Source organism: Ursus arctos, unplaced genomic scaffold, assembly GCF_023065955.2.
Source record: "Ursus arctos isolate Adak ecotype North America unplaced genomic scaffold, UrsArc2.0 scaffold_34, whole genome shotgun sequence".
In the NCBI taxonomy this organism is placed as follows: Eukaryota; Metazoa; Chordata; class Mammalia; order Carnivora; family Ursidae; genus Ursus; species Ursus arctos.
Window position 1 is genome coordinate 3322620 of NW_026623030.1, and position 215810 is coordinate 3538429.

General features: G+C 47.1%; 4 protein-coding genes and 1 long non-coding RNA gene across 13 annotated transcripts; 3 read left to right on the forward strand and 2 right to left on the reverse strand.

Moving 5' to 3' along the window:
* Positions 1 to 5911: 5911 nt before the first annotated feature.
* On the reverse strand, positions 5912 to 125728 carry PI4KA (phosphatidylinositol 4-kinase alpha). Its single transcript, XM_026487827.4, has 55 exons — positions 125546 to 125728; positions 106451 to 106567; positions 102844 to 102937; positions 98575 to 98663; positions 95811 to 95883; positions 94952 to 95211; positions 94357 to 94423; positions 90622 to 90770; positions 88491 to 88556; positions 87822 to 87918; positions 85881 to 86072; positions 85255 to 85355; positions 84479 to 84608; positions 83324 to 83456; positions 81752 to 81847; positions 81195 to 81378; positions 80642 to 80745; positions 78274 to 78442; positions 75284 to 75334; positions 54609 to 54717; positions 54116 to 54252; positions 53801 to 53934; positions 50648 to 50730; positions 44843 to 44913; positions 44631 to 44755; positions 43432 to 43513; positions 43103 to 43186; positions 41875 to 41964; positions 39340 to 39459; positions 36583 to 36675; positions 35201 to 35357; positions 34836 to 34963; positions 28518 to 28676; positions 27971 to 28122; positions 26418 to 26525; positions 25696 to 25823; positions 24200 to 24319; positions 23958 to 24037; positions 23667 to 23860; positions 22562 to 22652; positions 22026 to 22193; positions 21229 to 21282; positions 16920 to 17040; positions 14776 to 14905; positions 13673 to 13743; positions 12144 to 12216; positions 11983 to 12053; positions 10837 to 10946; positions 10295 to 10399; positions 10078 to 10203; positions 9633 to 9753; positions 8993 to 9152; positions 8109 to 8198; positions 7520 to 7603; positions 5912 to 6383 (listed from the first exon to the last, which is right to left on the reverse strand). Exons 1-55 carry the CDS (start codon positions 125699 to 125701, stop codon positions 6332 to 6334), a joined length of 6309 nt encoding a protein of 2102 aa, XP_026343612.1. The 5' UTR covers positions 125702 to 125728; the 3' UTR covers positions 5912 to 6331.
* SERPIND1 (serpin family D member 1) lies at positions 59914 to 70635 on the forward strand. The gene is made up of 5 exons (XM_026487829.2): positions 59914 to 60018; positions 62272 to 63167; positions 66878 to 67151; positions 68975 to 69119; positions 69792 to 70635. Exons 2-5 carry the CDS (start codon positions 62288 to 62290, stop codon positions 69981 to 69983), a joined length of 1491 nt encoding a protein of 496 aa, XP_026343614.1. The 5' UTR covers positions 59914 to 60018; positions 62272 to 62287; the 3' UTR covers positions 69984 to 70635.
* A 210-nt stretch (positions 125729 to 125938) lies between the features above and the next one.
* SNAP29 (synaptosome associated protein 29) lies at positions 125939 to 150704 on the forward strand. Of its 2 annotated transcripts, XM_026487865.4 has the most exons (5): positions 125939 to 126416; positions 133557 to 133753; positions 140281 to 140366; positions 142819 to 142917; positions 147453 to 150704. In XM_026487865.4, exons 1-5 carry the CDS (start codon positions 126180 to 126182, stop codon positions 147608 to 147610), a joined length of 777 nt encoding a protein of 258 aa, XP_026343650.1. In that variant the 5' UTR covers positions 125939 to 126179; the 3' UTR covers positions 147611 to 150704. The 2 variants fall into 2 exon arrangements, with proteins under 2 accessions (XP_026343650.1, XP_057161720.1); XM_057305737.1 differs by having other exon boundaries at positions 125977 to 126416; positions 142819 to 150704.
* LOC113247056 (uncharacterized) lies at positions 148881 to 171589 on the reverse strand. Of its 8 annotated transcripts, none has more exons than XR_008956972.1 (8): positions 171404 to 171589; positions 169352 to 169404; positions 168598 to 168688; positions 166874 to 166932; positions 163555 to 163596; positions 163378 to 163429; positions 153137 to 153185; positions 148881 to 150672 (listed from the first exon to the last, which is right to left on the reverse strand). It is a non-coding gene; the product is annotated as an uncharacterized LOC113247056 (long non-coding RNA). The 8 variants fall into 8 exon arrangements; XR_008956974.1 differs by having other exon boundaries at positions 148881 to 151590; XR_006408391.3 differs by having other exon boundaries at positions 168594 to 168688.
* Positions 171590 to 171782: 193 nt separating this feature from the next.
* Positions 171783 to 211978, forward strand: CRKL (CRK like proto-oncogene, adaptor protein). Its single transcript, XM_026487869.4, has 3 exons — positions 171783 to 172661; positions 185553 to 186018; positions 208306 to 211978. The coding sequence occupies exons 1-3, from the start codon at positions 172351 to 172353 to the stop codon at positions 208438 to 208440; spliced, it is 912 nt and encodes a 303-aa protein (XP_026343654.1). The 5' UTR covers positions 171783 to 172350; the 3' UTR covers positions 208441 to 211978.
* Positions 211979 to 215810: the final 3832 nt, after the last annotated feature.

The window sequence follows — 215810 nt, forward strand, 5'->3', positions numbered from 1 at the left end:
TCCGTCTCAGAACCCTGAGATCATGACCTGAGCTGAAACCAAGAGTCCGACGCTCAACCGAGTCACCCAGGTGTCCCAGGCATTGCATTATCTTCTTTTTTCTTCCAAGTTTTTATTTAAATTTATCTTATTTTTTATAATCTGTAACTACAAAATCAAATCGGTGAAATAAGACATCTGAGGGAAGTCTAGCTTTTATCCCTGTGCCCTCTACCCTGTTGCCCGCACTCCCTTTGAAGAAACATTAGGTTGTTTTAATTGGCTCTTATTTTTTCTCCCTTAACTAAGTGAAGTATACAGTCACCTCTTCCCGTTCTTAGATGACCACAGTGTACCACATGGACTTCTCTGCTCCCCTTTCAGCACCTGGCTGTGAGCAGTGTCAGAGAGCTGTGTTCCTCACTCAACTGCAATGATGCGGGTGGATTCCCACGCTCTGCTATTACAAACAGTATCTTGGGGCTCCTGGCTGGCTCAGTTGGTACAGCGTGTGACTCTTGATCTTGAGGTTGTAAGTTTGAGCCCCACATTGGGTGTAGAGATTACTTAAAAAATAAAATCTTTTTTTTTTTTTTAAGATTTTATTTATTTATTTGACAGAGAGAGACAGCCAGCGAGAGAGGGAACACAGGCAGGGGGAGTGGGAGAGGAAGAAGCAGGCTCCCAGCAGAGGAGCCTGATGTGGGGCTCGATCCCAGGACTCCGGGATCACGCCCTGAGCCGAAGGCAGTTGCTTAACCGACTGAGCCACCCAGGCGCCCCTAAAAAATAAAATCTTTTAAAAACAAAGCAAAACAAAAACCAAGCAGTATCTCAATGAGGAGGCTTCTGCAAACACCTTCTTGTATTTCACCAGTCTTTGAGATCGATTCCTAAAAGTGGGATTGTGGTCAAAGGATAATCTCACACGTGACAGTGCTAGATGCTGCCCAGGTCCTCGGTCGGCTTGAACTGTTTTCCATTCCACCATCACTGGGTACGACGGCCCCTTTCCCCACAGCCTCAGCCATGGTGTGTGTTGTCACACTGGGAGTCAGTCTGATGGGTGAGAAATGGCCCTTCAGTGTACTTTTCATTTCCATTTATCTTATGATCAAGGTTAAGGGTATTTTTATATTTCAGGGCCAGTTGCTTTTCTATTTCTGTAAATATCATTTGCTTCTCTGAAGGATACAGGATCGTAAGGTTTTCTTCTCCCTCAGTTGGCATTTTGAGATCTTTGGTAAATATTTACTGTTTGTCTTCACTTTGTTCACGGTGTTCTTTTGCTGTCCATACATTGTTTTGTAACAATTGACTTTCCTGTGTTGATTCTGGGTTTTGGTAGGAAAGTTCTTCTAGGTTGATGAGGAAACTCACCCACATCTTCTAACATTTGCATAATTTCATTATTATTCTTCTACAAAGTAATCTCTACACCCAACATGGGGCTCAAACTCACCACCCTAAGATCAAGAGTCGCGTGCTCTTCTGACCGAGCCGGCCAGGGGCCCTTGCGTGGCTTCTTAGTTCACGTTTCAGCCTCTAGTCTATTGTCTATTTCAGACTTACCATGGTTTATGATGTGAGGCTCGTTTGCACTTCTGTAGGAATTTTAGACTCGGCTTGTTAGTTCCATAAAAACGTTTGGGAATGTGAGTACAGCAAACTTAGAGACTAATTCGCAGGGAATTTAGTCTTCCAGTCCTCAAACATGATGTCAATGTCCGGTTTTTATTTCTTTCAGCAGCGATTTGTATTTTTTTAGTGTAGAAGTCTCATACATTTTTACTTTTATCCCTAGGTATTTCATGTTTCTGGATGCTATTAAAAATGGCCTAGACGTTTAAAAATTTTCATTTTCCAACTGCTCATTGGTAGCACATACAAATACAGCTGACTTGTATATTAATCTTGTGCACTGCAATATTGCTGAACTACCTTATTAGTTCCTGGAACTTACCTGTAGATTCCTCAGGATTTTTTAAATAAAGATTTAATTTATTTATTTGAGAGAGAGGGTGAGAGCAAGCGCGCGAGAGCGCAAGCAGGGAGGAGAGGGCGAAGCAGGCTTCCCGCCAGCAGGGAGCCCGATATGGGGCTCGATCCCAGGATCCCGAGATCATGACCTGAGCTGAAGGCAGATGCCCAACCGACTGAGCCACCCAGGGGCCCCACAATACATATTTTTTAAAAAGCTTGTTCATTTTAGGTAATCTCTACACACAATGTGGGGCTCACACTCATGACCCCACGATCAAGAGTCACACATGCTTTACTGACTGAGCCAGCCGGGAGCCCCTGACATGCCTTTTCGTATAGTTGAAATTAATTTTTCCTTTATGATTAGTGCTGTTTTTGATGGTAAGAAATCTTTGTGTGTCCCGAGGTCATCAAGCCATTTTCTTCTGTATCTTCTAAAGGTCTTTTTTTTTTTTTTTTAAGATTTTTCTTTGAGTGAGAGAGAGAGCGCACACAAGCGGGGGGAGGGGCAGAGGGAGAGGGAGAAGCAGCCTCCCTGCTGAATGTGGCGTGAAACATGGGCTTGATCCCAGGACCCTGAGATCATGACCTGAGCTGAAGTCGGACACTTAACCAACTGAGTCACCCATGTACCCCTCTCCTAAAAGTCTTTAAAGTTTACCTTGAACATACAGCTCTACAGCCCACCTGGAATTTTTATGTCTGATGTGAGCTAGGCAGTGATTAGATTTTTCTATAGTGGTATCCAGCTGACGCAACACATTATTGAAAAGACCATCCTTCCCCTGCTGCCCTGCAGGGTCTCTCTGCGTGGGTCTGTTCCTGGACTACTTCTCTTCCATCCTAAGCCACATTGTCTTAACTAGTGTAGCTTAAGGATGTCTTGATAGCTAGGATTGTTGGTCTTTAAAATCAAAATAGCTATATTTTGACTTTTGTATTCCCCCATTATTTTTTTTTAAGATTTTATTTACTCATTTGAGAGAGAGAGATAGAGCAGGAGAAAGCAGGAGCTGGGGAGGAGAGAGAGAAGCAGGCTCCCCGCTGAGCAGGGAGCCCGATGTAGGGCTCGATCCCAGGACCCCGGGATCATGACCTGAGCCCAAGGAAGACGCTCAACCGACCCAGCCGCCCAGGGAAACCCTCCCCTATAAATTTTAGCCGTGCCAGTTTCCACCACAGAACTTTCTGGGATTTCGATTGGCATTTATAGTGAAACTACAGATCAGTTTGGGGAGAACAAACATCTGTATGATGTTGAGTCTTCCAATCCATGAATATGTTTAGATCTTCTCTCAACATTGGTAGTTTTCAATATTCCTTATGAATCTTTCATCAGATTTCTTTATATTTGATGTTTTAGATCCGACTGTAAATGATACTGTTTTCATTTCTTTGTCGTTGTGAGACCTGTGTCGTACACACACACACGATTTGACTTTCGTATATGAACCTGTATCCTATCGCTTTGACTAGAGATCAGATTTATGGATTATTTGGGTTTTCACGTACACAAATGCCATTTCTGAGTTTTGTTTTTCCCTTTCCAGATTCTGTAACTGTTTCCTTTTACGGCTCGTTGGGGCTGCTAGGGCCTCTAGCACAAAGCCGAGCAGAGGCCATGACAGCATGCACGTGTAGACTTTGTTCGTTGGGGATGGCTTTATTTCTAGTACACCCGATCCCGAGTGTAGACCAAGCTTTTCGAATGAACTCCTCAGAAGCAGGCTCTTGGGTTGGTCTTTTGTCACCAATGTCATCAAAACAGGAACGTTACTGTTCTTTTTTGAAATTTCATTTTTCTCTTTAGTCTCTAAAGAGATCTTATTTTCTTGTCAGCACATGGATTTAGATTTTTTTTGCCAGCGTTATAAACAGCATTTCTAATTTTTCAAGATATACTATTTGCCATATTGCTGGAATCTTGTATGTAGTATTTGACTGACTTCCTTTTTAATGCCGATTTGACAAATCTTTTCAAGGATTGTGGTTTGAAAACATTTGTTATGTTTTTTTTTTTTTTTTAAGATTTTATTTATTTGACAGAGATAGAGACAGCCAGCTAGAGAGGGAACACAAGCAGGGGGAGTGGGGGAGGAAGAAGCAGGCCCACAGAGGAGGAGCCTGACATGGGGCTCGATCCCACAACACCGGGATCACGCCCCGAGCTGAAGGCAGACGCCCAACCGCTGTGCCACCCAGGCGCCCCTGTTATGTTTGAATATATTTCTACCATTTTATAATGTATTTATCCTGCCTTTTCTATGCTCGCCCCACCCCCTTATCTTCTTTTTGATCTTTCTCCAAATTATACCCTATTTTCTCGTATCTTTTTTTTTTTTTTTCTTTTCTTAAGGAAGCTCTAGGCCCAGTGTGGGGCTGGAACTCACAACTCCAAGATCAAGAGTTGCATGCTGTACCGGCCGAGCCAGCCAGGCGCCCGGCTGGTGTCTCTCCTGCTTGAACTTGGCGATCTCTATACCATCCGCCCCAGCCACTGCCTTGAAGCACGCTGAGTCTGGTCACTGCCACGGGTCTTCCATTTACTTGGCATGTTGGCTCTCCTTCATTTCTAGCTATCTAGGGTTCTTCCAGAGGTTACGGCTACTGATCCCTAACTCAGTTCCACGCCATCAGAGAACGTACGCTGCGTGACGCTGAGACTTGCCTGGAGGCCCAGCAGCCAGCCGGCGTGTGGCGGCGGAGGGGGCGGCCGAGCGCTGCCGCTGTGGCCGCACCGGCGTTTATCCCTGGCCGCCAGGTCAGGCGGGTGGATGGATGTTCAAGTCTTCGGCGTTCACTTACTTCCCAGTTGTTCTATCAACCGTGGAGAGACGGCTGGCAACACTTCCAGCTCTAACCGTGGAATTGCTTTGAATTCTGTCAAATTTTGCTTCATAAACTTGCACACACAGTGGCAGGCAGGAAACCATTTCTTCTCTGCGTTCTTTACCTTAGGGTTGTGGCCTTAGATTCGAAGTGCCTCTTCGGCAGCCTCTCCTTGGCTCTTCGGCCTTCTCCCACGTTGCCATCCTACGTTTAACTGCAGCGCTTGGTCCGCTGACAGGTGACAGAATTAGAGGTGCGACTAGACGGAAGCCGGCTGTCGCAGGATCACTCTGTCCCATCTGTTGCTTCTTCCTCCTCCTTCCTGCCCTCTTCTGGATTTTGTAACGTACATCTTGGCTTTTTTTTTTTTAAAAGATTTATTTTAGAGAGAGGGAGAGGGAGAAGACAGAATCCTCAAGCAAACTCCCCGGTGAGTGCGGAGCCGGACGTGGGGCTCCAGCCCACCACCCTGACATCACAGCCTGAGCCGAAACCAAGAGTTGGACGCTCAACTGACTGAGCCGCCCTGGCGCCCCTTGGCTTCTTTTTTATATTCTGATTTATACTGCTCGGGACTCAACTGTGCTTCTGGAAGCTGAGTGTGTGTGTTTCTCATCTCCTCCGGAATCCTGCTGGAAGCTGCCTGGAGCTTCTCCTTCAACTTTCCTTTTCGCTTCATTTTTGGTAATTTCGTTCTCTTGTTGATCGGTTTTCTCTTCACCTCTGCTATTTAACTGCTCTTTTGCATTTTTAACTTTAGTGACTTATTTCTAGTTGCTCTGTGTCCTTTACTTCCTGTCTGCTGAAAGTCCTAGAGGCCGTAGTGGGTGGGGACAGACCGCTGCTGGGGGCTGGCTGCATCCCGGTTTCAGAGTCCCAGAGCGGAGCCCTGGAAACGGGAAAAGGCCAGAGCAGAGGCGGGACACGAAGCCCCACGTGTGCTGACGAGAGATGGAAAGAGGCGGATGGGAAAGTCGGGGGGCCCTACGAGAGCTGGAACAGAGCACTGTTATTCGCGGTGCACCTGGGCCCCCAGAGGCTTCCTGGCGGCCGCACGCAGCCCCCCTCGTCCCTAGACTGCCACGCTCCCTTCCCAGTTATCCAGGAATCAGCCCTCAGCTGAACGTACACCTAGTTTTTATTTTGTTCACATTGGTTAAATCTTAAGTTGAATATAATTTTTTATACACAGGAAAATACTTCATGTACCTATGCAGTAAGACAGGTCGGGAATGTGTCGGGAATGTGTCCAGTGCAAGTGACACCCATGCAGAGTCCTCAGGGGATTCAGGTGTGATTGTCATTCAGCCTCACACGCCACATGTGGGTCACGCCCGGAAGGAGTGGATTGCCAGGCTCTGCGTGGTGTGCTTTTGTCCTGTTTATGCTATAAAAATAACTCCGATGGCTGGAATGACGGGGCCACCGGCAGCTCACCCCCTTTGACCACGTGTGGCAGCCGGGGTGGGGACGTGCTCGCTCGGCTCCACGATTGCAGGACGGCTTGGGGGTGGCTGCACCCGCTGGTCTGGCCGCACCCTCAGTAGGGGATGTCATTCTGATAGTACTGGATCATGTCATATGTCCGGCTCCTGGAAGGAGATTGGAGGGAGGCTGCAGGAGACCGTCTGGTTCTGGGGGCCTTCACCCCTCTGAGGCCTTCACGTCTGCCTGGAAAGCTGCACTTAGGAGGTGTCCCTTTTCCCCTCCCTGATGGTACAAATGCAAGATCGCAGACCCTCTGGCCTCCCTGCCGGCCCCTCTTGAAGGGGACACTCCTTCCTCCACCAGTGACCACGGCTGTGTGAGCCCCATTCTGCTCTGTCTCCTGCTGGGCCTCCTCAGCCAAATGCCTGCCTTCTGTCCTGGGCCTACGCCCTGGGCCTGAGAATCCTGATAGGAGCTGTCCCTGTGTCAGGCGCCACTCTGGCCTCTCACCTGGCATGTGGCACAAGAGTGAGACCCTGTCCTCCTCCCCCCTCGCCCCTCCCAGCACACGCCTTAACTCCGCCAACAAAACAATCAGAAGAGACCTCCCTCATCCTGCCCTCTCAACCCCTCTTGTCAGGTCCCCTTGCTTGCCCTTGAGCTACTTCCTGTTTCTCTGCTCCCATCAGGCCCACCCTGGGCAGCTCTCCGTGTTCCCCTCAGATTCCGTGTCTCCACCTCCAGGGCATCAGGGTGGGGAAGCTCAGCTCCAGTGCCGCCCAGGTGCTCAGCCCGGGCTCTGCCTTCGGAACCAGAACCCACCTCTTCTTAGGGCTCCCCTGTCATAATGGCCAACTGGCCTGTTCCCGCCCTGCCCTGCCTGTCACTGCCCAGGCAGCAGCCTGAGGAAGGTGTGGGGAAGCAGCGGTGGGTGGGGCCGAGGCCTCCCAGAGCTCTTTCTGCTCCTCACCCAGCTTGCTGGGCTGTGCTCACCTCCCCCTCTCCCACCACCCCCGCACTGTGCCCTCTGCACCCAGAGCACGCCTGGCCTCACAGGCTGGGCTCCAGGTGGGAAACTGTGCCTGAGGCCTCTGTTGGGCGTTCCCCTTGGCACATCCCGGCCCCTTTAACTCCGTACCCTGTCACTCTTCGAGGGCTCCCTTCAGGACTTGTGGGACAGAGTCCCTTGGGACAGCAGCATGCCCGTCACTCAGCCCCGACGTGGTGGCCCTGTGCAGGTGCCCAGAGAGCACTGGTGTGTGGTAGGTGGCCCAGGAGGGGAGAGGGGAAGGGGACTCACCTGTTGCTGAGGAAGCAGCTCTGAATGACCTTCATGATGAAATTAGCAGCCTCTCTCTCAGTCATGTTGGGGCTGAACCTGTGCCTGGGGGTGAGGGTCATGTCAGGGCTGCCGCGAGGGGTGCCACACCCTCGAGGCTGCCCTCCCGGTGGGGATGTGGTCTTGCTAATAGACTGCACTTAGCATTTGTGGGAATTTGTTCAGGTGAGGGTTGGCCCAGGGAATGCTTCCTCTTGGGAATAGTAGTAAGGGGTAGGGACACTGTCCTCAGCTGGCTCTGGAGGGCCTGTCCCCTTCTCCAGCATCTCCTGGGCTGCATGGCTCCAGAGCTGGGGGAGGACCAGCCTGGGGCTAAGCCGCTGCAGCCTCAGACCTGGAGGCAGGGGCCGGCACTGCGTCCCTGAGAAATGAAGGGACCCCTGGGACGTCTGCAGCTCTGGTGCGAGACAGGGCCTCACCCAGGAACCCTGTCTGCTCTGGGGTTCCCAGGAGAGCACGTGGCCTTAATAATGATCGCATTCACCAGCACTCAGGAGGCTCCCACCTGGAGGTTCCCCCCAAATGGCCTGTGCATGTGCCCAGGACCTACTTCAAAAGCTTGATTGTCTGGCCACGGAAGCAGGGCAGGCCCGTGTCCAACATCAGAGTGACCAGAGAGACGACTGCATCCATGTAGGGCCTGGGGAGAGGCAGGGAAGGGAGGAGGAAGAGGCTGGCCTGAGCAGGTTGGCCCTGCCCGCACTCCTGCAGCGCAGCCCCCACCTGACGGCTGCACACAGCGGTCCACCGCCCCGCACCTCTGCGGCTCACCAGGGCAGCCTCTGCGGTGGCCGGGCTGGGGCTGCTCACACCGCTGGACGGGCTGAGGGGCCTGCCTTGGTCCACCCACCCCAGGCCTCCAGCCACGGTTTCTGTGCCTGGCTGAGGAAGTGTAGGCGTGCGGTGCACACGCAGCCCGACCCTGCGAGGGGGCATGATGTGGGCTCCAACAGACTCCGGGTTGGAGTTCAGGTGCCACAACACTGCTGTGTGGCCTTGGCCGTGTGACACTCTGAAGCCAGGACAGTAAGTCTTCAGCGGGCAGCCTGGGGGATGGCAGATACTCAGGCTTGGGTGAAGGGGTGAATGGGGTGCTCAGGGCAGGGAGCCCAAGCTGCTGGCAGGCAAGGCCACACCCAGGAGAATATAGAACATGGAGGGACTGACACCCAGAGCAGGAAGTTGCCAGCACAGGTGGGCAGAGTGGCGACAGGAAAGCAAGGCCCGGGCTGCCCAGCCCAGCAGGCAGCCTCTAGCACCTGCCTTGCTCTCTCTGAAGTGCAGCCCCTCCAGCCACAAAGGGGCCGGAGAAGGTCCCATGGGACCTCTGGAGGCTGGCCTTGTGGGATTGAGTGGCAACCAGGACCGGTGCCTGCCTGCCCGCCTTCCTCCCCATGGTCTCGGTACCCCCACTGGCCCTTCCCTGGGGCTCACCGCACAGCCAGGTAGCCACGGACACACATCTCCATGAACCACTTGAAGGGCGTGGCCTCCATCTTCCCCCCCATGATCATCACCATCTCATCAGTCAGCTTGATGTCTGGCTCCCAGCCAAGGTTGCCGCCTGGTGAGCTTTCGAACATGAAGCCAAAGTCTGCAAAACCCCCAAAGCCATTCTTGATAGGAACAGGTGCCAGGGCAAGATGTGAGCAAGCCTCAGCCAGGGCTGGAGGCATGGGTTCTCACACCCCATAAGCTGGCCACAGGCCGTGTTTTCTTGGGGATGGCAGGGGTGGGCGATGGCAAGCAGGCAGGAGAGAAAGGAGGAAGTGGAGATGGGGAGCCAGGCTAGAGCAGAAACGAGCCCGGCCCTGGGACTGGGTGAGCCACACTCTGCCTGGTTTCAGTTTCTGACCCCAGAGCACTCCTTGCCCTGCAGCCCTGCTGCTACTTGGCCCCACAGCCCGGCGGCCAATAGCTCGGGCCTCAAAACTGAACTCAAACCCTGACCTGGGCCCTTCCTGGCTGGTGACCCCAGCACGCCTGGCTCTTCTGTGGGGTGGGGACTGCTGTACTGCCCCGGGATCTAGGGGGTGAAAGGAGAGGAAGAGGGTGGCGCTGGGGCCCGGCTGACCGATGTGGATGATGTGGCCCTTCTTGTCCAGCATGATATTCCCGTTGTGCCGGTCCTTGATCTGCAGCAGGAACAGTAGGAGGCTGTAGGCAGCCATGCTCCGGATAAAGTTGTAGCGTGCCTGCGTGGAGAGAGCCCAGGTGCTCACGGATGGCCCCCAAGGGCTGCACCTCCTGGGGCCTTGCAGGCATTTTCCTGCCTCCCTGCCTGGGACCCCAAGGCTTGGGGGTGTTCTCTGGGCTCTTGTTCCCAGCCCTGGAGGCAGAGACCAAATCAGCAAGCCAGATCTTGGGAACAGAAGGGACAAGTGACTGCATCCGGGGGTGCAGGGGCAGCAAGCCCTTCCTCCTACACCCATGAACTTGCTTTCTTCTGGGGAGTCCATCTCAAAGTTCCTTTCAACCTTGCAAGCCATCTCGGGTCTGGGGGCCGCCCTGCTACTCACCTGCTGGAAGGCCAGGGTGGACTCGTCCCCGTACTGGCGCGTGAAGTAGTCGTACATGCCGAAGTCTGTCTGGCGGCCCAGCTGGTCCCGAGAGGTACAGTCGGGGATGCACTCAATCACTCCGCACTGGGGAGGAAGGGCCAGGTGCCGAGGCCTGCAGGCAGGACTCTTCTCGGCCTGAGGCATTGCGGGCTCCCCCTGGGCTCCTGCAACTTACCCCGGGGGCAGTGGCCACCACCCGGTAAGGGAAGACGAAGAGGTCCAGGCCAACCAGCTGGAAGATGTTCTTGAAAAGGTCAATAATCTGCAGAGCCAGCATGTCCTGGAGACCAGGGAGGCATGGCGTGGTCAGCTGGGTGCCTCCCGTGCTCTAGTCCCCCTGACCCCCAGCAGCCGTGCCAGTGAGGAGGGAGGGAGGGAGGCCATGGCTGAGCAGAAGCCTGCAGCATCTGGCCTCACTGCACACCATGCTGGGCTGGGCTCTCAGGACCATCAGGCACTGGGCTGAACCAAGGCCACGCTGTCTCTAGCGGGGGATGTGAGTCAGGGGCGCCTGCCTCCCAGGGCAGTTCCCTCTAGTTGGCCAGGCAATGGACAGTGGGTAGGAACTGCTGGAGAGGCCCCTGGGTTAGGCAGAAAGCCCCAATTTCCTCTGTGGCACCACAACCCAAAGTGGGAAGCCAAGCTCTGGTTCCGTGCATAAGGTGAGGCCCCGCAGTGCGCCCGAGCCTCGGGGAGGGCAGGCCTGGCCGCTGCTACCTGCCGGCAGTCGTCTCCCACTTTGAAGATGGCCGCCTGCCACGAGATCTTTTGGCCATCAGCCTCCTGTGTGCCACACTCGTCCTCGGAGTCCGAGCGGCACCGCAGACCTGCACACAGGGTGGAGAGACAGCCTGTTAGCCAGGGGGCTTTGGGTGTACCAGGACAAGCCCTGCTCACAGGCCTAGAACCCTAGGAACCTTGGGGATTGTCTCTGCAGAGCCCCAAAGAGGCCAATGAGGCCCAGCAGACACCTGGGTCAGTGGGTGGAGCCACAGGGCCCTGGTTCTCTTCCAAAGACTGTTGAGGCCTAAATGCAACTGAAAATAGAGCCCCCTTTTCACTGGAAGTGGGGGCCCAGGTGTGCCCGGGACTGGCAGCAGACACTGGGAGCTGGGGGGGCAGAGGTGTGTGTGTCTGCACCCTAGGGTGCTGGGGAGGACTTGGGGGCTGGAGTGCAGGGAAGACCATGGAAGGCATGTCCCCATACTGGCAAGGGGGCACACCCCCTCTACTTGGGTTGATTGGTGTCCCCCCCCAAATTCATGCTCACTCAAAACCGCAGAAATGACCTTATTTGGAAATAGGATCTTTGCCCATACAGTCAAGTTCGTGAGGACTAAGGTGGGCCCTTATCAGAGCAGGACACGGGCACACAGGGAGAAAGCCTTGTGAGGGCAGAGGCAGAGGTGGGAGTGACGAGGACGCTGAGTATCGCCAAGGCTTGCCAGCAAGCAAGCACCGGAAGCTGGGAGAAAGGCATGGAATAGATTCTCCCCCGGAACCCTACGGAAAGAGCACAGCTGTGCCAACACCCTGATGTCGCGCCTCAGGCCTCCAGAACTGGGGGGGAATACATCCCTGCTGCTGAAGCCACCCAGTCTGTGCACAGCACCCCCCGAAGCCCTGGGCCACTCAGCCTCAGGAAGGTGCCTCCTGGACTTGACAGCTGACCTGGGCTGGTCTCCAGGGGTCTCTGTCACTCTACACCAGCTCCACGCCATCCCTAAACCAGGGCTCAGACTGAGAGCAGAGGGACGTCACCTTTCACGGGGATCTTGTCGTAAACTAAATACGCTCAAGGAAACTGGCATCATCCAGGGAAAACACTTAGATCCCAAACTGTGTTAAAGATTCTTCACTGACCTTCTTTTTCAAGTTCACTAACTCCACATCGTTTCACCTTAAATTTAGCCAGATACGGGGCTTTTGCGGCACTGAAAAACAACAGAAGGAACACGGCATGGGTGCTGGAGCGAAGGAGAACCTGGTGTCAGGGAGCTGCCGGATGGCAGGCGGCCACTCACCTCTGCATGGGCGTCCCAGACTTGTAGTCGATGTCTAGCACGATGGCCTCAGGGTTGCTGGGCAGGTAGCAGCCTGTACAGGGACAGAGGGGAAGTCACAGGGAGCCCAAGTGTGACCCCCCCCCCCAGATGGGGCTTCTAGGTCCTCCTCTGGGGCACTGATAACATCTTATTCTGTGGCCCTTTAGGGTCTGTCCTCCCTGATCTGTGGTCTTTCCCTGGATCCTTCCTGATATCTAACAAAAGAGCTGCCACCTCCCAGGAGACATTTCTCCAGGAGGACGCACCAACCCTCAGCCTTACAGACCCAGCATGCTGCTCCTCGGGGCACCACCGGCCGCCCAGTGCAGGGCGTCAGGCTGCCTGTTCTCACAGGGCCCGTGAGGGACCTTCCTACCCTGCCTCTGTGCACCCGGAACCCCCTCAGTTCTTGGATTCACCCCACTGACTGTAGCTCCCCTCTCCCAGCACACACCGTTAAGTGGGGAGGACAAGAGAAAGCCCATTCCTGGTCAAGGAGCTGGCAGTCCCCCCGCCATGTGAGTGAGAGAGAGAGAGTGTGTGTGTGTGTGTGTGTGTGTGCACGTGTGCCCTCAGCCCCAGGAAGTGCAGAAGTTCCCCACCGGAGAGTGGACTTCCAGGAAGGGCCCTGAAACAGGAAAGGCTGGGGCACCTGTGAGAGCAAAGTGAGGCCTTGTTGTGCGGTCAGGTGGGCTTTGCTGCCAGGGGAAGGAGGGACAGAAGGATCATGCCATCCCCTCCCAGCTCTCACATCCTCCTTCCCTGGCCAGCTCCAACCACTCTCTCAGGAGGGCAATCTACTGCTCCTCAGTATCCCCAGGACAAGACCCGGTGGCAGGGGCTGGGGGGCTGGGGGCTCATGGACCAGGGAAACTGAGACCCCACCTGGTTGTCAACCCTTCTCTGAGAAGTTGAGCTGCCATTTGCACCAGACAGGTCAGGGAGCTCAACACAAGTCAAGGAAAGGTCTAAACCAAGGACAGCTGCTGTGAATGTTCACACAGAACGGCCAGGGTTTTGAAAAAAATGAGCTTGTATCCATGGTTAAAAATGGAGACCTGTGAAATGAAGTCTGGATTTCCAGCCTGACTTGAAAAAGCACAGAGCTGGCTGCACTGGGCTCAAATTTCCACATGGCAATAGCTGGTAGGCACCAGGGAGCAACGTCCCCCATGGGGGACAGGCACCCTCGGCCCGGCACACCTGTGACACCCCCACTCATGCCCACAGCCTGCATTGCTCCCGTTCCACTGGAGTTCAGGAAACTTCTAGAATAACAGCTGCCAAGGACAGTGTCTGGGCTTTTAGAGAAATAGAAGGCAGCAAGGAAGATAAAGAGTGTCAGGTGAGAAGCGGCTCCCAGCTCACATGGGGCAGGCTGTGGAGAGGGACACCGGGCGCCCCAGGGCCCCGGTTGATGTGGGCTAGCCACCTCTCTGGTCCCCATGCCTGCCCTGCCCGCCCGCAGGAAGAAGCCCGGTCATCAGCCAACTGTGGGGCCTGCTCACCTGGCTGCACCTTCACTTCAGACAGGGCCGACAGGCACGCCTTCTTCCTCTCGTCGCCTTTGGGGTAGGGCCTGCAAAACAGGACAGAAATGCTTTGCTTTGTTGCTGCAGGAACTGGCCTCCGGGACTTCTGGGGGCAGTGCAGGGCCCCTCCTGTCTGCCTCTCCGTTCCTTTCCTCCTAGTTCTAGCTACTACTGAGGGCCCTGCTAGGCCCAGTTCCCCCGGGAGGCCACTCTGAGGGGTCCTTGCCCCATACTCGTCAGGGGCGATGTGGCCCCTGGGGGACTAAGATGGAGTTTTCTGGCTGTCTTTCCCCCTCGCTTGTGTGGGGTGTGTGACATTGCTGCAGAGACACACAGGGGACACAGCTGGCTCTTGGGTCTATGCTCGAGTGCTGGTTCTGTTGTTTACTTGCAGCACAACGTTGGGCAGGCCCCTCCGACCTCCTGCATCCCTAGGATGAGGATGACAGGGTGAAATGGAATCAGGTGCTGACAGGATGCCCAGGGAATGCTCCCTCCCACCTCTTGAGGCCTCTGTGAGCGACAAGCAGCTGCATCACAGCTGTACCTAGTACTGGGCCCAGGAAAGGGCCTCAGGACATACAGGTGAGGCCACTTGGTGACCAAGGTGAGAGAAGCCTGAGCAGTGAGGACAGCCCGGGGAATGAGGCACCTGGGAGGACAGGTAGCCAGTGTTCCCCTGCTGGGGCCTCCCCTAAGCCCTTGGTCAGTTGCTTCCAGGGCCCCATCCCACACAAATGGGCAGGGCCACCGATGCCCAAAGATGGCATCAGCCTTCGCACATGGACAGCCCAGGAGGTGAATCAGTAAGATGACACTGGGGGCTGCAAAGGAGTCTGGTTTTCCTAATACCCCATGACCCTTCAGAACTTGGAGAGAGCAGAGTGGCCTCAAACTACACGACACTATCCAGAATGAAACTAAGATATGTTTTCTGAAATTCTCATGGCTGTGTGTTTTGCTATACTTTGAGAGACCTGACTTGCCAGGGCAGAGATTCCCAACCCTGGCTGTTCAGTAGAATCAGTGGGGGCCCTCCGGGCAATTCCCATGAGCCAGGACCGAGAGATGCTACCTACTTGATGATGGCCGACACGTTGGTGATCTTGTTAAAGAAATCAAATTCCCGCTGGTAGAAGTCCTTGGCTGGGCCCGACAAAGAGCCAGTGATCTCCTCTACTAACTGCTCCAAGAGGTCGCCGATGTCAGCTGACAAAGAAACAAAGAGGGTGAGCCTGCAGCTGGCCCGCTGAAGGCCCTCAAGGAAACGCCACACGTTTGCCCGATGTGCAGCCCAGGTGTTCCCCAGCACCCAGGCCAGCTCAGCTGCCCCAAGAGCGCGGTCCGCAGACACCTGCAGGGTCCCTGGGACCCTTTAGCCCACCCTCCAGTCAAAACCACACTGACGGGTTGTTTGCCCTCCTTGCTGTGTAGACGCTTGTGAGGCCGGGCACGAGCAGTAGGCCAAGGTGCTAGTGGTCACTGGATCCTCATGGCTCTGCTCCCGTGGTGTGAACAAAAGCCAGTGTCACTAAAAATGTCCCTGGTGGGGTGATAACAACTAAGCTGATGAAACTCCACCCCATACATCTTTGTGATACTCTGTGCGACGACACAGGAAGTCACGCAGCAATCTACGGCATGTGAAGTACACAGGCGCTATGCTTTTGCAGAGAAGCGCCTTGCGTCAGACTTTCCAACTGAACTAACTTCTTGTTTCAGGGAACGATTTTTTTTTTTTTTTTAAAGATTTCATTTATTCACTTGACTGACAGAGCACAAACAGGGGGAGTGGCAGGCAGAGAGAGAGAGAAAGCAGCCTCCCCATTGAGCAGGGAGTCCAGTGTGGGGCTTGATCCCAAGACCCCAGGATCACAACCCAAGCTGAAGGCAGATGTTTAACTGACTGAGCCACCCAGGCGCCCCAGGGAACATCATTTTTACTTAAAACAGTGACCAACAGACAAAAATATAGTTATTTGGACTCAGGTATATGGCAGATATTTTCTTGAAAATGAACAAGCTGGGGTGCCTAGGTGGCTCAGTTGGTTGTGTCTGCCTTCGGCTCAGGTCATGATCCCGGAGTCTCAGGATCGAGCCTCACATCGGGCTCCCTGCTCACAAGGAGTCTGCTTCTCTCTCTGCCCTTCACCCAGCTCATGTTCTTTCTATCTCAAATAAATAAAACTTAAAAAAAAAAAAATGAACAAGGTGAATCTGCCATTTAAGGAAAACTACTAAGTTTTGGGAAACCTGCATCTGTGACTGTGAGCTTGACAGCTTCCAAAATTTGCAAATGCTTCTGTTTTGTAAGAGTGGTGGGGCATTCACACATGTGATTTTTAATACTGTAAGTCCTGTGGGGGGGGTGGGGGTGAGCACTGGGTAGACCAATAGACTTTAAAGAAAGAGCATGAGAAACTCACTGACATGAGTTCAAATCCACATCACAATTAATCGTTATGAGCCTATCACTTGTTGTGTTTGGTGCAGTATCAGCCGAGACTATCTCTAGAGACGGGGAAGACGACTAAAACCCTCCTGCCTTTTCCAGCTGTGTCTGTGCGAAGCCGAATTCCCGGCATTGAATTCAACCAAAACAGCATATTCCAACAGGTTAAATGCAGAAGCAGAAAGGGAATCCTGCTGTCTTTTACTACATTAAAGATGTTATGACATTACAGACATTAGAGAGATCTGCAAAACTCTAAAGCAACAGCACTCCTCTCACCACTTTTTGAATTATTTTTCATAAAAATATGTTACTTATGTTAACATGTAATGGGCTTATATTTTTTCAATTCTTGGTTTTACTGTCCCACGCTGGTTAACATGCAGAACCAAAGCCCGTGTAAACCAAAGCTCTCTGGGGGCCTCACCAGTTTTTAAGGGTGTGAAGATGTGGACCAGCTCTGTTTGAGAACTGTTGCCCTGGGTGGCTGTCTCGTCCCCACACGGAATTGCTAGGTCAAGTGCAGGGTGAGAAGCTCTCACATGTGCTTGGGGAGCTGCAGGACGGTGCCGGGGTAGGCAGGGCATCTGCAGGTGAGGCTAGCAAAGGCTTCATGAAGGAGGGCGTCCTGCTCCCGCTGGGTGTTAAAGATGAGGCATTCCCACTGAAGGATGGGAAGCAGAGGGATGGGCTGGGGCAGCACAGGCCCTGGAGGGCTCTGGAGGGTTAAAGATGGGGGGTGAGGCCTGAGGGAAGCTGACAGATACTCACGGTCTTTCTGGTGCCCTTCTTCATCCAGATAGATGTTAGTTTTCATGTTCCAGATAAACTGGTGTGCCAGAAGCTGGGATTTGGACGCTGCCCACAGAATATACTCTCGCACGTAGCCCATCTATAGGAGAGCAAGGTCACCATTAGCCAAGGCCTGGACACCTGTCCACTGAGAGAGACTAACCAAATGCAGGAGTGGACTCCCAGCACTTGCAGACCTGGCAAGAAGTGAGGCCTAGCGGTTTCCGGCTCTGTGAGCGAGCTCGCCTGTGGATGTGCGAGCCCAGGCCAGGGGTTAGGCCAAGTTCTAGCTTGCTAGCTGCCCAGCAGGGCAGATGGGGCCCCAGGCGGTGGGGTTTGCAAAACGGGAAGGAGCCAGCTTTTGTTTCCTCTGTGCTTTCCCCTGGACTCTAAGAACCATAACTCTCCAACCGATTTCCGCTGTTATCAAGTATGAGGAATGAGTAGGCTGGGTACTAAAACTCGGCTATAAACAGGTTGTTTGGAATAATGTTCCACAGTGATGGGCAGGTTCCAGAAAATTCTAACACACAGACACTTCTTCATGAGTTGACACACCACAGCCACTACCCTAGGACCTCTCTCCTCTTTCTCCTTCCTAGTCATGTTCTGCTACTCGGAGCTCCAGTTTTAATTACCGTGTCTTTTTTTTTTTTTTTAAGATTTATTTATTTGAGAAAGAGAGAGAGACAGCCAGCGAGAGAGAGAACACAGGCAGGGGGAATGGGAGAGGAAGAAGCAGGCTCCCAGCGGAGGAGCCTGATGTGGGGCTCGATCCCAGGACTCTGGGATCATGCCCTGAGCCCAAGGCAGACGCTTAACGACTGAGCCACCCAGGCGCCCCCTAATTACCCTGTCTTAAGGTTAAAAAAGGAGTTGGCCTTTTTAGAAGAGTTCTGGAGGAGTGGCCTCTCCCCCGACCACCGTAGTTTGTAGCCCCTGCATCTGGTAAAGTATTCTTGGGACAGATGTCCTCAACGTGGCTGGTGGGCTTACCAAGCAGGTCAGATTCCAGATAATTCCTCGCTATGGGGTTCCCAATGCGAACCAGCAAGAGGATCTAAAGATAAACTATGAATGTTCAACTTGTAGTGTGTTTAAATAGGAGTCTGCAGAGCTTCTGGGCTGGTGGAGGTGTGGGAGGGCCACGCACCTGAAGAGCATGGAAGGTCCACAACCTTCCCACATCCCTTGCCCAGTGCTGCCCTTCCACCTGGCCGTTCCTGAGTTATGTCCTTTTATGATAAACTGGTAATGCGGTCAGTTTTGCCGAGACCACAGAGGGGACTCGGGGAAGTAATGAACAGACTACCACAGGGAGGTGGAGGCAGGCAGCCGTCTGACCAAGGAGGAATTGTCATCGGTCACTGGGGCCCATGGGCCTTTCAGCTTTGGGAAAAGTTTCAGCATTTTATTCCTGTGTGGTTCTTAACCCATTTAATATCTGCCTTGCCAGACAATTTGGTTGAAAACAAATCCATGTTTGCTTTATAACTAGTTATACAAGCAGTGAAAGTCCAAAGTCAAAAAAATTACTAAGCATAGCCACTTCTATGCTGTTTGCTCCATCTCCAGCCATTTTTACTAGTTTGGGTTTATCCTTCTTTTAAAAACAATAGAAGCAAATATATTTGTATCCCGTCAAGCTCAGACTTCTAAGACAACAACCTCTAGAAATGAAAAGCAAGAAAGAAACCAATGAAGCTGAGTCTTGAGTTGACATAACCTCACAGAGAAGAATCATTTCAAGTGATGTTAAAATTGAGTAATTTGCAGGGTGCCTGGGTGGCTCAGTCAGTTAAGTGTCTGATTCTTGATTTCGGCTCAGGTCATGATCTTGGGGTCGTGAGACAGCCCCACACTGGGCTCTGTGGTGGGCGTGGAGCCTACTTGGGATTCTCTCTCTCTCTCTGCCCCTCCTCCTGCTTGCACACTTTCTCCCTCCCAAAAAATAAAAGAAGAATTGAGTAATCTAGGGACTTGTCTATGGTTTTGCCACAGCTTGTCTGTCCAGATTGTAATTCTCTTTTTTCCCAAATAAACCCATTTTTTGCTGGTAAGATGATGAAATTAAAAAAAAAAAAAAAAAAAAAGAATCATCTGACTATATTTCCCCAGTGGAAAATACACCAAAAACAAAAGGCAAAAAATTTTGACCCAGTTTTTAGTAATCATGTTGTAATAATACCAGTATTGTTACTTTGAAACTATTAATACAGTGGAATAATGTGAAGAAATAGTATGTTAATGTTATCAGAAACCAATAGTTTTAGTATTAAAAAATTCAAACATAAAATCAAATAAAGAAAAAACTCTATAATCGAATAAAAAAAACCTCTATAATCCTGTATTTGAATTGGAAATATTAGTATAATCTCATGATGTATTTTTTCCAAAAAACAACAACAAAGAACAAAAGCAAAAAGCTCTATCTACTAGAAAGACCTAGAAACTGTGACCAACTCAATGGCAGTGACCATTCTTAGCATTTAGATTATGGTGTCTCAGTAAAATGAATTGGAGTTCCTCGGAAAATGGGTGATTCCAGGTCTGAGGCAGAAAACAAAGAGCCTAGAATATCTTGTCCTTCCTGGAAATCAAGGTTATCAAGGACTAAAGTTCAAAGAAGAGACACTCGGGGATTCCCAGTAGTCAGAAAGATGGGCATCTAAAATGACTAGTGGGTTGGTACATACCAAACAGATCAAAATCCATGAGTTTATAATGATATCTGGGGGGAAAAGGAGAAAAACTCTTGAGTCATTTTTGGATAATGCTAAGGAATTAACTCAATTTTGAAAACTAGAAAAAAAAGAGAAAAAAATGTATCAGGATTTTTGTGGGAAGCAGCTTATGTAAAATAGTGGCCAAATGAAACCGAGTGCAGCCCGCCTGATCTCGCACGCTGGCCGCAGCCCCCGCCTACACCTCTATGCGAATTGCAGCCCACGGAGGCCGCTGCGGGCCAAGCGCAGAGCACGGAGCGACCCGCAGGGGGAGCAAGGCATTCCCTCGGGTGGAGGTGGAAGCAAAGACACAAACAGTAAAAGGAGAAGGATGACAGAGGGGAGGAAAAGGAATGGGTACATGGAGAAAAGGCGCGTTGTGACGGTCCCACCAGGGCTGGACCTGGGGCGGGGGCCCTGGCTTGGTGAATAAACTCCTACGCAGAGTTGGAGGGCTTTTGGTAGCTACCTGGCTAAGACAGGACTCAGTCTTTACAGGCTGGCTACAGGTCTAGAAGCACTCTGGTCTGTGGACTGAGACAGAGCATCCTGCCAGTCTGTGGGGAGGAGCTGCCCTGGGACACCTAGCCACAGCGCTCAGAGCCACCACGGTGAGCCACAGCGCTCACTGCCGCCGCAAGCACTCAGCCAGGACATAGAGGGGTCTGGTGTCCCACGTGGTGGGGAGCAGAATCGGCAGGAGCAGGAAAGGGGCGGATGCTGCTGTTGCTGTACTTGGACTCCAGCACGGGTGGAGGGGGTTGCCGGGATAAAGCACGGGCAGGGTGGGTTCGGGGCTGTGGAAAGCCCTGTGTCAGAGGGGTGTTCCCGAGCCAGGCCCTGAGCTAGCCATCTCACGTACCGGTATGCTGTACGTGATGGGCTGAACTGTGCCCCTCCAACCCCCAACTCATGGGTTGAAGTCGTACACGCCTCAGTGTGACGGTGTCTGGAGACAGGCCTTTAAAGAGGTGATTAAGTTCAAATGAGATCATTAGGGTGGCGCCTAGTCCAATATGGTGTCCTTTTAGTAAGAGGAAATTAGGGCACAGACATACAGAAGGAAGACCACATGAGGACACAGGGAGATGGGGGCCATCTGCAAAGCCAAGGAGAGAAGCCTCAGGAGAAAGCAATCCTATGGGCACCTTGATCTCCAACTTCTAGTCTCCAGAATTGTGAGAAATACATTTAACCCCCCACTCTTGTGTTCTTTGCCATGGCAGCCCAACCACACTAATACACACATCATCTTGTCTGACCCTCCCCACTTCCCACTGAAGAGACGAGGGAGCTGGATTCAGGGACTGAGGAAATGGCTGGCGGTATTTCTAGAGCCCACCCACCCTGCACAGCAAGACGGGGCCTCAGGGTGAGGGGAGCCTCCTGGCCATGAGCACCGGCCACAGCCTCCGTGGGGGTGTGTAGGAGAAGAGCTCGGAGACCGGGCCACAGCCTGGAAGCCCCGCTCCCAGGCCCCCATCCCTGTTGCCGAGGGCCCCCTCCCCACCGCCCGGCACAGCTCTCAGAGGGAAGGACGGTACATGCTGGCACAGCCTTACCTTGTCATACCTGAGGGCCTGCACAATCTGGGGGATGTAGAACAGGATGGCGTCCTGCAAAGGAGGAGGAGAAGTGATCACGACCTCCAGGAAGGGAAGACAGTTCCTCAACTCCAGGACAACGAAAACAAAGGCAACACAGATGGCTGTCCCAGAGCCCCACTCCAACCTGGAACGGCCCTGCTGTCACTCAGCCCGTGCGACACCACCTCGCTGGAGATCACAGAGGACTGAGAACCAGGGAAAGCCCAGAGGATAGCAAGGAAAATGAGCAATGGCTTGAAAGACACGACGGGTGAGAAAAAGCAGAAGGAACGAGGTTCCCGTACCTATAAGGACAGGGGAAGGGCCTGCCCATGTGTGTTCACTGCTGGGGGTCTGCTCGGGTACAAGGGCTGAGGTTACAGGAGGCCCATGTGTTGGGGCCTCAGTGAGTCAGCTACCAAACCCCTGTCACTGTGGCTGTCACATGGGATCCCCTGGGCTCCCCAACAGCCCACGGCTGGGTGATGTGCCCACACAGCCACAACTGGCACCAAACTTGTCAACTTCCTTATATAACTCAAACACCCAATTAAAGGTAAAAAACAAATACCACCAGTAACATATCTGAATCAGAACTAAATCTGTCTTCTGTGACTTCCTGAACAGAAACAGGGGATGAAGACATGCTCTGGGACAGACCGATGCTTCGTCAGGCCCACATCAAGTCTGAGATAAAGCCCGTCCTTCTTGTTTCCACCTCAACACTGCCTGGTGGTCCCACCGAGGCCGACTCAGGCAGGACGCAGGCTCACCGGCGGGAAGGACCGCAGGACTTTCACCCCATACTGCGCTGTGAGAGGGTGCGGCGGGTACATGCTGGAGAAGTAGGAGAGGCCCGTGGGTGGGTCCGCGGGTGCCCAGCACAGCACGTGGCTGAGCTCAGGTGCGTCGGCATCGATGGTGTGCCAGGTGACCAGGAACTGGGAAGGAAGCAGGGAGACGATCTGGCACAGGCAGTCCCTGAGGCCCCCTGAAACACCCGGCCCCACCCGGTATCTCAGGGGTGGCCCCGAAGTGATGCTGATAAAGCATGTATGACAGTGTGGGGAAATGCTTCTGATACACGATGTAAAGTAGCATGATTTCAACTTAGGTGAAGTACATTCAATATTTTCTACTGTAAGCATAATGAATGCCTCACTCGAGAAATGGAAAACGCAAGAAATTAGAAAAGTCACTATCCCACTGAGGTTGCCAGGTTTTTGTCACATTTCTGGTTACCAGGCATTTGGGAGGCATTTCTGTTCATGTGCAGTTTGAGCCCAGGCCCCAGGACGCACTACACTACCTTGATAGCTTCGGGGACGTCACTAACGGCTCCTGGGTCCAACCGAACGAGACGGGTCACTTCGTTGCCGATGGCTTCTGTGTTCTTAAACCTATGGCACACGGAGGGTGTGGGTGGGGTGGCCTCTCCCACCTCCACGGAAAAGAGGGAGGTAGAGGGAGACCTGAACTGGAGGGATGCAGATTAATGCCAAGGGACACCTCAACACTATGCTACTAACACATTGGTAACTCTGACCATGAGTGTTTACAGTAAACAGCATTAGGACTGGCTATGACATGAATGCCAGAATGATCTCAAACAGGAATTACCCTACACTCCCCAATCAAAGGACATCCCCCTTTACAGTCCTTGCCTTCAGAACACCCCCTTGCCCTGGGCCCAAAGCAGTCCATCTACAGCATGGCAGCCCATGGGCCAGAAGGTACGTCAGCAGACGGGAGGGTAGGGATGCTTTCAGCTGTCACCGCCCCAGGCTAACACAAGGGAGACCTTCCATGAACACTGTCAGGCTGTGGTCCTGATCCAGAGGACTGAATTAGAACAGAAGGAGGAAGCAGTAAGTAGGCAAGTGTGGGCTCATGGGGAAGAAATGTCACCCCTGCACGTGGGGTGGATGCACTTCTTCTGGGGGATTTAGCACAGGGTCCTGGGAGGCCCCTCTCAGCGACCACTGGTCTAAGAGTTCCGACCTTGGAGAGTTACGAGAGGAGAGTTCACAGGACACTCGGCTGCAGGCCACCTAATCTGAGTAGCCTGCCGCTGGAAGACCTGTGAGAACAAACCAAAGGCTCCCCAGGCCTGCCTCCCTGGAGCGACAGCCTCCACTTGCTTCCTATCCTCCTCAGATAGGACCGGGTGCTCTGAATGTGCTCTGACGCTTCCTGCCTGGGCTCCGGGGTACCGGGGCACTCCAGGCAGGAGTCTGTGCTGTGAAACCACTGCACAGAAAGACTGGGTCAACATCTAGGGCAGAGGACCAGGCCTCTAACATCACTTCCCCGACCGTCCTTGGCAGTGACCACATGATACTCCTCCCCACTCAGGAGCCCTTGTATTGGACTTCTGGCAAGGCCCTCATCAGGCAGGTGTGACCGGGGCCCACCTGGCTGGCAGCTGCACGGCCAGGTAAGGAGAGATACTCCAGGCGAGGTTCACGTTGTCCTTCCACTGCTTCTCACTCAGGCTGATGTACTTGGACCTCCAGTTGGCCACGCTGTTCTCTCCAGCCTGGTCCAGCTCCAACTCCGGGGCCGACAGTGGATTGTACCATGTGATGAGACGCTCAATCTCGGTGGCCTGGTGAGATGAGATATCAATATGCTTTCTGTGTGCACCCATGTGCCACTCTGCTTCCCATTCCCGGCGCTGTGGGCATGGACAGGTGTCACCTTACCAGCAGGGACAGCAGCAGCGTCCTTCGCTTCATGTAGTATTTGTGCAGCTGGGAGCCCCGGTTGGTCTTCTTGGACATGCCTGTGGAGGAGAGCGAAGGCCCAAGTGTGTTCTTCCAAGTTCACTGGCCCATCCTTCACTTCTATGACCCAGAGGAAGCTGCCTTTCAGCACTCTGCTCACGGTCTGAACCACCAGGATGTGACTCAGACCGGAGGGGCCTATCAGCAAACCTTCAACCGACCTGACTTCTTGGAGATGGTTGACATGCCGCTGGACAGGGGGTAGGTGTTGATCCAGCCTTGAGTGGCCTGCTGCCGAGAGCCGACTGCAATGTCCAGATTGCTCCGGGTGTCTTGGTTATCTGTAGGCAAACACATTGTTGCTTCCAGAATGAGGCGTCTGGGTTTCCACCACAGATAAGGTGATCAGTGCAAGAGCGGGGAGGGAGAGACATGGTGTTGGTGGATCTGCAGAATAAACTAACCTCTGCGAAGTTTTTGTTTTTGTTTTTTAACATAAGCTCTATATTCAACGTTGGGCTTGAACTCACCACCCTGAGATCAAGAGTCGCACGCACACACTCTACTGCCTGAGCCAGCCAGGTGCCCTGGGGAAGTGTTTTTATAACCGTTCTGCATAGAAAGCTTACTAAAATGTATTATATTCCTCCTACCCTTTTTTTAAAAAAGATTTTATTTATTTATTCGAGAGAGCGTGCACATGCCAGTGTGGGGGAGGGGCAGAGAGAGAGGGAGAATCTCAAGCAGAATCCCCGTTGAGGGGGGAGCCCGACGCGGGGCGCGATCCCATGACCCTGAGGTCATGACCCAAGCAGCAATCAAGAGTCTGATGCTTCACTGACAGCCACCCAGGCGCGCCCCCTCCTAGTCTTTAAAATAGAAGAAAACAAACGTGGGTGGCAATCCTGAGCAATTACAAACAGCTCTCGTTGCCAGCATCACGCTGCCCTTCAACACGGCAGTGAGTCGGCCGTGCGGGCTGGTGGCCCCGCTCTCCGTGAAGCCAGGCCGCCGCCTCAGAAAATCGCTGCGCTTGCTTTGTAGTTTTCCTTTCCTTTTCCTGCAGTCAGGTCGCTGGCTGGGGGTCTGCCCGCAGAAACTGCGCTCCTCACCCCTACCCTGTGCTGCGTGCTCAGAGAGACGGGACGTGTTTCTTCGTGGTCCGCTGCTTGCTTACACTGTAGCATCTTTTCCTTCACCCTGTCTACCCTGGCTCGCTCCTATTCATCCTTGGAGACTCAGCTCGCAATCACCTCTTCCAGAAAACTCTCCCTGGCTCCCCAACTCCGAGGGGCCAAGGGCCTGTCCTTGAGGGGTGCTCCTATCAACCCCTCATGTTGACATCACCTACCAGGTGACAGCAGCCAGTGCCTTATTCATCTTGGCGCATGGGCCTCATCCCAGCAATGGGCCTGTCAGATATGCACTGGGGGCTGCTGAACTGGGCTGGTGCTGGGAGAAGTTACGTCACGTGGCCTCTGCTCAGGGCTGCCGCACTCATTCATGCTTGTCAGCTGAGGCTGGAGGACCAGTGGTGGCCAGGCAGGCTTTGGGTCTCTGGTGACCTTGCAGCAGGGCCACAGCCAATGCTCGGCGGGACCCTCACTGTTCTGACCGGGCTCCTGCAGGGCTGCCCATTGTGCACCACTGTCCCGCCCGCCCCAATGCCTCGGCCCCACAACCCAGGCGGAGCTGCCCAGCTGAGAACAAGGCTTACCTGGGGGAACAAGCTGGCTGGCAGTCAGGTACTTCTTGTCTGAGAACATGGCTGTCCAAAATTTAATCATTATGCTTATGTCTTCACGCAGCCTCTTTTCTCCTTGAGTAGGGAACTTTGGGGGGCAACTGCGAACAACCACAAGAGGACAAGAGTTGAGTGCCTGAACTCTGGGACTAGAAGCCATGCGTATTATATATAAAAGCATGTGAGAGGGGACACAAGTGGTCTCTGAATGACGAAAGGTGAGCCCAGAGCTAGTTATCAGCAACAACGATCTCATTCATTCTCATGGGAAAAAGTGTGATTTTCTGAGTCCTCTCATGGCCACCTCCGCCGCTATCCCTAGCGCTGTGACAGCCCTCGGCTGAATGGTGTGCTTGTGGTGGATCGTGCAGCTGCAGCTGTCTCTATACAACACAACCTACACACTTGCAGAGCAATTCTTTGTGCAATAACCATTCGTAGGAACTGGAAAGTTATATGGATACAGTTTGTCTCTTCAGTCAATTGAACTGGGGGAAAACGTGTGTACGCTGCATAGGGAGGCTAGCGCTAACTAAGCACGCACATGGGAACACAGCACACGGCTGAGCACTTGCAAACCCAGGGCCAGCAGAGCTGCCGAACAAGGAGGGCCGCGCATGCATCAGGCCACCGCATTTGGTGCCACGACTTCTGGGGATGTGGGACGCCTGCGCGCGGCATAGCTAGGGGCGTACCTGAAGTAGTCGAAGGCGGTTGAGTAGATCTTCTCACGAAGCACGTTGCGAATGGTTGCGTTTGGGACCACGTCCGCGTGCAGGAGGGCCAGCCCCAGAGTCAGCAGTCTGCGAGAGAACACCGGGGCCGAGTCAGAGCGCGCCACTCAGGAACGCCTGAGGAGTGGCCAGCTCCTGCGCGAACCCCGCGGCCCTTGGGCTCAGGCCACGTCTCTTGGAGGCCAGGACTGCGGCACCAGCCAGGTGATTGCCACTCAGGTTTATTGTACCAGACATGTTTTAGGAAAGGGTTTTTTGTTTGGCTTTGTTTTTTTAACCTTCACTCTAATTGGGGCTAAACGAACAACTTGCGTATTTATCCGCCTTGGCCAGAAGTTTGTCTGTCTGCAGACCACCTGCAAACCACCTTCTGAGGGCAGTCACCTACTACAAAGGTAGAGCACCTAATTCAAGCTCAAAGAAAAAGCAATCTGCAGAGCACCTGGTTTCTGCCAGGCCAGGGCTACTCAATGGGCATCGACAGATGGTGCTGGTCTGTGATGAGGCAGTACAGAAACTAAGAGGCGGTACCTACTCATTTTACAGCAATTTCACACCGCTATGGGGGGCCAGTGTGAAGCCTGTTCTAGTAATTTATTCTTATGCAGTTTATAAAGGTACAGCTCTGTGATGGACTAGAAATGGAGGGAAAAGAGTACTAGCCCGTCCCCATGGTGGTCTGAAAAGCACCATCCCAGGGGGTGCCCGGGGCCTGCAGGAACATGGGTCTGGAGCTCAGGGGAGGGGCAGAAAGAGATGGTGTTGGCAGTGGGCAGCAGAAAGGGGTACAGGCAGGAGTAGCATGCCCTGAAAGGGGGCCCCTCACCCTCCTTCCAACTGACCACCCAGGCATCTGCAGGCCCTCCTCACGTCAGACTGACCCTGCCTGCTGTGTCCATAGCACCCCTGACTGTAGCACCAAGCCTAAGCCTCCCTACTAGGCCACATATCCTCCAAAAGGGGGTATCCCCTGGTGTGGTTGGTATTTTGCACAGGACTTGGCAAAAATCGACTTGGTGTAATCAGCATGATCAGAAGTTTTCTGTGAACATCTCTGAGGGGTAAAGGGACCTGGCCAAAGTCATCGCCAGCCCCCCACTCTGAGCTTGTCACACCTGAGCTCTGCCACACCACCTGCTGTTTTCTATTAACCACTATGACACCAGAATCCTTTCGCTGCCATCCATCCCCAGCTAATTTAGAAAGGCTGCCCAATATTTGGCTGCCCCAGGTCCATGAGTGAACCATCTCCCTGAAAGCCCCCCTGCTGTGGACAGCACCCTGATCGACTTCCTCAGCCCCGGAAGGGCATGGCCGGCCAGATCATTCTATCCAGATCCCTTCCCAGGGGCCCTGCATGTACTAGGGCTTGATCAGTTTCTGGTAAAACAAACAAACAAACAAAAAAACCAAGTGTGGGAACCTCCCGTGCAGAGGGCCCACCGCACCAGCAACTCTGACAGAAACCTCGCCCACCCCATCCCTGCCACCACCACAAGAGGGGAGCCCCTCACTTGAAGCGAGGCCCGATGGCCGCCACATGCCGGTTCATGCTCCCCTTGGCCCCACCGATGTTCAGGGACATGGAGCGCTGCAGCAGGCTGGAGAAGATCTCCACTTGGTCAGAGCTGCAGTACTTGGCAATCTCGAACCGCTGCACCAGGAACTGAGTGGGAAGGAGAACATGCTGCCCTGCTGGGGCCCGGCCCACACAGCCGCACAGCCCGCCCACCGGCACAGCCGGCACAGCCGCCCACCCGCCCACCCAGCACAGCCGCCCGCCCGCCCACCTGCACAGCCAGCCCACCCGCACAGCCAGCCCACCCGCACACCCGCACAGCCGGCTGACGTGGGGCTCTGGGCCAATAAGAGGGCGGGCAGGGGTCTTAGCAGAAGCACAATGAGTCCAACAAGGGCCTGGGGAGAAGGCTGAAATAGCCATTCCCCCGTCCCCAGGAAAGGCAGTCTAAAACCTGGAGCTCCGTGTTTACTGGGCCACTGGCCCCAGGGGGAACCCCTGACCTCACAGCTATAGTGGGCAGAAGCTGGGAAAGCACATACGTCAATCCAAATGTAGTGAGGGGTCACTTCGGGGGCACAGGGTTTGGGCTGACTGGCTTCTGATGCTGCTAGGGGGTCCGCTTCCTTTATCTCCGTGGAAAACAGGCCAAATTTCTGCTCCACTGTCATCTGCCAGGCCCCTGCCATCTCCCGCATAAACTGCAAGTATGCAATGATGGTTAGTGTCTGCGAAGCACAGAAAGATACTCACTGTTGTTTGATTATAAAAGGAACACATGCTCGGGGTGCCTGGGTGGCTCAGTCGGTTAAGCTCTGTTAAGACTCTTAATTTGGGCTCAGGTCATGATCTCAAGGTCCTGAGATCGAGCCTGTGTCAGGCACTGTGCTGGGGGTGGAGCCTGCTTAAGGCACCCTTTCTCCCCTCCTCTGTCCCTCCCCACCCCTCAGGAAAAAAAAAAAGAATACATGCTTAATGAACAAAATTTAGAAAACTGGGGCGCCTGGGTGGCTCAGTTGGTTAAATGTCTGCCTTTGGCTCAAGTGGTGATCCAGGGTCCTGGGATCAAGTCCCGCATCAGGCTCCCTGCTCAGCAGGGAGTCTGCTTCTCCCTCTACCCCTCCCCCTGCTCATGCACTCACTCGCGTGCTCTCTCTCGGATAAATAAATAAAATCTTAAAAAAATTTTTTTAGAAAACCAAGGAAAGTACGAACAAAAAAATAAAGATAACCTATGATCTAACTTCTCAGACATTTTCTACCAAAAAACTTGAACTATCACTAGGCCAGGTGCTGGCCTCCTGCTTTGTGGCGTCAGCACACCTGGGACGGGCCTAGTGCTGGGTGGGCCCTTAATAGGCTCTGCCTGGTTGAATCTTCCTAATAACCGTGAAGCACCTGTGGTTGCAGAGGCGAGGTCACCTGCTCAGGGCCTCTAATCTGGCAAAGGCAGGGCTGGATTTTGGCTCTGGAGCCCAGTTCCTTTTCTTGACCCCATACAGACCCTGCACATCACCTTCATGCCCCTAACCAGGCCCAGGGAATAGCTGCGGGAGCCAAACTGAGTCTGCAGTGGCCACCGGGTGGCTCTGCAGGGGAGCAGCCTCCCCTTTTGGTCCAACAATACCTGGCAGCTCCTTCAAGGGTACACAGACCCGCTGCAGAGAGGTGGAAACTGAAGCTTGGTGCCTGGGGTGAATGCCCTGGCTCCCTGCCCAGTATCCATCCCCTCCTTCTTTATTTTGGTTTTATTCATGGAGGCCAAGTGACTAGTCACAGGTACCCTCACCCAGCCTCCTGCTGGTTAGGGTGGCCAATGCTTCTCATTAGCACTAATCAGCAGGTGGGCATCAACTGGGTGAAGGCCAGGGCAGCTGGCATCCTCTGCCCTCCTTCCTGCTTTGAGGCACAGTAGCCATCTGGAGGTCCTGAAGGTGAGGACAAAGTCCTCAGGGACTTTGCTCACGGTGAAAGAGTCGCAGACACGAGCCACGATACAAATGAGCTGTCCCTGACACCAGGAGGATAGCCCCTGGTGGTCAAGGAACTGTGCCCAGTTTCTGTTTCCTGCAGCCAGATATAAGTTTTATGTTAGAGGAAGAAACCGCAGGGCTTCCAGGGCTGATGAGCCACAGCAAAGCGGCACGCCCACTCTTGTGTTGAACAAGCACATCTGGTAGCTGCCTCTGGGCCTGGCTGCTTCCCCTTCAGGCTCTGGGAATGGAGCAGTGAACGAGACAAACACCCACCCAGTCTACGGCAGGGCCACAGATGGCAAGAGAAGTAAGATATAGATATCAGACACTGATCAAAGCTAAGGGGAAAACAGAGCCATGAAGGGGCTTGGAAGAACAAATGGATGTATGTGTGTGACATTCTAGACGAGTTGTAGGAGAGATGTAGGAGTGAGGCATGCAGCTTTCTGGCTGCCTGAAAGAAGCATGGCCAAGAGAGGGAACAGCTTAAAGCAGGAACATGCCTGGAGGGCAGGGGTAGCAGGGACCCCAGTGTGCCTAGAGCAGGGCAGGCAAGGGGAGAAGAGGGGGACGAAGCTGAGGTGGCAGAGGGGCCTTGCAGATCGTAGAAGTACGTGTGCCTTCTACTCTGAGTGAGCATGGGCAGCGCTGACAGGTCTGGGGCACAGGAGGGACCTAATGTGACCCATATTTTGCTGACTCACTCTGTGTATGTGTGGAGAAGGCAGAGAGGGCCCAGGTGGAAGCAGGGAGGCCAGCGGCTGCCTTGCTAGTTGAGGGGACATGAAAAAGATTGGGGCCAGGAGGAAACCGTTGGGATGCTGGTAAGTGGTCAGTTTCTAGATATACTTTAAAGGTAGAAAGGTAATCTGACAGGATTTTCTGAGGATCATTTGTGGGAAGTGGAAAAGGGGGCATCAGGGATGGTGGTAAGGATTTTGTCTGAGCAGAGGGAAGAACTAAGTTGGCATTCACAGAGATTCGGAGGCAGGTGGGTGGAGGCTAGTTCATTTGTTTTGGGTCATGAATTTGAGCATCATACCAAGGGATCAGAGGTCTCTCCCATCTTAGTGGGATACAGGCCCAGACTCTCACAAAAAGGGTTTTCATGCTGAGATGAGCCCAACAAACTCATAGCTCTCTCTCTCCAGGAATGCAGAAGACATCAGGATACCATCAGCAATTGTCTCTAAAGTTGGAGTTAAGAATGATTTTTGGTTTTTTTTGTTACACTCCTATCTTCCAACTTCTCTGTCGTGAACATACATGGCTTTTATAATAGAAACAATTAAAAACCAGAAGCCAACAATACAAAAGACAGAAAAACAAAAGTTAAAAGTCTTCCCAAAATGTTGCTGGGCCTGGACAACAGGTCCTTACAGAGGCAGGGACAGGGAGTGTGAGGAGACAGATGGCCTTCAGTCCAAGTGAACAGCAAGAATGGTCTGGAGGATATGAAAAAAACCAGTCTTATCTGTTGGATTGCTGAGGAGTGTCAGATGAAAAAGCCACGAAGAACTGGTTTACAGAGACTTTACCGGGAAGCAGGAAGCTCTAGCAGCTCATGGACCAGTGCTGGGTCTGGACACAAGTGAGTGGACAAGGCCTGTCAAGGCTGAGAGACCTGAAGCCAGCAGAGCTACTGCTGATGGCAGGGGCAGGGGCAGGGGAATTGGATCAGAGTCTGAAAGACCCCAAATGAAACAGCAATTTGTTTGGCATAAAAATTCTTTCATGACCCCTCTTCTAATTTTGATGGGGCAGAAAAAAAGGGAAGTGAAGGTGGAGTGAAAAGTAGGAAGAATCCATCTTTTTGCCCAGACTGACCCTTCAGGGGTAGGCGTCAGTGACCCTCATTTTAGTCACTCAACAAAAGAAAGGCCTATTTTCTAGGAAAGTAAAACAGCAATGCTCCTCAGGCTCCACTGCTTTTCTATACACAAAGTCTAGAACACACAAAAACATTTGATACACTAAAGAAAAAAAAATCAGCGACCCACAGAAACAGTCCCACAGATAACCCTGATACTAGAACAGACCAGATAAGGATTTTAAAATAAATATTTAAATACAACCAAATATTTATAGGTAAAGATGGAAAAACTAGATGAAGACACAGAGAATCTCAGCAGAGAAATACCAACTATCAAACAGAAACAGAAATTCTAGATCTGAGAATCATGATATCTGAGATAAAATATATATAAGATGGCTTAACAACAGAAGGAATAAAGCATCAGAAAAAAGCAGTGAACTGGAAGACAGACCAATTAAAATGAACCAAAATGAAATGAGAGAGAGACAGAAAAGTGAAAAGCACTGCAGAGAACATTAATGATCTGTGGGACAATATGAAGTCACCAACATATGTGTGTGTAATTAGAATCCCCAAATGAGACAAGATGGAGAAACGGGGGAAAATATTTAAAGAAATATTGGCCTAATTTTCCAAGTTTGATGAAAAACCCTAAATCTCTAAATTTAAGCAGCCCAATAAACCCCAAGGGGACAAATACACAGAAAATCACATATCATAGTCAAACTACTAAAAATCAAAGATGAGGGGCGCCTGGGTGGCACAGCGGTTAAGCGTCTGCCTTTGGCTCAGGGCATGATCCCGGCGTTATGGGATCGAGCCCCACATCAGGCTCCTCTGCTGTGAGCCTGCTTCTTCCTCTCCCACTCCCCCTGCTTGTGCTCCCTCTCTCGCTGGTTGTCTCTGTCAAATAAATAAAATCTTAAAAAAATAAAATAAAAATAAAAATCAAAGATGAAAGGAAACATCCTAAAAGCAGCCAAAAGGAAAAACTAAACAAACAATAGCACCTTCTGAGGAACAGTGATAAGAATGACTGCTAAATTCTCCCTGGAAACAATGCAAGCCAGTAGACAATAGGTGTACTTAACATGCTAAAAGCGACAAAAGGAAAGAAAAAACCTGTAAACCCAGGATCCTAGATCCAGGAAAAATATCCATATGCATAAAAAATGAAGATGAACTAAAGCGGAGAGAATTTATTCCAGCAGAGCTGAACTACGGGCAATGCTGAGGGAATTTCTTTGGGCTGAAGAGAACAATTGAATCTGAGTCTACAGGAAGACTTGAAGAGTGTGAGAAATGGAAAATATCTGGACAAATGCATAAGGCTTTTAAAAAAGTCCTTTTCTTAATTTCTTTGAAAGGCTTTTGACTTTTTAAAAATTTTATTTTTAAAGATTTTATTTATTTATTTGAGAGACAGAGAGAGAGAAGGCATGAGCGGGGGAGGGGCAGAGGAAGAGGGACAGGAACAAGCAGACTCCCCTCCAAGTGAGGAGCCTGACGTGGGGCTTGACCTAGGACCCCAAGATCAAGATCTGCGCCGAAGTGAGATGCTTAACTGACTGAGCTACCCAGGCGCCCTGGCTTTTGACTTTTAGAACAAAAATAACACTATTCTAAGGCATATAACATATGCAGCAGTAAAATAGATGAAAACCAAAGAAGGGGCACACGGCTGTATATGACAACAATGGCAGATCGCTGTCAGTGCAGAATCTTCTACCTGGCAATGATAACAGCCACCATCACAACAGCGTTAGTATTTACTAACAGATCGCTATGTTCTGGGTACTGTTCCTGGCCTGTGAGGTGAATTAAGCCATTCAATCTCCATCTCAGCTCTATGTCATTGGTGCCCGTGCTATTATTCTCATTATATAAATGAGGAGCATTGCCCTGGAGTCAGAGCCCCTACAGGCCGCAACAGGACTCTCATAGGCCCTTCTGCATGCTCCCTGATGTGAGCTGCCTGGCCAGGCTGAAAACCGAGGGCCTACCTTAGTTCCACAGAGAAAGGGTCCAGGAGGCACTGGTGAGCCCAGAGCCCCAGCTGACTCCCTCTTCTGAGAGACAGCCATCAGTGCCTCTTCCTGACCAGGTAATTTCCCATGGAAGCCAACTGGACCAAAACATTTCCCCAAACTCTGAATGGTGTGCCCAAAAAAACTCCATGCAGTTATAACATCCAGGCAAACGTGAGGTATGATGATTACTGCCACCACCAGCACCTGCCTGGAACATTCTAATTCTATCTTTGGAAATATTCCATTTTCCTTGGAACAAGAAAAAGAAAATACCCCCTTTTGACCACCTATCTCAAGTCATCTTTAGAAACACAGAAAAAATGCCAAATTCCCTGTTACAAAAATTAACGAGATCTTTGAAAAATACAACAGCTCTTAGATATTCACCCAATCAGTTGAAAGGACGTATATGACCTTGCCTCGGGGCCTCCTCCAGTAGCAACTTTAGAAATATGGATATCAGGAAGACTGCCCCTCCCAAAGTTAGCAGGCCAAGAGAAATGGTTGTGGACAACTAGGACTTCTCCCAATCATGGCCCATGTGTTCCACTCTCAGAGAAATGGCTCCCTCTACTGAGCTTTTGAGAAACAACAACTTCCAGGAGCTGGTAGGATCCTTTTTTTTTTTTTTTTTTTAAGATTTTATTTATTTATTTGACAGAGATAGAGACAGTCAGCCAGAGAGGGAACACAAGCAGGGGGAGTGGGAGAGGAAGAAGCAGGCTCATAGAGGAGGAGCCTGATGTGGGGCTCGATCCCACAACGCCAGGATCACGCCCTGAGCCAAAGGCAGACGCTCAACCGCTGTGCCACCCAGGCGCCCCTGGTAGGATCATTTTAACATACATTCCCTGTCATCTCTGAGACAGGCTAGTGGTCAGGTATTAATATCACAATCTTACAGATAAGGAGATTGAAGGCCCAGAGGGTGAGGGGATCGCCTGGGGTTTCCAAGCTTGTCAGCTGAGCAGCCAGGTCAAGCTCTCTCCTTCTTTCACCAGCCCCACCCTCACGAGCTGAACATAGCCAGTGTCCTACCGGTACTTCCACTCCGTTCTTGCCAGCCAGCAGCCACTCCCAGCAGGCCAGGGCAGTCTCCATGCCATGCTCGTTGAACATCCGGAGGGGACCCCAACACAGATGATGAAGGAGCTGTGGGTCACAGTCTGCAACCAGACACATACTGTTCAGAAAAAGCACTAAACACAGACTGAACCCTTTGCTTGCCTCCCCAGGTAAACAAGACAGAGCACCAGGTGGGCCAACGATGGTCTTTTGTTTACTTCTACCCCTGAGAGACACCACACAGATCTCTACTGGGGGAGCCCCCGCTCACTAAGGAGAACAAAGGTAAACACTCATTTCCAAACAAACCCAGAGCCCCCGGCGCCTCTGCCCATTACCTTTGCTGCTGATGAGCATTGCTGTCAGCTTGAACATAGCCTGCGTGTAGTGCGGAGGACTGCTGAGGTCTAACGCTGTATTCAGCTCCTGGACCATCATTTTGTTCAGGTCCGATATCTGGCCTGTGGCATCTGAGAACCGAATCATTCCATACACCTGCAAGAAGCAAACTTGTCAAGAGGCACATGTCATCCACGCACACGGACAAGGCCTGACCAGAGCGTCACTATCTCAAACGAGAGCTTGTGTGTGTAGAGAGTGACAGGCTCATTTCAATGAAGCTACCATTGCTCACACTTTGGGGGAACTTCTCTTTTAGCAATGCATATTGGCATTCCCTTCATTCTAGATGGTCCTTGAAGGCAGAGACCTGGTCTTGCCAATTTTACATTCAGCACTGAATCCGGGGTCTGAACCACAGTAGGGTTGCATGATGTGGACTGATTAAATACAGTTCTTTCAGAGTCAATTAATGACTCAAACGAGAAGACCAGCCTCACTATTCTTAAAGTTGCACATCATTTTTTCCCCCAACAAAAGCATGCTGCTCTCTTATCTACCAGACTTGACTATATAGAAAGGATCTGACTCCTTCCAAAATCAAACCTACTGTCAAAGACAGACTTCCTCCCACCACCGGGGTGTTCAAAATAGGTGGAACAGGCCCTCAGAGCAATTCCCAGCACCTGGGAATGTAGGGTCAGTGGCAGTCTAGGGTCAGAGACCAGGGGCCCCCCTGCTGAGGGCCCACAGGAAGAGAAAGAGCAACTGCTAGAATGAGGAAGTCGTACGGAGGGGGGGACCCCACTTAGACGAGGCACCGATGGAATCGCAGGGGCCTCTGAAATGGTGTAGACGAGCTTCTGTGTTTTATAGATTCAGAAACTGAGGCCCCCAAGAGGTGAAGTAACTTGCCAGGCCGAGCTAAAGTGTGGCATGGTGGGAGAAAGCCCTCATGGTGAGATGTGGTTCCCAATCCAGCTCTGCTTATGTGACCTTGGCAGGTTACTTTATTTCGAGTTTCCTTATCTGTAACGTTGGAATAATAGTACATAAACCTCACCAACTGCCCCGATAGTGCACGGCACTCAACAAATGTTTGCTACCACTTAAAAAAAAAAAAAAAAAAAAGAAGTCCGAGAAACAGGATGCTTCAGCATGGCGGGAGTGTGTGTATGTGGAATCGCCCTCCTGCAGCAGTGGTGAGTGGCCACATACATGCTCCAGACGGTGCTGGTGAGGCCCAGGGCCCATGCTTTCAAGTCCCCCTAAAATGACCGAGTTCCAGACCCCGAGTGCATTTTCCACTGGGTGGGAGCTGACTGACATCAGAGCAAGAGGACACCTCGACGGCCCTGGGACACAAGGGCAGGAGAAGTACCTCGCCCGCGTAGCGGTTGCGTAGATTCAGGGATGCCATGAAGTTGGAGTAATCTTTCTTCACACAGGCCGGGCGCTCTGTTAGCTGAGTTGCCTACAGACAAATATCAAGAATTATTTCAGGCCATTGCCATATGTTTTTCTCATGTTCACCATGGCTAAGTCTAAGTCCAATTAAGAAGTCAAGTTTGGATCCAGGGGTTATTAAAAATCTTCAGTGCTAGCAAGCTAATAAAACAAAATACTTTAGAACAGCCTCCAGTCTGATACGTCCCATGGAAAAAAGATGAAAAAAAATCTTAAAAGTATGAAAAATTTTCTCTGGAAGGCAGCTTGTGATATAGCTTCAATTTCCCGCCCTGATTGCTTTCATCCCCAGTGGTGAGCAGACCTTTGCAAAAGACATAATCACCAGATCATTGTGAAAATCATCGTAACCTACAATGAAAATGCTGTGAAGTTAGTGCTCCCGGGCTGTCTCCTCTGTGAGTGTGTGCTGGTGTGTGAATGTGACTTGAAGATGGTGAAGGGTGAGGTTGAGAGCATGGTGTCAGAGTAAGCAAAAGCCAGCAGGGGCTCAGAGACACCCAATAGCTGCCACCAGTCTAATGCGGGTCTAACAGCAGAAGACAAAAGGGGCGTACCCTTGAGTACAGAGGCAGGCCACAGAAAGGGGAAAGTATTTGCAGATCACGCCTCCCACCTCCTCTGCTTCAGCTTCAGCACCCCAGCCCACCTCCCATCCCTTGGAGTCCTGAGGACTGCTCTCCCTAACCCTGGCTGGTCACTGCTACCATGCTCTCCAGCTATCGTGCTGCCCAGCATCGTCTAAGACTATGAACATGCACCAAGGATGACCCCTTTCCATTTCCCTTTAGCACCTTTTACTACAAGCCAACACAACCTATCCACTTCTTGACATACGGATGTTACTGGGGAAATGAATCTCTCAACTGTTGAATTTTGAGGGATTGTTTTTTTGGGGAGGGAGCAAGTGGTTGGGTAGAAAGACGGTCAGGGGAAGAAAATATGAAATTTGGGGGAAAAAACCATAAGAACAAAGATACATGATGTTCTCCTAAAATTATTAAGCTAGTTTATTTTTCAAAAGGCCACGTAAAATTGCTTTATGTTTTTTGGAGACAGTGTGGGCTGTGGCATCAAGCAGGCCTGCACTGAAACCTAGCCCTGCCACCAACCAGCTATGAGGCCCTAGAGAGGTCGCTTGCTGTCCCTTAGCCTGAATATACTCCCCTGCAAAATGGGGAAAACAGTGGCCTTCTCACCAGGCAGAATTGCGTTCAGGCTCAGGCAGCAACTGCATTGGCAGGCCGCAGTGCAGGCCACCACCTCCATCCTCTGGGTAACTACTCTGACTGCTCCGGCTCACGTGCCTGGTGCACTGTGACGTGGAGAACGACCCTGCAGGGCTTTCTTGACAGTCTCGATGCAGCACAACCCACCAGCCTGTAATCATGCTTCTGAAACAGCCCCCTGGGAGGGGTGCTTCCCTGAGTGCCATGTGATGGGGAGAGGTCACTCTGGGGGCCAGAATGCTTCTGTGCTTTTCATGGAGCAGGGGCAGCTTGGCCAGGATCTCCAGTACAACCAACAGTCAGAAGACACCAATGAATATATTCTTTCTTCTTTGGAAACAGAAAAGGGAAAACCAAACCTAAATCTCTTTTTCTAAAGAAACAGATTTAAATCTTTTAGGCAAAATTGACCTCTTACAAGCCAGGTGGCTAGAGCCTATAAGAGGACCAGGAGTTGTCAAATGCATTCTGAGTAGTCCCCAATTCTGGCCTCTGCTTGTGTCCTCCAAGTGGTGGAGAGACCCAGGTCAGGGAGCTCATCTCATGCCAGTGGGCCTGGCCTGTCAGCCGAGGGTGCGCTAGCTGTGTCTGCAGACGCTGGTGTCTTCAGAGAACATGGAGTGACCTCTGGTGAGAGCTCCAAGGAGGGCATGGGACGTGAGAAGACACTGGCTACCTCTGGCACTTCCCCAGGCCCACCACAGAGGCTGAGGGCCCTCAGTTCTGCCTAATGGACTCCCTTCTTCCCACTGAGAGTCATGGCCATGGTGAGAAGTCACAGGGCCATCCTCCCTCCCTGGTGCTCAGCCTCTGTACCCCTGCCCTATCACGTCCTTAAAAGACAGGTGGGAGCCTCCCCACCTCCCCGTCCTGAGAGAGTTAAGAAGCACAGAGTTAAGAAGCCTACAGCTATACCTGATTGGGACAGACAGACGCTGTGCTAGGCCCTAAGTCTGGGAGACACCACCATGCAATGCTGCCAGACAGATCACCTGTTGTCAGTCTGTTGCTTCACTACTAAACTTTGATTTAACTACGAAATACTCTAAAGGAATCCTGAGCAGAACAAGACAAAGCTGAAGATACGTATGCACGTGCGCTCTGGCACCGGCCGAAACAGGAAAATCCAGCGAATGTTTCCAATCAACATGGCTGTAAGATAATGCTGACCATGTCTCCCAGAGCTCAGTTTCCTTCCTTGTGGATACACAGAAATCCAAATCTGATATCATTAATGAATCAAGAAAACACAGTAATGTTCTACTGCCCAACTCTGTCTGAACTTGGGACTCTGATCCGCCGACTGCCAGCACAGCTGTGCGTGTGACACGTGGGGGCCCAGGTGCTTTTGGGAAAAGCGCCACATCAGCTCTGGTCTTTCCCTCCCCCTGCGGCTCCCAGGGCTGAAGGAGATTCCTGCTCCCCAGAAGACGCACACATACCCCAAGAGTGGTGTTCTGCTTGTTGTAGCCGGCAAAGTGAAGGATGCTTTCGGTGGCCATGGCCAGCCCCGTGTGCTGGGACAGTCCTGACACCCAGTTCTGATGCTTGTTCAGATATTCCTGAAGTCAGACAAAAAAGGGCTGTTTTATTTTCAAGGTATGTGAAGGAGTAAACACTGGTTCCGACGTTGGGTCCGTGCCTTGCTGTGGGAACGTCAGTCAGTCAAAGCCCTCTCTGTGACAGGCTACTGCTCATGTGTGAACGAGGATGATTCACCCAGAGTGGCCGGCACACACACCAAACGTGAGAGGACCGCTTATTCTTTTAGCACATTCTTGCTGACAATCTGCCCCCGGCCAAGTGCCGTGCTCCCCAGAACACAGAGCGGCAGAGTCCTGGTCCTGCTGTCAACATGCGGGCAGGTCTCCTTCCAGAGCAGCCCTGCTGTGAAGGGGCAGCCTGACGGGCAGCAGGAAGGCAGAGCAAGGACCTGAGTCTGCCCAGCCAACCGGTGGAGGGGATGCTGGGGCAAAGGGACACCTGGCAGGGCTGGGAGATGTGAAAAGGCCTTCTGCTCTGGGGACCATCAGGGGTCAGGGGTCAGCACTGCAGAAGCAGCAAACACAAGGGGCTAGATGGTAGGTGGCAAGCCTGGGCCAGAGATAGGCCAGGTTCGAAAGGCCTTGTGTGCCGGGTGAGGGAGTTCAGGGCGGGAAGTCACAGGACTTCCCTCAGGAAAGTGCACGAGCACTGACTTACAAAACTGTGTCACTGGTTTTGGAGCGTTCATGGAGCCCCCAAAACCCAACCATGGACCCCATGGTGATGGGGAATGGCTAATGAGCAGAGGTAGTGGGGAGGTGCGCTGGGCAGATTTGCTACAGACACTGGCCCGCCATGGTGGGCGGCAGGGAGGATGGTTCAGGACAGGCTGAGGCTGCCCACAGGAAGCCCAGGCAGGATGGGGACACTACGGTTGGGCAGTGAGGGCCGGATGGCAGGTGGGGTGGGGTTCAGATGGACTAGATGTGCAGGGGGAAGGGAAACAGGGCTTGGGGCAACACCAAGGGGAGGCCTGGTAGAAGCATCAAGACCAGTGCAAACCTCTGCATCTTCCACTCCCTTCCCAGGCCACGCTTCAAGAAATACATAGCTCTCCCTATTATAGGCTTTTGTTTCATGAACCTTTTTAGAAATGAAAGGGGGCTTCCCCTCTTTAGACCTTAGCCTTGGGGAGCTGAGGCCCCTCTCCTCCATGTGAACCTATATATATTTCCTAAAGATGAACAGTTTGAGAAAGTATATATATATATTTCCTAAAGATGAACAGTTTGAGAAAGTGCCCCAGCCTAAAGAGTACCAGTGTTTCCACTAGACACTGACAGCTGTCAAGCTACAGGCATGGCCTAGTTACAAGGCCCACCTCTAGGGGTGCCTGGGGGCTCAGTTGTTAAGGGTCTGCCTTCGGCTCAGGGTGTGATCCCAGGGCTCTGGGATGGAGCCCCGCATCAGGCTCCCTGCTCTTCTGGAAGCCTGCGTCTTCCTCTCCCATTCCCCCTGCTTGTGTTCCCTCTCTCGCTGTCTGTCTCTCTCTCTGTGTCAAATAAATAAACAAACAAACAAAAAAAGAAGGCCCACCTCTGCGCAGCTTAGCTGCTGGGTGCCTAATGGAGGGTTCCTTTTTTTTTCTTTCATTTCCCCAATTGCTCTAACCTCACTGCTCCAACACCTTTGTGGAAGGAGGAACAGTACAGGGTGCTAGGCACCGCCACTGGGCTCTTGCAAAATGCATTTCCAAACAGCCTCCAAGGCTCTTGGGGCTAGCTGTTCTGTCCTTCCTGGACTCCAGACCCAGAAACATTTTGGAACTAGGTTTATCCTGACGAGTGTTGCTGAGGTCAACTTGACACGCTTCTCTTCTATTAAGCCAGATTTCTTCTACTGGGATTTTTCTTATCTTTCATCCCTTTTGAGGTGACTTTTTCCTCTCACATATTGTGGTATTTTTGGTCCATCTCTGCTTGACCGGAACAATGGCTCACCTTGCAGTTGTTTGTGCTCGCGAGCCAGTGCTTTGGTCTGAAAAGGCTCACATGCCACTCCACATGCACCTGGACAGGGCTCCACCGGGACAGCAGCCTCACCCCAGCTCCGGCGTTTGGCAGAGGCGCTGCGGCTGGACTGCCAGGCCTCCCTGCGCATCATGTCGCCTCTGCCCGTCTTGTAAGCAGCCCCAAGTCCTACCATAAACCTGGCACCTAACTGGTGTGAGTGGCCAGGTTCCCTGGGCCCGCCTGCCCACGGATCCCACTGCACCTGCCCCCCTCACCCACGACCAGCACCCTTACCCCCCAAGGTGTACCCAGAGCAGCCTCTGAGGCTTCTGTTATTCTTAGGCACTAGACTAATGTTTTTGGTCTGTGTTTATTCACACTAGTGCTATTTGTATTTCAGGTTTGCTGTGTCTGTGAAAGCTCTCTGGATCACTGGAAGGAGCATAACAAAATTGCTTTTTGGTGCTTTCAGGGAAGTACCTGTAAGTGGGACTTGGTGACTGTAGGGGCCCACTTCATCGCCTCCTGCAGGATCATTCCACAGCGCGCAGCAAAGTCCTTCACGATGCTCTGGAAGAGGGTGTAATCAAGCTGAGGTCAGTGTATTTGGGCTGTCAGAGGATGCCAGCTAGACTGTAGTTAGCTTCTGTCAGGGGCTGAAGTGCATCCCCCTAAAACCCACGTGTTGAAGCCCTAGCCCCTCAGAATGTGACAGCATTTGGAGATGGAGCCTTTAAAGAGGTGATTACAGTGAAATGGCATCGTATGGGTGGGTCCTCATTCAATCTGACTGGGGTCCTCCAAAAAGGAGGAGATTCGGACACAGGCACAGAGGGAAGACGTGAGGACACAAGAACACAACAGACATCTAAAAGCCAAGGAAAGAGGCTTCTGAAGAAACTAACCCTGCCGACACCTTGATCTCAGACTTCCAGGCCCCAGAACTGTGAAAAAATAAATTTCTGTTGTCTAAGCCACTCAGTCTGTGGCACTTAGTCATGGCAACCCTAGCAAATGATTACAGTGATCATGTTCCAACCCCAAGGCTCTGGGTAGGGGTACAGACAGCCTGGTCTGTAATCCTGGCGTAAGGTGGCAGGGTCTACACTCAGTGCTTCACACGGCCACTGTGGGGGCCTCATCACCGTGTGGGGAACTTCCTGCTGGCAGCTGGTATGGCTGGAGGCCCCGAGGCTGGAACATGACCCGGCCCCAGGTCTCAGCTGAGCTTCGATCTGCCGCAGCGAGGGCTCCGAGTCAGACCTCGCACAGCACATCCTCCTTACCCGGAGCTACTTCCTCCATCTATTTCCCACAGTGCCGCACAAAGCCGAAGTCATGTTACTCAACTACCACAATGAGAGTCTGCACACCTCACAGCAGTGAAGCTCGTCTGACAGTCATGCTTGCTTGTGCAGCTTTGAGACATTATGAACTGACAGGTAGCTGAGCCAAGAAAGGGCACAGAGTCAGCACGGCTTAGGGGCAGGAGCAGGCCGGGCAGGCAGACCAACCTGGGAGTGAGTCAGCACCGCGCTCATATTGTGTGACCCTGACAACCGAGCCTTTCTTACTTGTGGGCTGGGGCCCACAGTGCTCACACCTCAAACTGCTGGGGACCAAATGACACAATGTGTGCAACGCGCGGCCCTGACACTGGAGAGGGCAATGCAAATGGCCCTTAATAAGGGGATGGTTGCCAGCCTACCTCTCGGGCTTCATAGGTGTCCGGAACAGTAATCCGATAGGGGGCATCAGGGATGTCGTAGTATGGCTGGTCCTTGTGAATGTCCTGAAAACACAACAAGGCTCCCTCTTCCAAACCGCCTTCCCCGCGCACCTCTGCAGAGCTGGGCCTCCAGCTCACACTGGGCAGCAGTGTGTTTGCTTCCCTTCCCCATACTTGTCTGGTCTGTGATGGACTTCCAAACTTGCTGCAGCTCATTGGGAAAGGCCAGGGTGGGATCTGGGGTCCCCACCCCCCATGTGGCCACTTGTAGCATAAATTAGGCTCAGGCTTAAGGCAGGGACACTCACAGCACTCAGCGACAGTGACAGGGTCTGGAGGATGTCCAGCATGGTCTTCAGCACTGTCCCGCTCCAGAGCAAGTGGGGAAACCTACACCAAGAGCCATGTCTCAGGGTCTGGGAACCAAATCTTCAGCTCCTTAAAGTGCCGCCTCGAGGGGTGGGGTGGGGTGGGGTGAGGTAGGAGCCCCACCTCCTATTGCCCAGCTGAGGGTCAGAGGAGGTCAGGAGGCCTCCTAAGCAGGGTACTCAATCAGAAACACCCCCAGTCCCACTCTTCAGGGCCCAAGCATGACTCCACGTGACCTGCTCTCAACCAGACACCAATCGTCTTGGTTATACATTGGTCAGGCCACACTCCCTCACTCCCCAAAGTGACCCTCCCTGTTTTTGACCAGGGCTTCTTAATGTTTTCATGTGATGGCACAAATAGAAAATGGTGGTATTTGCATGACACCCTGGGGCAAAGAGAAGAAGCTGCTCCTAAATGCGGTGGTCAGTGTTGAGGGGAGCCAACTCTGCACACCTGGGACTCATCGTGGCCCACTGCTTAGGAGGTCCAGCTCAGACACATGTCATACGTGTGTTGCACTTGCTTTCTGGCCCTGCCTAGACCAGGCACACAGCACCTCCAGCATGGCTGTTTGCTGCCTCTGGCCATTATACGGCAGACAGGCGGGCCCAGCCCACCTCTGAGGGTTCTCATCCATGTGGGGGCGTGTCCCATGACAGTCTGTTTGGCTCCCAGCACAGAGAGCCTGGAGTGGAAAAGGATCCATGTGGGCTCTCCTTCCTCTCTGAGGAGCCTGGAAGACACTGATTTGACCAGGCACCTCTGACTGGGCTCTGGGGTGGGAGATGTCACTTAGGATGGCTGTGAGCTTCCCAGAGTGAGCCCAGAGAGGCCCTGCAGCAGAGGAGGGTGGGATGCAGAGACACAGGCAGGTGACACCCCTTGTCAGGAGATGCACTGTAAGTAACATCAATAGCTCAGAATAAGTGGAGGTTTCAGGACCAAACTTCAGACCCTGTAGCAAATTCCATGACATCCTGAGGGAGGCTGCATTGCCACCTGAGAGTTTAAATTCTGACTCCAATTTTTCTGCACTGATAGTGTAAGAATGGTTCTTCCCTACATTCCGAATCGAGAAGTTCACACACACACACACACGCACACACACAGAGCATCAGAAGGCAAGCGAGCTTACTTATCCACCAGACCAGACAGATACTTGTCCGCTACCCTCCGTATCCTCTTGTGAATGTGGTTGAAGTTCACTAACAGAAACTGCGCGTGCCGCTCCAGCTCCTGCTCATTCTCCTTGGTCTTAGCCTGGAGATTCAGAAGAGACAGCTACAACAGGTGCCTTCCACGTGCCTCGGGCAGACACACACACACACACGCCCCGACAAGGCTTACTTTATCCGCCATCATGTTCAGGAAGGCATCAAATACTTTGTCTGCGACAGCAATCACACACTGCATCATCCCTGAAACGAGGAGGAGGTTTCCACAGGTCAGGAGCATCAAGGGAAAGGGACCAATCCCAGCTATTTTCAAAATATTTTGTTTGGAAAAGATTTTGGACTAAAGAGGAATGGCAGAGAGAGCACAGAGCTCCCACATACCCTGCACCCAGCTTCTCCTGATTTTAGTAGTTCTTTTGTCAGAACTAAGAAGCTGACAGCGATACAATACTCTTACCTACATTTCAGGCTTTTTTCGGATTTCCCGTTTTCCCACTAATGTCCCTTTTCTGTCCCAGGACCCAATGAGGATGCCATGCGGCACTGCCAATCAGGTCTCCTTAGTCTGCCACAATCTGTGTTGATTCCCCAGTCTGTTCTTGCCTTTCATGACCTTGACACTTCTAAAGAGCACAGGCATTTTGTAGGATGTCCCTCAGTTTAGGTGTGTCTGATGCTTGCTCATGATTAGACTAAGGTTACAGGATTTTAGGGAAATCCCACAGAGGTGAAGTGACCTTCTTGTCATATCGTGGGGTGGGGGGTGTGAAATCAGTATCTCCTACTGCTGGCGAGGCTGACCTTGATTGCTCAGGTATAGTGGTGTGCGCCACGTTTCCCACTGGCCAGTTACTATTTCTCCCTTTCCATGCTCTACTCTTCAGAAGGCAGTCACTGCATCCAGCCCACACTCGGGGAGGGGAATTAAGCAGCAGCTCCTAAAGAGAATGTGGGTGTAAGTCAAAAACACCACAGTCACCGAGAAATGCTCTGGGGAAGATACTTTGAGCTTATGCAGACATGTCATTTCTCTTTAAGATGTTGCCCATTGGCTTTCGCACCTGTCAGTGGGCTCTGCCTGCAGCACGTATTCTGGTCTTACTGCGATTTTCTATTTTCTTCACTCTTTCTTGTTTTAGTAATTGGAATTCTTTTAGGAAGGCCTGTCCCTTCTTCCCCATGTTTCATTTGTTCAACCATCTAATCAGTACAGACTCATGGATATTTCTTTCTTTCACTGGGTTATAATCCTATACTGTTGTTATTTGTTTTGTTGCTCAAATTGTTCGGGCTTTGGCCATTTAGGAGCTCTTTCAGGCAGGCTCTCGTGTCCTTGTGACATGCCCACAGGACTTTCCTTTCCTTTTCTTCTTCTTCTTCCTCTCCTTTTTCTTTTTTCTTCTTCTTCCCCCCCCTCCCTTCACAAGATCTTCCTTTCTGGCACTGTGAGCTGTCCTAGGCTAATCCTGTATTTTCCCTGGAGCCTTGGCTCCCTTTACTGCAGGATGGTGTTTAGAAACCAAGACCCGAGCACCAGATGTGGTTGTTGCTGTCAGGGTGCAAAGCAGATTTTAAAAAGCAACAGCGGGTGGGGCGCCTGGGTGGCACAGCGGTTGGGCATCTGCCTTCGGCTCAGGGCGTGATCCCGGTGTTGTGGGATTGAGCCCCACATCAGGCTTCTCCGCTCCCACTCCCCCTGCTTGTGTTCCCTTTCTCGCTGGCTGTCTATCTCTGTCAAATAAATAAATAAAATCTTTAAAAAAAAAAAAAGGCAACAGCGGGGAGCAAGCATCACAGTGCTGATGTCATTAAATGCCACTCGCCCTCCAGTGCTGTCCCAGTTACGCAGCGTCTTGGGGGTGGCTAAATGATAGGGCTGCAAGGTCAGCTGGGCAGAGACACTAGGCAGGCACTGTACCTCTGTGCCTCAGGCTCAGCCAGAGCCTGAAACATAAAGAGACATCACATATGTGTTTGTCATGAGGTTAAATGGGCCCCTGAAGCTCTCAGACCTGGAAAGTGATTTGGGTGACCTGGACAGATGCCCCAGAAGGGAAAGGCTGATCTCAAAGAAGTTGGGTTTAGTAGGTGAAATCTTGGTTTGGGGTGTGCTTAGTGTAATATCTTTTCATGTAACTCTTCGGAAACTGAAACTGTAAGTTCCTAATAAAAAACCATCAGATAGTGGTCAGATGTCAATGATGATCATGCAGTAGCCTCTATGGAGATTTTTACTTAAAAACAGCCACTTTCCTGTTTGTGCTTAAAGTTAGCTTGCGATTACCTTGGTCTCGGTCTGTACTGACTGACCAGGCAGCTGGCAGGCTACACAGCAGGAACACATGGAGGCTTGGCTCACACCTGCACAGAGGAGGTGCCAGCCATCCCCTTCGGGCTGCTAGATGCTTCTTATAACCTCTCTCCTGCTTGGTTCTGAAAACTCATCAATAACAAATCTCCAAAGACATCTTCCCACCTCCCATGTTTTAGGAGAGAAAGTAAGAGGAAAGTACACTCAGTAGGTACATATTTATTGGCTTAACCCTAAGTACCATACTCAGGACAAAAACAACCCATTTGGAAATCGTGCGGAAGAGTACAATGCACTGTCAAAATTAAGTGTCTGTAAAGTGTACATCAGTCCCCAGGGCAATTTAATTTCCTCTTTTCAAAAAATTTATTTTTATTTAAATTTTGTTAACGTATAGTGTATTATTAGTTTCAGAGGTAGAATTTAGTGATTCATCAGTTGCATATAACACCCAGTGCTCATTATATCAAGTGCCCTCCTTAATGCCCATCACCCAGTTACCCCATCCCGCCATGAATCTCCCCTCCAGCAAACCTCAGTTTGTTTCCTAGAGTTTCTTTCTTTCTTTTTAAACTTAAAAAAAAATGTTATTTATTTATTTCTCAGAGAGAGAGAGAGCACAAGCAGGGAGAGCGGCAGGCAGAGAGAGAAGCAGGCTCCCCACTGAGCAAGGAGCCAGATGTGGGACTCGATCCTGGGACCCTGGGATCACAACCTGAGCCGAAGGCAGACGCTCAACTGAGCCACCCAGGCATCCCATGTTTCCTAGAGGTTCTTCGTCTCTTATGGTTTGTCTCCCTCTCTGTTTTTATCTTATTTTATTTTACCTTCCCTTCCCCTATGTTCATCGTTTTGTTTCTTAAATTCCACATGAGTAAAATCATATGGCATTTGTCTTTCTCTGGTTTATTTTGCTTAGCATAATACCCTCTAGTTCCATCCACGTCATTGCAAATGGTTAAGATTTCATTCTTTTTGATAGCTGAGTAATATTCCATTATATATATATATGTATATATATATATATATATACATATACACACACACACACACACACACACACACACACACACCGCATCTTTATCTGTTTATCTGTCAATGGATATCTGAGCTCTTTCCATATTTTGGCTATTATGGACATTGCTGCTATAAGTATTGGGGTGCATGTGCCCCTTAGAAACACAATGTTAGTATCTTTCGGATAAATACCTAGTAGTGCAATTGCTGGGTCATAGGGTAGCTCTATTTTTAACTTTGTGAGGAACCTCCATACTGTTTTCCACAATTTCCTCTTATGACACAGCAACAGAAAAACAGAGCTCAGAAGAGGATGACATTTGAGCTTTAGAAAGGTAGTTAACTGATTCTGTCTATAGATATTCTCATTAGGAGGCTGGCGAAATATGGCAGGTTCTTAGGCCCCTAAGGGTTGGCAGTCTCAATTTTTTTTGTTGCTTACCCCTCCTCCTTGAACCAAAGAAACTCAGGGTAACCCAACTGTCTAGCACAAAATAGCTGTTAAACAGACAATGGGTGGATAGACGAGGGGAGCAAATCAATGAACAGCTCAGCCAGCAGTTAACAGCGTCTCTACGGTACCCCCAAGTGGTCCTGGGGCATGTGTATGGGACCCTCTGAGCGTGGCGCCCCTCTCCTGTACCCTGCACCCCAGTGGAAGAGGTTTCCTGGCGTACAAACTGCCTGCCTGCCTCTTCCACCTCCACCCTCCTCGTCCAGTCCTTCCCCGCACTGCCAGCAGGGGGAGCTTGCAAAACCCTCACACTGTCTTTCCTTGCCAACTCCGCAGAAAGAAATCCACCCACCCAATTTCCTAGCAGTCGTGCAGTAGTGTGAAAGGTTCTGTAAAGGACTCATTGGACAAAGGTCTGACATGAAACAGCACCTCGGAATCCTTGGGGTGATTTTAAAAATGATTCTTCAAGGACTGACTTTTCAACAATAGAAAAAAATGGTACCAGAATTATCTGGGGATTAATTCTCCATTGGCGAGAACAAATTGATAGATTCTTCAGTGTGCCAATGGCTTCTAAACATAAAAAGGATGCCTCACTACTAATTGTACTTAATAATAAATTTACTGATTTTAAGAATTCTCAATTAGCATTCCTCAAAATATTTACCCACATAGTTAATCAATCAAAACTAATGGATCTAGTGCACTCAGTTCCCTCAAATATTTAAGCCAATTATAAAATTGATCAAATTTTTCTAAGCATTTCATTAAAACACAGGTCTAATATTTCAGTTTCTTAAATTTTTAAATACTTTAAAAATCAACACACAGACCAACAGAATGATGCTTAAAACCCATCAGCGTTCTTGTACTAAAACCGGTCAAACAGTGACTATACTATGTGCTTAATGTTTTCTCTTTGCAGTCTCAATTTTAATAACTCTTCTTATTTTTATTCCTATTCTTATCTTAGGTTTGCCTCACTAGAATTTCAGTAACTCTAATATTTTTATACCACTGGAGAGTTTCATTTATTTGTTTTCCCCAGAGTCTGGTGCTTTTAGGACGGGTTGTAGCTGAGACCCTCTGTGCCCTCAGGATCTGAGGACGTTTGCATCACCGGACTTGCAAGTCTTTGCGTTTCATACAGATTTCCTTATTCTGAATCTTCACCAGAAACGATGCAGTCCTTAAATTGGGTGTGGCCCATGGGTCCTGATCTGCTGCCCTGACATTCTGGCCTGGCCTAAAGCACTGCTGGAAGCGTTCGTTCATGGTCCTGAGTGGGGTCTCCTTATGGCTAGCAGGACTAGTGAGGCATGGAGCCCCTCACAGAAGGTCTGGGGCTGTCCCCACAGCAAGCTCTTTCACGGCTACTTTCAGTTAACAGAGTACCTTTAACTGGCTACTCTGTGGGACGCCTCTGCCCCGTCACCTGCTGGGCACCCTTTCTACTTGGTCACTCTTGGAGGCCAGGCGTGACTTTATTGCAGGTGCCAGGCCTCTTTCTGGACTGTGTGGCTCTTTCCTTGTGTTCCCTCTTCCCTCATTATACAGGAGAAACAACTACCTCTCTCTACTTCACAAATACTTAGTGGAAAAAACCAACATCTTATAAATACATATATCCTATATATTATGTATTATTGTTACATATTACACATTATATCTGTTGCTTTGCTAAAATATGTAGGAGATCATATGTATATATATCTTAGTGTAGTTGGATATACACATTATCCCAGTTTATCTGCCCTTCTTTTAAGCAAAATAATAAAAAAACGAATTCATGTTCAAATTATGATACTCTGTCCACTGGGAGCCCTTTGAAATTGGTTCTTGGTGCTCCTAGCCTGCTCTGGACATTTAAAAAGCATGACTGCTCCCTGACCATAAAAACGTGCTCTAGGTCCGTCAATGACCATGTGAGGAGCCCAGGATTCTTTCAGCATGGGACAGTATTAGAGACTGAAATCTGGGGGCTGGAGCATACTCAGTCACTGAGGTGGACAGGAGTGATGCTCCTGAAGGCTCGATGGGTATAAGGATATATATTTTATACTGATCTTTCCAATGCAGTGTGTAACTTCATGAAACTATTTTCTTCACGCAGAAAGAAAACTGACAGTACTATTCCTTTTTAGACTACTAAAGCTCATTTCGTCATCAGAGTACCACAACAATGAACTTACCAGACTTGTCCTTCTGAATAGCTTTATCTTCAAAGTAGCAGAACATGACCTGGAAGCGGTCAGGATCTGTTGAACGCAGTACCCTAGCGAGGAGAACAGTTTTGAGTAAATTTTGAGAAATCCAGGCCCTCTCTATCACAGACCTGGTATTGCCCAGAACTGGTGAGGCTGTGAAGAACCAATAACCTACGCCACTTGAAGAGTCATACGCTCATGCAGACTTTCTGGAGGGAATTACCCACCGTGTATCATGATATCCCCACATTGTTCCATCCAGCAACCCAGCACTAGTGATAGATCTTAAGGGTTACGTGCATAAGGGTCCTAACGGTGCTGGCTAAATGTCCATCGATAGTCGGCTACACCAAAGTACACCCATTTAATGGCACATCCTGGAGCCACCAAAATGAGAGGTAGCTCCGCGTGCACCGCTAAGAAAAACATCCAAGATGCACTGTTCTATGAGACAGCAAGGTGCAGGGGAAGTGGGTACAGCGTGAGGTCAGCGGTAGCTTTCCGAAAGGCCTCCAGGCACCTTCTATGTGTGGGATAAATATGTTTGCATTTACAGAGAATTTCTAGAAGGGAAAGTAAAACTATCAAGAGTGGGCATCTCTGGATTCAGAGCCAGGAAAGTGACATTTGTATTTTTCATCGTTAGCATCTTCTGTACCACCCCAATGTTTTCCTTCTCTTTTTTATTTTATGTACCGTTTTTACTTTTATAGTAGCTGTTCGGAGTCTGGGGGCTCCACTAAGATAGTGGGGCACGTGTGTACACAGGCAAGCGCTTGGTGGAGTGCGTCTGTGGGCTTCTGCACCAACCTTTTGTGAGTCAAACCTTAGTAGGGCAGGCTGGGTGGCTTTAAGCACATACGTTCTTGAGCGTTCAGGTTCACACAGCTTTTACATAATTTCTTACATTGCCCACTTTGCTGGTTTTCTGGGTTTTTTTAAAGATTTATTTAGAGACAGAGATTGAGAGAGAGAGTGCAGGCGGGGGGGGGGGCACAGAAAGAGAGGGAGACAGCATCCCAAGCAGACTCCCACTGATCACGGAACCCGAGGTGGGCCTTGATCTCACCACCCTGAGATCGGGACCCAAGCCAAAACCAAGAGTTGGGTACTCAACTGACTATGCCACCACGCGCCCCCACTTTGCTGTTTTAAAGCTCTCCTAATAGCCAGTTGCTGGGAGCCTAAGCCAGGTTCCTGCCTAAAGGCTTCAGGGCTGCTTCTCCATGCTAACAATGCTCTCAGAGGCCTGTCAGGCAACCTGGGGTAGGAGCTGGGCTCTTGGGAGCTGCCTGTGGGGCTGTCCCCTTAGGGTCTTGCTCTACCAACCCACTCCACAGAGTGTCCTGAGAACCTGAGAACCCCATTCATGGGCACCCTTGTGGGGAAGCAGGAGACAGCCCTGTCTGTGGGCACATGAGGCTGAGAGGGTCCGGAGACATTTCTTGTAGCCATTCAACCTCGGAGCAAACCAGGTTTTTGGTCTGTGTTGGTTTGCTTGTTTTGTTTTGGTTGGTTTCTTTTTCAAAATATATACTTTATAAAAAGGACGAGAGCAAACAGTACTAACACACAATAGGGAATGTTCGTGGGATCAGTGGTTTTCCTCTCCACTGATTTCCAAGTTTATGTGTAATGTTCTTGTATTGCTTTTATTTAAAAAATTATAATGAAAAAAGCAAGGAAAGGGGCGCCTGGGTGGCACAGCGGTTAAGCGTCTGCCTTCGGCTCAGGGCGTGATCCCGGCGTTCTGGGATCGAGCCCCACATCAGGCTCCTCGCTGGGAGCCTGCTTCTTCCTCTCCCACTCCCCCTGCTTGTGTTCCCTCTCTCGCTGGCTGTCTCTATCTCTGTCGAATAAATAAATAAAATCTTTAAAATAAAAAAAAAAAAGAAAAGAAAAAAGCAAGGAAGGTCAAAAGTTCCTTGGCTCTATGAGACTCTGGGGGAGAATGGGTCACTAGTTTTCAAATTCTGCTCTGTTGTGGCACCCTCAGGCTACCAAGAGGCAGGGAGGAGGGGACAGGACAGGAAGGTAGATGCTCACCCCACTTACCCAAAACAGCCTTAATCTATTTTATATGTTGGGCTTCTGAGCAAGAGTTCTTTTACCAGAGGGTTTCATGGCACCAAATAAAGTTTAAAATAGTGGCATTTACCAAATATTCCCCCTCTTAAGAACTAACACTTTCTTTTTCAAACCATTTGGTAAAGTTTTTCTATGACTTATTGCACTATCCTGTGACTTGAACGAACAGGCAATGTGTAACCTGACCTTTCTTGACGACAGGGATGCATCACTCTGTAGCTGGTCTATTCAGCTGCAGCCCAGGGGAGCCTCAGGCCTTACCATGTGGAACTGCAGCATTTCACACAGGCAGCTGCGCTCTGAGCATCCCGGCTGCTTCTTCCAGCCATCAGTTATGAGAGGCAGCACGGCACCGTGCTTAACAGGCTACATGGACCTCAGTCCAAATCGGGGATCATTACCTTGAGTAACTAACTTAACGGCTCGGTGTCTCAGTTTCCTCAACTGTAAAATGGGTATGTAACACTGCCTACCTCATAGGCTTGTTGGAGAGTGTGTCAATGCATGTAACTTAGCATAGTGCCCGGTATGGGATAAGCACTCAATCCATGTTAATATTGGTCTTCTCATGATGATGATTATTGCAGCTGTTAGGTCTGCCGTGGTTACACATGTATCCTGAGTGTCGGGTCACCTGTGAGGTTGTTTTGGGACAGGCCCCTTCCCACTTGCTATTTGCTGTTTGCATTCAGCTGTGGTCCTGGAAACCAGTGCAATGAATATGTTAGAACACGCTCAGTGAGGGCCGGTTCCTAACAGGGGCTCTTGCACAGTCAAATGGACTGAGTTTGCAACATCTATAGTGACTGCTCAGAAGCCTATTCCCCATAAGGAGAGGATGATAAGAGAGTTTAGATACCTGGGGATTTATAAGACGTGGTGTTTGGTGCCCACAAGGGAGGAGCACACAAGCAGAGCAGTTTTGGTTTTTGCTTTTTAAGAAAGCTTACATGTCTTGGGAGGAACTGAAGAGAGTCCCATGCCAAGAAGGTACGAAAGTTTAAAAATTAGCTCCAGTGTGGCTGTGCGGGGAGGCAAAGGCCTGGATACCTCATATATTCCAGCCGGTAAACAGACAGGAGATAGGTGGACATGGCGAAGTCCAGCTTGTTGATGAGGGCGGACACTTCAGGAGCAGGGTCCAGCAGGTTGATGATGGTGCTGCGGAGCTCGCTCAGTTCAGCCTAGGGGGAAAGAAACACTCAAGGGCTCACACAGGCACCCAGAGGGGAAGGCGGCCCTCCCCCAGGAGCCGTGGAGAACATGTGGTAACAAGGACAACGAAAGGATCTGGTCCTTGTTCATGATAGCTTAGCAAAACCCCTGCCCTGCATCATCTGTCCTTGGCAGAGCGAGAATCCTTACGGGGGTGACTGTGTCGTTTTTCATGGCCGAGTTATACTGGAGGACGGAGCGCAGTGGCTCTTTGCTGGGAAACGTGAGCAGGGGTGACTTGGTGGCTATTTCACAGACCCCCTCATACCATTCTTCTGGCCAGAGTCCTGCAAGAGAGTGCACATGAGTGAGACCACCATCTTACTTACTTACACCACTGCAGTGCAGGTAACGGTGACCATTTCTAGAATCGTGGGTCTTTTGTTTGAGCCAATAATCCCCAAAATGGGGTACAGAAATGAGTCTGTTTTCTAACTCGGACAGGTTTTTCCTAAGATACATAGAACTGTCAGAACCCTAAACTACACCTGGGAAGTGTAACATCTGCAATCACTTGTAGGAAGCAGCAGCTGAATTTGGACAAATTTTGAATGCATGCACATTCATAATTAGGTAGAGTCCTGCCTCACCTTTGTTTTCACTCTGCACTCTGTCTTCCCCACGAGAGTGACTATCCCCTTACCTGAGCCCTCTACTGCAAATCCCATCAGCACAGAATAGAGCCAGAAGTCCCTGAAGAGCTTTTGCAACCGAGGCTTGGCTTCTTTGATGGGAGGCAACCTTCGGGTTAGCTGATGCGCCAAGGACAGAAGGAGAAAAGGGGGTTATTTGCTGACAAGCCCTAAAACCTACAGATGCAAAATCAACCCCAGATTCATTCTCCAAGAATCAGTGAATCATTTTGGGTAGGAAAAGACACACTGAGCAGTGACTGACACTTCTTGATCAATTCACTGGTAAATACCCATTCAACAAACATTTATTGAGTAGCTAATGTGCACCAGGCACCACGCCTGGCAGGTGAAAAGCCCCATCCCTACAAAGAAAGGCCTTTCTGCTGAGTTTGGAGGCAGGTGAGGAAATTATCGCGGTGTGGCAGAGTTCCTGGAGAAGGTGTCATGGGTCTCAATGTTACCATGCAAGTAACCCTTGGCCTGGCAGAGAAGAGAGAGCAGCCCATCCACCCATAGGAGCATCAGGTCCAAAGCCTGGGCCTGGGGAGAGCATGGAGGGCTTGGGAGGCTGGAGCTCAGGTGAACAGCTGTGACTGGAGAGACAGGGTGATCGTGAGAAACCTTGTGGGTTGAGGAGAAATGGCTTTCAGATTTTTTCTGGCAGCACAACTTTTTCAAACAGTTGTCTTGGGCAGAATCCCAAGATTTAAAATAGGTAGAGGCAGAGTTGCTTAGGTGCAGGAGTGAGAGGCTGAGTCCCTGCATCCTTGCTCCAGATGGTGTCCTGCCCAGCATGAAGCAGGGAGTGGCTCACAACTTATGCAAAAATGTTAAATTTGTGCACAGCGCCTGTTGGACAAGCTGGTCCTCAAAGAACCCCTAGAGGATGTCGAGCTCCCTCCCTACAGTGATAATCAAGCTATAGTGAGGGGTCTCTGCAATCCACATAGTCATGAGAGCCAAGGACACAGAGGTGGGGCACATGATGACACCATGGCTGGGAGGGCGAGGCACAGCGAGATGGGTGCCTGCACCTGTGGCTGGTAGGATTATAAACTGATACGCTATTTCCTGGAAAGCAATTTGGTAAAATGCATCAAAAATTCTAAATATCCCCATCATTTCACCTAAAATCCTATCTCTAGGGATCTATCAAAAAAAATCTGATTTAGGCACAAAAATGTTGCAACATTTCTTAGAACAGAAATACAAAGAGAGGGGGGCCTGGGTGGCTCAGTTGGCTAAGCGGCTGCCTTCGGCTCAGGTCACGATTCCAGGGTCCTGGGATCGAGTTCCACATCGGGACTGCTTCTCCCTCTGCCTGCTGTTCCCTCTGCCTGCCACTCCCCTTGCTTGTACTCTCTCTCTCTGTCAAATAAATCAATAAAATCTTAAAAAAAGAGAGAGAAAAGAAAAGAAAAATGAAGAGAAAAACACTAAACCTGAACAGGGCATTTATATAAGTTACGGTATATCAAAAATTGTATTTTCTGGGGCGCCTGGGTGGCGCAGTCATTAAGCGTCTGCCTTCGGCTCAGGGCGTGATCCCGGCGTTCTGGGATCGAGTCCCACATCAGGCTCCTCCGCTGGGAGCCTGCTTTTTCCTCTCCCACTCCCCCTGCTTGTGTTCCCTCTCTCGCTGGCTGTCTCTGTCAAATAAATAAAATCTTTAAAAAAAAAAAAAAATCGTATTTTCTAAGATTATTTGGTGACACAGGTAGAACTTACAATACGTCAAGTGAAAAAAATGCAAAATGTATATAACATGGTATAGATTTAAGGTATATGTATACAAATACATGTGCATAGAAAAAGAGGGGAAAACTCCAGTTGCATATTAATAATGATTATTTCTGGGTAGCTGGGTTGGCAGGAGTTTCGAGTTTCTTCCTTAACGTTGCCTGTACTTCCTGGAGTTCTGCCATAGATATGTTGCTTCCACAGTCACAGCGAGGGCACAGGTGCTGGCCTAGGGGTGGGCAGCATGCTGCATAGGAGAAGTAAGCAGCTTCTCCTCGAAAGCCACTAGGGTGCTGTGCCCTTGGAGACAGTCAGTCGAGATAGGGTAGGGGTGCAGCGTGGCCTGTGAGAAGGTGCTGAGGCCTGTGAGAAGCACTGGGGAGGGCAGCAGTGGACAGAACTGTCTCAAGGACACTGCCACTAAAGCACGCCTGAGGGGCTTCCAGCTTGCTAGTGGCCAAAGATGGTGGGTCTAAGGAAAAGGAGCTCTGGGACGGTCTCTGAGGTGATGGTACTCCCTAGGATAAGGTCCCAAGAGACGGTGGAGGCATGACGGGGTTCCCAGACCACAGCCTTGGCTTGGTGTTCAAGGTCAATGCAGCTAAGAGGTTCTGGTGGCCTATAAAGAGAACCTGCCTTTGATGGTTATGGTCAGGCTTTCAGAATGCTTCACTCCCAATCGGATCAGGGGCCCCAAGTGACTGAAAGGTCCAAAATGGTTTTGGAACAGTGAAAGAAAGTGACTGTTGGAAATCTATCTTCAATTTGTGATCCTACTACTCCTCACCCTGAGAAAGTCCTGCCTCCCTCCTAAGAACTAGGGCTTGGAAGTGCCCTACAGGTTCTCCCCGCACTGATGACTCCATCATACCAGCTGAGATGGCTCTGGTCCCCAGGAAGGGAAGACTATGGTGGAATCGCAAAAGACCCCAGAAGTGCTCTGAAGCAACCTCAGATAAAGACACGGTGTAGCCAGGCTGGTTAGGACTGTGTGCAGGAACACATTCCTATGCTTCAGGAAAGACACAAAGGAGTGAGGAGGTTCCAGAGAATGGAGGGAAGATGATGAAAGGGTCTTGTCTGGCCCCAAGACAGGACAGGTAAAGAGTTATAAGATAACTGACCTGCTCTCCCCTAAGAAGATCAAGGTCAGAGAAACAAAAGCCTGAAATAGATGAAGGAGTCCAAAGAGATATAACAACCAAATGAAGTGTAGGAACCTGACTGGATCCTGGATTTTAAAAAGCTATCAAAGAAGTCATGGAGAAATCCAACTGGGACTGGATGTCTGATATAAGAAGGATTGGTTTTCCCAGGTGTAACAGTGGTGCCAAGCAGGGTGGAGACACCCTCCCCCCCACCACCATTTAGGAGACCTAGCTCCAGCGCCCAGGGCTGAAGTGTTGTGACTCTCTCTACAATCCACCTTCAAATACCTCAGGAGACACCTGCGGGGTACACGCGCACACGGAATTAAGCAGATATGGCAAAACAGTAACTGTTTTATCTAGGAGGTTGGTATATGGATGTCCATTATTCAATTCTTCCAGTTGCTCTGCATATTGTTCAATTTCATAATACAAAGTTGGAAAACATATCTAACCACAAGGCAAGCCTCGGAACTGGAAAGAAAACAATGGAGTAGATGTGACAGAAGGTACTGCTTTACAGTGGGGGCCAAAACGATACACCTCCAGTGGAGAACAGACCCAAAAATGTCAGAATTGTCAAGAAGGGCTGAAATCCAGTTTTTTCAAGAGTGGGTTACATGATCAGAAACCTAAATATGTAAGAAACATTATTGGTTAGTTTAAAATAACCTAAGCAATATATACTCATAGACAGGAAATTCCAGCAAAGTATATAGAGTAAAAAATGAACACTTTCCACCTGCCTCCCATTTTCAATGTTAAAAGTTGGCTGCACCTCCTTCCAGATCTTTTCTGTGAATAAACTACATACGGCGAGAGTGACAATAGCAAAGGTTTACTGAGCGTTGACTGGGTGCTGGGCGCCATTCTCTGTGCTTTCTGCACATTCTCTCATCATCTCATCTAATTTCCACAGCAACCTTATGCAGCAGCTATAACTACTGTCCTAAGTTCAGAGAGAACACAGAGGGTGGGAGGTGGGATTCCCACCAACGCGGCCAGCACAGCCTTGGAGAAACCCAGAGCAGATGGTGTGAGCACAGCGGCCATGCAGTGGGCCTAGGGGAAGACTTCCATGCAGAAAGAGCAGCCAGTGCCAAGGCTCCAAGAAGGGCCAGGCTTAGTGTGTGTGAGAACAAGGTGGAGATGGAGGGAGCTGCCCAAGAGCAGATCATGGGGCTTATTAGGCCTCGGAGGAGCCTGTGCAGAGGGAACGGCCTCTCTGAGCCTAAATGACAGTGCCCATGCTGAAGTCCCAGTACTGAGCAGGAACAGTGAAGGTTCTGAGAAAGCAAGGTGACCATAGCTACTGAGTACTGACCTGGACCCCAATCCAGCCACACCTGTCAGCTCTTAAACACAATGGACAGCCCTTTACGTGCCAGAAATCTCTCAAAATGAGCAACACACAGACGCCCCCTACAGGCTCCTCACAAGCCTACAGCGTCCCCAGAGAGTCCTGTTCTCACATTAGAAGGCTTCTGGGTAACAAACACACTCTTGGGTACCAAAATCAGGGAGCAACGCTCTGTGATAAGTTGGTCTTCCTGACAATCCAGAATATACCTGTAATAATGTTTTAGATTACAGAATCTAAAATAAATTTTAAAGAGTGATCCTAGGGGCACCTGGGTGGCTCAGTCAGTTAAGCATCTGCCTTTGGCTCAGGTCATGATCTTGGGGTCCTGGGATTGGCCCCACACTGGGCTCCCTGCTCAGTGGGGAGTCTGCTTCTTCCTCTCCCTCTGTTCCTCCCCTCTGCTCGTGCTCATCCTCTTTCTCAAGTAAATAAAATATCTTTAAAAAGACACAGAGAGTGATCCTCGCTCCACAGATCCCTGTGAACTCCTAGGTGGACTGGAGTTTGGGGAGCACTGCTCAGTAATACCCTATCTGTCCTGTAACAGCTAAGGAAGCTGCACTGCAAGCCTGGCACAGAACATAGTGAGTGAGCCCTGACTGAAGAAAGTTCTGTACCAAGGTCTCCTTACACTATAAGTCACTGATCTCATTCTCCACCTCCACTTTTCACAGAGGGACACACTCGTGGAAGCATGGGGACACCTGCCTAGCAGCCGCATCAGCCCTGGAGACCAGACCAGGGGCAGATCATCTGAGTGGTAGAATCCAAAGCTGGAAGGCAGATGAGTTGGCCTCTGCTTTTAGGGGAGCATTACAGCTACACCCAGTGCAACCCCGCCCCCAGAGCTCTGAAGAGAGCCTCATGATGCAGTGGCTTCAACAAGGACTGCACCCACAAGCACGTCGGCACAGTGATTGATAGTCATGCCTTCAAAACACCAGCTGTATCAGAACTGGACCAGAGGAGTCAGAAGTCACTCAGCAGAGATCAAAGACACAGCCGAGGGGGTTTGTGCTGACGAAGCGAGTTGAACAGTGTTTGATTTGGGACATATTTACTTTGGAAAATACCCAACACCGGCCCAGCACCAAAGTTCACATTGAAACCCCACTGGTGACCTTGGCGCATTTCATCTCTGCAACACCACTTCTCAGAAGCACAGAGGTGAGTTTGGTTTCTTACATTTCTGCCGATTATAAATTCTTCTTTGCAGTGGTTAGAGATGGGTAACTGGTGCATCTCTATCAAACTACAAATTCAAAAGCTTTCTACACTGTCTTAAAAATGGAAAAACGGTTTTGTTTTTTAGTCTGCCTAATATAACATTCTGTCAGTTACGTTACTGAGACAACTGACAAAACTGGAACAGGAACTGGAATAGGAAAGTATTGTGCCTATGTTAAATTATCTTAAGTGTGTAACAGTACTATGATGGTGCATGAAATAGCCTTGTCCTTAGCCATTTTCCCCCCAAATATGAGAATTAAAAGTTAGAGGGACACACTGTAAGTGACTTACTCTCAAAGGTTTCAGAAAAAGAGTATATGTGTGTGCCTGCCTGTGTACACACCCATATGCACAGATGTGTATATATGGAGAGAAAGCCATAAAGCAACTGTTCCAAAATACAAAAGCTACTGAATCTGGGAAAAGGGTGTACAAGGGCTGTTCTCTATGCCAGTCTTTCAACTTTTCTAATGTTTGAAGTTATTTCAAAATGAAAGAATTTTAAAACTTCAAGCAGTTACTTCTCTTCCTTCACATCTGCCCTCTTTGGGCCTGAAGACATAGCCAGGAGGGACGAGGGTGTCCAGGTGCTATGCTCCGATGTGTGACCAAAAAGGCCAACTTTGCTCCATACAATTGGCATGAGAAAGTGCCATATAAAGTTTCCAGAAAAGCAAACTTTTCAATGATTTACCTTTAAAAAATATTGCTTCTCTTCAAAGATAGTCATCTGGATTTAAACATAACCTGGTGGTAGTTTTAAAGTGTCTTATATAATTTTTGTTATACTAAATGACAAAATGATAGAAGGATTGGCCTTTTATTAAGATTTTACTTATTTGACAGAGCTAGAGAGCAAAAGCAGGGGGAACAGTAGAGGGAGAGGGAGAAGCAGGCTCCCCACCGAGCAGAGAGCCCAATGCGGGGCTCAATCCCAGGACCCCCTGATCATGACCTGAGCCAAAGGCAGACTCTTAACCGTCTGAGCCACCCAGGCCCCCCGGACTTTTATTTTTTTATTTTTAGTTTTTTAAAGATTTTATGTGAGAGAGAGAGAGAGCGCGCGAGAGAGCGAGCGAGCACAAGCTGGGGGGAGAGGCAGAGGGAGAAGGAGAAGCAGACTCCCTGCTGAGCAGGAAACCTGATGTAGGGCTTGATCTTAGGACCCTGGGATTATGACCTAAACCTAAGGCAGACGCTTAACCTACTGGGCCACCCAGGTACCCCCAAACTTATCTTATTTAAATAAACGGACTGCCCCTCAGGCCTTCTAGTGAGAGCTTTCCAACATCATTCTCACACAGACCTAATGCACCTGGTAAGATTACTCCTAACCCCATGCTAGAAGTGGTCAAGTAAAAAAGATTTAGTAGGTCCTCCTGACAGCAGCGGGAGCCAAGTAATAGAGGCCGAGAAGATAGGACGTCTGTGGTAAGCCATATAGCCTCACAGCCTCAGGGCTCCAGGAGAAAGACAGGCTGTCAGCCACCTTTCACTGGGCACCCAGAGGATCTCTGCATTACGACAAATTCCAAATGTTATGCAAATAGCACAACCCCAAATAATGACACAAATTTCACATATCTTTAGGATATTTGTTTTCAGAAAGCCTGGCCCGTACGCCTTTTTCAACATCTCCACTCAGGCCCCACCTCCTGGTGAAGCTTGGTGAAGCTCTCCTGGCAGCCCACTCCTACCACAGGAGGCAGGGCCACACCCCAGCTCTGCACCCCTGTTTGGTAGTGTCCTTATGAAAGTGCCCCTGCTTTATTGCACGTCTGTTCCCTGGCTGGCTGGCAGAGCCCCTTGGAGGGGGACACCTTTGTGTTTCCAGTGCTTAATATGTTGTTTGGGAAACAGAAGACAAAGTTTGGTGAGTGAATGAAAAAGAAACTCCCTGGGAACGTTGAGTCCACAGGAATCTACATGGTCACAGTTTTGTAAAACTTTATAGAAGGGATTCTCAAGTTGGGGCCCACAGATCCTTCAGGTAGGTTTTTGAAGCCACACAAAATGTTAGGTATCTGTTTATCTTCACCAGCTTCTCTTAAGGTGTACGATATTAAAATGGTTAAGGACTGACACTCGCAGGGCATCTTCCGGGGTCAAAGCCATGGGCTTTCCCTCTGAGCACTGCGGTGGCCAGTCTGCTAGGCCACCATTCACCCTGTCGCTGGTTTTCTCTCCCAGCTTTAGCTCCGCCAAAATGAAACGCCTGTTCCAGCCCCTCATCATTTCTCTCATCCTAATGTCCATGTGTGGGAGCAACAGCCTGGCCAGTCAGCTTGAGAAAGGAGGGGAAGATTCTCCATCTGCAGACCCCCAATGGGGGCAGTTAAGTAGCAAAAACCTGACCATGCCCCTTCTCCCTGCCGACTTCCACAAGGAAAACACAGTCACCAACGACTGGATCACAGAGGGGGAGGAGGATGAGGACTATCTGGACCTCGAGAAGATATTCAGCGACGATGATGACTATATTGACATTATCGATGCGGTTTCGCCAACCGATTCAGAGTCCGGTGCTGGGAACATCCTCCAGCTCTTCCAAGGCAAGAGCCGGATCCAGCGTCTCAACATCCTCAATGCCAAGTTCGCTTTCAACCTTTACCGAGTGCTGAAGGAGCAGGCCCGCTCTTCAGACAACATCTTCATAGCCCCAGTGGGCATTTCCACGGCCATGGGTATGATTTCCTTCGGCCTGCAGGGGGAGACCTATGAACAAGTGCACTCGATTTTGCATTTCAAAGACTTTGTCAACGCCAGCAGCAAGTATGAGATCATGACCATTCACAATCTCTTCCGTAAGCTGACTCATCGCCTCTTCCGGAGGAATTTTGGGTACACACTGCGGTCAGTCAATGATCTTTACGTCCAGAAGCAATTCCCGATCCTGGATGACTTCAAAAGAAAAGTAAGAGAGTACTACTTTGCAGAGGCCCAGGCGGCTGACTTCTCAGACCCTGCCTTCATAGCGAAAACCAATAACTACATTCTGAAGATCACCAAGGGTCTCATAAAAGATGCTCTGGAGAATATAGACCCAGCTACTCAGATGATGATTCTAAACTGCATCTACTTTAAAGGTAAGAAATAGCTTTAAGTTTCTCAAAACAAACTCGTGACATACTCTTTTAGTGTGCAGATGGGCTGAACGTTAAGAACTGTATCCTCTAGCTCAATTTATCCAGGAAACCAACACACAAGGTCAACTCACAGGGAAGATCAGGATGAGGAGATGGTAGCAGCTGACACTGAGCACTGACTCTAGTTTATGCTCACTGAAACTTCATCACAACCTTGTTATTAGCATCCCATTTTACAGACAGAGCCACCAAGGCACAGAGAAGTAAAGTGATACTCCCAGGGCACACAGCCAGTAAGGCGCAGAGCCAAGGTTGCACCAGGCAGGCCATCTCTAGTGCTTTGTTAAATTGGAAGAAAAAATGAAAAACCTTTTTAGTATTTGGCCATGTTGGATTTGAGTTTTTTTCATCTCCTTTCCCAATTATCAGTAAGCAGGAATATGGACAAGAGGCTGAAGACAGGTGTCTGAAAACTGTTCAGCTTGACTTACATTAATACCTGCAACTCCTTCTTGGGACACTTGTGCACTAATGGGCAGGTGGGGGTTGGGAAATAAACTATTATTTCCAGACCAACTATTCTGGGCCAGACAAGAAAGGAGGACATTCCCCACCCCCACACCACTATATACACATAGGACCCCTGGGATCCTGGAAGTAAACGGGCAATTGACTTGTAAAATCCAGACCTCGTTCACAGCGCCCTCACTGGAACTTGAACTGGAAGAAACCTCTACCTCATTCTACAAGCCTAGAGAGCCAAAGGGCAGACACTAGGAATGGGTTCACATCTCAGTGACTCATGGTGACACACAACCACTCTCTTCTGCCACCAAAACCTGGAAGGCACCAGCTAGAGTCAGTCTCCAAGGCCTGGGAGGCTATGCTTCCTCGCTAGTGAGCTCTAGCACTGGTTACAGCAGCCCAGAGAGGTGAAGGACAGGGGCCCTCTCTTGGCTGCCGCTCTGGGGTGGCAGGGCTGCCGAGGGAGGGCCGAGGCCTACCAGTAGCTGTGCCAGGCAGGCATTCTGCTAGACGGGCAAAGTAGGGATGAAGGAGCCAAGACTGCAGGAGGGGCATGGAGGCTGAGCCAGACCCCTGGGTTTCCCTCTCAAATTCTAGGCACACTGCTGTCCTTGTAGTGAGTGATCAAAGGCTGAGGCGCTAACAGGCTTGTGACAGACACACACACACTATACACACACACACACACACACACACACACACAGATATATATTTTTTTAAGAGACAGAGTGTGTGAATGTAAGCAGGGGGGGAAAGGGGGAGGGAGAGAAAGAATCACAAGCAGGCTCTGCACCCAGCATGGAGCCTGAAGCGGGGCTCGATCTCACCACCCTGAGATCATGACCTAAGCTGAAATCAAGAGTTGGGCACTCAACCGACTGAGCCACCCAGGCACCTCACACACATATACTCTGTATTACTGGTTATAAGTACGTGGAAGTGAGCAAACTGGAGTTTAAGTCCTGGCCTCCCCACTTCTTATTCATGTGGCCTCAGGCAGGTCATTCAATGTCTCTGTGACTCAGTTTCCTCACCTTTATCACAGAGATGCTGGTAACACCCACTCTGACAGGGCTGTGTGCAGCACTACAGAGACAGAGATGCAGTGCTAGCCTGGTATGTGGCATGTGATAAGAGCTCAACGAACTTGAGGAGTAAAACGGCAGATGCCAGTGTCATATAATATGTGAAGTAGGTATGATATTGCTAGTGACGTTTATTCTGCTTCTATAAGCAACTAACCCATGTTTAGGAACAGCTTTAGAACAGCCAGTGTAAGTTACCCGGGCAGCACCAAAGCCCTCAGTTCTGCCGGTCTGCGGGGCGCCCCGACACCAGCGCCTCTGCATGAGGCTGGCCGAGTGATCAGGAGCAGGCAGAGAGACACAGCAGCAGGCCACTCCCGCCGGCAAGGACTGCAGAATGACTAGGACAGTCGGTTTATAACCTCCAGCACATAGTAGCCAGGGTCACGCCAAGGGGTTAAAATGTGTCCCTTTCCCCTCGTGTTGGATGGTCACTTAATTTAACATTGGAATCAGAGGGATGAAATGCCAGTACCACCCAATCTTTCATGGATGCTTTTTTTTTTTAATCATGGATGCTAATCAAAAGAGAGGAAGGTCTAGAAGTATAATTTTAATCACTAGCTCCTAAATCTGTTACTAATTTGATTTTTTAAAAAAGATTTTATTTATTTATTTGACAGAGAGATTGAGCAAGCAAGCACAAGCAGGGGGAGCAGCAAGGAGAGGGAGAGGGAGAGGAAGGCTCCCCACTGAGCAGGGAGCCGACAACACAGGACTTGATCCCAGGACCCTGGGATCATGACCTGAGCCGAAGGCAGGCACTTAACCAACTGAGCCACCCAGGCGCCCCACTAATGTGATTTTTAATTACAAATATTATAACCGCCTTGTAAAGTGCAATAAAAACAGAGGTTGGGTCTCAGGAGGAAGTCAGAAAGAAAGAAACCCAGGTGACACGTGACAGCCGCAGCAGAAGCGGTGTACATCTGTGCTCGTACAACCTGGGGGGAGGGGGAAGCACCCCAGCATCTCGGGGGTAAAGGCCAGGGATGCTGCTAAACACCTTACAATGCACAGGACAGCCCCCACAACAGAGAACTACCCAGATGTCAACCGTGCTGAGGCTGAGAAGCCCGGGGCAGAGGCCGATCTCAGCCCAGTGGCTCTGCCTACCAGCTGGACACCCTGACCAAGTTACTTTGCTTCTTTGTGCCTCTGTTTCCTCATCTATAAAACAAGTCTTATAATACAAAGCACGCATCTCATATGGTTGCTAGGAGGAGGAAATGAAGGATACAGGAAAGATGCTTGGAGGAATGCCTGGCACACTGCCAGTTCTCAGTTGTCAGCCAGTGGCCATCATTATAGTTACTAGCATCTTTGAGCTAAAACAGACATGTACTTACTCCTGGACACAAAACATCACAGCCAAACCTGACATGGATATCTGATGGCATCACCAGTGAATCCTGCTAGTCCCTATAGAATCGCAGAGTGGAAGGGATGAAAGCCATCGAAACAGAGCTGCCACGAGCAAAAAGCTACTCATTTACAGGTCAACAGGTAGAGGTCCAGGCACGTCGGGCATCTTGCTAGAGTCAAACAACTAGTTAGTGCCCACATCTAAACCAGAATTCAGGGGCGCCTGGGTAGCGCAGTCGTTAAAGCGTCTGCCTTCGGCTCAGGGCGTGATCCCGGCGTGCCGGGATCGAGTCCCACATCGGGCTCCTCCGCTATGAGCCTGCTTCTTCCTTTCCCACTCCCCCTGCTGTGTTCCCTCTCTTGCTGGCTGTCTCTCTGTCACATAAATAAATAAAATCTTTAAAAAAAAAAAAAACAACCAGAATTCATTCCAGTCTTTCCAACTTCTCTACCACTATCACACTTCCTACCAGTATGTCAGCATTCTGACCTTGGGATCATTTAGAACAGCGGTCCTCAAAGTGTAGTCTCCGGACCAGGAGCATTAGTACCACCTGGGAACTTGTTAGAAATGCAAGTTCTTGGTTCAAATTAAACCTACAGAACCAGAGACTCTGGGAGTGGGCCCTGCAGTCAGAACAAGCCCTCCAGGTGTTTCTGATGCACATTCACATGTGTGGACCACAGCTTTAAAATAATATTTTAATAAAAGCCCTGTTCTTGTTGACTTTACAGGATCCTGGGTAAATAAATTCCCAGTAGAAATGACACACAACCACAACTTCCGGCTGAATGAGCGAGAGGTGGTCAAAGTTTCCATGATGCAGACCAAGGGGAACTTTCTGGCAGCAAATGACCAGGAGCTGGACTGCGATGTCCTGCGGCTGGAGTATGTGGGGGGCATCAGCATGCTAATTGTGGTCCCGCACAAGCTGTCAGGGATGAAGACCCTCGAGACACAGCTGACGCCCCAGGTGGTGGAGAGATGGCAGAAAAGCATGACAAACAGGTACTTTAGATTGAATGTTTGCTCTTTTGATCTCTGGGAAGCTGGAAGAGACCAGAAATACTGGGAATTTTGGTCATTTTAAGAAGAAGGGAGACGTGTGCATAAAAATCCAAGAATTGCCATCCTGGGCCACTCTTGTTAATTTAGCCCAAATTTCCTGCTCAGTAAGAAGCAATCAGACAGCATCTGTGAGAAACACATCTGCCCCCGCCACCCCGCCATATGAACAGTTTCAGACATGAGGGGCAGGTGACTTAGAGCCAGCTCGGAAACAAACCAGCCCTGCCACCTACTTGCTCTGTGGCTTTGAGCCCTGGCTTTGTCATCCGTAAAAGCAGCATGACTCTATGACTTCCCAGGGTCACAGAGAGAAATACCTAGAAAAGTGATACTGAGCACCCATCACAGTGCCTGGTGCCTGTGATAAGCTCTCCCTTCCCTGTGCAGGAAATGATCTAATCCTCATAACCTATTAAGGACATGCTGTTCATGATTTTCCTCTCTCATTATTTATTACTCCAGAGTCAAAACTACAGGTTTTAAGTAGTTATGATTATTAGCAGAACATGACAGAAAGAATAGAGAAGTCACATTTCTGTTTCACTGAATACTGCCTAGGCCCATATTAAGATGTGAATCTGGTTCAGGTCTCCTTTTGGGACAAGAATGCAAAGAAATGCAACAAACCCAGAAGAGGGCTCATAGAGGAAGGTATTCGCCTGGGGAGCCAATGAGTCATCAGGCCCTGTGAATTTTTCCTTAGAAACGTCCCCTCCGTACCCACCTCCTTCCTAACCTCACTGCCCATGACCTTCCACCCTGAGCCAGGAAGGCCTAACCAGCCTGTCCCTCCATTCCTCAAGCCACGTGGCACTGGCCTCCAAATAGCATTCCCAAGATACCCTCTGGCTCTGGCTCCTCTTCTTAGAAGCTCTCTATGGGCCACCTGCCCATGGGATGCAGCCCAGCTTCTTGGTCAGGCCCACAGACACAGTCCCTGGTCTGACCTGTTCCGCCCCCTCCTCCTCTTTCCTCCCCTCCGGCCCGATGCCCCTTTGCATGCCAGCCAGACCACAGCTCAGGCTCCCTCCAGGCTTTGCTCATGCCATCTCTCAAGCTGTGGGCAGCCTTGTAGGCCACAGGAATACCCCTCCTCCTCACCCCTGCTGGATGGCTCCAGTGGTTAGATCTGTCCTGGCTGTTCGGACATTACCATACCACCTTTACCATTTTGCTGCTTCACACACGTGAGTTCTGGCTTGCCAAAGGAAAGCAAACTCTTGAGAAGGGGGACTGCGTCTGATGTCTCTTTATCCCCTTTGTGTGCTGGACTTGGCCCCATGGGCACTGTAGTTGTTGTTTATCCATAAGGACTGAATGTGTTGAGACAAGGACAGAGAACTTTCTGGCACGTGAAGGGTTCTTTTTTCTGTACACTGATCAGATATTCAACTGCTTATTTAACAAAATAAGAAATGCCTGAAATCAAGGACCCAAACAAGAGCATTATTTTAGATACTCTCAAACCATAAACCAGTAATAGTTCTGACCTGGAAGGCGGGACGTGAGCCCCACAGTATGGAGGAAATGACTGCATAGCGCTAACCATGCCTCCATTTTAAGGAACTGGAACCATAATGGATGGTCTTTCCCAGAAACTCAACTGACAGTACTGGGATATGAGTTTCAAGAAGTGCTGCATCCAGTCTGTGGTAAAAGCAACCTGGTGGGGGAAAGGAGGTTGTGGACATTTGAGGGAAAAACAGGACTCTTTTGGAACTCCTGGTTCAATAAAACTGGGCCCCCTTTTCCTCTCTGCCCAGAACTCGAGAAGTGCTTCTGCCAAAATTCAAGCTAGAGAAAAACTATAACCTGGTGGAGGCCCTGAAGTCAATGGGGGTCACAGCACTGTTTGACAAAGACAGCAATATGACAGGAATCTCAGACCACAGGATCACCATCGACCTGGTAAGCTCTCCCCTCGTCCACCCTCCACACCTGTCCCTAGGATCTTCCCCCAGCAAAGCCTCCCTCCTGCCTGGCCTGACCTCATAGGTCAACAGTGCTGGGTCTGCCAGACACTGAGTGGGCAGGGTAATCTGTTTTAGGAAGCAGCGTGGGAGTGAGCCTCATTCTTGCTGACTGCAGAAAGAGAGGAGGTGCGTGCCCCAATCCGTGAAACAGCTACACCCAGCTGTTAAATACATGCAAAGAAAGTGCATGACCTGCATGCTGAACTTGACACAATAGACACTCCACAAAAAAAGAGAGAATATCAGTCCAAAGAAACCACGCAGATCCAGGCCCCCCCGCTTCTGGCAGTGCACCTACAGTATGCAAAGGAGATGGGGCCTGCAGCTGCCATCCTACTGGCAGACCACTCATACTATGACCACCATCATAAGTGACTGTGATGTTGGTGTTTAGAGATACGTATTGTTTATATGACATAGCCTCTGAGCACAATTACTGCACCTGGCGGGAGGTGAGAGAGACTTTCAAGGGTCATTCTGGCCACTGGTGGTTTGTGCCTCATATGTGGTGTTTCCACCCTGAATGAGAGGAGACTCCACTATATCGTCTATCACTCTGTGTGTCCACTGACAGGATCTGACACCTTTCCTTTCCATTTCGAAATAGTTCAAGCACCAAGGAACCATCACGGTGAACGAGGAGGGCACCCAGGCTGCCGCCGTGACCACAGTGGGGTTCATGCCGCTGACCACCCAAGTCCGTTTCACTGTCGACCGCCCCTTCCTCTTCCTCATCTATGAGCACCGCACCAGCTGCCTGCTCTTCATGGGGAGAGTTGCCAACCCCACCAAGTCTTAAAGGTGGAGGTCTGGGCATTTCAAGTGTTTTGGGGGCATTCTGTAATTCTGGTTCCATTCTAACAATGAGAATGGAGATGTTTTGGCATCATGGCTTTCTTGGTTTATGCTACCATTCTGAAATCAAGGCCCACAGGATAGAAGACATGTACAAATGACTGAGAAGCTCACTGGAATCCGTTCAGCACAGTGAACAATGCCAGCAGTTCATAGAAGTTAATGTACCTGTCATATGTCAGCTCTTACCTAGAGGGTGTCAGCAACATACGGGACTGGCTTACTCCCGCCTCCTCCGTGCAAACCTATAGAGGGCTTACCTGTGCACCTCCTTCCCTGCAGTTCCTGTCCTTGAACTTTTGGCTCTATTAACTCAAATTACCAGCGCTCGTCATCTGAACACAGAACACAGAAATGAGCTGCGAGACTAATTTCTCACCTCTCCCAAGGATGGTGCCCAGGACAGAAGCAATCTCATGACGTTGAAGGGGTGCCCTGGATGTTAGGGCTTAATTCTCTCAAGGCCTAGCCTTCTGAATTGATGCTAATTGTCATCTATACTTCTGCTGTCACCTCACTGCGGCTCAGAGGACAGTGTGTACACATGGCCATGCCTTCCACCTTAGAGATAAATAAATATCACCACTTTTACTGTGTGTCTGTTATAATTCTCTATTTTTTGAGGCTCAAGTAACTAAGAAAAGCCAAATTCAAAATAGCTGACATCCCCAGGAATGACAGAGGTTGACAAAAAGCAACTTGAGTTCTTCATGGTGACCCATGTGCTACACAGCAGGCATATTCCTCGGGATCAGGACGTGGTGAGTGTTGCTAAATCCTGGCGGCAAAGATGCTTTGGATGGGGCTTCGTGGAAATTCCTGAAATGCCAGTCTTTATGTGGGGCACATGCTTTGGCTTTCATCCCTGGACACAGGGAGACCCTCAGACAAGCTTTCATAGTGGGTCTGGTTTGAGAAAGCAGGTGACATTCAGATGTCTGAATGTTTCACTACTTGGGTAAGACGAGTGGAATCCAAAAGGGCTGCTCAGAATTGAAGGGTGCTGGTGCCTCTGCAGTGCTGGGGACTCTGGGCAGTGATGGGGAGAGCATCACAAATGCTGTTGTGTGCAGCTGTCTAACTATGAGCCCCAGAGCCCTGCAAGAGAGGCTTTCTCTTCTCTTCTCTGCAGAGGGGGAAGAGCAGCGTTTGAGCACAGGCTGGCTTGACTCCAGAGTCACCCACAGAGTCTTGTCACAGAGGGCTTCAGACTCAGTGAGACCAATACTAGTCATGGTGGCAGCAAAAGGGGAGTACCTCATGCTCCCCACTGTAGGGGGCGCTGTGATAGCGTTGCCCGCGGGTTATCACTGAGTCCTCACACCACCGCTAGGAGGTTCTCACAGTTATCACCTCCTTTTGGCAGCTGAAGAAACAGTTGACATCTTAGAGGAGACATGACCTGCCCCAGGCCCTGCTGTTAGTTGCTAACACACCTCTCCGCCTGCTTCCTTCCCAACCTCCTGCGCCAGGGCCTCCACCTCCTGTATCTACTGGCAGTGCAGGGTAGAGGCTATGTCTTTGCCTATCATGCCTCCTGACCTCTCGGGGAGCCCTGAGCTGGCTGACACCCCACTCCTTGAACTCCTTCTCCAACGTATTTCCACACTGTCCTTTCCTGGTCCTTGTCCTGCTTTTGTTGTCCTGCTGCTGGTTCCTCGTGTTCCTCCCATTCCTAAATGTGGCTCTCTCAAAAACTCCGCCTGGAGCCCTTTGCCACGTCTGTTCCCTACCCAAATGGTGACCATCTCCCTTCCAATATGGCCCGCCGCACCTGTGCTGGAGCCAGCCCAGGCTCCTCTGTGACCCAGGCCAAGGCCCTCCAGCCTCCATGCTTTTTGTTCAACTACATCCACTCAGAATGCACTCAGATCCCGTCTTTCAGGAACTAGCTGATCACGTTTCAGAGCACAGACCCTGAGCCAGGCTGCTGGGTCCCAACCCTGGCTCTGACATTTAGTAGCTGTGGGACTCTGAGGCAAGTTCTGTGCCTCAGTTTCTCCACCTATAAAATAGGGATAATAACAGCGCCTACCTTGCAGGGTTGTTGTAAGGATTAAGTGAGTTAATGACTGGAAGGGGTTTATATCAGTGCTCAGTGCTTAGGAAAAACTAGGTAAGGGCTTCCTGTTACTATCTTTGAGAGAGTATCCAGCCCAGGGGTTCCTAAATGGGGAGCCCTGGGTGGGTTTCTCCCACTCAACTTCCTGAGAATAAATGGAAAACCTTGTGAAGAGATGCATTTCTATGGAAGGAGAGGGCAAGGCTTTTAAAGGAGTCTATGACCTAAAACCTGTTAGTCCACAAACCTAACTTTATAGGCACTGAGAGAATAAGTAACCTGTCCAAGGCCACAAAAATTACTGGTGGTACAGGTAAATTAGATCTAAGTGAAATGCACAATTGTTTTCTGAGCAGGAGGCACAGCTTATCAAATCATTACTTTACAACAGTGGAACACACAGGACTCTAAGCATTAGATACCTTTCAAGGTGCTTGATTAACTAATGGGCTAGACACTAAGAGAAGCAATTTAATCAGTGATATTTCTAAAGAAATACTATTCTACAAAGTTGCAGGTCAAAGATCACCAAACCTAAGCTCTGAAGGAGTCTCAGAGATCATATGACCCAGTCTCCAGTGACTCCCTTCAGGCTCCTAAGGTCACCGATAAATCACTGATAAGCTGTATTTGGATGGACACCCAGGCTTCCTGCCCCAAACCCACAGGCACTTCCACTGAACAAAGTACCTGGAGACACTCTGTCATCAAAAGATCCAAAACAGAGTATTTTCTTTCAAAAGAAAGGAAAGAAAGAAAATAAAGATAAAACATTAAAAAAAAAAAAAAAAAAAGCTTTGGAAACTAGTTTCTCCTAGAGGGTCCAAGGGGCAAACCAGAAAGCAAATGTAAGATCCCATGATCTTTGTGCTTTGTTGAGCAACAGAATCAAATATTTGTTTCCTCCCCCATAATATAACCATTAACTTTTGTTAAGACTACAATACTTATTCTATTCATGTAAAAGGTCACTGCAGCGGCGTAAACAAAGTATTTTAAGTGAGTGTGTGCTTGCCTATCATTGCTAACAGTCACGCCTGCAATGACCCAGCTGGGCACTTCAGAGGGTCATCTTCATCTTTTCGAGAAGCTCTGTGGGCAGAGCAGGCATAGAGAGGCTGTGACACTCACGCAGGATCCCACGCACAGGTCCAACCCTGGCCCTTGTGACCTGAACACCTATGTGTTCCCAACCAACCTCATTGGTTACTACTCCTGGAAAGTGCAAAGCGCCCCCTAGAATTTCTTCTATGCAGTTACTAAACTCTAAATAACAACAGCTATACATGCTTGAAAGCTCACATGCACATGGGTCAGAGAATTCTGGTGTTCAAACTCACTAGAAATCACGGATTCAAGTGTCACCCCAAACATCCTCCCTGGCTGCCAAAACCTGCTCTCTCACGGAGCCTGCTACCTGCCCTTCTCCCCTCCAACAGGCTGAGAGAGTGCTATGAACTTTATGACCCTCACCTTTCCCTCCAGGCCAAACAAAGGATCTCTGTACAATAGTACTTCTAAAACACAATTGTACACTAATCAATACTAAGTATACAGTGAAAAAGTTTATGTTTTTAAAAACCAATGGAGGCGGTGATGAAAAATACTGCAGCAGAGAGTCCTGGCCATTCTCAAATCCTCAGAGCCTGCGGGAGGCACCTGATCGCAGGTGCGCAGGTAGTAAGGTCCCCAGGGGAGAGGGAAAAGCCATGAGTACAGGGAGGCAGCTACAGGTGCAGGCAAACTTGCAGCCTGCCCACCCCCCCAACCCCTCAAGCACACTTAGGCAAAGGAGACTGTCCCGACACAGATGCAACGGGGAACAAGCATCTCGGCTCCTGCTCCAGAATCAGCCACTTACAGGGCGAGGGAGGCAGGAAAGAAAAGGACAAGCCGAAGGAAGGTGAATGGAAGCAGAATGCTCCACGAAGTGCAAGCTGTGACATCTTAAAGGCAAATGATAATAAACCAGTCAGTTCCCACTTTTCACCCACCTTGGCCAGCTAAAATCAGACCCCTGAAGTCCCCAGATTCTGAATGATGAACATTCAGACTGCAGTAAGAACAGAAACTGAGATCAGGAGAGGTACCTCTCCATCCACCTGCCTGACCTCTACAACCCTGGGTCACCCTGGCAGTTCAGAAGCCAACCCCTCTGGTGTTCCATGTGAAGGGACACGCGTGTGAGTGCTTAAGACTCGAACTATTGGGGCGCCTGGGTGGTGCAGTCGTTAAGCGTCTGGGATCCCAGCGTTCTGGGATCGAGCCCCACATCAGGCTCCTCCGCTGGGAGCCTGCTTCTTCCTCTCCCACTCTCCCTGCTTGTGTTCCCTCTCTCATTGGCTGTCTCTCTCTGTCAAATAAATAAATAAAATCTTAAAAAAAAAAAAAAAGACTCAACTATTGGGGGTGGGGAAAAGTGGGAAGGACTGGAAGGCAGAAGGAGGGCTTAACCAGAAGGTAGGTTTAGTGGAAGTTAGAGAATCACGGATGAAAACAAATATTAGAACCTGGGGCCGTGGCTTAGGAGTGGCAGCTGGGAACAACTGAGAAAGGGGAAAACAATTTCTACAAAGGTCATTTGGGAAGAAAAGGCTGCAGGCTGAGACCGGACAAGAAGAAGAGTGCTACGACAGGGGATGGGGCCTAGCCCGTGAGCTGCCACCGTGATGGTGGGCGGGGCTGTGTTCCAAAGCATAACCAGCCCCCTGTGCCAACAACGCCCTCCAGAGGGCACTGAGGGCTGCAGCTCCAAGTACCAAGCGCCATGCAGAGGCCCCAGGCCTCATCTCCCAGGAAGGGACCAGGAAGAGGATGGAAGCAGAGCCTGCCCACCATTAGTCAGAGGCACCAGAGCAGGGCATCAGACACAGGATGAACCTGGAGCCACACCTCAGATCTGGGAGCCACACAAGAGAGAACCAAAGTGGGTTTCCTGGTCAGTTAGCGAGGAGGTTCAGGCAGAGCACGTAGAAAGGGAGTGAGGGGTGTGGCCACAGCAGGCACGTACCAGTGGGACAGTCACAAAACAGCTGGTGGTGGCAGAAACACAGCCACACATACAGAATCACTGGGCCTCCAAACAGTATTTTGCTAAAGAATTTGCTGTGCACCACTAGCCAACACTGAAAATATGAGCACAGTATCTGAAGTCTGAAAGCACTCAGTTAATGAATACTCACCACAGCAATTACAGGAATGAGTACACCCAAGTTCCCTGCGCTGCTAGACGCCTAGAAAATAAAAGAATTGAGTCAATGAAAGCATGTGTTTCTTTCATTAAAAAAAGACATAGTGTTAATTTCAGAGAAATAATGAGATACATAGACAGTGATATATAAACAGGCTCATCCAACATCATTTTTTTTTAAAGTAGCCTTCACACCCAGTGTGAAGCCCAACTCGAGGCTTGAACTCATGACCCTGAGATCAAGACCTGAGCTGAGATTAAGAGTCAGATGCCTAAATGACTAAGGCACCCAGGTGCCCCTCCAACATCATTTTAATAGCAAAAAAATGAAAACACGTCAAACAGAATGATTACATAAATCATGGTACCTCTGTAAAATTAAATACCACACAGGTGTTAAAAAGACAATTTTCTGAAAAATACTTAGTCACTTTGGAAAGTGCCCACAGCAAATTTTAAACTGAAAAAAAAATCAGGATTTCAGAGTATGTGATGATATTATTCCAATTATGTAAAATAAATATATTTCCATAAAAAAATCTAGGAGGAAGTCTATCAAAATGTCAATGATGATGAGCACTTGCCTTTGGCTCAGGTCATGATCCCAGAGTCCTGGGATCGAGCCCCGCATTGGGCTCCCTGCTCAGCGGGAAGCTTGCTCCTCCCTCCCCCTCTCCCCAACCCTCCCCAAATCGTGCTCTCTCTCTCAAATAAATAAATAAAATCTTTTTTAAAAATGTCAATGATGAGTATATCTGAGTAGAGGGATTATGGTGCTTTTTATACTTTATTATTGGCTTCTGCATCTCTTCTACGATAAACATATATTCTTTTCAAGTTATGGAAAATTGGGGGGGTTACATAAAAAATAACTATTAAAAGGTAGGTTCCCTGGTTGGACACACAAATAAGGCTATTAACTACAGTACACACTGATGAGCCTAAGTTCTGGAAGCACTCACCTAAGCACATTCAATTTATTTTTATATTAACAGTAGCAGCTAAGCACATTGAGCACCCACTGTGTGCCAGGCAGTTCCAAGCGTTTCATGTGCAATAACTAAATCTTTGGGGGAGAAAACAGGGTTTGAGTAGCTTGCAAAGCCCAAGGCTGCTCTCAGCAGTGAGGGCAGAATCTCAAGCCCTGCCTCCTCCTCTCTGGAAACTAAGGGCCTCCAAGATATGCGATGACTGGGAAGAATTGTCCTTTCTTTCTCTCTTTTTTAAGATTTTATTTATTTATTTGAGAGAGAGTAGGCTCACAAGCAGGAGGAGCGACAGGCAGAGGGAGAAGCAGGCTCCCCACTGAGCAAGGAGCCCGATGGGGGACTCGATCCCAGGACCCTGGGATCATGACCCGAGCTGAAGGCAGATGCTTAACTGACTGAGCCACCCAGGTGTCCCAAGAATTGTCAGTTAATCTATAATCATAGCTCTTTGTCTTCAACGGGGCACATGTTGGCCAACCCCCTCTCACCGATCCTGCAAGCCCCCCTTATTCCCTAAGGCCCCATCTTATGGGGAAAGCACAGAGTAAACACTGGGCTAGTCCCCTGCATGATCCCAAATAAGGAACTATTCTGCAAAGAACAGGATTCACAGCTCTGCACCTGGAAGATAAAAAAGGGATCCCTGCACTGTCGGGCCACAATCCACACCCCCAGCCCGTGAATGAAGCATTATACCCTGAGTCTTGGGAATGTAAACTTGTAGCGAAAGCACACAGAGGGGAGCAGCCCTTGGGCCCGGGGGCGTCCTTCTGAGCCCTGAGATACAATTTCCTGGGGAGGCCAGGAGAACGACTCCTGAAACACCCCTCAGACACCTCACAGCCTCTGCTTTCTCAGCTGCCGAGTGCCTCCCTGCATCTCTGAGCAGCCCTCTCTTCCTGACGCCCAGGGCCCCACAGGACCCAAGAGATGACTCTGTCTCTTGTGTATCAGGATGGCCTAGCTGTGCACCATCCCAGGAGACTTCAGAAATCACCCATATCACTGTCGACAGGTCGAGCAGAGCAAGGCTGAATTAGAGCGAAGGCTCTTAGAACCCCTTTTCACACCAGCTACTCCCCCTTAGCCCAGATTTTCACACAGAGGACTCCTTTTCACTCAGTTCTCAACTTAGCTGTCACCTCCTCAGGTCTTCACACAGTCTGATCTAAACCGCTCCTCTCCACACTGCCCTGTTACGGTTTTGCTATGTGGAGGAGCAGGCCCCTTGTCTGCATGTTCACTTCCGTAACCCCAGCACCAAGAACAAGGGCCAAGAAACTGTGGCTGTGGCCAAATCTGCCCCACCACCTGCTCTTGGAAAGTTTTATGGGGGCACACCCACCCATTCTTTAACTGCCTTTGTGCTACCAGGACAGAGCTGAGTAGTTGCAACAGAGACTCTGTGGCCCACAGAGCCTAAAACAAGTATAATCTGGCCCTTTACACAGAAGGTGGGCTGACCCCTGACTAGGCACATAGTAGGTAAACAGTAACTGTCTGGGGAGGGGAGGTGGGAGGAAAAGACAAAGGAAGATGAAGCTGGAGACTCTGGTAGAGAGACTGGCACCAACATGACATGTCAAAGGGGAAATGATGGCGTAGGGGGCTTAACCTGCCTCAGCCTCCCCAGTCTGTCTCTTTGGGAGCTCGAGACCTGTCATTTTGTCTGTCCCCATGGACCTATCTCCCTGGATGGCCCAGATTAGGTCAGATCTGGCCCTTCTCATGAAGTCACTGATGAAAGCCTCCGCCCCCTAGCTTCATGATGGCAGAGAGAAGGAAGGGAGGGGTCTGGGGGAATCCACACTAGGCTGCTGTCACTTACCACCCTGGGTCAGGGGAGGTAGCTACCACAAGCCAGACATGGTCCTATAAGAAAGCCTACAAGAAAGCCACCCTCTCCGAACCCCTGCCAGCACCCCTGAGAAAGAACCTTTGTTCTTGCTGTTTACCAGATGCCCCAGGGTGACCGCCCTCCTTCCCTCCCTACCTTCAGGGCGGGTCCCTTCTCGCTGGCCCGCTCGCTGGCCCGCTTTCCCTCCAGCCCCAGCTGCACAAACAGCTCCAGCAGGTTCATGAGCAGCTCGTCCACGAGGTGCTCATCCTGGATGTTTGCTGCGATGTTGGCCAGGGCATTGATCACCGCCAGGGAGCAGTGCCTGGTGGGGAGAGAAATGACAGCTGCCACAACCTGGGGCCCGGATTGCAAGGGTGAAGCTGATTGACTCCTGCCTCACCATACCCCTCAGTGCCTGTGAACGAAGGAGCCCTCCAGAGGGGATGAACATCTCTGTGAACACCAGCCGCTAAAGGACAGTTAGCTGCTATAGAAATGGCTTTAAACTCTCCTGACATGCATTAAGGACCTCAGGGAACTGTTTAGGTTCCAGGAATCATTACACTTACGGAACTTGGGAAGATCTTAGGACACTTCTCTTTGAGTGTTGAAAGCCTACTACGTAGCCAAATTCCTGGCTGGACCCTGTTTTCCTCTCAAATTATAGATAGCTTTAATTCACTATTTCTGCCCATAAAACTTTCCTCTGATGATCAGCTTCTTCCCCATACTGCCTCCACCACGAGGCTGATGTTAGTATTAACTCACATCAGACACTCAGGAAGCACTCAGTGGCCCTGGGACAACCTGAATCAGGACAGTGCTGGCCCCGGGTAAACCCTGGATACAAAGTGGACAATGCCCCCCCAGACAGACACAGCAAACCAGCAAGGCTGGTCAGGCTTCTGCGGGTGCTGGGGGCAGCCAGAGCTTGCCACTTCTATGCTGCATAACCTCAGGAGAGCGGCTCATCTTGGAGCCTGTTTCCTCCTGAATAAAACAAGAATAATATAATTCCCTCCTCACAGGGTGTAGGACAAATGAAACACTCCATGTGAAGCACTGAGCACATCATTTGGCCCCTAGAAATCTCCCAGCAAAAAGCACGTCCTTCACAAGACACGTGAAATCCTGGGAGGTAAGAGCAAATGAACGGCAGTAAAAGCTTCCCCTGGTGAGGAAGAGGACAAACCACTTCTGGAAGCAGACAAAAGGCTTTATGGAAGAGTGAAGTGGAGTCGGAAGTTGAAGAACTGGTAGGCGTGGAGAAGGCCAACGACTGCATAAGCAGCAAGACAGAGGCAAGGGTCAGAAGGAAGACAGCAGGAGCAAAGACAAGAAAGGGAAGGTGTGAGGGCCAAGGAGGTGCACAAGTCACTTCAGGACAAGGAAGCAATGAGGGAAAGAGGAGTTCTGGTCCGTGTGTCAGTTTCTTCACAGAGACCAGGATGGATGGATGGATGGACGAAGAGGAAAGGAGCTTACTGCCTCCCTAAACCAGTCCTCAGGCTGTTCTAGTAGCCTGGGCTCACAGTGGAGGCAGTAAGAAGGCAAAGAAATGACAACACCAAGAGCTTACATTTATCAAGAGCTTTCCTGTATATGATCTCAATTACCCACACAACTGGAGAGGGGTGTTCATTTGAAGGATGACGGATGAAGAAACGAAGGCACAGAGACAGTGAGCTTTTTCAAAGGTGACACAAGCACACTCCTACCCACTAAAGTGAGTTGGAAAGAATCTCAGAATGAGCCCTGCACATAAAGGTCGGAAGGAAAGAAAAGAAATGCCAACAAATGGGGCACATCTCTTCCTCCCTGCCCCACTCCTCTGTCCCTCTTTTCCCTTGATCTGTCAAACTCTTGTAAGATCCTCCATATGTGGAAAAACATGCCCCTGCCCTCAACGCATTCACAGTAAGGGCAAGGAACAGGCAAGGAAGCATATCTTAGTCTGCCAGGAAAACTGGCCAGACTTTACACAAATATCAAACATTTGTAGATGTAAAATGCCCATTCCCTTTGACCCTCCAAATCCCACCTCTCTGAATCTGTCCTGAGAAAAGCATCACAGACACTCACAGATACACAGCTATTAGATTGTTCGATGTAGCACTTACCAGCAGGGAAACTGGTAATCTACTTAACCTCCAAACTAGGGACTGGTTAGATCTTGGTGCTGCTCTATGATGGGACACTCTGCAGCCATTAAAGGTGGCACATGGAAGAAGGTTAATGGCATGTGTGACGCACTGTTATACAAAAAAGTCCGTCAGCTGGGAGGACACTTTGAGCCTGTCTAGAGTCAGGGAGGGTCTGAGGTAATGACACTGAGATGCTCAGCTCCCAGTGGCAGTCACATGGGGGGTCTTCGTCTCCCGCCTGTGCATGTGCTGATTTGTAGCACATAATTCTTTTGTAGGAAAAAAGTTTATTCAAAAGATAAATCCCCAAACCTCACACTTTTAAGGGAGCTGAAAACTGTCATGACCTAGAGTGACAACGAGGTCTAGAGAATTACCTGTAGCCATGATCCTTGTAATCTTTAGTGGCTGAGTACACGACAGAGCTGGCCTTCACGCTGATCTGTTGGAAGAGATTCCAGACTTCCTGATAAATGTATTGCTGAAAGAGAGTGAGGGACACGGTTACCATGGCACGACTTCTCCATGAAAGCCCCTCCTTAGAACACGGAAAAGGCCCCTCTACCATCATTCAGAGCAAAAGCTTCTGGAACGTATGGACCATTAGGGCCTGAAAGACAATGAAGGGCAACAATTCGTAAAGCTTTCAGCAAACCTCAAAGGCTAAAAAGGAAATGGTTTCAACTTAAATCCTACTACATGTTACTAACATCGGCAAGAAATGAGTTTAAACCTCCTTTTCCCAGTACTTACAGAGCCATCACACTATTCTCTTTTACTTGGAAAAAAAAAATCTCCCTGTTCAATGTCAAGACGGTTGTGAGCATTTAACTCATCTGCAGGGTCAATTTAACCTATTTTTGCACTCCTGATAGTCAAAGTAACAAAGCTTGCAGAGGGTAGTGGGTTTCCCGGCAGGTCCTGCCTTACGTTTCCGGTGATAACCAGGCAGCCCAGCTGGTCGATGATGAGCACGTCAAGGGGGGAGGGGGGCTGGCAGAATTTCTGTTGCAGGATCTGCAGAATTGGCTCCATGACCTTTGGGGTGTCCCTCAGAGCCACCGCAATGTGTCCCAAGGCACGGATGGTGTGGTCAGGAATCAAGTGAGCGTCCCTGTGGGAGGGAGGAACAGAAGCATCCTGGGAACAGTCCTCTCTGAAATGAAACCCAGAAGCTACAGCCTGGACCTCAAGGTTACCACAGTCTTTCAGATGAAGCAGTTCTGACAGTGGCAGCCTGGAATCCTTAATTACCAGAAGAAACACAAAGTCCCTGGCTCTAGGCAGTAAGACACAGATCTTTCTCTGCTCCCAAACAGTGGTCCAGGATCAACATTCTAAGGTGGGTTTCACCTTAAATCGTGGGACAGACCTGATATGCACGACTCTACGCTGTGCAAGAAAGAAGCACAGACATACGAAATACCAGCCAGCTCCCCCACAGGCCTGCGGAGAACAACTGGCTGCCCCTCGGGGATGGGACATACTTGTCACTCTCCTGGGAGATGTAGAGCCGGTTGGAGAGGCTGGCCAGGAAGGCCTCCACGATCACCGTGTCCACCGTCAAGCCAGCTTTCAGGCACCTGGACCACGAGGAAACCAACATGGCATTGGGCATCAGAACAAGAGATGAGTGTTTTGTGTTTGCTTTTTGTCTCTTTATCAGGTCTACAGAATTTAAAGAACTGCTCTGAGCATTTTTTTCCCAGAAATCTGAATGAAAATCATTACACAGAGTGAATTCAAAGAACTGCTGCAGATTTGCCCACTTGATAAATATCTCAGTCAGAAACAATAACTTCATTATCTGACCAGAACAGTCTCCTTCAGAATGTTACACTCACCCTAATTCCAATTTAAAATTTCCAGAACTGTTCCTTAACAAATGTCATAGTAACTGATTCGTGACAAATGGTCCCAAGACAGCTGAGGGAATATTAAATGATATACCAAGGTTTTAATAGTATGGAGAAAAACTTATTTTCTAAAGAAAAGGGGTAATTGTAAAAGCCAGCAAGGACACAAGATCTTTTCAGGCATCTCTCGCTCTCTGCATCTGTTTGGCTCCCAGACCAAAGTCACAGAAGAGCATGTGTCTGACAGAGAGGGGCTATCATATTCTCTTAATGGGGCTTCTGAGAGTAAGGAGCCAGAATTCAGAGGGAGAGATACATTTTCATATAAATCAGAATGTACGTGGTTTCTGAGCTTGGAGAGCAAGAGTTCACATAGCAGGAGCCTGGGAAGCAAGGACACTCAATCATATAAAACCTGTCTCTTATACTAAAAATTACAAGGAAAAAACCCAGAAAACATGACAATGTGTTGTTACTCTGGATAGTAGGGTAATGGATTAACTCTTTTCTTTCTACTTTTTTCTACATTCCATAAATTTTCTCTCCCATTTTTAAATTACATTTATGATCAGGAAAAGAAAAATAAGCTTTATTTTAAAAAAATAGGAGCACCTGGGTGGCTCAGTAGGTTAAGCGTCTGCCTTTGGCTCAGGTCATGATCCCAGGGGTCCTGGGATCGAGCCCCACATCAGGCTCCCTGCTCGACAGGGAGGATGCTTCTCCCTCTCCCTCTCCCCCTTCTTCCCACATACTCCCCCAGCTGGTGCTCTCTCTCAACATAAATAAATAAAATCTTATAAAAAAAAAAAAGTGGGGTGCCTGAGTGGCACGGTTGGTTAAGCATCTGACTCTTGATTTCGGATTGGGTCGTGATCTCAGGGTTATGAGATCAAGCCCCACATCGAGGCCCACATCAGGCTCTGCACTGAGTGCGGAGTCTGCTTGAGACTCTCTCCCCTTCCTCTGACCCTCCCTCCTGCGCATGCATGCATGTGTGCTCTCGCTCTCTCTCAAATAAATGGATAAATCTTTTAAAAAATCATTAAAAAAAAGTAATAATCCCTCTTTTAAAATCAGGTGTAGGTTTACAATAATCCAAAACAAGCTTTAAAAAATTATGAACATTTCTCATTTTTTAGTAATTTTATCTGAAACCTGTTTCCTCCCTCCCCAGGTCACCCATCCCTCTGGCCGGTCTCCCACCTGCAGATGTTGTCAATGGCAATGTCCCGGAGCTGCTCATACATGGAGGGTTGGGTCTTCTTTCCCGACATGACATTCAGGGTTGACTCAGAATGCTCATTGGTTACACTGATTTTTATATCATTGCCAGCAACTAAATGTAAAAATTCCATTTGTATCTGGTTAAACCGATCACTTTCCATCCCCTTGTCCGTAATTCAAAACCAAAATAATATGCTGATCATTTTTAGCTTATAAAACAACCCCTCTAAAATGATTTGACCAAACATTTCAGAAACAACAGTAAGAACAGAAAGGATGAAATGAACACGTTTAAACAAAAGGAAAAATATTTAGGTTGCAAAATGATAAATGGGTAACACAGCAATTTCTTAAGAAATGGTTTGAAAGTCCTGATGAACACCCACAGGTACCCAGCCCTGAGGGTGAGGCATGGTCTTGTCCCGGAGGGTTATCTAGCTAATGTGCACAAAAATAGTAAGGGTGGGGGTGAGTGTGAGAGCAGGAGCCTTAGAGCCACAGAGACCCCTCCTTGTCTCGGGGTCCAGGGAAAAGTCTTTCACCTGCTTGGAGGTTGGGTTTCTTCATCTGAAGGGAGAGGATAAAGCACCCACCTTCACGGGACTGACTTGGTGGGATGAGCAATACAACATTAGAGCCCCAGGAGGAAGCAGGTGTTAATGAATGCTAATGGTTACAGGTGGCCAGATTTGCTCTGAGCCCATGTCCTTGTCATAGAAACAGGATAATACACTCACGAGGCAGTGATAGGGACTAGCTGAGATCAAGCAAGGAGAGCTCCTGGCCCAGAGTCTGGGACACGTCGGACTCACGCTTTAGACTGTCTGAGTGACGGAAGGAGCCAAAAACAAAGAGAAAGTGAGACTAGAAGACCCCTCAGCGATGGCGGGAGTATATGTCAGGGGAGGGCAGAGGAAGGAAAGAACTGGAGCCCGGGGAGGTCATGTAGGGAAAGCCATGAGGAAAGGCATAAAGGAGGAATGAGCCCAAAGACAGGGCAGGGCGCACAGGCCAGCCACAACCTCTCAGTCACAAAGCCATGATGGGCTGGCACAAGGGTCATGTGGTCCTTTTCCCAGAGGCACATGGGATTTAGAAGCTGGGGAGGTGGCCTTGGGTACAGCCATCCGTTACCTGTGTGGTATTGACTGTGGCACTTATAGAGCTTCACCAGCACGGGGGACGGGACAACGAGGAAGTCCCGCAGAGACGGTGTCACTGAGTGCACCACCACCGGGAACCTCTCACACAGGCGGCCCAGACCCTGTAACATACCATCAACCCATCACACAATGCGGTTGTAGCCAGCTGAGCAGGCCCAAACAACAGACGCCCAAACTTTCAGATACCCGAGTTGGACCAGAAACTTCCAAGGTCAAAATGTTCAGGGCCACTTTGCTCACGGGGCAGAAAAAGATGGGAAAGGAGCACGGCCTAGAATCTGCTCAGCCTAAAGGGGAGATATATTGCTAAAGTGTGTCCATTTCTTTTGGAAGCAAATTTAGGGGAGAAAGGATACACAATGTGATTTCTGAACAATGGCAGATACGGTTACTGGGATTGGTAACTCAGCAAGGTAAGAGTCTCTGTGAGCAGAGCCAGCACTGCAGACATCAGAAAGTGTCCTCAGTACTTTGCCTGTGGCCTTGGGAATGGCCCAGTAGACACAGGGCAGCCTCTCCACAAAGGAGGACTCAGCTGCACCTGGAAATTACGGCAATCCTTGGCACACTGTCAGCAGCAGCCCCCCACTCATTGATGAACTGTGTCCACAGCAGGCTCTAGTTCAAGTTCCTAAAGACAACAGCTCAGGTTCTGCTGCTGGTACGCCAACCAGAGCCTAAGTGGTACAACAAGAAGACCGCCCTAGTTGATGGGATCGAAGCCTCGCCAGGGTCAGTGAGACTGACCTGCAGACAGCAGATAAGCAAGGGCAAATGAGCAATGATGACTTTGCTGGACGTCTTAGACTGCAGCTTCTCAGAGAGCTTGATGCAAAGATTTTCGGCACCTAAATTCAAAATGAGAGGAGGGTATGGATGATTAGCGAAGGCCAATATTTACAAAATACTTGTTCACCAATTAATCATATAATCAAATGCCCAGGGGCATACTTTTTACAGGCTTTATTAATAATGAATGGTTATACCAGAAAGTATTTACAGGCAGGCAGGCACCCTTAACTGAAACCTCATCTCTGCTCTATTCCTGCTGTTGTGAAAACACCATCCCACGTGGCGTGTGACTGCTTTCTCCTCTCTGCTGGCCCCAAGCCTCTCGTCCCCAGTGCTCTGCACGAGGCAGCCATCCACAGTCTGCCACACACTTCCCATTCTGCCGTTCACCCTAGACAAGCGCCTTTTCCTCCGGCATGAAGCTCCCACTTCTCCACATAAAAGCCTAAAGAACCATCAAGAAGCAATGGAGAGGACACACAGGTCCTGTGGCCTTGGCCATCACCTCCTCCTATGTCCAGTTTCCTCAACCTCAGGACAGGATACCAGACATCCGGGGCACGGCAGGGGCCGATGCTCACCCTGCTCGTCCTTCACGGCCCACACCATGAGGTCCACACAGGCAGCGTTTGCCTGGCAGCGCAGCTTGAGGGGGCTCAGCTCATTGTGGATCCGGTCTGCATCATGCAGAATCTTCTGAAGCTCCCCCTGGCTCGTGTTGAACTGCTCCAGCACAAAATCATGGATCTCCTTCACAAAGGAGGTTGGGAGGTCTGCGGGAAAGAGAGCAGGCATTGCAGGTGGAAACAAACCACGGAAATTCAGGCAGTAGCTCTATGGTCTCTCCCACTCTAACAGAAACCCAAGAAGAGTAGGTTTGCTGTTGGCTCCTTTGGTTGTAAGAGTGCCTGCTGCAGGGGCGCCTGGGTGGCTCAGTCCGTTAAGCATCCGACTCGATCTCAGCTCAGGTCATGATCTCAGGGTCATGAGATCGAGCCCCGGCTTAAGATTCTCTCTCCTCTCCCCCGCCCCTCCACCACTTGCTCTCACACACGCACGTGTGCGCTCTCTCGGAAAGGAAAGGAAAGGAAAGGAAAGGAAAGGAAAGGAAAGGAAAGGAATGGAAAAAGGAGAGGAGAGGGGAGGGGAGGGAAGAGAGGGGAGAGGAGGGGAGAAGAGAAGAGGGCCTACTGGGAAGAATTTGGATAGGCCATGCTGGCTGTCAGCACACGTGCTACCAGGCACTCAGAGGAAATGACAATTTCCCAGGGAAGTGAGAGCCATGCTGTGTTTTAAGCAGTCAATATACTAAAACCTGAATGTATGAAACACAGAATCGTTGCTGGAACTGGTCCCACGAACAATGAGAAGCACTTTAGTGATTTTTTTTTTTTAACGAAAAGGTTGTTGGCTATCAGCTAAGGGGAAAAACTGGTTGTAGCCTAAAGAAGAGAATCCCCTGGCTACAGGGCTGCATCTTTGGGGTGCCCAGAGTTAACAGCTTCTTCAAACTCTCATCTTTGGGGCCTGGAAAAATCAGGAGAATCCCTGCGAAGGGCATAAGACAGAAGAGCCAGGGAAGCCAGCAACATGAGGCTCAGGTGGGGAGAGAAGCCTTGGGGCACCTGAAGGTCAGATTGGGCAGGGGAGTCCCTTCCACCCTTCCTTGTGAACCTAACACTTCTGGGTCCCCAGCAAGACACAGATTCCCAGGAGCTCTTGCAACCGAATTAGGAAAATAGCTAACTAGATTATAGTATATTTACTTGACAGAAAACTACATGGTCATCAAAACTTACGTTGATGGAGAATATTCTGTAACATAAGAAAAGAACGCAGGAAACATGTTTTAAAAATGCACAAAAGGGAAACTAGAAGGAAAGGCTAAATTTGTGTGTGTGCACATGCTAAACTATTAAGATATCGTCTCTGAGTTATAAGATTATAAATACCTCATTTTCTTATTTTTAAAACTTTCTGAAATGTCTGAAATAGACATGTTAAATTGTATACATGATTGGGTGATGAGGACAAGACAACATGGCCATGTCAGAAAAGCCCCTGAGGAAATAAACCTACCGAAGCAGCCATCATTGATGATATCAGGGGTGCAGGATCATGGACAGATTTTTTTTTCCTTATTTGCTTTTTACCCCAAATTTCGGTAATGTGACCATGTTACTCAGGCGTTTTTGTTTTTGTTTTTTTTTTAAGTTTATTTTTTTTTAAAGATTTTATTTATTTATTTGACAGAGAGAGATACAGCCAGAGAGAGAGGGAACACAAGCAGGGGGAGTGGGAGAGGAAGAAGCAGGCTCCTAGTGGAGGAGCCTGATGTGGGGCTCGATCCCATAATGCCAGGATCACGCCCTGAGCCGAAGGCAGACGCTTAATGACTGCGCCACCCAGGCGCCCCACTCGGGCGTTTTTAAGCAGCCCCGGCAGAAAGGAAGCCCAGACCTATGGCAGTGGCCTGGAACCTGGTGTCACTGCAGTCACACGCAGGCGCAAACCATCCGTACCTTTCATGTAGTACAGAGTGTCACGCAGCATCTTGAACATGGCCACGTAGAGAGGGTCGCTGAATGTGGTGTAGTAGAGATCAGCACTAGGGTTGGCCTGTGAGGGAGCAGAGGCATGTGACCGCACCACGGAAACTCTGTGGACCTCCCTTTGCCTTCTAGGGTGAGGCCCAGCTGAGTGAGTATTATATTCCTGACGTAGCATTAGAGAGATGGAATGACCATTTATCATGATTCGCCACTTGCAACACTTGAATTACTCTCCTCTCTCTCTTAAGCATCAGGCAGAGGAAAACAAAAGACTCAGGCTGTCCAGAGATGCCTGTGGGGGGCCGCCACCTACACCCCCCAAATTGGTTTCTCCATATGTTGTTCTAAGGGGAAGAACCAACCTCCTCTCACTGTAAACTCACCATCTTTGGCTGTCTTATAGGAGCTTGAGAAGGAGAAAGACAGCTAAGTGGCCATCAGACCACCGTGAGGTGATCGATTTAAAAGAGGCAGCACAGAGCAAGCTCTCAGCTGGCAGTTGTGTGGCCACTACGGGCGCTAAGCTGAAAACTCACTGACAACCCTGTCACTCCAGCACCCCCCACAAACTCTTCCTGTTCTCTCCATGCACAGGCTCACATCAGGCTGACCTGAGGACGGTGCCCCAAGGGGACGTACCTCTATCACGCTGGCTACAACCGCATCCAAGGATTTGAGAACAGGCTCCTCAACGATCTTCTTCACCTATCAGAGAAAAGACCTCATGAGGCACCTGACGAACACAGTGAGAGACAGGAATGCCAGCTCCTTCTAATAAAGAACAAATCATGTTGTCAGATGAAACCACGTAACAAGCTCATGAGATGAAAAACGAGATAGAAATGATAGGCCAGCAACATACTCACTAGGGCTCCACATCAAACTATAACACACAAAATGTCCATAATTCTGCCGTCCCTCGGAACTTGTCTTCTTGCCCTTGATTGGAATAACACAAAAACGGGAAAGGAACCAACTCCCCCCAAATTTGCTGACATCAAATTTCCATTTCCACGATGTGAAAGTGGTCAGACTCCAGGCATCACTGACAATTCACCCAAACCTCCTCCCAGACATCAGGGACACCTTCACAGCCAGTCCTCGGCCCTGATGATTCCTCCTCCTGCAGGCCTGGCGCACTGGCTCTTCAGAAGCTGCCTAGGCACTCAGAAGGCAGCACACGTTCAAAACGTCTAACAGAAGCACTTACTTCTACCCGTTCTCTGTACTAGCATTTAGGACAGGAATGAACTGTTCCGGCAACTGCAGAGCCTCTTGATAAAACTGCCTGCGACCCCAACAGTAGCCCCTGAAGAAGCTGACTTTTGAAACGTATACACAATGATAAACAACATGCCAGGAGAAGAAATGAAAAACCGCCTAGAAGAAAAGCTAACCTCAAGAAGTTAAAATATACTGGAAAAGAGAACTGCTTCTATAAAAGAGTATGAAGCGTGCAGCCTTCAGTTGGGACTTCTGACATGATACTAGGAAGTCACCTGACCATCTGAGAAGGCTATCCAGGCCAGCGTTCTGTCTGGCCACTAACTGGTCCACACTAACCGGGGGAAGCAGTTTAGGGAGAGTTTTCCTTCTTGAGGACAACTTCAAAAACATCGTAGGCTATTTAGTAATTCATTGTGGCTCTATCCTCATTAATTACTGCCAATGTTTTCATGTCTTTTCTTTTTCTTTTTTTTTTAAGTCGGCTCTACTTCCAGTATGGAGCCCAACACAGGGCTTGAACTCACGACTCTGAGATCAACACCTGAGCTGAGATCAAGAGTTGGACGCTCAACCGACTAAACCACCCAGGTGCCCCTGCTTTCATGTCTTCACACATCTTCAGCCTAAAGACGTCTCTTGGAGGGATTTCTGTTCACACTCCACACCGAGACCCTCTCATTCTTTCTAAAGGAGAAAGTCTCATTTTTAGAGTCTGTCCCTGATAACATCTTTATCCTTATCTACCCACTTGAATCTGTCTCAAAGCAACTCGGCTCAATTGTAACAACTTCAGACTCCCCGGAGCAAAGACCCATCTATTTCAGGAGTGAGACAATGGCACCAATGTTTTCTCTGATGTCACCTCAGAGGTCATCCCAAGGTATCCACATATGAAAAATAAAGGTTTTGTGTTGCTCTAAAAATAACAGCCCATGGGAGGGAGTCAGGTGCAATAGGAACTAGGCTTGGGGTCAGATTCCCTGGGCTAAGCCCCAGCCCTGCCCTTTGCCGATGGATCCTTGACGTATTTGGCACTGACTGCCTTACCTCTAAAATGGAGATGAATGCCTGACTCTCCCACATGAGTGCCGCAAGGATTCAATGAAAAAATTGCACAAATGACTCCATGAATTTTACTCTCTTTCCTTCTTCCATCAAAAATTTATGACTTATAAGTTATATTCCGAAATACTGAAAAAATCCTAGTTTTTCTTTTGGGGGAAAAGAAAACAGGCCTGGGTGCCTGGGTGGCTCAGTCGGTTAACCATCTGACTATTGATTTCGGCTCAGGTCATCACCTCAGGCTCATGAGATTAAGCCCCATGTCGGCTCCACGCTCAGTGCAGAGTCTGCTTGAGAGTCTCTCTCCTCCCTCTGCCTGTCTACCCCTACCCCACCCTGAACTACTCACTGCTCTCTCTTTCTCTCTAAAACTAAGGAAAAAGAAAAACCAAACCAAACCAAACCAAAACATGCTTATACCACTAGCAATTTTACTGATTGAAGTACACGAGATCTGTTTAACCACCAATGCTTTCCTTACCAAGTTTAAGAGTTCTCGAAGCATTTCTAGTGGAATATTGAACTCCTTATAGGTGATGCCGTTGAAAAGAGGAGAAACCGAGAAGCTGGAACTGATGGTGGAGAAGTAGTAATCAGGCTCCAGGGCACTCCCATCAGGCAAGTAAGAGACTGGCAGGGAAGAAAACCAGAAAGTCAGTCACGGTCACACACGACCAGGATAATTCCTCAAGCTGACTCCCTCAATAACCAACAAAGGCATAGATTTTGCTTTTGTTTATAATTCCAATTCTTTGTATTTTAATGAACAAGTAAAGGCTGGATTTCAAATCCTTGAAGAATGATGCCTCTCGTGGGAGTGTTTCACATCAAAGCTCAGATATAATCATGTCCTAGTATTTTCAACACAGACAGTGTAACTTAATGTAGGAAGAAAAAAAAAGTATTACTCTTTTTTTTTTTAAATATTACATCTTTTTAAAGGTTGACAGATGTAAGTTTCAGGTCCACAGGACCCTCAGATATTTTACCACCAAAATTAGAACAAAAATGCACATTATTAGATGTTTCAAAATCAGGACAAAAATGAAGTCAATTATCCAACACTTCTGAATAAATATGAACCCCAAAAGCCTATAACTGTTTGAAAGTCCATTATTAGAAATCTATGATAGAAGACTATGACAGAAAATAGGTAAGTTTGTAATATTTTCACATTAAATAGTGATAGACAATTATCACCCATTAAAAAACCAATAATAAATTTTATTACTCTCTGAAGCCCTGCAGCACAGAAAAAGCAAAGAGTCGCGTTTATCCTGATTGTGTCAAAACTGGTGTGTAGGGGCGCCTGGGTGGCTCAGTTGTTAAGCGTCTGCCTTGGGCTCAGGGCGTGATCCCGGAGTCCTGGGATCGAGCCCCACATCAGGCTCCAGCGCTGGGAGCCTGCTTCTTCCTCTCCCACTCCCCCTGCCTGTGTTCCCTCTCTCGCTGGCTGTCTCTCTCTCTGTCAAATAAATAAATAAAATCTTTAAAAAAAAAAAAAGCAAAAAACCTGGTGTGTATTTCTATGATGCTAGTGATGCTCTGCTGACCTGACTAAAGGCGAATGGGTCCCATGGGAGCAAACAGGCAACTTACAAAGGGGATGGGCAATAATATGGAGAGCAGGTAAGACGCTGGAGGCCAACATCATAAATGACCACTGGAGGAGGGAATGAATGAGGAAAGAGTGAGAACAAAGCTGGTTTAAAGCAAGTACGTAGGGAAGAAGGTAAGGAGTGTGTGCCTGTGTGTGTGTCAAATGAGTAAAAATAGATGTACTTACACACACAAATACATATATTTATTCATAAATACTTATTTATTCATATTCATTCACAAGTGCTGGATACACACACACACACACACACACACACACACGAGTATTATTCAGCCTTAAGAAAGATTTTGCAGTTTGCAACAACATGGATGAGCCTGAAGGACACTATGCAAAGGGAAATAAGCCACACATGGACAGAAAATAAACTGCATGATCTCATTTATATGCGGACACTTAAAAAGGTTGAATACATGGGAGCAGAGAGCTGAGTATCATTACTAAGGGGCAGGGAGATGGGGGAAATGGGGAGATGCTGGTCAAGGGTACAAAGGTGCAGTTAAGTAGTATAAATAAGTCTAGAGCTCTAATGCATAGCATGATGACAATATTTAATAATACGGTGTCGAATACTGGGAAGTTGCTAAGAGAGTAAATTTCAGTGCTATCACTGCATTAAAAAAGAAAGAAAGAAAAAAAGTGGTAACTGTGAGGAGAAGGACATGATTGGAGTCATCATTTCATCATGTATATGTATATCAAATCATCGTGTTATATACCTAAAGTATACACAAGTTTATTTTTAAAATAATAATAATAAAGAAGATAAGCTTGTGATTAGAGGGCACCTCCCAGATAGATGCCATGAAATAGGGACTAAGCCCTGCATGGCAGAGCCAGCGTGTGGTTGGCAGAGATGGAGGCAGAAGACAGCAACTGCAGAGTCAAGGATCTAAGATGTGGGATTCATGCATGGAGGGAGTCATTGAAAGTTTTTAAGGTGGAAATGATTTGTGCTTTTAAGAAATAACTCTTTAGAAACATTCTTACAGCTCCATAGAAAAGGGCCTAGAAAGAGAAGAGAGACCAACTGTAAGAAAAATCAGACTTGGGGTGCCGGCGAGCTCAGTCAGTAGAGCATGCAGCTCTTGATCTTGGGTTGTGAGTTTGAGCCCCATGTTGGGTGTAGAGATTACTTAAAAACAAAATCTTGAAAACAAAAGAAAAATCAGAGTCGAACAGGAGGTACTTGAGCAGAAAAGGAAGGAACAGTGTGCTTCCCGCTTGTCTCGACAATGAGGTGTACTTCCAAGAGCAGGAAAATCATCCTCAGAGCTCGCTGCAGAAGCAGAGAGGCCAGCAGAGAGGCCAGCACAGTGCGGCGCTGAGCCTGCAGCTGCTGGATGAGTGCAGGAAGTGCACAAAGGCGGCCCACACCCAGGCGCACCCCCGTGCTGGGCACTCCCTGGAAGTGCTCAAAGGAGGGCCGCCTCAATGGAGAAGGGCCCATGACTACAGAGATCAGAAGAAGAGCTGTTCACCAGAAAGCAAAACCTTCGAGGGCACATCATGGATGTCTTCACATGCCCCAAGGACAGGCAGGTGTCCAAGGGGTTGTTTAAAGCCTGGAGGGAGGGGCGCCTGGGTGGCTCAGGTGGTTAAGCGTCTGCCTTCGCTCAGGTCATGATCCCAAGACCCTGGGATCTAGCCCAGAGTCGGACTCCCTGCTCAGCGGAGAAGCCTGCTTCTCCCTCTCCCTCTGCCTGCCAGTCCTCCTGTTTGTGCTCTCTCTCCTTCTGTGTCAAATAAAGAAATAAAATTTAAAAATAAATAAATAAAGTCTGGAGAGACACATTCAACCACAAGTGGTTCTCTCTGGGAGGAGTGGGATTTTGAGTGAGTGAACTTGGCCTTCACATTCTAACACACACACATAGACTATAACACAGGGCACGTTCTCACACAGCTAAGAGATACTCTGGGCAAAGCTGCCCACATTTATTTGTGTTCAGATTCTCTCCTCATTTTTTTTTTAATTCCCCTCACATCTTTTAAGACCCTATTGAGAAATGCTCTTTTATTAATTAGCATGATCCAAAAATGGAATAGATGGCATTTTGGTTTCCCCATTTCCTATCACTTAACCTAAGTCTTACTTCCCTCGAAAATAACGTAGAAGCGATTTTACCACATGTCTGGCACTGTACAGGGCTATCCTATGAATCTAATTCAGTAATTATGTGAAAATGCTTTCTGACCCACAAAGTTCTATAAAAAGTACTACTTGTATCATTATTACATTTTTAAAAAATATTATTTACATACTTAATGACTTCAAAATAAAAAAAAGCAGGACCCACCATGAGTACTTCCACCTGAAAACCAGTGCTTTCATAGGTTAGTTTATTAAAATTTTTATGATAGACACATGGGGGTCTGTATATTATTTTCTGCACTTTTCTCCACATTTGAACTATTTTAAAATTAAATTTTAAGAAGCTTAAACAAAAATAGAAAGTAAATGCTTTCTAAAAGCTTGACTCTCAAAATGCGTGACAGCAGAGTGTTATTATTAGCATCTTCTTTGTCACGAGAAGTCACAGTGAACCTGCTCTCCAAGTACCAGGTCAATGTTCCTGTCAGAAAGGTGAAGCCCACCTTCAAAGTAGTGAAAGGCAGATCCTCCGGGGGAGCTGGGAGGGGGCATCCCACGTTCAGGGCTGACCTGAAACACAGAAGCCACTTTACAGATTAGAAAAGGCCAAACTGCTGTCAGTTTCTCCTTAGACAAGATTCTCTCTGCCAGCCCAATGTTTGTACCTCCAGTCCTGGTTCATACCTCACCTCCTCCCTGAAGCCCACCTTACCTAAGCGTTCTCTACTGTATAGCATATCCCTATATTCTTCATGTTTAGCCATATATTTTATACTCCATTACTGAGATGAATTATTCTTAGCACTTAGTGTCTTTAGCTTGTCTCCATGAAACAATTATATACTTAAGGGTACCAAATGTCTCTGAGAATACAGCTTGGCACCCAACTGCTGGGAAATAAATACTTCATGACTAGGAGATGAAATCACTTATAAATCTTAAAAGGCCAAAGCAAGCCCTTGTATTTATTACAGAATTCCAGTGAGAACCTTTTCTGTTTCATGAATTTCCTTCAACAGCACGCCAATAGGATTTTCTTCAAGTGAGCACTTAACAAGACCTGACCTCTCTGCCTGCCTCCAGGGGGTGCAGCCCCACCTGAGAGATGCTGGACACACTGCTGGTCTTCCTCTTCAGGGTGCCCTCCTGACACACTGTCAGCAGATTGCTGGGGAGGATGGAGCGGAAGTCATTGAAGGATCGCCTCCGCACACCTTCAAGCTCCTCAGGGACTCGGAGGGAATGAGGAGGGACCTTGGGGAACAGTTTTGAAAGCAGAGACTCTTCTGTGTTGCTGTAACGCCCAAACGCTCGTGAGATTCCTATCAGGCATGGGATCGCATACTTGCAAAGGTATTCTAGAAGACAAAGTGAAAATGTTCCGATATCAGAAAGTTGCCTGGGAGAGTTGTGCTGCCCCAGCTCATAACACTGGCTGACATCTCACAACCCACCCCCTAGCAAATGTGACAGGTCAGAACAAGTCACATCAATAGGTCAGCTCCAAGGGCTGACATGAACAACTTCAGACCACATCTCTGTCACACACAGCTGTTCTCTTTGGGAGGTCTCAATCTATGCATGGTACACCCAAATCAGTAACACAGATAAGTGCTGTTACCAGGCACCTTTACTAAAACAATATATTTCGTCCCCCTGGGATTACGTTGGTAGCCTTACGCTAGAGGCAGTCGGGCATGCTATAAATGAAGAAACTGAGGCCCAAAAAGGGTGAGGTGACTTGTCTAAGGTCACCTGGTATTCAGGTAGCAGAGCTGTGCTCATGACCCCCATGTGGCCTCTTAGCTAACACGCAACGAAGGCAAACGAATACAGGAAGGTTTCCTCCATCAGGTACACAAGTAGTAAAGCACAAAAAAGAAGGCTGGGAAAAGCAAAGGAAAAAAGTAATCACAGAGCCATTAAGAAAAAAAAAAGCCCAGATTTATAATCATACCTTTTTCTTGAATCTCCAAGGCCTGGCACATTCCCAAAAGGACATGCAAAACCTGCAAAAGTGCCTCTAAAATCTGTAATAGCCACGGAAACAGAAAAAAGACAAATTTATAACCAAAATCAGGTAAGTACCACAAAATTCATTCAGAATTAGGAGGAGCTTTACACATTATATCATCCATACCAATGTCTGATACATAAATCCCCGAATGACAGCTCTGCCGAATGGCCAATTAGCCAACCTTCCAGGGACAGAAACCAGCTCTCCTGGGTTGGTCCACAGTGCCTCCTAACTCTGGGACAATATTGTCCTTTGGGGCTTGTGACCCCTAGCCCTTGGAGCCACTCCTTTTTCCCTATTCCAGAAACAGGTGAAAGGCCCCCAAATCTCTTTTCATGGCAAATATTCCTTGTACTTTTTTTTTTAATTTTTTTAAGATTTTATAATTTATTTATTTGACAGAGAGAGAGAGCCAGTGAGAGGGAACACAAGCAGGGGGAGTGGGAGAGGAAGAAGCAGGCTCCCAGCGGAGCAGGGAGCCTAATGCAGGGCTCGATCCCAGGACCCTGGGATCACGCTGGAGCCTCGATCCCAGGACCCTGGGATCACGCCTGGAGCCGGAGCCAAAGGCAAAGGCTTAACAACTGAGCCACCCAGGCGCCCCCCCACCTAGTTCTTTTAATCCATTCCTTAGGATTACATGTCCTTTATGATGCTGAGTACCTGCTTCTGACTTCACAGTAGTCCCATGTGTCAGAAACAGCCTCGAACTGTGGTGCTCAGGAAAATACATTAATTTTCCAAGGATGTTGGGACTCACCCTGAGCAATCACCACACTCAAAACATATTCTAGACTTCTGTGTACATGACATCAGCGTTTTGGCAGCCGCTTCACTCTGCTGGCTCAATGAGCTTACTGATATGTAAAATACCGATTCTTTTCTACACCTCTACTGATGCTCTTGGTATTTTTTGCCTGTCATTGATGCCATCAAAGCTCAGGGGATTAGCTTTAGTTCATCATACTGGTCTCTGATTCCCAGCATTGTCTCATCTATAAATGAAACCAACTTGCTTTCTGAAGCTTTGTTTATGGCCCTGGCTCATTTTGCTTCAATGGTAGAGGGTTGGGGGATGGGCTAGGGTAGGCTTCTGCTGGGCTGGCACCCTCGGGGTAGTCCTTCGGACAACTCCACAAACCTTCCAAATTGTTTTGGCCTTCAGCCCATATTCTAGATCTAGGATGTCAGGAAGGTGTTTCTCTAATGCCTTGATGAAGATCAATTATACTACATCCACCTTATTTCCCTCTACTACCAGTCTTGGAGGAAACCCCAGGCAAAGAAGAGAATAAAATTGGTCTCATATGACGTGTTCCTAACCAAGGTAAATTTCTGACATTTTGCTAATGTTAAATGATGGTGAATAACATATTAAGACTTGAAAAGCAAGACTTTCTCCATTTCGTGTATTAAAGTTATGCCATCATCTTTAGTATTGACATTCTGATAAATGTTATTTACAAAAAAGCCCTTAACTTAGAGCCTGCTAACTTCTGAAATAATGATATACAATTCTAATATATTTAGTTATATCTTTGGCCAACCTAAAAATAAAGAACCTAAACTAAGAAAGAAGAATGGAGAAGAATGTTAATGGCAGAAATACTGACAAGAGAATTTACAGTCTGATTAAGGAAAGAGATTTTAAAAATTAAAAAGCAAATACAAGAACTCAAAAAGCATAGCTAGCTGGGAACGTTTAATATATAGACAAGCAACCAGCACTCCTTGGCATGACCCGAGGATAGCAGCATATACAAACTGATTTTCAAAATAAAAAATCTGATTAAGAAAAAGTTTAAGTTATGATTGTATTCTCTTTTTTTTTTTAAGATTTTATTTATTTATTTGACAGAGAGGTAGCAAGAGAGGGAACACAAGCAGGGGGAGTGGGAGAGGAAGAAGCAGGCTTCCCACTGAGCAGGGAGCCCGGTGCAGGGCTCGATCCCAGAAGGCTGAGATCATGACCTGAGCCGAAGGCAGACGCTTAACGACTGGGCCACCCAGGCGCCCCTGACTGTATTCTTTGTTTAAAAAAGAGAATAGTATGAAAGGCATTTAAGTAATATTTCAACAAAATAAACTAAAACGAAAAAAATCTGGGCACTTAAAATCTGGGTATAATTTCAACTATCCAGATAATTCCCTCCTATGAATGAATCCCCAACGGGGAGTCAGGAAAGTGAGCTGCATCTGCCTTTTGCTGCCAACTTCACAGGGCTGTGGGGAGAGCTGGATGCGACAAGAGTCAAGAGGTCACTGGGTAACCTGGAAAGTACTGTAGGCAAGTATTCAATGTTCCTTGGTTGTGTTAGTACAAAATAAATCAACTACACAACCCAATCACTTCAAAGTTTTTTTTACTCTTTTTGTTACTTTGGGACTCTTTTTGATTGTATAGAAATGCACTCGAGGGGCACCTGGGTGGCTCAGTTGGTTAAGTGTCTGCCTTTAGCTCAGGTCATGATCTTGGGGTCCTGGGATTGAGCTCCCTCGCTCAGCGCAGAGTCTGCTTCTTCTTCTCCCTCTACCCCTCCCCCTGCTCATGCTCACTCTCTCTCTCTCAAATAAAATCTAGAAAGAAAGAAAGAAAGAAAGAAAGAAAGAAAGAAAGAAAGAGGAAGGAAGGAAGGAAGGAAGGAAGGAAGGAAGGAAGGAAGGAAGGAAGGAAGGAAGACATTCCAATTCACCACACACTTACCTCATCCCGAAGTGAGGGGTCCCTATAAGCCACATCAGACAGCAAAGTGACCAAGCAGAAGCTGAAGCTCTCTGCAACCGGGAGGGTGGCTGGAAGGCACACAGACACGAGTCAAATCATTACCACTGAGACACTGGGCCGCACCTACTGGCCATCCGATTCGGTAAGTTCCCTCTCTCACAGGGCCTGTTAAGGGACCAGTTTACAGGGATTGCTGCCCTCACTGAGGTGAACCTCAAAGGAAGATATGGGCCCAACATGGTTGCTGAGAAATACCCCTAACTTTTCTTTTAATAGAATGCTTTGGTTCAATAAACTTAAATGTTTCTGAGCCAATTTATAGTTTGAGATTATGCAGTCTCTCAACAAGACAGACTCCATTTTTTATTCCCGACCTAAATTTCTATTTGGTGAGAAACCAATCTTGATAGAGTATAAGAGATGGTATATGGAGGCTAACCATCAAATACTAATTATTACTACTTTTTTAAAAAAAAAAAGATTTTATTTATTTATTTGACAGAGACAGCCAGCAAGAGAGGGAACACAAGCAGGGGGAGTGGGAGAGGAAGAAGCAGGCTCCCAGTGGAAGAGCCTGATGTGGGGCTCGATCCCAGGACTCTGGGATCACGCCCTGAGCCGAAGGCAGACGCTTAACGACTGTGCCACCCAGGTGCCCCACCCCCACTACTTTAAACTGAATTAAATGTTTATATTTCTTTTCTGCTTTATTTTGACAAGCAGAGAATACCTAATTAAGAGCTTCCAAAGATTTGTTCTATTCCTAATAGATTTTTATGCCCTTCCACTACCAACCTCTTCATAGGGAGGTCCTTAGGAGCATGGCCTCAAGGTTGGGAAGGGATCACTGTACCTAAAAGACCAAAAGCTAACCAGCGCTTCTATGGCGTGCACCTTAAAAATGTCAGAATTGCTGCTGTGTAGGTCTAATCACTATTAAAAATTTAATCAATTTTGAATATTGAATATTTAACCAAGATCTATTCATAGTACATAGCGGAAGACTGTTACGTGTTCACTTCTGTACCTATGATTTTAAGATTCAGCTCTAGGTCCTTCTTAAACTTGAGTGTGATCAGAATCACCTGGAGGCTTATTAAAACGCAGACTGCCAGCTTCCCTAGCCCCAGAGTTCTAATTCAGTAGCTCTGATGTGGGGACTGAGAATCTGCATTTCTGACAAGTTCTCAGGTGATGCTGCTGCTGCTGGTTCTGGAATGGCACTTTGAGAACTACTCCTCTAGAATTTAAAAGCATAAATCATACTGCCTTAATAAAAAATAAAAGAGTGAAATGCTACCTAATATTGGAAATTTATATATCTCTAACAATGTTTCAAATGGTGCTAAAACTTTCATCCTAAAAACAAAGCTGGGGGCATCACAATGCCGGATTTCGAGCTGTACTACAAAGCTGTGATCACAAAGACAGCATGGTACTGGCACAAAAACAGACACATAGACCAATGGAACAGAATAGAGAGCCCAGAAATGGACCCTCGGCTCTTTGGGCAACTAATATTTGATAAAGCAGGAAAAAACATCCAGTGGGAAAAAGACAGTCTCTTCAATAAATGGTGCTGGGAAAATTGGACAGCTACATGCAAAAGAATGAAACTTGACCACTATCTCACACCATACACAAAAATAAACTCCAAATGGATGAAAGACCTCAATGTGAGACAGGAATCTATCAAAATTCTAGAGGAGAACATAGGCAACAACCTCTATGACATCGGCCAAAGCAACCTTTTTCATGACACATCCCCAAAGGCAAGAGAAACAAAAGATAAAATGAATTTATGGGACTTCATCAAGATTAAAAGTTTCTGCACAGCCAAGGAAACAGTCAGAAAAACTAAGAGGCAGCCCACGGAATGGGAGAATATATTTGCAAATGACACTACAGATAAAGGACTGGTATCCAAGATCTACAAAGAACTTCTCAAACTCAATACATGAGAAACAAATAAATCAAAAAATGGGCAGAAGATATGAACAGACACTTTTCCAATGAAGACATACAAATGGCTAACAGACACATGAAAAAATGTTCAAAATCATTAGCCATCAAGGAAATTCAAATCAAAACCACACTGAGATACCACCTTACGCCAGTTAGAATGGCAAAAATAGACAAGGCAAGAAACAACAATTGTTGGAGAGGATGTGGAGAAAGGGGATCCCTCCTACATTGTTGGTGGGAATGCAAGTTGGTACAGCCACTCTGGAAAACAGTGTGGAGGTCCCTTAAAAAGTTAAAAATTGAGCTACCCTATGATCCAGCCATTGCACTACTGGGTATTTACCCCAAAGATACAGACGTAGTGAAGAGAAGGGCCATATGCACCCCAATGTTCATAGCAGCAATGTCCACAATAGCTAAATTGTGGAAGGAGCCGAGATGCCCTTTAACAGATGACTGGATTAAGAAGTTGTGGTCCATATATACAATGGAATATTACTCAGCTATCAGAAAGAACGAGTTCTCAACATTTGCTACAACATGGACAGCACTGGAGGAGATAATGCTAAGTGAAATAAGTCAAGCAGAGAAAGACAACTATCATATGATTTCTCTCATCTATGGAACATAAGAACTAGGATGATCAGTAGGGGAAGAAAGGGATAAAGAAAGGGGGAGGTAATCAGAAGGGGGAATGAAACATGAGAGACTATGGACTATGAGAAACAAACTGAGGACTTCAGAGGGGAGGGGGGTGGGGGAATGGGATAGACCGGTGATGGGTAGTAAGGAGGGCACGTATTGCATGGTGCACTGGGTGTTATACACAACTAATGAATCATCGAGCCTTACATCGGAAACCGGGGATGTACTGTATGGTGACTAACATAATATAATAAAAAATCATTAAAAAAAAAAAAAAAACTTTCATCCTAGTGGGAGTCCATGTACACGGAAGTGATACTTGCTTTGAAAGAAAAGAAAATAGAATCAACTTCTACTGGTATTCTACTTCTCACCAAGTTAGATAACAGTAGTGGACAGAGATGTCTGACTTTTTAGCAATGCTTTCTATTTAACCTGTAGTCCTTTAAGGTGGGAGGATGAGCAAAACAGGGAAAGGGGATTAAAAGGTACAAACTTCCAGTTCTAAAACAAAGAAGACATAGGGACACAATGTACAACATAGGAATATTGTCAATAACAGGTAATGACTCAGTGTGGTAACAGACTAACAGACGGAAGCAAGATTTATTGTTGTGATCACTTTGTAACGTATATAAACTTCAAATCGTTATGTTGTATGTCTGGAACCAATATAATATTGTATGCCAACTACAGTTCAATTAAAAAAAATTGTAGTCCTTTAAATTCCAGGATACATGCATAATTTGGGGTCTGTCAGTTTTAGGCATAGTAGGTTACCAGAAATGATGAAACCCGAAGGACAAGAGGAATACGCACAAGCAGGATGTTCATGAGAAGAGCAAAACCCATCTTTAGCAGGCTGAGCCCACCCAACAAATTAGAGCCAGGCCACCAATGAAAAGGACAAGGGCCTTCACTATAGGCACCAACCCCCTGCTATGTCTGAAGGTGGGCCTCAGGCCTCACATAGGGAGATTACAAGAAAACTTCGGTCTCCAGGGTCATGATCTCTAGAATGTTGGAGGTGTTCCAAATTGATATGGGAGTCTTGGGAAATCAATATATATGAACATCAGTGTTACAGGTGCTTAGCACAATGCCTGGCACATAGCGGACTTATACACCATTTTTAAAGATACAAAATTTAAAACTCAGCAACAGCAATAAAACGATCAACTATTTACAGTGAACATGGTGTTCAAGTCCTGGACATCCATCTCACTCTTCCTTTTTGAGCAGCAGTGATGCAATTTGGAGAACTGGATTCACTCCAGGAGTGAGCCTATTCATCTAAAGATAATAGAAACTGGTTCAGAGATGGGCAGGTGACCCAGTTCTGGCAAGGAGACATGAGAAAAGGCTCCTGAAGGTCTCCAAGTTTCTGTTCACTCCCAGAGTGCAATGAGAAGCCCGTTTTCTCAGCCTTGCCCTCGCCCCCTCTCGACCATGGGCTCTGGACAACAATGAGTAAGCGTAGCCCACGCTGCTGCAGACAGGCAGTTGTATCACAGCCAAGAGTGGAACCAGACAGAAACATTGTACCTGATGCATTAATATGATTAAACACCTAATTCATACAGACTGTGAGCATACATGCTCTTCCCTGAATTCAGGAAAAAATTTGTACAAAATTACCTCTGCCTTTCCGAGCTGTGCTTTCTTCTACCCAATATACTTTCGGAAGACCTTTAAGCAGTCGAAGAAGGTAAGGAACCACAGCATCTTTGTGCTTAAAAAAAAAAAAAAAAAATACATTTCATATAACGTGTGGCTGGTAGCTTTTTAGTGCTAGGCCCAAAGTAAAGCACACACACTCTAATCATCTCCAAGATGGATGTTCACATGGCACGGCACCCTTGCTGTTTCCATGTGGCAGCAGCAGGTGGCATTCGGAGGTTATCCCACTGCCTGCAGCAGAGGTGCCTAAGGAAGGGCTAAAACCTGCCCTTCTGCTGCTGAACATCCAGCCTGGCTCTGGCCTGCGCTGGGGGCTGAGCCCCCATGAAGGCCTCTCCAGAAGAAGGTATGTGTGCACACACACTCTCAAAACTGTCTTCAACGAGAGTGTTCAGAGAGCCCCCAAACCCTTCAGTGGGCCCCAGGCTCAGATCCTCTAGACTGAGGGAAGGTCACAGCCACAAGCTTCTAAGCTTGGTGATACTTCTGCTATTCATGGCCCTTTTCCTCTTTTTTTTTTTTTTTTTTAATTTTCTGTTTCATGTTTCCTTTTGCTTATCTCAAACTGAACATTAGACTTTATAGCCATCATTAGGCAATACAAAACCTACTTTCTTCTAGTTTCCAAACTAGCCAGTCAACATGTCACTTCATAACCTTCCATGATTGACTCTTTTGGTTGTTTCCCTATTTATAACTGCTCCAGTTAAGGATAGGTAAGTGTGCTCCTGAGAAGGGGGATACTATTTGATGTTCTGAAATACTGAAAACAAAACAAAACATGTGGTAATATTGAAAACATGGCTCCAAATTCTGTGACACTCCTTCCACTGAAAGGTAGAGTCAGATTCACCTCCCTTGGAAAATGGGCTGCCTTAGTGACTTGCTTCTGGTGTTTCAGAAAGTACAGTTGACTCTTAACACGGGTTTGAAGTGCACAGGTCCACTTACATATGGATTTTTTTACAGTACTGTAAATGTATTTTCTCTTCCTTACAGTCTTAAGAACATTTTCTCCAGCTTACTTTATTGTTTTTGGTAAGGCTTCTGGTCAGCAATAGGCTACTAGTAGTTATGTTTTGGGGGAGTCAAAAGTTATGCGTGGATTTTCAACTGCACAGGGGGTCAGTGTCCCTAAACCCTATGCTGTTCAACAGTCAACTGTAGTTTAAGAGACTGACTTCCCAGGCTAAAGAAGACAGACAGTACAGCATCCATCTGGCTTTTTCTCAGGACACATGCCCTCGGGACCCAGACATTACATTGTGACAAAGTGACATAGCCCAGGCCACATGGAGAAGCCATGTACATAGGGGTGCCCTGGCTGAGTGCCCCAGCTTAGGTCCCAGCCAATAGCCAGGATCAACCCACACACATGTGCATGAACGAGCCTTCAGGTGATTTCAGCCCCTAGCCTTCAAGCCCCTCCAGGTAACACTGAATGGAGCAGAGACAGTGACTCTACTGTGCTCTGTCTAAACTGGAGATGCATGAGAAAAAAGCAAAAACAAAACCAACCTGTTGTATTAAGCCACTAAATTATGGGGTAGTTTGTTACACCACACACATAACCACAACAAATAGAGAACTTTCTTTAGCAAAAACAAAATAACCTTCCTCTAAATCAGATGAAGGAGATGCCTACACCTGTCTAGGATCCTAGTGTACTGAGAGGCACAAAACTCCAAAGGATGTGTATGGCATGGCTCCCTGCAGAGGAAGTGCCCCCAGGAGTTCTCTCCTGTAGGACCTGTGATGGCTTTTGTAGCATGTAGTAGTAAACTACTTCCGCTACTCTGGCCACAACTGCTGCCAGGGCAGCCCACTGAATGGACTTGAAGGCCAGTCCCACAGCCCATCCTGGCTGGAGGCATGGAACATCGACACCAGGTGAACCAAGAGAAAGCTGGTCCCTAGGGTTCAGGGGGCTGCTGAAGCCTGCTGGGCTCCTCTCCTGGTGTCAGTGAGGCCAATGGGCTTCCTAGGAGCGCTGGCAGACTGTGTGGCTCAAGGAGCTGATACCCCAGGTCCCGCCAACCCTTACCAGGAACCCAAATTACACCAAGGTAATTTGTATTTGTCTCTTCCTTGCCAACCTAAAAAGCCTACCACAAATATTAGGGACTTATAGGTAAATCTATTAAGTAATGTGTTTGCCAAAGATATTTTCGATTAATACACATTTGAATGCCAGTTTCTCATACAGATTATTTTAAAAATTTGTTTCCTCCCTTTATATTTAAATTTAAGTAAGACTTTGGAAATAGAAAAGTAGAAATTATTTTCCTTCTTTCCACATTTATAAATAAATAGGAAGAATAATTAAAATGCAGTTTATATGCATCCAATTTTGGTTTTTCATGTGGCCTTGGTCAAACAATCTATTTAATTCTCAAACTACTGCTCTAAAATTAAAATGCTTATTTTTTTTCAAATGTATGAATATTCTGTCAAAAATGTTAATCCTTACTGAAGTAGAATTTCCAGGACATGTAAGCATTTTTAGATAAATAAAAATTCAAATAGCTAACATCTTTATTTTCCTAACATGGCATGATTAAACATGGAATTAAAAGTGATTGTTCCTAATGATAAAAATAAATAAGCAAATAATAGATTCTGTATTCAGTGATTAGCCATTTTGCTTCAATTAACCTTGGGAAGTAAAAAAAAAAAAAAAAAAAAGCCACATCATTTTGTTGGAGTCACAACACTGATTTTTAAATCACCTCTAAAAGATATATTAACATGTACTCTAAAACTTATTTTATATCTATCGCAGTTCTTTTTTTTTTTTTAAGATTTTTTTTTTAATTTTTGGGGGCACCTGGGTGCTCAGTTGGTTAAGCGTCTGCCTTCAGTTCAAGTCATGATCCCTGGGTCCTGGGACAGGACCCGCATTCACCTTGCTGCTTAGCGGGGAGTCTGCTTCCTACTCCCTTCTCCCCTCCCCCCACTTGTGCTTTCTCTCTCACTCATTCTCTCTCAAATAAAATAAAATGTTTTTTTAAAAAAGATTTTTTTTTTTAATTTTTAAGTAATCTCTATACCCAATGTGGGGCTTGAACTCAACCCCAAGATCAAGAGTCATATGCTCTACCGACTGTACCAGCCAGGCGCCCCTATATCTATCACAAATCTGAAAAAGACTGTATTATGTCAAAATTATCTCAAAGAACACTATCCTTTTAGAAGGAAACAAAAAATGGTTACTCAGTCTGACTGATGAACATTTGACCTTAGATTGAAAATCAAGTCTACTCTGGAGGGCACACAATTACTTTACAAAGCACTTTAATTAACTTCCTGGCCAAACAAAACACAATAACAACAACCAAAAACCACTTTAACAACTTAATTATTCATACAGTTCAAAAAACAAAATTTATTAAGAGGGTGTACATTAATTAAACTAATTACTCCCACCTGTTCCACACACTCTGCCTCACCATCACTACCCACTTTTACTAGGTTCATAAGCATTCTTCTAGTACTGCTTTAGGTAAATATAAACAGGTACACATTTAAATTCTGCAGAAACACTTTTAATGCAGTAAAGATTTACCTGAAGATCAGATTCAATGAGAAAAATGCCCAACGCGATCACGGCATCTCTCCGTCTTTCATCCAGTTGGAAAATCCCATGGAAGTCTACTGGGCACATACAAAGCAGCTTTTGGACCTAGAAAATGAGACCCAAAACAACAAAAAAACCCATAGATTAAAAAAATATAAACCCACAATCAGAATATAGGACAGAAACCAGTAGCATAAAATCCCAGTGAGTCTACATAACCAATAAGACACTTTCTTCCAATTCAAAAATCATAGGAAGATCATCTCTAGCTTCTCCAATGATCATTCACACGCTCCCAAAACACGTATGTGCTGAGGAACCAGGACCAGGAGTTAAAACGATGCACACACGGAGGAGGTAAAGCCCAAGAGCTGATGTCTGCAATTCAGAGTTACAACAGTCAGTCATGGGTCTCTACTGCCCAGCGGTGCCCAAGAGCAGTTTACCCAAACCCACCCACAGTCATAATCCTCCTGTAGGGTTCTTTAAAAGATCAAATGTGTGTAAAGCACTTAGGACTATGCACAGTACATACTAGGTGCTCAACAAACAGTATCTGTTGTTACTGGATATGCCATAATAGTGGCTAGCAGAAGCAAATGGGCAATAAGTCAGCAATTTACTGAATATACGGAAAAATTCGAGTTTTTTCAAAACAAAACAATGGTAAATGTCTTACATAAAGGTACTAAAAACCTAGATTTATTATGAATAGGAAACTAGGTGATGCCAATCTTGAAAATCCCTGCCACAAGAACCTCTTAGCAGAGCATTCAGACACACCAGGAGGCCTCAACCTTGCTGTTCTGTTAACAGCCCCAAGGAGAAGTTGCTCACTGACATTCATACAGTCTCATGGGATTTTTTCTTTTTAAGATTTTATTTATTTATTTGAGAGAGAGAGAAAGAGAGCAAGCACAAGCAGTGGGGAGGAGCAGAGGGAAGAGAAGGAGCCTGACCAGGACCCCAGGATCATGACCTGAGCCGAAGGCAGACACTTAACCAACTGAGCCACCCAGGCACCCTGGTGGCATGTTTTAATGGCAAAGGACGTTGAGAATAATGCTTGAGGGGCGCATGGGTGGCTCAGTCGTTAAGCGTCTGGCTTCGGCTCAGGGCGTGATCCCGGGGTCCTGGAATCGAGCCCCAGGTCAGGCTCCTCCGCTGGGAGCCTGCTTCTTCCTCTCCCACTCCCCCTGCTTGTGTTCCCTCTCTCACTGGCTGTCTCTCAAATAAATAAATAAAATCTTTAAAAAAAAATAGAGAATAATGCTTGAGATTTGCCCTGAAAATATCAATTACCATTGCAATTTTTAAAAAGAAAGCAGATTTTAAAAGGGCAAATACAGGGGCGCCTGGGTGGCACAGCAGTTAAGCGTCTGCCTTTGGCTCAGGGTGTGATCCCGGCGTTCTGGGATCGAGCCCCACATCAGGCTCCTCCACTGGGAGCCTGCTTCTTCCTCTCCCAGTCCCCCTGCTTGTGTTCCCTCTCTCACTGGCTGTCTCTATCTCTGCTGAATAAATAAAAATAAAATCTTTAAAAAATAATAAAAAATAAAAATAAAAGGGCAAATACACAAGCCAGAAAGAGAAGCACCTTCTAACCTGAAAACAGGTAATATTCTTTGTCTCAGTAATTTTCCTCTTAGGAATGATTGTAAAGAAATAATTAGAAATCTTAAGGCAAAAACTGTGTAAAAGACTTTCATCACAGTGTTGTGTTTGTTAACTGAAAATCTGAAACAATGTAAATAACAACATTAGAAAAATAAATGATTTCACCATTTGGTGAAATACTAGGTTAAACCATATAAAATTCTGGGGGCGCCTGGGTGGCACAGCGGTTAAGCATCTGCCTTCGGCTCAGGGCGTGATCCCGGCATTGTGGGATCGAGCCCCACATCAGGCTCCTCCGCTATGAGCCTGCTTCTTCCTCTCCCACTCCCCCTGCTTGTGTTCCCTCTCTTGCTGGCTGTCTCTATCTCTGTCGAATAAATAAATAAAATCTTAAAAAAAAAAAACATATAAAATTCTGATAGTCAACCAAATTTTTGACCTACAAAAACAATGCTTTCATAAAATCTGACCTAATAATACAGACATGAAAAATGGCACTTTTCTAAGACTAAGCAATGACATGGACAATGTTCTAAATGTTCTATAAATTCGTGTGAGGAATGAACTGGATTATCATATATGGAAAAAGTACTGGAAGAAAATATATCAAAATGTTGACAGTTATGGAGAGGTAGAATGACCAGTGATTTTACATTTCTTTTTTTTTTTTTTTTTAAGTGGGCTCCAAGCTTGAGCCCAATGTGGGGCTTGAACTCACGACCCTGAGATCAAGACCTGAGCCGAGATCAAGAGTCAGACACTCAACCGAGCCACCCAGGTGCCCCAAGGTTTTACATTTCTTTGTGCTTTTTTATATTTGCCAAAATATGTTCTAGAAGAAAACATTATTTGCACAATCAGGAAAAACCTATAGTAAGTTAAAAATATATACACATGGGGAAGAAAATCCATACTTTCATGATTAAATAGTTAAAAGAGCATAAAGTAACAAGCAAGAGAGGAATAGAAATACTAAATTCCCACTTTTCTTCAGTGTTCCTGCACTTCGCAGTCAGAGGGGAAAATAAAATACAAAGAGAGCTGCAGGCCAAACACAATAAAGTGATCGTTTCAGAGACTCCAGACACTTCCACCAGTGGATCACACATCCTGACAGAAAGAGCAAAGTCTCTCAAGAAACATCTCTGTAAATAAGAAATCGAAAGAAGGTGGATTTATAGCAGTATGAGTCAATGGGACCCAAAGAATGCTAATTAATCAACATGGAACCAGAGGGAGGAGTCTGGGGCCATGTCAAAATCTATGTACTTTGTCCTGCGCAATACTTTATCTACACCCTGCTCAAACACACAGAAATACACAATGCCACATACCTGGCAGGCGAAGCTACTGTGCAACAAGATAGAATGGAGACTCACAAACTCACCGAAATTGGCACAACCTCATTATTCAATATGGAAAAGATATAATTATACATAAAGTCTTCTTACTTAAGGGACTCGTTATCATTTATCTTGAAGATATGTATATAAGTTACATCTGGCTTGGCTATCTAACAAGGTGAGATTGTTTTCTGTCTTTGCAATCTCTTAGTAGATTGCCTGCGATGCACGTCATGTCCTGGTTTAATGCTTATTCAATAATAAAAGTGTTTTCTTTCTCTACTACCTTTGTGGAGAGCTCTTGGGAGAGTTTATTTGTAATTGGATTTCCCCAGCAATAGTGCCTGAAGGACTATTTTTAATGGGGTGATCAGGGAAGACTTCTCTAAGAAGGTGCCCATTCAATTGAGGTCTGATTAAGAAGGAACCAGCAGGGACAAACCAGGAAAAAGCATTCTGGCAGAGGCCACTGGAAAGGCAGCACGATGGGAAAGAGAAAGTGGGGATGCCCAGAAGTCCAAGTGCAGGCAGAGGCTGGAAACCTGGCTTGTACTCTAATAGCAATGTAAACTGGTGCCAATGGAGTGCACATTGGAGGCCTTCAAAACTCGAGCTTAGAACTGAGGTTTAGAAGAATCCTTCTAGTTTGGGAGGAAAAGAGTGAAACCACAGAGAAGTCAGGAGATGCTTCAGTAGCAAAGATGGTAATGATCAAAGCAGACAGAAACAGTCCAGCTCAGGATGTTTCACAGGAAGACTACAGGACTAGACGATGGACGACATGTGGAAGTGAGGGAGATTGAGTTGCCTTTCTGCCACCCTAAACATATTCAAAGACAGCCATGCAGTATGATGTGGGGTCTAAGAAATATTCCATACAAGAAGCCGTTAAAAAGGAATATTTAGCCCAGAGACAATCAGGCTATAAATAAACACAATCACTGTCTTCATGCATTTGAAGGGTTTCAGTAATGTCATCAGCAACATCTACCCCAGTATTCATGCGACAGTTATTAGTGCATTTGTCTGTCTCTCCACTAATTTGCAAGCTCCTTGGGGGCCCAAATCATCTCTTATCTTTGTATCTCCATCTTCTACACTGTGGACAGGCACTATAACAGACACACTCATTCTCCCCCAGGATGCAGGCTTGCCGTCTATTCTTAGTTTTTGCCCAGACGTAAGCTCTCTGCTCAATCCAGACCCTCCCATTTCAGGGCTGCTGCCAGCCCATCCTGGCACTTGCCCCAGAGAGCAGAGGCAAACCCCAAGGTCTCTTCATTTACATCAAGCATAAGAGCTAGATTTCTCCTCAGAGGGTAGATGTTCTGGGTTGGGTTTGATTTCCTATTTGCTCATTCCTTAGTTTTTTAGGCATTATACTCTGGAAACTAATACTCAGAGTGGGCATAGACATGAGCTCTAGCAATATCCCAGGATAAGAACTCAGCATCAGAAACATGATTAAACCCTGCTGCTCACGTAGCTGTCACCCTACCTGGTAGAGACATCTGAAGGCAGCAGTTTCTACCATCCTTGTTTCCTCTGGACTATCTGGGCACCCCCGCATCTTAAATGCCCAGAGGGGCTCTGGGCTACTCTGACTTCAGACCTTCCTCTCCAACCCCCCTTAATTAAAAATATTTAAATAGAAATCATTTGTGACAATTTAAGATTAGTAAAAGCTGGGCACATGGTTTTAAAATGTGAAGGAAAGATACCAAAAAGAACTAATAAACAATTTAGAGATCTATATAATAATTCAGGAATGCATGAACCATATTGGTGTGGCAGGCAGAACAAAGGTCTGCCCAAAGATGTCTGCGTCCTAATCCCTGGAACCTGTGTATGTGTTACCTCGCATGGCAAATGGATGTAAATAGGTTGCAGACGTAAATAGGTTAAAAGGACCTTGGGGCGCCTGGGTGGCTCAGTGGGTTAAGCCTCTGCCTTTGGCTCAAGTTGTGATCTCACAGGTCATGGGATCAAGCCCCTTGTCGTGCTCCCTGCTCAAGCGGGGAGCCTGTTTCTCCCTCTTACTCTGCCCTTCCTCCCTGCTCATGCTCTCTCTCTGTCTCTCTCTCAAATAAATAAAATTTAAAAAGAAATAAAAATAAATAAAAGGACCTTGAATTGAAGAGATTACTCTGGATTATTTCAGTGAAACCAGGGTAAGAGAGAGGCAAAAGAGGAGGCAAGAATGATGGAATGTGAGGGCTTGGCCCCACATTGCTGGTATTGAAGATAGAGGAAAGGAGCCATGATCCAGGAATGTAGGAGTCTCTAGAAGTTATAAAAGACATAGAAATGAATTGTCCCCTAGAGTCTCAAGAAAGGTATATAGCCCCGCCATCACCTTGATTTTAGTCCAGTGAGACCAGTGTTGGGCATCTAATCTACCGAACTGCAAAACAATAAATTTGTGTTGTTCTAAGCAACTAAATTTGTAGTAATTTGTTACAGCTGCAATAGGAAATTAATACAAATGGTCACAGAGTATTAAACAAAACTCAAAACCTGAACTGCCTATCCAACAAGATATAAAAATTACTGATCAGATTATAGGCAATACTTATTTCCTGCTTTATTTTTTTCTGTATTTACCATAAGGAACATTGTTAACTTCAGATTTAGAAAAAGAAATATTTTAAATAGTGGAAACAACTTTGCCATTAATACATATTTTTATTTATTTATTTATTTTTTCTTTTTATTTTGAGAGAGAGAGGTGGGGGGAGGGGCAGAAGGAGAGGAAGAGAGAGAATCTTAAGCAGACTTCCCACTCAGTGCAGAGCCTGATTCCATGACCCTGAGATCATGACCTGAGCCAAAACCAAGAGTCTGACGTTTAACTGACTGATCCACCTAGGAGTCCCAATGCATATCTTATTTTTTAAAAGACAATAATACTTATCCTTTTAGATCTTGGAAAATATGAGAAAAGTGCATAGAATTTCAACAAATGGAATCTGGGTAATCCAAGAAGTAATGTAAAACTGAAAGAAAATCTAGGTCAAATAAGCTAAACAGATGTTTTCTATAGACAACGGTCTTATAATTTAATTCCAACAACTTACTATCGGTGAATCAACTCCTATTTATTTTTTAAAGATTTTTATTTTTTAAAAGATTTTATTTATTTATTTGAGAGAGAGGGAGAGAGCGCACACAAGCAGGGAGAGTGGCAGAGGGAGAGGGAGAAGCAGGCTCCCTGCTGAGCAGGGACCTGATGCGGGGCTCGATCCCAGGACCCTGGTATCATGACCTGAGCCAAAGACAGACACTTAACCGACTGACCTACCCAGGCACCCCTATTTTTTTTTAAAGATTCTTAACTAATCTCTATACCTAATGTGAGGCTCAAACTTACAACCCCGAGATCAAGAGTCACATGCTTTACTGACTGAGCCAGCCAGGCACCCCAAAACAACTCCTATTTAACTACAACTTCCCCAAGAGTCTCAATCCAAGTAGAGAAGTTTTTCTGTTTTGAAGGAACAAGAGATGCAGCTACTCCGGCCCTGACAAAGACACCTGTGGCTGCACGACAACAGGCACGGCAAAAGGTGAAGCAGGTAGCACCTAAAACAAGAGACCCGGACATATAAAGTTTAACTTCACAAAATGGTCTTGAAAATATTTCACAGCTCGGTATAAATAAAAATCAAATTTATTAAATTACTTCATTAGAAAAAAAAAATCACAGGAAAAATAGAATGTAACACTGAGCTTTTCTTGGTATAGTTTCTCTAAAGACATCCAGAATCCGCGCAAGTTGTACTACTAGACTGAAATGATGCTCACCTGGGCTTCAGACCCGAGGCCCTTGAACAACCCCCAAACGTACACAGAATCAGAGATGGAGAGCTGGAAGAAGTTGCACACGCACTTGCCAAATGCCCCCTCTCAGGCAGATTGTGTGTAATCATATTCTTGTTCAATAGGTTAGGCAACTAGGCCCAGACAGGTTAAGTACAATCTTAGACAACAGGCTCTTAACTAGACTCTCTCTCTGACTTCTGTCTCTCCCTACTCCAATATCATCACTCTGGACCCATACACCTCCAATGGCTCCCCATGCCAGTGAACATACAATGCACACTCCCAACCTGGCAATGAAGGTCCTTCCCAACTTCCTCCAAACACCCAGGCCCCAAATACAGTGCTCACTTCTCCCTGCCTCACTTCTTCCATGGTTTTCACCCATCTGCAACATTTCATTCAATCTGCCTTATCGCCCCTATAAAAGTTCAACCCATCCTTCCAAGATCCATCTCAACTGTCTCCACTTCTCAAAGCTTTTCCAGACCTCAGCAATGTGCTATGACCTTTCCCATCACACCTCTCAATAACCCACCAAAAACAATGTACTTGATAATTATCTTTTTACAAATCTTATTTTGGAATTATTTGTATACTTATCTTCCACTCACTGCAGACAGGACTGTGTCCCCCTCGTCCTGTATACACTGCACCCTGTATGTTCCAAAAACTTAACTATTTAGTGGAACTAAAGGGACCAGTGTCACAGGGATTTAATGGGATGAGAAGGAAAGAAAAAAGAAAGAGGACCACTAGAACCTAGCCTTCCTACTATAGTGTTTAACTATGTTGTGACATTTGTCATATAAGCAGTACTGGGAACAGAGCTGGCATGCAACTGGCACTGAACAAATACTTGCTGCATCATCAAATGAATGGAGGAATGGATGGAAGAATAATCAAATGAAGTCATGTGTAATATACAGTCACACCCTCACAATCCTTATGATGTAGCTGGAGTTATACAACCAATAAAAATGACACAATTAGTGAAGAACACAAGTCAGAAATCAGATGATGAAGGGCCCCTGAAAGCCTGGCACCAGGTCTAGGCTCTGATGCAAAATGCCCTTGGAAATGGGACTCTTGAGGGAAAAAAAAAATTGTGAAGACTTGAACCCAGGTCCTACAAAAGTCATCACATATCAGATAAGGGAGAACCAGTTCTGGAGGGGGCCAGGCTCCAAATACTAAGAGCTACAGTTGTTGAGCATTTATCACATGCGAGGTGCTGATTTGTATGATCTCATCTAATCCTCACAACAGTGCGCTGAGTAGATATTATCTATTATCTCTGTTCTGAGGATAAAAAATTGAGACACAGAGAGGTCACAGTCCTAATGCAGAATAAAGCATTAACACTATAATTTAAAAAATGAAAAAAAAATAACATTGATTTTTTTTTTTCTCAGAATTTTACAACAAACTAACAAGTCTGTTGTTTTTAGGGGGCAGAGAGGAGTAGATCCTGTCTTATAAAAGGTCATTAACCTCAAAATCTGACAGAGATGGCCAGGGTTACTCCCATTTATAAAAAGGATCCAGAGGGGCTCTGAGCAACACTTTGAGGAGGTCAATAAGCCAATGGACCACAAAGAGGCAACAAAGGTAACTTGCTTAGACTTTGCTAAGAACTCTTGACAATATTTTAACCCAAGCGTATTAAAAGAGAGAGACCAAGGCACTTGGGTGGCTCAGTCAGTTAAGCGTCCAACTCTTGATCTCAGCTCAGTTCTTGACCTCAGGGTCATGAGTTCAAGCCCCAACATGGAGCCTATTTAAAAAAAAAAGAGACAGGGGCGCCTGGGTGGCACAGCGGTTGAGCGCCTGCCTTCGGCTCAGGGCGTGATCCCGGCGTTCTGGGATCGAGCCCCACATCAGGCTCCTCTGCTGGGAGCCTGCTCTTCCTCTCCCACTCCCCCTACTTGTGTTCCCTTTCTCGCTGGCTGTCTCTATCTCTGTCAAATAAATAAATAAAATCTTTAAAAAAAAAAAAGAGAGACAGAGAGAGAGAGAGACCATGAGGTGAATTTAGAACTGCCAAGGGAAGGAAATGCCAAACCAAGGAGAAAACAAGATGCCCTCAAAGGTCTAGATGACTGGGCAGAAAACTGCAGATGAAAAGTCAAACATGGGGCGCCTGGGTGGCTCAGTAGTTAAGCGTCTGCCTTCGGCTCAGGGCGTGATCCCAGGGTCCTGGGATCGAGCCCCACATCAGGCTCCCTGCCCTGCTGGGAGCCTGCGTCTCCCTCTCCCACTCCCCTTGCTTGTGTTCCCTCTGTCGCTGGCTGTCTCTCTCTCTCTCTCTCTCTGTCAAATAAATAAATAAAATCTTAAAAAAAAAAAAAAGTCAAACGTAACAGTGGGAGTGGGTAAGGGATGTAGGTCAAAATAAAGCTACGATAATAGCATTACAAGCTGGCTAATTAAACAATGTTTAAAAGAGTACAACTTCTGTTATCTGAAACTTCTGGGAATAGTTTTTCGGGAGAAACAAAATTCCCTGAGAACTAGAGATTAAGCTTTAAGTATTAGTGGCAGTGTTTCGTTAAATCCATTTTTTGTCTTTCTCAAATGTACCGCCCCCATGGAGAACACTGAACAGAAGCTAACCTTTTCTAAGTGACTCAGAGCTATCAACAATAAACAAAGGTGACTGTGACAAGGTACGCATAGAGCTGCAGATGCAAGTGGAACAGCATCTACTCCTACTAGCGGTCCTGGATGGGAGTTTCACTGAAGATGCTCTATTTACTGTGTGATCAGTTAACACGGCTTTCTGCAACATCCAACACAGGTGCACTACACGTGCCTTTACACGCACTGAATAAGTCTCCCTTTCTTGAGCCCTGCTCATGTGCCTGGCAGGGTACAACACATACAAATGCATGTCTCTGTTTCCTGACACATTGGTTCAACAGGCAATGATCAGGGTAGCTACACAGAGTCAGGAGGTTGTGATTTTCAGTCCAACTCTGCTGCTTCTTACCTAAGTGACCCAAGATAACTGACAAAACCTACCTGAACATCTCTGACTTTGTATTTCCTTCTGTAACATGTGTACAAAGCATCAACTGTGTGCTTACATGGAAATCCACAGAATCTTGCTAGTGTCTTAAAACTGCCAATATCAGCAAGTCATCTCCCTCAAGCCTCAGTTTTCTCACATAGAAGAGGACGATCAGATAGCTTTTTTCCGTGTTTGCTCCAGCACTAAAATCCTGTGATCCAAAAACTTCTACCTACAGTCATAAGAGAATAACAGGACTTGGATTTAACCTCTTGCCATAAAACAACAAGGAAAATGGACAAATACATGAAACCACTGATTTCATATACTAATCAAGTAGCACAGGACTATAATACCTGAGAGAGAGAGGAAACAAAGTGAGCCCTATGACTGCCTGGTTTTCTGCCAGAAGACACATCTCAGGCCACAGAACAGGAAAGGGCATTCTAAGCAGATCATGATGGTCTAAGTGGAGGAGACAGAAATAAGAGTACAGGGAGTCAAAAGCAGCTGGAAATTCTGAAGAGGAGAGAGCTAAACAAAAAAAGCTTCAGAAATCATAACAGAATTCCCCTAAGTCTTTGATGAATACTAAGACATACCGGTAGATGATATTCCATAAAGTTGGAAAAGAACAACCAGGGAACTGTGAGCTGAATGGCTCCTAGTGTTCACACAGAGCTTAGGGGCATCTGAGTGACTCCCAGCGAGAGCAGAAAGCCCTCAAAGCATTCAGTAGAGACCTCAAAGGGGCCACACCTTAGCAGTGGAGTTAAACTATCCCCGTAGCAAAAGCCATTACAGACCTGGCCTAACAAAGTTTTAAAATTAGTTTTGTAATAGATGCTGAAAAGGCATTTGAAAAAATTCCACACTGCTTCATGATAAAAACACTCAACAAACTAGAAATAGAAGGGAACTGGGGCGCCTGGGTGGTTCAGCTGGTTAAGCGTCCAACTCTTGATTGCAGCTTAGGTCATAATCTTGGTTGTGAGATCAAGCCCCATGAAGGGCTCCACACGAGTCTGCTTTCGATTTTCCCTCTCTCTTCCTCTGCCCCTATATCTTAAAAAAGGGGCGGGGGTGCGCCTGGGTGGCTCAGTTGGTTAAACATCTGCCTTCAGCTCAGGTCATGATCCTGGGGTCCTGGGATTGAGCCCCATGTCAGGCTCCCTGCTCAGTGGGGAGTCTGCTTCTCCCTCTACCCCTCCCCCTACACATGCTCTCTCTTTTTCTCTCTCTCTCATGCTATCTCTCTCTAAAAGAAATAAAATCTTAAAAAAAAAAAAAAGGAAGAAATAGAAGAGAACTTCCTTAACTTGATAAAGGACATCTATAAAAAACTCACAACTAACATCACACTTACTGGTAAAAAGCTGAAAGTTGCCCCCCCAAAATCAGGAATAAGATAAAAATGTCTACTCTCACCACTTCGATCCAGTATTATTCTGGAGGTGCTAGCCAGGACAATGAGACAAGAAAAAGAAATAAAAGGGCATTCAGTTTGGAAAAGAAAAACTATATTTGCAGATGACATAGTCTTGTATATAGAAAAACCTAAAAAAGTATTAGAACTAAAAAAACAAGCTCAGCAAAGTTGCAGGATACAAGATCAATATACAAAAATCGACTGCAATTAGGGTTTCAGTTTTACAAGATGAAAGAGTTCTGAAGATGGATGGTGGTGATAGTAGTAAAACATTACGAATGTATTCACCAACACCATTTACTTTTGCTTCTTGGCACTTGTTAGCATTTTCAATCATACTTACTTATAGTTTTTTGTTTAATGCTTGTCTAGCTCCATGACAACTCCATGACAGCAAGACCACATCTACTCATTCATCCCTCTAATGGGCCCCTCCGAAGACTGGCACACAGCTAGCAAAATTTACTATATAAATGAATGAACGAACAAATGAACAAACGAACAAATGTCATGCTCATTTGCTTTTATAATGGTACAGATAGCCTTGGCTGCCCTGAATCCAGGCTTCCAGACCAGCTTTACACATAGAAATATCCAGGAAAAGAGAATAGCTTCAGCAGCAAAGATAGAGCCTCTCAGAACTAAGTGAACAAATGCAAGTGAAATTTGAGGATTTTTGGCTTAACTCTGTAGCTCACCACATAAACAAAAGGAATGTTCTGGCCAGCTTGGCAATGTTCACGAAAGGCCAAGCCTTTTTCCAAAATGCCAAGATACACGAGAAAAGCAAATACAAAAACAAATATATAAATAATGAGGAAAATGAAATGCACAGATACGTTTCAGCAATTTAAATCAAGGATGGGAATAGCTGCTGGTGGAAGGGATTGGAGGAAACCACATCTCCACTAGGTGCAAACTGCAAACACAGACAGAAGAGAAAATCTGCAGTAAGGAGTCAGAAATAGAACATTTCTGCCCTCTGGGGGAGCAAACAGCTAGTGACACATCAATTCTGAGAATCCCTAAGGGCACTGAGACAAACAATGCAGCCATAATAATCTTCTTAATGCACATAACTCATGGCTCTGAAATATTCAAGGGCTCTTTTCTGTCTCATCAATTCAACCCAAACTCTGAGTCTGGGACTACGTATGAGGCCATCTGCTTTCTTCTCACTTTCATCTACACTCTTCCCATTAAATATACTGCATTTCTGCCAAAACCTATTACTGCTATTCCTCATTTTCCTCTCTGTTTTGCTCTTTGTTCTGTCTGAAATGACCTTCCCTTGCCAACCACTCTTTTTGTTTACAAATGTCCATCCCCATCACTTCCAGGCCTTCCTTATTCAAAATCTTAGCTGAAAGTGACCTCCCAGCAAGTACACACAATACTTTGACTTTCCTAGAGCATGTTTCACTTTTTTACCTCCTATTACTTTTTCACTACCTGTCAAGAGCCACGGACAAAAGGTTTGGGGCCCGAAGAAAAAAGTACCTGTACCTTCCATTCCCACGGCGGCAGAGTGCCAAATGGCTAAATATCTTCTCAGGGGAGTTTTACTGAAAAGCCACATGGTCCAACACCACTTCCTTTATGGACAGATAACCGGCCAGTCCCCCACCTATCACTGCTTCTACTTACCTGCAAATTAGTTGAGGGTCAGAATAGTGTGCACACCTAGGAGACCCAACTGTTGCAAGAAAGATACCCAGAGCAGACACAGCTAGAAGCCAGTATCCAAGAAACAGTACTGCAAGTATGAGGAGAAACCTGAATTTGAGTTTCGGCATAGCAGAAATTAAGAGCACAATATCATATGGCCAATTCCGCCTTGTAGGTTTTTTGGTTGTTTGTTTAATTCATAATTTAACATAGCCAACCATGGTCAAATATCATTATCTTAGAATCAAAAGAATAAGGTCCCCTTTTATGCTTGCAGAGTTAGCAGGAAAAAGTAAATAAAATCCAACAATAGTGAAGCACAACTAAGTACGGTCCTTTGAAAACAGTGGGGCAGTAAACTTCAAGACCCATCCACCATTTAACAGAAGAATGTGATTCAGAAGAAGACAAAATTCTAGATGTACAGGGGCGCCTGGGTGGCTCAGATGGTTGGGCGTCTGCCTTCGGCTCAGGCCATGATCTCCAGGTCCTGGGATCGAGCCTCACATTGGGCTCCCGGCTCAGCGGGGAGTCTGCTTCTCCCTCTGTGTCTCCCCCTGCTTGTGCTCTGTCTCTCAAATGAACAAATACAAAAAAAAAAAAAAAAAAAAATTCTAGATGTACAAACACGCTGTTTTTTAAGGGAAAAACTAGACAGTCTAAACAGAAATGCTTAATTATGATCTATCAATACAAAATACGACATGCAGTCATTAACATAATAAATATGGGCTATTTTTGAAATAAGCAATAAAGTGAATATAGCTAAAGACTAAAAAGGAGATCTAAGAAATTAAAATGCTAATGCATTAAGTGTTATAGGCTGACTTGTGTCCCCCCCCAAATTCATATATTGAATTCCTCATCCCCAGGTACCTCAGAATGTGACTGTATTTGGACATACGGTTTTTAAGTTAACACGAGGTAAGTAGGGTGGGCCAGTCCTATCAAACTTACTACTGTTTTTATAATAAGAGATTAGGATGCAGACAGGCACAGAGGGAAGGCTATGTCAAGACACAGGAAGACAGCTATCTACAAGCCAAGGAGAAAGGCTTCAAAAGAAACCAGCATTGCTGACACCTTCATCTTGGGTTTCTAGCATCCAGAACTATGAGAAAATAAATTTCTGTTGTTTAAGTCATTGTGGTACTTTGTTATGGTAGCCCTAGCAACCTAATATAGTTAATGTGGCAGGATTACAGGTAAAGTTTTTTTCCTTCCAATTTCTTCTTAAAATATTTTAGAGCTGGTTTAACAACAATGGTTCTAGCATCACGAATTCCCTCTACTGACACTAATTTTCTCTCGCCTTACTCTATAGATAGTTGTTTTTAACATAGCCTCACAAAGGAAAGGGAATGAGGATGGAAATTTTCAGCTTCATGATGCTGGAAGAAAATGCCAGTACCATGATTTTTACTCCACGGTAAACCACACTAAAGGAGTGGATAACCATGAACTCCAGAAGCCCACTGAGCATCAGAGCATACATTCCTCCAGGGGCGCCTGGGTAGCGCAGTCGTTGAGCGTCTGCCTTCGGCTCAGGGCGTGATCCCGGCGTTCCGGGATCGAGCCCCACATCAGGCTCCTCGGCTGGGAGCCTGCTTCTTCCTCTCCCACTCCCCCTGCTTGTGTTCCCTCTCTCGCTGGCTGTCTCTCTGTCACATAAATAAATAAAAAATCTTAAAAAAAAAAAAAAAAAGAACATACGTTCCTCCAATTAGATATGAGTTAACCAGCTCATCTTCTGGAGCACATCTGTCCACCAGGGAGGCTCTGGCCTGTCCCTAATGCTTCAGTGCCATTTAAACACCACATCAAGTTAGTTAAGACACCTCAAGATTCTAGCATTCTAACTGATGAAAAGAGAGGATATTTTAGGATATGGAAAAAGATTCTGATCAAAGCCTCCTGAGGGTGGGAAGAGGGGTGGGAGGGCAAGGAATGCTGCCTACTTTTCGTCTCAGCCAGGAACTCTCCATGTCCCAGGGTTCAAGGTCCATTTGTATGGTACAAGCCAGACGAGGAAAGGCAGGAACAGGTCACCAATGTCCTAGACACAGAGGAGTATAACCAGGCAGATCCAGGAGGAAGTTGACAGAGGCAGCTCAGTAACATTCTAAAGACAGATTAGAAGGAGGAGAGCAGAGCAAGACTAGCAGGCAGAAAGAAGTCAGGGAGACAGAGACTGGACGATGACCATATGTGGAGATTCCACTGTAGACAGGACTCTCTTCTCTATTTCTCTCCTCTAACTTTCCTCCCAGAGGGAGAGGGCTGAGGGCTGTGTGGGACATGATCTTGAGGAACCCTGTCCTCAGAGTGGCCCACAATCTTGAGGGTGGGCTTTAGGGCTGCAGTTCTAGTCTTAGGGGCAGCCTAGCAGGAAAAGGTCAAAGCTCAGATATGGATCAGAGAATTGACACCAAGGAGACTTGGGTTTGACTATATGAACATGGCAGGAGTCTGGTCACCAGACCTGTGATATAAGAGTAGAAGGGGTACTTGTGGTAAGTCTGACTTGATGCTGATGACCTGAGCAATCTCATTAACACTGTTTCTTATTGATCTGGCCTACCTAGTGCGTACTAAGTAACAGTAGGTGCTCAACAAATGTTTCCTGAATGAGTTAATTAATTAAAGGGAAAGTAAAATTTACTTAGTAGCAATAGGCTAGGTTTCACAGCCTGGGATCAGAGTGGGTGAGTGGAGTAAGGGAACACCACTGTGGCATGTAGATAGACAAAGACAGGGAAAGTTATGTCACTAATGTGCCCCAAGTGCCATAAAAGCATGTCAAGGCTGCCTGAGTTACCAATGTCTGAGCTGAGATGTCAGGTCTAACTCAAAAAACTGAGCTCAACCTCAGTTGAGCTAACTCAAAAACCTCAGCTCAACCCTACCTGGACCAAGCCCCGCTCAGTCCTCTGCCTTCTCTCTGGAAAAATAGAAGAGAAAAAAACCAGAAACAAATAAATGAGAAAAGGAGATTTTTCAACATTCATCTCCCCACTTAAGTCCCCACCTTCATTATCCTGGCGGGTACTCAGAAATTCCTTCACTCTTAAGAACCTCAAGAATACTTCCCCAGGAATGCTGAGGGCTTATTGTCAATTGTTTTAAAGTAGTGGAATGTAATAAGTAGCCATATATTATCCGATTAAATAGTAACAATCATCCCTAGCATAATGAAGTCTCAAGATCCCAGATGAGGATTAGAGGAATCCACATATATCTGATGGAATCAGCCACCTACAGACGCCTTCTCTAAGTAAGAAATTATTTCAGGGTCCCCAAGACCACCCACACATACATAGCTGTACTCGTAGCTAAATTACGGTGAATTGTATTACAGTGAATTTATCAGAGAAAAAGACCGGTGGACTCTGGAGAAACCTGTGCATGGGCTTCCTCGTGTTCTCTCCCTCCTGTGAAGGTATACACTGAGCATGTGCCCTTCTACATCAGCAGACAATGTAGTAACATGTATGCTATGCTTGTACCTAGGGAAATCCATTAGAGACATAGCATCCAAGGTTTTCATTGATAGACACAGGCACTGTCTGCCTAGCAACCATCAAAATTCCAGATTCCCAGGAGGAAAGAGGTAATCATATTGTTTGTTCAGAGTCTAGGCATAATGAACCGCCCTTATCAGTTAGAAAATGGAGGGAACAGTTCAAGTGTCAAGTTCCTAGATGTGAGCCAAGGACCAACCTTGCAAGCAATCCCTTCTGAAGATTGCAGCCTCTGATAACTCTTTTCTAAAGTGATCTGTAACTGTTGCCAATGAAACTGAAGTACCTCCCAAACTAAGAGATAGTACTGGGGAGCTGCCAATCTAAAAGCTGTATTAATTAGTTGTAAAATATATCCTAATTTTGACAACTGAAGCAGTTACTATAAGATACAAAGCTAACAATGTTGCAATTACGGAATGTTCTTGTGATTATGGAAGAAGGCTGAAGAAGGCCTGTTGAGCTTAAGGTACATTTCTCAGGGCGCCTGGGTGGCACAGCGGTTAAGCGGCTGCCTTGGGCTCAGGGCGTGATCCCGGCGTTATGGGATCGAGCCCCACATCAGGCTCCTCCACTATGAGTCTGCTGCTTCTTCTCCCACTCCCCCTGCTTGTGTTCCCTCTCTCGCTGGCTGTCTCTATCTCTGTCAAATAAATAAATAAAATCTTTAAAAAAAAAAGAAGTGGTTAAGCCTTTATTTTAAAAAAATAAATAAATAAGGTACATTTCTCAGTTACTGAGTGGGAAAGGGTGCCCTGCTAGAGCCACAGGACTGTCTTCACCCAATTCCCTACAATCTCTTCTCTCTTCTCCAAGTCCAGCAAGCAAACTTCTGATATGCTTTTTAGCTCTCCTACTAAGAAGAGAATGTGCTGACTAGCTGGCATGAATGTGATTTGATAAGGCAGCACTGTGGTCCATTAGTCAGGCTCATCCAATGATAACAGTTCTCAATCATTAGGTACTCATGTCCCTGCCTTTATTTGTGTCATTTTGTTGATCTTCATAATACTCTTAACAAGAACTGTCCTTGTATTTTGCAGGAGAAAGCAAAGGTTCAGGTTGGGGAACTGACCTACCCAGAGTCACACTAATGGAAACAAATGATACAGGATTTAAACTCAGGTATTCCTATCTCTAGAACTCATATACTTTCCATTCTTTTGAATTTCTCCTTCAATTAGAAGTCAAGTTGGCATCAATCTCCCAGGACCTGCTCACCCTGCAGGTAAGTGAGTAATCAGATTTAAGAACCCACAAAGCCAAGGATACTATGCCAGAGAGCCTAACACAGCATTTCAGCCTCACCCCTCACCAGAGCCACAGAACTACTCTCAACTGCAGCAGGCAGGTCTCCAGTCTCCACTTTTCTCCTCTTAGACAACAGATCTCTTTTCACCTGCCAGAGACTGTATGAAAAAAGAATCCCATCCTTGGGGTACCTGGATGGCACAGTCGACTGAGCAGCCGGCTCTTGGCTTAAGCTCCAGTCCTGATCTCAGGGTCATGAAATCCAGCCCAGCACCGGAGTCCACTTAAGACTCTCTCTCCTTCTCCCTCTGCCTCTCGCCACCCTGCACACGCATGTGCGCGCGCCCGCTCAAATAAATTAAAAGAAAGAAAGAAAGAAAGAAAGAAAGAAAGAAAGAAAGAAAGAAAGAAAAAGAATCATTTCTTCAGTGCTAACATACTATGATGAGTCTCATCACACGACGGTGGGGGAAGAAAGCTGACATTTAATGTTCACCCATTCTACGGTGGGTGAACCCCATTCTACCCAAGCACTTTATGCTTGAATCCATTTACTCCTCAAGAATCACTTCATTTCATCCATAAGCAAACAGGCTCTAAGAGTTGAAGTAACTTGCCCAAGAGGACAAATAGTGACAGTGCAGGGACCAAACAGGTCTGACTCTAAAATCTGTGTTCTGTCCACCAGCCGAGACACACCTCTGAGTTTCCTTTCACCTTTCTCCCAAGGCAAAGATTTCTCCGGCATAAATTCTCCTTCCTCCTCTGAAGCAATCCTGAGTTCAATTCTCTGCCTACGGACAGTACATTCCCCCTTCCCTGCCACTGCCCCCTCTTCAAAACCACGATCTTTTACCCAGTCTAACGCCCCCTCTAGACTCAAAGAAAAACAACGCGCGGATTTGCATTTCAGAAAGCACTTTCAGATGTACTATTTCATCTGCCCTTCACAATGCGAAGCGGGCAAAGTAGGTAAGCACCCCATTTTACAAGAATAGCATGTCTCCAAGGTCACGGAATAAAAAGCAGAGGAAGTCGGGAGCAGAGCCCCAGGTTTTGACTCTGGTCCTCCGCTCTTCCCACTGCTTCTCCCAGCCTGCCGCCCCCGCCCCTGCGATGTCACAAGGTGCCCCTCGGCTCAAACCCGGGCCTGTAGCTCACGTCCCTCCCACGCCATCCACCCGCAAAGTCCCCACCTGCCCTGTCCACTCCTTGCCCAAACCAGCCCCATTGGCCCCCCCGCACCAGCGCCCTCCGCCCACGGGCCTCCTCACCCCACCGGCTCCCTCCACTCAAGTACCCCCTCCTGTCACAGGCAGCTCCAGAGCCCCGCTCGGCCTCCCACAGACCCTCGCCCCGTCTACCCGCTTCGCCACCCCATACCCCCCCCCGTCAGCCCGCGGCCGGAGCGGCCAAGGCTACCTTCTCCAAAGATGCCGGTCTCTGCACGGCCAGGGAGCGGGCCAATGACAGGACCGTGTTGAAATAGAAGCCCCGCGAGGCGCTGGAGCCGGAGCCGGAGCCGCCGCCGCCGCTGCTGCCACCGCCCCCTCCCCGGGCCGCGGCCGCCGCCATCATCGCGCGCGCGGCGGCGCTGCCCGCGGGCTTCCCGCACCCGGCCTGCGAGCGCCAGAGCTCACGGCGCAGGCGCAGGCGCGGCGGCATCCGGCTTCCCCGCCACGTGACCTCTGTTGTGGCCTGGGTGGGGCGTGGCCGCGGGGCGATTCCACCGCTAGAGGGGAGAAAGAAGCCGAGCGGTAGGCCGCGGTCGCGCGCACCGGGCGTGGCGCCCCCCAAGCCGCGGAACAAGTGGTCAGCTCCGGAGGCGGGGCCTCCCGCGCGAGACGGGCGGAAGGAGTTCTCTCCGCGACCGGAGGGTTGGAGGGGCGTAGCGCGGCCCTGGCCTGCGGCGGGCGGAGCTGCTGGGCTGCAGAGCTGTGGGCGCTTCCCGAAGCCTCGGGAAGTTGGCCTGGACCCCTGCGGGCCCGGAAAGGCCGTTCCTCGTCTTGGCTACAGTCCTCCTTCTCCTGCCCATACCTAGACGAGCGCCGGCACCATGTCGGCCTACCCCAAAAGCTACAATCCATTCGACGACGATGCGGAGGATGAGGGTCCCCGGCCGACGCTGTGGAAGGACGACCGCGACCTCCCTGATGGACCCGGCGCGCCCGTGGACAGGCAGCAGTACCTGCGGCAGGAGGTGATGCGCAGGGCCCAGGCCGCGGTCGCCAGCTCCGACAGGTCCCTGTCCCTCGTATACGAGTCCGAGAGGGTCGGCGTCGCCTCTGCCGAGGTGAGTCTAGGGCAGGGCAGGACAGCCCGACCAGTCTGAATTTTCACACGAGGTCAAGAAACGTTAGCTATACAAAGAGGTGTGTGTCTTGAGTACTTGAAAGAGGCAGTTTGCCTCCAGTAATATTCCCTAGTTACTAGCTGAGCTCGGGTTAGGGAAATGGAGTGTCTGTTTCTTTCATATAATTACGTGCTCAGAATCCCAGATCCAGAGATTCAACCATCCCTCTCCGAGTGACCCAGAATGGGGGAGGATTGTGCCTACTGGTGTGTGAAGCGTCAGAGCAAATGGGCCTTGTGTTCGTTCTTCCCTGTCACTGACCACTTCTCCACCTCGCCCGTAGACGTGATGAGGTCTGTCTGGGAAGCTGCTTAGAAAGCCATAGCACAAGTTTGGTCAAGTCTAGGGCCTTACTTTTACCTCCCAGATCCAAATGAAAATGTCCTAGATAGTGTATGGTTTGTGACAGTCCATTTCTCCAATTCACCTTTGTCAGTTTGTCTTTCCACCCATGGGAGATTTCAGGGACCCTAAGTGAAGATTGTTCTTTCTTAGGCACCACATTTTTTTCTCAGCCTACTAATGAAATGGTTTTGTTTGGGCGTTTGTTTTTAAGTTCTTAAAAATGTAATAGTAGATCATTGGTATATCAGCTAACATTAATCTAAAGCATTTGTAGCTTTGAAATTTTGTACTGGAAGCTGAAGTATTGTCTTCCTCCAATGGGTCTCTTTGTAACTCTTTTCTCTGGCAGAGTTCATTCTAACCTGATCACTTACAGTCTTGGGCAGTTTGTAGTATGTTGATTAATTTCTCAAATAGCCATCTGGGTCATATCCCCATTGCCACTTTGATGGTTATTTTATTTCCCCACTTCTACCTGTTACAGTATCCCTCACTGGCTCATTTTCCTGTCTTTGGGTTCCTTCCTAAACAGAAGTTTAGCTGTAGTTCTTACGTCTTGTATCTACTGGATTCCTATGTGTGAGTCTAAATGGCAAGTGTTGACTAAGATTTGGGTAGATTGCCTAAGGCCTTAGGGCCCTAGCGGAGGAGTTACTTGAGGGTCCCAGGTCCAAAGAAGCCAAGGAAGAACTATTTGAAGGGACATCTCTGGAAACAGTGAGAACAAATGAAATAGGAAATCAGAATGATATGAAGTAGGATGTCATGGCAGAGGAGAAATGGAATCTGGCTTTTAAGGCTAAGATTTAGACAGGAGTGAGGAGGAGGAGGGAGAGGAGGAAGGGTAGGAAGAATGTTCATAGGGCAGAGAGGAGCGGTGCAAAGACACTGGCCCACCACCAGAGATACTGGGCTCCAGTAGGGAAGTGATACACAGAATATGTTCAAAGAAAGGGCCCAGAGGAGGCAGCTTAGGAGGTTAGGGGAAAGTCTGTCCTTCAGAGGGAAGGAGAGTCAAAAACATATTAGAGGTGAGTGGTTTCACGTGCATTTCACAGGCCCTTTTCTCTATGCAAGGGGGACAGTGAGAACAGAGGCAGAGCGGTACCTCAGGCCTGTGAGGCTTGGACTGGGCCAAGTTGGTGTTGCTCTGAGAGGTATAGTATGATCATGACTGGGCAGGTGACAGGCACTGTCATCATCAGTATGGTGACACTGGATTTTTCCCGGATTGAGTCAGTTCCCAGTCATCAGAGGCCCTAGGAGGCTGGAATTGTCAGCACCCCCTCCCCACCCTACTCTGTACTCTCCACACTGCCTTTCAATCAGTTTTTGATTCCAGTCAACATGAGGGTGGGAATGGGGCTGGGGTTAGTGAGCTCTTCCTGCCACTCAGTGTACAGTGTGGCCCCCAGCCGACTCGAGTCACCTGCTAACCTCCCTCCTTAGAGACCCAGCGCTGAGTTGTGCAAAAACATGATAGGTTTTTATAGAGAGTTAAGAATGTACAAATATTAGTTTGGGAAGTTATCATTCAGTCCCAGCTTGGCAGAAGTAGGAAAATTACTTAGGTCATCCTTAGTGAAGGAGAGCCGTCCTCCTCCTGTGAAACTTGACCAGGTTTATTTCCCACAGAGTCTAGCCACAGGTCATGACTGCCAAGGGACAGCATTAGAGCAGAGCAGTTCGTACTTAACTGGCCTGGTAAGCACAGTCCAGGACCATGGAGAGACTTGTGGGCCACTCAGCTCTTCTGTTTCACAAGTGTGATTTATTTATTCTTTCTTTTACCCAAGATTTAGCTTTTGTGAAGCGATATCTCATCACATAGTTCAAAATTTAAAATGTACAGAAGGGTAGGAAGTTTACCCCACCGCTCTGCTCCCACAGCAGCCAGTTACCATCAGTTCCTTCAGTGTCCTTGTGGGGATGTTCTGTGGGTAGAGTCATAGCTATAGTCCTTTCCTTTTTCTTTTTCTTCTTCTTCTTTTTAATTTTAACTTGAGTGGATGCATTCTGTATATTCTAGTCTGTACATTTTTTAATAGGCTTGGAGCTTACCCTCTAGTAGTATATAATGCACTGATCTTGTTATTATCGTTATGGCTGTGTCATGTTCTAGTGAATAGATGGCTTGTATTTATGTAGCCGGCCCTCTGATGATAGTCATCTGGGTTGTTTGCACCTTTGGGCAAGCCTGTGGAGACATGCCTGCCCAGAGTTCAAGTATTCCTTGTCCCTCTGGCAGCTGAGCATGCTCCTGAGGTCTCGTTTCGGGGGAGTCCAACAATAAATGTTCGGCCGGGGCCCGAATGGCTGGCACAGTAACGTCAATGGGACGGGAGTGGTGTTTGGTAGGCCATCACACAACCGTGTAGGCATGGCTGACCACCCCGACTGGCAGACCTTAGTGTTTAACCCCTTCAGAGGTCAGGCTTAGGGCTGAAGGCCCCCACCTAAAGCACACTGTTAGCATAAACTATCTGGCCTAGCCTAAGGACTCAGGTAAACAGAGATACTCTTATCAGGGTAGTATAAGGGCTGGGAGCCAGACAAGGCCTTTCTTTGGAACATGCAGGGTGTGGACAGCCCAGGCCTGCCGAGTTAGTCCTTAGTGAGCCCCAGGTCAGCCTGCACACAGGCAGTAAAGAGCGCCAGCATTACCGCCTTTGCCCTTTGTGGTTTTTTCATTTGTGTTTTTGAATCCACTCCATACTACTGCAGTGAGACAGAGCCCCAGTTTGAGCATATTCTGTGCTCCTGTGTCCCCACCAGCACTTACGCTTGTGTGTTCACTGGAAAGGGAGCTACATGAAGATGAATTTCAAGTTTCTGGGTTCAGCTTACTGACTCCGGATTGACCTCCACCTACTTATTATTTGATACCTGAGTTTAATTACGAGTTCAGTACAGGAACCTTAGTACTGACATTTTCCTTCAGAATCTCAGGGCCTGACTTGGTCAGGGAAGACAACCAGGCCCAACTGACCTTATGAGACGTATCAACTATGAATTGGAGTTGGGATCTGGTGGCCACTGCTGCCTCTGCGACGCCTGCTGGGTCCTGCCTGGCATCGTGCCTGCTCCCTCATCTCATGCTCAGGTTCCTCTTCCTCTCTCAGTTCCCCCAGCTGCCCCTCTGCCCAGGGCTGCTGCACACATGGCTCCTCCCTCTGCCCCATTCTCTTACCCCACCCCCACGCTTTGCCTACCTAACTTCTCAGCTTTCAGTTTCCCCTTCAACGCCACCCCATCGGGGAGCCTCCCTGACTCCCCCTTAAGCCAGGCAAGGAGTCCCTGTGAGGGGCTTACCCTGGCAGAGTGGCCATTTTGTATATGTGTAGGATAGCTTTTTTTTCTGCCTCCCCCACTCTGGATTCCCAGCACCAGAGTGTTGTCAGCAAATGAAAGTGAAATGAAACTTGATTCATTGAGCCCTCCACCAAGACTGTAAGCTCTGTCAGGGCAGAGATCTGGGGCTAGTTAGTTCGCCTCTGAATCCCTAGCGCCTGGAACAGTGGCTGGCAGAGTAATATCTGTTGGTGGATATCTTGCAGCACCTCTGTCCTTCTGTGTGTGTTTTCTATCAGCAGGGAGTCCCTGATGTGTTCACATCCTCACAGGGCTCAGGGATGTAATCTCTCTGGCCAGAAGTTGCCCCATGTAGGACAGAGTATACCCTCACAGGGTCTTCAGCTGTCTTTTGCATTCTCTTGCTCTATCAGGAATCCCTGTTTGACAAAGAACCACAAACCAAAGGGGAATTGAGACACCCCCTCTCTTTGTGCTATTCCTCAGCATAGTACCACTGGCCCAACCAGATCTTTTCTCTAACCATTTTCTTTTTTCCTATTTAACTTTAGAAAACTCCTTTTAGAGCTCAAGGTGGCAGAGGGAGGTGGATCACCTGTAATGCTAACATCTGACCTTTGCATGCTGGCCCTTTACACTGAGGGTACTCTCTGGAGCTCCCTCCCCTCATAGCCACCCTTGTCTCACCATGACCTCCATTCTCCCAGGAACCAATGACAATATGCATGGCCTCCCTTTTGGGGGACAGGATGATGCCTGGGGACTGGAGTGTTTGAGGCCTGCCTTTGTAATGGCTGGTGGAGGATCCGCCTAGCTTGTCCTTCCCGTCCTCGCACTCTTGGTATTTGCTCCACCAAGCCCTCCTTCCTCATTAGTTTGAACTAGGTCACAAACACTTGGAGCTGGTCCTTTCCTCTGCCTGCAGGGATGGATTTCAGCAGAAGTTCCTCCTCTGCTGGCCTCCTGACCAGTAGCTCACCTCCAGTGAACATTACCTTCCAGCTGACAGAAACTTCCAGAGACCAGAACAGCACTCACTTCCCTGGCCTGCCAGCCTCACGGATTTCTCTTCACTTCGATCGTAACATCTAAGGCAGACATTTGGTTTCCTTACCAAGTCAGCAGAGTGATGCAGACTTGGAGTTTGAGAGACTGTGTCACTTGTGAACAGAAGAAAATAGGATGCCACTGTGAATTGGGGAAGGTTTTGTCACCTACTTGTTACCGCTGCTATACTCCAAATTGAGGTTGGGAGGCCAAAGCAAGAGGGCAGGTGGCTGGTGAGATGAGCCACCACGAGAGACCTCACTGTCCGGGAGGCCGAGGACCTGCCTCTTAGTGTGACAGAGCCCTGGCCAGCACCCACCCCAGCCAGCCACGTACCTCTCCTGCTTCATATTCTTCATCTTCTGCAACAGGGGAAATAAGCTGGTGGGACTGGACTATTGGCAATATATCAACTCAAAAAACAGGTAAATGCTGGAGAAGATAATTTTAATCCTTATTTAGAGCCTTGCCTTATTTCAGAAAAGACTTACCTCAGAATGGACATGAAGATGACAAACCTGAGGTGTTGGAAGAAGGAGAAACTCTAGATAAATTAGCAGCTCTGGGGTTTTTTTTCTTCTAAAACCGAGCTCTCAGAAGTTTTGATACAGTCCAGGCATTTGCAAGAATGACGCGGTCCAGAAAAAATTTTCCTTTTGTTTAAAAGAACCTGATGGTTTCTTCAGAAATGTCTCATGAGCTGGTGAAAAACAATTAGACATTTGAAGCTATAAAGCTCAGCAGTTCTAAGTGTATTTCCAACAAGATTTTTTGTTTTCTGCCTATACATTATATTTTAAAATTTCATCTGCTATAAACATTGAGAGCTTAGATTACATGGTGGGTCCCTAAATGTTCTAAAAGCTTTCTACTAATGCTTTTGTAAGTAAAACGGACTCTAATAAACCCATTGTATATATTTTCGTTTTTATCCTTCAGTTGTTGGAGGCGTTTATTCAAGAATTGTTCATGATTCTGTTTTAAGGGACTAAGAGAGAAATCTCTAAAGATATCTGCCACAGGTAATATAACTGCTGAGCCACAGATGCAGGGCTGGAAGATTCAAAAGGTGATGGAGGGCAGGGACTGCCTCACGAAGTAAACAGGAAAAGCTGGAGAGTCTCGGGGCCGGAAAGGTGGATCACAGAGAAGGAACACGGCTGGAATGGCGTGAGGTCGGGGCCGAAGCAAGTTTGACACAAGGAAAGGAAGGTGTTAGTGGAGCTGTGGTGGCGAGTTCACATCCACCATCGGAACCATCAGCTCTTTTTTTTTTTTTTCTTTTTTTTTCTTTTTTTAAGATTTTACTGATTTATTTGAGAGAGAGAACATGAACCAGGGGAGGGGCAGAGGGAGAAGCAGACTCCTGCTGAGCAGGGATCCCGACTCAGGGCTTGATCCCAGGACTCTGGGATCCTGACCTGAGCCGAAGGCAGCCACCCAACCAACTGAGCCACCCAGGCGCCCCCAGAACCATCAGCTCTTGAGGAGTATGGTCCAGGCTGTCCCCATGGCCGCAGAGCATCATTCACTTGTCCTTTTGCAGTCCTACAGTGAGCCACTGCTCTGAGTGAGACACTGGGGACCCAGTGAACAAAGCGGGTCCCTGCCTCGTGGAGCCTGCATGCTCTAAAAACTAAAGTAGATTGAGGGTGTAGAGGGGTGGGTTGAGGGTGGAAGGTGTTCTGCTTTAGAGAAGGTGTTCAGGGAAGACTTCTCTGAGGAAGTGGCCTCTGAGCAGACACCTAAATTAAATGAGGAGCAGAGCCGTACAAGTATCTGGATGGGGATCATTACAAGCAGAAAGAATAGCATATACAAAGGCCTGGGACAGACTCACCTTTGTTACAGGTTTTAAAGGTGAAACTATGGGTGAGTTGGAATCAAATATTAACAGGGCCGAAAAAGGACCCAGCACCTAGCCTGTGAAATAATTTGAAGGCATGACCAGGGCCAGGTGGCTCCAGTGACCCAGTGGAAACCCCATATGTGGAAAGGGGGAGTACAGGAGCCGTAGTCCATGGGGGCAGTGCCAGGTCAAAGCCTGTAAGGTGCCTGGGGGCAGAAAAGGGGAAGGGCTAGAGGATGTGCCGCCAGTCCAGGCCCTGTGAATCTTCACATGGTCCTGTGAGCCAGCCTCGTGTGGGCAGGAGGGAAAGAACTCGGGAGCAAATACGAAAGCAAGCCAGTAGAGGCAGGACAGGGAAGGGCAAAGGAATGTGTTGTCAGAGGGATGATGTTCCCCTCACAAATGGCAGCGTCTGTCCCCACACGTGCTCTCTCTCTGAGGGCTCATGACAAACCTGCCGTGTGTGGTCCCCTGCAGAGGGGAAAATTACTAAATGGTGTAATGCCATCACCTCTCATTTTCCCCAGGAGCTCGATCGTCAGCGAGGCGTCTTAGAACGTACAGAGAAGATGGTGGACAAGATGGATCAAGATTTGAAGACCAGCCAGAAGCACATCAACAGCATAAAGAGCATGTTTGGGGGCTTTGTCAATTACTTCAGATCCAAACCCGCAGAGACGCCACCTGAGCAGAACGGCACCCTCACGTCCCAGGCCAATAGCAGGTGAGTGGATCTTCAGCCGTCCAGATACGAAGTAGCTGAAAGTGGGGTTTAGTGCAAATGGTCAGGACTTTAAAGCCACTTCTAGTGCCTTAGGGACCCAAGATCTTGTAAGTTATTCATTAGAAGGGATTCGTCCTCACGCATTTTGAAACAAGAAACATCTCTCCAGCGCTCCTGATGATGTTCATTTGATTGACAGCCAGTCTGCATAAATTGGGTCTCCAGTAAATTAAATTACTGCTCCAGTAACTGTAATTTTTTTTAAAGATTTTATTTATTTATTCGACAGAGATAGAGACAGCCAGCGAGAGAGGGAACACAAGCAGGGGGAGTGGGAGAGGAAGAAGCAGGCTCATAGCAGAGCAGCCTGATGTGGGGCTCGATCCCATAACGCTGGGATCACGCCCTGAGCCGAAGGCAGACGCTTAACCGCTGTGGCACCCAGGCGCCCCCAGTAACTGTAATTTGAAAGAATAGTCACTTCAGAAAGCTTAATCAGTATAAATGTGCCTTGCTTCACAGAATTTTAAAAATTCTTTAAAAAGTAAAGACACCAGGGCACCTGGGTGGCTCAGTAGGTTAAGCATCTGCCTTCAGCTCAGGTCATAATCCCAGGGTCCTGGGATCAAGCCCCGCATTGGGCTCCTTGCTCAGCGGAGAGCCTGCTGCTCCCTCTCCCTCTGCCACTGCCTGTGCTTGTGCTCTCTCTCTCTCTCAAATAAATAAAAATCTTTAAAAAAAAAAAAAAGTCTTTATATCCAACATTTCCATATCTAATCCAGTCTGGCCGTTAACTTTGATTTTAAAATTAGTGATTATTTTTCTCAAGTTTGGTTAGATAATAAAATCATATATGTAATTTGAGCAGGTATTTAAATACCATGTGTACAAAGAGTCAAGTTTCTGCTAAAATAGATTACTATTCATATCTTAGACCATTGTGTTTATTTTTTATTGTAAAAACATAGCCATATATAGAACCTCTATACCTTACTTACCATAGCACAAAAACTCAAAACTTTGTTTCCCCTGCCTTACTCGGTGTTTTCATAGCTGCAGTCACAGTGTTGATTTGGTTTTAACCCAGAGAAATGTCTGACACAATGTTATGACACGGGTCTCTCTGTTTATCTTTTTTTTTTTTTTTTTTTTTTTTTTTGACAGAGATAGAGACAGCCAGCGAGAGAGGGAACACAAGCAGGGAGAGTGGGAGAGGAAGAAGCAGGCTCATAGCGGAGGAGCCTGATGTGGGGCTCGATCCCATAACGCCGGGATCACGCCCTGAGCCGAAGGCAGACGCTTAACCGCTGTGCCACCCAGGCGCCCCTCTCTGTTTATCTTTTAAATTTGGAATACAGAACGATTTTTAAGAGGAATTTTTTTTTTTTTTTAAAGATTTTATTTATTTGACAGAGAGAGACAGCCAGCGAGAGAGGGAACACAAGCAGGGGGAGTGGGAGAGGAAGAAGCAGGCTCATAGTGGAGGAGCCTGATGTGGGGCTCGATCCCATAACGCCGGGATCACGCCCTGAGCCGAAGGCAGACGCCCAACCGCTGTGCCACCCAGGCGCCCCAAGAGGAATTTTTTTAAGTGCATAACTGATGTACAGTAAAGTGCACACATCTTAAGTGTGTGTTGACACTTCCACTACACGGGTAACTGCTTACCTGTGTATACACCTGTGTGGCCACCACCGATTAGGACATAGGGTGTAAGAGGGAAGAAACTGGGAAACTATTTCCAAGTCACAGTGGCTCTGGGGAGAAAGAAGTGTAGGTGAAGGAACTGCGGGTGTAGCAGAAAGACAAGACGAATTACTGGGATTTACGGAAAGGAAAGCGCGGAAGGGGAACAAGGTGTTGGTTGGCCCGGGGGCTATTCCCTGTGCATACACTAGCCAAGGTCAGGAGGGTTGGTTTGTTTTGTGGCTTAGTCATAATCACCATCCAGCCCTGATTTTCCAGCTTGACCCTGATATCAAATACCTGTCACTTTCCCCCCAACTGGGGCAGGTTCTGGGGTTGTTTATTTGGTTGGTTTTTTGGGATTTTATGTTTTTTGTTGTTTGGTTTGGTTTGGTTTGGTTTTGCAGTTTACAAATCAGAAGGATGTTTTGTATCCTCCTTTTTGGGTTTATGTGTTATCAAAGAAAGTTTAGATGTCCATTTGCTTTGGATTAAGACATCTACATTACATGAGCTCAGCAGCAGAGCCAGCCCTTGGAGAAGTGGGAAGCTGACAAGTTTGTGATTGGCACTTTTCTGTGTCCCACATGCCACTTCCCAAGGGCTTCTTGGGGCTCGTGCCCCCCCCCCAACCCTGATCATGCTATAAAAGCCTTTCAAGTCCTGGGGCTCCCAGGGCAACTTACTTTTTGGGGGGAACATTTTGAAAACTCAAGGCCTTCCTGACAGAGGTTTCCCAGGAGTGAAGCAGCCAGACTGACTTCAGCGAGGTGGGCCTCTTGGTGCCTGATGTCATGTGCCCCACCTAGCCTTCTGCCCGTAGATCAGCCCCAGTCAGCTGGAGTGTTCTTGCCATCACTTCGTAAATGCAGGAAAGGAAAACTTGTAAATGAAGCAACACGCTCTAGTTCAACTGCTCCCCAAAGGTGCACTGAAGGGATCCGTGCGGCCTTGTAGGAGAGGCTCCTCCAGTGGCCTTGCATGGGTTCCTTCCTTCGTGGGGCCCGAGCACCCGTGTTCTACAGGCTCATTCCTGTCCCGGAAGACAAAACTACAGGAGAGAGCTCAGTGTGTTGGAAGGTACACGGGAGGCAGATGGTCAGCAGTGATGCAGTGGAGGCCCTGGGGGGGGGGGGTTGGCCGTGGCAACTGAGGTGCCAACCTTTTACATGGAGTCAGGGTTACATGGGAGCCTGCCAGTTAAAGGAGGGGAAAGTGGCAGGCACGTGGCAGTCAAAGCACAGGATGAGCTGGGACGAGTGATGGCATTGGCTTCTGTTTCTAGAGTGGGAGCCCAGCAGGCTCTTGACACTGAGGTGTGGCCTGCAAAGCTATCTGTGAGCTCCCAAATCCCTACCCTTGCAAAAATCACTGTAATGTGTAATTGCTTCTATAAAGTGAGTAAATCTTTATAATCCTGTCAAAACCCCTACTCCATAAATACAGGGATATTTGATGTAAAAGCTTTTATTTTTTTTATTTTTATTTTATTTTTTATTATTATTTTTTAAAGATTTTATTTATTCATTTGACAGAGAGAGACAGCCAGCGAGAGAGGGAACACAGGCAGGGGGAGTGGGAGAGGAAGAAGCAGGCTCCCAGCAGAGGAGCCCGATGTGGGGCTCGATCCCAGGACTCCAGGATCACCCCTGAGCCGAAGGCAGACACTCAATGACTGAGCCACCCAGGCGCCCCTATTTTATTTTATTTTAAGATTTTATTTATTCATTTGACAGAGAGACAGCCAGTGAGAGAGGGAGCACAAGAAGGGGGAGTGGGAGAGGAAGAGGCAGGCTCACAGCGGAGCAGGAAGCCCGATGCGGGGCTCCATCCCAGAACGCTAGGATCATGCCCTGAGCCAAAGGCAGACGCTTAACGACTGCGCCCAGGCGCCCTGATGTAAAAGCTTTTAAAATCAGTTCCTCCTAATCAAACTTCTGTCAGGTCCTATGTATCCTGTTTATATCCTTGTTACACAAACCCTTCGGCCTTCTCTGAAGTTTTGTTTCTTGGCAAAGCATTTTGGGTCTTGCTGACAAAGCTTCATAAGCTGCTGCTTCCCATTTCCATTTAAAGCTCATGGAGAGGGGCACCTGGGTGGCTCAGTTGGTTAAGCGTCTGCCTTTGGCTCAGGTCGTGATTCCTGGGATCGAGTCCCGCATTGGGCTCCCTGCTCTGCGGGGAGCCTGTTTCTCCCTCTGCCTTTGCCTATCTCACTGTCTCTCTCTCATGAATAAATAAATGAAATTTTTAAAAAAATAAAAATAAAATAAATAAAACTCATGAAGAGGTCCCTTCAGAGCATAGATTTAACCACTCCCTAAATTTGAAACTCTCTGACTTAATCAAGACTTGGTTGCTGACCAAGAGCCACCACTCTTCTTATAGTTCTCTTCCTTAACCATTTCTGTCACTCACCTTAGAAATGGCTTTTCTGCCATTTTTCACAAAGAAGCCAAGTTTTTGTCATTTAAGTGTTACTATATACATGTGAGCACAAAGGAAAAAAGTCAGCTTTGGGGTGTGTAGGCTGGGAAATGGGCTCAGCTGCAAGCATCTGCTGCTTACACTGGCCTGGCAACACATGGGGCTCACAAGTGTGCTCAGAGAAACCAGCTGTGTGTTCTAGACCTCTAGTGACTCTTCTTTTTCTTTTTCTTTTTAAGATTTTATTTCTTTATTTTAGAGAGAGAAAGAGGATATCAAGCAGACTCCATGCTGAGCCTGGAGCCTGATGCGGGGCTCAATCCCAGGACCCTGGGATCATGACCTGAGCTGAAACTAGGAGTCAGATGCTTAACCAACTGAACCACCCAGGCACCCCTCCATGAGGGGTAATGAAATCCTCAGATTTCAGGAGGCTCTGCTCTGTCCTCCACATTGCTGCAGCACAGGGGGCCAAAATGCCTTTAACCTGATGGGGTCCAGGCTTGTGTCAGTGGGGAGCCATTAAAGACTTTAACCCGGGGCGCCTGGGTGGCTCACTTGGTTGAGTGTCTGCCTTCAGCTCAGGTCATGATCCTGGGGTCCTGGGATCAGGCCCACTTTGGCCTCCCTGCTCAGTAGGGGTTTCTCCCTCTACCTCCCCCCACCCCTGCTTGTGCTCTCTCTCTTGCTCTCTCCCTTTCTCTCAAATAAATAATAAATAAAATTCTTTAAAAAAAAAAAAAAAAAAAAAGACTTTAACCAGAGTGGGGTGCCTGGTGGCTCAATCGGTTCAACATCTGACTCTTGGTTTCATCTCAGGTCATGAGCTCGTGGGATATGGATTGGAGCCCCATATCAGGCTCTGAAGATTCTCTCCCTCTGCCCCTCCCCCCACTTGCACTCTTGCATGTGCACATTGTCTTTCTCTCTGTCTTTCTCTAAAATAAAAAAATAAATCTTTTTTTTCTTTTTTAAATTGTTATTGCTTATCTTTTTTTTTTCTTTTTCTTTTTTTTTTTTTTTTACTTGAGAAGAGAGAGAGAGGCAGAGGGAGAAGCAGGCTCCCCAATGAGCAGGGAGCCCAACACGGGGCTTGATCCCAGGACCCCGGGGTCATGACCTGAGCCGAAGGCAGACGCCCAACCAACTGAGCCACCCAGGCGCCCCATAAATAAATCTTTCAAGAAATAAAAAAATAGATAAGGACTTTAATCAGAGAGGTTCCTGCAGGGTATGTTAGAAAGATGCCCGGCATCTTTGGGGAAGGATTGGAAGGGCAGGGGCTCATCCATGTTAGGATAAAGAGGCAAGGGGCGCCTGGGCGGCACAGCGGTTAAGCGTCTGCCTTCGGCTCAGGGCGTGATCCTGGCGATCTGGGATCGAGCCCCACATCGGGCTCCTCCGCTATGAGCCTGCTTCTTCCTCTCCCACTCCCCCTGCTTGTGTTCCCTCTCTCGCTGGCTGTCTCTACCTCTGTCGAATAAATAAATAAAATCTTTAAAAAAAAAAAAAAAGGATAAAGAGGCAAGGTAGAAAGAGGGGCCGGATTCTGGGGATGTGTGGGGGCATAGAGAGGACGTTTGCATGGCGTGCTGGGAGTGGAGCTGTGCAGAGAGGGGGCATACCTGGAGAATGATTGGTTTCCAGCTTGGCCAATGACGTGGCCAGGGCTCCGGGCAGCAGGGTAGAGAAGAGCAGACTGTGAGGGAGGCCCAGCTTCCGGGGAGGGGGAGCCTCTGCCATGCCCGCAGGAGCGTGTGGAGTGTCAGGCACAATCTGAGGATCTCCTGAGTTACCTAGAGAAGTCCCTGTCTATAGCAGGAGTGGGCAGACTAAGCTTTGTGGGCCAGGAAGCAAAATCAAAGATACTTGATAGGGACTTACGTAACAAGAAAAAAAACAAATTTTTAATCATGACATTAAAAAAGTGAAAAGAGGAACAATTGAGTTCACTTTTTGTAACATAGGTCTCCTAATAAGAAGAAAGAAATGATTAATGGAGGTTCAAAGTTAGTGTCCCTATCATCCAGTCAGTTGCCACTGGTCACCTGTAAAGGCAGTTCTCTGCTTGGGGCTGTAAAAATGAGGTGGTGGGCTGGATTTGGCCCTTGGGCCACGGTTTGCTGACCAGTCTGAAGTCCCCATTTGGTCTTTTCATGTGCTTCTCTTCCCCGGTCCTGGGATTCTCGTGTTCCTGAAGGAGGAACCTAACCAGAGGCTGTTCTTCTAAAGCAGATGTCTCAGACGTTCGCTGTGCTGCGGGCAGGCCTCCCAGGAGCTGTGGATGGGTCTCGCTGCTTTGGTCAGAGGAGGCGTTTGCTTTTCGCACACAGGCATTGCTTGAAAAGACTGACTGCATCGTCATCGGTATTTTCTCTTCCTAAATGTTGTCTTTTCTTGACTTCTATCCAAAGATTGAAAGAAGCCATAAGTACCAGCAAAGCGCAGGAGGCACAGTACCAGGCCAGCCACCCGAACCTCAGGAAGCTGAATGACTCAGGTCAGTTGGGGACCTGTGCTCGGCCACACTTGGATTCCGGCGTTGGCTCTGGGGCAGACGGGGTGTCAGGGACCCAGTGCCACTCCCAGGGACTTGGAAGTGTGTGTGTCATGGCATGGCTCTTCCCTCACCCCGTGGAGGATGGAATAAGGAAGTGGGGGCCTGTGTCCCATTGAAAATGAGCCTGCCCACCATGACTCCTGCCACCGTGTAGCTCTGAACTCTTCCAGCAGTGAGAAGACAACTGCAGGAAAGGGGTAAGGGGTAGAGCCTCCCCAAAATAACCTGTCATCCCCCAGACCCAGTGAATGTATTGGGTTCTGTGGCAAAAGGGGAAGTACAGTTGCTAACCCGCAGACCCTGAGATGGGAAATTCTCCGGAGTTAACCGGCTGGGCCCAGTGTCATCACAAAGGCCCCTTTATAAGTGGAAAGGGAGGCAGAGGGGAGTTGGTCAAACACCGGAGGGTGCCGCTGCTGGCTTGGGAACTGCAGGCAGGGACCACCTGCTGAGGAACGCAGGCAACCTGTCAAGCGGGAAAAGGCTAGGAATCAGATTCTCCCCAAAAGCCTCCAGCACAGCCCTGTTGACGCCTCGACTTTAGCCCGGTGCAACCATCCTGGATTCCTGAGCCCCGAAACAGAAGGATAAGTCTTGGTATAATTGCTGCACAGCAGTGGGAGACCCGTGTAGCCCCAAAGCCTGAGGGGGTGGAGAAGCAGCAGCGTGAACAAGGTGTGCAGGGTCCATTGTGTGTGGTGTCCTGTCATCCTCTTATTACCAAGCGATAGGCCCAGAAACACCCCTTATCTGGAAAGGAATTTCGGCCTCCTGGGAGTCCCTGCAGACCCCTGGAAGGCCAGGCACGTTGGATGGTGCCAGGAACCGAATGCTTCCTGTGCTCCCTTCAAGGAAAGCCAGCTGTGCCCTGGACGCTCCGGAACCTGCCACTCTCGTGGTTGACCCAGCTAAGGAGAGGCTGCCGGAGGAAGAGCCAGGGGTCAGGAAAGATGGAGATCACCTCAGTTCAGTCTGGAAAGACGAAGGCCGTGGGAGGAAATGAGAGAAAACTAAAATACATGAGGCCCACAGAAAGCCAAGCCCAGCGTAGCCTCAGGAAGTAGAGTAGGAGGCCTGCACCCAAAAGACATAATTTTAAAGCACTAAGGAAGTTGTAATCTTCACAGTGTGTAGTAACTGAAGAGCCTTTAAAAAAAAAAAAATCGACACTGTGTGTGTGAAATGGCTTCAGTAGGTTGTGCCGGAGGAAATACACCAAATCTGGAAAGAGAAGTTCCCCCAGAAGACAGAAACCGGGATGATAGGGCTTTTCTGTGTGCATTTAGAAACTGCAGTTCAAGGAAGATTTGGGGCGAGTGTGCATTATTTAGCATTTATTGTTTCCTTGTTTGTATCTGAAGCAGAAAGACAGCATAGAAATACATTTCTAGAAGAAGAGAAAGTCATCCATGATTCTGTTTCCATAACAGCAATTTTGATTTTGATTTTTTATTTTTTTATAATCAATAAAAATTCATTTATTAGCTTCTGTCACTTGAAACCTTTTTAGGGAAGAGTTAGGTTCTTTCACTTTGAAAGAACTAGAGTGTACATTTAGAAAAATGACTGAATACGATGTAGGCACTTCTATTTTAACGTCAGCGATCATTTAATTAGTTTTTTGCTTTCTATAAAAAGACAATTATCATCTGATCTCACCGATATGTGGAATTTAAGAAACAAGGCAGAGGATCACAGGGGAAGAGAGGAAAACAAGACAAAACCAGACAGGAAGACAAACCATAAGAGACTCTTAATCTCAGGAAATAAACTGAGGGTCGCTGGAGGGTAGAGAGGGGTGGAGGGATGGGGTCACTGGGTGAGGGACCTTGGGGAAGGCATGTGTTGTAATGAGCACTGGGTATTACATAAGACTGATGAATCACAGACCTGTACCCCTGAAACAAAATAATACGTTACATGTTAATTAATTGAATTTAAATTTTTAAAATATGTAGTATGGAAAAACAAACAAAAACCTCAGATCCTCCTTGTTTGTTTGTTTTTTTTGAAACATGAATAGCTATTTTGTTTTTTAAACCTTGCCTTGTAGACCTTGTCCACGACCCCGTGTGGGGTGCCTCATTGTAGTTCCGCTCCCATATCATTTCTCATATGAGTCTCTATGAGTCTCTTTCCCTAGCGCGTGGCCAGGGTCTGACTGGGTGACCCTCGGGTTGAGGGTCTTTGATCCCCTCTCCCTCCCCGCCAAGCCTGCCCAGTGCTCCTCCCTCCTGCACATCAGCCGTCCCTGCACTCTTCTCTTTGGATGGCCTCCCAGTTCACCGCCTCATTCCTTCCCCCCCATTTTCCGGATTAAGATAAATTTTGTGAAGCAGCATTTCGAGAGACATCAGCCAACCATTCTCCCGGTGTTTTTTTCCAAACTCAGACCCCATCGCTGGAGGGGCCGGTCCTGCCGTGAGTACCGAGGCTTACCCCAAGAACCCACACCTTCGAGCCTGTCACCAGAAGATCGACAGTAATCTAGGTAAGACTGAAGCTACGCCAGCCTCTGCAGGTCACCTACCCAGGACGCTTGTGTTCCTCACAGCCCACACTGGGCCCAACCAGTACCCCAGTAGCCAGCAGTTTCTCGGGACCAAACCGTGGTGTCTGCCTCTCCCTCCCCACATGTCAAATCCAGCATGGTCATGGCTGTCTCACCCTTCTCTCTCTGGAGTCTGTCCACTTCTGTCCATCCCCACCTCTGATCTGGGCTGTGACAGAGCAGGGACCAGGAGTCCCTGAGAGTCCGCACGGTGCGGCATTGAGAGCCCCGTCATCATTTCTCTGTGAATGGGGCACAGGAACAGAACCTGCCTCTGAGGATGGGGGAGAGGGTTAGATGAGCAACCCCCCATACATCCCATAGGGAACCACCTGACCTGGTAAGAGCTGGCCACTCACGTGCCCACTGCAGCGGACACGGGCCGCATAGCTGGGTTCCTTGTATTCCAGGTCCCTTGCTCAGCCTCTGGCCCCGCCTGCCCGTCCACCCCTCCTGCCCTTGTCATTTGTGGCTCCGAGTACTTTCCCGCCCCTGCCCACCTCTGCCCGGAGTGTCCTTCCTCCCCGCTGTTTGAAGGCTGGCTCCTTCTCCTGCTGCAGGCCAGGCTTGAAGGCGCTGCGCCCTGTTGGAGTCACGTACCTGCTGGCTTATCTGGTGTCTTCTGACCACACTGTAAATTCCAGGGAACACAGGACTATTTCAGTTTTGTCACCACTGTACCCCGGCCTAGCAGGCAAGCACTCTGTGATTCGTTCTTGAACAGAGGGAGAGAAGCTAGTTACTTGAAGTTCAAGTGGGGGAATGTGTGGGCAGCAGGAGCAGGCGCGTGAGCGGCTCCACGAGTTCGTTCTAGGTGGCGTCTCAATGTGCTGCCTCCTCTGACCTTCACCCCGAGAACAGGAGCCTCCCCCATGGTTACCTGGGTCGCCGTCAGTCCCCCAGCCCTGTTGGGAGATGGCAAAGTGGGTGAGACCCAAAGTAAAATCTCCGCCTGCTCTAAAGGTATCTAGTTGGAGCCCAAACCGAGGCCCGTGGTGACGCTCACTGAGCGTCGGTGCGCAGTCTTCCCCCTCCTCTCCCCCTGCAGGAGGGACCCTGGGGGCCCCTTCCCTGGCTCGCCCAGAGCAGTGGCCATTCCAGCAGCCCGGAGCGGATACATGACGGCCCGTCGGGCAGATCCATACTCTTTCTTTTTAACAACATTTAGCCTTTGTGCCTGAGTATTTAGATTCATCGTAGGAAATGATGAAGTTAGGTAAATGCCACAAGGAAAGAAACGCCTGGAATCCTACTGTCCAGCAGTAGCCACTGATGTGGTGTCATTCCTTCTGTTTTTCACGTACATCTGTACACACGTGGATGCGCCGTGTCAGATGTACAGTGTCATTCGGTATGTGTCCTGCCTTTGTATTGATATTTCGAACACTTCCCCAAACTTGTTTTCTCTCCAGATTTCTTTGAAAAGCACCACTTAGCAGTCCCACCCCCTGCTCTTGGACACTTAGGTTATTCCCATTGTTCGCTCCTGCACATAATCCCTTGGTCATTCCTGTGAGCAAATCTTTGGCCGCATTTTGTAGCTAGATTACTAGAAATGGAATTAGGGAAAAGAATTCTCCTTCTGAGCATTAAGAGAGATCTCCGTAGAAATAAGACGTCAATTGGAGAGAATAGATATAAGCAAGAACAAATGAAAACCGTAATCTGCCCACCCCGCAGCTCACCACTGCGGCCCTCCGTGTGAATGTCGCACTAGGCCTGCATGGCCAGTGCCTCCCGGCAGCAGGGGAGAGGGCCCGTCTCCACACTCTGCCACCCAGGCAGGCTTCCACCCCAAACCCCGCCTGCCCTTTGCCTTCAGAGCCCAGGGAAGCTCCAGGCAGCCACCCCTTTAGTGGGTCCTCTGGACTCTGCCGTCCAGAGCCAAAGGCCTCAGGCAGAAGATACATCTGCGGAGATGTAACCACTCCAGAGACACACGAAGGGACTTGAAAGCGTCCCCACTGAAGGTTTCCCTACCCAAATGTTGTCACTGGTGCCAGCTGGAGAGAGAGGGAGTGGGGAGACCTATGGAGGGGTCTGGAGTTCGGAGTGAGGTGGGGAGAAAGGGTAAATACAGCCCACCCCGGGAGGCTCAGGTGGTGTGGTTGGCATGGTACGTACAGCCTGGGCAGGCAGGTTCCAGCAGGATGCAGTGGGGCATGCTGAGAAGGGCCGGGGTGGCACTCTGGAGCCATGGGGCCCACTGACACAGGCTGTGCCAAGCTGCCCTTCACAAGTTTGCCCCTTCCTTCTTACCACACTCCCCGCACCTCCTACCCCTTCCTTTATCTCAGGGAGTAGTGCAGGTCTCCCTCTGATGGCAGCTTCCTTGTCTGGTGGCTTTACTTTATCACACTTTTCTTTTTTTAATCTCGGTATAAATTTATACCGAGATTATTTATACCGGTATAAATTTAAATCTCGGTATATTGCTTGTCCTTTTCTGTCCCAACTGCCAGAGCACTCCTTGAGGCCTGGCGTGACCTCACAGACTTTACTCTCCATGGAATGCAAGGTCACAGGTGTCAGTAAATTCAAGAAGCATAGAGCTGAAGACAACTTTTAAAAAGCAGACTTGGTTCTGCTTAGATCTGTGGGGCTAGTGCCAAGTATTTGTGTATTCTGACCTTTCTTTACTTAATGTTTTATCTTTAATTCAGCTGCAAGAAGGCTTATGAAGCACCTCCTCTTCTCTTCCCTCTGGCTCTTTCTTGGCCTGCTGCTCCTAGTGAAAGGGCAGAAGGCAGCTCTGGGCATGCCCCCCATTCCCGCTGTGTACATGGGCATACATATGTACACGCACACACACGCACACGCACACACACTCTGTCTTGAAGCCTGCCAAGAGGCTTTACTACCTGAGTTCACCGTGGCAGCATCGGTTAAGTCAAGGCTCGCCTCTGCAGTTGGCGCAGCCCCATCAGGGGACCCCAGAGTGCCTCCAGCATGTCTCTTCCCCCATTGACCCTAGTTCTCTTTATGTCACCTCTGCCTGGTGTGCCCTTCACTACTGCTAAGACTGACCACGTCCTTTCAGACGTTATCCTTCCTAAAAACGGAGGTGATGCTGATTTTTCAAACTTTTCGAAACAAAGGGAAAATATTTATTACAAAGAGTGGGAAAGCCTAGGGAGGGAACTAGAATGAGTTCAGCAGGAAGCCAGCCCCAGAGTGGCTAGGTGTGGCAGGGCTGCTCCCCGGGGCCTTCCTCTCAAAGGGAGTGCCCCTCAGCTGTGATCTGGGAGCCTGGATCAGGAGAGGGGCCAGAATTTGAACTCAGACCCCGTGGGGCTGACCCGGGTTCCTCCCTGTACTGCACTTGTCCTGCATGGAAGTGGGACTCTCACTCCTCACGTGTGAACTTGAATGTCGGCAGTAGTGATGTAACCTATTGCTAGAGCCGAACCTTTGCCAAAAGTTGTGTGCTCCACAGTCCCCATGGGGCTCGCCCCAGACAGCATCTCTGAAGGGACCCTGGACCGCAGGGATCTCTGTACCCAGCTTCTTCCTGGCAGGCAAGGGAAACGGTGCGGGCCAGATTCAGGTTATGTCCTACCCCAGGACATTTGCAGCATTGATGTGTTGTTCATGGATCTGAGAAGTGGTAGCAATGAATGAATTGATGTAGGAAAACGTAAATTATTGTAATATAGGTGACAGGACCTCACAGCATTTGGGTTCGGTGGGAACATCTGTAGTCCATGTGTTTTCTGGGAGAGCACTCCAGGTGGCAAAGCACCCATTTCTCTTGCCACCTACAGAGTGGAAGGAGGGGTGGGATGCAGCCTTCTCCAGGGGGGAGCCTGAGGCAGGAGCAGCCCGGGTGTGGGGGCTCCCTTTGGACAGGGGCTTCCCGGGTCTGTCTCCCAGATGTGTTTCCAAATAGGGATCCTCACGCTTGCTACTCCAAATCTGTGCTTGATCTAGCTTTAGGAAGCTGGAGGTGGACGGAAGGAAAGCTGGCACTGTTGCATCCTACCCACTTACATGGGGTTTTTGCTCCTGAAGGGCAGGCCAGCGGGTGGCTGTTGGTTACCTGCATACTTGTCCCACTCACCTTGTGGTCTGGGGAGGGAATGTGTTTTCCAGGCCCCTCCTCTTTCCTCGGGTACTAATTGATCTTGCAACATGCTGCAACCTACTAGAATGTTCAGAGGCAGCTGAAAAATTATGTAGATCTATATGCATTTTTTAAAGCACAGGAAGGACAAACACCACTGTATTAACAGTGGTTATTGTTGGCGGACATCTGGGGGAGGAGTGGCTTTCACATGAAGCACTTATTACTTTATATGGAGTCAGCGGGTTTTCTTTTTACTTGCACGTGTTTCGGAAAACGTAACAAAGCCCTGGAGTTTTATGAGAAAGAGGACTCAGTGATATGAATGTTGCTGAGCAGCGGGCACGGAACAAGCCGCGGCCCCGATGCTGTGACTTCACTCAGCCCTGTATGTCCTTTCCCTCTCCCACAGATGAACTATCTATGGGACTAGGCCGGCTGAAGGACATAGCCCTGGGGATGCAGATGGAAATCGAGGAGCAAGATGACATTCTTGACCGCCTCACAACCAAAGTGGACAAGTTAGATGTCAATATAAAGAGCACAGAAAGAAAAGTTAGGCAACTTTAAACACAGAGAAGGCTCTCCACTCCATTGTGATGAAAAGAGCCCAACGATCATCTTTTAAACTCCCCGAGATTTCATTTATATTGTTTTAGTGTGTAACGTAATATGTGTTTGCAAACGTTATAATTACAGAGCGGGTCCTAGGAGATGTCGTTATGAGAAGTGTGTGTCACACTTTTTTTCGAGCCATCACCTCTCCATTCTCTGAACTGAGTGCTTAGGGTTTTAGTGTGAGCGCAGTAGCCTGGCCCTGGATATCTTGGGCCTTTGATGAGCGTGCCGGCGTGAGAGGAACAGTCGCGCTTCTCACTTTCATAAGCATACGGAAAGATGTGGGCAGAATTTCAATCCTGGAACCACCAATCTCTGTGTTTGTGGGGGGTGGTCCTTCCCACACCTTGGCTTACCAGTCACCACCACCCCCACACATACACACTGAGCACATTTGCAATTCTCAAACTCTAGAAAAGGATCAGTGTTAGGTTCACCCTGTGATTCTCTCAACACCCTGGAAAGGGATCAGTGTTGAGCAACAGAAAGTGTCAGCATTTGCTCTTTGGTTGACAGATGTCACCTCTTCCCTCCGGACCTCCATCCTTGGCATGCGTTTTAGTAGGAGGGGTTCAGATCAGCACCGCTCACCGCGATGCCTGGAAATGTGCAGGGAATTGGGTGAGCCCTGCTTCCTCATGCATTCACACCTCTAGGTCGCAGTCCAAGGTTAGGGATAGACGCGCCACTGTCTCAAGGCTGCCCAGCTGGCTGATTCAGGGGGGCCCCCTCTACAGTTTGTGGGAATGAAGCATCATACAGACAGTGCCTCCAGTCTGTGTTGCTCCCCTTTGGGGAGCACCTTGACCCAGCCTCAGGGATGGCAGTGTTTGTTCAGTGCCTGGGGTCTCCCCATCTGTCTGGGATTCCCACCCATTCTTCTTGACTTTCTTGACCAAGATGACTCGACTCATCTCTTTGTTCTCTGCCACCCCAGTTGGACGACTGGAATGCCACAAATGATGCTGACTTGTCTACAACAACTTGTCTCAAAAAAAAAAAAACCCAGACATTATCATTTTAATTGGCCCAGCTTGTTCTACACAAAGACGTTAATCTCGTTACAGAAATCAATTTTAATGGATGCTTTTTAGTGATTCTTTGTAAAGTGACATTCATTAAAATTGATTTCTGTAACGAGATTAACGTCTTTATGTTGGTACCTCCAGCAGAATCATCAAAGCCACAAGACCCTTGTCTTTTTAAAAAGCAAATTACAATATTTTGAAGGCGGTTGAAATTTTAATAAGATGGGTTAGGTCAGAAAATGTAAAACAACAGTGCGTTTCACCATTACACATGGTGCTGTCTGTGTGACCTTCACCACTTTGGATCTGTAGCCTATAAACAAAGTCCCTTAAAGGAAAGGAAGTCGCCGAAGTGCTACAACAATGCATCAGTATTTACGTAGCGATTCATTTGTAGAAGTTCTGTTCCGTGATGCATGACATTCCTCAAAATACTGACAGCTTCCATCGGCAAGTACAACTTTCTATCATGTTCCAGCCTCATGGATGTCATTACGAATATCCCAGTACGTGAGAACACAGTTAGAGGTAGTCAGATTAGGCATTCGTTTATCAGATGAGCTCATCATGACTATTCTCTTGATTAACTGGTACAAAGGAAAAATTTTAAACCTATACCTAGCCCAAACAAAATGAGTTCGGGGGGCTTTCGGCAGGAAGCCAGAACGCAGAGCAGCCTGTGTGTACATTTCCACTCCACTAATTGTTTTTAGTTTTTTCTGACACCTTCCATGTATGTCGTGATAGCTGTTTCTGTTGGTCATCATCAGGCAGGGGCTCATAGAGATCATTATACCTCAGATGTAAACTTATTTTTTTCAAACAAATTATACATGTAAAGGCCACTGCCAGGCATTCTCTTCCACAGCCTCCCATTTGCATCACGAGATTAGTGATTTCGCAGACTTGAAGCAAAGTAGCACGGGATATCATACCCCTTCCCTATCTTTTGTTAGATCACTGAAGCCAGTTGCCCCTCCTTTTTCTTTCTCCCCCCAAGCCTATAGAAGGGAAGCACAGCGTCTTCTAGAAATGTGTCTTCTGACACTGGACACATGTGTTTTATTCACTCTCGTTTAGACCCTCTTGCACAAAGGCCCTGACCGAGGAACTGTCTCCAAGCTACATGCTGGCCAGGAGCTGCTTCTGCTGGGTCTTCCCTCCCGCCCCCATGCCCATGAAGGACCAGTTGTTGATTCTACTTTATAAAGCAAAGCATCTTTGCATTTTCAGAGAGCAAAGGGAAAACTGGAGCCTCCAGAATCTTTGCACATGATGATTACGATCAAACGAAAACATTCTGTCCTCTAGACTAGACATACCTATCTCCTGGAGACACTCAGAGGTACCCGGGCTGGAGTTGGCTGTGGGTGGGCTTTGATACCACGGACAAGACCAGTGAACTCGCCCTTCTTGCCAGATGGGGTCTATAAGACAGGTTTTTATTTCCACAGTCGAGCTGGAAACACACTGTGCCTTCAAAAAAGTGGCTTTTCTAACTTTAGGTTGGTTCTATGTGAAGTGTGCTACTAACTTTTAAAAACTGCATTTTCCTTCAGAGGAAACTGTTTCTAACATCTAGTGATCTGTAACGTACCGCCAGTGGAGTTGCCTTGTCTTTTTTGCATTCTGTAGGAAAGGAAACCTGAATTTAACTCAGGTGGCAAGAAAAAAATTCTAAGTGCATTTTAATTTCTCTTTTTCTAATTTCTGTTTGTGAATATGTCATTTTAAGGGTACACTACACCGATTTAGTCAAAAACAAAAACAAAAGCTCTTACACTTTGCCTATATAGGCCTTTTCTCAGAATTTGTAAGTTACCACCGTTGTTGGCATCTTCAGGGTTGATAATGAAATGTCTTGTGTACAGAACGATGAGCCAGTCATTAAAAGTGCTCGGGGGGTGGAGGGGAGGCGTTTTGTTCAGAGTCTGTATCAGAACAGCTCTTAAGCTCCATGCCTTCAACTCAACAAGTGACCATATTCTGTAAAATAAAATGTGAAGTTTTTTTAATCAGATTCTGTCTCCCACGTAGTCATTTTCAAAGAGCGGGTGGAGGGGCTCCTCCATGTTGAGCCTTCATATAGTTGGGCCTCGCTGCCCCATTGAGCCCTATGAACAAGCTTCCTTCTTGAAACCCCCTCATTTCATCTTTCAGAGTGCTCTTCCGATCTGTCTCCTACCTCCCTGACCACACTGCAGCACTGTCTAGGTAAGGGCTCGGCAAACAGTAAAGGGCCAGAGAGCCAGTGTTTTAGGCTCGCGGGCCTGTCTGTCACAACTACTCAGCTCCTCCATCATAGTGGAGAAGCAGCCAAAGACAACATATAAATGAGAGTGACGATGTTCCCATAAAGCTTCATTTATGGACACTGAAATTTAAATTTTATATATTTTCACATGTCACAAAAATCTGATTATTTTGATTTTTTTTCAATCACTTAAAAATATGTAAAAACTACTTAGTTCATGGGAGGTACAAAACATGGTGGACTGCACTTGACCGAGGGGCCGTAATAGTTGGCCATCCCATTGACTGCCACGAGGTACTCCTAGGGATGGGAGGATGAAGGATAGCTGGCCACTGTATTCTGCAAGTGGATCCTATCAGGGCTCATGGCCCCTCTAAACACCGTCGTTCACCAAGAAAGGAGAGCAGGCCAGCCTCGCCTTGGCTCCACTCTCTTGCCTCCACCTTCACATCTGACCACAGACGTAGGAATTGCTTCTAGATCTGAAAGCTCTGAGGAGGCACCTGGAGCCTGGACTAGACCATCTTGAGAATCTTATCTGTCAGTGGACTGGCTGCCTGGATCCCAAAGGCCACTCTGGCTTAGCGGATATCATCTCTGGGCATCATAGATAAGGAATGCTGAGGGTCTGAACAGAGCAGCAGACTTTTCTGGGAAGACAAGGAAGAGATGTTACGTAGAAAGAAGCAAAAGCAAAAAATCCAGGTGGCTCACATCTGGGAGCTGCAAGTAGAGGAACGGCTTAAGTTTGGGTTGTGGGTGGGCAAGGACATGAGGGAGGTAGGCAGGTCCAGATGTAAGGCCTTCTGGGCCATATCAAGGAGTCAGAGAACACTGACCTTCCACGACAGGGAGAGACTGACATCAGATTCTAAGTAAGAGAGTGATACGACCAGATTTGCATTTTGAAAGGACCATAAAGATGAATCGCAGCATTATTTATAAGAGCAAAAAGGCCTGGAAACCACCTCACTAAGGAAATGATAGAATAAATTGTGGCTCACCCCCAGTGACGGTAGACAGTTGCAGTTATGGAAAGTTTCCAGAGCATATAGAATGATGCTTGCAAGTTTTACATTATGGGGAAAGAATGGACATAAAGTTGATCATGCACTATGGTCCCAATTTTGTGGGAAAAGCAAACCAATACGTATATTTCAAGGGGGAAATCACCCTTAGGTCAGTGAGGAGAACAAGCTGGGAACAGGCTAAAGAGAAGAACTCTGTAATGGTTCAGGCAGGAGCTGAAGAAGGGACCCACACTAGAGTGTGACAGGGAGGGAGGAGGGGCGTGGGCCCCAGAGAGCCTTAAGCAGGGCAGGCTTTAGTGATGGGATTGCCAGTGTGGGAGGCATTGGAGATAACACTCAGGTTTCTGACCACAGGAACTAGTAGCAGACAGTTTTAAGGAATACAAAAACACAGGCAAGTATTGGGGTTATGGGCAGAGGAAAATGAATTTGAAGAGTTTGGGGACATCCAGACAATGCAGGTGCTGGATCAATAGTTGTGCACAAAACAGGTCAAAATCCCTATTCTCAGGGAACTCACATTCTCATGGGAGAGAAGATGATACACAAGTAAGAAAACAATTAGTATACTGGAATTCACCATGCAGGTCGGAGACTTGGGGGAGAGGCGGAAAGGATCTGGGAATTGTCAGATTACAGGTGGTGATTAAAGCCGAGCAGGTGAAGGAGAGTGCCCCAGGAGAGCGAGAGGGAGCTACAACTGAATCCTGGAAACAGACACTAAAGGCCAGAAGCCTCGAGAAGAACCCAGCTCAAAAGGTCGGAAGAGAAGAGCAATCAGAAAGCAGAGGCAGCATTCCAAGGAGGGAGTGATCAGTGTTCTCAAATACTGTAGGGAAGAACGAACATTAGGCAGAAGGGGGGTTTCAGTGGAGTGGCTTGGGGGAACCCAGATTATAACTATGAAGTAAAGAGACTGCAAAGGGGGAGATTGGCCTGAGGCCTAAGGCAAGGGTCTGGTTCCTTGACCAGGGTCACGAGGCAGAAGTCTGGGTGCTAGAACTGGAGCTCAGCTCAGAGGAAACCTGGAAGCCAGGATGATTTGAACTTTCCACTTTAAATTCTCCCTGAAGAATGACCCAACGCCTAGGCAGGACTCAACTCGAAAGTAGGCTCAGGGCAGGGAGCAAAGCAAGTCATTACGGATGTGCAGGAAACTGCTTACCTGACAGAGGCACCCAAGGCTGGAGATGAACCTTTGAGACCAACAGCGCCTATGGACCAGTTAGAAATTAACTTAAAATCCAAGTTCTGCTGTGGGTTGATTCAACTTTTTTTTTAAATGTGTTTTGTTTTCAAGTTTCTGTTTCCAGAGATAGGCTAATGCTGATCATGTCATTCCACCACTTAAAAAACCCTCTGTTGGCTCCCATTGTGGTTATGACAGAAGTGTCATTGAGGGACGCCAGTTGGCCAGCTGAGGCAGCACGTGACAAACCTCCATGGCACCAAATATGGCGGTCCCTGAGTCCAGAGGCCCAGAGGTGGCTCGTTTCCTGCAGATGCTAACCCAAATCATAAACCATTTTATTTTATTATTTTTTAAAGATTTTATTTATTCGACAGAGATAGAGACAGCCAGTGAGAGAGGGAACACAAGCAGGGGGAGTGGGAGAGGAAGAAGCAGGCTCATAGCGGAGGAGCCTGATGTGGGCCTCGATCCCGTAACGCCAGGATCACGCCCTGAGCTGAAGCGTGAGCCAGAGGCAGACGCTTAACCGCTGTGCCACCCAGGCCCCCCCATAAACCATTTTAAAATGAGAGGGAAGTCCATAATTATTCATTTACAGTGAGAAATATAACCGTCAAACCATTTAAGATAGAATGTAAGCTCTTTGAAGATGGGACTCTAGAGCATTGTGCCTGGCACAGAGGAGGCACTCAGTAGGTTTTTATTAAGTGGATGGTTTCAAAAAGAAGAAAAAAAGGTAGGAAAGAAGGCAGGGAGAGAGAGCAAGAAAGTGAAATTCTTGGCCAAGAAGTAGTGCAAAATACAAATCAAAACTCCAATGAGGTAGATAGCACCTCATACCTGTTAGAATGGGTATTATCAAAAAGACAAGAGAAAGCAGGTGTTAGGGGCACCTGGGTGGCTCAGTCGGTTAAGAGTCCGCCTTTGGCTCAGGTCATGGTCTCAGGGCTCTGAGATTGAGCCCTGCATCAGGCTCCCTGCTCAGCGGAGAGCCTGCTTCTCTCTCTTCCCCTTCTTCCTACTTGTGCTCTCTCTCTCTCAAATAAATAAAAATCTAAAAAAAAAAAAAAAAGCTGGTGTTGGGGAGGATGTGGAGAAAAAGGAACGCTTCTGCACTGTCGGTGGGAAGGTAAATTGGTGCAGCCACTATGGAAAACAGTATGGAGATTCCTCAAAAATGAAAAATAGGACTACCATGTGATCTAGCGATTCCACTTCTGGGTATTTATCCAAAGGAAATGAAATCACTGTCTCAGAAGAATATCTGCATCCCCATGTTCATAGCAGCTTTACTTACAACAGTCAAGACATGGAAAGAACCTAAGTGTCCACTGATGGGATGAATGGATAAAGAAAATATGGGGTGTGTGTGTGTATACACACATATGGGATGGAATAGTATTCAGCCAAGAAAAAGAAGGAAATCCTGCCATTTGTAATAACATGGATGGGTGTTGAGGCCATTATGCTAAGTGAAACAAATCAGACAGAGAAAGACAAATATTGTATGACCTCACTTATGCATGAAATCTAAAAAAGACCCACAGAGACACAGAGAACAGTTTGGGGGTTGCTAGAGGAGGGGGTGGGGGATGGGTGAAATGAGTGAAGGTGGTCAAAAGATACGAGCTTCTAGTTGTAAGGTAAATAAGTTCTGGGGATGTCAGGTACAACGTGGGGACTATGTTAACAATATTGTATGTTTGAAATCACGAGAAAAATAACTCTGTGAGGTGATGGATGTTAACTTACTGTGGTAGCCATTTTGCAACATATACATGTATGTAATCATGTACACTTAAAGCTAATACAATGTTATATGTCAATTATATCTCTATAAAACTCGGGCGGAAAGTGAAATTCTCATCGTAACTGAAAACCCCGTTCTCTCTCTGTAGGAATGCTATTGAGGAACCAGTTTAAAATCTGATGATGGCTTAGCTCTGATTCCTTCCTCAGACTGAGCACCACCAGACAGAGCCATGCAGTATTCGCCTTCGCATCCCCAATCCCAGCTCCCAGGAGATGCTTAGCACATCACGTGTGCTGAGTTTATTCATATGTAAATGTCCGTTATCTCAGGATCTTAGAAAGGGCTGCTTTTTCTGAATTGTAGTCCACATTTGCTTGAATGGCTCCCAGGATCATTTTTTTTTTTCTTCCTGAAGACAAAGCCACAGTTTTGCTCGGTCTAAGTCAGGCATGGCTTGCCCCATTCTTGCTGGTGCTTGCTTTAGGAATGGACATGTGACCCAATGGGGTAGAGATGGGAAGGGGAATCTCTTGGAAGGTTTCTTGAGGAAGTGCGCTTTGCTCTCAAAAAGGGACACACAAAAATAACAGTCCTTCTTCCACTGGGCATTGTCATGGATGTGAGGCCTGGGGTGCTTGCAGACATCTAGATACCAGTGAGAGAATGAAGCCAAAATCTGAACGTGGTTAGAACCAAGAAAATCACAGAGAAGCAGACCTAGGGTCTAGAGATCCTGCATCTTGAGCTGCCCTACTACAGACTGTGTTATGGGAAATGACAAATGCCCTTACTAGTAGCTTAAACTATTTTGAATCAGAGTTTCTAATTGTTGCAACAGAAAGCTTGCCTGGCTAAGATGGTTATACCATGATGGATGGTGAGTATACTTTTGTAAGATCCTTGAGTCACTCTAGTGTTGCAGGTTTAGACCAATCGATCTGATTACCTAACCCCAGGAAGGTTAGACTGACCTAAGTTGTGACTACCTTTTTTTTTTTTAAGATTTATTTATTTTAGAGAGAGAAAGAGAGAGCCTTTGCTCATGTTGCGGGGGGGAGGGACAGAGGGAGAGCCAGACAAGCAGACTCCCCACTTCTGCTTGATCCTGTGACCCGGAGATCATGACCTAAGGCAAATCAAGAGTCAGATGCTTAACTGACTGGGCCACCCAGGCGCCCTGAGTTTTGACTGCTTTTTGAACAGGCTTTGCATGAGGAATGGAGTGGGAGGATCCTAGGTGATCTGGGAGTTTAAACAAAAGTTTAAAACAAAGTTGGGGCACCTGGGTGGCTCAGTCAGTTAAGCATCCGACTCTTGATTTCAGCTCAGGTCATGATCTCAGGGTTTTGGGATCGGGCCCCTACTCTGGCTTCAGCTCCGTGCTGGGCATGGAGTCTGCTTGTCTGTCTCCCTCTGCTCCTCCCCACTGCTCGCTCACTCTCCCTCCCCCTCTCTTTCTCACTCTCTCTCAAATAAATAAATAAGATCTTAAACAACAACAACAACAACCAAAGTCTTCATTTTCAGAAGCAAAGATGCTCAGAGAAACCACTATTATAATGTGTAGGAAATAAAAATGTGGACACGGGAACTGACATGAAAAAAAATATTAATGATTTTATAGCAGCTTTTCAGATTTTAGTCTTATATTAAGGAAGGGGGACTTGGGATTGAAGTCTCCTGTCTTCTGCCCACATCGTTAAAATGAGATTTTATCCTTACAGAGATGAGAAGACGGTGAAAAGCAATTATTAGCTACTTCCTCCCTCAAGGGCGCCTGGGTGGCTCGGTTAAGCATCTGACTCTTGGTTTAGGCTCAGGTCCTGATCACAGGGTCATGAGATCAGGCTCTGCACTCAGGTTGGAGTCGGCTTGAGATTCACTGTCTCCCTCTCCCTCTCCCCTTCCCTCCATGCACGTGCACGCATTCTCTCCCTCTCTCTCTCTCAAATAAATAAATTTTTTTAAAGATTTATTTATTTATTCGATAGAGATAGAGACAGCCAGCGAGAGAGGGAACAAAAGCAGGGGGAGTGGGAGAGGAAGCAGCAGGCTCATAGCAGAGGAGCCCGATGTGGGCCTCGATCCCATAACGCTGGGATCACGCCCTGAGCCGAAGGCAGACGCCTAACCACTGTGCCACCCAGGCGCCCCTCAAATAAATAAATTTTAAAAAAAGATACTTCCTCCCTCAAATACAAGACATAACATGTAAGCACTGAGTCTTGTATTTACACCAAGATTTCTAGTTCTGGCTCCCACTATTACAGAATGACCAGCCTGCCTCCTGTGATGGCATGTAAGCTTTATAGCATGAATGCTATGGTTATCCATTGAAAATTATTTTATAATGAGAATCAAATTATTAGTATTGCTGAAAAGGTGGGATCTCGGCTGTAGGTCAAGTTTTCACAGGGACAGTCACCACCGTCCTACTAATCATGGAGGGGAAAAGATGCTTCTCTCAGATGGAAAACAGAAACTGAGTAGGAAAGCCCCAGAAGGTGCAAGTCTGGTTGTACATTACTTGTACCACAATTACTGATGGTCCTTAAATAATATGAAAAGATGCTCAATCTCACCCCTAATATGAAAAATGCAAAGTAAAACTACTCTGAACATTTTTTCACTTGTAAGATTGGCAAAGAGCTACAAGTTGGCCTATCATTTGCCCGTGTCCAGTTCTCTACTTCGGAGGCTATGGAGGATGCAAGACCCTGGTTCCCCTTCATTGAGGCTTGGCGTGCGACTCGTCCTGATCCATAACACTGCAGGCAGAGTTAACCTACTTCCCCTGGGCTGAAGCATGTAATAGCTGGTGTTCTTAAATGAAAGAGACTCTCCAGTTCTGTTCTAAAATTCAGCTACTAAGGGAGAAGGTCAAGTGTTCCACCTGGGGTAGCTTCCGGATGGTGGAGCTTCCACCAGCCTGGAATGCTGAGTTGCTGCTCAGAGGAACACTGCCCTGCCTGCATACAAGTCAGAAATAAACCTTTGGGGGCGCCTGGGTGGCTCAGTCGTTAAGCGTCTGCCTTCAGCCCAGGGCGTGATCCCAGAGTCCTGGGATCGAGCCCTGCATCGGGCTCCTCCGCTGGGAGCCTGCTTCTTCCTCTCCCACTCTCCCTGCTTGTGTTCCCTCTCTCGCTGGCTGTCTCTCTCTGTCAAATAAATAAATAAAATCTTTAAAAAAAACAGGGGCGCCTGGGTGGCGTAGTCGTTAAGCGTCTGCCTTTGGCTCAGGGCATGATCCCAGTGTTCTGGGATCGAGCCCCACATCAGGCTTCTCTGCTAGGAGCCTGCTTCTTCCTCTCCCACTCCCCCTGCTTGTGTTCCCTCTCTCGCTGGCTGTCTCTCTCTGTCAAATAAATAAATAAAATCTTTAAAAAAAAAAAAAAGAAAAGAACTAAACCTTTGTTGTCTTAAGTCACTGCTGCATGAGTCCCGCCTCGCCTAACGCAATGTCAATAAGGCCATGGGGAAACAGGCATTCTTTAATGTTACTGCGAAGGACAAAATGGTATGATCTTCAAGGAGGGCAGTTTGACCATATGTATAGATGTGCATTTATCCTCTAATCTGCCGTCCCACTTTTGGGAATTCATTCTACAGAAATACCTGCTGTTGTAGATTAAATGTCTGTGTCCCTGTAAAGTACATGTGATGGTATTAGGAAGTGGGGCCTATGGGAGGCGATTAGGTCATGAAGGTGGAGCTCTCATGAATGTAATTAGTGCCTTTATCAAAGAGACCCCAGACCCCAGGCAGCTCTCCCCTGAGTCCACCTGCTTCCATGTGTCAAGTGCACTCTTGCCTTAATAAACTTTCCTGACTGTGTGGCTCATCCTCAAAAAAAAAAAAAAAAGAGAGAGAGAGACTCCAGGGAGCCCCCTCAACCCTTCCTTCTGCCATGTGAGGACACAGGAACCAGGAAGTGGGCTCTCACCAGATAATGAATATGCAGGTGTCTTGACCTTGGAGTTCCCAGCCACCAGAACGGTGAGATATAAATTTCTGTGTATAAGCCACCCAGTTGTTGGTAACGTACTATGGCAGCTGAAATCAACTAAGACACCTGCATATATATGAAATTATATGCATACAAAGTTATACTTTGAGGTGCTGTTTATAACAAGAGTTTGGGAATGCTCTGAGTACCTGCCTACAGAAACAGGTTAAATAAGCTATGGTATATGTTCATAGTGGAATAGTAAGTAAATGTAAAAACAAACAGCAAAGGAGGTCTCTACATACATGGAATTGTTTCCAGAATATATTATTAGATTTATTTATTTTTTTAAATTTTTTTTAAAGATTTTATTTATTTGACAGAGAGAGATAGCCAGCGAGAGAGGGAACACAAGCAGAGGGAGTGGGAGAGGAAGAAGCAGGCCCACAGTAGAGCAGGGAGCCCAACGCAGGGCTCAATCCCAGGACCCCGGGATCACGCCCTGAGCCAAAGGCAGACGCTTAACGACCGAGACACCCAGGCGCCCCTGTTAGATTTTTTTTTAAAAGCCAGATGCAGAAGCGTGGATATAATGTTTCCTTTAGTGTAAGACAGGGGAAAATAAAAAATTTTTTAAGTAGACTCCATGCCCAGCCTGGAGCCCAATGCGGGGCTTGAACTCACAACCCTGAGATCAAAACCTGAGCTGAGACCTAGAATCAGACACTCAACCGACTGAGCCACCCAGGCACCAAGAAAATAAGACATTCTTATTATTTTTACTTGCATAAGGAATCACTTGTGTACTACACAAAGAGCAAATAAAAGTGGTAAACTAAAGCGGCCTCCAAGATAGATGGGATAGGTATATCGTATTTTTTATTTGAACCATAAGAATGCATTACCTAGTTTTTTGTTTGCTGGTTTGGGTTTTTGTTTTTGTTTTTGTTTTTGTTGTTTTTAAATATAACTCAGGACTCTCCAGGTCAATCACATGAGTCTCTTGAGATGGGGCCTGGGTGGGTTTGGGGTTTTTTTCTGATTTGTTTTTTGGCTTTTATGCTGCTCAAGTGATCAGATGTTCAGAAAGGTTTAAGAATCACTGTTTTATGCCTCAGTCTCAGATGAAACACGGCATCAGAGAAGTACAGTTGACCCTTGAACAACATAGGGGTTAGTCAAAAATTCTATCCAGTCAAAAATCCACATGTAGGAGCGCCTGGGTGGCTCAGATGGTTAAGTGTCTGCCTTCGGCTCAGGTCATAATCTCAGGGTCCTGGGACCAAGTCCTGCATCAGGCTCCCTGCTCAGTGGGGAGTCTGCTTCTCCCTTTCCCTCTCCCTCTGCCTCTCTCTCCCCCACCCCAGCTTGTTCTCTCTCTCTCCCTCGCTCACTCTCTTGCTCAAATAATCAAAATCTTTAAAAAAGAAAAAAAAATCATAAGGAAGGGGAGCCTGAATGGTTCAGTTGGTTAAGCATCTTCCTTGGACTCGGGTCATGATCCCAGGGTCCTGGGACTAAGCCCCATGTCTGCTCCACGCTCAGCAGGGAACCAGCTTCTCCCTCTCCCTCTGCCTCTTCCCCCCAACCCCGCTTATGCTCTCTCTTTCTCTGCTCTCCCCCCCAATTAAATAAACAATTTTCAAAAAAAAATCATAAGAGGAAATACATTTGTAATAGTGTACTGTATTTATCAATAAAGATACACATGTAAAGGGACCCCTCTAGTTCAAACCTATGTTGTTCAAGGGTCAACTGCAGCTTTTGTGTTGTGGGTGTGGGTAGTTTTTGGTCTTTGCTCTGTTTTCTAGAACCTAACTCTGGTGGCTCCAGTCCTCCCTTATGGACGGGATGCTATCCCTAGATGAAGGAGCTCCATCTGGGCGGGATAAATGTTGATGGTGCTGTGGGATATAACCAGGGATCATGTGCCAGGCTGTCTGAAACAGGGAGCCGGCTAGACACAGAGATGAGTAAGATGCAAGCAAACAGTGAATTGAATTATCAGGGGTGTGATGGTAATGAGGGACCTTTTTCAGGGGAGAGAAGGTCTGTAGAGGTTGTGTTAGTCACCCAAAAAATCCTAAGTCACACTGGGAACGGGACAGAGACACACATTCCATATGGAAGATGGCAAACTATGTCAGGGGCCGAATGTAGCCCTCTGACTTTTTGTATGGCCCGTGGCCAAAGCATGGCTTTACACCTTTAAATGGCTGGGGGGGAGGGGAATGAAAAGAAGGATATCTCATGACACGTGAAAATTATGTGAAATTCAAACCTCAGGGGGCATAAAGTTTTATTGAAATAAATCTACACTCACACCCATTGGAAGAAAGCCACGTGTTGTTTTTAGCTGCTTTCCTACTACAGCGGCAGAGCTGAATCGTCGTGATAGAGACTATACGCGGCACTCTCCTCCCTTCGCACTGCTGCTCGGCTCTGCCCCCTACGAATTGCAGTGACGCAGTTTTTAACTCAGTAGAGCTCCAAATGCCATGTGCTGTCATTGCACCGCGGCATTTTATTTGTTCACTGCCCACGCACGTGCATCATGAAAAGAAGAAAAGCAAACTGAATATCACACTTCCAAGGCAAAGTGGAGAGTAGATTTTTTTTCGTTTTGAATTAAATGGCAATGCATCGGGTTTATCATACAGTGACGTCATATCTGCTGAAAGAACGCAATATATATCAACTTACACTAATCAGTCATCATAGTGTCCCCAACTCACAGGAAAACGACAGTCAGAAAAAGAAAATTCAAGATGGAATGGCTCAAAGCTCATCAGAATCTCTTCACAAAAATACATGAAAATGAAGTTGCCATCAGAGTGATTTCCAAGTGGCTCATTTGTTAGCCAAAGAAAGCTGCTTACTGATGCTGCGGTAATTAAATTGTGTCCAGAGAAAATACACTCGTCTTAAACTCTTAGTCATTCAGTGAGAACAGTTGCTCAAAGATTAGAGGACACTGGGAGCATCATCAATAGTCAATTAAAAACAAGACAGGTTCCGGTTCAAGATGGGGATACAGGAAGATCCTGAACTCACCTCCTCCCACAGACACACTGAGTCTACAGCAACATAGGGAACGATTTCTTCTTTAAAAAACAAAAAACTAAAGGCTGGTTGAATGGCAACTGTCCTTCAGGCAAACGAGAAGAAAACCACACTGAAGCAGGTAAGAGAAGCCGAGAAACAATCTTGCCGTAAATCCCACTCCTAATGCAGCGACCCACAAGCAGCGGAGAACTCAAAACTCCCTGAGGAGCGAAGCGTTTGAACGGCATGTCAGGTACCTCAACTTTTAGGACCCGCACCTCAGAGACAAGCCCAGAACACAGAACTTCGAAAACCAGTGTGGCCTCCTTCCCAAACCCACAAGATTATAGCGATCTGAGAGACAATGCCTCTTACAAACCTGCGGGCTTGGACTTACCCACCCCAGAGCCCAGCCCAGAGGCAGCTCATAGAGCCCAGACTTAAAGTGAGAGAGGCCCACCCGCTTATATCGAAGGGTAGGCCTGAGGGGCAGGCGTCTAAGTAATTTTACACACACATCTAGGAGCATGCTGGAGTACTCTCTGGGATGGAGACTGGTGGGTGCTATCTTCGCGCTCTCCCTTTGCCATGCTCCAGAGCACCAGTATCTTCCAGAAGGAAGCTTTTACATATGTCAGGCTCAGGGGACACCTACTAACGACCTGGCTCTGGAGGCCAAGAGAGATTGTGTTGCTGGTTCTATGAGACTGTAAGAATCAGGGTCACTCAGAAAGGAGCTCTTAGGGGCGCCTGGGTGGCACAGCGGTTGAGCGTCTGCCTTCGGCTCGGGGCGTGATCCCGGCGTTGTGGGATCGAGCCCCACATCGGGCTCCTCTGCTATGAGCCTCCTTCTTCCTCTCCCACTTCCCCTGCTTGTGTTCCCTCTCTCGCTGGCTGTCTCTATCTCTGTCAAATAAATAAATTAAAAAATCTTTAAAAAAAAAAAAAAAGAAAGGAGCTCTTAGCCCCTGTTTGGCACCCTGATTTTTGTGTCTGTTGCCAGGGGACACCTCTACATTGCCTGGCTTTGGTGAGACCTATGCTGCAGGATCCCACAAGACTGTAACCAATGGAGAAAGAGTTCTTAAAAAGCTACCATCCCCTGGACACAGCAAGAGGCAATGGATGCAGGAGCTGTCTTCCTATGAAGGAGGCCTAGTAGCTAATCATCATGAGATTTTTGCAACTGATCCCCAGGAGTCACTGCCAGATCCCCTGGCCAGTAGGGCTTATGGGTGCAGTCCCATGGGACTGTATATATATGTGCATATTTTTAAAAGCTGCTGCCTGAGGGTCTGGCTTTCAAACAACCTGAGTCTAGGTGCTGAGATCTTTCAGTTAGGGACACTGACAAGTCTTGACACAGCTTCAACTACTGGGAGCTATTAGAAATATAATACATTGCCTGGACAAGCACAAAGGTTTGGGAGACAACAAAGAGCTAGGGCAGGTTTGAATGACAAGACCTACCTCCTAAATGACGCCATTCTTTCAAGACGGGCAGAGGTGGCTGTTTCATCTACTGTACAGAAACAGAGAGAGTCAGGCAAAATGAAGAAACAGAGGAATATATATACCAAATGAAAGAACAAGATAAAACCTCAAGAAAAAAAAAAAACCTTAATGAAACAGAGAGAAGTAATTTACCTGATCAAGAGTTCAAAGTAAGGGTCATAAAGTGCTCACCAACTGGGGAGAAGAATGGATGAACACAGTGAGAATTTCAACAAAGAGATGGAAGATATAAGAAAGTACCAAATAAAAGTCAAATAGCTGTAGAATTCAATAACTGAACTAAGAAATACACTAGGGTTTATCACCAGACTTGATGAAGCAGAAGAAAGAATCAGTCAACTGAAAGACAATGCAGCAGAACTCACTCAATCAGAGCAGCAAAAAGAAAAAAGAAAAAAGTAAAGACAGCATAAAGGAGTTATGGGATAAGATCAAACGGACTAACACGTGCATTGTAGGAGAAGGAGCCAAGAAGAGAAAGGGGCAGAAATCTTTTTTGAAGAAATAATAGCTGAAAACTTCCCTAACCCAGGAAAGTAACCAGATATCCAGATCCAGGAAGCCCAAAGAGTTCCAAATATAATGAACTCAAGGGGACCCACACCAAGATACATTATAAATAAAATGCCAAAAGTTAAAGACAAGGAAAAAATATTAAAAGCAGCAAGACAAAAACAACTTGTTTTGTACAAGAAAACAAGAAAACTTGTTTTCTCCATTAGACTATCAGCAAATTTTTCAGCAGAAGCTTTGCAGGCCAGGGCACCTGGGTGGCTCAGTTGGTTAAGCGTCTGCCTTCGGCTCAGGTCATGATCCCAGGACCCTGGGATCAAGCCCCATGTTGGGCTCCCTGCTCAGTGGGGAGTCTGCTTCTCCCTCTCCCTCTACTCCTCCTCCCCACCTGTGCTCTATCTCTCTCTCAAATAAATAAATAAAATCTTAAAAAAGAAGAAGAAGAGGAAGAAGCAGCAGCAGCAGCAGCTTTGCAGGCCAGAAGGGACTGGCATGAGATATTCAAGGAAAACAAAAAACAAAAAACTTCCAACAAACAATGCTCTACCCAGCACAATTATTCAGAATTGGAGGAGAGATGAAGAGTTTTCCTGACAAGCAGAAGCTAAAGCACGACCATCACCACTAAAAGGGGCCTTATAAGAAATGTTAAGATGAGGGGCACCTGGGTGGCTCAGTCGTTAAGCGTCTGCCTTCGGCTTAGGGCGTGATCCCAGGGTCCTGGGATCGAGCCCTGCTTTGGGCTCCCTGCTCTACTGGGGGCCTAGTTCTTCCTCTCCCACTCCCCCTGCTTGTGTTCCCTCTCTTGCTGGCTCTCTCTCTGTGTTAAATAAATAAATAAAATCTTTTAAAAAAATGCTAAGATGAAAAGAAAAGACCCTAATTAGTAACAACAAAACATGAAAGGAGACCTGTCACTGAAAAGGTAAATATATAGTAAAGGTACTGAATTAATCACATATAAAGCTAGTATGGAGGCTAAAATAGGAAAGCAGTAAGAATTACTATGATGACCATAATTGGTGAAGGGATACACAAGATAAAAAGATGTCAAATGTGGGGCACCTGGGTGGTTGGGTTGGTTGAGCGTCCAGCTCTTGACTTTGGCTCAGGGAATCATCCCAGGGTTGTGAGATTGAGCCCTGCGTCGGGCTCTGTGCTGGGGATGGAACCTGCTTTGGATTCTCTCTCCCTCTGCCCATTCCCCCCTAAAAAATAAACTTAAAAAAAATGTAAAATGTGACAACGAAAACATAAAATGTGGGGGTGCCTGGCTGGCTCAGTCAGAGGAGCATGCAACTCTTAATCTTGGGATTGTGAGTTAGAGCCCCACGTTGGGTGTAGAGACTACTTAAATAAATAAAAAATTTTTTAAAAACTTGGAAAAAATGGGACACTTATTCACATTCTTGTCATTCTGACAATATCAGAAAAGAAAACTAACACACACACACACACACACACACACGATATGTTGGTTACAAGAGGGAGAGGCAAAGTCATCTGTAAATCTAGATCATATTCAGCTGTAGCAATATTGAAGTCCCTCTGGCCAGAAGAAGGACACAGAGAAGATGTTTCTGACAAAAAAACAAAAAACAACAACAAAAACAAAACCAATGATTTTGAGTGATTTTCCTTGATGATTATCAACAGGGTGGGAGATATTACCAACAGTGCTCAGTTGCTGTTGTTTGAGGTGTCAATGCCAAGTTTGAAGTCGTTGAAAAATAAGGGTCTTTGAGGAATCTGCATGGAACAATAGATAAGAATATTTTCGAAAAAATTGAGAAAGCGCGAATTAGATATAACCTGAAGGGGAATCTGCTAAGATGTGTTAATTGATGGAGGTAAAACTTTGTGAAGCAGGAAAAGGTTTAGTCGGATAAATACATAAAGCTCTAGAAGAGATAAGGCCTTTAGAGCCTATTCATTCAAATTAGCAGGAACTAATCTGCAGAAAATATTTGAATCTATCTTATGTTACTGAACTAGAATTATTAACAGTAAACTTGTATTTATCCGTCATCATGTCTACGAGGTTGTGTCAGGGATAGAAGCTGAAAACCGTGATTTGCTCTACTATACAGTGCTTTGATGGCTTAGCAATGGTAAAGTTTTATCGCAGTTTTTTTTTCTTCAGCTCAGAACTGAGATAGAAATTTTTCAGAATAAAGAACCATTCGAAACCGTCATTACTGAATAATGGGAAATTAGCTTTTTTTTTTTTTTTTAAGATTTTATTTATTTATGTGACAGAGAGACAGCCAGTGAGAGAGGGAACACAAGCAGGGGAGTGGGAGAGGAAGAAGCAGCCTCCCAACGGCGGAGCCCGATACGGGACTCGATCCCGGAACGCTGGGATCACGCCCTGAGCCGAAGGCAGACGCCCAACGACTGCGCCACCCAGGCGCCCCGGGAAATTAGCTTTTACTACAAGCTTGACAGTGTTTCTCAATGAATTAAAGCAAAAATTACAGAGCAAAACAGTGCTTACATGTGAAATGTATACGGTAGCAGTCATTTTGACAATAATGTTTTGAATCACAAAGAATGTAAAACAGCGTTATGCACTTCCTGTAATGTCAAAAATTAAAACAAGAAGCAGTATCTCCAGACCTTGATGTTAAGTGCAATGGAAATTTCCATATTTCAAAATCCATGTCATTGTGCAATTGAAGAGCTTCCACCTAACCTTCAAACGCAAATGACTAATCTGCAATGTAACAACAAGCTAAAAGGCAAACATCAGGAGAAGAATCTAACAGAATTCTATACGCGCCTTCCAACACTAAATATGCTCAATTAAAACCATGCTCATGGACTGACAGCAGTATTGGCAGTACCATTTGGTGGAGACATTTTCGAAGATGAAATATATAAGTCTCATTACAGATCAGCATTAATAGCTGAAGACGTGATCATAAGGAACACTCACCTTGAACCTAATTAAGCAAAATGTCATCCCAAAGAATTCCATTCTTCTCATTTGCATACCTGAATGATAAAAAAGTTATACTCAATTACTATTATATTTTGAATTTTATTTAACACATTTGTAGGAATTCTTTTTCTCTTGTCACACAAGTACCTACATAAATAATACTGTTGATTTTCCTCTTGGCCTGAAAAGCCTAAAATATTTACTATCTGGCCCTTTACAGAAAAATCTGACGTCGTGTCGTGTCCCCCCGCACCAACCCGCCGGGGTGTAAAGAGTTGAATGGAACTGATTTCTCTGAGCCAAGTCCTCTAGTGGAAGAATCATCCTGTTCAGAATTTTACTCATGACATTCCAGAGTGCCCTCCAGCCCACAAGTAACTAAAGGACAAGAAGGTGAACTTTATATAAAAGAAGTGACAGAGCAATTACAACTACATTAGAAAATGGCAAGGAGAACATGACCACACTTTAAAACACTGGAATAGGGGCACCTGGCTGGCTCAATCAGAAGAGCATGTGACTCTGGATCTCAGGATCATGAGTTCAAGCCCCATGTTGGGCACAGAGATTAGTAAAAAAATAAATAAATAAAACTTAAAAAAAAAATCACTAGAATAAAGTGGGCCAATGCTTTCTGTAGTGGCCAATAGTGCTTCTGGGCTATGGCAGCTAAGCCTAGTTCAGAGAGATCACTCCGTGAAAGAAGTGATTATTAAGTTGGTATTTTAAATAGCTTGTTATGGAAAATTATAATGGGGATATGAACAGTATTAGTATTGTAGTAGGAAAGTAATAGGAGGGAAAAATCATCTATGAGCTCCTTTTTTGTTTTAGGGAGATAAACTTGGAAATATATGTAAAACAAGGGAGAATAATGACGGAGAAAATTGATGAGAGAGAAAATTTATTGCATAGGAGGAAAAGATCTAGAAAAAATAGGTTCATAAATTCAGTAGAAACTCAACAGTTCAGTCAATCATTGTGGAGAAAACGTCTGAGAACTGCTGACCTTACTCAGTGAAAGAAATAAATCAAGTATCCACACCTACATGGTCGTGTCTCTTCCACTCTCAGAATTATTGCCGGAAAAGAATCAAGGGCGGGACAAAGGGACAGATACTTGTTTGAGAGAGAGAGAGAGAGAAAAAAAAACAGGAGTGGGGGGAGGGGCAGAGGGCGGGGGAGAAGCGGACTTCCCACTGAGATCACGACCTGAGCTGAAGGCAGCCACTGAATCTACTGAGCCACCCAGGTGCCCCTAAGTGATTCCTTGTTGCTTCTTCATTCATTTCCATTTTGTTATATCTTAGCGTCTAGAAACATTTTTTGGACTTTTTTTTTTAAAGCTTGTCTCAGCTGTGCTAAGGAAGAGTAAAGAAAAACACTTAAGGGGCGCCTGGGTGGCACAGCAGTTAAGCGTCTGCCTTCGGCTCAGGGCGTGATCCCGGTGTTATGGGATCGAGCCCCACATCAGGCTCTTCTGCTGTGAGCCTGCTTCTTCCTCTCCCACTCCCCCTGCTTGTGTTCCCTCTCTCGCTGGCTGTCTCTATCTCTGTCAAATAAATAAATAAAATCTTTAAAAAAAAAAAAAAAGAAAAACACTTAAAAAAGTTTTATTGTGAAAAATTCCAAACATATACAAAAGTAGAATACTATATTCATCCTCCCCACCCTGCCCCAAACACACATCACGTCACCTGGCTTCAACAATTACCCACACAGGGACATTCTTGTTTCCACCTTTATCCAGGCCACACTCCATTCCCCAGCAGACCACTTTGAAGCAAAAGGACAGACATTTTGATCCATCTGTAAGAGAAGTTTTTCAAGAGGGGATCATGGCACTTTGTCAGTAGAATGATGGTTGTATCTGAAATTCAAACTGGGGGCAAATCCAACCACTTTTGTGTATTCTGAGACTGATATTCCTTCCTGGTGCTAAAATTTACTTTGGAAGACATCAGTGTCCTGATCAGCAAAACGAAGAAAATGGACTAAATTATAGGCCGTTGTGTGACGGTAAAGTGAGACTTTGACTTCGAGTCAGACCACTTGGCTTAAGAGTGTCAGCTCTGCCCCCTGCAAATTACATCATTTATAATAGTTTATGTCAGCATGTCACTTAACCTCTCTGAGCTTCTGGAACATATGTAAAAAAAGACTTCATGGGACTTTGGCTGGAGTAAGTAAAATAATATATTACATGAACTTTTGTGAATTGGAAAGCACTATATAAATTAGGTATTACTGAGTTCTTCGGTTAAGTAAAAGATGACTCAAATTTGAGTTTGCAAATTAGAAAAACACTGACGCAACTGACAGAAAAGGGGAAGCTGAAAGGCACAATTTAATCCAAATGGAAGCTTGTCTTGAACACAGGGGTTAATATAGGGCTCAACATCAGGTCCAAATATCTATTTTAAATACAGTTATTATGTTAATTAACGGGAAATAGTGACACGATCTCCTTACCTTCACTACAGTCGATCTTTATTTTTCTCTGGCTTCTTCTCATCCTTATCCACCTATATTCAGATACTATTTATTTAAGTATATATTATGTGCTGGGCACTGTGTTAAGCACTGGGAATACAAAAAGTAATAGTAAAGTAGGCACGCCTCCAAGATGCTCCAATTAGGAAGGGAGAGAAGCTTATAAGCAATCACAATGGAATGTGATGAGAATTTAGGCTGTGACCACAGTGTTTGCATAGAAATCACAGGGTGTGGTCAGATTTTATTCTACTTTTAGTATATACCTGTTTCAGAGTCACCACTAGACAGGTGACTCCTAAAGCCTTCCTGATTAGCCTACCAAAGGAGAAGCTGTAGAGATGGAGGGACGAGCTGCTCCTACACACAGAAGCGGAGGAGAAAAGTGCTATCAAAGAAGACCAAGAAAGTGTATTTGGAGAGGTAGAAGAAATTGTTAGTGACCCAGAAGTTTAAAAAAATAAAAATTAAAAAAAAAGGATCCCTGGGGGCGCCTGGATGGCACAGCGGTTGGGCGTCTGCCTTCCGCTCAGGGCGTGATCCCCGCGTTATGGGATCGAGCCCCACATCAGGCTCCTCCGCTATGAGCCTGCTTCTTCCTCTCCCACTCCCCCTGCCTGTGTTCCCTCTCTCGCTGTCTCTGTCGAATAAATAAATAAAATCTTTAAAAAAAAAAAAAAAAGGATCCCTGGGGCGCCTGGGTGGCTCTGTCGGTTAAGCATCCGCCTTCCACTCAGGTCATGATCTCAGGGTACTGGGATTGAATCCTGCATGGAGCTCCCTGCTTAGCGGGGTGTCTGCTTCTTCCTCTCCCTCTGCCCACCCTCCTGCTCATGGGTGCACTCTTTGTCTCTCTCTCAAATAAATAAATGTTTATTTATTTTTAAAAAGATTTTATTTATTCATTTTAGACACAGTAATAATAAAATCTCTTATATGTTTAATATATGTCAGGCACTATTCTTTTCTAAGATTTATTTGAAAGAGCGTGAGAGAGGTTATCAGGCACTATTCTAAGCATTTTACATGTATTAGCTTGTTTAATATACGAGCCATAGAATGATTAAGTAATTGGCCCAAGGTCACCCAGCTAGTCAACTGGGAGCAGGATTTGAATCCAAACAGTCAGTTTGGATTCTGTACTGTTCAAGTTCTACCTGAGAATAATATAACATGACAGCATTTGGGGGGGGGGGGGGATGAAAACCTGCTTATGCTGAGTCACAAAAGGCACTAAACCTTGACAATTCCCTTTTAGCTTACCCTAAGATGGATATCACCCATCACCCTAAAACTAGTACATGTTCAACCTGAGGGCTGCAAACTGCCAAAATGAAATTCCATTGACAAAGAGATCTAAGTATAGGTTTGTATGGCCTGCGTCTCCCTTTTTGGACATGCTTTCTATTGCGTCCAGTTACGGGTGTGGTGCTACCACTAATAGGGCACCAATAGCCTGGTGGTTTTTCTCAATAGTCATTCATTCAACAAATATTTCAGCATCAGGTCAGGTCCAGACATTGTGCTAGGCCCAGAAATGAACAAGACATCCAAGATCCCTGCTCTCTCAATATTTCATTCTAGTGCGGGGTGCAGGGCGGGGAAACAGGTCACAAGGACCTGGCGGGAACAGGGTCAGCCATGGGGAATGCGAGAAGATTAACTCAGAGAAGCAGCAGAATCCGGAGCCGACGAGGTCTTCAGGCCACGCCCGAAGGACTCCGCATTTTACTTGTATTAATTAAGCGCTAATGATGGCCAAATTGCACCAGACTGTGGACTTCTTAGACCATTTAATCCTGTCGATCCAACCTTCACAACCCCCCATTTGTGCCTGTCCAGTCTCCTGGCCACGCTGGGTCCCTTAGCCCAGCAGGCCACCTCGGGTCTAGATCAACTCGTCCCTATCTGCTGGTCACCGCAGCCCCCGCGGTCATCTCCTTCCAAAGCCACTTGGACCCACTGAGGCCTGTCCGCCCGTAGGTCTCCCCCAGCGCGGGTCCCCCTGGGCCCCTTGGCCAGCCAGGTCACCTCAGTGCCACGCCTCCACGGCCAGAGATTCCGCACGCACGTTATGCTTTGTTCGCGGAGCAGGTTTTCGAAAAGCCGCTCCCTCTCAACTCCAGCTGCTTTCCTGCCAGAGCTGGGCGAGCCCGCGGCGGTAGCGCCCCCCGCGGCACACCGCAGCCCAGGAAGGGAGTGGCTGAAGCCACCACCTCCTCCTCCGCCACCCCCGCCTCCTCCACCCCCGCCTCCTCCACCCCCGCGTCCTCCACCTCCTCCACCTCCTCCACCTCCTCCACCTTCCCCGCCTTCTCCCGGAACGCGGGAGCGGCCGAAAGCGGCGCACGCCCCGACCGTCACGAGCGTCCTCCTGATTGGCCGCGCCACGCGACATCATGGGGAGGGCCCGGGCGGCAGCTGGGAGCCAGAGCCCGCGCGTGCGCAGATCGAGCGCGCTGAGCGGAGGGGGGAGGTGGCCGGCCGCTTCTCCCGCGTCCGCCATTTTGTTGCTGTGGCTTTTGGGAACGGGCTGGGCAAAACCGCCCCGGAGGCGCGACACTCCTGGGAGTCCGGTGCTTCGTGTGGCGGCGGGATTCATTGCAGAGCCGTGGGGGGCACGGAGTCGGCGCGTTCCGGGCCAGGAGTGACTGGAAGCATCCCCGGTACGCCGGGAAGCCCGATAATCCCGGGGCGGCCTCCGCTGCGGCTCGGCTTCTCCCGCCCCGACCTCGGGCTGTGCCCTGCATTCCCAGGGCCGGCTTCCTCCGTGAGGCGGCCGCGGAGCAGGCGGGCGGCGGCGGAGGATGTTGCGGGCCCGGAGCCGAGAGGAAGGTGCTGTCTCGGCCCTCTAAGCGCGCCTCGAGGTGTGCCAAGAGGCCCTTCCTTGGCCGCAAAGCCGTCTGTCGGGCAAAGGCGTCCAGAACAGACGAGAGCAGCCGCCGCCCCGACTCGCCGCAGAGCTCCGGCCCGACACCATGTCCTCCGCCAGGTTCGACTCTTCAGACCGCTCCGCCTGGTACATGGGGCCGGTGTCTCGCCAGGAGGCGCAGACCCGGCTCCAGGGCCAGCGCCACGGTATGTTCCTAGTTCGCGATTCCTCCACCTGCCCCGGGGATTATGTGCTGTCCGTGTCGGAGAACTCGCGGGTCTCCCACTACATCATCAACTCGCTGCCCAACCGCCGTTTTAAGATCGGGGACCAGGAGTTTGACCACTTGCCGGCCCTGCTGGAGTTCTACAAGATCCACTACCTGGACACCACCACCCTAATCGAGCCCGCGCCCAGGTACGCGAGCGCCCGCGCTTCCCGGGCACACAGCCCACTCCGACCTCGGAGGAGGGTCGATGGCAGGGGCTGGTTCGCTTGGGATCGATCGAAGGGGGTGGGGGTGTGTGATTGACCCCGTTTCACCCCATTCTGAACCAAATTATTTTCCAGAAGGCATTCTGAACGGAAGGCTAGTGTCAGGATCTGGGTCACTGGATGAGGGGATGCGTTTTAAACATGTTTATCGGCGGTTGCATAGTTAAAATGCCCGCTTTCTGCCTTTCGTCACGTTATCTATTGGGTTATCCTACTAAAGAAAAGTTTTTGTTGTTTTTAAACGTTTTTTGGACCACAGACTTCGTTGAGAATCTTAAGGTAGCCATGGCATTTCCCCCTCCCTAAAAATGCACGTACACACAACTTTACACACCATTCAAGGTTCTTGGGCTCCCTGCTCCAGTTTAAGAACTCTTGGACTGCAGCCTTTGGAACGAACAGTCGACAAATGAAAGTGCGCGTTTAGAAACAAAACCTTGAACAGTGAAATATCAGAACCATATATTGATATCTTGGTGCCAAGTTTGAGTTACACCAGACACCTTTTGTTTTATAATTACAGAAATTTTAGAAGAGGGTGCACTGGCTTCAGCGAGGACATATTTTTTAGTTTTTATTGTATAGTTTACCCCCAGGCTCGACCATTAATAGGCCAGAAATCCACTTGATTAAATTCTAGGGAGGAATAAAGCTAGAATGTTAATTACTAAGGGAAATTTTTGAGCGACACTTTAATTCTATTCTAGCTTAATTTTAGAGGTACGTTTTGTACATCTGTAAGACTAATGATTTAGTAAAGCATCCAGCATCCTCTTTTCCAAGTAATATGCATTATTTTATTTGATTATTTGCCTTAATTTGTTTTCAGTGTTTTATCACGTGTCTTTTTTTAAATTATACCAAATTTGAACTGAAGAAATTGCCTGGAATTTTTTTAAGTGAAGGGTATTTTACTGCCCATTTTGCTTCTTGAACTGCTGTTTTAAAAGGATAGGGTGCTGATTTTTGGAATGAGATGTTTCTGATTTTGTAAAATTGCTGAGAAGATGTTCCTCTGAGCTTTAACCATTAAAGGCTATAATAATTAAGGAGCACCCACTGGATGCGTAAGTGTTGCTTCCGTGGAATGAGAGAGAAGAAACAAAGCCATGACAGTATAATGACTGTAAGATTAACTGCTGAACTAAATGGACTTCAAAAACTGGGAGAAAGTGGTTATAAATCAAATAGTGTATAACAAAGACCTAGGCACCAAGAATCTGATTGGTGAAATCTCCAGGTCCCCAAAGATGCTGGTAATTGAAGTCAACTTTCAGCGCAGTATATTCTGATACAAGGGGTTGGAGAAAATATTAGAACCAACTGTAATGAGATTTTTAATATGTTTAAGTGAATTACTTCTCCGACTCGTGGAGGTGAATTAGTATCATTAATTTCAGGCATTTGTTAAGCCATGCTGTGTGCAAGGCATTGTGCTTGCTTTGAGGCGACAGGTATTTTAATACAGTGGTTTCAGAAAGGGTGAGTAAATGGTCTGTTCTCCTTCTAGAGAAAAAAGGAATATGCTGCAGTGGCTTCCCATCACCAACAAAAACAACTCCACATTTTTCATACATATGTCTTTCCAGATACCAAATATAACTTTCTGTTTTGGATGCCTGTCCTGCCCCCACTCCCCACCTTGTTCTTTCTTTAGTGCAGTCCCACTAGGCAACTCATTTAATCCCTGGTAGCCATCCCTGCGTACCTTCTCACACCTTTGTACCTTTGCTCCAGCTGTTGGCTGGGCTGCTGGCTCTTGGTTGATGCTTAGCCCCACCCCGCTCCTCACCTATCGAAATCTTAACTGCTGTTCCGCCCTTCAAATCATAGGGCCTTTCCCTGACCCTCCCACTTACAGCTGTAATTGTTTCTTCTTTTCACTCTCTGCCCCAGGCGTGTTGCTGTAATTTAGGTTTTTATTTTCTGCTGGTATCTCTGAGGGCGATCACAATTCTGATTGACTTAGATCCAGACTGGATTTACTTTCTTAATCTTTGGATTTTCTCCCCCAAGCCTGAAATTCGAAGATTGGTTTGATATGTTTTCAGCCTTCATAGAAAACTAGAGGTACCCTAAAACCTTGGCCAAATGCAAGTCAGTTTAATGCCTCTTCACACCCCAGACAAGATACATTAAGTGGTTTAGGCATCAAAACTGAGTTCTTAAGGCCAGTTTTGTAGCCTTTACCTAGAAGTTCATTTTTAAAATTTTTGCTTAGTGAAAAATTACAACCGAATGACTTCCTCACAATTTAAGGACTGGTGCTTGTTTTCTAGTCTGATCTTTTTTATTGGAATGTTCCTAAACATTTGGTTTTGTATTTTTTTCTTAAAGAATTTCTTTATTTGAGAGAGAGCATGAGCTGGGGGAGAAGCAAATGGAGAGGGAGAGGCAGACTCCCCACTGAGCAGGGAGCCCACTATAGGGCTCTATCCCCAGACCCTGGGATCATGACCCAAGCCAAAGTCAGACACATAACCGACTGAATCACGCCGGCACCCCTAGTTTTATATTTTTATTCAAATATTTACAAGAGTTCTATACCAGTGATAGTGACTGAGAACAATGGGTGGCAGATGTACTTTCTCCATGATAGAACTTCTATTTTATTGCAAGAGACAAACTAAAAAGTGGGGAAATAAATAAACTACCAGGTTAATAAATGCTGTGAAGGAAGTGAGGCTGAGCAGAGAGAATATAATGGGAGGGACCTAACTGACGTCGTGGTCAGGGAAAGCATGAAGCCACCTAAGGGTAGAGAAGAGACAAGCCTTGGGAAGGCCTGGGCTAAGAAGAGGGGAAGACCCTCCAGTCATAAGGAAGAGTTTACACAAAGTCCTGAAGTCGGATAGCGATTGGGTTGGGAGTGTGGTACTTAAGTAAAGGGTTCTGTAAGAAGAGTTAGGGGATGTAATGGTCAAGATAAGGAAGTTGGATTTTATTTAAAGTGCAGTGGGTGCCATGGAAGAAGTTTGAACCACAGGAGTGATCTGGAGTTGTCGCTGTTACCTGGGTGCAAAATGATGGTGGCTGATGACATATAGGTCACAGCTCATACAGACTGATGTAGGTAGAGCTGTAACTTGAGGTGCCTGTTTTGGAGTTAAGACTGATGTTGCTGATGGGAGGGGGGATGGTGAGGGAAGAGAAAGGAAGAAACAAAGATGACTTGGTACATTTGTAACTTTGTGTCCTCTCAGTTTATCTTATCAATTGCTTTTTGTATTTGTCTGTGGTGTTCCTGTGGTGAGTTTTAAATTTAACCCCCCAAAAGTGTCATATCATGTCAGATGGCTTTTGTTGATTTTGAGTGACCCTAAAGGATTCTCTTTCAACATGTGGGTGTAATTTTTTTTTAAAGATTTTATTTTTATTGATGAGAGGGTTGGGGGGCTAGTGCCAGGGAGGAGCAGAGGGAGAGGGACAAGCCGACTCCGTGGGGAGCCCAATGAGGGGCTTGATCTCAGGACCCTGAGATCATGACCTGAGTCTAAACCAAGAGTCGGACACTTAACTGACTGAGCCACCCAGGTGCCCCAGACATAGGTATAATTTTTATATTATAGTTGATCTGATAAACAAAACCTGTGGTGGTTTTCACCTCTAATTTATTTGATTATAAATATGTTTAAGATTCTGTTCATTAAGTTATAGTTAATATTCAGGTAAGTGCTAGCGTTTTTTTTATTTAATGGAGGTGATTTCCAGTTTAATGACAGAGTGTTTCAGAAGGTTCCTAAATGGATTGTTTAGATATGAAATCCATTTTCCTGTGGTTTAGAAACTGTGTTTTGCATGGCTTGCTTTGCTTATAAAATTCTCTAGTTTTAGCTTATACAGCTATAGGAAGGCTAGGAGGAAAAGCTGAGAAGTTTTTTAACTAAGGCAAGTGGACCCATAGAGAAAATCTTTGATTTTGTCAGCAGACATTGCGCATCTCATGTACCTAGTAACACGGAACTAACATTGAATCAACAATCCCTGTCCTATTCTTTCTTTCTTTCTTTTTTTTTTTTTTTTAAGATTTTATTTATTTATTTGACAGAGAGAGGCAGCCAGAGAGAGAACACAAGCAGGGAGAGTGAGAGAAGGAGAAGCAGGCCTCCCGCTAAGCAGGGAGCCCAATGTGGGGCTCTATCCCAGAACACTGGAAGGCAGACGCCCAACGACTGAGCCACCCAGGTGCCCCTCCCTGTCATATTCTGGAGAAGGTTACTGGTGCTGAAATGGTTTTGTTTTGTTTTGTTTTTAAGATTTTATTTATTTATTTATTTATTTTTAAAAGATTTTATTTATTTATTTGACAGAGATAGAGACAGCCAGCGAGAGAGGGAACACAAGCAGGGGGAGTGGGAGAGGAAGAAGCAGGCTCATAGCGGAGGAGCCTGATGTGGGGCTCGATCCCATAACACCGGGATTACGCCCTGAGCCGAAGGCAGATGCTTAACCGCTGTGCCACCCAGGCGCCCCTAAGATTTTATTTATTAATTTGTCAGAGAGAAAGAGAGCACAAGCAGGGGGAGAAGCAGGCTCCCCAGTGAGCAAGGAACCCAATGCGGATCTTGATCCCAGCACCCTGGGACCATGACCTGAGCTGAAGGTAGACGCTTAACTGAGCCATCCAGGCATCCCTGATGCTGAGATTTTTTAAAAGGCCATCTCCATGCTGTCTACTATGGTAGAGTAGTTGAAAAAGGATGCCCAGATTAACCTGAGTGCCCAGAGGAGGGCCCTCCCACCTGTGATGCAGAAGCCAAGCCCTGCATGGACCAGAGGATGCCGCAGGCAACACGGTCACACCTCCTCCCACATCCCCTGTTCTGAATATTTGAGGGAACTCAAATCTGGACTCTTAGGATTAGGAGTGGGGGAGGATTACTAGTAATTTTGATTAGCGTAGAATTTGGTACTGTGCATAAACCTTTGATTTTCCTCTTACCAGTAGTTTGAATCCTCTAAATTTGATTCAGATGAGGTACAAGAGCATGGTCATCATGCTCGGAGTGGAAGCTTGCCCAGTTAAGAGTTACGTTCCCATGGCATGTAAAGTGCTGGTAGCCATTTGATTTGTGACTTTTCTCTTATTTAAGGCCCAAGTACAGAGATTTTTTTTTTTTTTTTAACCTTAGAAAGAATTTTTCTTTTGACCTCAAGAGTTGGACTAGATTATTTCTAAGGTTTCCTTCAGGCTAAAATATTTCAGTTGTTCCTGATAAGTAAAAGGGGACAGTGCTTATTAGTGGGAGTTCAGATTATTTTAGAGTCTGAGCTAAGATCATACCAAGTAAGGTGGGGCCACTAGGCATGTGGCAACTAGTCTGGAATGATGACTGTCGAGCATGAATGGTACAGTGGTGAAGTGAAGAGGCTTGGACAGCAAACCAAATGGCATACAGGATTTCTTTGTCTGTATAACAGAATTAAACAGATATAGGGAATTGGAGTGCTGAAGTTTTTGTGTTTTCAGAAGGAGAAAAAAAAAAAGAAACAGAAATGGGAAATGCTTCCCTTTGTCTTTGGCATTTTATTTTTATTAGCAGGAATTGCATGTATTGCGCCTACTCTACACCAAAGCCCAATACTAGTGTCAAGGCATATAATGGAAATAAATCATGGTTTTAGCCCTTGAGAAGGTTAGTATATTGAATAAGTTAAAATAGAATACCTTGGGAGCTTAAAAGCAAGAATGATCAACTGAGGGGTCAGGGAAGGCTTGAAAAAAAGAAATGAGAAGGGGAGAAAAGGTGGTGGCAGTGCCTGCTGGGAAAGGCACAAAGTTGTAATTAATGTGAGTGATGGGAAGTGAGGTAGGAAGGAAGAGTAATGCTAAATTGTGAAGGGCCTCCTGTGCTTTGTGAATGAGTTTAACAGTGGGAGCTGTCTAAGTTTTTGAGAAGAGAATTGCCATGGCCAGTTTTACTTTTTAGAAACTGTTCTGGTGTGGGACTGGGTAGGGAGAGAGTCCAGGGTGTAGGAGTAATTAAGGGCTGTTAACGGGAGAAGGAATTCGGAGAAGCCGAACTAAGATCACATGCTTTGGGACTATAAAGTAGAAACTTAACAGTTTTCACTGGGCAATTGCATCTAGATGGTGAAGAAAGAGGTATGACTTCAGGGATGATTGAGTGGTATCTCTAATTGAAAGAAGAGAAGAGAACTGATCAGGGTGAGGGGGGAGGATTGTTTTCAATAGGGAGACTCTTTGAGATGCTTGCTGGAAGCCAAGTTTAGCAATCTGATGAGTTTGTTATTGAGAAGAGAGTTGGGGGCTAAATAGTGTAGATTTGGGAGTCTAACCTTAGATGGAATACACAGAATGAGCATAAGAGCCGTGGAATGGGGTGGAGAGGTAGTCACAGGCATAGAAAGAGAGCTGTTAAGTGATGTTGTGAATATCTAGGGATGGAAAGGTAGGGTCCTCAGTATTCAGTGCCGTTTCACTAGAGAGGTTTTTAACCAGTCTTCTTAGAATTGATTCTCTTACCAGGGCGCCTGGGTGACTTTTAGTCGGTTGAGCATCAGACTCTTGGTTTCAGCTCAGAAGAGGTGGGGGAGTGTCCAGTTCCTGCTGAGGGGGGGAGTGGGGGTCGGGTCTGCTTGAGGATTCTCTACCTTTACCCTCCCCCCACTCTTGAGTACTCCCTTTCTCAAATAAATAAGTCTTTATTTATTTAAGATTTATTTATTTGAAAGAGAGACACAGCAGGGAGAGGGAGACAAGCAGACTCTCTGGTGAGCAGGGAGCCTGATGCAGGGCTCAATCCCAGGACTGGGAGATCCTGTCCTGAGCTGAAATCAAGAGGCGGGCGCTTAGGGGCACCTGGGTGGCTCAGTCGTTAAGCGTCTGCCTTCGGCTCAGGGCGTGAACCCGGCATTCTGAGATCGAGCTCCGCATCAGGCTCCTCCGCTAGGAGCCTGCTTCTTCCTCTCCCATTCCCCCTGCTTGTGTTCGCTCTCTCGCTGGCTGTCTCTCTCTCTATCTCAAATAAATAAATAAAATCTTAAAAAAAGAAAGAAAAAAAGTCGGGCACTTAACTGAGCTACCCAGGCATCCCAGTAAATAAGTCTTTAAAAAGAATTGATTCTCTTATCTGTTTTGTTTTGTTTTCCCTAGTTTTTACTGTGAAATATTTTAATACATACAAGAGAGTATATGTATATCATGGATATAATAAGAAAAATCATCAGGGCGCCTGGGTGGCACAGCGGTTGGGCGTCTGCCTTCGGCTCAGGGCGTGATCCCAGCATTGTGGGATCGAGCCCCACATCAGGCTCCTCCGCTATGAGCCTGCTTCTTCCTCTCCCACTCCCCCTGCTTGTGTTCCCTCTCTCGCTGGCTGTCTCTATCTCTGTCAAATAAATAAATAAAATCTTTAAAAAAAAAAATAAGAAAAATCATCAATACCCATGTGACCCCTTTAAAAAACCAGATTACCAGTACCTTTGAAATTCTCCTCTCAGAAGTTGTATTCCTTCTTTTGCATGAAGGAAATTTTAAGCTTAGAAGATACTAATGCTCAGTTTGAAGAAAATGTTTTATCTGTGCTTTATTACATGAAGCTTAGAATCGTTTTTACCTTAAGGAGAGGGGGTTCATTGACATTAGGTAGGAAAGGCCAATTTCCAGTTAGTCATCCAGGGCCTTCCTGCTCAGTATGTTGTGTACCATAGACACAAGACAGGGAGAAGCATGGGTCTTAGAGTATTTGAATGGGCTTGGAAAACTCTTTGAATGTAAAATTAATTTTATTTTTTTAGAGATTTTATTTATTAGAGAGAGAGAGCATGAGCGGGGTGAGGGCCAGAGGAAGAAGCAGACTCCTCGCTGAGCAGGGACCCCGACATGGGGCTCGATCCCGGGACTCCGGGATCATGACCTGAGCTGAAGGCAGGTGCTTAACCAACTGAGCCACCGAGGCGCCCCTCTTTGTAAAATTTAAAGAGGAGATTACAGGTGCTCTTTTACAGTAAGGAACAAATCGAAATGAGAAACAATGAATTGTTCCAGTTTTATGTTACATATTACTTTGGGCTGTGGGACCTAATGGAAAGGGCAAGATAATCTGCCCTGGCATCATCATGGTTTCATGCCTGCAGTGGAACTAATGTGTAATTTGCAGTGAATTTTGATGAATACATGAGTTTGAGGATATGGGGTGGAAGACTTTGAATTTATGTCAGGGATGTGCTGGGAGATTGATTTGATTTGAAATTTAGGGATATCTGTGCATGTACTAAATCGGGAAATGAGCCCCACGGTCACTATAGCAATATAATGGTGTAGAAAGTATAAGCTGTCCTCCATCTTTGTCAGATTTGCATACATTCCCCTCACCAGGGAGTTACTGAAAGTTGAAAAGCACCCTCTGCTCTTTCAACCCAGTAATCTAGACAATGAATCAGCAAACTTTCAATAAGAGGGCAGATGGTAAATATTTTAAGCTTTACAGGCCATATAGTCTCTCACAGTTTCTCAGCTATGCCCTTACAGCACAAAAGCAGTCACAGACAATACTTAAATGAGTGAATTTGGCTCTGTTGTAATAAAACTTCATTTACAAAACTGTACAGTAGGCTGAATGGCCCACAGGCCATAGTTTGCAGACTTCTAGGCCATACTCAGTTTTGGTAGTGTACTGAAGCTAAGAATGGTTCTTAATTTTCGAAAGGTTGTATTTTTAAAAAAGAAGGATATACAACATAGTCCGTATGTATAGTCCGCAAAACCTCAAACATGTACCAACTTTTTAGGGAAGTTTGTCAACCTTGAGGGCCTTGCCCGCAGAGCTCCTATTCAGTGCTTATAGGAATGACCAGTGTGCCCCGTGAGGTGTGGGGAGGCTGGGGAAAGGAACGTTTGAACCTTCAGGCCTCTAGTCTTTTTCTGATTTAGAACCAAATTATGTAAGCCTGTCTTCATCAAGATCTTTCAATTCCAAAGGGGGCTAGTCTTCAGCTTCTAGTGCATTGCCTCCTTGCCTGTTCTGCCCCTTAACAGAACTCACTCCTTTGAGTGCTCCTTGACCCTGTCAACTTCTGTCATGGCACATTAATTACTCATTGTGCTGTGATTTTGTCTTCCAGTCTCTATGCTAAATTGGCGGTCTTTTAAGAGAAGAACCTGGTTTTATTTCATTGTCTGTCTCCCAAGTTCTTAGTACGTAGTAAATCTACCTGGGTAGATGAATTTCATTAATGTTAATCCCCACTGAAACTGTACTAGTATCCTCATAATTTGTGTTGTAGAACTAACTGCTGTTAACTTTTCAAGTATACAGAAAATGAAATACCCTTGGATGGGGTCTGAGATGGAACTGATTGTGCTTTTAGTAAAGTATCTGAGATTTTTGTAGTACCACTCAAACTTTTCACAGATTGTCTGTGGCCCTTGAAATAGGGGCAGGGTGTACCTTAAAGAGGGTAGGGGTGGGGAACTAACTGGATGCTCAGTAACAACCAGGAACTATTGTGCGTGTTTCACACATAATTTGACGTTGATTCCCATGAACCCGAAAGACGTGGGGTTTATTCCTGAGGCTGACTAGCTTAGAGGTTATGAGTGAGTACTCCCAAACCAGACTGCCTGAGTACAAATCTGTGTTGGCATTGGCTTCCTCGTCTGTAAGATGGGGATAATCACAGGATTGCTGAGAGGATGAAATAAGTTAAAGTCTGTATAGACTGCGAACAGTGCCTGACATAGGTAGCGTCAACTCATTACTGTTGCTGCTCCTACTCCTGCTCTGTCTCTTTTAAATGTATTGATATTAAGCATTTTGCCTCTCGGTATCACATTGTTGTTAATAAGCAATAAGATCTTAGAGGGGTTTCTGTTCTTAAAGATTTTATTTATTTGACACAGAGCACAAGTGAGGGGAGCAGCAGAGGGAGAGGGAAGAAGCAGACCCCCTGAGATCTTAGAGGTTTTAAATCAAGCTCCTAACCACCGCAGCATAATACACAGACTGCTGTTAATTCAGTGGTCAGTATATTATATTAAATTAGTCATTTGCATTTAAAAGCTGTAAGTTTTTCCAAATTATGAAGACTGCCTTTTGGAAAGTAGTGTGGCAGTGTGTACTAAGGGCCATGAAAATGTCCCTGTTCTTTAATCTGGAAGTCTGGGCTTTACAAAAAATCTAATATTGAGGTGGTTCAGTTGGTTGGGCATCAGACTCTTGGTTTCGGCTCCAGCTGTGATCTCAGGATCATGAGATTGAGCCCCAGGTTGGGCTCCATGCTGGGTGTGGAGCCTGCTTAAGATTCTCTCCCTCTGTCTCCCCCTCCCTCCCTAAAAAAAATCGAATATCAAGAAACTATGTTCAAAAGACTTTGTGATGTTGATGATCAAATAGGGAGAGAGAAAAACTCAATATCCAGAAACACAGGGATGCTTAATTGCTGCAGGCTTACAGAATGAAATGTTATCCTGACATAAAAGTAAATGGTCATGTAGACCAGTGATATGGGGAAACACCTGTTGTGTGATATTAGGCAGAAAAACTACCAGGGGGGCGCGTGGGTGGCTCGATCGTTAAGCGTCTGCCTTCATCTCAGGTCATGATCCCAGAGTCCTGGGATCGAGCCCCCACATCGGGCTCCTGCTTAGCGGGAAGCCCGCTTCTCCCTCTCCCACTCCCCCTGCTTATGTTCCCTCTCTCGCTGTGTCTCTCTGTCAAATAAAATCTTTAAAAAAGAAAAAAGAAAAACTGCCATGGGCATACACAAGACTCTTTTAAGAAAGCCATAAAATTTGAGTGCGTGCGTGCCTCAGTCTCTTAAGCGTCCAGCTCTTGGTTTCAACTCAGGTCCTGATCTCATGGGTCATGAGATCCAGCCTGGCATTGGGCCCCATGCTCAGCGGGAGTCTGCTTGGAAATTCTCTCTCTCTGCCCCTCTTCTCTCTTGTGTGCTCTCTCTCTCTCTCAGATAAATAAATAAATCTTAAAAAAAAAAAAACCATAAACTTGGCCAGTGGGAGGAGTGAAAAAGTAGCTATGATGGGGCAGGAGCTGTGGGATTTTTTTTTTTCTCTTTTGTTTTTTTTTGGGGGGGGGTGTTTTTGTTTTTTTTTTTTTTTAAGATTTTATTTATTTATTCGACAGAGACAGAGACAGCCAGCGAGAGAGGGAACACAAGCAGGGGGAGTGGGAGAGGAAGAAGCAGGCTCATAGCGGAAGAGCCTGATGTGGGGCTCGATCCCATAACGCCGGGATCACGCCCTGAGCCGAAGGCAGACGCTTAACCGCTGTGTCACCCAGGCGCCCCTGTTTTTGTTTTTTAAGATTTTATTTTATTTTTGAGTAATCTCTATACCCAACACAGGACTTGAACTCAGAACCAGGAAATCAAGAGTTGCATGCTGTACCTACTGAGCCAGCCAGGCATCCCTTGTTTTCCCTTTTTGCTTAAAGTTGTAGCATAGTGGCATTTTTTATAAAGGAAAAAAAAAATTAAAATATTTAAACATAAGAGATCACATTGTAATATGAAGTAACTTTTTAGATCATTAATTGGAGGAAGGAAAGAGAGTGGACATGAGCTAATAGATGATAAAACAGGGGCACATGGGTGGCTTAGTCTGTTAAGCAGCTGACTCTCAATTTCGGCTCAGTCACGGTCTCAGAGTCCTGGGATTGAGGCTTGTGTAGGTTCCCCGCTCAGCAGGGAGACTGCCTGAGGATTCTCTTACTTCCTCTGTCCCTTCACCTGCTTGGTCTCTCTCAAATAACTAGATAAATAAATGATCTTTTAAAAAAAGATAAACAAATTGGAAACCATGGTCAGTGGTTAAACAGGCATTTCCTATCCTGGCTTAATCTCCCTCAAGGCTATTCTAGAACTGGGCTCTGGTGATGGTTCTGCAGGCAGAGCCACTTCAGACATGTGGACTCTTTGGATGAAGCCCAGAGTTTGTTACTCTGGTATAAATTCTGTGCTTTAGAAAAGTCAAGTGGTGGGACGCAGCTAATGGTAAAATGGGTCTTTTTTTTTTTTTTCCCCAAAAGTTGTGTATTTGCAACTTCTCAGAACATTTCTTAGGTGAAGAGAGACCTCTATACTTCTTTTGCAGAAGAGGCATTACAAATGGGATGTTACTGGAGAGCAGGGACTGCGCTTTTATAACTGACCCTGGGAGGGCATTCTGCAGCTTGGCGAATACACAGCGGAGGGGTGTGGTGGTGTCTGTGGACTGATGCTTTGATGAGATCTCTTGCCTGTGAGTTCTGCAGTGAAAAGTCTGTGTTTTCTTTTTGATGCTCAGGTGATGATTCCTGCATAAAATGGAATATGAGGTTTTTTGGGTTTTGTTTTGTTTTGTTTTTTTAGTTTGACAGACGTATAAACCCTTTTCTGGTTTTTGTATTTTGAGGGACACAGAAACTGAAGCCTTCGTCATTTTCTATCTGGATGCCCAGGGAAGTGTGCAGGAAAGCATGGCATAGATAGGGCCAGGAAGAAAAATGTGTGATGGCTGTGACAGTGTCCTAAGGAAGGCAGCTACTGAACTTACTCAAGATTTTTAAAATAAATTCAGACCAGTTGTATCTCTGTGTAAACAAAAGGTTTCTGTGAAACAGAGATGGGGGGGGTGTGTACGTGTATGCCATTGACATGTGATTTAACAAGGTCTATTCAGGCAATACAAACTGCAGAGCATAAAACTGTGACTTAACTATTCTTCTTAACATTGAGAATATAGCAAGGGAAATAATTCATCTTAGAGGAGAATGGTTTATTTAAAAGTTTGACAAACACTGGTATCGAGTAAGATTTTTCTCTTAGAGTTAATTTTCCTTCTCTCTGAAGGTACCCGAGCCCACCAATGGGATCTGTATCAGCACCCAACCTGCCTACAGCAGAAGAAAATCTGGAATATGTGCGGACTCTCTATGATTTTCCTGGGAATGATGCTGAAGACCTGCCCTTTAAAAAGGGTGAGATCCTGGTGATAATAGAGAAGCCTGAAGAACAGTGGTGGAGCGCCCGGAACAAGGATGGCCGGATTGGGATGATTCCTGTTCCTTATGTTGAAAAGCTTGTGAGATCCTCACCACATGGAAAGCACGGGAATAGGAATTCCAACAGTTATGGGATCCCAGAACCCGCTCATGCATATGCTCAACCTCAGACCACAACTCCTCTACCTGCAGTTTCCAGTACTCCTGGGGCAGCAATCAACCCTTTGCCATCCACACAGAATGGACCTGTCTTTGCAAAAGCCATCCAGAAAAGAGTACCCTGTGCTTATGACAAGACCGCCTTGGCATTAGAGGTAAAATTTACAGGGCTGGTTTTTTGGGTCTTTTCGACATTCGGTTTTCATTTTTAGTTTTAACTTTGTTTCTGCAAAGTAACGACTGCTCATTTAAAGTTCTGTTTAGAGGGTGGGGGCGCCTGGGTGGTTCAGTCGTTAAGTGTCTTCAGCTCAGGTCATGATCCCAGGGTCCTGGGATCGAGCCCCGCATCGGGCTCCCTGTTAGGTGAGCCTGCTTCTTCCTCTCCCTCTGCTTGTTCCCCCTGCTTGTGCTCTGTCAAATAAATAAAAATAAAATCTTTAAAAAAAAATAATAAAGTTCTATTCAGGGGAATAAGATAACTGGGTGATTTTGGAAGATCCATTGTGAGTGTCCTACAAGAGTCTTTTGTCCTTTCCTATTCCTTATTTCTCCCAAGGTGTATTCTCTCCTGAGTTTAGTCTCACAGTAGTTGGTTTTCTTTCCAATAAGAAAAGATGATGGTTAATAAAGACCCATGACTTAGAGATGAAATCAGCATACAAGTAGACACAGAGCCACTTGTACAGTTCCATATTTCTAACGTCATGATTAGTTGAGGAGAAATACAAATAAATGTCTTAGAATTCCTCTTCGGCTAGGCAGAGATAAAAGTTTACAATACCTCAGACTGGGGTGCCTGGTTGGCTCAGTCAGTTAAGTGTCTGCCTTCTGCTTAGGTCATGATCCGAGGGTGCTGGGATCAAGCCCCATGTTGGGCTCCCTGCTCAGTGGGGAGTCTGCTTCTCCCTCTCCTCCCCCTGCTTGTGCTTGGCATGCGCGTGCTCCCTATCAAATAAGTAAATCTTTAATTAAAAAAAAAATATCTCAGACCTTACTAGCTTTTTTTTTTTTTTTTAAGACTCTTGGAAAGTTTAGCCTGTAACTGTGGCTTTCTGAACCAAGAAGTCCTGAGGTCAGTGTTGATAAGCCTGTTGAGAGCATAAAGCTGTGTATCATAGAAAGTAGAAGTTTGATGAGACATCCAGTAAACCTGGAGTGACCATAAAATGAGCACAAACCCCAGAGGAAGAACAGAAGGATTTGAAAAATAGATTTTTTGGGTGCCTGGGTGGCTCAGTTGGTTAAGTGTCCGACTCTTGATCTCATCTTGGGTCTCAATCTCAGGGTTGTGAGTTCAAGCCCCATGTCAGGCTCCACGCTAAGTGTGGAGCCTACTTAAGGAGGGAAAAAAGATTTTTTTCAAAAATTCATACTTTTGTGGGCGCCTGGGTGGCTCAGCCGTTAAGCGTCTGCCTTTGGCTCGGGTCATGATCCCAGGGTCCTGGGATCAAGCCCCACATCGGGCTCCCCACTTGGCAGGAAACCTGCTTCTCCCTCTCACACTCCCCTTGCTTGTGTTCCCTCTCTTGCTGTCTCTCTCTGTGAAATAAATAAAATCTTACCCCCCAAAATTCCTGTTTTTAGAACAGTCCCATATATTTTTGTGTTATTTTTTACGAGATATAAAATATGTGCAGTGAGATGGGCCCTCGATATTAACATGTCAGAACATGGAATTTGATGCTACAAATCCTGGCTCTTTCATTTGTTGATAAATTGTGAAAATGCTTTGTGAGCCACAAACTACTAGGTAAATAAGTATCATTATATAATATGATTACAGTTGAATACTCTTTGTTGTTATTATCAAATTGCATATATGTTGGAGAAGCTGAGATTAAGCTAGTGATTGTTCTGTGTGTGTTCACCCCAAGGCCAAAGTAGGGCAGGTTTGGGAGACAGCCCAGGTACATGACCGAGGATGAAGTAATGGAGCCTATTGCTTCAAAAAAGCAGAATTTAACCCACAGAACAGCCTGTCCACAAATAAAAGCTAGCATTGATTTTGTGTGTGGGGGGGGGGGGTTTCCATTGATTATCCTCCGTCTTCTCTGGATGAGGAGTAATGTCCGAGCAAACTACACTTGAAGGTTTGTTTCAGAGTCCGATTACTTCTCCCTCTCATGTTGGCTGTAAAGAAGGGAGTGAGCTTCTGAGGCTTATGACAGGTGCTAGGTCTAGAGAGGACCCACATGCTTTTAATGCTTCCCAGTGGAGGAACAGGAAAGAAACCAGACTGACTCTTGGCTGAGTAGGCTCTCCCAACTTTCTCATCCCCCACAGACCTGCCCCTGCCCAGGTGTACACCTCTAATCTAGTTCACATGTCAGCACCCGAAAATTACATGGGGCGCTCGGGCTCTAAAAGCCTTCCAGTTTGCATAGTGATTCCTGCCCTTTGAGGCATCGTCACATCTGTTGCCTCATCATAGGAGTAGAGAGCTAGGATTCAGAGAGTTGTTGTGACTCACATGTGTTAGACACATGGGGGTCGAGGCACCCAGTCAGAATTCCAGGCTGCATAGAGGCAGTCAGGAATTGGGCTCTTACTTGAGCCAGGGTTTAAAACCTCACTCCATTTAGGCCACCTGCCTGTTGACCTCTAGCTCTAAGATGTGCCTGCGTTTTAGAAACCTGTATCTCCACATTGCTCAGAGTGTGCAGGGGGGGGGGGGAGCTCATAGAGTGGAAGACCAGGTGCTATAAAGGGGATTATTTATTTATTTATTTATTTGAGAGTGTGCGTGCAAGCGACGGCAGGGGGGGGTGGGGGGTCGGGCAGAGGGAGAGGGAGAATGGTTGAGCAGACAGTTCACTCAGCGGGGAATCCCAACATGGGGCTTGATCCCAGGAGATCTCAGATCCCTGAGGTCATGACCTGAGCTGGAATCAAGAGTCAGCTGCTTAACTGAATGAGCCACCCAGGCGCCCCTAAAGGAGATCATTTCAGAGCTTGGTTGAGCAGATAGGTGGGTAGGTGCCTTAGACCAGGATGAGGATTAAGAGCCTGGTTAATGATGTATATTTTAAGATAACCCACATAGTTGGCTGTTTTGCAGTTCTACTTGTTTCTCAGACCCCAGAAAGAGGTCTCCACACCCGAGTCTCCTCGTGACACTACCTTAGCTGTGTAAGTCTCATCAAAGGCTTGCTTTGGTGTTTCACCAAGAGTATAAGGGGGACCTGAGAAATAAACTTTTGCCAAATTCCACTTAATGGTATTTCTCATTCTGTATATTTAAATGAGACTTTTGGCTATAACATAAATAAATAGTTCCATGAGTTACATTATCTTCTAAAACTTAGTGCTTGTCTGATCTTGTTAAAAATAACTCTTAAGACTTTTGCAATTAGGTTACCAGGAAAAGTATTAAAATTAAAATAAGGTGAAATAAGTAGGACAAAATGTGCCAGTAATTGAAGCTTCCTTATTTCCCTTGACGGTATTAGAACGATGAGGGCTTAGGTGAACTTTATTTCATGAATTATTTCACTCTTTTTTTCATAAAACTTGATTTTCAAAAGAACATTCCTGCAAGTAAAGAGAGATTTTATTTATTTATTTGAGAGAGAGCATGCGTGTGCACATGAGAGTGGGGTGAGGGGCAGAAGAAGAAGCTGCCTTCCAGCTGAGCAGGGAGCCTAATGCAGTGCTCGATCCAGGGACTCCAGGATCATGAGTTGAGCCAAAGGCAGACGCCCAACCGACTGAGCCACCCAGGTGCCCATAAAGGGAGATTTTAAAACAGGTCATTTTTCTCTCTTGCTTACCTCTTTTCAAGAAGTGAGTTGATCCTTGGGATTTAATTTGGGAAGTAATACTTGGTACCTGGGGTGGGGAAAAGCAAGATGGTCAGGGAAAGATCATGGACCTGCATTCAAGTCCTCGTTTTTCGTGGTATGATCTTGGGCAAGTTACTTAAGTTCTTTTGAGTCTAAAAGGCACCCTTGTTCTGATGTTCACTATTCATCCAGCCAGCCTGTGAGAGATGTCTTGTAGGGTCTTTCCACCAAGGTGCTTACCATCTAGTGAGAGAATAGAGACAGAAACCAGCAGTGTGGTAAGTGCTCTAATAACACAAAGTGGGGAAGGGGGGGGGTAGGAGATGGGAGTGTGGGTATTTGTCTGGGAAGCCTTCCTGGAGGAGGTAACCCTCTAGCTGAGTTTTGAAGGATGAATAGAAGTTAGCTAGGTGAAGTGCAGGGAGACATTCCTGGCAGAGGGAAGAGCTTACGTGAACAAGACTTCATACCACCAAGTAGCTGCAGGTTGGTGAGAGCATGCAGTATGTTGGGCAAAAGCAGCTAAAGACAAAGTGGAGGAAGTGGGCTGTTGCCATGTCATCAATGGGCTAGGCTGAGGAGATGAATAGTTTTCTTATGTTGCCTTCCCTGAGGCATAAAATAGCCAATTTCTCCCAACTGATGGAGGTCCTGAAGTTTGCAGGCAATTTACCTTTTATTTTATTGGTTTTTAAATAATTTAGAGCAAATGCTTCAGTCTCCCTATAATATTCTCACACACTTGTATTCCAGTATACTTTCTGACTAGGAAAGACAGGGAAGAACTTTCTTAGTATTGTCCTTAACTCTGGGGCTGTACACCTATGATTATTTGCTGTATGAAAATTTGTATCCAGACATCCAAATGGAGCCTCGGTGGAGCCTTCCCCTGTGGTATGGGTTAAGAAAACAGTTGGTGAGGGGTGCCTGGCTCAGTCAGTTAAGCATCCAACTCTTGATCTCAATCTTAGGGTTGTGAGTTCCAGCCCCATGTTGGGCTCTACACTGGACATGGAGCCTACTTAATTAACAAAAAGAAAAGATAACAGTTGGTGACAGTAGGCATCTGTGGGAATCAGAATCAGTGGAACAGATTCTGTGGAGGAAGACTAACATTTTCTTGGCCTGCAAGTGAGGCTTCAGGTGACTCAGGATGGGGAAGAAAGGCAAGTTGCAGTAATAGATCATTCAGTCTGCCCATCTTCCTAATGCTTTTGGCTTTCTGCGGCATCTAAATCCATTGGCCCTCTGGTCTCAACTTGGGCACCTCCAAAAACACTCTTTCAGCAAAGATTACTGAGTACTTACACTGTGGCAGACATTGTTAAGGAGGTTGGAGTTCAGTAGTGAAGAAGACAAAGGTCTCTATCCTTGTGGAAGTTCTAGAATACAGTCTCACGAGTGGTTCCTTTTAGCTCTCCACCAGGGAGAAACAAATAACTACAAGTCCCCTTCCTGTGTTTGCTTAGCCCAATGTTTGGACTTTAGTATGTGACCCTACAGTTTCCCCTCTTCAGGTTTGGGGTCATGGGTGCGTTTCTTTTTGTTTTTGTCATACACCATCTATCTATACAGTTACCTAAATCTTTTAAAATCCTCATTATGTCATCTGGCATATTGATCACCCCCCTCGGTTTCATGTTAACTGCAGATTTCATAAAAGCACGATCTAGATCTTTGTACTCAAGTCCTCCTCTGCAGCCTCTCCTGATCTATGTCGTATATCTAAAAAAAGATAATGAGGTTGGTTTGGCATAACTTGTTCTTGGTTGAGCCTGTACTGCCTTCCAAATACCATCTGTTTGCTAATTGCATTCAGAATTTTGTCCAGGTTTGATTTCATGCTCGCCTTTTACATTTTATAGAATCTACCATTGTCCCTGGTTTAACAAAACCAAGAAACTTGACCCTTTGTAGGTCTACCAGTGTCCTATGTTGTAAAGGTCTGTGGCAGGTGACCAGAGTTGGACTCTTATTCCTGCTTGCTGGTGTGTTTGGTCAGTACTTAGATATCTGTCTTATCAGTATAAGGATATCCTTTCATCTTTGGCGCATGTTCTTTTTTATGCTCAGAGTTCTTTGTGTGAGTTCACCAGCATTCTCAGGTTACTTGTTGTTCACTCCCATTGGGGTCATCTGTGCTTGTGTTCATATTTCTTCTTGAATTGTCTTCTCCCCATTTTGAAACCCCTAGTCACTGGATTACATCTGGTTTCCGAATCTTCTGAATCTTTCTAAGGCCCATGGCACAACTTCCTTCAGTGACTGGCCTGGAATTCTCAGGTTTCTATGTCAACCAGTGGGTTTTGCTTCATTGGTTAGGATTAAATTCACATTAGCAGTTTCTTCACTGATTCTTCTACTAACTGAGATCAGGTTGTCTGCAAAGCAAAGCTAGGTTTTAGTAGTACTAGTTCTATTTTTCAGCTTCTCAGGGATCACCTGTGAGTTCCTCTGTCTGTGTCGCCTGTAGTATATATCCACAGTGAGGTCCGTACGCGTTCATCATCAAACACCTGACTCAGCTCTGGAGCTCTGTACGGGGTCATACCTCCTAACATAACAGGGCCACTCTTACTTCCTGTCACATTCCAGCAACGATCCCCCTTCCCACCATAGTTTGTCAGAGATGCCCTCAAGCTCATATTCACCTGTTAAGTAGTAGGAATCTCAGGGCTTTTCATCAGGACTAATGGACTCCTTCTCCACCCTTCTGTCATTGATGTTTGTTGGTCTTGCTTAACAATATCTAGTTTTATGAATTTGACTTACTCTACTTCTTGTGTACCAAAAGAGTTTTTTTCCCTTAATCACAAGTGCTTGATAAAAAGTAGGAATCTTTGAAAGTCCTTTGGAATTTTAGAAATTTCATGTATTTTTTTTTTTTTTAAAGATTTTATTTATTTATTCGACAGAGACAGCCAGCGAGAGACGGAACACAAGCAGGGGGAGTGGGAGAGGAAGAAGCAGGCTCATAGCAGAGGAGCCTGATGTGGGGCTCGATCCCACAACGCCGGGATCACGCCCTGAGCCGAAGGCAGACGCCCAACCGCTGTGCCACCCAGGCCCCTCATGTATTTTTAATAACATTTTTTTTCTTCTAACATACCATGTTCTCATTGGGTTGTGAATTAGAGAAGATTGTCTCTAAAAGGCTTTTGTTCCTCTTCCTTAATGTGTAAATTAGGTGAGAATATCATGAAATTGAGGCCCTGGCATGGTTCAGGCAGGGCCTGTCCCGGCCTGGTCATTATGCTGACGTCACTTAGTTTTCTGTATGTGATAATAGCTGTTGAGTTAAGAAGAACCATCAGCTAGGGGCTTCACAGAGAATATTTTAATTAGTCCTTACGGCCACCTTGTCGGGTAGGTGGCACCAGTCCCATTTTACCCCCTTAGAACTTAAGGTTTGTGGGGCGCCTGGGTGGCTCAGTCGTTAAGCGTCTGCCTTCAGCTCAGGGCGTGATCCCAGTGTTCTGGGATCAAGCCCTGCATCAGGCTCCTCCGCTGGGAGCCTGCTTCTTCCTCTCCCACTCCCCCTGCTTATGTTCCCTGTCTCGCTGGCTGTCTCTCTCTGTGTCAAATAAATAAATAAAATCTTAAAAAAAAAAAAAAAAAGAACTTAAGGTTTGTGTAAATTTGTTGATAGTCTCACAGGTGGTATGTGGCAGAGCTAGGACTCAGCCCACAGTCTTATTATTTTTTTTTTTTTTTAAAACAAAGTTATTTATTTATTTATTTATTTGACAGGATAGAGACAGCCAGCGAGAGAGGGAACACAAGCAGGGGGAGTGGGAGAGGAAGAAGCAGGCTCATAGTGGAGGAGCCTGATGTGGGGCTCGATCCCATGACGCTGGGATCACGCCCTGAGCCAAAGTTAGACGCTTAACCGCTGTGCCACCCAGGCGCCCCCACAGTCTTATTTTTAAACAGCTTTATTGAGATATAATTTACATGTTACACAGTTTACCCATTTAAACCATAAAATTCACTGGTCTTCGCATGTTACATTCTTTTTGTTTATTGTAAAATATGCATAACAATTTATTTTTAAGGGTACAATTGAGTGGCATTTGTTACATTCATGATTTTGCAACTGTCACCACTATTTATTTCCAAAACTTTTTCATTATCCGAAACAGAAACTCTGTAACTGTTAAGCGATAACTCCCCATTCCCCCTCTCCTGAGACCCTGGTAAGCTCTAACCCACGTTTTCATATATATGAATTTGCCTATTCTCATATAAATGGAATCCTATAATATTTGTCCTTTGGGTCTGGCTGATTCCACTAAGTATAATGTTCTAAGGTTCATCCATGTGGTAGCCTGTATCTTCTTTTATGGCCAAATAATATTCCATTGTATTGATACGTCACAGTTTGTTTATACATTCTCTAGGCAATAGACATCAGAGTTATTTTCACCTTTTGGTTATTGAGAATAGTGTTATGAACATTCATCTACAAATTTTGAATACCTGTTTTCAGTTCTTTGGGGTATATACCTAACAGTGGAGTTGCTGGGTCATGTGGTAACCATATTGAACTTTTTGAGGAATGACCATAGTTTTCCACAGCGGCTGCACCATTTTGTAGCAGTGCACAAGGGTTCCAGTCCTCCATGTCCTCACCAACACTTACTGTTTTTCCATTTTTAAAATTTCGATTTGCATTTTTATAATTATTAATGATGTTGAACATCTTTTCATGTGCTTCTTGGCCATTTTTTATATCTTCTTTGGGGAAATGCTCAAGTCCTTTGCCTGTGTTTTAATTGGGTTGTTTTGTGTTGTTGTTGAGCTTTAGGAGTTCTTTATATATTTTAGATACTAAATTCTTAATCAGATGTATGATTTCTAAATGTTTTTTTCTTCTGTAGGTTTTCTTTTCATTTTCTTGATAGTGTGCTTTAATGCACATTTTTTAAAAGATTTTATTTATTTATTTATTTATTTATTTGAGAGAGAGAGAGAGAGAGCATGCACATAAGCAGAGGGGAGAAGGAAAGGGTGAGGGAGAAGCAGACTTCCCCGCTGAGCAGGGAGCCTGATGCAGGACTCAGTCCCAGGACCCTGAGATCATGACCTGAGCTGAAGGCAGACACTTAACCAACTGAGCCACCCAGGCACCCCAGTGCACATTCTTAATTTTGATGAAATCCACCTTAACTAATTTTCTTTTGCTGCTCCTGTTTTTGATGTCATATCTAAGAATCCATTACCAAATTCAAGGTCACAAAGATTTACCCCAGTGTTTTCTTCTGAGAGTTTTATGGGTGTAGCTCTTATATGTAATTTGTTTCTCCATCGTGAGTTAATTTTTGCAGATGGTTTGATGTAGCAGTCCAAATCCTTCCTTTTGTATGTAGAAATCCAGTTGTACCAGCACCACTATTGAAGAGATTGTTCTTTCTTCATTTGAATGAACTTGGCACTCTTGTCAAAAGTCACTTGGTCATAGGGGCGCCTGGGTGGCTCAGTTAGTTGAACATCCCACTTTTGGTTTTAGCTCAGGTTGTGATCTCATGGGTGAGCCCCATGTCAGGCTCCACACTCAGCGGGGAGTCAGCTTGAAGATTCTCTGTCCCTCTGCCCCTCCCCCACACACATGCACATGCTCGCTCTCTCTCTCTCATAAATAAATCTTTAAAAAAATCATTTGGGGGAACACCTGGGTGGCGCAGTCATTAAGCGTTTGCCTTCGGCTCAGGGCATGATCCAGGGTCCTGGGATCGAGCCCCCATCAGGCTTCTCCACTAGGAGCCTGCCTCTTACTCTCCCACTCCCCCTGCTTGTGTTCCCTCTCTCGCTGGCTGTCTCTCTCTGTCAAATAAATAAATAAAATCTTAAAAAAAAAAATCATTTGGGGGGTGCCTGGGTGGCTCAGTCATTGGGCATCTGCCTTCGGTTCGTGTCATGGTCTTGACGTCCTGGGATCGAGCCCCACGTCGGGCTCCCTGCTCAGTGGGGAGCCTGCTTCTCCCTCTCCAGCTCCCCCAGGCTTATGTTCCCTCTCTTGCTATCTCTCTCTGTCAAATAAATAGATAAAATCTTTAAAAATAAATAAATAAGGGGCACCTGGGTGGCGCAGTCGTTAAGCGTCTGCCTTCGGCTCAGGGCGTGATCCCAGCATTCTGGGATCTAGCCCCACATGAGGCTCCTCCACTAGGAGTCTGCTTCTTCCTCTCCCACTCCCCCTGCTTGTGTTCCCTCTCTCGCTGGCTGTCTCTGTCAAATAAATAAATTAATTAAATAAAAATAAATAATCATTTGGTCATAAATATATGTGTTTACTCCCCCTGCTTGTGTTCCCTCTCTCACTGGCCGTCTCTGTCAAATAAACAAACAAACAAATAAAATTAAAAAATAAAATATAAATAAATAAATAAATAATCATTTGGTCATAAATATATGTGTTTACTTCCAAACTCAGTTTTGCTTCTTTGGTCTATATGTGTGTCTGTATGCCAATATCACACTGGATTACTATAGCTTTGTGTAGAAGTTGTGAAGTCAGGAAGTATGAGTCTTACAACTTTGTTCTTTTGCAAGATTGTTTTAGCTATTCAGTGTGTCTTGCAATTCCATGTGAATTTGAAGATCAGCTTTTCCAGTTCTGCAAAAAATGTTAGAATTTTGGTAGGGATTGTGTTGAATTTGTAGATCTCTGGTTAGTGTTGATATCTTGATAATACGAAGGCTTCCTATCCATGAACAGAAGATGATGTCTTGCCATTTACTTAAGTCTTCTTTAATATTTTTCAGCAACATTTTGCAGTGTTCAATGTACAAGTGTTTTACTTTGGTAAAACACACTATTAATTTATTCCCAGTTATTTTATTCTTTTAGATGCCACTGTAAATGGAATTGTGTTTTGGGGTTTTTTTGTTTTGGGTTTTTTTTCTTTTATTTAAAGATTTTATTTATTTATTTGTCAAGAGAGCAAGCGAGAGAGAGAGAGAGCGCCAGAGCACAAGCCCGGAGAGCAGGAGGCAGAAGGAAAAGCAGGCTCCCCGCTGAGCAGGGAGCCCGATGTGGGACTTGATCCCAGGACCCTGGGATCATGACCTGAGCCGAAGGCAGATGCTTAACCTACTCAGCCACCCAGGTGCCCCTCTGTTTTTGTTTTAAGATTTATTTTTTGGGGGCGCCTGGGCAGCTCAGTCGTTAAGCGTCTGCCTGCCGCTCAGGGCGTGATCCCGGCGTTCTGCGATCGAGCCCCACATCAGGCTCCTCCTCAGGGAGCCTGCTTCTTCCTCTCTCACTCTCCCTGCTGTGTTCCCTCTCTCGCTGGCTCTCTGTCAAATAAATAAGTAAAAATCTTTAAAAAAAAAAAAAAAAAGATTTTATTTTTTTTAAGTAATCTCTACATCCAGCATGGGGCTCAAACCCACAGCGCCAAGATGAACAAGAGTCATATGCTCCACCAACTGAGCCAGCCAGGTGCCCCTAAATGGAATTGCATTCTTAATTGTTCATTACAGGTTTATAAAAACACGACTGGGTACTTTTGTGTTGATCTTGTACTCTGTAACTTTGCTGAATTTTATTAGCTTTAATAGCTTTCTTGTGGAATCTTTGGAATTTTCTATATATAGAATCCTGTCATTTGCAAATGGAGATAAGTTTTACTTCTTCCTTCCCACAGCCCACATTCTCTTGCATCACAGCATACTGGCCTGTGATACCTTTAACCCCTGGCCCATCTTAAAATAAAATCGCTGTTTTCATAAGAAGTGTTAACTGGTAAGCAGCCCTCTTAAATCAAGTTGCTGCCCTGAAGGATAATGGGAATTTCAAGGAACAGAACAAGTCTTCCATATTAAAAACCAGTAATTTTCATCGGTTGTAGGAGAGAGTGCATGAGACTACTTGACTGCTACTCAGGACACATGGACAAGGAGGGTTGTATCCCTTAAAAGCCTCTTCAGCTCTGGGAGCTTTGATTCAGGTACTGGTGCACGGAGAGCACCAGGGCAGGTGTTAAAACAGGCTGTGACCCCAGGCAGCTCCATGAGGGCAGGGCTGTTGTCTGCTTTGTTCTCTGTTGTATCCTTTCGGGGCCTGGCATATAAATAATCATTATTTGTTGAACAAGTAAATGAATGAAAGCCACAAATCACAGGATCAAAACTGCCTGGTGGTTGCAGGATGTGGGTTTTTGTTGTGTTTTATACCTTTTTTGGGTTATGGAGCCCTTTCAGAATCTGATGAAAGCTTTCTCCAAGAAAAGAACATACATTAATGTCCTTACATACAATTCTGCATATACTTTCGGGATGTTCTTTGATTTCTGAGACACATTCATGTCACCCAAGTTAGAACTTCTGATTCCATTGTCACCCATTGTGCTCCTGATTTTATTTTTATGTAACCTGAGAGTACAATCTGAAAATATCCAAATGGGGAAAGGAGACTGATTGGGGAAGCAGAAAGCTGTTGTGGCAGCCAGTGCTTGGGCCCTCCAGGGCTCTGACTGCTCTTGGAATCAGGTACCAGGAGTGAGGCAGTAGAATTATTGCAGAGCCCTTCTGTTTATGCTCTGGACAAGCAGAGCTGTAGGAAATCATAGCCAGCATCAGGAAGTACCCTCTTGCCTTATTGCATGGTCCTCACTAGACAAAGAATGGGATTGACTAGTGTCCTACTGGTGTCTGCTTAATTTTAGAGTTGATGCATCCACCTCCCAAGTGCTGGGTGCAGCCAGGCACAAAGATAATAGTGTGGCAGTTCTAGTAATGATAAGGATTGTCATAGGGTGACATTTAGAGTAAGATATGTGTCTCCTCTTGATCTGTTGATAGGATCAGCCACATCTTCCAGGCTTAGAGTGCTCCTTGAACTGAGTTCATATCCACCAACTTTGAGATCAGTCTGCTCTCTGAAGTGAGTGGTTCTTTGGGCTCAGTCCTGCCGTTGAAGCCAAAGGAAGGGCATTGTACCAGAATCAGGAGTGATGAGAAGAGCAGCAAGATGGCATTTTAGGATCTGAGCCCGAGCATTCTTCAGTGGAGCCATGAAGAAGCTGATCCACTGCCAGGCCTATAATTGTGGGCAGCCAGCAGCATAACACAGGACATCTTTCCCTTGTTGGTGTTCTAGGGCTTGTTCTCGATGGGAAGGGCCTTGGACTGAGCTAGCAATAGCATGAGGAATGATGTGCTGTGTTTTGACATGTGAGAGCTCCTGCAAGGCCAGAATGAGGCACTTATGGTCAGGTGGCGATCAGATGTCTCCCATCCATTCTCTCTTCCTAACGTGAACCTTGACTTATCTCTACTAGTCAAGGTTTCCTGGGTCAAAGCAATAGCTCCCTGCTCCTGTGCTCTGAAGCATGGACTCAGTACTGTTTTTGTTCCACTTGCTGCTTTTTATACTGTTTATTCTCGAACAAACATTCATTGAGCATCTGTCACATCTGGACAGTAGATTATTTATTGTCTATCCCACAGTGAGGACAGAGGTTCCTTGAGGATGGGAACTGAGCTGCAATAGGTATGCAGTAAATCTTATTAAATCGATCATGTAGAATGCTGTGGAAAGTATCCTGTGAAGACTGTCAGAATCACGAGTTAATTAGAAGGCATGAGGTTTGAATGTTCTTGGCAGTTTTCAGTACTTGGCTCATCTTCTCCATCTTCCCATTGTCTTCCTCAGCTGTTTGGTATCCATCACTGTAATTTATTAGACCCCTCCTTTTCAGGCCTGCCCCTTATGATGTATGGCATCCTTCCCGTCCCCTCATCAGTTTTGAGACGACCCGTGTTGTTACTAACAAGGTTGAAACCTACTTTAATACAGTGCTTCTCCGTGCTGATTCGAGTTCTTCCCAGTGTGCTGCCAGAGGTCAGTGACTGGCTGGGAGCATGAGCATGGGTGTGGGGGTTGGGTTCTATTCAGGAAGCCCCACTTTCATAACCACTACCACTTACTTAGCTGGGTGTCCTGGTTAACAATTCCCATGTAGTACTTTCTTTAGTTATTACAAGAACCTTTCTTTTTTTTTTTTTTTTTTTTTTAAGTTTTTATTTATTTATTTGTCTGAAAGTACACACAAGTAGGGAGAGTGGCAGGCAGGGGGGAGAAGCAGGCTCCCTGCTGAGCAAGGAGCCCGATGCGGGACTCAATCCCAGGACCCCGGGATCATGACCTGAGCTGAAGGCAGACGCTTAACCAACTAAGCCACCCCGGTGTCCCTACAAGAACCTTTCAAAGTCAGAAGGAAACTGAGACTCGGACAGCTTGAGCAGTTTGCCATGGTCACATAGGGCATCAGTCCAGTTCACCCCACACCAGAGTTCACAGCATGAGCCACCACAGTGCCACTTTATACCTGTTTTAAGCATACAAGAGATTGCTTACACACTGTTGTTACAGATCTTAGACCTTAGTTTTAGGTAGGCCTGATATTCAAGTTGAATCTTTGTGTATCCCGAGTACACAGCATAGAACCTAGCCCAGTGCTCTGAGTAGAATACATGCTCCGTCGACAGTGGCTACTGCCTGGAGATCCTTCCTGCTCTCATTGTCTGCATGTGCAGCTTTATAAGGTGGTTACAAGGCGGCTTGGGTTGTCCTTAGGGTTTGTTTGATTTTGATCAGGGTCGATTACGCGTCTTCAACTGTTAAAGAAGAGCAGAGGTCCAAGGTTTCTTAGGACCAGCTTGACGATTCTGGGCAACAGCAGCTTAAGATGTGCAGTTGTAGAATTGCGTTTACATCATGTCCTTGCATCTGTCATACAGTCCAGTCTAGGAAAGAGCTTGGCAAGTTTGAGAAACTGAAAGGAAGCCAGTGTGGATTGGAGGGGAGGACCACAGAGGCGTGAATCATGGTCAGAGATGGGAAGAGTCAGGACCCAGATGAGGCAGAGCCTCGAAGACTGGAGTTTGGATGTTGCTCTTATGCAGGGAAAAGGTCTTGGGAGGTTTAAAAGGCAGAGCAGTGACCCAATTCTGCTTGTCTTTTTTAAAGGTCTTTCTTCCATTGTCTTTAGATCCCTGTGCCTGTCCCTTCTGTCCTCCAGCACCTTGCTCCTCTGCTTGGCCATCTAGCCCCAGCAGATGGGGAACATCAACCTATAGTTTTCTCTTCTCTCTTTAACCTTGATTCTGCAGACTTCTCCAGAAAGTAGTTTACAAGAGACCTGTGACATGGAGTGCAGGATAAGCAAAACAAATTTCCTCCTTCAGAGAGTGCTGTGTGGTATGTGTTGGGGGCGAGGAGGTGACCATGGAAGAGCAGAGAATGGAGCCTCCTTGGGCGAATCTGCCAGAATCCTGGACAACGAGGCACCTGACCTCAACAGAGCCTTGCTTTCCACAAGTGCCAAATGGGAAGTACCCACCTGGTAGTAGTCTTCCTTTATAGAATATCACAAGAAAGAAGAGCTGAGCAGCAGGGAGTAAGAAGGGTGGATGAAGTCTCCTACTTCAGGTGCCATAGAACATTGGAGGGAGAGAACTGGACTTGCGCTGTTGACTTTGGACCATCAGGTGTTCCTTGCTGAAATGGTGGGACCAGTAGCCAGAGTGTGGTAGGTAGGGTCTGGCTGTAGGAGAGCAGAGTGATTGGGAGTTGGGCCGATTGGGCTGGGGTGACATTGGATGACAGAAGGCAGATCAGGGCAGGATGGCTACACTGGTGGAGCCAGGTAGTAAGAGGCTGGGCAAACCAGGGAGGGGGGCATTAGCAGGGGGTCTGAGCATAGTCCATGCCCCCAGGCTGGAGGGATGTGCTCACCCAAGATGTGGGAGCGGGCTGCCCCAGGCCAGGTTTTCAAGAAAGTGAGACTTTGTTTTCTTTCACATTTATCAGACATCAGCCAGGGCAGGCTAAGATTACAGAGTTCAGGCAAAATGTATGCTCTGTGGGCATCTGGAGTCCAGTTGAAGATAGAGAAAGCATAGATAAAATGACAAAATTCCAAAGTATTTTTTTCAGGACATCAAATGAGTGGAGCAAACGAAAACTTAAGTTGCAGAGCCCAGGATCTTTCAACAACACTGATCACCCCCCAAACTGTAGCTCTGTTTCTTTGAGTTTCAGCTCATTCTTGCCTTAGCCTTTTTTTCTTCTAACATCTTGGCAGAGTTTGATCTGGCTCTGAGTGCGAGCCTACTACCTACAGACTGACTAGATGCCCTAAGGCCATCATCCCTTTGTATGGCAGAGTCCACCTGGGTGTTTGCTCACCTCGTTCCCCTTCCCTTTCTTGACGGAATCCTCTCTACAGGTATATACCCACACATCCTCTTGTCCTTGCCTTGTTGTATATTTATTTTAATATATTAATTGTAATTTCTTTGTGATTATTAACTGCAACTAGAAGTTAATTTAGAATGATATCAATAGTTTTCTATCCATGACTTTTCTTTCCTATTTAATTATTTAAGGATTTATGTATTTATTTTTAGAGAAGGGGGGAGAATGTGGGGAGCAGCAGAGGCCAAGAATCCTCAAGCAGACTGAGGGGAGCCAGATGCGAGGCTTCATCCCATGACACATGAGATCATGACCTGAACGGAAACAAAGAATCCGACAACTGACTGAGCCACCCAGGCACCCCCTCATTTCATTATTTTAAAAATAAAGACAGAGGCAATCTGTTTTCTTAGGTGAAAGGGAGGTAAGGAAAGAATGTTGTACCTTGGGGAGAGAGGTGCAACCGTGAAGCTCCTCATCTCGTTGGCCTCATTGTGTTCCAGACACTGAATGGCTCAAAGAGGCCAAGCAGGGCTCTAGAGCAAGTGCAGTGCAGACAGAGTTCAGGGAAATTGAGGAATGGGGTCCGTCTGCAGGGGTCTAGATTTGTAGTATCCTAGTCGCTCCTGACTGCAGAAGGTTTCTCTCTTACCTAGACCCAATTTTAATTTGTGTGTTCACTCATTATTGTTTCTTATGTTTGTGCTTAAACGTTATTATTCTTTAATGGAATAAGGTAAGATTAGACGTAAACCATTTTTCCAGATTTCCATCGACTTCAGCTTCCAGCTGCGTGATTTCTACAATGTCTCTGCTATAATTCAAGGTTCTCATTCACATTAGAACTTCCCATATAGGGGCGCCTGGGTGGCTCAGCCAGTTAAGCGTCTGCCTTCGGCTCAGGTCATGATCCCAAGGTCCTGGGATCAAGCCCCACATCAGGCTTCCTGCTTAGCCGGGAGCCTGCTTCTCTCTCTGCCCCTGCCACTCCCCCTGTTTGTGATCTTTCTCACTCATTCTGTGTCAAATAAATAAATAAAATCTTAAAAAAAAAAAAAAAAAGAAGAAGAACTTCCCTTATACACAGATCTGAAATTTTTCATTATTATAGACAAATATCATAATTAGGGTTTTCCTGTTTTGTGAATTATGTATGGTAGGAGAAGAACATGTAAATTATAAAACTTAACTCCATGGGGGGTGCCTGGGTGGCTCAGTCAGTTAAGCAACCAATTCTTTTGGTTTCGATTTTTTGGTTTCGACTCGGGTCATGATCTCAGGGTCGTGTAGAGCCCTGTGTCAGGCTCTTCACTGGGTGTGGAGCCTGTTTAAAATTCTCTCTCCCCCTCTGCTCTGCCACTCCCGCATGTGCTTGCTCTCTCTCTGTCTCTCAAAAATAAATAAACTAACTCGCTCACTCCTTGTACCACTTTATAGAATATTACATTTTTCATAATTATCAAAAACATTTATATTTATTTTCCCAGGTATGAATAAAAAAGACATTCTCTTTCTACTGTCTATAAAGTAAAATATTATGACTTGGAGAGAAAAAGCAATACTTGGACTCCAAGCACTAATCATAAAACAATCTATATTTCAGAAGTCTTTAGTGTGTCCCAAATATTTTAAAACTTGGTTTTATTATTAAATCCATTTACTCTCTCAAATTGTCCTTTCCTTTTAAGATAAAACCAGAGAAAAACTGTTCCCAGTTAATTTTTTCCACTGAGTATTTTACAAATTAATTTTTTTTCCAACTGAATTTTTAATGCAAATCTCAAAAATAGAATTCTCAGTCATTACCTTTAAATTTTAATTGTTCAGGATGCCTGGGTGGCTCAGTCCATTAAGTGTCTGCCTTTGGCTCGGGTCATGATCCCTGGGATCCTGGGATCGAGCCCCACATTGGGCTCCTTGCTCAGTGGGGAGTCTGCTTCTCCCTCTGCCTGCTGTTCCCACTGCTTTGTGCACACACCTTTCTCTCTCTGACAAATGAGTAAAATCTTTCTTTTTAATAAAAAATAAAAATAATAAATTTTAATTGTTCAACCAACTGAAGTGTTTCAGTTGAATCTGTGACATGAGTTTGGAAATAATTATAATATCTAATCTATAAATACTTGAGTTGGCTTTTTACACCCTCTCTTTCTCCTATACTTCTCTAGTACTTGGCATTTTATTTTTGTCTCAGAACGTCTCATCATATAAAGTCTAATTCTTGGGGCACCTGGTTGGTTCATTTGGTGGAATATGCAACTCTTGGTCTTGGGGTCATGAGTTCAAGTCCTACATTGGGCTGAGAGCTTACTTTAAAAAATAAATAATTTTTAAGAATCTCCCTTTTTTTCAGTTAATTTATTTGAGAGAGAGGGTGCACATGTGAGCGGGAGTGGGGGATGGTGCAGAGGGAGAAAGAGAAAAATCTGAAGCAGACTCTGTGCTGAACGTGGAGCCTGACATGGGGCTCAATATCATGACCCCAAGATCACCACCTGAGCTGAATCAAGAGGCGAATGGTTAACCGACTGAGCCACCCAGACACCCCAGAATCTAATTCTTAATTACCAGATTCTTTATAAGCCATCCTACCATTGAGTTGAATTAATGTTTCTCCTAAATAAAGGAGTTTGAGTCAGAATTCAGACAGGAACTTAGGGCAATTTTTTTTTTCTTTTTCTGAATTTATACTGTCTTCTAACCAAGGATCCTCTGGGTTAAAGTTCTTTTTCCCGTTGTCATTTTGTCAGGTATTCAAGCTGGTTTCCACAAGGTGAGAGGTTTCATTTGGGGTTTTTTTTGTTTTGTTTTGTTTTTCTTTAAAGATTTTATTTATTTATTCAACAGAGAGAGAGACAGCCGGCAAGAGAGGGAACACAAGCAGGGGGAGTGGGAGAGGAAGAAGCAGGCTCCTAGCGGAGGAGCCTGATGTGGGGCTCGATCCCAGAATGCTGGGATCACGCCCTGAGCCGAAGGCAGACGCTTAACCGCTGTACCACCCAGGCGCCCCGAGAGGTTTCATTTGTTAATAGTGTTGTTTTCCACCTAAATATAGTGACTGCCTTTTTATTTCTCAGTAGGTTTGGAGAATCACGAGTAGAATGGTAAAATAAAAAACTGGAGGCTGGAGAGGTAGAAAACTCAGAGCAGCCAGTCTGCGTTCACAGGGGCAAGTTGTGAAGATAGACCATTAAGAGCAATGGGTGTCTTGGTGAGAGGAACCTGAGAGTGGGAGGTTGAGTGGTCCTAGGGACAGGGCCATGCTGCCTTTGCACTGTGCAAGGTGGCAGGGACACAGATGGCCAGGACTGGATGCTGCCTGGCTTTTATCTCTGCTTCGTAGTGAACCGGCAGCCTGTGATGTTGGAGAGGTCCAGACTCCGTAGATCTGTTATCCCAGCCTGCCTTATAGGAGGTTAGTGTACATTGGGGATCAAGGGTAATAACACCTCTGAAGAAGCTGTGCAGGTAAAAACCTCTCTGAAAACAGGTCCCTGACTCCTGGCGTCCTTTGAGTTGGAAACCCAGGCCTGTGTAGCATACGCCACAGGGGCATGTTTCCTTCTCTATCCTCTTTGGACCTTCCCACTGACTCTAAGCAGCATGAGCCACTTTCATATTGGTATGGGGTCACATCGGAACAAAATCATCAAGTCTGTAAACTTGGAAGACGTTGTCAAAATGTTAAGCCTTCTGGCTTCCCAGCAGCACGTGTAGAGAGGCACTCAGTCACCTAAGCAACATGTCTTCAGACACCCCTATAAAGGGAGTTATTGCTTGGCGCTGCCTTAGAAATGGCTGATCTTGGGGCGCCTGGGTGGCTCATTCAGTTAAACATCTGCCTTCAGCTCAGGTCATGATACCTGAGTTCTAGGATTGAGTCCCACTTCGGTCTCCCTGCTCACCATGGAGTCTGCTTCAGATTCTCTCCCTCTGGCCTGCGCACGTGCACGTGTGCTCTCCCTCTCTCTCTCAAATAAGTAAATAAAATCTTAAAGAAAGAAATGGCTGATTGTTTGGGCCATGATCTAAATAAGTGTTGGAGTCTGGTGTTTGGGTCTCTGAAGTTTTTCTCATCTTAGGCACCTTACTTTTTTTGTTTTTTGAAGATTGATTTATTTATTTTAGAGAGAAAACATGAGCTGGGGGAGGGGCAGAGGGTGAGAGAGGAGGAAAGCAGATTCCCCATTGAGTGGGGAGCCCGACACGGGGGCTCGATCTCAGGACTCTGAGATCATGACCTGAGCTGAAACCAAAAATCAGATCCCCAACCAACTGAGCCATCCAGGTGCCTCTTTTGTTTCGTTTTTGGCTTTCTGTTTCTTGTTTTGTTCTGTTGTATAGACACCTCATGTTTCAACAACAGTATCACTGGATTTTAACATTTCTGCTTGAGTCCTAGCCATCTTATAAACTAATTCGAATGACTGTTTCATAGATAGCCTCCCTTCTCTGGAGTTGCCTCAGAAAACATACCTCCTTTCCTCAGAGGGCGATGACCCACCTAGTAACCGAGAGAGGCAGATGGGGCTCCACCCAAAGACTGAGCTCCAAGGGGGTTGGAGCAGGGACAGGGACAGAAGGAGGGAGGTCTGCTTCCACATGTATGGCGGAGGCCTTGATGGCCCAGAGCTGTGTACAGGTGGACTTTTAAAGCAGCCTTGTCATCTCTGGGGTGTGTGGTGCCTCCATGCCAGCAGTCAGCTTGCTGGACCAGTAGCTTTGTTTTTATTTTTTTAAGATTTTATTTATTTATTTGGGAGAGAGACAGAGAGGAGAGAGCACAGGTGGGGTAAGGGGCAGAGGGAGAAGCAGACGCCCCACTAAGCAGGGAGCCCAATGCAGGGCCTGGTCCTGGGACTCCAGGATCATGACCTGAGCCAAAGGCAGACACTTAACCAGCTGAGCCACCCAAGTGCCCCCAAGGACCAGTAGCTTTAGCAGAAAGAAGACCCTTTTTTCCCAAATGAAATAATGCATGAAACCTAGTTATATGTCAGATCTAACATTTTTTATGAAGATAAATGTATTTTTTAAGTTGAGATTTATAAGAATTAGCTAAAAGGGCAGTTGGGACAGTTGACTGTTAGAATGGGAAGGGAAAAAATGGGAAATAACATGAAAGATGCAGTCTGATATCCACCTCGGCATCTAGCTTATTTCTGAACGTGTTCTGTTGCAAGTAGTGATAGGTCTCTTTTAGCCTTTACCTTGTCATCTGGGGAGTCTTGAGTCAGACCCATGGCCCAAGCAGCTTCATCCCGAGGAGGAGCCGCATGAAAAGCGGCCAGCAGGGCAGCACTCCTCAGTGTAGCGGTGGCGCATTCCAGTGTACTGTTTTCTCTTCTGACTTACAGAATACGGGCTTAGAAAGTTGAAATCCCAGTCACACATTTGTTGGGCCCTTAAAACACCTCTCTAGAGCTCTGTGGGTCTGCAGAAGAATTTGAAAACCACTTCCAAGGCAAAACTCCTGCCTTCCCTTTGATGAGTGGAACAGCCTCTAACTGGTGCCTGTCCTCTGACTTAGCTAGAACTCCTCCCACCCTGCAGTTTAATGTCATCCTAAAAAGATGCTCGTAGCTGGGCTTCCTTCCCCTGTGATGGCCCCACAGAGGGGCCAGGGAATGGACAACTCAGGGAGATACTATTGCTGCCAGGTTGGGGGTGGCATGATGAGTGAGGTCTTGGTGACAGCAGTTCCACCCCATGTAAATTAGGGTGGAGATTGATTGATTGATTTGAAAGTGAGAGCGTGCAAGAGTGGGGTGAGGGGCAGAAGGAGAAGCAGACTCCCCACTGAGCAGGGAGCCCTACCTGGGCCGATTCCGGGACTCTGGGATCATGACCTGAGCCGAAGGCAGACGCTTAACCAACTGTGCCACCCAGGCGCCCCTAGATGGTTTTTTTTAATACACTTTTTGGTGTGATTTCACTTTACTCTCAGAGTTAAGTGTTCATTTCTATCCTGGTGGAGTTAGTAAACAATATGGGGAGGAAAAAGGCTGCTTTTGTGCTCAGAAGCTGCTTCAGTTCATACGCATTCTCACCAGCTGAGGACGACACTGGGCTTATTGGTAGCACCTTGTGTCTTTGGCACTGCTTGATTTAGGTTTAAGCACCAAAAAAAAATCCTTTAAAAAATCTCGGGGCGCCTGGGTGGCTCAGTCGTTAAGCGTCTGCCTTCGGCTCAGGGCATGATCCCGGCGTTCTGGGATCGAGCCCCACATCAGGCTCCTCCTCTGGGAGCCTGCCTCTTCCTCTCCCACTCCCCCTGCTTGTGTTCCCTCTCTGGCTGGCTGTCTCTCTCTCTGTCGAATAAATAAATAAAATCTTTAAAAAAAAAAAACCTGTAGGTTCTTTTGGATAGAACAGTGTGTATGGCTTAAAGTACACTTTTTTTTTTAAGTTTGCAGGGAAAATTCTGACTTTGTCTTCTTTCTCCATCCTTACAGGTTGGTGACATTGTGAAAGTCACAAGGATGAATATAAATGGCCAGTGGGAAGGTGAAGTGAATGGGCGCAAAGGGCTTTTCCCCTTTACGCATGTCAAAATCATTGACCCTCAAAACCCTGATGAAAACGAGTGATTGCTGTTGCCTGTTTCCTGCTGCTTTCTTGTTCTGCCTGTCATAGTCTCCTTTGAAGTGGGAAAGCATTCTCTCATAGGCAAGTTACACTGCATTGCCGACGTCCAGCTTTCTGCAGAGTGGCGGTCTCTCATTCACATTTGGAATGCACACGGTGGCTGCCTCGGCATTTGTATCATAGTTGTGTTGTCAAAGAGTAGCAGATGTTAGAGTTCTTTTGGATCATAAACTGGAAATACGGTGGAAGCACACAAGTGGAGAGAAGTTGACGAGGAAAGGGTCTGTCTTCTCATCACTGCCCTGTTTGTACTTGTGACTGCTTCTGTCATGTTCATCAGATGGAGCTTGAGGCCATGGTGACATGTTGCATGTTGCTGTTCTACAGAGCAGTGGCTCAGTCGCCGTTTTGATTTTCCATTAAGGAACAGAGCAAATGAACCTTAAAGAAGAGGGAATCCTGTCCTAAACTCCCCAAATCTGGCTCTTCTTTTTTCGTTTTTGGTTTGGTTTTGGAAGACTTAATTAGACTTGTGTGTTCTGGGCAGGTTTTTAAGTAGCAGGTTGGATTTTTGGGATACTGTAAGGAATAACACGTGCCTCTGAGCTTCCAAACTGAAGCTGCTGTAACTAAAGGAATATGAAAAAAAAAAAAAAAACACACAAAACCCCACAGCCCTGAAGCAGAGGCCTTTATTGTCTTGGTTGCCAGTTGTACCTGTTTTGCCACATAGCAAACAACCCACCGAACAACCAGTAGTACTGTGCCAGGCTTGTGCACGTGGCCTCTTGGATTACATTGTCCCCAGAAGCGTCAGAGGGGGGGGTGACCTGAGGAGGGCTTTGCTTCCCTTGTTTGCCAGTAGCGACAGGAGCAATGGGGGGAAGCACTTGGCCAATTTTCTGTCCAGTGTTTCAGTGAATACACCCCTTTAAGGTATAGGAATTAGGTTTCTTTAAAAAGTAAGGTTGTTCATAGAATCATTGAATTCATTAGTGAATCTTTAAATTTTACTCACTGAGGCCCACTCCTTGCTGCCACAGCCCAAGGTCACAAGGCTGCCAGAGAAAGATGGTGCTGCTAATACTGGTTCCCCAGTCTCTGTACCCGTGACACTGCCAGGCAAAGAAAATGCAAGCTCTGGAAATTGGTTCATGCATTTTATGTCTAAGATTTTAGTGACTAGGAAGAACCATTAACCATTTAGCAATTTGATGTTAACATTTCCTTGTTGGCTAAAAGAGGGCTGTTCATTCAAGCCAGCTTGCTACAAAGGTGTGGCTGATCCCTCGTCTGGTGCACATAGCAGTCTAGGATTCTGGAACCTTCATGCACTTCAGTCTGCTCTCCCTTCTGGAAACTGGTGAAGACAGGCCTCAGCTCAGAATGAGTCCAGCAGACCTAGAAATCTGGCAGCCACCTAATAAGTGACTGCATCATTTGCTGAGTATCTGCCCTAGCCATGGCCCTGTCTTCCAAGGGTCTTAGGTTTTGAGTTAGAGTGACATATATATATATATATATATATATTCTGGTGTCAGAACCAGCAAAGCAACCATTTTTTCAGTCTCTCTTTAAATCAGTATTCCATTAAGGCAGGTAACTGCCATATTAAAGAATCTTGAAAGTGTTCCTGTGACAAGGTTAGTGTTCAGTTGGAAAAAATATCACTGTGGCTGCCCGTCTGTGGTTTTCCTGGAAAAAATGCAGTCTGTTCTCCCTAATCAGTGACCACTGTGGCCGCCTCTCGCTCTGAAGGTGCCTCTCCATTGTAGTTGCCTCTTACTCTGAGTTCAGGCCCAGCCCAGCCCCCACAGCAGGTGGCACGTGCGTGGCAGCATCCCCGCTGTCCGCCTGGACACAGCACTCGCCTTGCAGCCCGTGACCCGGCACTGAGGGGTTGGTCAGCAGAAAGTGGAATGTGTGCCTTGTTCAAAGAGGGCACAAACGCTAAGGCTTTTTTAAACCAAGTTTAGCTGAGGGGCTTGGCATCTTTTGGTGACAATAGTTGGTTCAGAGTACAAGAAGTGTGTGGCCATTTTGGAAAGCAAGATTTCCCTGCAGCCAGTCTGCTGACCTGTAGCAAGACCCACCTCATGTGGAGCACTGCAGAATCAGAGCACCCCACAAACCTACTTTGGCTTCGTAATAAGTCTGCTTGTCCCTTCAGCCCATGTGCATGTCTCCAGGGCTGCCCTGGAGATTGGGAGCCCAAAATAAGGTGAGCCTTGAGTTCTGAACTCTCGAGATACGTGCCAAAAGTAGTACTTTTTGACTTAGGACCTTATTAGTTTTTTCATCAGGCAGGGAGATTCTCTTCATCACACTAAGTATACAAAAAACAGCACGCTCGCCTCAGCTTCGTGCCTGGCTTCCCCCATGATTGCAGACGACTTCCTGTTTCAGAAAGCGATGCGAATCTTCCAGAGGAGCTGCCTTCCCTCCTTGGTTGGTCTCCTTTTAGGATTGTTCATTCTTGCTTCTTGCTCTGCTCTACTGTGTGTCACTTAAGAAAATATTTGGTTGTTAAATTAACTCGGGAACTGAACAAACTAGGAACTAAAGGGCATTGACGGGATGACTCGAAACTTAGTTATCCTGAGAAGGACCTCCAACACAGGAGTCGTCCTTGTCATTTCTTTGTGGTGTGGTACCACCTGACGGCATGGTGAAGAGTAGCACGCATCGACGAGCTGCCATTTGACAACTTGGTCACCCAGACAAGACACCTTCTGTGCTCATGGTTGGAAACCGGAAGGGGGGAAGACAGCTGCGCCCTCCTTGGAGCTCAAGGATTCCTGGCTCCATGCTAACTTTCTTTTACAGCTGTTTACAGACAAGACAGGCCAAGGCAGACGGCCACTGCTCTTGTAATGTTTGCTCAGAGGAATATGACCATTTTATTTTTGAAAAGGGATGATGTGTTTTTGTGCCAGGTGTTTATAATTTAATCCTTTAATATTATGTTCATTAACCTCTTAAAATGAGTGACTTTTTGATTGTTTTAACACAGTACCTAAGACTAATGCTTTCTGTGGACACCACTGAGCTTTGCCTCAAACTCCACCCTCTGGGGCCAGAGACCTATGTCCCTGGTTAACTGCTATCAGTGTGGAAACTGAGCTAGTTGTATATTCTAAAGGAGTAGAAGGACAGTTCCCTGAGACAGGGTCGTTGTCTCTGCAGGAGGAACAGTGGCCTTGCTTCTAGACGGTCTTCACTGTGTGTTCTAAAATGACAACAACAACACAAAACTTTTGACCTGTAACTTAAAGATCATAAACTTCAGGCAATAATATTTTCTGTGTAAGCTTTTAAAATTATTTTTGGGGATCATAGCTTGTTTTATTTTGTGCTATAAAATTAACAGTATTAAATGACTTATATTCTTAGAACATCGAGTGTCTTTTCTTAACAGATTAGTGCCTTTTTATTTTTGTATTCATTTTACGTTACTGGTCCCGGCATCAGAACCCTTGTTTGGCCTGTTTGTACATTGTCTCAATAAAATTTGCATCAGCCGGTGGTGGCAGCGGCGGCTTTGGTGTTTCGGTGTCTCCTCAGTGCTGCCTGCAGGCTCCTCAGCCCGCGTCAGCCTCCCAACAGTCAAGCACCTGGCGAACGCCTGTGAAACGCAGAAACAGTGGGTGCTTCTCCAGGGATGCTGCGTCTTGCAACCCAGCCCTGTCGTTGCTGACCGAGATACAGGTCTTGCACTGGTGCCCTGGCCCTTCCCCACACCCGGGCCCGCCCTACAAGAGAAGCAGCTGGTTCCCACAGTGGGTGCTCGGTCGTGGCCTTCGGAAGATGGAGCAGTAGTTCCCGCGCTTTACACCACCGAGGAGAACCTGGATGTGTTCTAGAACCTTCTAGGCTCCTGTACCTGAAGGCTTCTGTTAAATATTTGTTCAGCACAAGCTACCCGGGGTTGAATGGTTTCAAGTGGAAGTCCCGGAAAACAACCAGCCGCCTCCCAAGTTAGGGCGTGATACCTGCTTAACTTTTTACATTCTTTTCTGTTCTGTCTGTATATTGCCTTCCTCATGAACTCCAGGGACTTGCAGGTAGACAGCTGGGGGCTTGGGGGGAACCACACTGATTTGCCTGACATCCCCTCAGCCAGAGCCCTGTTCCCACACGTATTTATATGTGTATTGAGAAGTCCACGTTTCCTTGTAGTAAAACCTCTGGCAGTGTTTCAGGAAATGATACCAATCCACATGATCATACAGAACTATGCTGCTAAAGCACACTCCCTGGCTCCTACTTTCAGGATTCTGCAGAATTTGAAAGAAAAGTTTGTCTTGAATGGAAATACCAAAACTTAAACCATTCTGGAAGAATACTTTCAGTTTGAAAAGGTGTGTTTTGATCAGCAATACTGGGCTGGGTTCCTCCGTGGCAGGGAAACCCCTGGAAATGGGGGGGTGGGGGGGGCGGGGGGGCGGCACATTCATTGCTAAGCTTGCCTCGGTGCGGGCTAGCAGAGGCCATTGCCCAGATCTTGAAACCTCACTACACAGTGAAAACCGGGACATTGCTGGGCTTTGCACCCGGTCTCCCTGGCTCGTGTTCTGGGAGGCCCTTCTCTTGCCTAGTCATGGACCCTCTCCCCCAGCCCCCTGTCAAGACCTGACCCCGCTCTTGCAGCCTGGTTCCCCGGGTCTTCGCAACCTGAGCTGGAGCACAGAGGGGACCCCTGCCCTGCCCTGGAGGTCTCGTGATGCAGACGTGGTGAAGATGGCTCCCGACAGTGGGAAGTGGGAGCCGCTGTCGGCCCGGGCAGGTTGGGGAAGGCTTCCTGACTGCCCGCGGGAGGGGAAATGAAGGTCATCCAGGCCCAGGGAGCAGCTCAGAGCTGGAGCGTGCCTGGCTTGTCTTAGCCCACGATCCCTTGCTGACTTGAGACCTCGAGTGACCTGCCCTTCTTTGATCCCTCAGGTCTCATCAACACCAGTGGCCCTCCACAGCGCTGCACAATGGAGACCTTGGGGATCCCATCCCAGATTCTGATTTCATGGATCTAGACGCTGGGTTTTTGTTTTTTTTTTTTTAAGTTCTCCAGGGGTTCTGTTATGCAGCGAAGTTTGAGAACTACTTGTGCCAGTGAACCCCCTCACTCCTGCGCCTCCGGCTCTTGGAAATCCTGGGCTAAGGAGCTGTGGTCTGTCTTTTGCCTGTGACAGGAGCGAGGCTTGAGTCTGCCGGGGGGGGCGCACCCGAGCCGCCTGTGAGCCCTTCCCGCTCCTCATTTGCCGGGAAGACCCTGGGGTGGCGAGCCCCGGGCGCCGTCCAGCAGTGGGCAGGCGCGGCCGCCCCACACTTGGTACTTGGAGGCGTCCTGGGCGCCAGGCCCGGCTGCAGCGCGTACCCAGGGGCGGCCGCGTCACCTAGACCCCCGTCCACCGCCTCGCTGGCCCATTCTGGGGACCACTGCCGCCGCGTCCTCCAGACCCCTTACACCCGGCCCCACCACTCCCCACACCAAGCCGCCGCCGTCGGTCTCCGGGGCAGGCGGACAATCACGCGGTGAGGGATGGAGAAAGGGAGGACCTCGAGCGGGGTGAAGGTGCAGGACCTAGAGCTCTGGGGTCCCCGGAGGCTCCCCGCCTCCCTCAGGTGCCAGAAACGGGTTGCCCCCTCCCGGACGTTGTCCAGAGCGCATGGCTCCCGGGTGAACCCTACTCTGCGGGGCCCCGGCGGCTGCCGAGATCGCGGGCTGCGGGGTCCGGGCGCTGGCCGGGGCTTCCGGGCGGCGGGGCCGAGGGTCGGGTGGGGTGGCGAGCTGGAGGCGGGGAGACGGGCGTGAGGCCCGGTGTCCGTCAGCGCTGCCCTTTTCCGGACGGCTTCCAGGGCTCCTGGGCCCTAAGTAACCTGTGCCGCGGCGGCTCCGGAGGGTAGGGGCGGGAGCGCCTCAGCCACCAGGTCGCTAAGATGGGGGCGGGCACTGGTGGAGGAGGGCGGGCTGGGGGCGTGGCCAAGGCGGGGCGCGGGAAGGACAGCCCACACCCGCGCGTCCGAGGGAGCCCTGCGGACCCTGCTGTGCAAGCTAAAGGGTCCGAGGAAGTGGCTCGGGGAAGGGGGAAGGCTCTCTGGGCGCCAGGAGCTGCCCAGCAGCCAAGTCCTGGAAGGAGGGAAGGTGGGAGGGAGGGAGCGGTCTGTCCAGTAACTGCGTCGAGGACGGGCACCAAGAGGAGGGGAGACGTGGGCAGGCGCTGCACCAGACCCAGTGAGCAGAGGAAAGGGACCCAAGCCCCAGGGCCAGCCCTTCGGGAATGCTGGTTTGTAGCCCACCTGAGCTCCCCAAAACAGCTCCAGGAGTTTGGGGAATTCCACTTTGGCGTCAGGATGGGAGGTAAAACATCCCTAGGATGAAGCTTTCAAAAGACGGGTATCTGATGAAACGTACCCTTCCACTCCACTATCTCCCTGTTTCCAGTTTATTGTATATTATATATATCTCCACAGTTATTCTGTAACATACAAGCATCCCGAAATACCTCTGTAAATATCCTTTCTAAATGTTTTCTGTGCAAAAAGGTAGCACAGATTACTAACTGTTCCACGCCTTGCCTTATTTTCCCAATCTGTTTTAAAGATTTTTTTGAATCCGCGTATGGACTCTTTGTTTTTTTTCACCACTGTATAGTACTCCCTGATATGGATGAACTGCCAGTCATTAGACAACCCGTTAGTGATGGACTCAAAGTTCCTTTCCAAGGCGGTCAGATGCATTAAAATGAGCTGCTCCAAATGGAATCGCTGCATCAAAGGCTCTGGGCATTTGCAGTTCGGAGAAGCGTTGCCAGATTGCCCTCTGTAGGGATTGCCTTAATTTACCCTTTGGCCAGCGATGTATAAGAAAATATTTATACCATTTTTACAAACGCTCTGTAGACACCTTTTATGGCTGACCAATATTCCTTCCTGTGGCTGAGGGAGATTAAACCAGCACATTTGTCTTTGAGGGTGTGGAGGTTGTTGCCAATCTTCTGATGATAGAAAACCCTCAGGTCTAAGTTAGGGCTGCAGGGACATGGCCCACCTTCCAGCCCTCCACCTGACTCTGGCCCAGTCTTCACCCCAGGTGTTTCCTGACCTCCTGGTCCCTCTGCCTCATTCCAGTCCAATGCCAGTCCTGGTTGCTGGTATGGTTTTTTACTAAAGACACATGTGACGAAAATCTTTCACCCAACTCCTCTTTGGGCCTGTAACATACCTCTGTGCTATGCCCCTGCCCAGAACTCAGCACTCACACCAGACTGGACAGAAGGATGCCCTTCCTCTCTCTGGTGAATTCCTAAGGGCCTGTCTGTTCTCAGTCCTTGCCACGTCCTAGGAAAGCCCTTCTGAACTTTCCCTCCCTCCTTGA

Excerpts from the sequence above, each read along its gene's own strand:
- SERPIND1 (XM_026487829.2), top strand. The coding sequence starts at position 62,288 with ATGAAACGCCTGTTCCAGCCCCTCATCATTTCTCTCATCCTAATGTCC. Across the intron at positions 63,168-66,877 it reads AAACTGCATCTACTTTAAAG|GATCCTGGGTAAATAAATTC; the intron begins GTAAGAAATAGC and ends TTGACTTTACAG. Across the intron at positions 69,120-69,791 it reads ACAGGATCACCATCGACCTG|TTCAAGCACCAAGGAACCAT; the intron begins GTAAGCTCTCCC and ends ATTTCGAAATAG.
- PI4KA (XM_026487827.4), bottom strand. The coding sequence starts at position 125,701 with ATGATGGCGGCGGCCGCGGCCCGGGGAGGGGGCGGTGGCAGCAGCGGC. Across the intron at positions 80,746-81,194 it reads GCCTGGTTATCACCGGAAAC|CAATACATTTATCAGGAAGT; the intron begins GTAAGGCAGGAC and ends ACTCTCTTTCAG. Across the intron at positions 78,443-80,641 it reads TACAAGGATCATGGCTACAG|GCACTGCTCCCTGGCGGTGA; the intron begins GTAATTCTCTAG and ends TCTCCCCACCAG.
- SNAP29 (XM_057305737.1), top strand. The coding sequence starts at position 126,180 with ATGTCGGCCTACCCCAAAAGCTACAATCCATTCGACGACGATGCGGAG. Across the intron at positions 133,754-140,280 it reads ACGTCCCAGGCCAATAGCAG|ATTGAAAGAAGCCATAAGTA; the intron begins GTGAGTGGATCT and ends TTCTATCCAAAG. Across the intron at positions 140,367-142,818 it reads CAGGAAGCTGAATGACTCAG|ACCCCATCGCTGGAGGGGCC; the intron begins GTCAGTTGGGGA and ends TTCCAAACTCAG.
- CRKL (XM_026487869.4), top strand. The coding sequence starts at position 172,351 with ATGTCCTCCGCCAGGTTCGACTCTTCAGACCGCTCCGCCTGGTACATG. Across the intron at positions 172,662-185,552 it reads CTAATCGAGCCCGCGCCCAG|GTACCCGAGCCCACCAATGG; the intron begins GTACGCGAGCGC and ends TTCTCTCTGAAG. Across the intron at positions 186,019-208,305 it reads AGACCGCCTTGGCATTAGAG|GTTGGTGACATTGTGAAAGT; the intron begins GTAAAATTTACA and ends CCATCCTTACAG.